This window comes from Lynx canadensis, chromosome A3 (genome assembly GCF_007474595.2).
Source record: "Lynx canadensis isolate LIC74 chromosome A3, mLynCan4.pri.v2, whole genome shotgun sequence".
Lineage (NCBI taxonomy): Eukaryota > Metazoa > Chordata > Mammalia > Carnivora > Felidae > Lynx > Lynx canadensis.
In genome coordinates this window covers 103,689,935-103,923,769 of record NC_044305.1, presented here as the reverse complement: position 1 = coordinate 103,923,769, position 233,835 = coordinate 103,689,935, and the positions used below count along the sequence as shown (strand labels likewise).

Here is a 233,835-nt window from a genome sequence, read left to right as displayed (position 1 = left end):
GAGAGAGAGAGAGAGAGAGAGAGAGAGAGAGAGAGAAAGACAGAATCCAAAACAGATTCCAGGCTCTGAGCTGTCAGCGCAGAGCCTGATGCGGGGCTCGAACTTGTGAACCATGAGATCATGACCTGAGCCGAAGTCGGACACTTAATTGACTGAGCCACCCAGTTTGCCTCAGTCAGGGGCACCCAGGCATCCCTACGGTTTTATTATAAAATACATACAGGGTGAGGTCTGGGAAAGTCCTGGACATGGCCCTTCCATGCCCTCTCTCCCCAGAGTCAGGTACATTATTTTTGTGGCACAGCAATGTGCTAACCAACGAGGAATCTCCACTGAGCTTCAGTGTTCTGGGTTTTTCCTGGAGTTTCATTATGTAAGAATGATTGATTAAATCACTGGCCGTATGGGTGAAGTCCATCTCCCAATCACCCTCCTCTCTCCTGAGGTTGGGAGGACTGGCTTCATAACCTGTGACTCAAAGCCCCAAATTTCTAATCAACTGGTTTATCTTTCTGCTGACCAGCCCCCATCCTGAAGCTATCCAGAGACCCATCAAGGGTCACCTCATCAACATAACGAAGATTCCTGTCACTTAGGAGTTTCAAAAGTTTCTGAGGATCTGCCAGGAACCCAGGTTGAGACCAGACAAATTTTTTATTATACCATGGGGTGATCTGCATCTTTGAGCATAAGCTCAGAATTTCATTAGCATTAATAGCCTCTGTTATTTTATAACATCTGCACTTTCGGGACAGCAATTCTGTCCTCTCATGAAATTGGTGACCAGTTGGTATTCTTGCTCAGACTGGGTTTGCTTCCGTCCCTTCAAAGAGCTGGACACTTCCCAAGCTAGAGAAAAGAGCTAAATCAAGGCTCAGACTCGGTGACTTCAAAACATCCGTTTCAGAGACAGTCCTGACAGATGTGTACGCAGCTGAGCACTGACACAATTCTTGTCCGTGTGTCGCCGTCTGAATTGGGTCCCGTAGCTTGTCCTTTCGGAGACAAAGGAACGGCATGAGGAAACGAAAGTGATACCATGAGTTACTTGTCGCCTGGTTTACCAGATGCTCCATTTTCACACGTATGTGGTGTTAAAATGAAGACAGTTTAGACCATCCGGCCTTTATTTAACACTCCATTAAGCAGCCGGTCTCCATTCTCAAGAGTGCAGAGAATGGTGAGGCATGTGAGAAAGTGGCAAGTTTTTATACAAAATGAACAATGAAGAGAAACATTTTTTAAAGGGGAAAAGAGGGGTGCCTGGGTGGCTCACTCGGTCAAGCGTCCGACTTCGGCTCAGATCATGATCTCAAAGTTGGTGAGTCTGAGCCCCACATTGGGCTCTGTGCTGATAGTGCAGAGCCTGCTTGGGATTCTCTCTCTCTCCCTCTCTCTGCCCCTCCCCTGCTCGTGCTCATGCTCTCTCTCTCTCTTTCTCTCTCTCTAAAAAATAAACCTAAAAAAAAAAAAGGGAAAAGGAAAACATTGGAGTTACTTAGGGATCAGGGATTGATCTCCTGGATGGTGCAGCTTCTGGGCAGATAGAATCCTTATAAGAACATAAGACTTTCTTTTTTCTTTTTTTTTTTTTTAAGTTTATTCATTTTTTGAGAGTGAGAGAGACAGAACGTGAGGGGGAAGGAGCAGAGAGAGAGGGAGTCACAGAATCCGAAGCAGGCTCCAGGCTCTGAGTTGTCAGCACAGAGCCTAATGTGGGGCTTGAACCGACGAGCCATGAGATCATGACCTGAGCTGACGTCGGACACTTAACCCACTGAGCCACCCAGGCCTGTCCCAGAACATGAGACTTTGAATGTTAGGTTTGGGTTTGTGGATGTAATCTCCCTGAATTAATAATGCCTGGGCTAAGGGGGAAGGTAATGTTACCAGACACACTTCAAACTTAAGAGGCTACTCAGCCTTTGCAGCATTTACCTAAGTTGTATTTCTATCATATAAGGCTTTCTGTCTGGCCTGCTACTTTTGCGGTCACTGTCCCTACAGTCACCCTCGTACTGTCATCTTGTATCCTTGTATCTTTGCAGTCCCTTTGCCTTTGCATGTTGATGCACTACATCACTAACCCCTGTGTTGTTCAAGGCTCAACTGTCGTTCTTTTGCCTTTATTGGGCTATCTTCCTAGTGGGCTATACAGTCAAAGTAATGAATGTAAGGTTAACTGAAATAATTTTTCTCCTGTGGTTATGCCACAATGGAATGGAATTGCATAAATTTGTTTCAGTTTGCTTTTGATTTTTAGCGACTTTTTTTTTTTCCTGTTAGATTTAGTGTTTTCTTTTAATGGTTATTTATTTATTTTGAGAGAGTAAGAGTATGTGAGTGGAGGACGGGCAGAGAGAGAGGGAGAGAGAGACTCCAAGCAGGCTCCATGCTGTCAGTGCAGAGCCCGAGGCGGGACTCTATCTCACCAACCATGAGATGGTGACCTGAGCTGAAATCAAGAGTCGGACACTTAACTGACTGAGCCACCCAGGGGCCCCTAGATTTTAAAGTTATGTAAATATTTACCAAATTCCAAAGTCAACATTATAAAACAAGGTGTATTCAGAGAAGTTTACTTTCCATCTCTATTCCCTCCCACCTCCTATAGGCAACATCTGCAACATTTTATTCGCTTTTGGTGTATCCTTATTTCTTTTGGAAAATATAAATGTACAATGTACACATTCCTCCTATTATACAAACGATGGCGGAATTCGCATATTGTTCCTCACTTGCTTTTTAATCCGTAGTACATCTGGCAATCCCTTGCATGGAACACACAGAGAAAATCCTCAGTGTGGGGAATCCATGGACTTCACATAGGGCAGCTCTCTCTGCCTTGGACCAGGACTTTGTCTCTTGGAGGAGGGATATGAAAAATCCAGCTGGCCTCGGGGCACCTGGATGGCTCAGTCAGTTAAGCATCCGACTTTCGCTCGGGTCATGATCTCGCGGTTTGTGAGTTCGAGCCCCGCATCAGGCTCTGTGCTGACAGGGGCAGAGCCTGGAGCTCTTCTGTGTCTCTCTGTCTCTCTCTGCTCTCCCTCCCTTGCTCATGCTCTGTCTCTCTCTCTCTCTCTCAAAAATAAATAAACATTGAAAACAAAATTTTTTTTAAATCCAGCTGGCCTCAAAACTGGCTGGTCTCGCTCTGGGGAGCCAGGGAAAGGCACCATGACAGTTCACAGCCTGATTGCTTCCAAAAGTGAGGATCCATGGGAGTCAAGCCCAGAGCCCCTGATGTCAGACTGCCTGCCGTGGGCGTTCCCAACGTGTGCCACCGTGCTCGGCAAGGTGGTGGAGCCTACAGTAAGCCCATCGAGTCTGTTTGCAGACTTTATCCTGGGGAAAAAGGAGGCAGGCTCATCAGAGGTGAGTCTGTAATGAAGCCATGGGTCTTTAGAAGGGAGGGCACTCCTGAGGACAGTGTGGTGGTGATTTTTGGAATCTGTGTCTTCCCTACTCCTGGACACATGTCTAGCTCCTGAGGCAAGACAGGCAGGAAGTATAAGCTGCCAGTTTCCCCATTGCAGGCTATGCTTGAGGGCCCTGTTCACGAAATGATGACATAAAGGGAAGCCATGTCACCTGGGTCCCTTCTCCACACACCACCCTGGGGCTCCATGTCGGGTCAGAGAGTGTCCCGTGGGGGAGGTGGCACAGCTGCTCCTGGTCACATGGGAGAGATTCCTCAATGCTCCCAGAAACCTTGGCAAGATAAGAGGGAGGGGCCATGGTTCTGCATAGGCAGGGGAGGCAAGGGCCAGGTAAATCTGAGCTATTACCATTACTGGATTTCCCAAAGTCGTCAGACCGGGGAGTACTGGGCAGCATGGGGGACACTGTAAATCAGTTTCCCAAGTTGCCTCATTTCCCTCCTCAAACCTTAGCAAAGTGGCCAGACTCCTCCATTAGAAGCCATGCCCTGCAGTGTCCTCATCTAAAAAGAGAGGACTGTCTGGACAAGATCCAGGGTGCCCCCCGTGATGACACTTTATGGTTCCATGATTTCTGGAAAACAAACTGAAGTCCCCTGAGAACAGTCTGTGCCTCACCACAGAACCCTGAGCCCTGGATCGTAAAGTTCTTGCCCTAGGTGTCCATGAAAGCGGCATCCAGAAAATTCACCGAGGCCCTGGGGCGTAGTGTGATATAGGGTATATCTAAGAGCCCTGGGTCCTCTGCTCAGAGAGCAGCATGCCCTTGGGCCAGTCGGCTAACATGACGGTCCCTCCTCTGCAGAAGGAGCTAGAGGAGACACGGCCATGTCAAGATCCAAGGAGCGACCGCATGTGGGAATACTCTTTACATGTTCTAGCCGAGGGCCCACCTCTCAAACAAGAGCCAAGGGTCTGGGGGCAGCACAGAGTACGCCCAGCAGCAGTATATGGCCTCCCTCTTGCGTGGAGGGTCTAGGGCTATAGGGTAGCCCCCGGACACAACCCCAGATGCCACCCCCAGTCCACTGTGGACCAGTGCATCTTTCTGTGAGGACCGTGCCGCTGGCTCCCTTCATTTCCCTGGGCCTTCCCTGAGGCCCAGCTGTGGGGACCCTGGCTCTTGCCCCAGCCTTCTGCTGCCTGATAAAGGACTCAGAGCTGCCCTGAGGAGTGGGCTGCTGTGCAGGGGGAGGCGGGGCGTGGGGAAGAGGAAGAAGGAGAAGAGAGCGCTGGTGGACTTGGAGTAGCCGGTCCCAGCTGTTTCTGATACCAGCCACGCTCCTGTCCTTCCCCAGTTAGGGTGTCCAAGCCTTCCTTAAATTTTGTGAACCGATGCACTTCCATTTCGCTGAAGAGAGTTCAAATTGAGTTTTATTATTGATAACTGAGAAAGTCCTGGTTCTTTTAGACGGTCCGAGGGGACCCCATTTTTTTTTCATCCTGATGTGCTCTTTAGTCCCCATTCCCCATTCCCCTATCCCTTCACCCACCTCCCCTCTGGAAACCATCAGTTTGTTCTCTATAGTTAAGAGTCTGTTTTTTGATTTCTCTCTCTCTCTCTTTTTCCTTTGATCATTTGTTTTGTTTCTTAAATTGCACATGAGTGAGATCATACATGACTCTGACTTATTTTGCTTAGTATTATACTTTAGGGGGACAACATTTTATGTCTTCTCTGTCCCTCCCTCCTTTCCCTCCTCTCTCTCTCTCTCTCTCTCTCTTTGTGTGTGTGTGTGTGTGTGTGTGTGTGTATAGTACCTACATATATGCATATGTGTGTTTATATAATATATATACAGTTTTTTCCCTGACATTTAGAGAAAGTTGCCATTTTACCCCTAAATACTTCAATTTGCATTCCTTTTTTTAAAGTTTATTTATTTTGAGAGAGAATGTGCAAGCATGGAAGGGGGAGAGAGAGAGAGGGAGAGAGAGAGAATCCCAAGCAGGCTCCACACCATCAGTGCAGAGCCTAACACAGAGCTCAAAAACTCACAAACTGTGAGATCGTGACCTGAGCTGAAATCAAGAGTCAGATGCTTAACCAACCGAGCCACCCAGGGGCCCCCAATGTGCATGCTTAGAAACAAGAACATTTGGGGCGCCTGGGTGGCGCAGTCGGTTAAGCGTCCGACTTCAGCCAGGTCACGATCTCGCGGTCCGGGAGTTCGAGCCCCGCGTCAGGCTCTGGGCTGATGGCTCAGAGCCTGGAGCCTGTTTCCGATTCTGTGTCTCCCTCTCTCTCTGCCCCTCCCCCGTTCATGCTCTGTCTCTCTCTGTCCCAAAAATAAATAAACGTTGAAAAAAAAAAAAAAAAAAAAGAAACAAGAACATTCACTTACATATCTACAGTACAATTAGCAAAACCAGGAAATTAACAATGATACAATAATATTATTTCATCCATCTTGTTTAATTTTTCCCAATTGTCCTAACCACGTAACGGTCTGCTGTGCAGCAAGGCTGTGAACCACCGGCTTAAGCCAATGGCTTCACATTAGAATCACCTTTGGGGCAGGGGTTTAAAAATACAGACGCCTAGGCTCTGCCTCTAGAAATTGGATTTATTTATTTATTTAGTGCATCTGCACTACTGAGCAATTTTTAAAAACCCAAGGTTACTCTAATGTGCAGCCAATGTGAAAAACAGTTATTTGAACTGATAGTGGTCATTTCCTTCCATTGCTTTATCGTATTTTTAGTGATTGGTTTTGGATGGGGACGCAGGGTTGAATAGTGTTCCTCAAAAGTTCGTGTCCACCAGGAACCTCAGAATGTGACCTTATATGGAAATAGGGTCTTTGCAGATGTAGTCAAGTTAAGATGAGGTCATACTGGATCAGGGTCGGTCCTAACTGATGTCCTCAATAAGGAGAGGGAGATTTGAAGACTCAGGGAAGAAGGTCATGTGACTGTGGAGGCAGCTATAAGCCAAGGACTGTCAGGAGCCACCAGAATCTAGCAAGAGGCAAGGAAGGATTCTTTCTTGGAGTCTTCAGAAGGAACAGGGCACATTGCTGACACCTTGATTTCCAACTACTGGCTTCCAGGACCATGAAAGAATAAGAAAAAATATCTGTTGTTTTCGGCCACCCAGTTCATGGTAATTTGTTAAGGCAGCCATGGGAAACAATACAGTGGGCATAGGGCCCAGTTAAGACCAGGAGGCCTAAGGGCAATTCTACCGGGTCATTTCTTTGACAACCTTCCCTGCCAAATTCCTTCCCAGATTCAGTTTCCTTGAAAGATTCCTTAGGGCTGGTTGCCAAGTGCTGTTGATTCTCCCCACTTTGGGCACCTGAGAGGGTAACTCTTTTCTGTTCCCTGGAGCAGGTGTGCTGTGTGAACAGATTGTTGCTCATCACTTTGGGGCGCCTTATCAAGCCCATGGGCAATTTGACCTACTCTCGTACTCTGATGCCATGCTAGTGATTCTTCAGATGGGGGTTGCTTGGTCCAACAGGCCCCAGAGTGATAGGTGACTTGCTGGGAACCCCAAAAATCCATCCAGAAGTGTTAACAGGGGTATAGGTCAGACTCTTGCCACAAGAGGCTGAAGGGTAGATCTAGAGTTTCCTGAGTTTTAATTGGCCTTTATTGCTCAAAACACTTCTGTTTTATCTTTTACTGATAGAACTTGGAGAGCCATTGCCTTTTCCAACTCTGAACGTCCCTGGATTTGTGGACTCTCTATTCCGTTTCATCGCTGCTTGCAAACTGCTCAGTTCTAAGTTCATCTCTTTCTTATTATAGCTTGTCAAACACAGCCAACAGCAGCCAGCAAGCAATGCTAACATTGTCTTTTTAGCATCTTCTCCGCCGGGAGCAATGAGGTCTGTTGGGCACAGTTTTATCAAATGTTTGCCACTTTGTGTGTGACATGAACTTCCTTCTGTTCAGCTTTGGTTAACAGCATCCTCACTGCCCCTCCCAGTCCCTAAGTCAGTGTGTGTGTGTGTGTGTGTGTGTGTGCATGCGTGTGTGTATGTGTGTGTGTATATATATATACACACACTATGAGATCATGACCTGAGCTGAAATCAAGTCAGATGCTTAACCAACCAAATATATATATATATATATATATATATATATATATATATATGTTTTTTTTTTTTTTTTTTTTTTTTTTTTTTTTTTTTTAAATTTCAGCAGCAACGTTCTTCCAGTAGCTTTGAGGCTAGACTAGATTGTAGTGGGGTAGCAAACAATGCTCCAAAAAATCTTAGTGGCTTACAACACTAAGCCAAACCAAACAAACAAACAACAAAGGTTGTGGTTTTTTTTCCCCCTCACTCAATCTACATGCGCTTAGTAACTTGTTTTTAGCTTATAGATCTCTGAATCAAGAGGAACCACACCCTGACTTGAGGGAGAGCCACTGGGCATCCCCCACTGGCTTAGGACTTGATGTTGTGACAGAATGGGAATTTGGTTGCCTCTTTTAAGGAGTGAAGAGTATATCTTACCTGTGGAAGGAAGAGTGAGACAAATATTTAGCTAGGTTTAGTAGTCCCTAGTGGGCAAAGAGGGTAGATTTAGTAGTTATTAGTGCTGCTTGTGGATTATTTTGGGTGTTGGCTTTCTGAGTATGGCCAGAATGGTACTTCTTTCTCCTATACAGTTAGAGTGAACTGCCTTGGCCAGCGGATTGTGAGTGGAAGTTACACGTGTCCTTGAGAGCTGGAAGCTTTAAGAGCCTGTGTGGTCACACAATGGTGGCTGTTGTGTCTGCTGGGATCTGGAAGGAGGGACCGTGGAACAGAACCCTCATGTGGCGTGGGTGAGAAATAACCACTTATCTTTTTAAACCCTAACGTTTGGGGGTGGTTTGCAACCACTGCACACCTGGAATGGCTTGGGGGTTGTTTCTTACCACTATCCTATCCTGACTGATATAGAAGGAAACGCCCCTCACCCCCCGCCAATTTCTGCTTGGCACTAGTGTTGTTTGGAGCTGCTACATCCAAACAATGGATGGAGGAGATAAGATATGAGGGGAGATAAATTAAAAAAAAAAAAAAGACAAAGATAACACACTGAAAAAGGATAGTAGAACAAAAAGATGGAAAGAAAACACGGTCCCTGAGTAGAGCTATTGAACTAGCCCTGGGCACTCTCCTACCTCCAGCCCTCGCATTATATGAGAAAAACAATGCCCCTTCTTCATCACATTTGCTTGGGTATTGTTACCTGGGGCTGCACAGATGTTGTGTCGGACAGAATACAGGCCCGCCAGGGGCACCTGGGTGGCTCAGTCGGTTAAGCGTCCGACTCTTGATCTCGGCTCAGGTCATGATCTCGAGGTTTGTGGGATCGAGCCCCGCATCGGGGTCTGCGGTGGCAGCACAGAGACTGCTTGGATTCTCTCTCTTCCTCTCTCTGTGCCCCTCCCCTGCTCACACACTCTCTCTCTAAATAAATAAATAAACTTAAAAATTTTAGGGCGCCTGGGTGGCTCAGTTGTTAAGCAGTCGACTTCGGCTCAAGTCATGATCTCACGGTTCATGAGTTCGAGCCCCACATCAGAGTCCGTGCTGACAACTCAGAGCTTGGAGCCTGCTTCAGATTCTGTACCTCCCTCTCTCTCTGTCACTCCCCTGCTTGTACTCTCTCTGTCTCTCTCTCTGAAAAAGAAAAAAAAAATTTTAAAAAATTGTTTTAAAAAGGCCTGCCAAAGATATTCATGTCCTAATCCTCAGAACCTGTATGCTACCTCACATGGGAAAAGGGATGCTACAGGTGTGATTTTAAGTGTCTGATTTTAAGATAGAGATTATCTTCATGCGATTATTTGGGCGGGCTCAATGCAATCACAAGCGTCCTTGTAAGAGGGAGGCAAGAAAGTCATATCAGAAGAAGGGAATGAGCAGTAGAAGCAGAGGTTTTTGTGATGCACTTTGAAGATGGAGGAAGGAAGGGAATAGGAGCCAACGGATGAAGAAGGTAGCTTCTAGAAGCTGGAAAAGATGAGGAAAGAGATTTTTCTCTGAAGCAGAGTTAAGCTCTGCTAAGGCCTTGATCAGCCCTGTAAGATCCATTTTTGACTTCTGACCTGCAGAACTGTAAGAAGATACATCTGTGTTGTCTTCAGCCACTCAGTGTGTGGTAATTTGCCACACGGCCACAGGAAGCTGACAGAGATGACCTCCACTCACCTAATGACAGCAGACAGCTTCCTAACTGCTGCACTGCACCCCCAGCAGTTCCCTCCCTTGCAGAGTGATTTTTGGAAGGAAAGGGCTAACATTTCCTTTGTATTCAAAAGAATAGGGGCGCCAGAGTGGCTCAGTCGGTTAAGTGTTGGAGTCTGCACGTGGTGCCTGCTTGGGACACTCTCTCTCTATCTCTCTCTCTCTGCTCCTCCCCCACTCGCACGTGCTTTCTCTCTGTCTCTCAGAATAAAAAAATAAAACAAAAACAGAATCAATAAGATGAGAGTTATCCAGAGGAAAGGGATGAAAAATCGCCACTTAGGTTGTAACTCCTTTCCTACGCCCCACAACCGCAAGAGGAGGGTCCCGGGAGAGGAATTCCGTGTTCCTGTCCGTTGTCTTGCTCTGCCTGCGTCTCCCAGCTGCTCTGGACCGCACCGGCTGCAGGCTGGCTACCTCCAGATTACAGTCATATTAGAGGTCACTATAAAAGGTCCCATTTTGGGGCTGGGGAGGTGGGGCAGGGATTTGAGCCGAGCAGCAGCTGAGTTGGGGCCAGAGGTAGACCAGACCCTTACCGGACCCGGAGAGCCAGGCAAAGAGGCTGGCACGCAAGGCCGGCTGAGTAAAATGCCTCCGCTCTGAGCAGCCGGGACTCCCGTGCCCACGTCCACCTGACCGTTTCCCTCTCTAGGGTTCTAATACTTGCTTCTGGTGCACCCCCAGACCGGGGGTGGGTGGGGGGGACAATTGAAATGGCATGGGCGGTAGAAGCTAAAGCCCCAGGGCGAGGCGGTGGACTTTGAGCTTCCTGGAGGGCGAGAGGAGACCACCGTAGGAGCCCCGACTTTCTGGACAGCTCCTCCCTAGTGCTCAGGGAGCAGTGTCCCGGGAAGGCCGGCTGGGAAGGGGTGGGGCTGGGGCAGGGGACAAGAAGCTGCGGAGGGAGGAGACCGCCCCCGGGCGGCGCGGATAAGAGGGCGTGCGCTCCGGGCTGCACGTGCCGGCATCTCGGAGGAGGAGGCGCGGAGGGAAGACGGCCCCCGAGGGTTCCCGCGGCAAAGCCGGAGGCCGGGCGGCGCGATGGAGCCGGCTCCGGACCCGGGGCTCGGGGACTCGTCCCTGCACCGCTACCTGGACGGCGAGTTTTGGAGTCTCAAGAACGAGCCCCGCAGACTCCTGGGAGGCAGCCCGCTCTTCCGCCACAGGTACTGTGCCGCCGCAGGCCGGCTGGCCGTGTGCCCTCGGTCTCCGCGCGTCCCCGGGGGCACCGTCCGGGGTGCTCCGGGCCAGGACGAGGCATCGCCCTCCTACCCTGTGCAGATGGTGGGCTCTCCTCCGCAGAGGTGCGGGCACCGTAGACGGCCGCCGACCTCACAGGCCCGCAGGGAGGGTGGCCTCCGCCTGCCGGCTCCCTCCTACGCGGAGAGTGAAGGGGTGGGCCCGCCGCCGTAGGCGCGGTGATTTCCTGAGAGTCGCGGCTGGAAGGTTCGGCGCGGCTTCTAGACCTCAGTTGTTTGAATGCCCACCCTTCGTGTCCCACTCCGGGTGGTGGGAGAAGAGGCAGAAAATCCGGGATGGGGTGGGCGTGGACGGCGCCCAGGGTCATCGTGCCACCGGGTACGCAACAGGTGCGCCCGACCAGGTGCGCAGGAAGCGGGCAAGACAGCTTAGGCTGTGGGTGGTGTCTGCCTGGAAGAGAGGGACTTTTATTGGCACGGGGATGGACTGGCCCTGCGCAGGGCATATCTGGGCCTCTGGGGTGGGACGGACTCCCAGGGGCCCAGTACTTGGTTCTAAGGGGTGCTCAAGTCCACAAGGTCATTTGATGCCGGGACAGGTCTGAGAAGTGGACAGAGGGGCGGGTGCTGCTCAAGTTCCATGGAGAGAACTCAGTGACAGGCAGTCAGAACCAGAACTCAGCTCGTGTGTCCTATTGTGGGCTCTTTCTCCTGTGCTGGGTAGCTCACCCCTTCACAGGCAGTCTGAAAAGCCCACTCTTAGAACCAAGCTCTGGAGTTGTAGCTTAAGGAAGCCCTTAGTAAAAACGCCAGTATGTTGCGAAGGAAGATTAACTAGCTGGCAGTGCCCAGTCCACCCACTTTGAGCTTCTGTCTTAAGAATGAGCTGGGCTGAGGGGTGCCTGGGTGGCTCATTCGGTTAAGTGTCCAATTTCGGCTCAGGTTATGATCTCAAAGTTCGTTGAGTTCCAGCCCCATGTCCTCCCTGTGCTGACAGCTAAGAGCCTGGAGCCTGCTTGGGTTTCTGTGTCTCACTCTCTGTGCCCCTCCCCTGCTCACACTCTGTCTCTGTCTTTCAAAAATAAATAAACATTAAATGAAAAAAAACCTTTTTTTTAAAGTTTTTTTTAACGTTTGTCCATTTTTGAGAGACAGAGAGAACAGAGCGTGAGCTGGGAAGGGGCAGAAAGAGAGGGAGACAGAATCCAAAGCAGGCTCCAGGTTCTGAGCTGTCAGCACAGAGCTGGGTGCGGGGATCGAACCCACTGACCGCGAGATCATGACCTGAGCCGAAGTCAGGTGCTTAACCGACGGAGCCGCCTAATTTTTGACAGGCGCCCCTAGGTTTTTTAATATTTATTTATTTATTTATTTATTTATTTATTTATTTATTTATTTATTTATTTATTTATAAAGAATGAGCTGGGCTGAGGTGGAAGCAGGTGTCTTGCCCTTGGGGAAGAAGCTGGGGTTCCTGCCCTGGAAGGGGGTGGACTTAGGGACAATGAAATGTGAGATGTGTAAGAGGGTGAGTATGTCCTGGAATGTCTTCCCTGCTTTCTCTTTATGTCATGGTTTTCAAAGTGTGGTCTGGGGGTACCCAAGATCGTTTCAGGAGATTCAAAGGGAAAACCAATTTGATAATAATGCTAAGATGTTATTAGCGTTTTCACTCTCATTTTTTCACAGTGTTCAGTGGTGGTTTCCAGAGACTACATTAAGTATAATATCCCAACAGATTAAATACAGAAGCAGATATGAGAATCCAGCTATCTTCTTTTTTTTTTTTAATTTTAACTTGTTTTATTTTTTATTTTTTTAAATTTACATCCAAATTAGTATATAGTGCAACAATGATTTCAGGAGTAGATTCCTTAGTGCCCCTTACCCATTGCTCATCCCCCCTCCCACAACCCCTCCTGTAACCCTCAGTTTGTTCTCCATGTTTATGAGTCTCTTCTGTTTTGTCCCCCTTGCTGTTTTTATATTATTTTTGTTTCCCTTTCCTTATGTTCATCTGTTTTGTCTCTTAAAGTCCTCATAGGAGTGAAGTCATATGATATTTGTCTTTCTCTGACTAATTTCACTTAGCATAATGCCCTCTGGTTCCATCCACGTAGTTGCATATGGCAAGATTTCATTCTTTTTGATTGCCAAGTAATACTCCATTGTGTGTGTGTGTGTGTGTGTGTGTGTGTGTGTGTGTATACCACTTTATCCATTCATCCATGGATGGACATTTGGGCTCTTTCCATACTTTGGCCATTGTTGATAGTGCTGCTATAAACATGGGGGTGCATGTGTCCCTTTGAAAAGCACACCTGTATCCCTTGGATAAATGCCTAGTAGTGCCATTGCTGGGTTGTAGGGTAGTTCCAGTTTTAGTTTTTTGAGGACCCTCCATACTGTTTTCCAGAGTAATGCAAGCTGCACCAGCTCTTGCATTCCCAAGAGAATCCAGCTATCTTCTATGAATCCCTTCCATTAAAGGGATTTGTAAAAATGCAAAAAAAAAAAAAAATGCCTCTTATTACTAAATTTTGGGAGGCTAGAAAATATAGTTTTTTCATTAAAAATTTAATGAGTTTAATACTATTACTTTTCTTTTTCTTAAAATTTTTAATGTTTATTTATTTTTGAGAGAGAGAGTGAGAGAGAGGCAGAGAGAGAGGGAGACAGAATCTGAAGCAGGCTCTAGGCTCCGAGCTGTCAGCCCAGAGCCTGATGTGGGCCCAAACCCACAAACCACGAGATCATGACCTGAGCCAAAGTCAGACGCTCAACTGACTGAGCCACCCATTACTTTCAAATGATTTAATATATATTTAAATATTTTTCTGTCATAATTTCTAATGTGGTAAATATCGATAAATGCTTGAGGGTCTCAATAATTTTTTAAGAGTTTATTTTTCTTCTAGAGCAGTTTTAGGTTTACAACAATATTGGAAGAGAGATACAGAGATTTTCCGTATTTTGCCTGCCTCCACACAGGCATAGTCTCCCCCATTATCAACATCACCCCCCAGAATGATACGTTTTTTTAACCAAGATTGAACATCATGATCACCCCAAGTCCACAGTTTATGTTAGGGCTTACTGTTAGCATTGTACATTCTATGGGTTTAGGCAATACAATGGTACGCATTTATCATTATGGTTTATTATACAGAGTATTTTCACTGCCCTAAAGATCCTTTGTGCTTTGCCTATTCATCTCTCCCCACAAACCACCCCTGGCAACCACTGAACTTTTTACTCCATAGTTTTGCCTTTTCTAGAATGTCATGTGGCTGGAGTCATACGTCATTAGCTTCTTTCACTTAGTAATGTGCAATGAAGCTTCCTCCATGCCTTTTCATGGCTTGAGAGCTCATTTCCTTTTAGTGCTGAATAATCTTTCACTGTCTGGACGAGCCACAGTTTGTCTATGCATTCACCTACTAACGGGCATCTTGGCTGCTTCCAAGTTTTGGCAGTTAGGAATAAAGCTACTATAAACATCTGCGTGCAGGTTTGTTTGTTTGCTTGCTTGTTTATTTATTTATTTATTTATTTATTTATTTATTTATTTATTTAAGAGAGAGAGAGACAGAGAGAAAGCATACGTGAGCAGGGGAGAGGGGCAGAGGGAGAGAGAGAGAATCTTAAGCAGACTCCATGCTCAGCGCAGAGCCCTAAACAGGGCTGGATCCCACGACCTTGAGATCATGACCTGAGCCGAAATCAAGAGTCAGACCCTCAACCGACTGAGCCACCCAGGTGGCCTTGTGTGCAGGTTTTTATGTGAAGGCCTCAACCGTTTTTAAGAGTACAAAGAGGTCCTTTCAGTCATACTTTGGTCTGCTACAGCTCTGTCTTCACATGTCTACACGTCTCTGTTTCTGTACTCGTCAGTCTTCTCAGTGTCATTCCTAGGCTGTTATCACTGTGCCTTTTTCAGTTTAGGGAACTGCAATTTATTTATTTATTTAAAAAAATGTTTTAATGTTTATTTATTCTTGAGAAGAGAGAGAGAGCAGGGGAGGAGCAGAGAGAGATGGAGACACAGAATCGAAAGCAGGCTCCAGGCTCCGTGCTGTCAGCAAAGAGCCCGATGTGGGGCTCGAACTCACGAACCATGAAATTGTGACCTGAGCCGAAGTCAGACGCTTAACCGACAGAGCCACCCAGGTTCCCCAGGAACTGCAGTTTAAAATATGGAACAAGGGGTGCCTGAATGGCTCAGTCAGTTGAGCAGCCAACTCCAGCTCGGGTTATGATCTCACGGTTCCTGGGTTTGAGCCCTGCGTTGGGCTCTGAGCTGACAGCGAGGAGCCTGGAGCCTGCTTGGAATCCTCTCTCCCTCTCTCTGCCCCTCCTTTGCTTGTGCTCTCTTCCTCTTTCTCTCTCTCTCTCTCTCCAAAATAAGTAAACATTAAAAAATAAATAAAATATGGAACAAAATTCTAATATTCAAACTGCTGACTTGGGCCAAGTAGAAATACTTCCCTGAGATTGCACCACTGGCTTAGGGATAGAGGGAAAGGCATACCAGCAGGTCACAAAGCCAGCAGCTGATTTGTTTCCCAGTATGACCATCAACAAGTGATTTCACCTTACTGAGCTGCCATTTGCATATCCACAGAATGGGGATGGTATCTGTGCAGCTAGGTTATTATGTTGCTCGGATGAGAAACTGATGAATAGGTATTCAGTGATGCTGGCTGTGGTGTGATGCCACCCCATTCCCCCCCCTCCAAAAAAAAACCCACCAAAAGAGAAACACCAAAAAAGAAAAACATAAGAACACCATTATGCTAACAAACACTTTTCTCTTCTTTCCAGTTCTCGTTTACTGACTTCATAAGTTTGGAGTTGTGATAAGAGCATAGACTAAATTTCATATTGTTTTTCCCAAGTGATTCAAGATTCTGATCTCTATTCGAAAGGTCACGCTGTACTATCGGATTTGATCTTATCACGTGCTAGAAGACAGCGATCCTGATTTCTTGATGTTTTAAACGTTCTGCCAGAATAGAACCCCCCGTAGGAGACCAGAAATAAAACTTCCCTAGTCACTGATTCGCTGAGGTGTCTGGTCCTCCTCCTCAGGCTTTTGAAGTTAAAATGGTGTTGGGGGTGGGGTGGGGTTTGTGGCCTGTGGCCACAAGGTTCCCTGAGTGCTGTGTGTGTGTGTGTGTGTGTGTGTGTGTACAGTGGGAAGTTTGTACAGGGTCAGGCACTCCCAGGACATAAGCTGGGAAATAGATTGCCTCTAAAAGAACAGAGGTTGTGTAATTTCCTGTGCACATGATGACTACCCTCCTCAGCACTGGGGTTCGCCTTCTATACTCTGCTCCCAGGGGCGGTGTGGACGCAGCCCAGGCTCCCCTCCTAAGGAATGGCTTGCCCTGTCTCCCAAAGACTGGCTTGTCAGGCTGACTCCCACACTGTCCCACTCCGTTAGAGAGTCCCCCCCGGCCCCTTGGATACCACGGTTGCTGAGGGCCAGGCTGCCCTGTGACAGCATGCTGTTTATTTTGACAGGGGGAGGATTTGGGGAGACTCGAGGTTCCTCACTGGGGTTTGCGAGGAATGTTTAAAAGCAACGTGTGAAACGAGATACGTTTTTAACATGTTTTTGAGTGAGTTTCTTGGCCAACGGGAGCTCTTTCCTGAGGGCCGGGCTGGTGAGTGGGTGTGCATGTGTGTAGGTATGGCACAAGTCCCTCAGGACAACAACCTACAAAGCCCCACTAGATGTTGCTGGTCTCTTAAAAGCTTTTACGTGCCCTTCCACAGGGTTCCCCTCCCTGGTGTCAATGTGCTGGCTCCCCTCACCCCTTCTTTCTCTCTACTCCCTTGGCTTCCTCTCCCTAGAGCAATGCATGCATCTCTTCCTAACTGTTGATAATTTTCCCCTTAAGTCTTCTTTACATATGCAAGTATACGTGAAGACGGTCGGTCTCATCCCAAAAGGCCAAATAATTTGGAAAACTTGAAAGGTTCCTAAGCTGTCCCCTCCTCCAACTGCTTTTTTCATTGTAGTCAAATACACATAAAATCAAATTTACCACTTTTTAAAAAAATTATTTATTGGGGTGCCTGGGTGGCTCAGTCGGTTAAGTGTCTGACTTCAGCTCAGGTCACGATCTCACAGTCCGTGAGTTCGAGCTCCCGCATCGGGCCCTGTGCTGACAGCTCAGAGCCTAGAGCCTGCTTCAGATTCTGTCTCTTTCTCTCTGCCCCTCCCCAGCTCATGCGTGTGTGTGCGCGCGCACTCTCTCTCTTTCTGTCAAAAATAAATAAATATTAAAAAATTTAAAGTGCTCACTTCGGCAGCACATATACTAAAAAAATTTTTTAGAAAGATTTATTTATTTACTTTTGAAAGAGAGAGAGAGAGATCTCAAGTGGTGGAGGGGCAGAGAGAGAGGGAGAGAGAATCCCAAACAGGCTCCGCACTGGCGGCGTGGAGCCCGATGTAGGGCTCGGCATGGGGCTTGAACCCACAAACCATGAGATTGTGAGCTGAGCCGAAGCCCAGTGCTCAACCCACTGAGCCACCCAGCTGCCCCAAACTTACCACTTTAATAATTTAATTGTTAGGTGTGTAGCTCCATGGCATTAAGTGCATTCATGTTGCTGTGCAACCACCACTACCATCTCCGGAACGTCTTCATCCTCCAGATAGAACTGCTGTACCCATTAAATGATGGGTATTGTTCCTCCCTGGGAATTGTCTTCCCTTCCTCTCTCTCTGCCAGCCTCTGGCAACCACCGACTCTACTGTCTGTCTCTTGACTGTTCCAGGAACCTCGTATAAGTGAAATCACACAATATTTGTCCTTTTGTGTGTGGCTTATTTCACTTAGGGTAATGTTCTCAGAGTTTATCCATATTGTAGCGTGAGTCAGAATCTCCTTTTTAAAGGCTGGATAACACTGCATTGCATGGATATAACATGTTTTGTTTGTCCATTCATCCATAGATGGACATCTGATGCCCCAACCACTTCTTTTTTTTTTTTAATTTTTTAAATGTTTTTATTTATTTTTGAGAGAGAGAGAGACAGAGAGAGAGAGAGAGAGAGAGCACGCACAAGTGGGGGATGGGCAGAGAGAGAGGGAGACACAATCCGAAGCAGGCTCCAGGCTCCGAGCTGTCAGCACAAAGCCCGACGCGGGGCTTGAACTCGCAAACTATGAGATCATGGTCTGAGCCGAAGTCAGATGCCTAACTGACTGAGCCACCCAGGCGCCCCCCCCACCCCCGAACCACTTCTAATACTTTAGTGTGTGGTAGGGTTTCTTCTGCTTCTCCTTGTTTTTCTATGAGTTCCTATGCACGTGAACAGTATGTTTTTCTATAAGCAAGGTCAGCTATGTGTTTTATTCTACAGCTTTCTCTTTCAGAATTTAAGTCTTATTTTCATTGTGTGATATAGGAACATTCTTTCTTTTTTTTTTTCCAACTAAAACAGTTGACAATTTTATTTTCACATTTCACAATACAAATGAAAATTCCTTTTTTTTTTTTTCTCTCTTCTGGTCCCACTACTTCCCCTACCCAAACTATCCTCTCTTTGATAAGAAGGGGGAGCAAGTCTTCCTTGTCATGCTGTTAGAAAACACCTAGAGTCACAGCACCATGATCTCCTGGTGAAGTAGAATAAATAATATAAAATGCATATGAAGAGGCTCCTGTCTCTCCTTACCTGTCTGGTTGAGTCATTCCTGGCCAAGTAGGTACCGTCATGGGACAGGTGGGAGGTCTCATCACGGGGGGGGGGGGGGGTCCAGACATCATTGGCATGTGGCCTCTGATAGGTGGTCTCATTCCAGATACAGTTCCCCCTGGCATCCTCCCAGGAGGAGGAAGGCCCCCCATATGGGGTGCTGGCATCATACCCGGGCCAGGAGGCCCTGGGAGACGGGGGGTGGGGTGGGGAGGTGGGATCATTGCCCTGCAGGAGGAGGAACAGAGGATGGAGTAAGAGGTATCTTTGCTTGTTGAAATATTGCAGTTGCTCTGTGGGTAAGGCCCTGAGCCTGCTCTCCCATCCATTTCTGATAGGCTTGCACATTCTCTTGTGTTTCCTACTGCTGCAATGCGTCTTCCTCACGGATGGAGAGTCATGGGTGAGGTATGTGTCTCAGTAATCACAATAAAACTTAGGTTTGCTGCTCTGCAGGCCAGTGGCCACTCTGTCCTGTGCCGTGTATGAATATTCTTAGTGCAAATAGTACAACAAGGTTTTTAATGAAAAACAACCTCCCTACCCCACCTGCCTCTGTCCCTCATTCCTTTCCTCATTGACAACCACACCCAGTTCTTTCACCAGCTTCTTCTATTATTGACCTCCATATTCCTAAACAACATACTTTTTTTTTTGGCATTTTATAACCTCTTTATTAATATTTTAATCATGAAATGCTTTAGACATGTTAACATTTTAAAAGTCAACATTTTGAAAAATTACATTGCATAGTTAGCTATTTTTGAGAGGCCCATGGATCTTCTAAGACTTTTTAATGCCAGATAAGCTACAAAGTATCTGAAACCTTCTAAACCTTTTGAAACCTCTTTTTTTTTTTTTTTTTTGGTACTTTTGAAATTTCTTTTTTCTTTTCTTTTTTCTTTTTTTTGAATTTACATCCAAATTAGTTAGCATATAGTGCCCGTTTAGCCATTTAGCATATAGTGCCCATTTAGCCCATTTAGCCCATCCCCCTTCCCACTACCCCTTCCGTAACTCTCAGTTTGTTCTCCACATTTATGAGTCTCTTCCGTTTTGTCCTCCTCCCTGTTTTTATATTATTTTTGTTTCCCTTCCCTTATGTTCATCTGTTTTGTCTCTTAAAGTCTTCATAGGAGTGAAGTCATATGATTTTTTTCTTTCTCTGACTGACTAATTTCACTTAGCATAATACCTTCCAGTTCCATCCATGTAGTTGCAAATGGCAAGATTTCATTCCTTTTGATTGCTGAGTAATACTCCATTGTATATATATACCATCTTCTTTATCCATTCATCCATCGATGGACATTTGGGCTCTTTCCACACTTTGGCTATTGTTGATAGTGCTGCTATAAACATAGGGGTGCATGTGTCCCTTCGAAACAGCACACCTGTATCCCATGGATAAATGCCTAGTAGTGCAATTGTTGGGTCGTAGGGTAGTTCTATTTTTAGTTTTTTGAGGACCCTCCATACTGTTTTCCAGAGTGGCTGCACCAGCTTGCATTGCCACCAACAATGCAAAAGAGATCCTCTTTCTCCGCATCCTTGCCAACATCTGTTGTTGCCTGAGTTGTTAATGTTAGCCATTCTGACAGGTGTGAGGTGGTATCTCTTTGTGGTTTTGATTTGTATTTCCCTGATGATGCATGATGTTGAGCATTTTTTCATGTGTCGGTTGGCCATCTGGATGTCTTCTTTGGAGAAGTGTCTATTGATGTCTTTTGCCCATTTCTTCACTGGATTATTTGTTTTTTGGGTGTTGAGTTTGATAAGTTCTTTATAGATTTTGGATAGTAACCCTTTATCTGATATATCGTTTGCAGATACCTTCTCCTATTCTGTCGGTTGGCTTTTTAGTTTTGCTGATTGTTTCCTTCACTGTGTAGAAGCTTTTTATTTTGATGAGGTCCCAGTAGTTCATTTTTGCTTTTATTTCCCTTGCCTCCAGAGACGTGTTCAGTAAGAAGTTGCTGCAGCCAAGATTAAGGAGGTTTTTGCCTGCTTTCTCCTCGAGGATTTTGATGGTTTCCTGTCTTACATTGAGGTCTTTCATCCATTTTGAGTTTATTTTTGTGTATGGTGTAATAAAGTGGTCCAGGTTCATTCTTCTGCATGTTGCTGTCCAGTTTTCCCAGCACCACTTGCTGAAGAGACTGTCTTTATTCCATTGGATATTCTTTCCTGCTTTGCCAAAGATTAGTTGGCCATACGTTTGTGGGTGCATTTCTGGGTTCTCTATTCTGTTTCACTGATCTGAGTGTCTGTTCTTGTGCCAGTACCATACTGTCTTGATGATTACAGCTTTGTAGTACAGCTTGAAGTCTGGGATTGTGATGCCTCCTGCTTTGGTTTTCTTTTTTAAGATTGCTTTGGCTATTGGGGGTCTTTTCTGGTTCTATACAAATTTTAGGATTATTTGTTCTAGCTCTGTGAAGAATGCTGGTGTTACTTTGATAGGGATTGCATTGAATATGTAGATTGCTTTGGGTAGTATTGACATTTTAACAATATTTGTTCTTCCTATCCAGGAGTATGGAATCTTTTTCCATTTTTTGTGTCTTCTTCAATTTCTTTCATAAGCTTTCTATAGTTTTCAGTGTATAGATTTTTCACCTCTTTGGTCAGATTTATTCCTAGGTATTTTATGTTTTTTTTTTGTGCAACTGTAAATGGGATCGATTACTTGATTTCTCTTTCTGTCGCTTCATTGTTGGTGTATAGGAATGCAACTGATTTCTGTGCATTGATTTTATATCCTGCAACTTTGCTGAATTCGTGAATCAACTCTAGCAGTTTTTTTGGTGGAATCTTTTGGGTTTTCCATATAGAGTATCATGTCATCTGCGAAGAGTGAAAGTTTGACCTCCTCCTGGCTGATTTGGATGCCCTTTATTTCTTTGTGTTGCCTGATTGCGGAGGCTAAGACTTCCAATACTATGTTGAATAACAGTGGTGAGAGTGGACATCCCTGTCTTGTTCCTGACCTTAGGGGGAAAGCTGTCAGTTATTCCCCACTGAGGATGATATTAGCGTTGGGTCGTTCATATGTGGCTTTTATGATCTTGAGGTATGATCCTTCCATCCCTACTTCCTTGAGGGTTTTTATCAAGAGAGGTTGCTGTATTTTGTCAGATGCTTTCTCTGCATCTATTGAGAGGATCATATGGTTCTTGTCCCTTCTTTTACTGATGTGGTGAATCACGTAAATTGTTTTGTGGATATTGAACCAGCCCTGCATCACAGGTATAAATCCCACCTGGTCGTGGTGAGTAATTTTTTTAATGTGTTGTTGGATCTGGTTGGCTAATATCCTGTTGAGGATTTTTGCATCTGTGTTCATCAGGGAGATTGGTCTATAGTTCTCCTTTTTCGTGGGGTCTCTGTCTGGTTTTGGAATCAAGGTAATGCTAGCTTCATAGAAGGAGTTTGGAAGTTTTCCTTCCATTTCTATTTTTTGGAACAGCTTCAAGAGAATAGGTGTTAACTCTTCCTGAAATGTTTGGTAGAATTCCCCTGGAAAGCCATCTGGCCCTGGCCTCTTGTTTTTTGGTAGATTTTTGATTACAAATTTGATTTCCTTACTGGTTATGGGTCTGTTCAAATTTCCTATTTCTTCCTGTTTCAGTTTTGGTAATGTATATTTTTCTAGGAATTTTTCCATTTCTTCCAGATTGCCCATTTTATTGGAATGTAATTGCTCATAATATTCTCTTATTATTGTTTTTATTTCTGCTGTGTTGGTTGTGATCTCTTTTCTTTCATTCTTGATTTATTTGGGTCCTTTCCTTTTTCTTTTTGATCCAACTGGCTAGTGGTTTATCAATTTTGTTAATTCTTTCAAATAACCAGCTTCTGGTTTCATTGATCTGTTCTGTTTTGTTTTTTTTTTGTTTGTTTGTTTCAATAGCATTAATTTCTGTTCTAATCTTTATTATTTCCTGTCTTCTGCTGTTTTGGGGTTTTATTTGCTGTTCTTTTTCCAGCTCTTTAAGGTGTAAGGTTAAGTTATGTATCTGACATCTTTCTTCCTTCTTTAGGAAGGAGTGGATTGCTATATACTTTCCTCTTATGACTGCCTTTGCTGCATCCCAGAGTTTTTGGGTTGTGGTGTTATCATTTTCATTGACTTCCATATACTTTTTAATTTCCTCTTTAACTTCTTGGTTAGCCCATTCATTCTTTAGTATGATGTTGTTCAGTCTCCAAATATTTGTTACCTTTTCAAATTTTTTCTTGTGGTTGATTTCGAGTTTCATAGTGTTGTGGTCTGAAAATATGCACAGTATGATCTCGATCTTTTTTGTACTTACTTAGGGCTGATTTGTGTCCCAGTGTATGGTCTATTCTGGAGAACGTTCCATGTGCACTGGAGAAGAATGTATATTCTGCTGCTTTAGGATGAAATGTTCTGAATATATCTGTTAAGTCCATCTGGTCCAGTGTGTCATTCAAAGCCATTGTTTCCTTGTTGATTTTTTGATTAGATGATCTTTCCATTGCTGTGAGTGGGGTGTTGAAGTCTCCTACTATTATGGTATTACTATTGATGAGTTTCTTTATGTTTGTGATTAATTGATGTATATATTTGGGTGTTCCCACATTTGGCACATAAATGTTTACAATTGTTAGGTCTTCTTGGTGGATAGACCCCTTGATTATGATATAATGCCCTTCTGCATTTCTTGATACAGTCTTTATTTTAAAGTCTAGATTGTCTGATATAAGTATGGCTACTCCAGCTTTCTTTTGTTGACCAGTAGCATGGTAGATGGTTCTCCATCCCCTTATTTTCAATCTGAAGGTGTCTTTAGGTCTCAAGTGGGTTTCTTGTAAACAGCATATAGATGGATCTTGTTTTCTTATGCATTTTGTTACCCTGTGTCTTTTGATTGGAGCATTGAGTCCATTGATGTTTAGAGTGATTACTGAAAGATATGAATTTATTGCCATTATGATGCTTGTAGAGTTGGAGTTTCTGGTTGTGTTCTCTGGTCCTTTCTAATCTTTGTTGCTTTTGGTAGTTATATATATATATATTCATCTTTTCTCCCCTCAGAGAGTTCCCCCTTAAGATTTCTTGCAGGGCTGGTTTAGTGGTCACAAACTCCTTTAATTTTTTTTTGTCTGGGAAACTTCTTATCTCTCCTTCTATTTTGAATGACAGCCTTGCTGGATAAAGAATTCTTGGCTGCATATTTTTCTGATTCAGCACATTGAATGTATCCTGCCACCCCTTTCTGGCCTGCCAAGTTTCTGTGGATAGGTCTGCTGCAAACCTCATCTGTCTTCCCTTGTAGGTTAGGGACTTTTTTTTCCCTTGCTGCTTTCATGATTCTCTCCTTGCTGGAGTATTTTGTGAATTTGACTATGATATACCTTGTTGATGGTCGGTTTTTGTTGAATCTAATGGGGGTCCTCTGTGCTTCCTGGATTTTGATGTCTGTGTCTTTCCCCAGGTTAGGAAAGTTTTCTGCTACGATTTGCTCGCATAACGCTTCTACCCCTATTTCTCTCTCTTCCTCTTCTGGGACCCCTATGATTCTGATGTTGTTCCTTTTTAATGAGTCACTGATTTCTCTGATTCTTATATCGTGCTCTTTTGCCTTAATCTTCCTCTTTTTTTCTGCTTCATTATTCTCTATAAGTTTGTCCTCTATATTGCTGATTCTCTGTTCTGCCTCATCCATCCTTACCACTGCTGCATCCATCCATGATTGCAGCTCAGTTATAGCATTTTTAATTTCATTCTGATTATTTTTTACTTTTTATCTCTGCAGAAAGGGATTCTAATCTATTTTCGACTCCAGCTAGTATTCTTATTATCGTGATTCTAAATTCTGGTTCAGACATCTTGTTTGTATCTGTGTTGGTTAAATCCCTGGCTGTCATTACTTCATACTATTTCTTTTGGGGTGAATTCCTTTGTTTTGTAATTTTGAAGGGAGAAAAGGAATTAATGAGGTAGAAAAATTAAAATTAAAAAATATTAAAATTAAAAACGCACACACACACACACACACACACACACAAATCGAATAAATGATGCTAGATCCTGGGTGTGTTTTGGTCTGGGTGTTGAAAGTGGTTTGACAGAAAAGTGGTTTGACAGAAAGTGGTTTTAGAGAAAAAAAGGGGGGGGGGAGGAAATCGTTTGAGAATTTGAAAAAATGAATACACTGAAGCAGACTAAAATGAGATGATGGGAGTAAAATAGAATTTGAAAAAATTTACACAAAAGTAAAGAATATAGTAGAAAAAAATTTTAAGAAAAATATTTTTAATAAAAATTAAAAATAAAAATGAGTTTTTTCACTTTCTGTATTCAAGAAAAAGAAAAGAAACGAAAAAGAGAAAAAAAGGAAATCTTTTGAAAATTTGAAAAAGTGAATACACTGTAGTAGACTAAAATAAAATGATGGAAGTAAAATAGAGTTTGAAAAAATTTATATAATAGCAAAAAATGTAGTCAAAAAATTGAAGAAAATGTTTTTAATAGAAACTGAAAGTAAAAATGAAGTTTTTCTGTTTCTGCATTCAAGAAAAAGAAAAGAAATGGAAACGACAAAAAAGAAAAAGGAAAAAAAGGAAATCGTTTGAAAATTTGAGAAGTTGAATACACTGAAGTAGACTAAAATAAAATGATGGAAGTAAAATAGAATTTGAAAAAATTTACACAAAAGTAGAAAATATAGTAAAAAAATTAAGGAAAAATATTTTTAATAAAAATTGAAAATAAAAATGAATTTTTTCTCTTTCTGTATTCAAGACAAAGAAAAGAAGTGTAAAAGAGAGAAAAAAAAAAGAAAGAAAATTGAATAGATGGACCTGCTAATAGATTGAAATAGGACTGAAATTACTTCGTTTTCCCCTAGAAGTCAGACTATGTAGCGCTTTATAGTCCATAAACTAAGTAGGCTGTGAGACTTGTGTTCTTGAGGAATGAGGTTGGCCCACTTGGGTGGGGCTCAGTGTAACGGCTCCGTTCTCCACTAGATGATGCTGCTAGCCTACTGGGGTGGAGTGTTGTGGCACTCATAGGTGCATAGGTGCATGCGCGGGAGCGGTGAAACTGGTGCCACCCAGCTACCCAGTCCCTAGTATTGGAACTCTGTTCTCCTTGATCAGCCGTCGTGCACCCGTCTTCTGTCTTTAGCTTTTGTCCACTCCCCGCTTTTTCACTGTCTGTGACCAGGCCCCAGGCAGTACCTCTCTCCCGAGTTTTGTCTCAGATGCGGCTGTTTTCCCCGACCCTTTACTTCTGAAGGACTGCGTCTTTGACCCGTTCCGCCCCTCTATGGGAGGGTCTCACTGAGCAATGGCCGAATGCTGGCTGCAACCAGGAACACTTGTCAGATCCTGCTGCTGCCAGTGCCCTGAGACTGCGGCCAGGTGCCAGCCCGCCCAAGAAAAAGTTTGCTAGATAGTGTAGCAGCAGCTTTTCAGGGATTATGGAAAATCACAACACACATCTGGCACCAGGCTTCACCCTTAATGACCTTGTTCCAGCACCAGTGAATGTGGCCATTTTCTGGGGCTGCTGGGACCAGGTGGTTTCAACAGTCTCTACCAGATGTCCTTCCAGCAGTGGAACCACGTTTCTGCATGTGGCCCAAGAACCTATCGGACCCCACCCTGTTCCTGGGGATTCGCCCTTCCTACCAGAGCACCGCCAGGTATGGAGCTGCGGAGTTGCAGACTTTGCGCTCCCCTTGTTTACAGTCTTAATGGAATTTAAACCCACTCCTTTCTCCTTTCTCCCTTTTTAGTTTAGTCCCTGCGGCTGTTTCTAATTTTCCACTTTCTCTCCAGCTGCTTTTTGGGAGGAGTGCTTTTCCCATATTCTCTGCCCCCCCCCCCGCACCCCCTCCCCAGTCTCTGTCCTCTCTCTGCTCGCAAAAGCACCTCCCTTCCCTCGCCTTCTTGCTCCCCAAGTTCACTGATTTCTGTGGTTCAGGTTGTGCAGATTGTTGTGTTAATCCTCCAATCGACCTAAACAACATACTTAAACCACCACTTCTTGAGTATATAATGACTATTATAGAAAATGAAGATCTCACTGCTGCATTTTCTTTGTCTATGTTCTGAAAATCACCGTGTCACCATTTTTATTTAAATCACTCTAGTATTCACATTGCTGTGACTATATAAATATTATTCCCAGCTGTGCCCCATAGTGCACTGTATTTCATTTCCTTTCTTTTATAACTTTTTATCATTTTATCAGTTTCTCCTTTGTTCATTTGCTTAGTTTTCTATAAACTCATCAGTCACTGACACCACAGTTTGGTATAGAATGGTTACACTCCTCTCAACTTAGTAAAACCTGTAAGGTAATTGGCAATTCCACTCCCCCAGCCCCTGTGGACACATCCCTCCTGGAGACCTCCTTCTGGGGCTTCTGTCTGGACTGGCTTTCTATGTGTTTCTTCAGTATTATCTTAGGAATTGCCTTTGAATCTCCTCTGTATTCCCAGGCTTTCTCTTCCTTAGTTACCCTTTGTGGAGTATGGCCACAAATTCCTTAATGCTATTCCCACTGAGAGGTGTGGTTGTGTCCCCTCCCCTTGAATCTGGGTGGCTTTGTGACTGCTTTGGCCCACAGAATATGGCTGAAGTGACAGCATGCTAGTTGCCAGGCTCAGGTCCGAAGAGACTGACACCTTTCACTTCCTGTCTTTTGAGGTCCTGAGCGTCCATGTAAAAAGGTCTGCTAGCCTGTGGCTGGTCCATGGAGAGAGGCTGCAGGAAGAGAGGTGAAGAGTTGCTAACCATTCCCAACGGCTCCAGCTCTCAGCTGTTGAAGTCATCTGAGCTGGGGCTCCAGACACTGTGAAGCGGAGAGAAGCCATCCCTACTTGTTCCCGTGTGTCCAAATTCCCAATAGGAAGCAGAGAGATAGAAGAATACTGATGCATTGCTCTTTTAAGCCGCTAAGTTTTGGGGTACATTGTTACACAGCTATGGAGAACCAGAACAGTCTTTCATCTAATAGCTTCCTGAGAAAGAATATAAGAGAAGTCACTTTTGGAGATTTTTGAGATTTTTATGTCTGAAGATGTTCACCATCCAATTGACTGAATGTTCTTCTGGGTATAGAATTCTAGGCTGGAAATAAAATTTCCCCCCGATTTTTAAAGGCTTCATGCCATTCCTTTTGGCTATGTATCCAGCATTGCTATTAACAGATATTACCTCTTCTGCACCCTGACCTTTTATAAATGGCTTCTTTTTCTTCCTTTTGGAAGCCACGGCATTATGAGCATTCTTCTTTAGCACCGGGTGTTGCATCATTTACAGAGTGATCTGATGTGGGTGTCTTTTGCTTTCAGTGTGTCAGGCATGTAATGGGCTCTTTAATCTGGAAACTCACGCTCTTCAGTTATTTGCACTATTATCTGGAACTCCTTTTGTTTAGATGTTGAAACCCCTGACCTTGTCCTTTGATTTTCTTATCCTTTCTTCCTTATTTTCCATCTCATTCTTTATTTTTTTGTTCTACTTCCTGGGAGATTTTCTCTACTTATCTTCCAACTCTTCCTGAGTTAAAATATCTTCTGTCATATATATTTTTTAATGTTTATTTATTTTTGAGAGAGAGAGAGAGCGAGAGCGAGCATGGGAGGAACAGAGAGAGAGGGAGACACAGAATCTGAAGCAGGCTTCAGGCTGTCAACCTGTCAGCCTGTCAGCTGTCAGCACAAACGTGGAGCTTGAACTCACGAACCGTGAGATCATGACCTGAGCCAAAGTCGGATGCTTAACTGACTGAGCCTACCAGGCGCCCCTCTTTGTTCCTTTTTGTAATAACACCTGTTCTTGTCTTCTGATTTCAAAATTTCTTACATTTTTAGATGTTCCTTTCTATTCCTCTGCTTTGTCTCTGTTTCCTTTGGTTTTCTTTTTTTCCATTTGTACCTTTGACCTCTGATTTTTGTGTTTGAAGCTTTCCTTAAATGTCTAGTCCATCTTGGCTGTTTGCTCACAATAGGAGCAAAATAAAAAATACAAGTAAAATTCTGATGTAAACAGGCAGGGTTGCTGGCCACAGGCTTTCCTGATCACAGAGTAGCCCCTTTCAGTGACAGATCAGTATTACGTTTTGTTTTGGACAGAGTTACTTTCTCCAGAAAGGACTCTTTTAGTTTTCTGAGGAATGGTGGGTAGAGGATGAAGGACAGACAGGTCATAATCCTGGCTGCCTAAAGTGACTGTGAGCAAGGCTCCTCCCTACGTGACTTTAGGCTAACTAGAAAATGCTCCTCTCCTAAGACATTTGACTTCTGTTTGCTGGAGAATGCGTGTTAACTCTGATTTTGTTAGAACAAGTCACTTTATAGCCATCTGCTGGGAAGTTGTCAAAGCTGCCCGTGATGTACAGGCCATTCCTGATGTTTGGTTATGTCCTGATGTTTGGTGTTGGTAAGTGGGGCCTCTGGCTGAGGGGTCTCCCCCTGGCCCCACTGTTCTCAGTGTGCGCCTTCTCTGTTGCTCTCTCAACGTCTCCTTCTCCTGACAGTGAACCTTCAGGCTGTGATGAGCTGGGGGAGGGGACTTGGAGCTGTCAGAGGTGCCTGGAGCCTCCAATCCCCAAGCCTTAGTGGAGTTCAGTTGTACCAGCTGGTGGACTTCCCGGCCCCATAAACTTGGCATTCTCTGTTCTGCGATGTCTGCTCCCCGTTCACCTGCCTGGTCACTTTTTGGCTGCCAATATGTTGTTGCTATCCTTTGTCTGCTGTCAGTTTCTCTTCAGTTCTTGGTTGGCCCATGTGGGTAGTCACTCCTGTTTCGGGTGCAGAGATGGAAACACAGCTCACATTGGCTTCAGGCGAAGAGGCTGGAATTCAACTGCGTGGGTGGTGCTGTCAGGAGCCCAAGCATTGGGCTCTGATTACCTGTCAGTCTCTTTGTAACGATGGCTTTATGGAGCACGTGCAAACCTCTGTTTGTTCTGAAACTGTCTGTGGGATTACTAAGGGCGCTGCAGACTCCTTGGTCCCTGAGTGCTCTCCTCACCTCCTCCTCGGCTGCCATGGGAGAGTATTGACTCAACCTCTTCTTGACCCTTGAAGGATCTCAGGCCTTGAAGTCTGGGTTGTAATTAGCCCCCAAGGGAATTTCCATGTCCATCTTTCCAGTTCCCATTTACTTGCTTTTTTAAAAAATTTTTTTCTGTTTTTATTTTATTTTTGAGAGAGAGAGAGAGAGAGAGCATGCGCAGAAGGGGGGAGAGGCAGAGAGAGAGGGAGACACATAATCCAAAGCAGGCTCCAGGCTCTGAGCTGTCAGCACAGAGCCCAACACGGGGCTTGGACTCGTGAACTGCGAGATCATGACCTGAGCCAAAGTCAGATGCTTAACTGGCTGAGCCGCCCGGGGCGGGGGGGGGGGGGGGGTCCCAGTTCCCATTTACTTGTAAATGGACAGGTAGGTGGATAGGTGGCTCTCAAGGTTCAGCAGGGGACCTTGGCTCCTGTGCGTGTTGCTTAACCCACTGAGGGTGATTCCTACATAGCTGTCGAACGGGTTGTTGTTGAAGATGAGGGGTTTCCACTTTGGCCCCTGCAGACCACGTGTACCATAACGTTCAACCAAAAGCATCCTTTGTGTGACCAACAGTGTCACCACAGCTGGAAGCACAAAGCCCAGCAAGCTAGCAGACTCCACCATTCCATGGGCAGGGCACAGCCCTAGGAGGGCGTCAAGGCCTGCTTATGCCTGTCGACCACAGATCTAGCCATCCTCCAATACACTTAGTTAAGTGGTGTGCCCGCCCATTTCTGTTTTCTCAACCAACCTCTCTTGTGTCACTTTAGCCTCAGCACCTCTTATTCACACCCCCCAAAATAATCCTCTTTGTTTGAGATTTCAAGTCCCCTTTCTTTTAAAAAATTTTTTTTTTCAACATTTATTTATTTTTGGGACAGAGAGAGACAGAGCATGAACGGGGGAGGGGCAGAGAGAGAGGGAGACACAGAATCGGAAGCAAGCTCCAGGCTCTGAGCCATCAGCCCAGAGCCTGATGCGGGGCTCGAACTCACAGACCGCGAGATCGTGACCTGGCTGAAGTCGGACGCTTAGCCGACTGCGCCACCCAGGCGCCCCTTCAAGTCCCCTTTCTAAGCCAGATGCCGTCCTGGAGGCTGGGATCACAATGATAGCCTGGAGCTATGAGGAGCCACCCCTCGGGCTGAGCTGGTGCGGCACCCTCGGAGTCCTGGTGGGCAAGGTCGAGCCAGCAGCAGTCTCTGGCACGCATACCTTTACCTAGTGAGGGAGCATGTCTGAGTTTGTTGAAAGTTGCTATCTTTTGTCTTGGGGGATTGTACCTGTTCCTGTCTTCTGCTCATTTGGTCATGTATCTCCTTTCACTTCCTTCCTGCTCCCTTCCGACCCTTTCCTCCTTACGTCCCCTTCCTGCACCCTCCCTCCTGGGGACTTCCTCTCTCAGCCCACACACACCCCACTTCTCAGCGGATCCTGCAGAGAGACCCGGTTCTTGCTCCCCTGCCTTCTCACTGCCCCGGCAGCCCGTCCTGACAGAACCAAGGAAAGGTAAATGCTAAAGCAAAAGCTTTCTACCGCAGAAAACAACCCTGCCGTCCCTGGGGAGGCAGGAACGGCTCTCTGGCCACCGGAGGTCTTAATGATAATGTGTGAAAGCTCTCTCAGTGTCACGCTGTTTGGGGACCCTCCTTCTCCTCCGGTGTCTTCCAGTCTAGAGGCTGAGCTCCTTGAGGGTAGGAACAGGCCGGATCCGTTTTGAGTGCCCCGTGTTTGGTGTGGTGCAGACGCTTACCGAAAGCGCGGGAAGGAAGACCGAAAGGAAGGATGGAGAGGGAGCATCTCTTCACCCGCAGTCACTGGCCGGCAGGCCAAGGATGCGGGAATGTGGATTGGCAATGCCTCCCATCAGGGATTCTCATCACATTTTTGTCTCTGGCCGGGAGGATCTTTTCTCCCGCCTCCCTCCTTTCTCTCTCTCTCCCTGCCTTCTTTCTGCTACTTTCGTGGAGTTTGCCACTGAGCAAGTGTACTTCTCTGTGGTTGAGCGAACCCCACAGCTACAATTAAACCGCAGTGCTTAGAAAACCCTTCCCGTAGCGTTTTCTGTCACCCTTGCTGGTTCAGGGCCTTAGTCTTTGACACTTACCACAGGATGATTTAACGGTTTCTGTTTCCATTCAGGGTCAGGTCATCCAGGCTGTGCGAGGGCTCACGGGGGTGGGTGGAGGCTCTGGAAGGTGGAAGGTCAAGTTGTGAGGCAGCTGTGGCACTTACTGGAAGACTGAGGGTTTCTCTTCTCGCTGCTTCTGGGGGTCTGTTCTTCACTGCTGCCTTTCATTTGTGCGAAGGCCTGGCAGTGGGTCCCGCCTCATTTCTTAAGGGAGACGGAGCGTTTTGATTTTTGCCATTTTCAACGAGAAGAGAGTGACCGAGGGAGTTTAACCTGGGCCGAGCTGGAGATGTCTCCCGAAGCAAAATGATAAAAGGGACCAGGACAAAAGAACAGGTTAGTGAAGCAGAGGCAACCTGTGACACCAGAGTTGGTTTCCAAGTTCTTGTCAGTATTCACTCCAGAACGTGGGTGCCGCCCAGATAAGGCTCGGCACCAAGGATATTTCTTGTCAGGAGGGCATTCACGCTTGGTATCTGAAAATGTGCTTTCCATTGCCCTAAAACTGATTTTTGATTTAGATTTTGAGAGGAAAAAAATAACACACAACTGCTTTTTTAAAGCGGTTTTCGGTTTGTTGGGTTTTTACAAGGTTTTTCAAAAAATGCACAAAGATCTTTTTTGTTGTTGTTATTGTCGCCTTGTTTCTTGTCTCTTTTCAAAATGGACTTAATTTTGGAATAATTTTCAATTTTTAGAAAAATTGTGAAGAAAATAGAGTTCCCGTATACCCCTCAGCAAGTTTCCACTGTTGTCAACATCTGACACAACCACGGTACGTTTGTCAAAACGAAGAAAGCAGCACTGGTTCATTACTATTACCTAAATTCTAGACTGCATTAGAATTTTCTCACTTTTTCCACCAGTGTCTTATTTCCGTTCCAGGCTCCCATCCAAGATGCCACATTATGTTTTGTGGTCATGTCTCTTTAACGTCCTCTGACCTGTGACAGATCCTCAGTCTTCCCGTGCTTTTCTTGACCTCGACACTTTTGAAAAGCTTTGGTCGTGTATTTTGTTGAGTACCCTCAGTTTGGTCTGTCTGATGTTTTTCTCATGTCTAGATGGAGGTTATGGGCTTTTGGGAAGAGTATGAGGGCAAGTACCCTTCTCGTCAGTTATAACAGGGGGTACATACTATCAACATCAGTGGCGATGTTGACCTTGAAACCCCGGGCGGGGTAGTGTTTATCAGATCTTTTCATTGTAAAATGACAGTTCCCCTCTGCAAGCAGGTCGTTAAGCACAGCCGACGCTCATGGGACAGTAGTAGTGGTGTGGAGACAGGTGAAGCCCCCCCTGCTAGAGGGGGAGGTAGCTACACAAATTATTTCAGGCTATTCATCTCTTTTCCCTATGTATTTATTTATTTTAACTATTTGTATCACTATGGACTCCTGCAGATTTATTTTATGACTGTGTCACAGTCCAGTAGGACGTCATTCATTTTGTTGTCCTCATCGTTCCAGCGTTGACCCCAGGGGGCTCTTTCAGTCGTCTCCTGTGTCCCCTTGACACGCCTCCATCCTTTGGGGACTTTTTTTTGAAGGACTTCTTTACTTTCTAATACCGCAAGATGTTCCGGGCTCATCTTGTATTTTCTCTGCCCGTTTCTCCAGTGAGCCCGTGTTCCTTTTATTTGAGAATAGTTTTTAGAAACCAAGATCTGTCCTTGAAGGTCTCATTTTTACATAAGGAAATGATGCCCTACCATAATTCCCCTTTCCGGTCATCTACTTTCTTCCGGTTTTATATTTAAAAAATTTAAACATATAACGGAATTGAAAGACTTTAACACTGAGTTCCATATATTCACCACCTAGATCCTACCATGAACATATTATTGTATTTGCTGTATTACATGTTTGTTCATTTACACATCCCTCTATCCACCATAATTCACTTTTGGGATGCATTTCAAAGTCCCCCCTCCCCCGAGATAATTCAGTGTGCATATCATGAACGAGACTTCAAAATGTGTTCAGGTGTTTGTTTTGTCGTGTTTTGCTTAAAATGCAATGCAATGCAAAAATCTTAAATGTCCACTCGCAGAGTTTCGACACCTGCATACGCCTATGTAACTCAAACCTCTATCAAAATATTGAACGTTACTATCACCCCAGAAAGTTCCCTCATGCCCTTTCCACTCAATCCTTGCTTTTATCTTCCCAGAGGTAACCACTGTTGTGGATCCCCCCGCCCCTACTATATTTTAATTTTGTCTGTTTTAGAGTTTAATGTAAGTGGAGTCACACGATATGTTCACTCAGCATATTTTTGGTGGTATATTAATTCAACGTAATCCTGTGCAGCAGTGAAAATGAATGAGCCACAGCTGCGGTAGATACCAAAGATAAATCTCACTAGCCATGTGGAGCAAAAGAAATGAGACACAAAAGAATACATAGAGTCTAATCTCATTTCTGTAATATTCAGAAGCAGTCAAAAATAATTGATGGAGTTACAGGTCAAGAGCGCAGCTAGCAGTGGGCAGGAGAGAGGGAGTAATGATTGAGAGGAGATTCTGTGTGCTGGTGACATAGTGTGATTTTCTTTGACGCGGATGAGGATTATATAGGTGCGTTTTCTTTGTGATAATTCATTAGGCTATCATTTTATGACTCATGTCTTATTCTTGGTGTATTACATATTGTTAAAGTGTTTTAAAAATAAGATAGTAGTTCCTGCCCGTCAGTTGTGTGTATGTGTGTGTGTGTGTGTGTGTGTGTGTGAGAATGACATGTGTATTATTTATCTATTGATATGTCACAAATGACCTCAAAACTTAGCATCATAAAAGGTAATATGTATTATCTCACCCGGTTCCTGTGGGTGGGGATTTCAGAGCGTCTTAGCTGGGTGGCTCTGGGTCTGTCGTGAGGTTGCACGTAGGACTTCAGGTCTGAAGTCCTATGAAGGTTTGACTGGGGCTGGAAGATCCACTCTCAAGATGGTCCACCCACATGACTGTTGGCAGGAGGCCTCAATTTCTCCCCGTGTGGGACTCTCCATAAAACGACTTGAGTGTCCTCACATCATGGCAGCTGGCTTCCTGCAGAACAAGTGATTCGAAAGAGCTCAGCATAATGTTTTCTAGGTTAATACACGTCATGCATGTGTATCAGTAGTATATTACTTTTTATTGCTAAGCAGTATCCCATTCCATGGGATCACAGTTTATATAATAAATCACAGTTTATAATAAATCACAGTTTATTTCTCTGTTCTCTTAGTGATGGATACTTGGGCTGTTTCCAGTTTGGGGCTGTTATGAATAAAGCTGATCTGAACGTTCTACTACAAGAATTTTGTGAGCATTTTGTTTCTTTTGGGTAAATATCCAGGAGTGTAATTGTTAAGCCATAGGGTAGATACATGTTTAATTTTATGAGAAGTTAACAGGCCTTTTCCCAAAATGATTGTATCATTATATATCTTCACAACAAAGTAGAGTTCAGTGGCCCCACATCCTTGTTAGCATTTTATTTTGCTTTATTATTATTTTTTTCTAGACATTCAGGCGGATGTATAGTGGTATCTCATTACGGTTTTAATTTCCATTTCCGTGGCGACCAGTGTTGTTGAGCAGTTTCTGGTGTGCTTATTGGCCATTTGTATATCTTCTTTTATAATTTGTCTATCTTCTTTTATAATTTTTCTTAAAAAAATTTTTTTTAACGTTTATTTATTTTTGAGAGAAAGAGACAGAGCCTGATGGGGAGAGGGACAGAGAGGGAGAGGGAGACACAGAATCGGAAGCAGGCTCCAGGCTCTGAGCTGTCAGCACAGAGCCCGATGCGGGGCTCGAACTCACGAACCGTGAGATCATGACCTGGGCTGAAGTCAGACGCTCAACCGACTGAGCCACCCAGGTGCCCCCATAATTTTTCTTTTTTAAAAGAATGTTTATTTATTTATTTCGAGAGAGAAAGAGCATGAGCAGAGGAAGGGCAGAGAGAGAGAGGGAGAGAGAGAATCCCAAGCAGGTTCCACGCTTTTAGTGCAGAGCCCGACCTGGGGCTCCGTCCCACGAACCGTGAGATCATGACCTGAGCCCAAACCAAGAGTTGGATGCTTAACCAACTAAGCCACCCAGGCATCCCTCTTTTAATTAAAAAAAAAAAAAAAAAAAAAGTTTGTTTATTTTTGAGAGAGAAAGAGAGAGAGAGAACACAAGTGGGGGCGGGGCAGAGAGAGAAGGGAACAGAGAATCCGAAGTGGGCTCCTCACTGACAGCAGCAAGCCCGACGTGGGGCTCACACCCACAAACCCCTCAAGGTCACAACCTGAGTCGAAGTCAGGTGTTCAACCGACTGAGCCACCCAGGCACCCCCCCCCCCCGTTTCTCCTCTAGAGTCAGATTCTCCCTGTAACTCTCTCCCCTGACAGCCACCGATCTATTCTTCAGCACTATAATTTGTCCTTTTGAGAATGTTATAAAATTGGAATCCTATAGTACGTGACTTTTTTTTTTCACTCGACACAATGCCTTTGAGATCCATTCAAGTTGTCGCGTGTACCAGTGGTTCACTCCTTTTTTTGCTCAATACCACCTTGTACAGATGTACCACACTTTAGTCCCCACTTGGGGGACATTTGGACTGTTTCTAGTTTGGGGCAATCGCCAAGTGGCTGCGAACATTCGTGTATAAGTGTTCGTGTAAACAACGGATTTCATTTCTCTTGGGTAAATACCTGCTATGGGATTGCTGAGTTCCATTTAACTTCATAAGACACCGTCAGCCTCTTCCAGAGTGGCTGTACCATTTCTTATTCCCACCGCCAGCAAAGGAGAGGTCCAGATGCTCGACATCCTCCTCAACACTCGATACAGTCAGTGTTATTTATTTTAGCCATTCTAATAGGCGTTTATGCTTATTTCTGTATTTCTGTATTTATTTATTTACTTTGTACCTTGTAGTTTGCTCTTGATTGCACACGTGAGACTTCCTAGACAGGTATGTGACTTCTGCTGGGTGTCTAAACCCCCCGCCTCTCCGAGGGAAGATGACATTAGTACCTCGTTTCAGTTCTTGCTGGTGGCACATGCTGGGGCAGAGGTTTTCAAGCTTGTTGTTAGTAATGGCACCGTCTTCCTTCCAAGCGAAATCCTACACAGAACACCAGTAGATAAGTCAGGTGATGGTGGAACTGCCAGGGGCAGAGCTGGGCCCTCTGTGTACCCCCACAGCTGTCCTCATGGTGTCCCACAGCTCCTAATCCTGACACCCACACCATCCACCCAGGGCCTGCCAAGGCTCTTAATTCCACAGGGCCTCTGTCCGCAGTCTGAGGCATGGAGAATAATATTTGCCGTATCTTCGTATCTTACGGATTGAAGAAGACAGAGAAATTATGTATGTTGAAATACCGAAAAATAATTCTGGTGGATGATTTATGCCCCATTGTTCTACAAAGAGCATCTGAGGTGTGGCCTATGAAAATTGTTAGGTGTGGAGATTGATATTTAAAGACTGAAAACGCACAGTTATTCATGTTGTGTAGGAATCTGGAGAGTTTCAGGGTGGGCGCTATTCTTAAAATCCCGTTTTTTTTCCATTGCCGAGGTGGTTACTTTTTTTTATTGAAAAGTGTTAGGCATCTAGGTATTTTTATTAAGATAATCAGATGCTCAAGGTTTCAGGCAGTTTCCAAGACTTCTTCATCCTGCTTTAATTTCTTTCTTGCCTAAATGCCTCGCGGTGGCAGTTCAAATGAAGAGCAGTCGCCATCTAGTGGTCATTTTAAGTGCACAATTTAAAAAATTAATACACATTTAGAGAAACCTTTTATCTTTGCCTCCTTCCCCCCCGTTTTTGTTTTGTTTTGTTTTTTGAGAGAAAGAGAGCACAGGGGAGGGGCAGAGAGACAGAGAGAGAGAGAGAGAGAGGGAATCCCAAGCAAGTTCCAAACTGTCAGCATGGAGCCCAGTGTGGGGCTTGAACTCACGGACCATGAGATGATGGCCTGAGCCAAAATCAAGAGTCGGACACTCAACCAACTGAGCCACCCAGGCACCCCTAAAATATTTTTTAAATGTGTTTTTTAAAAATACATCTCAATGTGATTGAAAAGTCAGAAGACATAAAAAGGTAGAGTGCTATTTGCCATTTGCCAAGTTTCCCCCATTTCCACCCCACACACACAAACGGTCAACACTGTTAATAGTTTCTGTGTGTCCTTGAAGAGAATGGCAATAGCAACAATGTATATGCAAGCAAATATGTAGTCTTCTCCCTCCCCCCCCCCCCCCCCCCCGCTGCTTTTTAACAGTAAAAGTAATATATTCACTTGTTTGCACCTTGCTTTTTTCATTTAAAACGTATCTTGATGTGGCGTCTGGGTGGTTCAGTCTGTTGAGCATCTGACTTCAGCTCGGGTCATCATCTTGTGTTCATGGGTTTGAGCCCCATGTCGGACTCTGTGCTGACAGCTCGGAGCCTGGAGCCTGCTTCGGATTCTGTGTCTCCCTCTCCCTCTGCCCCTCCCCTGCTCGTGCTCTGTCTCTGTCTCTGAAAAAAAAAATGTTGAAAAAAAATTTTTTTTCTAAAACTTATCTTGGCAATTTCCTTATGTTGGCACGTAGAGAGATCTTCCTTTTTCTGTAACAATCTCATTATACGGATGCACTGTCCTTCACTCAATCACTCATCTTTTAGATGCTTGCAATGTTGTGCTGCTGAATTGCTGTTTCGGCCCGTGTAATATTATACACATCTCTGGTAGTGCGTTTTGGGAGTGAGGGTGTGCAGGGGAATGGGGTAGACCTCTCACTGAAATGTCTAACTTGTCTCTATTGAGGAATGTTCTTTAATGTCTCTTGATCCACATTTTTCTTTTTTGAATACCGAATTTCTTCAGCTTTGGTTTTAATAGTTGGGAACTATTTAAGAGTCACCCGGTTTTCTTGAGTTTATTTTATAGTTTTTAATAATTTGTCAGGTGCTTTGGCCAGTGTGTGTAGTATCTGTGCACGAACCATCCTCACTTGACCTTGCAGTATGTTTTATTTTTCTGCACAGACTGACACAAAATCATTACTAAAACTTGACTGCTATGAGATGCTTACTGTCAGTACGAGCAGGCAGCTTAATTTTTTTTAATGTTTATTTATTTTTGACAGAGAGAGAGACAGAGCGTGAGCAGGGGAGGGGCAGAGGGAGAGGGAGACACAGAATCCGAAGCAGGCTCCAGGCTCTGAGCTGTCAGCACAGAGCCTGATGTGGGGCTCGAACTCACGAACTGTGAGATCATGACCTGAGCCTAAGTCGGACACTCAACTGACTAAGCCACCCAGGTGCCCCAGGAAGCTTAATATAATGCGAGAATAGATGTGAATTAAGAAAAATTTTTGAGACAGAGAGAGAGAGAGAGAGAGAGAGACAGAGGCAGGCAGGCAAAGGGAGAAGTTGTGGGGAAGGAGCAAAGGGAGAGGGAGAGACTCTTCAGCAGGCTCCCCACCCAGCGTGGAGCCCGGCGCGGGGCTCTGTCTCACATGCTGAGATCATGACCTGAGTCAAAATCAAGAGTTTGGATGCCCCACAACGTCTGAGCCACCCAGGTGCTCCCAAAATTTTAAAATAGATGAATAACAACCATTTTATCAAAAAGTGACTGGAATGGAAATGGGAAGAAAATAGCCAATACTTCTGTTTTAGAATCTTGTCTGTGTGACCCACTTCATGGCATTCCCATAGACTTTACTGGGTGGTCTTTGTAGTTTGAAAGGTCACTTGATCCACATTTTTCTTTTCTTTTCTTTTCTTTTCTTTTCTTTTCTTTTCTTTTCTTTTCTCTTCTTTCTTCTTCTTCTTCTTCTTCTTCTTCTTCTTCTTTTTTGATTACAGAGTTTATAATGAATAAATATTGGAGTTTATTAAAAAAGAGGATCCATAGCTTATGTGATTCTATAACTTACTCCTCACATGTGTAACGAAATCCAAAGGATAAGTTTCCGGAAGGGGAATTGCTGAGTCAAAAAGTGGGTACACTTGTAGTTTTGATAAATAATGTCTAATTGCTGTACATATAAATCGTACCGATTTATACTTCCCTCCCTGCCTCCCCTAGGCTAGCACATAAGGGCATCTGGTCTCCATAACCTTATCAACACAGGGTGCTACCAGACTGTCCAGATTTGTTCACATCATAGGTAAAAATGGATATTTCAGTGTAGTTAACTTGTATTGCATATGACAGCAGAGAGTTAAAAATATATTTGTGTCATTTGTATTCCTTATTCTGTGGGCCATCTGTTCAAATACTTTGCCTACTTGTTGGTCTGTTTTTAATGAGTTATATAGGAGCCCTTTAATTAGGGAGACTGGCCCTTTGCAATGACATCAGTAATAAATATCTTGTTGCATTTTGTCCTTTGTCTTTGGACTATTCTTACAGTGTTTTGCCATGCAAAAGTTTTTGTTATTATGTAGTCACGTTTATCAGTTTTCTTTTTTTTTTTTTTTAAGTTTTTATTCATTTATTTTGAGAGAGACAGAAAGAGAGTACACGCAAGCTGGGGACGGGCAGAGAGAGAGAGAGGGAGAGAGAGAATCCCGATCAGGCTCCTCACTGTTAGTGTGGACCCCACTGAGGGGCTTGGTCTCACCAATCGTGAAATCATGACCTGAGCCACAGTCAAGAGTCGTGTGCTTAACTGGCTAAGCTACCTAGGCTCTTCCAGTTTGGGGGTTGCTGGAGGTAAGCTGATCTAGAATGGCCTTGGATGAGACAACCAGGCTCTTCCTCACATGTCTCTCAGTTTATACCTTGCCTCCACATGGCAAGCTAGCCCAGGTATGTTCTTAGATTAGCTCGAGCATATTCCCATGGGATTGCACAGGAGCAAGGGAGGAAGAGAAATGGAGTAGCTCTTTTTTAAGGCTTTTCTTTCTTTTTAAAAAAATTTCTTTGTTTTTGAGAGACAGAGCACAAGTTGGGGGAGGGGCAGAGAGAGAATGAGACACAGAATCCAAAGCAGGCTCCAGACTCTGAGCTCTTAGCACAGAGCCCGACGCGGGGCTCGAACTCACAAACCATGAGATCAGGACCTGAGCTGAAGTCAGATGCCTAACCGACTGAGCCACCCAGGCGCCCCAAGTCTTTGCTTTTCTCAAGTCTACCAATATCTTAATGACCAAAGCAAATCACGTGGCCAAGCCCAGATTCAAGGGGTGAAGAAGTATACTCTGCCTCTTTAGGAGAACTGCAGTGTCAAAGCACAGGGATCAGAGGAGTTCTGGCAAAGGGGCCATTAAAAGAGTCAATCGAACACGTGTATCACCTGTACATAGTTTTATCTGTTTCTTTCAAATTTTCATTTCTCGAATTTCTTTCCCTTGTCAAATTGCATTGGCTAATACTGCCAGAGTAATGTTTCACAACCTCTGAACATTTTTTTTCAGAGCCCAGATTTTGGATTTATTAGTTATTACTTTTTCTGTTTTCTAACTGATTGCTTTTCTACTTTTCCTTTAATAATTTATTTTTTCTCCTTTCTTTTAGTTTAATTTTTTTTTCTAACTTCTTTAGTCAGCTGCTCAGCAACTGCTGTTAACACCCTACCCTGATCCCTTCACCAAACCTGTATACTCATCTCGTAGCTACTGTCAGTGTTGACTGATATCAACTCACAGCTGAACTTCCGGGGAATTGTCCTGGACTCATGGGAGTTACTGTCCCAGGAAATGCCTGAGGTTATGCTTTCTGCCCGTGATTGAATGACAGGATGGGACAACTCCGTGGTGCCATTTATACTCCAGCCTGTCCCATCGAATCAGGCTAAGGCTGGACTTCTGCCGAGCCCACAGTTTTGCAAGCTCCCTGTGCTGTGTGTGCTCTGAAGGTCTGTCCTCGCTGATGCCCATGAACCCCACTGCACACCCACACTGCCAGTGGCTCGCTTCCCCCGCCTGCGTTCCTAAAGATAGTCTAATATTTGCCCAGCAACTCTAGACCCTTTTCACATCCTTCAGCTAGGGAGAGCAGGCTTTTCTTGGAGTATTTTTTGTCTCTGCCTGCTGGAAATTCTGGGTTAGAAGATTCTAAAGCCTCTTGTGCAGCATAGACGGGAAGCAATAAGGAGACTCAGAGACATGCCCCTGACATGCCATTCCTCAAGCCCTGAGTGCCCCCCAGGTGGCCTGCCTTCTTTGCACCTATCAGAATCTTCCTATGTTTGTTTATTGCGTACGGTTCACGGGTTTTTTCCTGTGTAAGAGGGAGAATCTGGGAGAAAGAATGGGGCTATTTCATGCTGGCAGAACCAGAAGTCCTCCATTATGTAGAATTTCCACCAATAGACATAAATAACCTGAAGCTCATAGATGATAGTAAAATATGACAAAATAATTAGGAAGTGATGAGTTTGAGTCTTTTATTGCCTTTATTTATAAATGTAATTTATTGAAGTGTAACTTCATATAGGTTAATTTTTGATAATGGCTGTGTTTAAAAACCAGTCCACAAAAATTCTTTAACATCTAACAGTTGCATCCCATGAACTGATTTAAGCTGGCTTTATTACACCACTGGTTTCACTTAACATACAGATAATATTTGGTCACAATTTTTTGACCAGACCTTTTTTCTGGTAGTGTTTTGCCTTGTTAATGGATTTGCTGCTCTTTTTCTCCACTTTTCTTATAGGATCATTGTATCAATTCTATGCTAGTATCTTTTTATTACTTGTAATTGGATTACTTGAATACTATTGGATGATTGCTGGCCTGACCTTTTCTTTTCTTTTCTTTTCTTTTCTTATTTTATTTATTTATTTGTTTTTTAAAATTTACATCCAAATTAGTTAGCATATAGTGCAACAATGATTTCAGGAGTAGATTCCTTAGTGCCCCTTACCCATTTAGCCCATGCCCCCTCCCACAACCCCTCCAGCAACCCTCAGTTTGTTCTCCACATTTATGAGTCTCTTCTGTTTTGTCCCCCTCCCTGTTTTTATATTATTTTTGTTTCCCTTCCCTTATGTTCATCTGTTTTGTCTCTTAAAGTCTTCATAGGAGTGAAGTCATATGATTTTTGTCTTTCTCTGACTGACTAATTTCACCTAGCATAATACCCTCCAGTTCCATCCACATAGTTGCAAATGGCAAGATTTCATTCTTTTTGATTGCCAAGTAATACTCCATTGTGTGTGTGTGTGTGTGTGTGTGTGTGTGTGTGTGTGTGTATACCACCTTCTTTATCCATTCATCCATCGATGGACATTTGGGCTCTTTCCACACTTTGGCTATTGTTGATAGTGCTGCTATAAACATGGGGGTGCATGTATCCCTTCAAAACAGCACACCTGTATCCCTTGAATAAATGCCTAGTAGTGCAATTGTTGGGTCGTAGGGTAGTTCTATTTTTAGTTTTTTGAGGAACCTCCATACTGTTTTCCAGAGTGTCTGCACCAGCTTGCATTGCCACCAACAATGCAAAAGAGATGCTTTCTCTTCGCCAACATCTGTTGTTGCCCGAGTTGTTAATGTTAGCCATTCTGATGGGTGTGAGGTGGTATCTCTTTGTGGTTTTAATTTGTATTTCCCTGATGATGAGTGATGTTGAGCATGTTTTCATGTGTCGGTTGGCCATCTGGATGTCTTCTTTGGAGAAGTGTCTATTGATGTCTTTTGCCCATTTCTTCACTGGATTATTTGTTTTTTGGGTGTTGAGTTTGATAAGTTCTTTATAGATTTTGGATAGTAACCCTTTATCTGATATGTCATTTGCAGGTATCTTCTCCCATTCTGTCAGTTGTCTTTTAGTTTTGCTGATTGTTTCCTTCGCTGTGTAGAAGCTTTTTATTTTGATGAGGTCCCAGTAGTTCATTTTTGCTGCTTTCTTTGCTTTGCTTTTATCTTTTTTAAAGTTTATTTATTTATTTTGAGAGAGTCAGAGAGAACACGAGTAGGGGAGGGGCAGAGAGAGAGGGAGAGAGGGAGAATCCCAAGCAGGCCCCACATGGTCAGTGCGCAGAGCCCAAGTGGGGCTCAAACCCACAAAAACATGAGATCGTGACCTGAGCTGAAATCAAGAGTCAGACACTTAACCAACCACCCAGGTACCCCTGGCCTGGTTATTCTAAGAGGTTTCAAGGTTGGGGAGCAGGAGAAGTTGGGATGGTGGTTCAGGGTAGTCCCTTTTCATAACATAGAACCTTTTCCCTTCCTTGCTGCCACAGAGAGACTGCTTCTTTAAAACATGGCCTGTCCCTGTGATTCTGCTCACTGCCCGGACCCTAAACCTGGCTCAGGGACCAGCGAGCCTTCTTACCTGCTAGCTCATTGCCATCCTTATCTTGCTCTTCCAGATTAAAGCTCCAAGTTATACATCTCAGTGTGTACATCTTACATTAGGAAGTGCATTTTTGCCAGTGTGTTTTAAGATTTGCCACCATTTGGCCCTTGTGCTGTGATATCTCTTTCTGTGGTTCTTCTTTCCACCTCCTCCTGCCCAAATCCTGCATCAATTCAGATGCATTAGCAGGTTTTACCTCTATGTGAGTATCTGGAGATTTTTCCCTGACTCCTAGTTTCATTGAAGATGGAATTTTTGTTTTCTGTTCTCCTGAGGGAAAATGTTGATTGAATGCAGTAATGCGTATACTGAAATCCCCACTAGTGGTTTTCAGATCAGGTCTGCTAGTTGACTCGTAAAAGAAAAAGAGAAGATTCTTCTGTTGGGGAGTTTCTGTGTCCATCTGGCATTCTGGGGGGTGAGTGTTGGCATTTATTTTACATTCCAGGATGAATGGTGGGTCCCCTTGAATTTTTTGTTATCTGCCAGCTGAATGGATGGGAGAAAGTCAAGATAATCAGATTGGTTCTTGTTTGGTCTGAGGCAATCAACCAGCAGGTATTTAGGAAATGTGAGACACTGTGCTGGTCCAGAGGGCTAGACAGTTCAAGACTTGGACCCTGCACCCATTCAGTTTGTATTTCTTGTTAGGAATGAACTTTATATAGGGATAGTATATGTATTTGGCATGCCTTTTGGGACATACATGGGAACGCTGTCTCCAGGATCTGGTCATGAAACTATAGGAAGAAAATAAGTTTAATGGAGCATAGTGTGGCCAGCCTTGGGTTGGGTGCTGAGACTGTAAAAATGGATCTAACAGAGTTTGGGGGGGGGTGGGGTGGTAACTAAGGGTATGAATGGAGGTTAATACTATTGAGCACTTACTATAAATATGCAAGCACTGGGAACTGGGATAAGCATTTGAGGTGACAATCCTCTGAGTTATGTGCAATTATCATTCCCATCTTCCAGATGAGAGGATGGAGGTACTAGGAAGCCAGGTCACTTGATGTTGGTCACACAGAGCCAAGGGTCAAACCTGAATGAGGTTTCTTTCAGGCTCAGGTTATGCCTTGCATTTAAACATTTTAGATGGAAGAGTGGAATCTCCCCCTCTGTGTCAGTTTAGGTTTGTTGAGAAGCAAATGCCAGGATGGGACTAGATGAGTGGGTGACTTATGGGAGGGGCTGGGGTCTGTGGAAGATAATGTAAGGGAGCTGGAGGAGGTGGAGAGAAGCTTCAGAGTGTGTGCAGGCAGGGCTGACACTGTGGAATGAGAGAGAAGGGCACAGTGCAGTTATAAGAAAGTCTCAGTGGGCCAGTGGCAGAGGGGGGTCTCCTGGCATAAGTTGCCTGTTGGGCAATAATGGCCTTTATCTAGAATGTTACCCTACTCAATCACAGCTAGGAGCAGGCAAGAGGAAAGTAGCCTGGTGTGAATGCCACTATTAATTCCAAGGTATGGCAGCTGGAGCTTGTTTGGAAACTGCTCCCGACTCTGGGTTCTCTTGAAGGAAACTCTAAGTGACAGTCCTCATGGCCAGTACAGTCCACCCCTTGTACCACACAGGTCACTCTCTTCTCCCCCCCTCTCCCTAGTAGCTGCTCTTGAGTCATTTTGGGTACATGAAAATCTTTTGCACCTGAAGAGGGGATGCTGGAGTCTTGTTTTAAAGTCACCCTGTCAGGAAATCCTTCTGTCTTTCGTTCCATTTGTACCCCACTATATTGAACACATGGTCTGTGTTACACACATAGCTGGCCTCCTTTGACCTGCAGTATCATGTAAGAGAGGGATACTTACTCTCAAAACTGTCTGCTCTGTCACATCCCTTGGTCCAAAGGCTCTACTCAGAGTCACCAAGTCAGTGCCTTAACACTCATTTTGTATCTGTTCTTCACAGGTATGATTTAAGTCTGGATGAAACGAGAGCTTTGACATTTCAGAGAGTGCAGTTTGCCATGGGTCTACCTCTGTTAAAACGTGCAATTCAGGAACAGGTATGTTTCATTGTTATTTTGCTGTGATGTGCATATGAGTGAGACAGAGAGACAGAAAGAGAAAGAAAAATATTTTTATTTTTGTTGTTTACTTCTGTGACTTGTGGAAGGACGTTTATTTTGTCCCAGGGAAAACTGTCATTGGTATGGGGAAATGCCTTCTTCCGCCCCTTTTTTCTTTCTTTCTTTAATGTTTTTTAATTTATTTTTGAGAGAGAGAGAGAGAGTGGGAGTGGGAAGGGGCAGAGAGAGAGGGAGACAGCAAATCCGAAGCAGGCTCCATGCTGTCAGCACAGAGCCCAGTGCGGGCATGAATTCACTATCCATGAAATCGTGACCTGAGTGGAAGTCAGACATGTAAACAACTGAGCCACCCAGGTGCCCTTTCAGCCTTTTTTTCCTGCCCCACTCCCCCGTAACCTAATTGATCTCCTTCCCTTGGCCCACACATTCACGTCTCTGAAGATCACAGGCTAGGGAATTGGGGACTCAGCAGAAGTAATGACATATTTGTTTGCAAAAGAAATGTAATTTGGGGCATAAATTCAAATATCTGAGAAATGCAATGAACTAATTTGATAGGCTTTTAAAGCAGTTAGACTTGTCCAAAATGTATGAGTCTTGTTTGTCTAAACATTGCCATTCTAAACTCAGTGAAATTATTTTAGTCAATTTAGCCTCATTAAAAAGAAAGAAGGAAATAAAGAATATGTGATTAGAGAACTCCTTCGTGAAGTGAACATTAGGAGCTATATGTTTTAGCCGAGTTTAAACTGATTTCCAGGGGCGCCTGGGTGGCTCAGTTGGTTAAGGATCTGACTTCGGCTCAGGTCGTGATCTCACGGTTCATGAGTTTGAGCCCCAAGGGGGGCTCTCTACTGGCTTTGCAAGATCCCACTTCGGATCCTTGGTCTCCCTCTCTCTCTGCCCCTCCCCCCTGCTTGCACTATCTCTCAAAAAATAAACTTAAAAAAAATTGATTTCCATCCATTTCATTCAACTCCATAGCTTCCTTAAACCTAACACTTTCATTAAACAAAACAAAACAAACAAAACAAAACAAAACAAAACAAAACTCCTGGTGAGACCCTAGGAAAGGGGCTTGAATGAGGAATAAGCTTCAGGAACCTATCCTGCAGTGAGCCTGACTCTTTCCTGCCCAGTGCAAGCTGTGGAGGGGAGTCTGAGGACTGAGGGGGTGGAGGTCTTCCCCATTCTGGAGGCCATCGAAGGCTTGTTTCTGTGAAATGTGGATCAGAGCCAGTGGGGGACCTGAGGTGAATAGATCACCACCCTGCCACCCCCTGTGGTTGGCTGTCCTGAGCAAGGACAGACCCAGGATCATCTGGTCAAAAGGTAGAGCTTTGGCACCCCCTGTGGGAGTACTGTAGCCACCTCCGAGGTGACAAGGGCACACTTAGAAGGACAGCATGTGGAAAGAAAATGCCCACATAACAGAGGGAAGCACGCTTGCAAAGCCTGAAAAATCGTTTCGTACCAAGCAGTTTGGCAAAGTGGGTTTTAAGCTAGTAAACTGCCTCTCAGTGGAGCATACGTTCAGAGCTGTGAATACAACCGGCAAAGAAAAAAGACAAAAAGCAAAAGACCCCAACCCTCTTCGATTTCAGCCACTGTATGAGTGAGAGTCTGGTCTCCAGTGCATCTGGCATGGGGCTAGATGGAAGGTGAAATCTTGACACGTGGTCAGCCTCCTCTTAATCAGTCCAATATGTCTATAGCCTCACTCAGTGTCAGTATTCAAGACCGGATGTGACAGTTGATCCCTTAATGAAGTTTACTAATTGCCGCTCATCCTACTGAGTCTGAAGGATTAGCCTGTGTAATCTTGCTCCCGCCGAAGCTGTTGATCCCTGGATCCAATTATCTTGCTGTTTCAGTGGCTCCTTCCATGGTCTTGGGCAGCCTGGACAACCCTGTCCAGGTTGATTAGGTTTATTCCTCCAGGAGCCACAGGATTGGTCCCAGACAATCCCTCCGGTTCATTTCTGTGACTTACTTCAGCCCATTTGGCGCTTTTCTCTGCGTGAATTCGCAAAAGCCAATGAACCTGAAGGAAATTAAACTAGTCGGTCATCAGCACAGCAGGCTCATCTCTTTGGGTGGATGTCACGAAACTCAGCGGCACATCTATTTTTGAAGGCTCTCAAATTCTGCCCTGTAAACAGCTGGAGGAGCTGTCCACGTCCAGTAACTCTAGAAGGAGTGTTACATGATTCATTCTGCCTCTTAATAAAAATATTGAGTCATGGCTATACTGCCTGTTCAGAGAGCTTTCCAGGTCTTTCCATCCTTCCCTGGCCCCCGTTTCGTGTTGCTGTTAACTTTTGTGGATGATCCGATGAGCTCCAAGGCAGAATGCCGTGTGGAATGTGTAATGATGATGTTCTTGAGGACAAATGAGGAGTGAGTCTCATTCGTTCCAGGTCTCTATGGACAGGCCACCGGCCAAGAATAAGCCATTAAAATGTTTCCACTCTGTGTTTTCCCCTCTGCCATCTGCAGTAGATTTGAGATGTCCTAATGATTTCAAAAGGAAAAAACAATATCCGAGTCTGACTACAGAGTTATACGCACATGTGTGTGAGCACACGCACAGTGTGAACATCGTTGCGCCTCGCTGACTTCTCACGTGCCTGTTTCTGGTGATGCCACATTTGTGGCCCTAAGCCAACTGTCCTCTTCTTCCCCTGTGGAAATCCTGGGTGGGGGAAGCCACCGACTCCCTGTATTTCCAGAGTTGGGGAGACAGAGGACCTAGGCGGGAGATCTACTTTATGGGAACACTGAAACTGGGGTCGACTGAGGCTGACGGCCTGCACCAAAATCACCATACCCCATAATGACAGCTCAGACTTACTGAGTACGTATTTAATGCCAGTCACAGCACCAAGAACTTTAAATGGATGATCTCACTTAATATCCACACCATCCATAATGGTGTTTCCAGTTTACAGATGGGTAAATTGAAGACGGGTGGTTGGCCCGAGGTTATGCATCTACTAAGTTGTATATGTAATGAGTGGAACACAGATTTGAACCCAGCTGGTCTGCTTTTTGAGCCCACTTAAACCTGGCTGTTCTTATCCCTGGCCGCACATTAGAATTGTCTGGGGGAACTTTCCAAACTCCTGCCGTCCAGGCTTTCACTCAATCAATCAGTATTTAAATTTCCCAAGTGGTCCAGTGTGTATCCTGGCTTGAGTACCGCTCTCTTATCCTTCTTTCCCAGGACTCTGCTGTCTACCCCAAATTGTTCCCATTCAGCATTTGGTCTCTGCCAGTCATGTTTCAGGGCTGACTTATAGGAATGCTCTGTCCCAATGTTTCCTTTCCCCAGGAGGAAGACAGTTGGGATCAAGCTGTTCCTGGCTAACAGGAGTGAGGAGTGAGGGCAGATATTTGAATAACGGAGTACCCATTCCATGCCTGCGTTGCCTCCCCCACCCCAACATCTTCTCTCTCATCCCGAGTTCTGCTTGTCCTCATCCCCATGACCCACATGGGTGTTGGGCATGGCAGCGTCATTATTATTTAAACCCGTGGCTCTGGAAGTATGGTCTGAGGACCCCTGGGGGTACCCAAGACCCTTTCAGGTACTACCTGAAAAGTAGATTTCCAACTACGTGTGTGACACCAGATTTTCATCAAAACCTTCAACCAAAACAACATATGGCAGCAGAAGCAAATATGAGCGCAGAAGCAAATATGAGAGTTTAGCTGTCTTTCGTTAAGCCAGATGCTAAAATAATTTGTAAAAATATAAAACAACGTCATTCTTCTCACTGATTTTTTTGGTTTGGGAGTTCTTTATTTTTTTAATGTTCTCTTTCTTTCTTTCTTTCTTTTTAACTTTATTTATTTAGAGATTGAGAGAGATAAAAAGAGATTGCGCAGGGGAGGGGCAGAGAGAGAGAATCCCAAGCAGACTCCACACCATCAGCACGGAGCCCAATGTGGGGCTTGAACTCATGAACCGTGACATCGTGGCCTGAGCCGAAACCAAAAGTCAGGACTTTGACTGAGCCACCCAGGTGCCCCCTTTTTAAAGGTTTTTAAAAAAACGTTTATTTGTTTTGAGAGAGACAGAGAGTACGAGCAGGGGAGGGGCAGAGAGAGAGGGCGAGGGAGTCCCAAGCACTCACAGTATGGAGCTCGACTGGGGGCTCTATCCCATGAACCACGAGATCATGACCTGGGTTGAAGTCAAGAATCAGATGTTCAGCTGACTGAGCCACCCAGGTGTCCCAGTTATGGTGATTTCTCATAAGAATTATGTCAGTTACATGTAATGGGTATAGTATTATTATTTTTAAATGAATAAAAAATTTTTAAACTCTCAGTTTGCATTACTAGTATGGTATCTTGATAGACATAACCTGCATAAACAAAAGCTCTTTGGAATCCTCAATAATTTTTAAGAATGGAAAGGGGTCCAGAGACCATAAAGTTTGAGAACCACTGATCTAAAACCATCCACTGTCATCTCAGGAAGTCCACTCTCAGATCAGTTTGAAGGGGAACTGGCAGGAGATTAGTGGCTTTATATTTGTATTTATCATAGTATAATTATTATTTCGGTCAGAATTTTAGTCTCGGTTTAAGATGGTTTTTGTCTTTGTTTTTTATTAAAAAAATTTTTTTTTAAATGTTTACTTCTGAGACAGAGAGAGACAGAGTGTGAGCGGGGGAGGGGCAGAGAGAGAGGGAGACACAGAATCCGAAGTAGGCTCCAGGCTCCAGCTGTCGGCACACAGCCCGACGCGGGGCTCGAACTCACAGACCGCGAGATCATGACCTGAGCCGAAGTCGGACGCTCAATAGACTGAGCCACCCAGGCGCCCCTGTCTTTGTTTTTAAAGAAATACCAGGTGGGCGATCATATCTAAAATGGAGTAAGACTCTGAGGTCAGCTCACCTTAGAAGGTATTTAGGAATGGGAAGAGTGATTGCGTTCCTAATTAACCCCCGAGAAAAGGAGTAGCCTTTCCCAGCAAGTTACGCAGAATCCACAGGTGTGTTGTGGAGAAAGAGCTCAGTAGAGAATATGCCGTGAAGGTGAGGATGTTTACTCTGCCACAGGCCCTTTACACCAGCCCATCCTACTGAGGCCTGCCCTGCTGCCCATAGACACCAGTGCCAGCCCTGATAGGTCCTGCAGACCATGACCAAGTACACACCCCTGCTCCCCCACCCCCTTCCCTGTACTGGTTCTTGGCCTGCTTTGAGCTCTTGGCTCTAACACTCTAGCCTTAGCTCTGCCCTTGGCCCTCTGGCTTCTGTTTGTACTGGAACCCAGGCTTTTCCTAGTGGGCTGTGACAGGCTGCCCCTGGCTCTCAGTCTTGTGTGCTGCCTTTGGCAGGAGGCCCTGTCCCAGCTCCAGCTTTACAGACTTGGACCCTGGCCACTTGGCCAGCAGTCTGGCCAGGCCAGCCCTGGCCACAAGGGATGCTGTGGAGGATTTGAGCAGAGATGACAAGACAGAGTGGCCTGTTTACAGAAGTTCCTCTGTGTAGATTGGCATTTAAAGTGAGTTGTCATCTATGATGGCCACAGGAATTACTTGAGAGAAGATGCCAGGAGTGAGTTGGGATCCACCCAGGGACTCCAGAGCAGCCGGAATCCCAGTGTTCTTTATTTATTGCACTGTAGACAATTTGGCACAATGAAAACTTATTTTGGGGCTTAATTATTATTGTTACGGTGAAATATCATGTTAAAATAACAATAGTTATTACTTGCTGTAATTTGCTAAGTCCCTTCTCTGTGGCAGGTGAGGCGATTCACTCGTTTTACAACTATTTATTGAACACCTACTATGAGTCAGGCATTGTTCAAGAGGCAGTGAACAGAGCAGACCAAAATCCCTTGTTTTTATGGAGCTTATATTTTAGCCTGGGAGGAGGCAGACAATAAAAGAATCAACAAGTAAATTCATATGTCAGATGGTTGTAGACGCTGCAGATAAAAATCAAACATGGTGAGTAATAAAATGATTGGAAATAGTAAAAAAAAAAAAAATCAAACATGGTAAACTGGAAAAGAAGCAAAACTGTCTCTCTTCACAGGCAACATGATCTTTCGTGTGGCAAACATTAGAAAACCGTTTTACACTAAAATTAACGTAAACTATAAAAAGACTTTGCATTAGCATGAAAGTAAGCTCGTGCCTTTTAAGCTGGTCATCGGTATGACACGTTCATCATTACATGCCGTCAATGCTGATAAGCTGTGTGATAACATTAATGACAAACACAAAATTTCCAAAGCAGCTGGGAATTTGGTAAGGAAGCGTGTGCTGCGAGGAGAAGAGGCATTAAATTTAACGCAAGAATCTGGAAAATCCTAAACTGTCAGAATACTACACTGATGTTGTTGCGAAAGGAGATAAATATCCTTAGACAGAGCCGTGGGCACGGCACCTTTTCATTGTTCCTGACATTGGGCTTTCCTGGAGTAGTCAAGGCCCCTGGGGAGAACAGAAGTACAATGGTTACCCACGGCCTTTGTCACAGGGTTCGCCCAGCACTCTCCTCAAGCACCCTACCCTACTGTGTGGCTCCCCCAGAGAATCAGCAGAGACTAAGGAGCCAGCAGAGAATAAGAAGAGCCAGATGGGGAGGCCATGGTCAGAAGGTTGGATTTTCTTGCAAAAGTAACTGGAGTCATTGGAGGGTTTTCATAATGTTGGGTGGGAGGTAGGGGAAGGGGGAGGCGGGGGCAGCACCGCATGATGCTTATTTTCAAAATAGTATAGTGCCTTGATCAAAGTTTACCAGTTGATTCAGAAAACATATACGGAAATGCGAAAGATCTGTAATCATGAAAGCAATCCTGAAAAAGGACACCTGTGGAGGACCTTCATTACATATTTCAAGACTTATTATAAAGCTACTCAAGATTATGTTGTATTGGTATAAGGACAGACAAGTAGATTAATGGGACATTATGGAGAATCCTGAAATAAGCCCATACATATATGACGATGGATTTTTTAACAATGTTGCCAGGGCAATTCAAGGGGAAAAGAAAAGCCTTTTCTTTAATGGTGCTGGAACAAGTAGATAAATATGTAGAAAAAAGTTTACTTTGATCCCTATCTCATAGTACACGCAAAAATAATTTGAGTGGTATTATACACCTAAACATAAATTCTAAAATTACAAAGTTTGCAAAAGAACAAAGGAGAAATGTCCTTCGGACCTAGGGTGGGCAGAGGTTTCTTAGAGAGGACCCCCCCACCCCAGATGCTAAACATGTCAAAGAAAAAACTGATAAATCGAAGACTGTTTTTCATCAAAAGCCATCATTAAGAGAATAAAGGGGCAATCCACAAACTAGGAAAAGATATCTGCAATGGATATATTTGAAAAAATTATGTCCAGATACAAAGGATTTGTACCTATGTTACATAAAGAATTCCTAGCGCCCGATGATAAAAGGACAAAAAACCCAATTTAATTTTTTTAATGTTTATTTATTTTTGAGAGAGAGAGAGAGAGAGAGAGAGAACACATGAGCAGGGGAGGGGCAGAGAAAGAAGGAGACACAGAATCTGAAGTAGACTCCAGGCTCTGAGCTGTCAACACAGAGCCTGGCGCGGAGCTCGAACTCATGAACCGTGAGATCATGACCTGAGCTGAAGTCAGATGCTTAACCAGGGAAACCACCCAGGTGCCCCAACTATGTAAATTTTTAGACAGCAGAGATTGGTCTTATTTATGGTCACATTTCCAGGACCTAGTTCAGGACATGACACATATGAGATGTTCAATAAATATTTGTTTAGTGAATCAGTTCTAGCATTGGGAACTCCTGAGAATAGAATGGTACTGAGAATAGAAGGACATTTTTATGATTTTATTATGGGAACAAAGGAGATATAACCTGATAATTTCAAAATGTTTGCTGTTTTCGGGGCACCTGGGTGGCTTAGTCAGTTAAGTGTCTGACTTTGCCTCAGGTCATGATCTTGAGGTTTGTGAGTTCAAGACACGGCAGGGGAGGGGTAGAGAGAGAAGAAGACAGAGAATCCTAAGCAGGCTCCTCATTGTCAACACAGATCCTGATCCGGGGCTCGAACTCACAAACTGTGAGTTCATGAGCTGAGCTGAAGTCGGATGCTTAACCAGCTGAGGCACCCAGGCACTCCCAGATAACCCAATTTAAAAAATGGGCAAAGGACTTGAATAGACACTTTATGGAAGTATACAAATGGCCAATAAGCGTGTACAGATACGCTTAGGATCTGTAGTCATCTGAGAAATGCATATTTAAACCATACTGTGATGACATTTCATTCCCTCCAGAAGAGCTAAAAATGGAAAAGCTGCATAGTACCGATGAGGATGTGCCGAAACCAGACGTCTCCTATGTTGTTGATAGCAGTGTAAAATGGTATAACCGTTTTTGAAAAACCGTTTGGCAGCTATTTACAATGCTAAACACAAACCTACCCTTTAACCTGGCGATTGCGTTCCTGGGAATTGACAAAAGAAATGGGAACGTATGTCTACAAAAAGACTTCTACGAGACTTTTACAGTTTGAATAACCCCAAACTGGAAGGAACACAAATGTTCATCAATAGGAGATTGGACAAACTGTGGCATATTCATAGATGGAAAACTACTGAGTCCTAAGAAAGAGCTACTGACACACAAACACAGATGCCTTATTTGCATGAAAGAAGACAGACACAAAAAAGGTACATCCTGTATGATTCAACTTATGTAAATTAAACAACAGGCAAGGTTAATAGATAATAACACGAGAACAGTGGTTGCCTGTAGGGGTAGGGACTCTGAAAAGGGGCACGAGGGCTATTTCTGGGGCAGATGGAAACATTCTATAATCTTAATTGGCGTGATGGTTATATAGGTAGATAACTGACCAGAACTCATGTGCTCAAGCTCTGGGCATTTCACTATATGTAAATTTTACCTTAATAATAAAAAAATATAATGTCTGAAGTTTGGAGCAGAGTAGAAGCAGGGAGGCCAGCTGAGGGGCTTTTACGACAGTCCAGGCACAAGATGGTGATGGGAGATGTTAAGAAGTGGCCAGACTTGGGATCTCTTTTCAAGGGAGGGCTGAGGACCGGTTAGCCCAGTAGGCAAGAGTCGCATTGAGAGCAGGCCCCGGATGACTGAATCCCTGAAGCCCATTTTTTAATTTTGTTTGTGTATTTTACTCTAGCTCTTTCTCTTTCTAAAACAATTCAAGGCTAATTATAACAAAGGACATGTATTCAACAAGACTGAGAAGACATAACTAAAATAGAAAATTGAAACCAGAAGGTAGAAGCAGCAAATATACCAGTTTGGGCACTGATAATAGAAAACTGATGTCAGGAACCTCTTTCTGTCCAGTACCCTTGTCTGGGCACCTAACTGGGGTTGCAGATGCGTTATAAAGGGGGTGGTGAGGGTCTTTTAATATCAGAGAAAAGACAGCTCAAGCAGTGCTGAATCAAGCTGATTTTAGTTGAAGAAGAAAATATGTCTTTGGAGACTGTCTGCACTTCTAAAACCAAAAATGTACATTTTTGTGGAACTTGATTTACAACAGAATATTGCATCACAAAGGTCTGATACATCAAGTGCTCTACAAAGAAATGGGGAATATTTTAGGGGAAACTACCTTCCTTCCATTTGAGACCATCTATTATGCAGAAATGTAAATAGGCTCCACACTGTCAGCGCAGAGCCCAACATGGGGCTTGAACCCACAAATCGTGAGATCATGACCTGAGTCAAGATCAAGAGTTGGATGCTCAACCGACAGAGCCACCTGGGTGCCCCACATGTTGATTATTTATTGATCATTATCAGTACAGACAACATTATGTTGTCAGTCGGATGAGAGGGGGGCCTTGTCTGTATTAGACATTCTTTAATTAAGAATAATAAATGAATCAGAAATGAAAGAATGGAAGAAAAGAAAGAGTTTATGTGTGGAAAAGATGTTTAAAATATATGCCAGTGAGGCAGTCCATCAAATTAAGCCTAGTCTTAGTTCTGGAGCTTTTCCTGACGTCTTAAAATAGACCAATCCAAATGAATGCTTAAATCACCATCACAGGATTAATGGCAAACTGCTATTGGCATTGCCCATCAGATCTAATAACAAAGATTGCTGACTCGTGCAGAGACTGGGGAAGGAAAACAATCATCATAAAGAATTCAGAATGCACTAAGATGGCTGAGTTTGGGGTTGATTCTTTAGCAAACGTGATTGAATTGATTTCGAACTCGTGAGTACAGATGACCACTTGGACAGCGCTAATGACAAAGGCATGCTCTTGCATCAACAGTATAAATGGAGGGAATGAACTATGAAGAAAACTGTGAAGAGTCGGAGATTCTGAGGGATTTACTTACTCCTGATGGTTTAGGTGTGGCTAAAATAGAGCAGGCGGGTTAATGTGAAGAAGGGTTTGTTGTAATGATGTAGGGTGGGGTGACTCTCAGAAAGATCACCTGGGCATGTGAGGTGCTCTCTGGGGATAATGCTCGTGCTATAGAATAGGGGTGCGCTGGCAGTAAAGTCTGGGCCACCCGGGTCCTGGGGCTTCTGTAAGCTTAATGGTGAGCGGTGGGCACCAGATGTTCACATGGGGAATCTGAAGATCTTGTCTCTGGCCCTTGCTTTCCCACTTACTAGGTGACCCTGGTTGGACGAGTCTTTTGATCTCCTGAGCCTGGAATTTTCTCTCTGTGACATGAGCTCTGTACTTCCTGTCCTTCTTAGCCTCTTACGGAGAGTTGTGAAGATCCACAGGACGGAGGACACATGGGCCCTTAGAGAAAGTCCGCAAATCCCTGCCACAATTTTTTTTTTTTTTTAATTTCTTATTTGCTGGTAACTAACTCTCCAGTGTGAGCTGAAGCTGGAGCCGTGCAATGGTTCATGCTTGAGCCTGGAGATATTTTAAGACCTAATCAATACAAGATGCATTGGGTTGGAGCCAGTGTGAGAGTCATAAATCTTGACAGTTTTGCTGTTTGATAAAATTAATAATGCTCGAGAGAAACATTGCAGAAAGCTACAAAGGGGAAAACCTAGTGTATTCTGGGGAAAAAGCGTAAGCCGTTGTGGAAACTGAGAGTCACCCTGGGAAGGTTGGTTACCATCCTGTTGCTGGTGGGGCAGTTTTCAGGCACATGTCCACACAGGTGCACACACCACACGTGTATACACACATGTACACAATAAGCAACAAGCTCCAGCGCTGTTGGTTGGGTCTCAGGAGAGACTGGAGAATTAAGGAAGGCTAGCATGAATTCCAACAATGGATAATTGCGATTTGCACACCCAGGGGCCCAGCCCCGTCTAAGGAAATGCTGCCTGCTTTTGAATTTTTTTAGAGTTTATTTTTACTTATTTTGAGAGAGAGATAGAGAGCAAGCAAGGGAGGGGCAGAGAGAGAGAGAGGGAGACAGAATCCCAAGCAGCCCTGGGCTGTCAGCACAGAGCCCCATGCGGGGCTCGAACTCATTACAAACCTCGAGTTCATGATCTGAGCAGAAACCAAGAGTCCGGCGCTTAACCCACTGAGCCACCCAGGTGCCCTGTGAATTTTAAAAATAAAACAGCGACAGGGGTTCTGCCCTGTCTCCTATCTCGCTGGTGAAGTGTGTTCGTGGAACTTTGGGATTTGTGGCTGTTGTGTACAGTGAGAGAGAGGAGGGCAGTGAAGGGGGACCGGGACCTCATTGCGTTTTATTTATCAAAGCCCTGAGAAGATCTAGAAAGGAGAGTGAAGAATATTGCTTTCTCTGTGTCAACAGTGTTCCCAAACCTTCCGGATCCTCTGTCTTCAGATCAAGGTTGTCGCGGGGATCTGAGCCAGGCGTCCCCTGTTGGTGGGAACGTCCCTTGGCTCCAAGAGGCCGTGGCGCCCCGCATTGCTAGGCAGAAGCGTGGGGGGTGTCAGGCTCCTGGGAGCCGCGAGGGACAAACTTGGTTAAGGCAGCACGAGGCCCGAGGGCAGTCTGCCAGGAGCCTGGCCTCCACGCGGGTGCAGTCGACTCTCCTCTGATGTGTCAGAGACCAGACGGCCACATTAAGACATTGCATGAACACATTTATTTCAGTAGGGTCATGGGAAGTATTCTTAATTAAAAATTTGCTTTCATTGTGTTGAATTTTTATTATGAAAGCAACATAACGTTTATTATAAAAAATACTAAAATCAATTAACATGTTAATTTACTTAATTTTAAACCATAAGGAAACCTTGACATTGGGTCTGTCATGTTTTCAGGCAGAGAACACAAAGAATTTTGTCAGTCGGAGCCTGGCCATAGGAGAAGTCCTCTCCATGGCGGACATGGCCACAGGAGTAAAGGTGAGAGGCTCTGGGCACCCCACCCTTGGTGAGCTGATAACCTAGTTTTGAACAGCAAGGGGTACAAAGTGGAACCCTAAAGGTATCAGTCTATTCGCTGGAATAGACGCAACATGGTATGCCTTACGACCCATCGCCCTGATTCCTCTCTACCCATTATATTCAACCTTGTATTTGTTTTTTCTTTCGTGTTTGTTTGTTTAGTTTTATTGCACCGTGTCAATCATTTTCACCCGTTTTAAAGCTAAATTTTCATAATCATTCGTGATTCTTCACTTAAATATTATCACTAAGATCGATCCGTATTATAGCATGCCACTGCATTCATATTTGTTTTTTTTTTAAATCTTTGTATTTTGAAATAATAATGCTCACAGGAAGTTACAAAAATAGAAGAGAGTTAAATGAACTCTTCACCCAGTTTCCCTCGGTGGTGACATCTTCTTTAGCTTTTAGGACAATGTAAAACCAGGAAATCAACCCTGTTACAGTACTCTACTAGTACAGTATTAGACTACAGACCTTATTCAGATTTCACTAGCTTTTATGTACCCCGTGTGTGTGTGTGTGTGTGTGTGTGTGTGTGTGTGTGTGTAGTTCTATGCAGTTTGGTCCCATATGTGGATTCATGCAACCACCTCCACCCCAATCAAGATCTAGAACTGTTTCATGACCACAAAGAAACGTCTAGTGCTACCCGTTTGTGGTTGCACCCAGTCTCCACCCCCTCCCTGTCCTTCGGCTACTACTAATCTATTCTGTCTCTATAGTTTGGCCATTTTGAGAATGATATACAGATGGAAGTTCATCCATTTTTCCTATTCCTTTGTGTGAATATACTACAACACTTGGAATTCTTAGGCTTCTCCATTTTTGCTGGTCAAATGGGCAATAAGGTGGCATTGCACTGTGGGCTTGCTTTGCATGTCCCCAGGTCACCAAGTTGAACAGAATAATGCATGAAGTGTGAGGGTTGTGGCTCCTCATGGTACCCCAAAGTCCCCAGCGGAGGGTCATCTGTGTGGCATATGTATATGCTCTCCTTTCCCTCCCTGGACACCACTGCTCCTCAAAATAGGTCCCTGCATCCAAAAATTCAGTCCTGATGTCCCCAAAGGGGAGAAATAACTAGAACACGAAGAGAGAATGAACAGAGAGGAAGCCAAGTCAATCGTTGGTGAGTCCAAAATGGCAGTTATTTTTGTTTTGCAGTGTAGACATTTAAAAAATGGGTAGGAACTATGTTATTTGTATTTTTCGTTTTTTAGATTTGTATGTTTTAAAGTAATCGCTACACCCAACATGGGACTTGAACTCACAACTCCAAGATCAAGAGTCGCATGTTCTTTGAGCCAGCCCGATGCCCCTAAAAATGGGTAGGAATTAAAAACAAAGAAATTTGTGAGTGCCATCTGTGGTGAAGGCACCCACCATTAGGCCCTTTGGGGGAGAATGGCTTCCCTGTGATTTCAGCCAGGCAGGGTCTCTTCCCTTCTGGATGGGTTGGCTGTTTCTTCCAGACGGAAGAAATCCAGCTGAGATACAACGGATGGATTTCCCTCTCAGAAATACTAGGGGACCCTGGTCTAGACTCAATATCCTCACTTGTGTTTTTACCATATTTCTCCCTACCGGCCTTCTTTTCAGCAAGCCTGTGGTGAGGGGTGACCATGCAGAAATCACCATCGATTCCAGCATTCTAGGTGGGGAGCCCTCTCCTTGGCAACTTTAGGGTGTTGCACGGATCCTAGTGCATAGAATTGCACAGGGGATGTTTGAATAACTAAGGGAGAGGCAGCCTGCGGTTTAAGAAACATTTCAACCACTTGCAATGTGTGGACGTTTTCTGGATTCTGGTTCAAACAAACTAAAAAAAAAAAAAAAAAAACCCGAAAAACAAAACTATGTGTCAGTGGGGGAAATTTGAACTTTGGATGTTTGGTGATATTAAAGAATTATTATTATTATGTTTTTAGGTGGGGTAATGGTTTTAGGGTTACATTTTCAGAAGGAGTCCCTTTTACAGGTGTATGGGATATATTTAGGGATGGAATGACAGGATGTAAACTTCAGGATTACCTGGGGTGTAGCATGGGAAAGTGGATTGGGGAAAAGATGCAGCAAAATGGACCACAGGCTGGTCATAGTTGAGTTCATTATACTCTTGTATTTTGGTTAAAATTTTCCAAAACAAAAGGCTTTTAAAAAAGTTTTACTCCTGGGGTGCCTGGGTGGCTCAATTGGTTAAGCGTCCGGCTCTTGATTTCGGCTCAGGTCATAATCTCATGGTCTGTGGGTTTGAGCCCCGCATGAGGCTCTGTGCTGACAGTGCGGAGCCTGCCTGGGGTTCTGCCTCCCTCTTTTTCTGCCCCTCCCTGCTCGTACTCTCTTTTCTCTCGCAAATCAATAGAATGAACACACACAAAAGTTTGGTTCCTGAGTATCCTAGATGAAAATTTGCATAGATTTAAAGAAATAGGTCTTTAGAAATGCGTCTCGTCTCGTATCATGCCACTCCTCTGCTTAAAACTCCTTCCCCTTAGGCTTTAGAGAAGCCCTCCTATTTTTAATATGGCCCACGGGTCCTTATGTGGTTTGACCCTACTCACTTCTCCAGACACCTGCTGTATCACTTTGTCCTCCTCCCTAGGAGACCTGACATTCTTTTGTTCCTGTCACCCACCTTTGGACCACTCTTGCTACCACCTAGAATAGATTTTTTCCCCTCCTTCACCTGCCTGACACCTGCTCCTTCTTTAAGCCCCAGCCCACGTGTCCTCCACGCAGGGCAGCTCCCTTCAAGCCTGCAGTTTAATTCCCTCTACTTGTGGTCATCTGTCTTCATACCTTTGAACCTTACAGTTTTCTATCACAGCATGTGCCCGCTTTGAACTTACCCATTTATCTGTGTGTCTAATTGCTGTAGATCTCTTAGCACCACTAGAGGGCAAACTTCTTGAAGAAGCTCATCCCCTTCGTTCCTGTTATATATTATCAGGACATGAGAATGAAAGGAATACAGAATACATAGAATCAAAACGGTTACCGGAAGTGTTACATATAGAATTATCACATGACTCAGGAAATCCATTCCTAGGTATACACCCGAAAGAATCGAAAGCAGGGACTCCAACAGATACTTGTATGCCGGAGTTCATCACAACATTATTCACAGCAGCTAAAAGGGTGGAAACAGACCAAGTGTCTGTCATCACATGGATGGATAGACAAAATGTGGCCCATGCACACGACGGCATATTATTCAGCCATAAAAAGGGATGAACTTCTGGTCCATGTTACAACCTGGATGAACTTTGAAAACATGATGCTATGTGGAGCCAGACACAACTGGACAAATATTGGATGGTTCCACTCACATGAAGATTCTTTTTTTTTTTTTAATTTTTTCTTAATGTTTATTTATTTTTGAGACAGAGAGAGACAGAGCATGAATGGGGGAGGGTCAGAGAGAGAGGGAGACACAGAATCTGAAACAGGCTCCAGGCTCTGAGCAGTCAGCACAGAGCCTGACGCGGGGCTTGAACTCACGGACCGCGAGATCGTGACCTGAGCCGAAGTCGGATGCTTAACCGACTGAGCCACCCAGGCGCCCCTCACATGAAGATTCTTGAATAGGCAAATTCACAGAGACAGAAAGTAGATCATGGGTTACCAGAGGCCGGAGGAACAGGAAAATGGGGAGTTCATTGGCACAGAGTTTTTGTTTGGGGTGATGAAAAGTTATGGAGGTAGATAGTGGCAATGGTTGCACAACAGTGTGAATCTAATTAATACCGCTGAACTGTATACTTAAAAATGGCTAAAATGCAAACTTTATCTTAAATGCATTGTACCACAATAAAAATGAAACATTAAAAATTTAACAAAAGTTACCATTAACCCTGTTTGCTTTCCCACACATCAGTCATTGCAATGGACTTGTTTTCTTGCGCTTGGATCTCCCAGACAGCTAGAGGAACATGTAGACTGTGCCCCTGAGCCTAGCACAAAAGGGCCAAGGCTGTCTTTCCTGTGGGCAGTGGAGGGAGATGTGATGTGCTGGGAATACAATTCCTGTGAGCCCTGGGCTGGTCAGGGCATCCCCAGATCTCACGGCCAGCCCAAGGGCAGCTGCTGGCCTCTGCCTCCTTTCCTTTTACACCTTCCCATGAGCTGGCTGTCAACTTGATGTCAAGGACGTGTCACTGTCAGTTCATCTAAGTCATCTGTGCCCACAGGCCTGGGCCCCTTTTCTCTCTCCTTCCATGTCTGTGCTATCTAAAGGCTGTAGGTGTCCCTGAGAGCTTTGGACAAACATCGTTGGAGTAACACAGCCAAGTGTTGGCAGGGTCAAGGCTGGTTCTGAGAGCGACTCACAGCGAGGGGGGTGGGAAAGTGAGAGGCGCCAGGGAAAGACTTCCTTTACTCAGGGCTTTGAATCCCTGCTTTCGCTTGGGAGCCAGCCCAAGGTCTTGTACCAGACACACTGATGCAATCTGGAAGGATTCTAGGGCCCAAAGAAATGTGACGTGCTGCCTTTTCTTCTTCCCCACGACTGTTCCCCTTCTTCCTTATTTGAACCAGCCCACTATCTGTCTTAGTTTGCTTGGGCTGCCTTCATAAAATATATAGATCGTGTGGCTTAAACCACGGAAATTTATTTTCTCACAGTTCTGGAGGCTGGCAAGATCAAGGTCCAGCTGATTCAATTCCTGGTGAGGACTCTCTCCCTATAGATGGCTGCCTTCTTGCTGTCTTCACATTGGAACTGGGCAGAGAGAGAGAGAGAGAGAGAGGGAGAGAGAGAGAAAGAACACTCTCTGGTATCGCTTATAAGGGCATTAATCCCATCATGAAGGCCCCACTGTCATGACCTCATTTAAACTTAATTGGTTCCCAAAGACCCCATATCCTTCTACCATCACATTGAGGATTAAGGCTTCAGCACATGAATTCTGGGGAGAACCTAATGCAGTCCGCATAGCATTATCCTTTCTGGGGTCACCATTGTCTGAAAAAACACCTGCAGTGCCTCATTTGCTCTTGGAACGAAAAGACTCTAAATGCACTTGAAGGTTCTTTAGGAGAACCACTGTTGGAGTACTGTGTAGGAAGGGCCTGGCCTAATCACAGCTGTGGCACTGGCAGACTTCCTGGCCTGCATGACAAACCTGCCTGGTCCGTCGTGGCACGGAGACAGTCAGATTGACATGGGTTTACCTTCTGTCTCTGGGACCTCTCCGTCACAGTTCACGCTCGCTCCTTCTACATCTAAGTTCATGATGGGTGACCTTGGTTTTCTCTCCTGTGAAGATGGTCCTGCTAACGCCCATTCATAGGCTGTGTTCAGATTCAAATTGATGATGCCTATGAGGAGCTCCATGCCATGGCTGGCATGTAGCAGGAGCTCGATAAGTGGTGGTGACTGTACCCACCCCCCCCCCCCAAAAAAAAAAGATGTGGTCCAGAGCCCTTCCCGGCAGTCTTCTAGGTAGTGGCTCCGTTGGTGGATTGAGGTGAAATCGATCTGCGTTCCAGCTCCAGCCCACCAGCTTTCCCTGCCATGATGGGATTATACTTCTTGCTAGTCATCGTTTGGAAGTTAAGAAGCCCCCTTCTGGAACCCTGTCGGCCTGTCCTGACCGCAGTTCCCAGCCCCCAGGAAGCTCTGGTTGTGGCCTCCAGAGGCTACTGCCAGCCGTCACTGGACAAGTTGTGGTCATGACCTCATGCCCCTGATGTAGCTGTCCTTTTCCTCCTCCAGATAAGTGAGAAAGGAGAAGAGGGAGCTTTCCCAGACAACACAAGGTGCGCGCAGATTTAGAGTTTTTGTTAGGTGTCCTCCCCTTTTTCTCATTTCCTTACCACTGCTGTCTTCGGTCTTCTCAGAACAAATGGAATTCTTTGGGTCCTGTCCACCGAGGTGGACTGGAGGCCAGGGTGCCCACAGGGCACGATGATAGCAGTGGACACTGCTCTCTGAGAAGGACACTTTGCCCTGTGCCCTCATGATGGCTTAGTGCCCTTCTTCATTCAATCTCTGGTCCTTGTCTTAGCGAATCCGTTCCCTTCTCTCTGGCTGCTCCTGCAAGCATCCCCCACCCCTGCAATGGGCCTCCATCCGTCTGGAGACTCGGGACAAAAACCCAGGTGTCACCTGGAGCCCTCTCTTGCCTTCTTCTCCCAAATCCAACCCATCAGCTCTGTCTCCAGAATCTACCTTGATTGCCTCTACTTCTCACCCCCTTCACCACCGCAGTCTGACCACTGCTCTTGGACTCACCTCAGTGGCCGCAGCGTGAGCACCTCCTTGCCGGCTGGGCTGGGATCCTTGCCACTCACAAGAGGCACCTGCTGAAAGCTTATGTTAGGCCAGGGAGTCATCTGCTTAGAATGCTCAGGTGCTCCCCCTGCGTCGGCCCCATTTGGTCAGATTATCTGCGTTTCAGAGAATGTGGCTTTGGGAACACACTGTCCAGCTCATGAGGGAAAATCCCCCCATTTTAAGTGACTGTGTGGATTGGGGTCATGCAGACACCGCCTCTGTTAACTGCTGCGGTTTCTGCAAACCTACAGGTTTCACTCACCAGCCCAGTTCTCCTACTAATGGCATTTAATGAATGGAGGTTTTCAACATGTGGATGAAACATTCGTCCCACCTCCCTTTTCTAAAGAGGAGGAAAGGATTTAAAATCTAGAAAAGGACTATATTTGTAAAGAATGCATTAGCCACCCGCCAGAGAGATTTAGGGGTAGAGAATTCAATCTGTTTTAGTTTTAGAAAAACACTTTTCTTTAACTTGATTTCCAAGATGGCTTATGGGGGAAACATTACTATTTGGGTTGATTGCATCTTTCCAGGCTGGAATTAGCAGTGTATCACAATGGTTCTGTGGAGGGGGTGCTGAGTCATCAGAGTGTTGAGCGTTTCTGAGGACACTTTATGCTTCTCCAAATGAAAGCACTCCATATGTCAGATGCTATTAATGACATTTGTCTGTCATGATGTCAGAGCGTTTCAGCTGGTCAGGCTGTTAAAGCTGAAGTGCCCTTTAAGACAGCGAGTGCCAGGCTGACCATGCACGTGGAGGACAGGGACTAGTTCTCGCCCAAGGCTGGTGCCAGTTCCCGGACAGGAGCATCTCAAGATTCTGTTCCCACCATTTCCCTTCCTGCAAGGTCTTCCCTGGGGTTACTTTGTCTGCTAAGGCTCATTCAATTATAGTGACCCCAGGAAGAAAAGGTACCTAGGGGCTGCTGTATTTGAGTCCAGAGTGCATCAGGGTTCAGGTGTGGATGTGTAGCACCTGGTCTCTCTCACGTCTCTGCTTTTCTCCTTCTTCCCACCTTGACCCCATGTGTTGGTTTCATATACCAGTTCTTGCGAAGGCAAGAGCGGCTAGTGGCACTGGGCCTCCGTTCTTCCAGGTCCATTGCATTGAAAGAGAGAGAGCTGCTTTTCTCTACTAGCTCACCCATGTGTCCCAGAGCCCACTCTGGTTGGATCCATCCAGATCATGGGTCTATGCTGAAGCCATCCCGTAGGGCCATGATATTATGCAGATTGGCCAGTCCTGGGTCTCAGGCTTATCCTAGAGCTGGGGGTGGAGGTCAACATCAGCCACAAACCACTTGGACTGATTGTAGGGGAGGAGGGCTCCCCAGAGGAAAGCCGGGGCTATGTGGTTGGGGCAGGAGAAGGCGTGCTAACCTGCAAACACAGCCATTGTCTGAGCTCTTCTGTCTTTGTCATCAGTCCCCTGATCCCTTCAAATGGCCTCACTCCAGTCACCCTTCCTTCTCATCTTCCTCCTCATCTTTCCCCTCCTTCACTTCCTTCTTGCCAGCAACACTTTCCCAGGGTTTATAAACGACCAAAGTACTTGGCAGTTGACTGTCACTGAATTCTCGCAGCAACTTTAGGAAGTGCTATTAGGCACGAGGCAGCTTGGGTGGGAACCCCAGCCCTGCTCGCCATCTCAGGGTGCAGCCTTGGGCTGGCCAGTCCCCTCTCTGGAAGCTCAGTGTCCTTATCTGTCACGTGGGGGTGATAATGTGTTTTTCCCAGGGTGGTTGTGGGAATCAGCGAGCTTGTGTGTGTGAAGCTCAGTGCTCGGAAGGCTGAGGGCTCAGTAAGAGTGGGGGCGCTCATCGCTCACTGCTTTCGTCGGAAGTGGGAATAAGGATTGCTATTCGTCCAAGGTCCCACAGCCAGTGGGTAGCAGAGCTGGGCTTTGAGCCCAAGCTCTCTCATCTCATCCCAGGCTGAGTTCCTGCTCATTTTGCAGCATTGCATCTTCCATCAGCTTTCCTGTTGCTCATGGCCGGGCTCACCTCTGCAGGCTGGGCCAGTGCCTGGCATCAGTGCACAAATACTTTGTTGCACATCTTCTACATACCAGGCACTAAGCTAGCCCTTGAGCAGACAAGGCAGACTGAACATTCAGAAGGGTCATTTGAAAGACAGACACAACTGGTGGTGTCATAATTCCAGGTTTCAAGTTATATCACAGAGCGATAGTAATTAAAACAGTATGGTACTGGCACAAAGATAGAGATGTAGGTCAATGGACTTGAACAGAAAACCCAAAAATAAGCCCACAATTATACGGTCAGTTAATCTTTGACAAAGGAGGAATGAATATACAATGGGAAAAAGTCTCTTCAACAAATGGTGGTCGGAAAACTGGACAGCAACATGGAAAAGAATCAAACTGGATCACCTGATTTCACCATACACAAAAATAAACTCAAAATGGATTAGAGACCTAAATGTGAGAACCGAAACCATAAAAATCCTAGAAGAGAGCACAGGCAGTAATCTCTCTGACATTTGCCGTGACAACGGTTTTCCAGCGATGTCTCCTGAGGAAAAGGAAATAAAAGCAAAAATGAACTATTGGGAAAACATCAAAACAGAATGTTTCTGCACAGTTAACAAAGGAACAATCAACAAAACTAAAGTCAACCTACTGAATGGGAAAAGATATTTGCAAATGACATCTTCAATAAAGGATTAGTGTCCAAAATATATAAAGAACTGATACAACTCAATACCCAAAAAACAAACAATCCAATTAAAAAACGGGCAGAAGACACGAACAGACATTTTTTTTTTCAACGTTTATTTATTTTTGGGACAGAGAGAGACAGAGCATGAACGGGGGAGGGGCAGAGAGAGAGGGAGACACAGAATCAGAAACAGGCTCCAGGCTCTGAGCCATCAGCCCAGAGCCTGACGCGGGGCTCGAACTCCCGGACCGCGAGATCGTGACCTGGCTGAAGTCGGACGCTTAACCGACTGCGCCACCCAGGCGCCCCACGAACAGACATTTCTAAAGAAGACACACAGATGGCCAACAGACACATGAAAAAGGGCTCAACATCACTCATCATCAGGGAAATGGAAATCAAAAGTGTAATGAGATATCACCTCACACCTGTCAGAATGGGTAAAATCAAAACCACAAGAAACAAGTGTTAGTGAGGATGTGGAGAAAAAGGAACCTTCTTGCACCGTTGGTGTGAATGCAAAGTGGTGCAGCCACTGTGGAAAACAGGCTGGAAGTTCCTCAAAAGGTTAAAAATAGAACTACCCTGGGGGCACCTGGGTGGCTCAGTCGATTGAGCGTCCGACTTAGGCTCAGGTCATTATCTCACGGTTCATGAGTTCGAGCCCTGCGTCAGGCTCTGTGCTGACAGTTCAGAGCCTGGAGCCTGATTCGGATTCTGTGTGTGTGTCTCTCTCTGCCCCTCCCTGGCATATGCTCTATCTCTCTCTCTCTCTCTCTCTCTCTCTCTCTCAAAAATAAATAAACTTATAAAAATAATTAAAAATAAAACTACCCTACTCTCCAGGAATTGTACTACCAGGCATTTACCCAAAGAATACCAAAACAGTAATTCAAAGGGATACGTACTCCCTTATATTTATTGCAGCATTATTCACGATAGCCAAACTACGGAAGGAGCTCAAGTGCCCACCAAAGATGAAGGGATAAAGAAGATGTGGTATATATACATAATGGAATATTATTCAGCAATAAAAAAGGATGAAATCTTGCATTTGCAACCCCATGGATAGAGCTAGAGAGTGTGACGCTGAGCAAAATAAGTCAGAGAAAGACAAATACCATATGATATCACTTATATGTGGAATTTAAGAAATAAATGAGCAAAGGGAAAGAAAGAGAGAGAGAAGAGAGGACAAACCAAGAAACAGACTCCTAACTATAGAGAACAAACTGATAGCTACCAGAGGGGAGAAGGGTGGGGAGTTAAGGGAAATAGGGAATGGGGATTAGAAAGTATACTCACCATGATGAAATGAAAGAAAGGAAAGTGAAAGAAGAAAAAAAGAGTCATTTGATGGGCTGAACTGGGCAGCCCTGAGGATGGAGAACTGACACTTTGTGGTGCTGGGTCCTCCTCTCCAAGTGACAGAACCATGGGCTATGTCTGCTGACAGGGACTGGAGCTTCCCAGGCAATGAAAGGAAGGGCACGGATGCCTTGCTGCTGGTGGGGCTTACGTAAGGCTTGATGAGCTGAACAGACGCTCCCCGAGTGGCCCTTGACCAGGGGTTTCGTTGTCATTAAGTTGTTGACTGTTGCTAACGATGGCCAATGTTGTGCTTGTTTTCAGCGTGGAATAATTTACTGGCTATTTGGTGGCACAGTCAGGAATCTTGGAAGCCCGGGACATGTGACTAAGTGGCTTCAGCCACTCCAGGTATGGCACGTACCTCAATAGATGTCTTCCGTGGAGAGCCTTAAAAGTTCACAGTAGCTAGATGTGTGCGTGTGCATGTTTGCAGAACAAGAAAAGAAATCAGAGAATGGGTGGCGGCAAGAATCTTGTTCAGAATGAGAATTTCAAGACTAGCTTCTAAAAATTGTCGTATTGTTATCACATCAGCTGCCGCCGGGCTGAATTCTTACAATTCTCTCCAATTCACCTCTTCCCCTCTCACTCATACTCTTGATCATCAGAGAAGTCTCCGTTAGAGCAACCACCTGACTAGCTAATGCCCTTATACTGTCTGGTAAACTCCAGGGGCAGAAATACACTGGGATGTTCGCAGTGACCGAGAGGGGCCACGGGAGCGACGTGAGAGGGATCCAGACCCAAGCCACCTTTGACCTCTCTGTGCAGGTGAGGATTCTGCCCATCATTCTGCAGTTCAGGGTGGCAGGAGACCTGTTCAGAACAGGACTCTCCTTCTTCCTGAGGCCAACCTCATATCCTCTGTGTGTGCTGTCTGGCCCGAGGTGCTCAGATTCGAACAAATGGGTAAGTGCTTCAGTGGAGGTGGGCATACGCTCAACTTTCACGTGTCTAATATCGGCCAACACATTCACAGCACCCACTATGTGTGGGCACCGCTCCACGTTCTCCACATGCACTCATTAATTGGATGCTTTGTGACAACTCTGTGAGAACAGGACTGGAGCCATTTTGTCATCCTTCCCGAAAGCAGCAGGTAAATGACTGGACGAGACGCTTTTGTCTGCACTCCCCTTTGCCCGGTGTGGCAGGAGGGTGCTGTGTGGGCTGGGGCATCCTTACTGGGAGCCACGCCCTCATTACTGGCATTAGGCTGTGTTTTTAACCGTGACCTGCGTGAGAATTCACATGGCAACCAAAACAGAATTTCACAAAACGGTCTTAACTTTTACTATGTTTGCTGTATGTGATGAACTTTATTAGTTTTCCTTCCATTCTCATTTATAAAAAACAGTCCATCAAGACTCTCTAGGGGCGCCTGGGTGGCTCAGTCGGTTAAGCGTCCGACTTCGGCTCAGGTTGTGATCTCGCGGTCTGTGAGTTCGAGCCCCGCGTCGGGCTCTGTGCTGACGGCTCAGAACCTGGAGCCTGCTTCGGATTCTGTGTCTCCCTCTCTCTCTGACCCTCCCCCCATTCATGCTCTGTCTCTCTCTGTCTCAAAAATAAATAAACGTTAAAAAAATTTTTTTTAAAAGACCTTCTAAATTGACCTCTCTCCACTGATGCAAGGTGAAAACCCTGCTGTATAAATCTACAGATATCACTATTTCTTTAGCTCCTGCTCCTCCTGAATAAAGAAAGTAACTATTGGGGTGCCTGGGTGGTTCAGTCGTTTAAGCGTCCGGTCATGATCTCCTCTCAGCTCAGGTCATGATCTCATGTCACAGTTCGTGAGTTCGAGCCCCGCGTCAGGCCCTGTACAGCCTGGAGCCTGGAGCCTGCAGCCTGCTTTTGATTCTGTGTCTCCCTCTCTCTCTGCCCCTCTCCCACTGATGCTTTGTCTCTTTCTCTCAAAAATAAGTAACATTAAAAAAAAAGAAAGTATTTATTTATTTCACTCCCCTTCATAGTTTCTTATTTGATTTTGGGCTTTCCTAAGAACTACAAAGGAATACATAAATTTTGGAGTACTTTCTAGAAATGAGTTTGGGTAAATATATGTGTGCAAGTATGGTACATGAGTGTAGGTATGGCTACTCAGTCTGATCTTCATTTTTTCTGAGTTTGTCTTTCAGAATCTGAATTTTCGTTAGCAGGTTTTCCTGGCCCACAAATGCTAATTGAGGTGATCAGAGTTTACGTTTTTTTAAAATGTTTATTTATTTTTTTTTTTAATTTTTTTTTTCAACGTTTATTTATTTTTGGGACAGAGAGAGAGAGACAGAGCATGAACGGGGGAGGGGCAGAGAGAGAGGGAGACACAGAATCGGAAACAGGCTCCAGGCTCTGAGTCATCAGCCCATAGCCTGACGCGGGGCTCGAACTCCCGGACCGCGAGATCGTGACCTGGCCGAAGTCGGACGCTTAGCCGACTGCGCCACCCAGGCGCCCCAAAATGTTTATTTATTTTTGAGAGAAAGAGCGAGAGACAGAGCTCGAGAGGGGAAGGGCCAGAGAGAGAGGGAGACACAGAATCTGAAGCAGGCTCCAGGCTCTGGCTGTCGGCACAGAGCCCGACGTGGGGCTCGAACTCACGAACCGCGAGATCATGACCCGAGCCGAAGTCGGACGCGTAACCGACTGAGCCACCCAGGCGCCCCATAGAGGTGATCAGAGTTTAGAATGACAGATTCAAATGATGGTTGTTTGGGACTATGTTCATCCTGTCCTGCCCAGGTGATAGTTCTCTACAATTGTCAGTGATGTCCAAGGTCATAGCAAGAATAAGGACTGACAGTTATTGAATACTTGCTATGCGCCTGGCTCAGTGTCAACCCCCTTCTGTTTAGTTTACTGTCTTCCCTCGCAATAACCATCCAGTAAACATGATGGTAAGCCGCTTCTGCTAATGTAGCACATGTGTGCTAGGCATCAGGCTAAGCAGTCTACATGTAACATTGTGTTAACTATCCTATAGTTTTATAGGAAGGTATTATTGTCCCTATTTTCTAGGCAGAGAAACTGAGGCTCACAGAGGGTAGGAAAAACGGGCTCTGAGTATGTGGTTAATGAGTGAGTCTGGTTCAAGTGGGTGGGACTGCCCTTAACATTTGAGCTCCTCTGCCAGTGGTGGGATGCTGACCGAACATCTTTTGGGTTTTAGGTCGGTCAGTTTTTTCTCTCCCTAAACCATGGTACTGAGGTCACCTTGCTCTCGTTAAAGGGCGGGGGGCGGTGGGGGGGGGGGAACTGCATCCAGAGTTCTTATTTATTTGTTTCTTTTTACAATTATTATTTTTTTTCCCCGCCAAAATCACTTCCCCGTGTGGGTCCCCTTTTCCCCAAGCAGCATAAACGATTTAGCTACCTGGTGTGCTTCCGCAGCTGCCGCTTCCTGTAGGGGAGCCGCAAAGTTGAAATCATAATGATGAGGACACTCTGGAGAGCGCTGTGCCTCCGGTAGGAGTGAGAGAATGAGCCCATCATAAACTCAAGCCACTGAGAACTGACAGAGCAGGGGGACGGGTTTCTCCCTCATTTCTTTCTGTTTCCCCCCTCGTTTCCCTTTTAAAATGCTAGAGCGTATCGAATGAGCCCTCTCTCCCTCAAGGACTGTTCCAATCTCTTACATTTTCTTGGTTATTCTTCTCTGTGGGTTGGCTGTTTTATTTTTATTTTTTTGGACAGTGGCTGGGTTAGTGGTACGGATAATTAAGAAGCCAGAGAGAGGTTTATTTTTACATTTTGCGCTAAATAGCAAAAATGAATGAGGCTAAGAGCTCTCGGGCCAAAGACTTTTTTTGTTTTGTTTTGTTTTGTTCTAGTGCTTACAGCACTGACCAATTGGTTGGCCTTCAACAACTAATTATGGTAGGAACCAACACACATGGTGTGCATTATTTAGATCCTGCTTTAATGCCAGCATTTTGGTTTATGCAAACTTTCCAAATCAAGTGTCTTTGCCAGAAGTGACAAACCTCCTTTCCCAGAGTATATCAGATGTGTACGGGGATGGATGGCCTCCTGCCTCTTCCCCAGCTCACCAGATCTTTCCTGCCAGGACAGGGTCATTCTACTACTTCTCTTCCTACCCTCCGGGGGTAAGCATCTCTTCACCACATGGGGTTTTGTGGGTTTTTTTTTTTTTGATGTTGTGTGTGTGTGTGTATGTGTGTGTGTGTGTGTGTGTGGTGTTTTCGTTGTTGTTGTTACTGCATCCAGCCTCAAATAATTCCTTTCTTTGAGAAGTCCTGGCTGACCTGATAAGACAAGGGCAGTCTCCAGAGACTTCTCTTAAAAACAGATTCAGCTTGTCCACTTACGTTTCCGAAAAGCGCTCGCACATGTTAGAAGTTTCCCTGTGCAAACATATGTCAGAGAATGTTTCCTTAGGCTTCAGGAGTGTATTTCTTGGCCAGTGGGAAAGTGTAGTCTATGCACCTGAAAATCTGAATTCTGAGATCATCTTCACACAATCAGTCGCTTGTTGGTTTAGTTCAACCACATCTTCGATACAGTCAGCTCCAATGAAAGGTGCAATCCTGCCCTTTTGCCGTTTCCCCTGGATTCTCCGACCTGTCCCGGGGACCCCGCATTCAGAGCTGACAGTTATTGTCAGTCCCTTCTTGGCAAGAGGTTGAAGGGTAACTCGGGTGGCAGGCAGAATTAGAGGTGAAGGGGAGCATCTCCACTGGGATTCTGTACTGGCTTCTGGAGAGGGGGAAAGAGAAGACCGAGATTGAGCAGAGCCTGAAAACAAAAGCCCTGTGTGTTCTTCTGACCCAAGTTTATCTCAGGCTGTATGGGGCTGGAATCCCCGGTCATGCTGTGGAGACAAACTGGGTGGCATATTGTAAAGGTTCTTTCCCTTATAAGATGGAGAGTTATTTACCAATGCTTCAGTTTAAGGGCTTATGCATTTGGGGGAACTTTTAATTATTATCTTCATTGACCGGGAAAACAGAGGGGCAGGTTCTGAAACAATCATCCTAAGGGTCCAATGAGGTTTTTTCTTTTTATAAAAATCAGAATTGTGTGGACTGAGATTCTAAGCCATGGTGGAAATAGGTCATCGTTGTCTATTAGGCTTGCTATCAGCCAGGCATATGGTTTTGGCCCTCAGTTGGTTGCTGACCCATATCAATGAGGCAGGGATTTTTAAGGCCTGGGCAAGAGTGGAGGGCATGAGGAACTAAGTCATTTGGCCAGAAGGGGCAATGCCCAGCAGGCAAAATAAAACACATAGATGTGGACTCATCCAGCTAGGGGTCCCAGGTCATTAGATGTCCCGTCTTTCCCTGTGAGCCTTGCCAGTGGGGTGTTTGGGAGTGAGAGTATATATCACCAGGGGTTGGGGGGTTTTGCCTGCTCCTCTGCCGTGAGGTCATGATGTGGTTCTATTTCACAGTCTTTATTGCACTGAGCCAACGGGTTGAAATGAGCCATAAGAAAGCAGAAACTCGAACGCGCTTTTTCTGTGTAGGAGTTCGTAATTGACACGCCGTGTGAAAATGCTGAGAAGATGTTCGTCAGAAACGCGATGCATGGGAATTACGCGGCCGTGTTTGCTCAGCTTATCATAAATGGAAGGTCTCAAGGTTTGTTGCTGGCGCAGAAAGCGAGAATAATTTTCTTTACGATTACTATTTTCCAGCGAGTGCTTTACCCTGAAAGTGCATTTTACGGCACCGTTTTTGGCTTGTATAAAATTCAGTACCAACTTTATCTCTTAAATATTTACGATGACAAAATTTATGATTACATTTTGGCATGACAGTAGTCCCTCCCCCCCCCCCCCAGCTTACCCACGGTTTTGCTTTCCGTGGTTTCTGTTACCTGCAGTCAGCTGTAGCCTGGAAAGAGATAATCCTTCTTCTGACGTGCGGTCAGAGGGTCAGTAGTAGTGTTCTCTGCATCCCAGGGGCTACATCATTCCCCACACATCTCATCATTCCCTGTACATTTTATCATCTCATACCATCAAGAGAAGGGTGAGTGCAATGTAAGAAGATATTTTGAGACAGAGAGAGCACAGTCATGTACCTCTTTTTTAAAAATGTTTAGGGGCGCCTGGGTGGCTTGGTCGGTTAAGTGTCCGACTTCGGCTCAGGTCATGATCTCACGGTCCGTGAGTTCGAGCCCCGCGTTGGACTCTGTGCTGACAGCTCAGAGCCTGGAGCCTGTTTTGGATTCTGTGTCTCCCTCTCTCTCTGCTCCTCCCCTGTTCATGCTCTGTCTCAAAAATAAATAAACGTTAAAAAAAAAATTAAAAAAAAAGTTCATTTGTTTTTGAGAGAGCACAAGCGGGGGAGGGGCAGAGAGAGGGGGACAGAGGATCTAAAGCGGGTTTTCTGCTGACAGCAGAGAGCCCCATGTGGGGCTTGAACTCACGAACTGTGAGATCATGACCTGAGCTGGAGTTGGACGTTCAACTAACTGAGCCACCCAGGTGCCCCCACATAACTCTTACTATAGCATAGGGTTATAATTGTTCTATTTTATTATTAGTTATTGTTGTTAATCTCTTACTGGGCCTTATTCCTAAATTAAACATTATCATAGGCTTGTATGTATAGGAAAACGCATGGCATGTATAGATGGGGTTGGTACTATCTGTGGTTTCAGGCATTCACTGGGGTCTTGGAACATATCCCTGTGAACAAGGGTGGGGGGACTGCTGTATACGATTCAGTCATAGAACTGACTGAGCTTCAGGATCAACACAATTGTATACTGTCCCAGGAAATGAATAAAGCTTTAATTATATCTTTAGAAAAGAGAGTTTATTTTATTTCTTTTTTAATGCTTATTTATTTATTTTTGAGAGAGATAGAGAGCGAGCGGGGGTCGGGGGGGCAGAGAGAGAGGGAGACAGAATCCCAAGCAGATTGTGCACTGTCAGCACAAAGCCTGATTCGGGGTTCGATCCCCTGAACCATGAGATCGTGACCTGAGCTGAAATCTAGTCAGATGCTTAACTGACTGAGCCACGCAAGTGCCCTGAAAAGAGAGTTTAGCACTGTCTCTTTGTCATCCTTAGGGCCCCACTGTTGCATTGTTCCTGTCCGCGATGAAAACGGAACCTTGTACCCAGGAGTGACGGCCGTTGATATGATGTACAAAGAAGGTGAGTCCCCAGGTGACCCCTCTCCTACCCTCATCTGCATCTTTTGCTGTTCCCTGCCTCCCTCCCCCAACCCGAGGGAGAATCTAAAATAATTCACCAAAGCAGTGAAGGCAGAGAAGACTCTGATTTTGAAGCCCGATGAGAGTCTTTTATGTGAGAACTGTTGGGGAATGTTGAGGATTGCCATTTAGGAATATGCACTGGCCTCATTTTCTCCCAGCCTCTCGCATTTTCTAGTCATGAGGCAGCTTCGCCCTGGGTAATTTTGCCTCCTCTCCTCTTCTTGGATGTGTGAGCTCTCAGAGGGTGGGTTGAGGTGCTCTCTCTCCTGCCCCTGAGCCACAGCCTGGTGTTGGTGCCCAGGAGGCCCCTGATGAATCCTAAGGACTGACCCGGTTTGCTGGGGCTGTTGTACCGCAGGCTGAGTGGCTTAAACAACAGCACTGTATTGTCTCATGGCTCTGGAGGCTCTAAGTCCAAGGCCAAGGTGCTGGCAGGGTTGGTTCCTTCTGAGGGCTGTGAGGGGGAATCTGTGCCAGGCCTCTCTCCTTGGCTTGTCCATGGCTGTCTCCATGCTTACATGGCGTTCTCCCTTCTCGTGCGTGTGTCTGTGTTCAGATGTCCCCTTTTAGTAAGGACACCAGTCCGTTGGATTAGGGCAACCCTAATGATCTTTTCTTAACTTCGTTACCTCTGTAAAGACCCTATCTGCAAATAAGGTCACATTCCTAAGTACTGGGGGTTAGAACTCGAACGTGTGGATTTTGGAGGGCGGGGGGCACAATTCAATTTATAACACTTGGTGAGAGCAGGCCATACCCGTGGGCTCCCCTGGTGTCCACAGCCAAGGCCAAACCAAACCAAAGAAACAGGTGGGGAGAAGGAAAAAGGAAAGAAGAAAAAGAAAAGAGGGAGAAGAAGCTGATCCTTCGGTCGAGGGGATAGTCTCGCCTTGGCCTGTCAGTGTTTACTGACTGCCGCCATGGCTGCTGGAATGGGCGGCGGGTGGGGTTGTGAGTGCTCTAATTGTATCTCTCAGGGGTGACTGAGGCCCTTGCTGGCCTTACCCCTTGAAAGCACCTCTTGAGCAGACGACCCAGCTCTTGTGAAGTGGTGCCAGACATTGAAAACACGGGCAACTTCAGAAAGTCTGCTTTGGTTTCCTTGTAAGCTCCTACCTGCAACCGTGTCCTTGTCAAGGGGTGATGTTCTAAATAAAGACATTTACTAAGTAAAGACTTTTTTTCCCCTTCAGATTAAATCTTTCTAAGTGCAAAATGAACAAAAAGTAGACCCCAGACTCTGATAGGTATCATTAGGAAAAGGGCCCAGGGGCTTTCAGGAACCTTCTGGGGAGTTGGGTCACCCCAGCCACCCACTGCTGTTCTTGTGGCTTCACACATGTACCCCTTGTGCTGGGAAGGAAGCGCTGGGAAAGAGGAAAAATTTGACTTCTCTATCACTGGAGGAGTAAGCGGCTTTCCTGCCTTCCCTGAGTTCAGGCTGATATTCCTTCTGTTGCCTAGAGCTCTTCCTTTCCAAGTCACAGCACCGAGATCCTCCACCTGAGCCCAGGAGCACAGAAGGCACAGCTCCTCAAGAAAACAGAGAGCATCCCCACCCCCACCCCAAATAGGGAAGAATCAGCCATTCTGGGAGTGAATAAAAGGGTTTTGAGTTTTAGTGGAGACAGGCCTGGGAAGGAGCAGGGGTAGTGGTTCAGATGCTAGCACGGATTTGCCCCCTGCAGCTCTCTTCTGCTCTCTCTAGGCCTGCGTGGTGTGGATAATGGGATTTTAATATTTCACGAGGTTCGGATTCCAAGGGAGAACCTTCTGGATAAGTGAGTAGTTTTCTCTTTAACTCAGGTTGACTGTGTGTATGATCTCGTTGCTCTCGCAAACTAGGCCTGGTGTCTCTGTCTCGTGGGCTGCACATCTAGGCCGTCTTTGAACCACTCCCAGAAGTCTCTTGACTACCCACTGGAAAATGTGGGTACAAAAATAGAAATAAATGAATATTACCCAGAATGCTGTTACCCAGACTTAATGATTGTTGCACACACTCTAATGTGTAACTCTAGACTTTTTTTCCATGCTAATGTACCAACAGAGAGAGGTATGTTTAATTTTTACTGCATGAGATCCACTTATAAATTCTATGTTTTATAATTCTTAATTCCTGTTTAACATTATGTCAAATGTTTTTATGCAACAGTAATTACATATACGCATTACCATTTTCAATATTGCCATGATAGACTATTGAATAAGTGATCTATGATTTATGTAATCCATCCCTTATTGTTGGGCATTTAGGTTGTTTCCTTGAAAAAAAATTTTTTTTCTATTATACACCAGGTAGTGTTTGTCTTCTTGGCGGGTGGCAGGAGATAAGGTACCGCCTTTCAGCTTAATAGGCTGTTGTAGCCCGTACTACTTGGATGGATGTCAGAGATGCTCAGTGTCACTATTTCCCAGCATCCCACTGGTGTCAGGGGTGGGTTAAATGATGAGGTGAAGGCTTCTTCTTCGGGCGCACTTTGGGGGTGGAGCTCTAGGGGTTCACATTACGCTTTGCCAAGGCCAAGAAACACGAATTACCTTTATTTTTCTCAACAGCATTTCATGTATCCAATGAAAATCCTGACCTCCAGTGCTATTGAAATCTGTGAAAAAGCAATCAATCAAGCTGTGCATAATCAGCTGTCTCCCTGCTTTATGATAGATTTTTCTTTAACACTTCACTCCTTTTCATTGCCTGCAAGCCCTTGCCAGCAGATGCCACAAGTTTAAGAAAAATGTGTGGGAAACAAACTGTAAAAGGACCAAATTCTGTTGACTACCCACCTCCCCCCGCCATGAAGTGGTAGGAAATAAAACAGAAAAAACAAAAGCATCTTCGCAGTGATCCTGATGTGTGCTGAAACCCTTAGGCCCCCTCAGGAGCTATCTGTGCCCGTGACAGCAGCTCTGAGGACTGCCAGCCTTCCCCAGAGGTGCCTGCCCATTTCCTGGCCACTTATCAGCCGCACTCCGCTCTGGGAGATGGGGAAGAGGGAAGGAAAGCCACATGTGGAGCTCCCCATGTCTCACCCACTCTAATGAGCTCTCAGTGGCCTGGCCAGTCTGCCAGAAGCTGGACCCATTGGTTTAGCATTCATCCAATGCCCTCGAGATTAGAAAGTTAGATTCAACCAGAAAGAAAAGTGATAGTGAACTACATGATCTGTAGAAGGTTTGAGAATAACATAGAATTTTTTTTGGTAAGCAAGATTTTATTTTATATTTACAGTTTATTTATTTTCAGAGAGAGGGAGAGAGAGAGGGAGATCACGCAAGAGAGAGCACACTCGCAAGCGGGGGAGAGGCAGAGAGAGAGAATCCCAAGGAGGGTCCAGGCTGTCAACGTGGAACTCGACTCAGGGATTGATGACTCTTGATTTTGACTCAGATTGTGATCCCACGAACCGTGAGATCATGACCTGAGCCTAAATCAGGAGTAGGACACTTAACCGATGGAGCCACCCATATGCCCCAAGCAAGATTTGATTTTAAAGCCATTCCATTGGTATTTAAACTGCCCCCAATATACCAGAGAATAGCAGTCGCAACACAGGTATTTTGAAGGAGGAGCCCCATTTTTGGGGTGTTGATAAAAAGTATTCCAATAAATAGATGTTTAGATTCATTGGAATCCCTATCAAAATCCCAGTTACCTTTTATTTTTTTCAGAAATTGAGAAACTGATCCTAAAATTTATATGGCAACACAAGAGATTCAGAATAGCCAAAACAATCTTGCTAAAGAAGAACAAAGTAGGAGACTCACACTTCTGATCTGAAAATTTAGTACAAATCTATAGTAATTGAGACAGTGTGATTATTATAGTGGATCCCCCTGAAAGCAGGTGGGAGGCAAAAAAGAAAAAGAAAAACCACTGTATTGGCATAAGGATAGATATGCAGACAGTGAAGTAGAATGGAGAGTCAAGGAATAAATTCTTACATTTATGGGAAATAAATATTCAACAAGGGTGACAAGACAATTTAACGAGGAAAGAATAGTCTTTTCAAGAAATAGTGTGGGGACAACTGGGTATTCACATGCAAAAGCCTGAATTTGGACTCTTATCTCATCCCATATATAAAAATTAACTCAAAATGGATCACAGATAGAGGCGCCTGGTGGCTCAGTCGGTTGAGTGTCCTGGGCATCCAGCTCTTGAGTTCAGCTCGGGTCATGATCCCAGGACTGTGGGACTGACCCTGCAAGCGGGCTTTGCACTGAGGGTGGAGCCTGCTGGAGATTCTCTCTCTCTGTCTCTCTCTCTCTCTCTCTCTCTCTCTCTCACTCTCTCTCTCTCTCGCTCCTCCTCTGCCCCTCTCCCTGACTTAAGCTCTCTCACTCTCTCTCTCTCTCAAAAAAAAAAAAAAATCATAGATATAAATGTAAGGGCCAAAACTGTAAAGCTCTTAGAAGAAAACATAGGTGTGAATCTTTGTGACCTTAATTTAAGCACCAAAGCACAAACAATCAAACAAAAACAGAGATAAGTTAGACTTCAATGAAATGAAAAAACTTTTGCAACTCAAAGGACACTAAGAAGAAAGTGAAAAGACGATGCACAGAATGGAAGAAAATATTTGGAAATCACATATGTTGTAATATATATGATACATGTATACCATGTAGGTCATTTGCAAATCATACATATGTAGTATCCAGAATACAAAAGGAACTATTACAGTTCAACAATAAAAAGAAAAATGACCCACTTGAAAAATGAGCAAAGATCTGAATAGACATTTCTCCCAAGAAGATATGCAAATGGCTACTGAGCACATGAAAAGATGCTCAGCCTCATTGTCATTAGGGAAATGCCAATCAAAACCGCAATGAGACACCATTTTGCACCTGCTCAGATGGCTATAATAAAAGAGGCAGGCCATAATAAGGGTTGGCGAGGATGTGGAAAAATTGAAACCCTCCTATGCTGCTGGTGGGAATGTAAATGGTGTTGCTGATTTGGAAAAGAGTTTGGCACTTCTTCAAAAGTTTACAATTTTCGTAGGAGCCAGCGGCAGCTCTGTTCCTGGGTAGGTGTGGAAACATTGTTCACAAGAGAATTGAAAACATGTCCGCTCAAAAACTTGTACACAAGTGTGCATAGTGTAAATATTCATAGTATCCGTAGAAGGGGAAACGACCCGAGTGCCGATCAACGGATGAATGGATAAGCAAAATACGGTGACTCCATACAATGGAGTATCATTGGCCCACGAAAAGGGAGGAAGTATATGATACATGCTAAACCACGCGTGAACCTTGAACACAGTGAGCTGAGTGAATGGAGGCAGACACAAAAGCCACACGTGGTATGATTCCGCTGATGTGAAATGTCCAGAGTAGACACATCCATAGAGATAGAAAGCAGCTTCATGGTTTCCAGGGCCTGGGGGTATGATGGGGAGTGACCGCTAATAGTATGAGGTTCCTTTTGGGGTGGTGAAATGTTTTGGAATTGGATAGTGATAATGGTTGTACAAGTTTGTGAAGGTGCTAAAAACCATTGCATTGCACGCTTTAGAAGGGATTTTATGGTATTTGAATTGTATGTCAACCACAAAAAAGCAGATCGATGTGTGGTCTTCACACTCGGGCTCCGCCGTTGGCTCATTGAGGGTGGTCTTCATCCTTCTTTTTGCCGGGAGCCGCTACTGAGTCATAGGCTGGTGGTGGCAGGGAACCTGCTTTTACTTTTCATGGGTCAAGCCTTTGTCAGAGTCTCCTGAGGACATCTTGCCTCACCCTTGACTCTGCTATCTTGCGAGGGCGGTTCCTGGATCTGGAGACCTGTGGGACATCCCTCTGTGTGCATATGGTATCCTTTCTAGTGGAGCCAAGTTCTTCTTTTGTGTTAAACCTGCCCCTCTTTTCCACCTGCTTCTGCCCTACCCTAGGTTTGGCTCTGTGGCTCCAGATGGGCGGTCCCGTTCCCCTATTAAGAACAAGAGTGCAAGATTCAACGGGATGCTGGCAACGCTGACCCCTTCAAGGTTAGCTGTGACTTTCCAAGCTATGGGTGCCACGAAGGTAGTCGACTCTGATTTGAATTTACATCACTGTTTATTCTCTGCTTATTCCAGGGATGGGTAACAGTTTCAGGAGCTGAGTTTCCTGAGCCACAGTTGGTATAATGTGGCTAAGGTTAATGGTTAGATACTGAGAAGCGCCAGTTGGCCATACCCAGAGAGCATTTCTGCACCCTTCTTATCATGGGATCCTATCCATCGGCATCTTAGATGTGCTGCTGATTATGGTGGGTGGAACATAGGCACTGTGGCAAAAGGGCCACAAACTTGACCCTGGGGGAACGGGTCATTCAGAACAGACGCATCTGCTGGAGAAGCAGCTAAAAGCTGACACATGAGGGAAGGCTGGCATATCTCAGCTGAGTTTACTGGGGAGCTTTGATGGTCGTGTGGCTTTTTGGGGTGTGACATTCAGTGTCACAGGTTGGAGTCCATGAAGCCAGACCCCCGGAAGGCATCTCTACCTCGCCTCCTCCCATACCTTCCCCAATACCAACTAGTTTGGAAAGAGCAGCCCAGAGAGGAAAGTTCTGGAAGGCTCCTGCTCCTCCTTCTCCTCCTCCTCCTCCTCCTCCTCCTCCTCCTCCTCCTCCTCCTCAAGTCTCAGCATTATCTGTTCTCTGGGCCCTTTTCATCTCTTTGCATGAGGGAAAAGCCTGCTTTAAGCTCCACTGAGCTTGGTGAAGCTGGAAGAAAAATTAAGAAACCCATGAATATACATTGTGGCTTGAATCCAATTTTTCCATCAAGAAGGAATAAATTTCATTCACCTGACATCAGCACAAAGTCTTCTGAGTAGCAGGAAAATCCTTCTTTACTCATTTCCACTGTGTTGGTCCAGCTTCCCAGGAAGCCTGCCTGACAGGAGCTTCCCTGTGTTTTGTGTTTCCTGTCAGCTGGTACGACTGTGATGCCGTGAATACCCACACTCCGTACCGAGCCAGTGACCTCAAGTCTGCCCATGGGCACTGCTTCCCGCCCTTGTTTTTCGGCAGCCCTTAAAGGGTGTTCAATTCTGAAGCCCCTCGTCAGGAGTGGCTCAGCTGGTTGGTCCCCTTAGCTGAATCATCTGACAAATGAATGAGCTTGTGATGAACTGGGCGCAGAGGTGAGGCCAAGGCTCTATCTAGCACAGCATCAGAGTGCTGAGGAGGACTTCTTCTTCAAGTCTGTCATCGAAACCATTGCAGCCATTTCGAGACTCCAGAAAGAGGCAAAAGGAGAGAAGCCAGTGAGCTGAGAATTACGTTGTAGATGGGACAAAATCGGATTCAGGATCAGCTGGTGCCTCGATGGCAGTATCTGCGTAATATCCCCTGTGACGGCAGGAGCCTTGGGGTCCCTTCGCGGAGAGTGTGCTCGGTGAACACGAAGGCCCCTGCTGGCTCCCGGCTAGAAGGCGGTGCAGAAAGCCTATGCTTTATGTTTCCGAGTGGGCGATGCTGTGTGAAGGACGCCCAGGCTGCCCGCAGCCCCATTAGCTCATTCAGCCTAGTGCTGGAGTCCCGAGGGGCAGGATCAGGACAGCAGAGATGGGGAAGTGGCAGACCTTCTGGAAGAGACTTGATTTTAAGTATCACCAGATCTGGAGCAAAGAAGATGGGAGAGAGGAGACAGAGTGGATGATTCTTTTCTTTTATGTTTATTTGTTTTTGAGAGAGAGAGAGAAAGGGAGAGACAGCATGAGCAGGGGACGGGCAGGGAGAGGGAGAGAGAGCATCCCAAGCAGGCTCCACTGTCAGCGGGGAGCCCGATGCAGGGCTGGAACTCATGACTTGTGAGATCATGACCTGAGCCCAAATCAAGAGTTGGCCGCTTAACCGGCTGAGCCTCCCCGGCGCCCCCAGAGTGGCTGATTTTTTAAAAGGTGTGCATTCTCCATTCTACTGAACGCTGGCACCGTAGAGGCATTATCTTGATCATGGGCTCTGAAGTCAGAAAACCGAGGGCTCCAGTCTCAGCCTGGACATGACCAGCAGTGGGGTCGTGGGCAAATCAAGAGCCCTCCTTAAGCCTTAGTTTCTTTGCCTGTGAAACGGGCCTTGTGATAACGGTGAGGCATGAGTGAGGGGGGTGTGTAGAGCACTGGCACAGAGCAGATGTTCAATAGCTCTGAGCCATTACTGACGTGATGCCTGTTGCCAGTGCCGCTGTTGCTGGGAAGACAGCAGCTGGCTGTAAGAAAGGAATAAATGGGCTTTTCCAGGAAAACAGATGCCTGGAATCCTGGCCTGCAGGTAACGAGGCAAGTCTGAGACGTTTTGCAGAAGTGCGTAGTTTCCTTTGGATTCCTCTGTATCTGAAGCAAAATGCAGTGGCCGTGAGTCAGCACCTGCCCTGCCCAGGAGGCAGGTCGACTCTGTGACAGGGAGACCCGCTCGCGCAGCCTGCGACTCTGCACGGTTCGGGTGCCCCTGCTGCGCTCGGCCCTGATGGACAGCGACCCTGGCCACTGTGATCTCATCGCGCGCGTCTCGGGCGAGGATGATCTCACCCGTCCTCTTGGCAACTCCTCCTCTCCTAGGGCTCAAACGCATGACAGATGTTTTCTCGGCTGAAACCTAAGACGGCCCTGCTTGTTCTGCTCTCGCTGATGAGTGGAAAAATGGATCCTTTTCTCCTCCGTGCATTCCTCATGTATTAGAAAACTGTCACCGCGGCTCCCCATGGTGACATTTTGCTCAAGGCTGAGCATGCCCCGTCCTTTTAAACTTTGCCCAGATGTCTTATTCTTCATGGTTCTCTCTCATTTCCATAGTTTCTCAGCATTTTCAGATTTTTCTCTTAAAGGCTTGCCTTAATAGCCTTCCTCCAATTTGTGTCCAGGGTGCTGTGCCAGATTAAGTGATTAGCAGGAACAAAAGGAAAAGGAAACCAAGACGTTTGGCAGGGGTGGGAGGTGGGGGCTTGGGAGGGCTCTGTAGCTGAAGTGGGGAGGCTGGGAGGCCTTTCCAGAAGGAGGAGGGAAGTGGGGGAAAGTCACCATGAGTTTGGAGGCAGAAGTAGAGGGAGTGTGAAATGTGAAGGAGGTCTAGCCCATCGTTTTGGGTTAATTTTGTGTGGAAGTAGATATTTCAGCATAAGACAAGCCGGTCCCTGCTCGCCTAAGGGTCTTCCCTAGTCTTTTTCTTTTTTTGACGTTCATTTGTTTTTGAGAGAGAGAGAGAGAGAGAGAGAGAGCGAGCAATCGGGGGAGGGGCAGAGAGCGAGGGAGGCACAGAATCTGAAGCAGGCTCCAGGCTCCGAGCTGTCCGCACAGAGCCCAAACTCACGGACAGTGAGATCATGACCCCTGAGCCAAAGTCAGACGCTTAACCGACTGAGCCCCTCCCTAGTCTTTTAAAGTAGGTATTGCACAGAAGCGGGGTCTCTCCCCCAGAGTCCTGAGCCGCTCTGGGAGGGGCTGGGGAGCCTGCATTTGCAGCAACTTCCCAGGTGATGCTGCCTTTACTGGTTGGGCACTCTACTTGGAGAACCCTTGTGCAGAGCGGATGCCTACAGTTGTAACTTTCCAGCCCTGTCCCAGCCACCTTGTCACCCTCCTGGCCTCCCAGGGTCCCTAGGATCATGGCCCAAGTTCTCTTCTGGTCTCCAGTGACTTGCATGACTTCTCACTCCACCCTCCTTCTCACATGCTGTTGTGCTGCCTAGCAAACCCACCCCCACTTTTCACTTGGTGAGTTTTCGTGTACATGTCAGAGCTCAGGCGAGTGTCCCTTCTTCAGAAAGGTCACAGCCTACGGGTGGTCCTTCTGTCATGTGCCCAAGGCACTGCACTCCCCCTTGCAGCATTTATTGTGGTTACGACCAGCTAAAGACATGACAGGCCGTTTCTGCGTCCTTGCTAGCCTAAAAGCTCATTGCGGTGCGGGCCCTGCCGGCTTCATTCACGGCTGAGTGTTCAGCTTCCCACGTGGTAGGGCACATACTAGGAGCACAGCGAGTAGGAGTTGACAGAACGAATGAAGAACGCATCAGAATCCACAACCTGATTTGTGAACTAAGCATTCAACACGTGTTTATTCTCATGCCCCACACCCCAACCCCTCGACCCATTCCAGGGTGGCAGGGAAGAAGGATGTCGCTAACCCCTTCCTTCGGACTCTACACATAATATGTGCTTTACAGGTGTTAACTTCTTTCTCCTCGCAACAGCTCTGAGAGAGTTCCGTTGGCATATGGGGAAACTGAGGCATGAGGAGGTTAAAGGAATTTGTCCAAGGTGGGCATTGAATATACATAGGCTGACTCTGCTGGTCCTTGGTAAGGGAGACAGAAGGAAGGTCATACCTAGTATGTTGTGTAGATAAGATTGACATGTAGATATTATTGAAAGATATGGTTGACTTCGGTGGGAACAGGGGCGGCCCAAATGCACTACATGAAACCTAAGAAGCTGGAGGTTCTCAGGCCTGTTCATGGGCTGCCCAATTAGCTGAGTTACAGCTTTGGGCCACAGAAGGCCGTGAGCTGGCCTGTGAGCTGTTGGCTGAGGAAGATCCTCACCACAGCCGCCAACCAGGTCTGCAGCTGCTGGGAGCCGTGCTCCTCCTTCTCTCCTTATCCTGGAGCCAGTGCTGAGGCAGGCAGAGGGAAGATGCCCCATATAAAGTTGTTCGGTTGAGATGTGTGGGAGTGACATGCATGGAAACAGCTGGAATGTTGTGCTTACTCCAGAGGCCATTAACAGCATGGACTCCGGAACCAGCCTCTTGGATTTGCAGCCTGCCTCTGCATGACCTTGGCAAGTCACTGAGCCTCGCCACGCCCCTAAAAAGAAAGACAGCACTGCCTCGTAGAGCTGTTGTAATCCAGGCCTGAGTGGGTCAGCACCTGTAAAGGGCTTCTAGGGTGCAGGCATGCACTAAATCGTCAATACGCGGAGGCTGCTATTATTATTATAAGGGATGTGGGGGCTTATGTGATCAAGATCAGGAACGTAGATCGTGAAAATGACCTCTGAGGTTGTGGGGATACCGAACTGGGTTTATAACCCATGCTCAGCCCTTTGTGGTACTGGTGCTTGAGCTGACAGTGGAGAATTATGAGGCTGAAGCTGGATGTGGCTGAAAAATGTCTGTGGTCATGGGTGTCTGTGGATATGGGATGGAGAGCAGTGAGGTCCGTGCCATCTGACTGTCTTCCTGGGGTGCAGTGAAGGACACATGGTCTTGAGAGAAGAGTGGAGAGAGTGAATGACCGTCTCTGAGTCATAAAAGGTTGCGGTATGTATGATGGTGGATAGCTTTTCCCACTTCCTGGGGCTGAAGGGAGAGCAAAGGGAAGAAAATGGTTTCATGTGGGACACTCAGAACTTGTGATGGGAACATGATCTTTTCTGATAGTGAGCCTTGTTGGACATGAATAAAGGGCCTGAGGAAGGTGGTAGGGTCCACGTTTTCAAGAGAGTCTCTCTCTCCCCTATTGATGGGAGTGTGGGGATATCCTGGCCTTGAATAACCTTTTCAAGACCTTTGACTATAAGGTTTCATGGAGAATTAGAACAACAAAGAAGAAGAGGTAGGGGGTAAATGAGTCTTCTGAGTCAAAGTGGGCTCTTTAAACCACAAGGGGCGTGATGGCGCGTTGGGTGAACACAGCTGAGCAGGCTGTGTGTTCCTGCTGTTCTCTGGCCTTAGCTTGGGGCTTCCCCTTCACCCAGGCTTTGACACATCCTCAGAGATGTCTGGGATGTGAGTGTTCTTACCCTGGCGCTGGCTCCTGCATCTGGCTCTGTGTGCTTTAGTCACTGGCTGGGGCTGGGGCTGGGGCTGGGGCTGGGCAGCTCGTGTCAGAGTGTGACAGTTTGCCTGCCCTGACAACCATGAACCAGATGCTATGACATTTTTCCCCGAGTTGACGCTCCCTCCGTCCCTAAAATTAATAACCTCAATTTCTGTGGCTACCACTATGATACTATCAAGTTTTTGTCTGTTTAATTCTTGCTAGGAGGTCACCCACTGTAGTTTTCTTCTGGAATCATTTTATGTTTACCTCCTTCTTGTCACTCAGTTTGATCTTATTTTTATCATTATTAATAGAACATTTAGTGGGCAGAGACCATGTCTTTTTATTCAGCTTTAGTGTAGGTCCCAGTAGAGCACTAAAAGTCATGCAGTCTTTTTAACCTTCCCTCCTTCCTTCCTTCCTTCCTTCCTTCCTTCCTTCCTTCCTTCCACTCACCTCTCCATCCATCTATCCATCCATCCATCCATCCACTCATCAGCCTGTCAATCTTCACACTATAGACCCACCTGTCCATTCATCCATCTGTCTGTCCATCTATCTGTCCATCCAGCTCACCCATTCATCCATCTGTTTATCCACTGATCCACTCACCTATCCATCCATCCATCCATCCATCCACCCATCCATTCATCCATCCATCCATTCATTCACCCATCTACCCACCCATCCCACTTCAAAGACTCTGAACACAAGGGTGATCCATTCATGAATGGTTTCATAGTTAACGGGGAGCTATAGAATGTTCTAAAGAAAAGCAGTCACCTTTCTTTTTTTTTTTTTTATATATATGAAATTTATTGACAAATTGGTTTCCATACAACACCCAGAAGCAGTCACCTTTCTAATGGATACCATATTTTAGAAAAACTCCCTAGGCAAGAGTGTGTCAGGAGGAGTCAGAGGCATACACCATCCTCCAGAGCCTGGCCCTCACCCAACACTAAGGACTAAGAAGCATCTCTGTAGGGTCTTGTACCCACGAGGGCTTGGGGTGGGGACTAAACTGAATGGGATTGGATGGAAATGGAAGTACTCTGACAATGATCGCACTGAGACTTCTGCCCTGTCAAGAGGCATGGAATAATGGAGGGTAGAGTGAGGGGGAGGAGATGGGTTCCCTAGAGTAATGTCTTGAAAATGTGTGACGCTCACAAGTGTGTGTATCATTGAAATTCAGGAGGCAAAGTTGACTGATGTTTATTCCGTTGACGCTTTTGTGATGTGGCCAGTCATTTGGTATCACAGAGAGTTGGAGCATTGAAAATGGAGCTCATCCTGTGTCCGTTGTATACTTGTCTTTTCAGATGTGTATGCTTTGAGGAAGCAGATTCACATTGCTCATCTCGTTCTACTCAGGTTGACATTATTCTTTCTCTAGCGTCCTCACACATACATACACAGGTGTAAGGGGCAGAGTAGCAGGACTTGTTCCAATGCCGGGGAAGACCCATGGGATGGATACAGGGTTTGAGCTGGGTGAGCCTCAGAGGGGCCATCTGTGAAATAGTTTCCAGTTTTCTGGTGTAGACACTTCTTCCCCAGGTTGACCGCCAGAGGGTAGCAAATACCAATAATGACTTGCAGATTATTTTTCTTTTCTATTTCTTTGCTTTTGTATGGAAGAAAAGGCTGGGATTTTGTTGCTCTCATCAGTTTAGCGCCTTGTCAGCTATGAGTGCTGATTATTACAAAGTGGTCAATATAAGGAGAATGGGGGTGCATCAGCTGAGCAACTGTCTGGCTCAAGACCAAGATTGTATGTAGGATGCAGTTATCTGGATGACTCTTCAGGATATAATTTGACTCACAAATGTCTTAAAAAATAAGTTTGCAGCATTTGGGACGGGCGTGAAAATGGTGAAAAATTTCATTTGTGGTGTTTCCATGGCAGTTTACATTTTGAACAACTGAAATTTAAACATTGATTCTTTAAAAGGCACATCTGCTGCCTTTTCCCCCAAAGAGCAAAGAGCTAAGGATCCAGTACAACTACAGAGAAGTAGCACATGACATGAATTTTTGAAGTGGTTGTTTTAAAGAATTACCGTTTCGAATGTACTTCGATTCTGTGAGCACATGTTGGATGAGACGCTGTGGGTAGTGAGCGGAGCTGATCGGGAGCAGGTGTGTGCCCCCCCGGGAGCTCCTGGTGTAGCCAGGGAACTGAGATACTTCAGCACTGTGAGGGGCTCCCTGTGAGGAGGCCTCCAGGGGTTACACTGGCAGGAGGGGAGAGGGGGTGGCGATGGTATGGAGAATAACCCTTCATAGAAGGAGAGCCCTGAGATTTTTATGGTTGGAAGTGACCTCAGAGATAAGAGTCCAGTGCAGCCATTTCTAAATGAAGTCTCCGGGTCTCTCAGGCACAAAGACCTAGAAGTTGACCTCCAGCCCTTCAGCACTGAGCAAAGTCTCCAGGTCACATCTGCAGGTGGACAGCCCGAGAGCGCAGGTGGTATATGGAGTTTTTCCGTGCCGTAGGAGAGGAAAGCCTTGGGCATCCCTCCCCCTTTGATGTGGCCAAGGAATGTGAGATGTCTGTGAGTCTGAGAACATTTCAAGGAACAGAGCTCTCGTGAACTAAGTCATCAGAGGCTGAGAAAACCTTGTAGGAAACCCCAGTCTCCTCAAACCCTGCACTGTGGCCGTGGCGGCGCTGAGAGCGGCAGTGGTGCTGTTGCCAGTGTAGACTGCTTCCAAGCTGCTCTGAGCCCGGGTCCTGCCTCGGGCTTGCCTTCCTCGGCTCTCGCAGCCCGCTCACCTAGGACAGGTAGAAAGAGCACCCAGGCTGCAGCTGTGAGGAGCGTCATCGGCCCTGTTGTCCATCTCCGGGGAGCATCATTTACACCACCCGGGAGGTCAAGTGTGGATGATGAACGGCTGGCTTGCTGTCCTTAGGAGCTTGTCTTCTGGAAACTTGATACTCCATGTAGCACAAATGCCCGTGCAGGCCTCCGTACCTTTTCCTTCCTCCACATTTCATTAACTCCATTCTTCCGTCTCTGTGGATGAATCTGTGCATTGGTAGGTTCTCAGAGAAAAAGGCGACAGGAGCTCAAGCCATCACCAAATAATAACTCCACGTACTGAGTGCTTCCCTGAGCATTTTATACGTAGTCACTCCTTTAGTTGTCATGGCAGCCCTGTGAGATGGGTGCCGTCACCATCCCTGTCTTCCAGATGAGAAAACGGAGACATGGAAAAATGGTAACAGCTCGCGCTGGGTCCACCGGGCCTCACAAGGCGGCAGCCCGCCGCTGGGGTCCTGCCCTTTGCCCGCACCGGGATGGCTTTTTCAATCCTCAAGCAAGGAGTTCTGTGAGCCCGGCCCGGACCCTGCGCACTGACACTCTGGGACCGCCTTGGCGCACGATCGTATTTGCTTCGGTTAACCAAACCAAAAATTAAAAAAGGAATTCGCCTACATTTAAAAACGTGGCAGTTTCACTCAGACTGGGATCTGGCAGATGCCAAATGGTTAGCGGCTGGGCCAGAATCCCGGCTTCTTTCTCCACTGTGGCCTGGGACCTGATTTGTTTTTTAGCGGCACTGTCTACTTTGCATGATCGCCGTGTGTCACAGTGGTCCTGAGCATCCATCTGTCTGTGTGCTGGGAGCAGGACTGGGGAGGGGAGACAGGCTGACCCAGCCTTTGTATCCAGTGTCCTTCTTTTATGGGCCAAAGGTCCATTCATAGTGAACATTTGTTGAGTATGTACAACTCTGAGCTCAGTTCAGTGGGATGATTTTTATTTTTATTTTATTTAATTTTTTAAAATGTTTATACTTTTGAGAGAGAGAGAGAGAGAGAGAGAGAGAGAGAGAGAGCGAGCACGAGCGGGGGAGGGGCAGAGAGAGAGGGAGACACAGAATCCGAAGCAGGCTCCAGGCTGTGAGCTGTCAGCACAGAGCCTGACGTGGGGCTCGAACCCATGAACCACGAGATCATGACCTGAGCTGAAGTCGGACACTTAACTGACTGAGCCACCCAGGTGCCCCTGTGTAATTATTTTTAATTTTCAAGAGCTCTTTCTCTTAACTATTCCTTTTCTATAGGTATATGTTTTTGTTTTTTAGATGCAGTAGTTCTGTAATCTCTCTATAGAGATCAGTTGGAGATTTTTTTTCAGAGTTCTCTAAATTCTCAGTTTTTTTCCCCTACAGGGTCAGTTGGGATCAAGTAGAGAGAGAGAGGGTTGGGGGGCAGAGAGACTGGAACCCATCAATTACAATCAATGTGAGGTTAGTGCTAAGATGGGGTTATTAGCAGGACCAGGCCAAGGGCCACCAGGCTCAGCGTAAGCCATTCAGAGGAGTGTTCCCCCAAAGACTTTACACTGACTTTTCAAGGATAAGTAGAAACTGCTTGGGAAATAAAGTGGAGGAAGAACATTCCAGGCAGAGGGGAGACCATGCATGAAGGCAAAGGGCGGTAAACCAATGAAGCCCATTGTGGATGAACAGAAGGCTCTGTGTGGCCAGAGTTCGTATGGCCTGCTTGAGAAGGCCCCCTAACCAAGCTGGCGGGTAAGCTGGGGCCATAATGGAAAAGGACTCATGAGCCATGGAGAACCTGCGAAGGAAGGGTTGCATGTGGGGTAAAAACGTGACCAGAATTGCATTTTAGATAGACTGTCTTGGCAGATGGGTGGAAGATAGAGAGGGTGAAGGGTCCGGAGTTGGGATTAGGATAGTGGTCCAAGTAAGACATGATACACCGTTGGTATGGAAGGGGTGAGGGAAAGAATAAGGTGTTTTTGGGAAGGACAGAATAGAGAGGATATTGGAGATGATTGGATGTGAGAGACCAAGGATGACAGCAGGTCTGGCTTTGGTGACTGCGTGACTTGAATTCATTCAGGGAGTTAAGAAGGGGTTGCCTCCTCTGCTCCCACTGATAGAAAATTTCCTTTAAATATACACCTGGCTTGACTCTACCCTTTACTTACACTACCACAGGGGTTGTGCGGTGACCTACCTCGCTGGAAAGCTGGAGATCAATACCTTGGGGTTTTTGGAGCCTGCTGTCCCCCTTCCCCCTTCCTCAAGGAGCTGGTGTTGAGGCCTGGCCCCTTCTCATGGGGAGGCCTCCCTGTCTAGCATTGCCGGGACTGCACGGACAAGTGCGTCTGAGGCTGGGCTGCGGTATGAGCGAGTCCGCTTCCTCTAGCCTGGCTTGAATCAATAAGAAAGGCGACATTTTGGCCTGTGTCCACTGTTATTTGGTTTATTTCTCAATTAGCATAAAAGCCAGGTGGGGGTGCCTTGTAAAACGCAATGTAGGGACCATAAAAGGGAGGGATGTTGGTCATATTTAAGCACAGTCCCCTGCTCCTGTGAGGATAGGTGGCCCTACTACATTATTACACGGTTTAGGGTAGGGGGAAATCCTGCCTGCATTGTAGGGAATCCCTCTGGATCAGACTTGACCACAGTTTGGAGACGTTGTGGCTGGAGCAGGAAGACGTAAACTGAAGAATGGACACTCCCTGCCTGCAAGGTTGGCCCTGCGTGGAGTGCCTGAGGGCTTCTATGGAATCACCTCTATTTGCTGCTCAGAAAACTCAGAAGCAAGTAGGTCTTGCCTGGGGTGCCTGACCTGGGAGGTCAGTCTTTGGGAATGTCAGCTTTCAGAGAGAAGGATCTGTGTCTTCTTGGCCACTGTTGTCCCCTGTGAACTTAGAACAGGGGTTGGCACTAAGTAAGCACATAGTGAATGAATGAATGGATGGATGGATTGATGGATGGATATAAGGATGAAGGGAAGGTTTCTTTGATGGAGAAGAAGTCAGTCCAGATGACAGCTCCATGGAGATCAGTTGCATGTCATTTGGTGGCATTTTAAATGAATTAAGGGCAGTGAACCCTGATCTGAATCTTTAAAAAAATTAAAAGCAGATATTCTCCATTTCTTCTGTGTGTGTACCAGACTTTCATTTTATAACTCTGGAGCTTGCCCACATCAGGGTATATTCAGTCCATGAAGGCGTCTATACAGGCAGAGACTATTTTGGGTTTTTTTTATTTCCTGCAGATCTCACTTGCTCCCTGGCTCACCCTTGCAGATTGCTCATGGGTGAGCCTCATGGGTCTGACGACATTGTCAGTGTGACTGGAGTGCTATTCTGGGCAGATGACGCACAGGTCTGGGGATGGTCTCTCATTCTCTAGAGATGGCCGAGTAACAGGATTAAAGCTTCAGAGCACGGCCCCGGTCCCAGCCTGGAGGAGCTGGGTTAAGGGGGATTCTTTCTGGGCGACAGAAATGATCTCATACTCAGCACTACAGATCCGACTGAAGTTCCTCAGACAGGCCACACCTTGGAACATCTGGGCTCTGCCCATGACTTCCCCATCTCCTTTGCCATTCAGCCATTCTGTCCAAGGGTAGCTGTCCTTTCCTCAGGAAACTTCCCCGCCCTTGCAGCTGCCCTTCCTGCGTGGAGCTCTCACGGCACCTCGCGTGTGGGGCCCCAGATGTCAACTGTTGCCTGCTTCTCCATCTGGCAGTTAGACTGGCATCTGCTAGAGGACGGGGGGCCTCACGCAGCAGCAGGTGCCGAGGAGGCCCTCGATAAATATCTGTGAACTGATTCAGCCCCGGGGACTCCCCAGCCCCTCGCCGGCATCTTTGCTCTGAGGAAGTTCAGGAGCAGGGAAAGGGAGCTGCCATGTGCTGACTGCTCACTGACGGGCCAGACGCGCGATGCTGCATGTGCACTTTCTCACCCAGCGCTCATGACAGCTCTACCCTGGTTCCCACTTTACAGATGAGAAGACAGAGGCCCTGTGAACTAAGGTAGCTAGGCAAGGGCACACGGCTCACGTGGGGCAATGCAGTGTTGTGCCCACCTCGCCCTCGAATGGCTTGAGGGTCCCTCTTGAACAGCTCTTGTCAAAGACCCCCTTTTAAAAAAATCTTTCTCTTGGGGCGCCTGGGTGGCTTGGTTGGTTAAGCGTCCGACTTCGGCTCAGGTCGTGATCTCGCAGTCCGTGAGTTCGAGCCCCGCGTCGGGCTCTGTGCTGACTGCTCAGAGCCTGGAGCCTGTTTCAGATTCTGTGCCTCCCTCTCTCTCTGCCCCTCCCCTGTTCATGCTCTGTCTCTCTCTGTCTCAAAAAGAAATAAACGTTAAAAAGAAAAATTAAAAAAAAAAATCTTTTTCTTTTTACCTGAAGTATAGTTGACATACAATAGTATATTAGCTTCAGGTATACAACACAGTGATTTGACATTTACGTACTTTACTCTGCACTCACGGTAAGTGTGGCTACCGTCTGCCATCCTGCAAAGTTATTACAATATCACTGACTATCTTCCCTATGTTGTACTTTTCATCCCTGAGACTTATTTATAACTGGAATTTTGTAACTTTTAATCCCCCTCACTTGTGTCGTGCCCCCCTGCCCCTCCTCTCCGGCAACCACCAGTTTTTTTTTTTTTCTCTGTCCTTAATGAGTCTTTCTGTTTTTTTTTGTTTGTTCATTTGTTTTGTTTTTTTGGATCCCATATATAAGTGAAATAAGACGCCATTCGTCTTTCTCTGTCCGACTTATTTCACTTAGCATAATACCCCCTAGGTCTATCCGCATCATGAATCGCAAGATTTCGTCCTTTTCATGGCTGAATCCATTGTGGTATTTACGTACCACATCTTCTTTGCCTGGTCATCTATCAGTAGACACTTAGGTTGCTTCCATATCTTGGCTGTTGTAGACAATGCTGTAACAATAGCACATGTCTTTTTGAATTAGTGTTTTTCTTTTTCTTCCGGTAAATACTCAGAAGCGGAATTACCGGGTCGCACATATTTCTGTTTTTAATTTTTTGAAGAACCTCTATACTGTTTTCCATAGTGGCTGCACCAATTTGCGTAAGGGTTCCGTTTTCTCCACATTCTCGCAAACACTTATGTTTTTTGTCTTTTTGATAGTAGCCATTTTGACTGGTGTGGGAGGATATCTCATTGTGGTTTTGATTTGTGTTTCCCTGATGATGAGCGATGTTGAGCATCTTTCCATGTTTTTGTTGGCCATCTGCATGTCTTCTTTGGAGAAACGTCTGCTCAGGTCTTCTGCCCATTTTTAAATCAGATTGTTTGTTTTCTTTGGTGTTGAGTTGTATGAATTCTTTATACGCTTTGGATATTAACCCCTTATCAGAAATACTGTTTGCAAATGGCCTCTCCCATTCAGTGGGTTGGCTTTTTGTTTTGTTGATGGTTTCCTTTGTTGTGCAAAAGCTTTTTAGTTTGATGTAGTCCCAGTTTTTTATTTTTGTTTTTGTTGCCCTTGTCTGGGGAGACAGATCCAAAAAAATATTGCTAAGACCAATGTCCAACAGTTTAGTGCCTATGTTTCCCTTTGGGAAATTTATAGTTTAGGTCTCACATTTAGGACCCTATCCATTTTGAGTTTATTTTTGTGTATGGTATAAGAAAGGGGTCTAGTTTCATTCTTTTACATGTAGCTGTCCAGTTTTCTCAACACCACTTATAAAAGATAGTCTTTTTTCCACTGTATATTCTTTTTTTTTTTAAGTTTATTTATTTTGAGAGAGAGAGAGCACAAGCAGGGGAGGGGCAGAGAGAGGGAGAGAGAGGATCCCAAGCAGGCTTTGCATTGCCTGACATGGGGCTCGAACTCACGAACTGTGAGATCATGACCTGAGTCGAAACCAAGAGTTGGACACTTAACCAACTGAGCCACCCAGGTGCCCCTTCTCATTGTAAATTCTTGCCTCTTTGTTGTCTATCAATTGACCATATAAGTGTGGATTTATTTCTCGGTTCTCTATTCTGTTCTATTGATTTATGTGTCTAGTTTATTTTTGTGCCAGTACCATGCTGTTTTGATTAATATAGCTTTGTAGTATTGTTTGAAATCTGGGCTTGTGATTTCTCCAGCTTTGTTCTTCTTTTTTTTGAGATTTCCCTGGCTGTTTGGGGTCTTTCGTGGTTGCATACAAATTTTAAGATATTGGTTCTAGTTCTATGAAAATACTGTTGCTATTTTGTTAGGGATTGAATTGAATCTGTAGATTGCTTTGGGTAGTATGGATATTTTCACAATATTAATTCTTTCATTCTATGGGTATGTTCCATTTATTTGTGTCCTCTTCAGTTTGTTTCTTCAGTGTCTTATAGTTTACAGAGTACATGTCTCTCACGTCCTTAAGTTTATTTTTTAAATTAAATTATTCCTAGATATTTTATTTTTTTGTTGCAATTGTAAATAGGGTTATTTTCTTAATTTCTCTTTCTGCTAGTTTGTCATTCGTGTAGAGAAACAATATACAGAAGTTTCTGTATATTAATTTTGTAGCCTTTAACTTAGCTGAATTCATGTATTAGTTCTGAGAGTTTTTTGGTGGAATCTTTAAGGTTTTCTAGATGTGGTATCATGTCATCTGCAAATAGGGACAGTTTTACTTCTTCCTTACTAATTTGGATGCCTTTTAATTTCTTTTTCTTGTCTTATGGCTGGGTCTAGGACTTCAAGTGCGACATTGAATAAAAGTAATGAGAGTGGACAACCTTGTCTTGTTTCTGGTCTTAGAAAAAAAAAGCTTTTGGCTTTTTACCTCTGAGTATTATGTTACTGTGGATTTGTCATATATGGCCTTTAGTATGTTGAAGTGTGTTTCTTCTATACCCACTTTTTTTTTTAAGATTTTTATTTTTTTAAGTAACTTCTACACCCAATGTGGGGCTTGAATCCATGACCCTGAGATTAAAAGTCACACGCTCCACTGAGTCAGCCAGGCGCCCCTATGCCCACTTTGTTGGGAGTTTTTATCATGAATGGATGTTCAATCTTGTCAAAAGTTTTTTTTTTTCCCCTGTGTGTATTGAGATGATATGATTTTTATCCTTCATTTTGTTATCGTGGTATATCACATTGACTTAATTGCAGATACTGAATCATCGTGTCTCCTGAATAAATCCCACTTGATTTGTGGCTCTCAAATGTATTGTTGAATTAAGTTTGCTAATATTTTGTTGATGACTTTTGCATCTATGCTCATCAGGGATATTAGGCTATAATTTCCTTTTACTTTTTTTTTTTTTTGTAGTGCCTCTGTCTGATTTTGGTATCAGGGTAATGCTGGTTTTGTAGAATGAATTTGGAAGCGTTCATTCCTCTTCAATCCATTAAATCTTCTTAAAATATTTGGTAAAATTTACTTGTGAAGCCATCTGGTCCCAGACTTTTGTTTGTTGGGAGTGTTGTGATTACTGATTCAATTTCATTACCAGTAATTGATCTATTTAGATTTTCTATTTTTTCCTTATTCTGCCTTAGAAGACACATGTTTTTAGGAATTTATCCATTTCTTCTAGGCTGTCCAGTTTGTTAGTGTAAACTTTTTTGTAGCTGTCTCTTAATCTTTTATATTTCTGCAGTGTGAGTGGTAACTTCTTTTTTTTTTTTGTTTCCTGATTTTATTTATTTGCATCCTCTCTCTTTTCTTATTGATGAGTCTGGCTAATGGTTTATCAATTTTGTTTATCTTTTCAAAGAACCAGCTCTTAGTTTCATTAATCTTTTCTTTTTTTTTTTTTTTTTTTAAATTTTTTTTTTTCAACGTTTATTTATTTTTGGGACAGAGAGAGACAGAGCATGAACGGGGGAGGGGCAGAGAGAGAGGGAGACACAGAATCGGAAACAGGCTCCAGGCTCCGAGCCATCAGCCCAGAGCCCGACGCGGGGCTCGAACTCACGGACCGCGAGATCGTGACCTGGCTGAAGTCGGACGCTTAACCGACTGCGCCACCCAGGCGCCCCTCATTAATCTTTTCTACTGATTTTTTTCAGTCACTATTTCATTTATTTTCATTCTAATCTTTATTATTTCCTTCCTTTTACTAACTGTGATCTTTGTTCTTCTTTTTCTTTTACATCCTTTAGGTGTAAGGTTAGATTGTGTATTTGATCTTTGTTTCTTGAGATGGGCCTGTATTGCTATAAATTTTCCTCTTAGAGCTGCTTTTGTTACATCCCAAAGATTTTGAACCACTGTGTTTTCATTTGTCTCAAAGTTGTTTTTTTTTTTAATTTCCTCTCTGATTTCTTCATTGACCCATTAGTTGTTTAGTAGCATGTTGTTTAGTCTGCATATATTTGTGTCTTTTCCAGTTTATTTCTTGTAATTGCTTTCTAGTTCTTTACTGTTGTGGTCAGAAAAGATGCTTGATATGATTTGTCGTCTTAAATTTATTGAGACTTGTTTTGTGGCCCAACATGTGATCTGTCCTGGAGAATGTTACATGTGCATTTTAAAAGAATGTGTATCCTGCTATTTTTGCTTGGAATGTTTCGTATATATCTATTAAGTCCATCTAGTCTAATGTATCATTCAAAGCCACTGTTTCCTTATTGATTTTGTGTCTGGATGTTCTATCCATTGATTTAAGTAGGGTGTTAAAGTGCCTACCATTATTATATTACTGTCAATTTCTCTCTTGATGTCTGTGGATATTTGCTATATATATATTTAGGTGCTCCTACTTGGGTACACGGATATTTACAATTGTTATATCCTCTTGTTGGCCTGATCCCTTTATCATTAGCAATGCTTTTCATTACCTCTTTTTACAGTCTTTGTTTTAAAGTCTGTTTTGTTTTGTCTAGTATGTGTTGCTGTTGTCTAGTATGTGTTGCTGCCCCAGCTTTTTTTTTTTTTTTGCTTACATTTGCATGGAATATCTTTTTCCAGCCCTTTACCTTCAATCTGTATCTGTCTTTAGGTCTGAAGTAGGCAGCATATACATAGATCTTGTTTTTCTGTCTATTCAGTCGCTACTTGAAAGACCCTCTATTTTGAGGCTGCACTGGAGAAGGAGTGTTGGACAAGGGGACCCAAAGTGCAGCATCTTAGGGCACCTGGGTGGCTCAGTCGATTAAGCATCTGACTTTAGCTCAGGTCATGATCTCACGGTTTGTGAGTTCGAGTCCCACATCAGGTGAGCACAGGCCCTGCTTTGGGTGAACCCGAGCCCCACTTCTTGTGAACACGAGCCCCACTTCTGATGAGACCCACTTCTCTCTCTCTCTCTCTTTTTCTCTCCCTCTCTCTCTCCACCTTCACTTACTTGCACCCTCTCTCTCTCAGTAAACACACACACACACACAAACACACATATACAAAGTGTGGCATCTTAGATTTCTGGAAACTTTCATGCCTCTTGCTTGGGTAAACACTGACCTTTGAGCCCACTTGGCCCAGGTGATATTCTGAGGATTAGATCCTGTCTATCTCTAGGTTTGTGGGAATGATCTTAGACTCAAACTTGATTTTTGTTTGCAGGGACATCATAGGTCAGGCAGTCAGGGTGATGGGCATTAGCACCAAAGCGACCCTATCGGGCCATGATTTCTTGATTAATTTTCATCTGATGAGAGTGTTGTGGTGAGTAGACTTTTTAAAAATATTTGCATATCTCATTTCTTTGTCTAATTAGCATTGTAAGAACAATGTCCCAGTTTTCATGCTTGAATAAATAACTGTCATGGTATAAGGCGCTAAGGGGCTGGTTCACCACGGTGCTTTCTCTTTCTCGCGTTTGGCATCTCATCTACGCTTTGTTTCAATGCACACTCCAGACATTTCTTTTAAAAGAACTGATCTTGTCAGCCAAATAATACCTTCTCCTGCCATGAGAGATCTCCTAAATTTAGAGGACAGTTTTGTCATTGTTGTGGCACAATGCTGAGCATTAGATCACAAGAGGCGCTTAATACAAAAGTATACTCTGCGCCTATACTCCATTTTTAAAGTAAGTGGAATTTAAAAATGGGGGAGTTAGTTTAAGGACGGCCTTTCTTCTGACACAGCTCCACTTTCATATATGACCTTACAAATCTTCTCGTTTATTTGCTTTAGTCTACTATACAGGCCAAAGACATGACCATATTGTATGTTTTGGAGGACAGAACATAATAAAAGTCCTTGCACTTAAGGGGTTTTCAGTCCTGCTGGAAGAGCAGAGTAGAGACATGAAAGGATCCTACACCGACATTGGTGTCCTGGGAGCACGTTGAAGGTTGTAACGAGCACAGCTGACTTGGCTACCATGCTGCAGTTAGAGGCCAGCTGGATGGGCATGGGGAGGACACACTGGGTTTTAAGAAGCATAATTTTCAGAACACTGGAGGGGATAGTTCTGCTCACTGCCTGGAGTACTGTTGGTTTCTGGACTTGGTTTGTAAATCGAGACCCAGACAAATGGAGCCAGTCTGGAGACGATACCCAGGATAGTAAAAGGATTTGACGCCACGCCGTGCTAGGAACTACTAGAACATCTGGGGGCATTTAGCTGGGAAGAGAGAAGATCTTGGGATGGAGAGGCAGGATAGCAACCATCTAATAAACTGGGGCTATCAGAGGCAGCTTGGAAGCAGGTTTGGATCAGATGATGGAGGGCTTTTCTTGCTTTGTTAAAGATTTTGCATTTTATTATTATTATTATTTATTTTTTTGGCAATGGGGCTCTACTGATGGTTTGTAAGGAAGGAAGTGATGAGAATTAGCTTGCAGTTCAGGGAACACCTTGGTTTGGAATGGAGGACACAGAGGAGGAACAGGTATAGGGAGGAAAGCATGAGTTTGCAGAAGCATCAGGCAGGAGTGGGGAGGCTCTGGGATGCATTGGCCGAAGCTGGGAAGAGTAGGTGACATCGTGCAGGAAGAAATAGTCATGAGGGACTCTGGAAAAGCCTACATTTAAAGGATAAGCTAAAGGGCATGGTGGGGGAATGCAAGAGATTGGTCAGGAAGTGGGAGGAAAACTAGCAGATTAAATCTTTGCGGAAGGCAAGAGGAGAGAATTTCCAGAAGGAATGTGTGGCCAGTGAATCCACAGTAATCATCACCATTTGGTGAATGATGTTCATTTTTTGAGTACCAGCCATTTGGCTAAGTGTTCCCCATACCCCATTTCCTTTAATTCTTGTAGGCGTTCCACAAGGGAGACCAGAATGTTGATATTCTATAGATAAGGGACTGAGGACCAGGGTATTAGGCTTCATGGGAGACAGAATGTTGGCTTTAGTGTGAGACAAGCTGTTTGGGTTCCACCTCCACTTTTATTAGCTGCACATACTTGTACAGATTACTTGGTTTTTCTTCTCTAAACAACATATAATGGCCCAGTTTCCTGAGGATGTTGATGGGATTCCATAAGCTATCGTCTTATTTTAAGTGATGTCCTTCACATGGCGCCCAACATGCAGGACCAACCCTCCATAGGCTTTAGCACAGTCTTGGTTATTCCCCAGTGTTACCTACCTGGTAAGTGGTGGAGTTGAATTTGAACTCATGCCTGTGTGGGACCATATGCTGTGTCATGCCTTCAAACAAGGGAGGTGATATGGGACCAGAGTTGAAATGCCTGTGGGGTGGAGGAATGGTGTTTTAGAGGTAGGAGTAACTTGAGCATGTCTGAACCCAGAGGGGAAAGAGGAAGTAGGAAGGGAGAGATTGATGCTGCCAGAGAGAGGGGGATTGCCTGGTGGGAAGGTCACAGGGAGACACATAACAAGCCATTAATACACGGATGGAGGAATGATGCTGAAGCCAAAGCAGATGTTTCTTCTTCAGAGACAGGAGGGACAGAAAGTCTGAAGAGAGGAGGAGACAAAGAATTTTCCAGCAGGGGCAAAAAAAATTGAGAACACTCTAACCAACTATTTCTATTCTCTCAGGAATGCAGAGTTAGGTCAAGGTATGAGGAAGAAGATCAGGGGTGAGTCGGAAACTTTGCACCAGGATGCCCAGTGTTTATAGCCCTAGAAGGTGATAGGGTGGGAAGAAGAGAGGCAAAAAAGAAGAGGGCTTGTGGAGATCATTGAAGACCCAGTCTTGAGTGGCTTGCTGTGATGTAACACGCATTTGTGACCAGGCAGTATGATGATGTAGGTAGTATTGGGGGCAGTGGTAGGGAAATGAGATGGTTGGATTGGTCCCAATTTGGAAATTGGGTTGCAGAAAAACAGAGTGAGATGATGGCTGCTGGGGAGGTGTGAAACAAGGGAGCCCGGGAGATAAGGGTGAGAGGGAATGGGACAAAGGGACGCTGGGTCTGAGGGAAATTTTTCCCCCTTCTGCCGTTGTTGAATACCCAGAGTATGTTAGGAACTTCTAATGAAGAACATATATGACTCACTTTCACATCTCATTTTCAAAAAAGTATAAGGCATCCGTATGGAAAATTTTGTGGAAAAAATGGCTGTCATACCTCCTAAGCTGGATTTTACTCAGACTGTTACGACAAATGCAATCCATTAAAACTGGGCTCTCAAAATCCCTGGTGTCATGGTCATGTACTCCAGTCCTATGATCAGTCATTTTTCAAGGACCCCTAGTTCCTTTTGTTGGAGAATGGTTTTAGAAACCAAGATTTGGGTGCTAAGTGTTTTTGTTGCTACTAGAATGTTGTTACTTCCAGGGCCTCCCAGTTGATACAGCAAGGAAATATGTCTTTATGCTAACCTGTGTGTATATAGGTATCTCTAAATATGTATCTGTTTGTATCTATATGAAGCTAAAATTGAGTTCATACTGATGTCTCAGCTCTAATCCATCACCACATGGATATATTCTAAACTTTTCCTCTAGATTGTCTGCAACCGCCTGCTTCAATGGTGAGAAACCTAGCTTCAGCCATTTGCCATCTATTTATTTAATTGTTCAATTCCAGTATGCATGCATGGTGGTTTCAGAATTGCTAACTCATTCACCCATGGGAAACAATTTTATCATCCAGAGTACAGTGCTTATGTGCAGTTTATTTTGCTTTTAGCTTTACATTCTACACTCAATTCCAAAGTCACTTATTTCTGTACCTCTATCTCCCACTCCCTTCAGTGAGGTCGTTTCAGTAACTTTATCTCCCTCCCCCTTCAGCGAGGTGGTTTTCTACATTTGCGATAGATTCTTTTGTCACAGTCTGAATGCCATTCTGCAATCTCCTTAACTTTTACCTGATTTTTTAAAAATTGCGTACTTTCAGTTTAGTTTTTTGTGCTGTGAAGTTCTATGTGTTTTGACAAATATATAGTTTCATGTACCTACCATGACAATATCATCCAGAATAGTTTCACCACCCCCAAAGAATAATACCCTGTGCTTCCCTGGTTTAGTTCTCTCCCCTCCCCAAACCTCTGGCAACCACTAATCTGATTATCAGCTATAGTTTTACCTTTTCCAGAATGTCATGTAAATTTAATCACATAGCGTATAGCCTTTTTAGATTGGCTTCTCTCACTTGGCGATATGCATTTAAAATTCATCTATGTTCTTGCATGGCTTTTATTGCTAAATACTGTTCTACCTCGTAAAGGTATCACAGTTGTTTTTTTTTTTTTTTTTTTTCTGTTTATTTATTATTTTTGAGAGAGAGACAGAGTGCAAATGGGGGAGAGGCAGAGAGAGAGGGAGACAAAGAATTTGAAGGAGGCTCCAGGCTCTGAGCTGTCAGCACAGAGTCCGATGCAGGGCTCAAACTCACGAACTGTGAGATCATGACCTGAGCCAAAGTCGGACGCTTAACCGACTGAACCACCCAGGCACCCCTAACGGTACCACAATTGTTTTTAATCCATTCACCGATTGAAGGACATCTTGGTTGCTTCTAGTTTTTGGTAATTATAAGCTGCTATAAACATTTACATGTAGATTTTTGTGTGGATATAAGTTTTCAAATCGTTTGGGTAAATACCTAGGAGTGCTATTGCTGAACTGTATGGTAAAACTACGTTCAGCTTTGTAAGAAACTGCCAAGCTGTCTTCCAAAGTGGCTCTGTCAGTTTGTATTCCTACTAGCATTAAATGAGAAAGTTCCTGTTGCTCTGGATTTTTGCCAGTTATTGTCAGTGTTTTGGATTTTAGCCATTCTAATAGGTGTGTGGTTGTATTTAATTGTTGTTTTAATTTACATTTCCCTGATGACATATGAAGTTGAGCAGCTTTTCAGATGCTTATTTTCTCTCCGTATATTTTTTTGGCAGTGTCTCTTTAAATCTTTTGCCCATTTTTGAGTTGTTTTATTGTTGAGTGTTAGAGTTGTTTGGCTATTTTGGATATCAATCCATTATCATATATGTGTTTTGCAAAGATTTCCTCCTAACTTATGGTTTTCATTCTCTTAACAAAGTATCTTTGATAGAGCAGAAGCTTTAACTTTTAAAAAAGCTCGGTCGATTTATTTTTCTTTTATGGATTGTTTTTGTTGGTGTGTCCACAACTCAACATAAACCCAAGATCATATAGATTTTCTCCTATGTTTTCTTCCAATAATTTAATGGCTTTGCATTTTACATTTAGGTTTGTGACCCATTTTAAGTTAATTTTGTTTAAGGTGTAAAGTCTGTGTCTGTCTGTCTTTCTTTCTTTCTTTCTTTCTTTCTTTCTTTCTTTCTTTCTTTCTTTCTTTTGTACATGGATGTCCAACTGTTCCAGCACCATTTATCAAAAAAGGTGATCCTTTCTCAGTTGAATTGCCTTTGCAGCTTTATCAGAACTCAGTTGACTATATTTGTGTGGGGCTATTTATGGGCTCTCTGTTCAATTCCATTGATCTATGTGTCTGCTTTTTCTCCAATACCATGCTGTCTTAATTACTGGAGTCTTGAAATGAGATAGCATGCGTTCTTCAACTTTATTGTTCTTCCTCATTGTTTTTGGCTCTTCTAGGTCCTGTGCTTTTTTATATAATTTTTAGATTTGTCAACATCGATAGAATAATTATTTGGGAACTTGATTGAGATTGTTTTGGGATCTTAAGAATTGACAGATTAACAATATTGAGTCTTTTGATATATGAACATAGAATATCTATTTCTTTATATCTTCTTTGATGTTCATTTTTCAAAATCTTTTTTCCCCTTTCATTTGGATAATTTATATTAATCCATCTTCAAGCTCACTGACTTTTTTTTTAATGTTTATTTTTCAGAGAGAGAGAGAGAGAGAGAGAGAGAGAGAGAGAGAGAGACAGAGCATGAGCAGGGGAAGGTAGAGAAAGAGGGAGACACAGAATACGAAGCAAACTCCAGGCTCTGAGCTGTCAGCACAGAGCCTAATGTGGGACTCGAACTCATGAACTTTGAGATCATGATCTGAGCTGAAGTCGGACACTTAACCGACTGAACCACCCAGGCACCGCATCACTGACTCTTTCTTTAGGCATTTGCTTTCTGCTGTTAAGCCTATCCATAAACCTGTTTTATTTTCAGATATTGTGTTATTCCATACTAAAATATTCATTTGTTTTTTGTTTTTATCTTTCATTTCTCTGCTGAAATTTCCTGTCGTTTCATTAATTAGAGTGTATTTTCTTTGATCTCATGGAATATGGTTATTGAGTTAACTCTTAACAACATGGGTTTGAACAGTACAGATCTACTTATACATGGATTAAAGAAAATATGGCACAGTACTGTAAATGTATTTTCTTTCTTATGATTTTCTTAACATTTTCTTTTCTCTAGTGCACTTTATTATAAGAATACAATATATATTGAATATATCATCCAAGATATGTGTTAATTGACAATTTATGTTATTGGTAAGCCTTTCAGTCAATAGTAATCTATTAGTAGTTTAGTCTTTGGGGAGTCAAAAGTTGTATGTGGATTTTCAGTTGTGCAGGGGGTTGGTGCCCTTAACCTCGGCATTGTTCAGGATCAACTGAATATTTTCTTTTTTTTTTTTTATTTTATTTTATTTTTTAATTTTTTTTTCAACGTTTATTTATTTTTGGGACAGAGAGAGACAGAGCATGAATGGGGGAGGGGCAGAGAGAGAGGGAGACACAGAATCGGAAACAGGCTCCAGGCTCTGAGCCATCAGCCCAGAGCCTGACGCGGGGCTCGAACTCACGGACCGCGAGATCGTGACCTGGCTGAAGTCAGACGCTTAACCGACTGCGCCACCCAGGCGCCCCTCAACTGAATATTTTCTTGAAAGCCTTTATCTGATAATTTCAATATCTGGATCATTTTAAGGTAGGCACTTATTGAAAGTCAGATTTTCCTGGTTCTTCATAAAATGAGTAACTGTGGATTATATCCTGGGCATTATGAATATTATGTTTTGGGGACTCTGAGTTATGTACGTTCTTTTTTTCCCAAATGTTATATTCTTCTGAGGAAAGTTGGTGGTTTATTTTAGGAGACAATGAACTTGGTTAGACTCAAGGCCCAACCTTGAACTTTGTCTTAGCTTCTGTGGGTTTGTCTTAGTTCAACTCTTTAAGTTTTGCTGCACTGCTTTGTCCCTCCAATGCGTGCTGGCCTCGTGGTCAGCCTGAGATTCATCCAGAGTTATTGCACAGGCTCAGGGATTCCCCTTCTTCTACTCTTGCCTCTCTAGGATTTCTCCTCATACTCTTGTGACAGTAGTTGCCTTTACTATTTTCCTAGTCCCTTTAGCCAGAAAGATAACAGGTTTTCTCTCAGTTTTAGCCACCCATGCTGCACTGCTCCTCAACCATGGCCTGCTTTCAGGGGGAAAATAAACAGGAAAAAAAAATTCAGGAAATTCACCCTGTGCCAGTGGCTACTCTGTAATCTATCTGTTTGTTTTTACTCTCCAGAATTCTCAATAGTTGTTTTGTGTATTTTGCCTAAAGTTTACAGCTGTGATCTGTGAGAGGGTTGATCTGGAAAGGGCTCACACTGCCATATTAGAAGTGAATTTCTGGGACGCCTGGGTGGCTCAGTTGGTTAAGCGTCCAACTCTTGGTTTTGGCTTAGGTCGTGATCTCATGGTTCATGGGACTGAGCCCCACGTCTGCGATGACAGCATGGAGGCTGCTTGGGATTTTCTCTCTCCCTCCCCCTCTCTCTCTTTCTGCCTTCTCGTGGTCTCAAAAATAAATTATTACCTCAAAAATAAATAAATAAACATTAAAAAAGAGGAAATGAATTTCTGCCTGCTTTTTTCACCTAACATTATTTCTTGGAGATCTTCCCAAGTGAGCATACAGATGGCTTCCTCAGTCTTTTTAATAGTGCCTAGTGGTTCACTATAGGAGGACATTTATGTTGTTTCCAAAGTTTTGCTTTTAGAGATAATGCTGTATCAGTTGTCCTTGTACCCCTCTACTTTGCTCTGAGATCGTGACGGAGAAATGTCTTGGGCCCTCAGCTAAGGTTTTTCTTGGAATCTTGAAAAACATTCATTCCTTTGGTAGCAGTATGATTTCTGTTTCCTCCTATGGTTGACTGAAGCCTGGGCCATGTTTCTGGGCATATCCAGTGGCAGGAAGATGTGGAGGAGAGGAGAGGTGATGAAGAATGCCAAGTATTCCAGAAGTCTTAGAGATTGCTCCCAAGCACTCAGCTCAGAAGCATTAGGGAAGTCTGATGGAAAAGGACAGTGACAGCTCTGTCTCATCCCCACCCACCTGGGTGTTTTATTTGATTTACCATTTCTGAATTGGTGATTCATCAACAAACGATAAAAGGCCTCTTTGGACAAAAATGTAGCACATTAAAGCAAAGCTTTCTCTCCTTGTCTCCCTCTCCTCTAATTCCTTTTATGCAATGGCCAAGGCGAATCTTTCAGAAGCATCACAGAGTCTGTCTCTACTTCATTCAGCATTTCCTGATTGTTTCCAGGATCACGTTCTCACTGTTTAGCATTGTACTCAAGACCCATCATACTCCAGTCCTAAATATCCCCAGGCATTCAATCACCATGGTGACTTCCTGCCTAACTCAGATTCCTTACTAGTAAGCTATTGCTGATGCTGAGGTCCCCACATGATGCCCTCCCTGTTCTCCATAGCTATCTGAATCCTGCCGATCCCTTGAGACCCAGCTCAAGCCCCAGCTCCTTTGTGAAGGTTTCTTGATCAACCTCTCTCACAACAAGATTACCCTCCTCTGAACTCTTGGAGTCTGGCACTTTACACAGTGTGTTGTGAAGCTATCTTCTTGGTTTATATTATGCTTTCTGAGCTCAGGGACCATGCCATGTACCTTTTTATGCCCTTCTTGGTGTCTTGTACACAATGGGCTTTTTATACACATTGATGATGGGTTGGAACCCTGTGTTTCACATGCATTAAATGGGCAGTTTCCACACAGAGAGAAACGTAACACAACTTTGTCATTGGTGGCCGTTGAACCAAAACAATGCAATGGTCATCCTGGTATTACAAACATGTCAGATTAAAGTTTGAAGACCTCCACATAGCCTTCTGAGTTTGGGGGATGTTCTTTTGCTCGTTTCTCTCTTGACTTTTTAAAAATAGCAATTAGGATCTTTGGTGTGCAGTTTGTCCTGTAATCTTTTCTTAGGTTCTCAGAAAAACAACCCAGCTGGGTGCCTTGTACAGACATGTCCCCCTCACCACAGTGAGGAAGCAGAATGTTCTTGGCGGCTATGTGGCTATACCAGAACATGGAGGCCACAGGGAGGGCTGTTCTGTTGTCTGTCCGAGTCAAGGGGGAAAATACAGACTTCTGCGTGTTATGAACACAGCCAACTGCATATCCACATTAAAGAAAAGAAACAAACACAAAACCCATACTTTAGCAGATGTTCATTGAGCTCCTGCTGTACATCTGGTACCGGGGTAGGTATGGGGTGGAAGATAAACATAAGTGGCAGAAAGGCATGTGAGGTAGGCTTAGGGTCTTGGCTTTATCACATGGCCACTGGGAGTCCCAGATGAGTCTTTCACAAGACTCAGTGGTGTGATCAGCTCTGATTTTTCAGCTGAAGAAAAGAAACTCCTTCAAAAGCTCTCTCTTGTTCTTCCTGTGAGAAAAGGTGACGTTCTCAAGGCAGTGGCATGGGGCTAATGGGAAAGGACAGGACCCAGAGCAACTGATCTGGAGGTCTTGTTTCTTTTTTCTTTTTTTTTTTTTTTTCATCTGGAGATATTGACTGGGGCTCGCGAGTGGTTGGGTGGGTGAGCTGAGGATGAGGGGGAGTCACATGTTTTACTTTTTAATGTGGTTGTAACCTCAGTGGTAAAATACATATTGCTTATGTTCTGCCTCTTTCGTATTACATCCTGAGCTCGTATCCCTTGTTACGAGATGCTTTTCTTAATTGTCAGTCTTAGTGGCAACAAAATATTGAGTTCAAGTGTTATATTGACTGAATTACTCGTGTAATTATTATTAATATTTACATTATTTCAATTTTTTATCTTTGTACATAAGACTTGAGCGTGCATCTTCGGGTTTTCTCTTTTATGTTATTTCCTTAGGGACGATCTAAACGGCTTAATAGTGTCATGACTTCTTGACACATTGTGTCAAATTGTTTTCCGAGTGGGCTATGCCGACAGGTGTGAATGTGCTCCTTCCACTTCTGGCATTTGTTATGACCAGACTGTTTTTTCTAGATCTAATTCTTGTAACCATCAACAATGACTAACAGATAGTGAATGCTCATTGTGTGCGAACACTGTGGAGCACGTTGAGTGCATCATCTGATACAGCCTTCTTTACAAAGCTAGGAGAGAGTAACAATAGGTATCCCCAAGTTAATGCGAGGAAACTGAGGCACGGAGAGATTGAGCCATTTGCCTAAGGTCACATGGTTCAGAAATGCTGGACCTGGGGTTGGAATTCAGATGGGGTCTTTGGGGAGACCTTACCAAGGGTAATCGCCAACTTGTACTGTCTCACTCTCACTGTTTAAACTTCCATTTTGGGGGTTTCTGATGAGGTTGAATATTTTCCATATGTTTAGTATTTGTTGTATTACTTAGTGACTTTCCATTTTATGTTCTTCGTAGTTTTTACTTACTAAACTTCACACTCCAACTCCATCCCAATTTGGAGTGCCAGTGCATTACAGTCTAAGTAGCCCCCACTTCAAGTGGTGGGTTTGTGTTTTGGGGTCCTTATTGGGTCAAGATGGCAGTCAGCACTGGTCTGGCACCTCACTGATGGCCATGGGATGTGCTGGCCTCCCCCTAGCTGTGTTGCTTGGGCTTGATTACTCCTTGAGAAGTTTGTTCTTTCTCTTCAGAGGAAGAGAAGGCACCCTGGAGAACTGTCCTGGGAATATTGAGAAAACTCAGATTATTTCTTCCGTCTCCTGATGAGGCAGTGACGGGTGATAGCAACGTCTATAAACCAGTTGAAGGTGTTTTTGCTCTTGTGTCTTCTGCGACGTTTCTTCTCTGTGATTACACGATCACACTTCAGCGGGGCTCTCTCTGTCTGGTTGTGTCTTTCCGTGAACCTGGTCTGAGGCGGGGGAAGAAGAAGAAAGATCTTTCTCCCACTCTGCTAGGTGCGCGTGTGCAGGCATATTAGTCACTGCCTCTCTCACATCCATCATTTTAGACAAATTCACTTCTCACGTCAAAGTCTGAAGTTACCGCCTGTAGATTGTACTGACCTAACAACTCAAATCATGACAGGGAACCTTTGTGAGAATTTGTTTGGGGTGGGGGTGGCACACTTATTTCCAAGAGACTGTAGCCTTGTTCTTTTACCTAGTTTCTTGAGTCTTTGTTTTGAATTTTTGTCCTGGTGGGACATAGTTTAATAATATCCCTCTGCCAAAGCATTCACGTTTTAGGCTGATGAAGACAGCATCCTGAGATGAAAATTGCATTCGGGTATGCAAAAAAGTACATGGTTCATAGCATTTTGCAATGTAATTTCCCCCACATTTTTTCTTCATTAAAAGTTTTGTGAAACTCACTATTCACTACCAGATTGTGTTAAAACATTCAAATTACACGCTAAACAAGAGTGTAAAAGCGTGATGGTCCTTTTCTACTCCATTCCTTCCCACCCCACAATTTGATAGTCTTCCACATGTCTCTCCTTATAATTATGTAAATAATTATCTAATATCAAATATCACTTCAATACCTATTATACACATCTACCTTGTATTTGCAATTTGGTTTTTACTTAAAAATATGTTGTGCCTCTTCACAGTGAAGCTACTGCACTCTTTCTTTTCAAGTTATTTATTTATTTTTGAGGGAGAGAGAGAGAGGCGGGGAGAGAGCACAAGCAAGGGAGGGGCAGAGAGAGAAGGAGAGAGAGAATCTCAAGCCAGCCCCATGTTGTCAGCACGGAGCCCAATATGGAGTCGATCCCACGAACCGTGAGATCATGACCTGAATCAAAACCAAGTGTCAGACACTCAACCAACTGAGCCACTCAGGCACCCCTGTACTCTTTTTTAATAGCTGTGATCATGTTTTATGGAAAGCCTCATGTTAGCCTATGCTCCATACACCTGGAAAGAGGACCTAGTTTTAAAAATATTTTGTGTGTAATTTTTTTTTTTGGTCAAAACTAACAGAGGAGAAAGTATGGGGTAGTTAGAAGGAAGGTAAGTGTTTTTTAAGTGAGCATTTGGGAAATTCAACACCCATTCATGATAAGAACTCTCAGAAAAATAAGAATAGAAGGGAACTGCTTCAACTTGATAAAAGCATCTACAAAAAAAAACCCACAAAAAACAAAAAACTATAGATACTATCATCCTTTATGTGAAAGACTAAATGCTTTCTCCCTAAACTTGGGAATAGGGCAAGGATGTCTGTCTCACTACTTTTACACAGCATAGTGCTGGGATTTCTAGTCAGTGCAAAAAAGCAACAAAGGGAGAAAAAGGTGTATAGATATGAACAGAAGAAGTAAAACTGACTCTATTTGCGGATGACATGATTGTCTACGTAGAAAGACCATGGAGCCTATAAAAAAAGTCCTGGAACTAATAAGTGAATTTAACAGTGTTGCAGGATACAAGATAAATATACAGGAATCAACTGCATTTTTATATATTAACAACAAATATGTGAAGACTGAAAAAAACCAATATTGTTTATAATTGCTGAGAAAAAGAGAAATGCTTAGGAGTAAATCTAACAAAACATATGTGGGAATTACATGGCGTTTATCTTACAGAAATGAAAACTTATATTCATGCAAATACCTGTACACAAATGTTTATAGCAGCTTTATTTATAATCGCCCCAAACTGCAAATAACAGATTAATAGACTGTGGTGCATCTATACCATGGAGTTCTATTTAGCAAATCAAAAGGAATGAGCTCAACATTCCTTTTGTATGTAACATGTAACAACCTGGATGAATCTCCAGAGAATTATGCTGGATGAAAAGATCTAATCCTAAAGGGTCACATACTGTATGATTCCATTCTTGAAATGACAAATTCAGGAATGGAGAACAGATTGATGATTACCAGGGGCTAAACAGTGCGTGAGTGTGGGAAGAAAGTGGATGCATTTATAAGGGCAACACAAGGGATCCTAATGGTGACAGGAATGTTCTATAGCTTAATTGTACTGATGCCAATATACTTAATGTGTAGTTATGTGAGATGTTACTATTGGAGAAAACTGGATAAAAGACACGTGGGAACTATCTATATTATTTCTTTATATAATTCCTAACACCTGCATGTGAATCTACAACTATCTCATAGTAAAGAGTTTAATTTAAAAATAGGGGTGCCTGGGTGGCTCAGTCAGTTAAGCCCCTGACTTCTGATTACGGCTTAGGTCACGATCTCACAGTTTGTGAGTTTGAGCCCCACGTCGTGCTCTGCACTGACAGCGCAGAACGTACTTGGAATTCTTTCTCCCTCTCTCTCTGCCCCTCCCCACCCCCACTCTCTCTCTCAAAATAAATAAACTTAAAAAAATTAAAAATACATTGTTTTTTCAATAATGGGTCTACCATATTGTTTTTCACAGTTGCTGACATATTTCATGGAATGCCTTATTAATTTAGCCTATATCTTATGAGCCTGGGTAGAGGGATTTTGTTTATGTGTTTTGTGTAAATTTTTTTTTTTTTTTTTTTGGTAAAAAGTAGAGGAGAAGGTAGGTAAAAACTAGAAGGAGGAAAAGTGTTTTTCTTTCTTTGAAACAAGTTCCTTAAAACTAATTTTGTATTTTACATTAAAAAGAGATATACTTTCCTGGGAGGTTTACTCTCGACTTTGATGGGGGCCTGAGGGTCAGAATGGGTCAACAAGCCGGGTGGGGTCTCTAAGCTGCTGTGACGGCTAGAAGGGCCTTTCATTTTCTTGTATTTAACAGCCCCAAATCCACCTTAGAAATGCCCTCAAATACTTTTGTCATTGTCTGCATTTGAGGGCGTCACCTCTTTTTTCCCTTTAGTCCTGTACATTTCCTTTTCTTCTCTTCAGCCTCTTCCTCCTCCCCTGGCTGACTCTTTGACTTAATAATCAAGTTTTCACTTAAGTAATATTTGCGCCGAACGTTCCAGTTAGGTATTCTGTGTTGTAGGCTGCACACAGAATCCAAGTCCATTGTCATGCTGATTTCTCTTAAACAGAAGTTAGGCTTTCTAGGAAAAGAGGGTGTGGTCTATGATATTATCAAATACCCAACTATTCATATCAAGAGAAGCAAAGAAACCAAAATCCACGATTATTTTGTTTGAACCCTAAAACCTAAAAAATACATTTGTGAACAAACTGTAAGGATCAGCGGAACTACCTGGAGTGATTTCAGTAGTTCATGAACTAACTATTTGGCAGCCCTGTTTGTCCATCTCTGGGTACCAGGCACACAAAGATGAGGAACCAGGTCCTGCTGCACACTTACTGTGCTGTGACATGGGTGGACAGACCATGGCCACTTAATGACAAAGACCATAAAGAGCTGGCCTCCAGAAGACCTTACCTTTGCCAGGCCCTGAGAGCTTCCTCCCCTGTAGCTCCTGGGGGCTGCATTTATTTCACCTGTCTGCACAGGAGGGTACTGAGGTAGAGAACAGGGGTTCCTCCACCTGCCAGAGCCCCACAGCTCCTGGGGCTCGGCTCCTGGAAAATGCCTAGCAGAATGGGCCCAAGGTGCTATAACTGTGGGGTAGCTATAACTCAGGACTAATAAATAGTTTCATTTTGGGTGAATCGGGGATAAGGCAAGTCCTTGTGAAAACCCATCTACATGTTTTAAAACCAGTGTTGTAACGTTTAATCCAAAACGATAGTGACTGGCTCAGGTTCTTGGGAACAGCAGTGACGAACAGCATCATCATTGGTCTTACCTTTTTAGTCATCTGGGGCCTAGAGGCTTAAAAACAACCAGTTTTCTTAGGTTGGTTAAACAACTACTGCCTACATTTCAATGTTAGTTCAATGTCAATTTCCATTGATTTAGCAACTCCTCTTTTACATCAGGTTTTGAAAGTTTCAGATCTACATCCTCTTCTTTTCCTAAACATTAGTGTGTCTTTTTCTTGATTTTTTTTTGTGTTTTGTTTTTTTTTTTTTAATTTTAAGGGACCAAGGAAGGAAAACATCACAAAATAAACTCCGTAATGAAGAACATGTCGCTCCTTTTCTTCCTTCTGCCTTCCTTGCCGTTTTCTCCCTCTTTCGAGGGGAATGGCAGAAGGGAGGGGAGGGCTGCAACCTATCGAGACTCACCCTTGGCCTCCTGGAAGCTGGCCCTGTCCTTGCAGGTTGACAGCAAACAGTGGGTCTCGGCAGGGTGCACACACCTCTCCCTAAGTGAGTGGTTACCACCCTCTCGCTAAGTGGGTGGTTACCTGTGAGCACCAGGAGGCCTTGTTTCCCAAAACATAACCTCAGGCCTGACTGTGAGCCTGCCTGACCTCCCAGTGGTTACCATGCCTGAGGTCGAGTGTAAGGCACTGGGCGGACATTAAGAGCATGTAAAATGAAAATAGCTTTACTATGTGTTATAACATCATCATCGTCGTCATCTTCATAGCAGTTAATAAGAGTCATCTACGCCCAGCACATTGTTATGGTCTCTCCATACATCATCTCATTCAGTGCTTCTAAACCTACCCCTGGAGGAACAGCTAAAACACCCCCAGAGTTCCTGATTCAGTGGCGTTAGGGCCAGAGTTTGCATGTCTCGCAAGTTCCCAGGAGACGTGGATACTTGCTGGTCCACATCTCTGAGGTCTAAGTTAATCTGTCTAAAACAGCCCCCATTTTACATTGAGGAAAAGGCGAGAAAAGTCAGGGAACTTGACCACAAAGCTCTTTGCTACTGACCGTAAGCATCTGTTCGTCTAGCAAGGTTAATCTTTCAGAGGAAGTAGCAAGTGCCTGAGAAAGCCTTAGATGGATGCCAAGGCTCCAGACTAGTGAGTTGTGGCACATTGGCAGGGGTTTGAGAGTCAGGCACGGGGTGGGGGGGGAGGGGGAGCGGGAAGAGCTGGGGTGAGGCCTGGGGGAGGAGCAGCCCTGGAGGGTGCTGTGTGGGGAGCGTGGGGTCTGTTATTGCCTGGAGAGAACACTACTAGGAAGACAGTCAGGGAAGGGGTTAAAGACCTACTCGGTGGCTCACTTTCTCCCTGTGCCGGCTTCCTGGTGTCACACACGGCTGGCTGTGTTTGTGTGGGCTTCTGTCTACACCATACCTCTTCTCTCCTTCAGGCTCCTTTCCCGTATTTCCCATAAAAGGGAGAGGAACAGTTGAAAAGTGCAGGAGGAAAATAAACCAGAAGCTTTTCTTTTTGAGTTTATTTTGTGATGGTATAAATCTTTGGACCCTTGCAATGAAAACAAATGAAAGGAAGCTAAAGAAAAAACTTGCGTAATTATAGGAAAGGGGAGGAGACTCGCGGATGACACGAAAGCTCTTTCTAGATTTTGTCATGCACGGGTTCAGATTTTAAGATTTGAAACCCAGGAGAGGCTTGGGCAGTGTGGAAAGGTGTAGGGTTGAGGTTGCAAGCTGGTGGTCCCCTGGCAAATGCCACCGATACCTTTTGTTTGGCTCACATAGCATTCGAAAAATATCAAATCATTTTAAGACGTGGGAACTTAGACCAAGTCGGCTCAAGCCCTTGGCGTCCGGCTTTTCTTGAGGAATAGACAGTGCTAGCACCGGGCCTGTGAGAGGGCATGGCTCCTAGTCATAGCCCCGGCCGGCATATCACCCCAGTCTAGAAAGTTCTGGGCCCAGACTTGGAGCACCACCACTCACCAGCTGGGCCACCTTGGGGCCGGCATTTAATGGACTCTTCCTCCTCACCTGCCCCCGGCTGCCTCGGGTGGGTGACAGCACATCACAAACATGAAGCACAGTGGACCCGTGAGGAGGGGATTCCCAACAACACAGGCACCCTTGGGCAAGTGGGCATTAGGAAGAGACGCTTCGCGACAGACCGCGGACAGGGAGGGGAACCCACGTGAGGCAAGTGCCCTGCCAAGACAGCGTCACCCGCTCCTTTCCTTAAAAAAAAAAAAATGTTTTTTAAAGGTGTTTAAAAAATGTGTTTTCTGAAATTATTATGATTATTTTGCAAGATCCATGCAGACTACTTGGTGCTTTATAGGGCGTATCCGGCTACAGCTGGCGCACTTCGGGGGGTTTTATGGCAAATTATTCTCGGATTACTCTTTAATGCAGCGAGGTCTGCCTGTTGTCTGAGCTCCCTGGGTCATATAGAAAACCCTCAGACTTGATACAAAACAGCTGCCTTAGTCAGCTGTTCCAAAAAAGGAGCAGTTTCAGGCCGCAGCAGCAGGAAAAAGGTTTTTGTAGCTGGTAGAGATTCTGAAAAACGTTCAAGTACTCTTTCCTTGCCATTAAAACGTGATTTAATTTTGTTATTAACAAATTGTGTAAATCGAAAACGAGGTACTCGGAGTGGGAGTTTGTTAAGTGCATTCTGGTAATACTTACAGTATGTCCTGGGGGGCTGTTCTCCCGGGAGGGCAGCAGGCACAAAACTCCAGCTGACCTCCGTGTCCCTGGGCCTCAGCCCTGGCTGGGCTGGGGTCAGGGGGGCCAACCCCTAGGCCTCCCTCGTCTCTCTCTGCTGGGCTCCTGCTGAGACCAGCAACAAAAGGGTCAATTGTCTGAGGCCTCCCTTTGTCCCTGGGGGCTCCATGGGCCTCTCTGAATGCCAAAGTGTCTCTGTGCACGTGGGTGAGTGCATGTCTCTATGAATGTGTGTGTATATGTGCATCTGTGCCAGGGCACGCGTATGTTTGCATCTGAGTATTGTGTAAGCATGTGCGTGCATGTGTGCACATATGAACACATGCTTCTTGGTATATGTGCACATACGAGTGGTGTACCTGTGCATGCATGTGTGTGAGTGTGGATGTGTATGCAGGCATAAGTGTCCATGCACACATGTGTGACTTGGGTCTGAGCGTGCACGTGTGTGTACATATGTGTGCACATGCATGTGTAGATTGGGCCCAAAGTGTGCACATGTGCGCGGATGCATGTGTGTCTGTGCAGACGCAGACAGTGGTGAGACTTGGTTAAAGCATTTCCGAGTTGCTGATGCTTCTTAGCAGGGCGAGGGCTTGTAGAGGCCTGACTGGCCCGTGGGGGTTCCTAATGCCAGGGCAGAAGACTATCTCTGGCTCCTTTCTCAGCAGATTACAAGTTGCCTCTGGTATTTGCTATGGTACAGAAACCTTAGGGAATTTTCTCCCTTCTCTGCCTTCTGTAGGGTCAGATGATATGTAGGAGTGAGGAGGAGCAGACATAGTGTCCTCACTCATGTTCCAACCTGGGGCTTTGTGGTAAGGCCTATGACGATTTTTCTGCAGTATTCCGGCATCTTGGCAAGGCTGCCTAATTGGATCCAGTGCGTTCCGTGTGCAGTTTAAGCCGTGTTTCCAGGATGGCTGTGCGATGCCCTGTTCCCATGCACCACATGAGTGGGTTCCCATGTAGCCCCGGGGCCTGTGCATGGGTTTGGATCATCTGGTTTCCCTAGCACGTTGTTACCTGGCCCATAGGATATGCTGCAGCTGGTCTGTGTGGTTCCGTGATGCACACTTTCTTCCTTCACAAAGATGTCCTTTTTAAAATGACAGGGAAAGCATATTTGAGAAGTCAGGAAAAGGCAAATAAAAGTGCTTAATTGAAATTCATCTCTGTGAAGGATTTATCTCCCAGCTTCTTTTAACCAGCACGGCTACCATTGAACAACTTCCTCTGCTTTTTTCTTAGTTTTGTCCCTCCCATGCCCATTTTCTCTCCCTGCTCCAGCAAAGGCGTGTCTTTCAACTGTGTAAAAGCCACCAATGAAGCAGTACTCTAAAGCTTATCAACACATTCAGTTGGTGAAATTATCTTATAATAAGCCTAACTGTAAGCCAGAACTTTTTAACTCCAGGAAATGTAAAGTGACGGGACATGTGAAATCTGTGAATTGCTCATCCTGACCTTTTTGGCTGTAGTTTCTGTTTTTATGTTCTTCCCTAAATAATTTCCTCCTTGTTCTTTAAATTCTTGATTGTCCCTGAGGCCTCTTCTTCTTCTGTTCATTTAAATCTCCCATATATATACACACGTATATATGTATATATATGTGTATATATACGTGTGTATATATATATATGTATATATATATACACACACACACACACACACACAAACACAAACACATATACACACACACTCCTGGTTTAGTTGAAAAATAATTGAATACACTCAGGTGAGTGTAATATGAAATAAGCTGGATGTTATATATTTCACACCTTCACTTTTAGATAATCTTTTTGTAAAATGAAGCCTATCTTCCCTGATCCCTAATGGCTCGCCAATGTCGGTTCTGCATTTGGGGTATGCATTGATGATGACACATGGCCGAATCATTCTGGAGCTGAGCTATTCAAACAATAGCTGGGGGATTTTGCAGCGTGTCAAGCTGGACAGAAGTTTGGGCTTTCTTTCTTTCTCTTTCTTTCTTTCTTTCTTTCTTTCTTTCTTTCTTTCTTTCTTTCAATAATTCTAACGGATTATAGTTGACGTAATATTATATTCATCTCAACGGTTTTATTTCTCCTAACTCTCCATCCCCTTGCTTCTTCCTTACCCCTTCCACCCTCCCACGGCCCAGGGACTCTTGAGTCATCTCGTAGCATCCCGGAGAGCCCCATGGAAGTGACCTCCCCACCCCCACCGCCCTGGGGCCAACGTCAGGGAAACTGGCAGTGATGTGTTTGGGGATTTCAAGGTTCCACGTAGGCAGACTTTTTGCTCGGAAATGATATGATCGATGATGCTTGGGTTTTTAACTGCTGCCGAGTCTCTTAAACTAGTCGTGCCCACAGTTCAGCCACAGGGGGACCGTCGAGACTTTTATGGGCATGCTTGAGGCTGATCATCATTTTAACCTAATGAAATACTTGTAAGTTCCAAAACGAACTTAACAATTAAATTTTGGAAAATGAAAACATTTTCATAAATGAAATATTGCCTATATAGTAGCGGTAGTTACTATTTATAGAGTTTTTTCCCACTTGCCGGTGCCTTCCGCCGCCAGGCCCACCTGTAGAGTTTTTCCTATCAGGCGGCACGCATCGTGTGTGCACCACACACAGGTATAAACACCAAAATAGAAAAAGTTGCTTCATCCTTGCACGAGAAAATAATTATTTGCCCATGATATAGATGCAGACACCGTGACCCTGAGAGTTTAAATAACGCGATGCCCGTATGGTTAGCGGTTGAACTCCTGTGGCCTGACTCTTCTGGAATCCATGAACTAGCTGAGGCCCGTGCCATATGATTCGACCCCCTCTTCTGCTTGAGAGGTTTCCGTGACGCCCCCACAGAATAAAAAGGAAATCACAGTGCCACCCTGGCCTCTACTTGTCGCCGTCTCCAGCGACTGTGTACCCTTTCTCTCGATGTCACACGTGCCCTCAGAGGTGCACCTTGCCGGCCTGGAGCTTATGAGATCAGTGTGAAGGTTGTGCAGATTCCCCTGGCAAGACTCTGGCCTGGGCAGGGGGGGAGGGGTTGTCGGGTCAGTCCTCTTCATGGCCTGGGCTACGCTCAGCACTCCTGGGGCAGGGCGAGTGGGGAAGGAACCACCCCCAGGACGGGGGTATGGCAAACCTCAGAATCAGCCACACGCTGAATCCCGTCCTTTCACGGCTTTGTCTCAGAGCTGAAAGAGCCCTGTTTTGCTCATATAAACAGAGAGTGGAATGCTGGTTGCCAGGGGCTGGGGGTGGGGAGATGTTGGTCAGAGGGTATAAATTTTTAGTTGTAAGATGAATAAGCTCCGGAGACTTAATGCACAACATGGTGACTGTAGTTAACAGTAGCATATTGTGTACTTGAAACGTTCTATCTCGCCAAAAAAAGGGGAAAAAAAGGTAATTATGTGAAGTGATGGATGTGTTAATTAATGTGATAACACATGGTAATAATTTCACAGGGTGTATGTGTATCGAATCATCACGTATTAAGTACGTACAATTTATTTGTCCGTTATACCTCAATGAAAAAATTTTAAAACTTAAGTGTAAAAGCATGCAAAGGAAAAAAAAAAAAGAAAGCAAAATAAATAAATAAATAAATAAATAAATAAATAAATAAACAAACAAATAAAAGCTCTGTTATGGAAGGTGTCTCCAGATGAGAGACACCTGTCCAATTCACAGTGAAATATTTAAAATTTTTTTTTCAACGTTTATTTATTTTTGGGACAGAGAGAGACAGAGCATGAACGGGGGAGGGGCAGAGAGAGAGGGAGACACAGAATCGGAAACAGGCTCCAGGCTCCGAGCCATCAGCCCAGAGCCTGACGCGGGGCTCGAACTCCCGGACTGCGAGATCGTGACCTGGCTGAAGTCGGACGTTTAACCGACTGCGCCACCCAGGCGCCCCACACAGTGAAATATTTTAGATGTCTCTAAGACCCTTTCACAATCTGACTAGCCTTTAAGAATGATGTTGAAACCAAAGAACTATCATTAAAAGGTGTTATTTATGAAATATAAGGAGCAGGAGGTTTTAGGAAATGTTTAAAAAATAACGGACTGTCGTAAGTTAATTTTCTTGTGAACTCAGCATGCTCTTCATATTATTTAGTATGTGTTTTTCTCTCTTTTTAATTACAGCTTGGGCTGACGATAGCCATCCGCTATAGTCACAGGTAAAGCTAATTTTTTTTTTTTCCTCTTGAGGAATACCCTTCCTGGTTTATAGCTTTCGGTTTGATCGAACCTGTGGGTTTTCAAGCTAAATTTTGGTGGCTTCTCTACCTATGGTATCAGTTCACAGCAATTAGAATTATTCCATTTGCTTCATTGATGAGCGCCGCTGGCTATTTGGAGGAATAGAGCTTTTATATAAAGGTGGTGGTAGGTAGCACATTTCTTTTAAAACAAAAAATGGACGGCTCTAGGGCAGGGACACAAGTGATTTCTGGGTAGTGTATTCTGTCTAGGGATAAGCGCAGAAATCAGGGATGTCCCGCATGAATGGTGAGGCTGGGCAAACAGAAAGCTGAGTGAAGGCTTGTTAGTGAAGCCCCTGTCCCCTCCATGCCCCCCCGCCTTGTCTTAGGTATATCTGAGAATGGCTAAAAGTGCCATTTGGGGTCTTGCTTCATGATTTCTGCCTTTTTCTCAAGTGCATCATATTTACGAAAAATGTTGGTTTCTTATGCTAGTATCCAAGTACATGCATCCCCTGGCATGCATCAGAATGTATTAAGATGTTCATTAAAGACCCAGTCTCGGGGCGCCTGGGTGGCTCAGTCGGTTGAGCGTCCGACTTCAGCTCAGGTCACGATCTCGCGGTCCATGAGTTCGAGCCCCGCGTCGGGCTCTGGGCTGATGGCTCAGAGCCTGGAGCCTGCTTCCGATTCTGTGTCTCCCTCTCTCTGCCCCTCCCCCGTTCATGCTCTGTCTCTCTCTGTCTCAAAAATAAATAAACGTTAAAAAAAAATTTAAAAAAAAGATCCAGTCTCAATGGAAGAGTAATAAGCAATGTCCCTCCTGCCCGTACACAACCTGTGCTCACAGCCTCCCCCAAGTGCCACCCGCTGGTCAGCTCAGGACATCTGGCCAGCTCTCCACAAACAAACCATAGTTACTGCAAAGGACATCGCCTTCTAAATACGCTTGTCACAGGTTGTATGTGCTTGCTTACAGTTAACTGTGGCTCGATCGACACGGTGGGCAGTCACAGAAGCCTGAAAAGCTGCTGGTGCACTGTGTGGGGTAGAGCAGGAAGAAGGCAGGACTGGGCTAGAACCACTTGGAACTAGGAATGAGTGTGTGGGAAGAAAGTGTTTCTGTTGGACATTTCTGGATACTCTTGAAGAAAGCTGCTCCAGAGATGTTCATGATTGCTTTTCGGTGTGTGTGAGGGAGGGTGGGGAATTTTGCCCATCCTTCCTTCCTTCCTTTTTTTTTCTTTTTTCTTTTTTCTTTTTTTTTTTTAACAAATGCTTATTTATTTTTGAGAGAGAGAGTGCAAGTGGTAGTGTGAGCGGGGGAGGGGCAGAGAGAGAGGGAGACAGAGGATCCGAAGCAGGCTCTGTGCCGAGAACAGAGAGCCGGATGTGGGTCTCGAACTCACGGACAGCGAGATCATGACCTGAGTCAAAATCGGATGCTTAACCGACTGAGCCACCCCGGTGCCCCTGCCCTTTCCGTTCTTTTCCGTTGGTGGAACTTTCCTCATATTCGAGTCCTGCTTATCAAGACTGTTTTCTGCATGAGAGCTAGAGGGGCCTCCCTAAGAAAGCCAAGGTCTTGCTCTAGTCCGGAGAACAAACATGTGCTTGTTCCCGCCACGGTAAGGGTTACTCTGTGGCTCTGTGGAGAGTTCTAACTTGTGCAGAAACTCAGATTCTTCCGGAACTGGACAAACTTTCTTTTTAATACTTTGTGAGGCTGAGGGACTTTTGCCAACTATCAACCTTTTCGAATCAGGGAAGCGGGTAAGGATAGCAGAGCAGGGGAGACCGGATGGAGGTCCCAGGTGGATGGTGTCTTTGGCCCCGTGCTTATTATGGGTCCCAGGCCTGTGTCGTGGAAAAGATTCCTGCCCGGCCTGCCTGGGGCCAGGGCAGGCCCCTGGCATCCTTCTGTACGGTTACCAACACCAAACAGAAGGTGGAGACTGTTGTCTGAGCTGAACATCTTCTTCATTTGGAAAGGGAAAATGTTTTCTTACCCTTGACTGGGTAGCAGTTGGAGCAGTTAAGCAGAGCCCATTTTAGAGAGGAGAGAGCTTTGGAATTACTCATCCGGTGGCCACATTTATGGAAACCCCGTGCCTATGGCTGCCTGAGGCCGCTGAGGTACCAGTGATCATGCTGGCAATGTTCTGTGGGACAGGGGTTTGGAAGGACAGGGAAGATGGCCTGACTCTGCTTCACAGGGTCTGGGGCCTGCTCTGGAAGACTCAGGGAGGAGGACAGAAACATCTGAAGGCTCATTCACTTCTGTGTCTAGTCGGTGATGCTGGCCGATGGCCAGAGATCTCTGTTCCTCTCCGCACGCGGGTCCGTGTGGTCTCCACATGGGCTTGTTTGGGCCTCCTCACGGTATGGTAGTCGGCCCTCTCTGATTGAGTGTCCTGGAAAGGGAGAGCCAGGTAGAAGCTGTCTCCTTTCTGTGATCCAGCCTGGGAAGTCATAGAGCATCACTTCCGCCTTACTCTGTTGGAGCAGACACAACCCCCTGTTGGCGTTCAGAGGGAGGAAGCAGAGACCCGGCCTCACAGTGGAAGGAGTGCTGGCCACATTGTAACAAGGACATGAGAGGTGGGGAAATCTTCATGAGGCCGTTTTGGGAAAATGCTGTCTGCAGCAGAGCCCAGCTGAATGACAGGGTGCTTATTTAAAGCCGTTGTAAAAGGAAATTTAAGACACCGTCCTGGCTATAAGGCATTTACGAGCCGGGGAAACACAAGGGGTATGGGTGAAGAAGACTTAAGGATAGACGCAAATCTTATAGGAGGAGGTAAATCAGTCAAAGGAGGCTTCTTGGAGAAAGCGAATCTTAAACCATCCTCACAGAAGGCAGACTCCGTGGGCTCAGACAGGTGCCCCGCTAACTGATAATGCAGGTCCCTGAGCATATGTACAGGGACAATGTGGAGACTTTTTTTGGCTTGGGTGAGCCTGTGACAGGTGTAAATGCCCTATTCACACATCCCATTCACCCAAGCCTAGATGAGGTTACTGAGGAGCATTTGACCTGTCCATGTACCAACATCTCAGATGTAGTGGAAATGCAGAACGCATTATCAGAGGTTGTATTTTCCAGAAATGATTTCTGAAATATAAGGAATTGTGATGGAAAAGTTCCAGGAAGCACAACAGTGTCTGTAAATCTGTGGTGGGAAAGAAACCATCTTCTGGGAAGCCCCCAGTCTGCAGGAACCAACGACTCTTAAAACTTTTTTTTAATGCTTATTTATTTTGAAGGAGAGAGAGAGAGCGTGAGCAGGGGAGGGGCAGAAAGAGAGGGAGACAGAATCCGAAACAGGCTCCAGGCTCTGAGCTGTCAGCACAGAGCCCGGCGGTGGGGGGGGGGGGGGGGGGGGCGAGGGCTCGAACTCATGAGCAGTGAGATCATGACCTGAGCCGAAGCCAGGCGCTTAACCGACTGAGCCACCCAGGGGCCCCTGCCAGAATCAACGACTCTTAAGAAGGTGTTGTGAAGAGCCGTTTGTGGGTCAGACTGTACCACCTGCCGTCACACCACCTTCTCTGTCCTGTCTCTGGGGTCAGCGGGCACAGGAGGAACTGGTCTATCCTCTCAGAAGCCTGCATGTCCTTGGATTGCCTGGTGGTAGCTCTTCTGTCCCTCTGCTGCCTGTCACCCACTTCTATCCTCAGAGGAGGGAAGAAGATGAAACCAGAGGGTGTGGGTTTCTGGTTATGTCTCCTCTTTAAATAAAAATCCTAGTTAATCTAATAAGCTAGCTTATTTAGATTAATTGAAGCTTCAATCCTTTCGTCGATTGCTTTTTTTGAATCTTTTTGGTAAAATATACCTAACATAAAATTTACTATTTTAACGCTTAAAGGTTTAAAAATGTATACTTCAGTGAAATTAAGTGCATTCACATTCTTGTGCAACTATCACCACACCCATCTCGAGAACTTTTTCATCTTCCCAAACTAAAACTCTATATACTCTTTGAACACTAACTCCTCATCCTCCCCTGCCCTGCCTCCAGCCCTTGGTAACCCGCCTTCTGTCACTGAATTTGACTGGTGTAGGAACCTCATATAAGTAGAATCATCATACAGTATTTGTCTTTTATGTCTGGGTTCTTTCACTTAGCGGAATGTCCTCAGGGTTCGTCCATGTTGTAGCATGTGTCAGATTTGCTTCCTTTTTAAGGCTGAGTAATATTCTGTGTGTGTGTGTGTGTGTGTGTGTGTGTGTGTGTGTGTATGTGTATATGTATATATAGACCATTATGTGTGTGTATATGTATATATGTGTATATGTATATATATTACACTATGTGTGTGTGTGTGTGTGTGTGTGTCTGTCAGTAGACATTCGGGTTGTTTCTGCCTTTGGGCTATTGTTAATGGTGCTGCTATATACACGAGTGTACAAAAATCTCTTTGAAACCTTGCTTTCACATCTTTTGAGTAAATACCCAGAAATGTAATTGCTGGATTGATCCTATGGTGATTGTATTTTTAGGTTTTTTTGGAGGAATCGCCATGCTGTTCTTCTGTCGATTACGTTTTAAAGTAGGAGTGTATCCTATATCTATATAGTTCTGGGTCTACTTCAAACGCTCATGGTTGTTTACCCAGGACCCAGATTCTGGAGTTGAGAGCTTCCCGGGTCCTCTTTGTGTGCATCAGGAGACTTTTGGAAGCAAGGTTTGGGACTTGAGGCTCTAATCACCAGGTCTGTTTCCCAAATTCTGACAGGAGGGCCAGGGCCAAGAGCAAGGCTCCTGTGATAGACGGGGGAGGGACAAAGGGAAGGGAGGAGGCGATTGTGTTTCCAGACGGCAGCACTCGGGAGGATGGGTTCACTTAGGAGTGGGTTGGACACGAGTGTGCAGAGGAGAGGAGGAATCACTCAATCCCGTGAACCTGGTGGGCAGGCTGTGCCTCTCAGGCTGCCACAGACACCCGGAGCAGCCTGGAGCAGGGGGGCCCTTGTGTGGTAAAAGGGGGGCGTAACCCGAGGGACGCCTGGTTTTGTTTTCATGCATGTGCGTTTTGGCTTCGGCCATCAGATCTCCCTTGTTACGATGAACAGTGTTAGAACATCCTCTCCCCCGATTTCCACACTTACACACGCACACCCCACCTGCTCCCACTCCTGCCCTCAGACATGCTGGTTCAGGCTCCAGCCCTTGCTAGACCAGTAATTCCACGCCCGGTTGTATGGTATAGGAGAGTGTGTGGGTGTGGGTATGTGTATGTGTGTGTGAGACGTCATGTGGGGTCAGGCGCTGAGGGGTCAGGAAGTGGAGAATGACACAGTCATATTCTTCTGATGGTATAGATATACCAAGCAAGGAAGCACATCTACTGTGACCGAGGTGTGCATTTATCAACAGGTCCTGTACACATCTCATGTATTATCATAGCATTTTAATTTATTTTTGTAAAGTCAAGTCATTTTCACAGAGTGGAAAATTGTCTCTTGATGTTCATTCCCCACTGCTTGGCTTGAGGTTTTCGAGTGGAATCCACACAGTGGTGACAGCTGGGTAACCCCCAGAAGTGCCCTTTGCAGATAACAGCTCTCGGGGCCCCACCACCCACGCAGTGGGGAAATTGTTCCCCACTGTGTGGGTGTTTTGTTTTTTTCTTTTTCTATAAGTTTGAAAGAGAGTTTAGACGTTCTTCCCGTCTGTCACGGTGCAGCAGCCCGGAGAAGCCTGCTCCCTCCTGGCAGGAGCTCCTGGGCGAAGACGAAGTGGCTTCGAAGTGAGCATGTCACCTTTGGCTCTCGCTTCTCTGATACGGCAGACAGGCCATGTAAACCAACAGCGCGGCATTTTTGCACGTGGCACTTAGGTCCGTGTTTCTAAGAATAGCCCATGGAAGCAGGGTGGGAGAGCATGAACTAGCTCCCAACGGAATTTTGTTTTGTTTCTGTTGGTTATCTTTATTTAATAAATCAGGAAGGAAGTAAAATTTCCACTGGGCTCTGTTATAGTTAAATGGAAGTTTACAGAGGTTTGACTTTTAGATGAAGCCTAAAGATGTCTCTTTCCCACAACGGACTCTTTCTATCAGTTTCTAATAGGCCTTAACAAAGGCCAGATTTGGTGCCCTGTTCAGGCCTGTGCCCTAACCCTAATTCTGGAGTTACAGGTACCAACCCCTTAAAAGGCTTTGGTGTCCCCTGAGGGCTGACGAGGGGATGGGAGCACTGGGGCGCTTGTGCGTGTTCAGTCCCGGAGAAGTTGACAGTTTGACAGTCCCTGTGTTGGACTTCGGAGGGCATGGCCTTACACCGAAAATGCAGACCCCATGATTAAATGTCATTCTGAGGCCCCCTTTGAGTGTTGGCTTTGAATGAGCCAGAGGGCCTAGCAAGCAGTGAAGCGGTCATGTACTTCTGTGTTCTGATTTAGATTAGAAGTGGAGTTTGAAGTTCATAGATGAATCAGAACGCTTATTGAATGGACAGGCTGCATCAATGAACAAATGAAATTGTCATCTTGAAATACAAAGGGAGGAAAAGACAAGAAACAGGGCCATCAGGCCTGTTGGGCTTTGATTTCAAGTGTTGGCAAATACCTAGCATCTCCCATTTGGAGCTGGTTTGATCTTGTGGAGACAGCTGGGAGACACTGTTGTTCTCCAAATTTTGTAAAAATAAACAAAGATGCCTTTCTGCCCTTTTTTCCCCTTCCAGGGAATAGTTGTTTCTGTCACTGGGGCTTTCTGGCCGACGGCTCCATCTGTCTCTTTTTCAGACTTCACAGTGAGGCCCTGACCAGATTTATCCACAGGGTTGCCAAGAAATTTATTCAACCCCAATGGCATAATCTTAAAAGCAAAGCCATCTTGTGGAAGGTTGCGTTTTTAAGATAACCTTCACACAAAATGTTGCCCCTGCAAAGCAGAATGTGAATCCTCACACTGTGTCTGGATTCCATGTTCTTACTCAGTGAGGTCCTTCAAGGCCACAGGTATGTTGTTGGCTTCTTACCGCAGAGCTCGGCCTGGGGCTGTGGATGCGCCTGGAGAGTGGTGGATGCTTTTCAGGGTCCGGGGGAGTCGGGGATAGACAGATGTGTCTTCCTGTGCCTCTCCCATCCCCTTCAATCCCTTGTCTGGTTTTCATTTGGTGGCCTTGTTCTCCAAAGAGATTCTGGTCCAGACTCTCGGCCATTTCCCCAGTCACACCTGCTCATCACATGTCTGTTGCCACACCCACAGGGTGATCTCTGGGGGGATAGTTTGCCTGCCAGTAAGAGGATCTTTCTCAAATACAGATCTGATTATGCCCTTCCCACTCAAAAGCTTCCATGGCCTTCCATGCTCAGGGAACAGATTTCTGATCCCAGACTTCATCTCCAACCCTCTGTCCTCAAAATTTGCAGTTCTGAGCTTCCTGCTTGTTCTATTCCTTGCTCTTACTATTTCCTTTTGAGGAATTAACTTCTGTCTTCTCTTCTGCATTAGTGAACTCCTACTCATCCTCTAATGGCCCCTAGGATGGAAAAGATGTCACCTCATTTTCAAAAAATTGTCAAGCAGTCATGCTCCTTTCTGGTGTTAGGGCTCAGGGCTGACCTCAATTTCGTGCCTTTCTTTTCCTTTCTATATCAGGGAGCAGGTTGGAGAGGCAGACTGCATTCCTGGCCCCCCTCACCCATGCCCTTCCACATCAGAACCTGTGAACCCCACAACCCAGCCCTTAGACCCAAGGCCATTTGGCAAAGCTATTCTGTGTGGGTGAGTTTGGAAGGAACCGGTCAGTCTTTCTTTTATGGTATCTCTGAGAGATGACCACTCCTTTACTTTCAAAAGGAGAAGACACCTAACTTAAATTGATCCAGAGATTTGACAAAACCCCAATTAAAACATGGAAACATAAATATAAATACTTTGCATAATGGTAAGCCAATTCACAAAATGACAAGCTAATTAAAAATGCATATATAAAGGCAAAAAACCTAGATTAGCCTAAAGTAAAATCTAAAAGTGACCACTTTACAGAAGAAAACATAGCTTCAGATCTTTGTGGCCTTGGGCAAGGCAAAGGCTACTTCGGACAGAAAGAACATAAACTGTGAAAGGAAAAGTTGGTAAAATGGATTTTATCAAAATTAAAAACATCTGCTCTGTGAAAACCACTGCCTAGAAACTAAAAGACAAGCCACAAACCAGGAGAAAATATTTTCAAAACACATAGCTGATAAAGGACTCGTATCCAGAATATGTGCAGAACTCTTACAGCCCTTTAACAAGACGGCAGTTTGATAAGTGGGCAAAAATTCTTGAACTGATACTTTACCAAAGAAGAGACGCAAATGGGAGGGCAGAAGACAAAGAAAAGAGATGGCAATAAACACATGAAGGGATGCTCGACCTTGTTAGTCATCAAGGAAATGCAAATTAAGACCACAGTGAGATACCATTACGCATAGATCAGAATGGCTTAAACACCCCCCCCCCAAAGGTCCCCCCCAAACAACAAAACACAAACCCACAAAATCCTGACAACACAGCATGAAGATGTGGAGTAACTATAGCTCTTTTACATTGTTGGTGGGAAAGCGAAATAGTGTGGCCACTTTGGAAGATACTTTGGTGGTTTCTTATCATGTTAAACACTGCCTTCCCATAGGACCCGGCGCCTCCACTCCCAGATAGTACTGACACAGGAGAAATGAAAACATTTGCCCATGCAAAGACTTTATGCAAATGTCTGTAGCTGCTCTGCGCGTAATAGCCGGAAAGTGAAAACGATAAGTGGATAAACAGACTGTGGCCCATCTGCACAGTGAAATATTACTCGGCAATAAAAAGGTATCGTGTTGAGTGAAAGAAGCCAGACTTCAGAGTGCATATGCTGTGTGATTCCGTTTGTGTGACGTTCTAGAAAAGGGAGCACTACGGGGAAGGAAGTGGGTGGGGGACGGGTTAACTAGAACATGACATGAAGAGTTTGGGGGGGGGCAGCGATAGACATATTCCAAATCTTGATTGTGAGGGTTACATGTTTTTTGCCCAAACTTGTAGAATTGTAACACCTGAAACAGGTGAATTTTACTATAATTGAATTACACCTCAGTGAACTCGAATTAAGGATAGCTGCCATTGGGGACGAAAGCCCTGGCCACTCTGGTGCGAGACTACCTTGTCTGAGGCCACGTTAACAGTCCTGTGTCCAGGGGCGCCTGGGTGGCTCAGTCCGTTAAGTGTCTGACTCTTGATTTCAGCTCACGTCATGATCTTGCGGTTTGTGGCATGGAGCCCTGCGTCGGGATTCTCTCTCTCTGCCCCTTACCCCTTCTCTCTCAAAATAAATAAATAAACATTAAAAAAAAAATAGTAGCCCTGTGTCCAAGTGCTTCTGGGTGTGGAATTATGTTGTGTTTCGGACGCTTGGAATGAGGCACCCATTTCTTTGTTTTGCTCACTCGATTGTTTTCAGTGAAGGAGAGTTGTGAGATGTGTAACTAACACATGCATGAAGTTTAACTCACGGGTCTTTCTGAGGCTTTCCATGGAAACCTGTTGACAGGTGCGGTCAGAACTTTTGTCAGCTGGAGTTTTCAGATGGAAAGGTGCTCGAGCCAGGCCCTCTTAGTGGGCAGTTCAGCCTGAGGCAATTGGGTTTGACCTTATTCTTCACTCACTAGGCTGCTGCCCCTGTGGGGGGCACTGGAGGGGCTGCGGGGGCGCTGGATGACACGCCAGGCTCCACTTGCTCCCCTCCGTGGAGCAGAGGTCCCCAGTGCAGGTGCCTGAGGTCATGTTCCAGGAGGCACTGCTCATCTCATCCATCTGGAAAATTCATCGGCTGGCTGGTCCCTCCCCGGAGACCCAGGGAATGGGGTGCAGCTGTTTCCAGATCTCAGCAGTGAGAGAGAGTAGTGAGAAAGCGGCTCTGCGCTCCACCCCCTGGCTTCTGAAGCTAATGTGGCAGGTGTCACCCCAACTCCCACTCGGTTGACTGCCGCTGGGCACTGGGCAGGGGGCAGGGCCCCAGGCCCCCAGTGAACAGGCTGCACGGTGCGCCGGGGCAAAGCGCAGACAGAGAAACCAGCCTGGATGAAGATCACTAGCACACTCCTCGTTGTGCGGGAGGGAGTTGCCATTCTCCCGGGGCCCGGAGGCCAGCCCACAGACCATGGTCTAGCCCGGAGTCTATGACAGCCAAGCTGAGTGGGGGAAGTGCAGGGTCCTTCTCTACAATCCCTTGACTGGTGCCATAATGCCCTAGTCCAGAGGGTCACCTACAGTGAGCATGCGATTGGCCTTCACCCATTTTATGGGAGGAGAGTTTACAAGGCCCTGGTTGTGTTGTCGTTAAGTGGGAGAGGACAGAGGGGTTCTCTGGTCGGCCTGATGTGGCCGGGGGGGCCTGGTTCACAGGCTGATTGTCTAAGGCTTTACTTGCAAGCTTGGCTTAAGGTTCTACATCTCTTCCTGAGGAGTGTTTCTCAAGTTTTAACGTACAGTTAACTTGGCAAGATGTAATCTTTAGGCTCTGTGAAGCTAGCCACAGAAAGTTCTAGATTTACTTCCTTCCAGTCACCAGGGTGTCGCATTGGTAGGTAATTTTTCCTGTATGAATGACATTTTGGCCTCTTACATGGCTCAAACCATCTCTGCGTCAGGAACTTTCGATACACAGAAGACTGGGCCTGCGGAGGACCTGAGGGGTCTCCTGAAGGGGGCAGCACATATACCACTTGCTGCGGGCCCAATGGGAAAGGAATCATGCGAGGCAGCTTTTTAAACTTTTTCCTGAGGTGTCTTATCACTTAGCTTTTGCTTCCTGCTGGGGTCGGTAGAGCCTCGAGTGCCATATAGAGAAGGAAATATGTAAATTTACACTCCCGAGTCTTTTGTAAGGTAGATGTGACTGCTTGTCACGGTGGCTCTTTATGTTACACAAGACAGCTTCCACTTCCTTAGAGTTTGCGGTGGGTGGGGACGGCGAGGGGGTGTTAGCGGCACGGAAGGAGCCACATTTATATCCTCACGTGTAGGCATCTGCAGACGTCCCCAGCACTGCCACCACACTCCCCCCGCCCCGGGAACGACTTGCTCCCTTGTTCACGTTCCCAACTGGGCTGGCCTCTTACATGGTGGTGCATCTCACAGTTATTTATCTACACTCCTCCTAGACCAGGAGTTTTCACCTGGGGAATTTTGTCCCCTAGGGACACTCAGTGAGCTTTTTGGTTGTCCCCGCTGTGGGGAGGGTGCCACTGGCGAGCAGTGGGTAGAAGCCAGGGACGCAGCTAACCTGCAATGCACATAGGATAGCCTCTCACTGCAAAGAATGATCCCGCCCAAAATGTGAACAGTCCCAGGGAGGAGAAACGCTGTCCCTATGGAGCGCTTCTCAAGGTCTGTACAGGACTTTTTAAAAAGTTTTTATTTATTTATTTATTTATTTATTTATTTATTTATTTATTTAGAAAAAGAGAGAGAGAGAGAGAGAGCATGGGAAGGGCAGAGAGAGAGGGAAAGAATGAGAATCCCAAGCAGAATTCCACACTGTCAGTGCAGAATCCGATCCTGGACTTGAACCCACGAGCCATGAGATCATGACCTGAGCTAGAACCAAGAGTCGGAGACTTAACTGACCGAGCCACCCAGGTGCCCCAGATCTACACAGTTATTTATTCCTCTTTCAATCTTGATGGCTTGGCAGGTATCAATCGCGTGTGCAGTCAACAGAGATTGAATCAAATCTGTTGTTAAGAGGCTCACACGCTGTGTTGGCTCTGTGTTGACAAAATACTCCCCTGGAAACCTCTTTATTCTCTTTTGTTTGCCTCTTTGTTTCAACACAGAAATCAAATCAGCTTTCAATTAATCATGCTAATGGGCCGGAGAGAATGTAGCCTCTCCTAAATGGTGTATCACTCAGAATTGATTTTTGGTTGTCTAGGCAATGGGATAGAGGCACAAAATCAACAGTTAGACTCGTTTGTCCCTCTCTGGAGCCAGGCCTCTTCCAACCCTAGTTGGGCTTTCATTGGAGACACACGGGAGGGCTCTGCCCTGTTGATAATCCACAAGGTGTGACAGGTAACTGGAAGGCAGTTGGTTATTGTACCTTGACTGTCCTATTTCCAGGCTTCTTCTCACCTTTGCCCCCTTATAAAATCTTAAAATGAGAAACAAATAAAATCTGGACACTGAAAAAAAATTCCCGTTGAATGTAAAATCATTCATGGGTTCATTCAACTGGGATTATTGGGTATCTACCATGAGTGAAATTGAAACCATACCACGTCTACCTCGGGTGACTCCCGTGGGAATACTGTATGGTAGGGGTGATAATGGAAGTGTTCAATGTGGTAAGGCATGAATGTATGTATATGTGTGTGTGAGGGGCGGGGGTTGTGTAGTTGGCCATGCCAGGTTCCACAGGACGGGCTGGAGGCAACTTCTGGAGGAGGAAGAGGAGCTTGGCAGGCAGATGGGCAGGTGGAGAATATCATCAGCATTGTCAGTACAAATTCTAGACCCCCTCCCGTCTGTAGCTGTTTGTGACTGTCCAGGCAGAGACTTGCTGTATGTACCCTCGTGAAGGATGCAGGACATGATGGTTTTAAACCAAGTGGATGTGGGGATTTGAACTCATGTCTCACCAAAGTGTGTGACACCGCTGGGAGTCCCGGGGATGATTTCGTGTGGCTTACAGCTTTGATCTAGCCTCAGGCTCTTGTTTGCTGGTCACTCGCAGGGGCCAGGGCCTGGCGGGAAAGCAATTCAGTCACGTTTGGGCTGGAAGGGACAGTTAATGCTGATGGAAACTTCTGTTTGAAATACATCCACTTAGGGGGCGCCAGGGTGGCTCAGTCAGTTGAATGGCCGACTCTTGATTTCGGCTCGGGTCGTGATCCCCAGGGTCATGAGATCGAGCCTGGCGTTGGGCTCTGTGCTGATCGTGGAGCCTGCTTGGGATTCTCCGCCACTGGCCTTCTGTCCCTCCCCTGCTCACTTGAGCAACTCTCTATCTCTCTCTGTGTCTGAAAATAAATAATAAAATACATTTACTTAAGTAGAAGCTGAGTAGATACATGGAAGAGTGTTAAGAAGACTTCAGGCAGTGTGATGATGTGACAGAAACCGTGGAGGGCCATCCACGTGGCCGTGGTCTGGAAAGCGCCCGCTCAACCTCAGGGGAGAGAGAGGTGGCCCTCCTCAAGTGATCCAGGAGGGACCAGAATTTTCTGAGTTTTCATACGCTCACTTGAGAAAAGGGAGGGAGGCAGGCAGTGGTTCCTGTCCCACTTGTGGGGATCGAAGATTCCGAGACCACTGCTCTGCTCAGCCTGCCCCTACCCCCAATCCATCACACCTGATGGTCAGACCGGGTGGGGGCTGTGGGGTAGGGAGCTACCAACCTGTGTTCAGAAAACTTTCCCATTTGAGAGAGCTGACTAACCCAAGGGGCCTATGTTGTCCGAAAGGAAACCATTCGGGATCTTCTTTTTTTTTTCAAATGACAGTTTTAAATTATTTTTTATTGTGGTAAAAAAAGCACCTAAAACTTACCCCATTTTAACGATTTTAAAGTTTGTTTGTTTTTGAGATAGAGAGAGAGTACGTGCGTGCTTGTCTGCACGAGTGGGGGAGGGTAGAGATGGGGACAGGGAGAGAGAGAGGATCCCAAGCACATTAGCACAGAACCTGACACAGGGCTTGATCCCACGACCCTGGGATCATGACCTGAGCTGAAATCAAGCCGATTAACCGACTGAGCCACCCAGGTGCCCCACCATTTTAACTGTTTTAAAGTGTACAATTCAGCGTTGTTTAATACATTCACAAAGTTGTGCCACCATCACCGTTCTCTATTTCCAGAACATTTTTTTTATTGCAGTATAATTGACATCCAAGATTCTAATAATTTCAGGTGTACATCATAGTGATTCAGTCTTTTTAGTCACATGTCCTCTGCGATGAAAATAGGTAGGAAAAAAAAGGAATGTTAGGTGTTGGAGACCAAACTGCTCATAAAGAGGGAAATTTGTTCCTTTTTTTTTTTTTTTTTTTTTTTGTATACCCGAAAGCAAGGGTAGAAGAATAAAACAGCGATTCTGCAAGTTGCCAACAGTTACCGTGAACCTTCAAACCAGTCTTGGTGTGGATGAAATGGCACTGTGCAATGATGCTTTAAATGATTCGCTGCATGCTTTCCCATTTAACTCTCTCAGTCCCTAAGATGGGCATTACTGATTCTGTCTTGTAGACGAGGATGTTAATGCTCAGGAGGTTGAGGGATTTGTCCGAGACCACAGAGCCACTTAATAGAGATCCTGCACTTTCCAGTATACTGGGAGCCCCCACCGACCTGGGCATAGCTATGAATATGAGGGTCTGGTGGAGGAAAAGCTCCGAACAAATCAAAGAGCAACTTTCCTGGAGAGGTTACCAGGAAGTATCTGATTGGCTGCCAAAGAACTAAGATGTACAATGTGTGCTATAAAACAAGAAAGAAGATCCTATGTACTAAGGGGAAATGGAATGTAAATCTCAACTTGTCCGTGGGATTACAATATTCACTTTACTAAGACTCAAATGATGCAGCTAAAACTGGTAATTCTCTCTACATGTCAGCCTTCATCCATTCTTTTCTTCGTTGGTTGAACAGTTATTTTGTAACAAGTAGGATGCCTTTAGTTATGAGTAACAGGAAACCCTGGCTCAACTGTTTTAAACAGTAAGTGGGTTGTTTTCTCACTTAATGATTCCTGAAGTGAGGCAGTTTCAGGGTGGTTATTTCAGTAACTCAATGACATCCTCAAAGGACAGGGTTGCTTTGATCTTTCCTCTCTGCAGCCCTCAGCAAATTAGTTTTGTCTTTGGCTGACTCCCTCATGGTCACAAAATGGCTGCTGAGGTTCTTGCTGTCACATGCAGATACAACAAATTTTAGCAAAAGAGGAAGACACATCTCTTCCTATATGCCACTTTGTAGCAGCATGGGAGCTTTTCTTTTTCCAGAAACCCTTCGGGAGACGTCCCCCCTTCTTTCACTGGCCAGATAAACCATCTGTCCAGCCCTAAGGCTAACAGAAGCAAGGGGAATTGGGACGACTATGACTGGCTTAGTGAAGCACAGTGGCTCCTTAGAGGAGGGTGAATTACATGAACACAATTGGGATTCCATTACTAAGGAGAAAGGAGAGGAGGTGGATCAATGCCTGGAAATACTGCTACGTATTTAAAAATTATATTGATTACAGAAATTTTCACACACAAGAAGAAATAGCAGAGTGGAGTCCCAATTACTCGTCTCCCGATTTCTATAGTTGCCAGCATTTTGAAAATTTTAGTTTATTTCTATATTGCCTTTCATCCCCTGCCGAAGTATTTTAAAACAAATCCCAGACATATCATTCTTTAATGACTCCGTGTGTATACTGAGTACCTTCTCTATGTCTGGTTACAGATCCAAAGAGAAATGCCATTTCAGGGGTAAGCTGTCAGTAAAGACCTGAGCTGGTATTAACTACTTTTTGCCAACAAGAAAAGACTAAACTCCCCAAAACAAAGGAAAACGCAACCTCCACGGAGCAGAGTTTTCTCCAGAGCTTTTGTTCTGGCCGCATCTGGAATCCTTGGGATGTCAGGGAACAGGTGTCCTGCGAGGTTTAGGTGGGGGGCGAGGGGGCTGCCCTCTTAGTCACACATGGAAGGTGAGTGGAAGTTCGCCATCTCGTTTGTCATTTCCACTCTCAGGCGGATGAGGTGAATGCTTTCTAAGAGTGGGTTTTGATTTGATGACACCTGTTTCTGCATGTTAATAGATTTCTGGGGTAAGACAGAGCCTGGTGATGTCACCTGCAGGTGTGTGAGCCTGTGGTAGCGGTCTGCTGCTTGGCATTTGTTTCACAAGGCATTGCTAGCCACATCTGTCCTCAGCTGTGAGGGCATATTCAACAGCCAGCTGAAGAAAGAGGTGTTTTTAACCAGAACAGAAAGTCAGCTACAACAAGCTGACTCTGGGCTGGGTTGTAAACACATGTACTTTCCCTATGGCTCTAGCTCATTTCGTTCAGTTATGGAACAAAACACAAATGTTATTTCTTTAAAATATCACGGTGGCAGTAAGGGTACATTTCCATGCACCCTTTTCTGAGTTTCTTGAGGCCACCTGTTTTATGATAAGTTTAAAAGACCCCTCTTCCTCCGTGTGCATGAAACAGGAAGCCTGCCTTCTTATTTTCCTTCAGTTTTTCAACATTTGCCCCTTTGACAAGAGTTCACATGCCTCAGGAGGGGCGGTACCTTTGTATATCACATAAAAATAAATTCACCATTTCTGCAAATGCAGTTCTCCATTTCTACCCGGCAATTAAAGGTCAGATTGCAAAGCTGGATCAGTTATAGGTCCATGTTCAGTATATACTCAACCTGAGCTGATTTTATCTGCCTGGGCTTTGTAAAATGTTACTATTTGCACAGTGATTAAAAACAAAAGTCTTTTGCATAACTATATTTGAAAAAAACCTTAAAAAAAAAAGAGAGAGAGACTGGAGTAAGGACATGAAATAATGCCATTTGACTTGATGCTCGTGTAGTTCAGGTGGCTTTTTAGCAGTTGCACCGTTCTTCGCGGAGCTTTCTAGAATGTGCATGTTGTGGTTGGGTGCCCTTTGTTTCACGCGCTGTGCATTTCGGTGCTATGTGAGAATCCATCCGACCCCAATACATTTTATTTGACATGCACAGCTGGGTCGCTGGAGCACAGTCCAGGCCATTAAAAAGAATGCAAAAGAAAACACAGACAATCTATTCATCAGAACGCTGTGAAAGGAAGGCTTTCTGGGCAGGCTCTGGCAGGAACGCACCTGGAGGAAGGAGAGGAGGGAAACCAACCGGGCGCCCAGGGAGCAGGGAGGAGGAAACGCAGCTGCCGTTGACCTCTGATGCTGCGCATGGCCGGGGGCTTGGCCAAAGGTGAAACCCGATTCCATCTCCAACTGGTGGAATCTTACTTTAGGATGCTCGGCACGCAGGAGGCTTGGATGACCGGACTGAGGTCTTACTTGTCAGTGCTGGTCTATGCTCACCGGGCACTTGGTGCTCAGTGGCAACCCGGCCAAAGGCATGTGCGAAGCTCACTTTGCATCTGAGGTTCCTGACCTGCCAGACCGTGCTGGATCTCCCCAGACACCCCTCAGGCTCCCCAAGGAAGGAAGAGAGGAGGCAGCTTCTGGAATCCTTGGAAAGCTTTTCTTTGGCCACAGGATGTTCTAGTAACCTCAACCCGGTTCACAACCTGCCTGGCCCCCAACCCCCTCTTCCTCTTCCTACTTCCTATTTGTGATTTTGCAGCAGTGGCTTCACACTTTGCTCTTTTGTCCAGCGCAGCCAGCTTTCCATTTTGCGTGCATATGTGAGGTTGTCACCCGAACAGCCATTTTGTATTTTTGCCTAAAGGCTCTCCTAGGGGAGGGTCCCTCACCTCCTCAGCTGCACCTTCTTACTGCAGCTGGCATGTCTGTGTCACCTTAGTTACTCAGGCCTTTTCAGGGTGGCCACTCTAAGCCTGGTCTGGGCTGAGACATGGCTTGTGGTCCCCAGCTTGCTCACGGGTTTTTGGAGAACATCACTGTGTCTTTAACTCAAGGTCATGGATCTTGGTGCGAAGATGGAATGCTGGGGGACCTAAGAGCCTTCCTCTTGGTCCAGAACTCCACACAGGTCTGCACTGCAGAGACCAGGAGCTTTGGAGAGACAGACAGACTTGGGTCCAAGCTTGGTTCCTCCACTCTATAGGTGATTCTGTGCGAGGCACGCACTTCACAGAGACCCTGGCAAAGAATACCCAGGAAGTGCAACTGGCTCTGTCTCCATCTTGGGGACCACACATGGAGTTGGTTGATTACATTATCCCCCCTTTTACCCAGTGACTCCCCCGTTCTCCCACCTGGGGGTGATGCTGGAAGTGAGTGTAACTCTATTGAATCAGAACCCATGGTAAATTCAGAGCCCATGGTAACAAGATGTTTCTTTTTTAATGGCTTTGTTTCAGTATTGATTTTTGCAAAATGTTCATAGTTCCCAAGTGAAACAAGGTTCCAGACTCATAAGGCATTTTCAGAAAGCTTTTATTTTCTTTTAGGTTGCTTATAAAGCTCAACGAAATTCTACAGCATATTAAAGCAATTAAAAAAAAAAAAAAAACTTTAGTCTAGGACTAAGGTCCTTGACAAATATGGCTTGACAAGACTGACATAAAACTAAGAGCAACCAAAACCCACACCCCCTGAAAATACTCATGGCTTTTCCCGTCGGGACGGCCATTCAAGGTGTCCTTTTGGTTCGCTGACCTCTGAGAACGACCAGAATGAACGTGGCTCCCTGGCTCCCTTCGGTGCTTCATTGATTCCCTCCCCCCGCCCCCCACAACCTTCCTTACATACGTTCTGCTTCTTGACCTGGAACGGGAAACTCAACATGTAACCCTGGCTATGTTATTAAATTGTAAACTTTTAAATTCACCCAGGGCAGTTGATGGGAACTTCAAAACACAGGGTGAAATTCTGCTCTTGTAAAGACGGAACAAAAGCGCTCTGTCTCTTGGAGGTCACTAATCCGGTGTTTGCACCTTATTGTCACTACGTAATGTCTGAAAAACTTGGAATTATTTCCAATTAGGGGGTTTAAGTGGATCCTGCTCTCTGAGCCGTTGACCCCTCTTGTTTGTTTAGCAGGATTTTCTCACTGGTCTTCACCTTGCTGCACATTGTTCTGCTGTCAGGGCGTCTGAACTGCTCCGGGTGACCCCTGCAGAAGTGTCCGTGTCGTGAGACTCGGGAGCTGTTGTGAATTTTGTGATGACAGATGGCAGAGGCATAAAAGGCACCTCCATGGGCTTTCTGAAAGGGGATTTGGGTTCTCAGAATCTTTTTTTCCGTCTCCGTTCTGGAGGCACCGCTGTGATTGCTGTCAGGGCGGCGAGGCGGCCCGTTTAGAGTCACGAGGACTCGGAGACTGAGAACCCTCGCGTGTCCACGCACACCCGCTCCCGGACACACGCGTCCCTCGCAGGCAAGCCTCGGCAGATCTGAAGGTCTCAGCCACTTGCCTGCTTGGAAAAGCAGGTTCTTCCCTGGCAGCTTGGCACCCCGAAGCCCTGGGGTTTCATTTGACAGGCATTTCACCTGGTTTCTGGAGATTAGAGGGCCAGGGTTATCAAAGAGAGCAAGAAAAAGGGGGCCTCTGTGATTCTGTGTATGAAATGGACATCTGTAACTGGCCGCTTTCTAGGCTCTGGCTGAGATTTAGAGCCCGGGGTCATTTCTCACGGCTGAGGAAAACCCCACAGGCTCTCAGAAAAGAGTCACCTACGGTGGAGAGGCTGTGGCCGGCTCCCGGCCAGCCTGAAGGCGCAAGCAGACCTCTGTTGCCAATGTTTACACGTGAGCAGACATTCTGGATTGCTGGCTTCTTTGGAACACCGGGCCGGCCAGCAGCACCCTGGCCCCATCCCTCATGGCAGCCTCCAGCTGGAGCCCTGTAGCAGCCGCCTCCTCTGATAGCTCACACTCACTAGTTTTTTGTTTCTTTTTAAAAAAAAATTTTTTTTATGTTTATTCATCTTCGAGAGACAGAGCATAAGCAGGGAAGGGGCAGAGAGAGGGAGACACAGGATCCGAAGCAGGCTCCAGGCTCTGAGCTGTCAGCACGGAGCCCGACGCGGGGCTCGAACTCACGAACCGGGAGATCATGACCCGAGCCGGAGTCGGACGCTCAACTGACTGAGCCACCCAGGCACCGCTAGTTTTTTGCTTCTTCTTACCTTAGCCAACTGAACTCATTTCCCTGACTAACCCCTGGAGGCATTTGAGTTCGCAAAGCTCCCATCGGTGATAATCTTTTCAGAGAAACTGAAATGTAAATATGTGACAAGAACCTTTAGAATCCATCCTAATAAAACAATCCAAGGCGCAGAAAGCATTTCATGCTACAAAGACGTCTCTCTGCATTATTCATGATAAACAGAATGGGAGGCAACGTGACAATGGGAGTGGTTAACTGAATTATGGTGCGCTCCCATAATGGAGTATTACGTGGCCATGAAAGTGTTGCCTACTCAGAATTCTTAATAACACAGAAGGATGCTTACATTATATCATGTTGGATTAAAAAAAAAAAAGCCAACATCAAGTTGTTTTTGCAGTACACGCTCCTCTTATCTCCCAAAATGTAATAGCAGTTATCAATATGCATAAACTAAGACCAGAAGGAAATTTGTCAAAATATTAACAGCATTTGCTTCTTAGCAACGAAAATACCCGTGATTATTTCCTCTTTATTTTATTCTGGGATTTCCACATTTTCTACAACGAATGTGCATAGCTTTTATATTAAAAAAAAAAAACATTAGGGGCGCCTGGGTGGCTCAGTCGTTTAAGCGTCCGACTTTAGCTCAGGTCACGATCTCGTGGTCCGTGAGTTCGAGCCCCGCATCGGGCTCTGGGCTGATGGCTCAGAGCCTGGAGCCTGCTTCCTATTCTGTGTCTCCCTCTCTCTCTGCCCCTCCCTCGTTCATGCTATGTCTCTCTCTGTCTCAAAAATAAATAAAACGTTAAAAAAAATAAAAAAAAAACATTAAAACATAAAGAAAAAACAGAAACCTAGAAGATTAGGAGGTTTTCCCCGAGTCTCAGCTCAGGTGGTGAAAAGGCAGGAGCCAAACTCAAGTTTCCCATTTCTGATACCGATAGGGACTTGGCCCACTCCTGATGGTCAGGCTACCTGCAGCTGTGCACCTGGGATTTAGGGCCCCACAGATCTCGCTTTATTTGGGCGTGCTCATCTGTACGGGGAGCATGTGTAGTTGTATGTCCTTTGTTTGCCTTCAGTTTCACCGTCATGAACAACCTTCGAGAACCAGACACCTGTGCCCCTTCGGTAGGTATTAGACCTCATTTAGATGTAACACCATGCTGGGCGAGCTTCACGACTGTGATCTGTGGGCGAATTTCCTGGGGGGCGCACCTAGGCTAGGTCTTCTCCAATTTCTGTTATTCCTCCCTCTTTGCTTCTCCTCCATTGGAGAGGACAAGTCACAACAGCTCAGGTCCCTTCATTGAGGCAGGGAAGTGATGCTGCAAAGAGCACCCAAGTGTACCCATTGACTTTGCACCAAAATGGCAATGGTTTCAGCGAGCACCCTGAGGTCCGAAGACCTGAGCCCCCTTCCCAGTTTCTGTCACTGACTGCTTTAGTGAGCCTGGGCAATCTGTCCTCTCTCAGGGCGTCTCCCGTACTGTCAAATGGGAAGGAGAATATTTTATGTTGAATGACTTTCTCTAGGGTGTGTGGGAGATGTCTGATGGGACCCTCAGGAAAGGTTTTCATGGTTCCTGAGGAGGAGTCCCCAGAATTGAACACAAGACGATCTATCTCCACCTTGCAAGGGTGGGCTCACGTTTAACTAAACACACAGGGACCCAAAGCTTTTCATTCTTGTCAGCAAGAAATTGAGTATTCCCTTGATCCAGAAAGCCAAGGCAGACCCACCAGAACATTCTATCCCTGTAGACATGTCCTTGGGAGGTCCAATTCTTTTTCAGGGTGGCTGAGTTATTGGATCTTCAGAAGTGCCTCGCACCTGAGGCTTTCCTACCCACGTGGGAATAGTCTTTTCAAGGGGATCAAATGCTTGCTCACCTTAGCTGTGACTGTCTCTCCCAAGGAGAGAGCACTGCCAGTGGCCTCCAAAACGCAGCCCCTGCAGTGTTTCCCAGGCTGAACATCTTTCCCTTGCAACGTAGCTGTGCAGTTAATCAGGCTTTCACTGACTATAATACAGCGCCACTTTTAGCCCTGAGCCTGGAGAGACTGGAGAGAAAGCTGGCTCACCTGATTGGAGCTCCAGGGTTGGGTGGGCATTAGTGGTTTCATCCCAAGCCGCTTTGCACCCAGGTTCTTGGGTTCGTGGTCAACAAAGCTTGCTCTGATCAGGCACCTGGTAGTCAACGTGTCTAGCACATGGGGTGGATGTGCCGATAGGGACCTCGGAGCAGTCGTGTGAGCGAGGTGTCGAGGTAGGCAGCTGCCTCCCTGCTCTGCTGACTGGTGGTTCAATTTCTCTCATAATTCTGGAAGGAAGGTGGATGATTTCTATTTTTTTTTATGTTTCCGAAAGGACTTCTAAAACCGGGGACTTCAGGAGACTTTTTGGTTGCTGGGGAAATTGATACTAAGTGGAACCATGGGAATCGATATCCAAACACCTAAATTCGTCTGCTGAAAAATAGAATTGTTTGTTTCCAGTGGGCAATGGTGAAGGGAGGAATGAGGCACCCTCGCCCTGGGTCCCTGTCCCGTGGCTGGCACGGGGTCAGAGCAGGACGGCGTTGTGTGCAGGGTGGGTCTGCCTTTTCAGATCTGCCTCCAAACGCTTTTGTTTCTACTTTACCTTAACTTTGCGTTTCTACACTGTTGAATTGTGGCCCGATTTCACGTTCTGAAACTAAGAGTGTGTGTCTCAGTTCTGTGAAGAAAAGACTGTTTCAGAGGAGTGATGATGTACCTTTTATTTTGAGCCCATTGAGAAGAATACGATCTAAGAGGCATTAACGGGATGAGCATTTGTTGTATTTCAGGATGATCGTATCTATTTTTAAGTTTTGATTAAAAAAAAATTTTTTTTTAACGTTTATTTATTTGTGAGACAGAGAGAGACAGACCATGAACGGGGGAGGGTCAGAGAGAGAGGGAGACACAGAATCCGAAACAGGCTCCAGGCTCTGAGCTGTCAGCACAGAGCCTGACGCGGGGCTTGAACTCACGAACTTCGAGATCATGACCTGAGCCGAAGTCAGACGCTTAACTGACTGAGCCACCCAGGCGCCCCTAAGTTTTGATTTAATATGAGGTCGCCACATCCACAATTTAATGTGTATGTTTCTGGATGATTTGTATGCATTTATCCATTTGTGCGTGGAGATCAATATATAGGTTTATTTATGTGGGTGTGTATTTTTGCACACAAGTGATAGTGTAATCTGTACCTTGTTCTGTAACTTGTTTTTTCCACAGAACACTGTATCTTAGACAACATTCCATATCACGGGAAAAAGATCTGCCTTGTTTTTAACTGCTGACACATATTTTATGGTAGATTCACTTAACCCATCCCCTCTTGGTAGATAGAAAATGGTTGTATTTCTCAGGGTATCTTTTTTTTTAAAATTTTTTTTTTTCAAAGTTTATTTATTTTTGGGACAGAGAGAGACAGAGCATGAACGGGGGAGGGGCAGAGAGAGAGGGAGACACAGAATCGGAAACAGGCTCCAGGCTCTGAGCCATTAGCCCAGAGCCCGACGCGGGGCTCGAACCCACGGACCGCGAGATCGTGACCTGGCTGAAGTCGGACGCTTAACCGACTGCGCCACCCAGGCGCCCCATCTCAGGGTATCTAAGTGAAGCGCTGTTTCACGTTTTTTTTCCCCTCCCCAGAGTGGTAGGTACTATTTTTTTTAAATGTTTGTGTATTTATTTATTTATTTATTTATTTATTTATTTATTTATTTTTGAGAGAGAGACAGAGAGCAAGCGGGGGAGGAGCAGAGAGAGGGAGGCAGAGAGAGAATCCCAAGCAGACTCTGCACCACCAGCACAGAGCCCGATACGAGGCTCGAACCCATGAACCATGAGACTGTGAACTGAGCTGAAGTCCAACACTTAACCGACTGAACCACCCAGATGCCCCCTATTTTTTTTTTTTTAAGAAAGGAAACACTGAAGAAAGACTGATTCACCATTGCAAGAGAAACAACCAGGCTTGTCTCTTGTCTGAGACTGAGAGGGTCCAGGGCTGAGGCGTGGCACCTGATTTGTGGTCAGCAGGGCGTGAGGCATCATGGCAGCAGTGGAGGCCTGCTCCAGGCATGGAGAGGCAGCAAGGAGGACCATGCAGCCGTCCGAAGACGGAGTTGGGGCTTGCCAGGGTGGCTCAAACAGAAGGAACGTCTTTGAGTTGAGGGGGCAGAAACTCAAGGTGGCCATTGTCCTTTTGCCTGTCTCTTTGTTCATTCACTCACTCAGCATAAAGTGTCCCAAGCCCACGCGAGGCGCTGGGGACCCCATGGTGCCGGAGATTCTATCCTTCAGAGCCTCCCGTCTGGTCACAGAGAAGGATGTGCACAGATGTGGTATATGAATGGCTGCCTAAGGTGTCGGGGGAGGAAGGCCCCACAGACGCTTGTCTGGCCTTGAAGGACGAACAGGGCTTTGCGGAGTGGACAAAGGAAGGGACAGTGGGAATGGTCAAAGCCCGTGCGGTTGAAGAATAATAAGGCCAGGAGGGGCAGAGGAGGGAGGCGAGGGAAGTGGGCAGGAGGCAGAGAAGGAAGGGGTTGAGAACGCAGAGCTGGGGTTCTGCCTTCCGCCGGTCTCAGTAACTGGGGGGAGCACTAGCACCTGATTTACTCCTGGAGGAAGAGGCACGGGGGTGCAGAAATAGACGTTCTGGAGCAGGAGAGGTGGAGGCTGGGATTCGGACCCGGGCACGTTCCTCTGTGCATCTTTCTGTGTGTCCCATCTGTCCATCCTTAGCACTTCCAGAGGACTTGTTCTGTTCCAGATTCCGGGAACCCAGTGACTAGTAAGATGCGGCCCCCGATCGGTAGGGATCTATAGGCCGTGGATGGCATCTTGCCCAAAGTAGGCACCCGTTCACCTTTGATGAGGGATGAGTCAGTGCTCTGAAAGGAAGCCAGGCTCTAGACTATAGCAGGTGAAAGAGGGGAGAGGCCAGAAAACAGGGCCACCGCTGGAGGAGGACTGGGAGAATCTGGAACTGAGAGGAAGGAGGGAGGGAGGAAGGGACTGGCTTGCCAGGAGGAGTAGACAGGAAATGGGAAGGTGAGCAGTTCTGGGTAGGGGGTGGGGGACAGAGAAGGATTTCTTTTGAATCCTAGGGTCAAAAGAATCTTTGTGACTTACAAACTGGAGGAGGAATAATGAGTACTTTTTGATATATAGCAAAAATTCAATTCCCCATGCGAATGCCATGGAACTGATTTATTTACACTTGTATAATTTTCTGTTGACTGAATTTGTAAAGAATTTCACGTGGTCAGTGGAGAAAAGGTAGTTAAGCTTCAGAATTGTTTTAAACATAAAGTGACAGCAAAATCATAAAGACAGTTTCTAAATTTTTTTTTAATGTTTATTTACTTTTGAGAGAGGGAGAGAGACAGACAGAGTGTGAACAGGGGAGGGGCAGAGAGAGAGAGGGAGACACAGAATCCGAAGCAGGCTCCAGGCTCCGAGCTGTCAGCACGGAGCCCGATGCGGGGCTTGAACCCACAGACCGCGAGATCATGACCTGAGCGGAAGTCAGATGCTTAACTGACTGAGCCACCCCGGGCGCCCCCATAAAGACAGTTTCTAAATTAAACTTATTTTAAAAGCTTCAGTTTTTATGGTTGCTTTGCCTGGCTTTGTCATTTTCCCGAATTCCTCCAGGCCCACCATTTGTGTCACTGGAGCCTTTTCTCCGCAGCTGGGGCCTCTGAATCCTGGTTCAAGAGTGGTTGGTGCCCCTCTCTCCCTCCTGGGAAAAGAAGCCAACCATCAACAGTAAAAAATAAGGGATTGGTTTCCTTTGACCCAGATGCTCTTCCGTATCAAGCCAGTGCCTCCCTGAGGGAATCTCACCTCTGTGGGTTTTCAGATAACAACCACGGAACCTGGAATGGGTATTGCATCACTTACTCTGTATTCTTCTGGTCGAAGCAAGCCTGAGTCCTGCTCCGATCAAGAGGAGGGGAAATAGAGGCCATATCTTGCTGAGTGAGAGCCAAGAATGTGTGGCTATCTTCAGTTTGCCCCGCAGGTGCAGTTTGGGCCTGCCCCAGGTTGGAGAGGTGCCTAGCTCCTGGTCTCATGGGTGGATGAAGGGAGGCGAACCCTGCAGATTGGCAGGCCTCTAGGAGAGCCGTGTGTCATAGGCCCCTACCCTGGGCTCCAGGAGGCAGAGGGTCGCCGTGGCTCTGTTTGCCTTAAGTCCTAGTCAGAGGCCCGAGTTTCAGTTCTTTGGAACAACGAGTGACCTTGTGGCATCTCTGTTAGCCTGGCTTTTGGAAACCCTTGCTATGTGGATGTTGTAGAGGGGAATGGAGGGAGAGGACAGCTTGTTGGTTCACCTCTGAACTTCTGGACAGTGAGACCTTGTTCCTTGCTCAGTTGCAGGACATGTCTCCAAGGAGAGGAGGGAGAGATTCTCCATGGGACTTGTGGGGATAGTGGCAGGTTCCCCAAATGACAATCAAAATATTTTTTACTTTCTTAAAATTTTTTTATATGTTTCTTTACTTAGAGAGAGAGAGAGACAGACAGACAGACAGACAGACAGACAGAAAAGCTCAAGCAGGCCATGCGTGGATGGCGGAGGCTTGAACGCACGAACCATGAGATCATGACCTGAGCTGAGATCAGGAGTCAGACGCCTCACCAGCTGAGCCACCCAAGCGCCCCGGTTTTACTTTCGTAGTAGAAATTCACGTAGCGTTTCTGTGTTGCCTTTTCTGTCTGCATTGGTTTGAATATAAAACAAAGGTTTTAAAGTGCTTGTTGTAGAGTCTCACTGGCACTCTAGGTGGGAGTGCTGTTTCTCAGTCAGTGCCCCTCCCACACCACTGGGGCCTCGCATCTCCAAGAAGAGTGAGCAAACTTGGGAAGCCCTTGTCATGCAACTGTTTTGTCCATATCAGGCCCCACTGGAGGTGGCATCCCCTCAGGGCCCTGTCTGCGGCTGGTAGGAGGTCCGTCGGGTGGTGAGGGGTTGTGGGCACCCAGGTTTGTCCGGTGGCAGGTGTGGGGCAGGCCCCGTGGCATTGGGGGGGGGGCTGAGCATGGGCTCAAACATGGCTTGGGGGAACAGTGTTGTAGGTTAGGGTCCACAGCACGCGTGAGTCCCAGGTGCCAGGGAACTTATTGAGCCTGTTCTTAGAAGCTTCTCTAAGTATTATCTTATTTACGCCTCTCAACAACCCTATGATGGAAGTCCTGGGATTATCCCCATCTCTCTTTAAGGCACGCAGTGGGTGAGAAGAAGGACAGGATTTGACCCAGGGCCGCCTCAACCACTGATCCCACTGCCTCTCTCCAGAGCAGGTGAGCAGGGCCAGAGGAGGCTCTGAGCTCCAGCGCTCAGCATTCAGATGGCCCTAGCTCCTGCAGCGGGAGGGGGTGAGGGGGCCTCTGTTGGCAGCTGTTTGGGGGTGGGCAGCGCAGGAGGGGCAGAACACAGGCCTTACAGTATTGTCTGCACCTGTCCAAGAGCTCGGGTTTGTATACAGGAGACAGACTCTCTGGAAAAACAACTTGCCTCTCTCCCCCAGTTTCTGGAATGTCTATGGGAAAGGTCATGCAGCCCTTCCCTGACCAGGGTTGGAGGCTGAGGACAGGGCATGGGGTAGCTCCACCGTGTGGGCACCGGTCATCCCCAGGGCCCTGCCTGTGCCCTCACTGTGCCCGGTGAGCAGCCCGATGAGAGAGGCTAGGAGGCTGAGAGGAAAACAAAACAAGGCAACCCACCCCAGAGCAAGAGGGGTAGGGGATGCTCCTGTGACCAGGTGGGCACTGCTTGCCTTGGGAAGGAGTGTTGCCAAGGGGGACTCCCCCCCCCCCAAACCACCTGCTGGACTGGAGGCCAGCAGGAGGCAGTGGAAGCAGCCGGAAGCTCTGAGAGGGGGAAGAGCAGGGACGTGGCATGACATTTGCGTGCTGCACGTTGGGAGGCATCAGCAAGACAAGAGATCATTTTGTTCTGTGGTTGGTTTCATGCCGGCTGCAAATGCACCTCTCCCACCCCAGCCGCAGCTGGGCCCCAACCCCTGCTTCTCCCACAGGCAGGGCTGGGCTCAGACGCTGGAGGGCGCAACTGGGCAGCAAGACGGAGATGGTGATGTTGTCTCTAGGAGGCAGAGTGAGCAAAGAAATTGGAGTGTGGAGGCCTCAAGAGCCCATCGCGGCCACGCAGAGACTGTGGCCTTCAGCAGATCCATCACCGTCCTCGTTACAAAGTGAAGGGGTAGACTTGACGGGCGTTTCTGGAGGAGCCTCTGTGGATCACCTAGGGCCACGTGGGGTGCGAGGGGACTGGTCGTTAAAATAGTAAGAAAGGCACTAATGCATCACCGTTCCCACAGCACAGGGGTGTTGCGAGCAGGGCTCAGCGCATGGTGAAGGCCACAGATGCTGTTATTGTAGAATTATCGGTTTTGTAATCTGCCTATTAGCGGACCCCCTGAATCAGCCTCCCTGGGGGTAGGACCTGGGAATCTGCCTTTTATGAAACAGCTGCTTCCGGTCTCTGAGTCCTGAGCTGGGAGACGGCTGAGGTTTCTCCTGGGTTCTCTCACTCCCTTGTCCTGCTGTTCGCCCTTTCCCGGGAACAGCACTCCCCTGGTTATTTTGTACACGATGTAATCATGGCTCTAAACTCAAGTTCAGCTGCCCACCTGCTGAGTGGCCCGAGACGAGTGTCTGCGCCCAGGAAGGTGAAGCAGGGGAGTTAGAGAGCGGGTCTGCTGCCCACACGGACACCTCGCCTGGGATGGAAACTCAGCTTCATAGGGACAGAGAACGGCTACACGTGCGTAAATGAACAAGCTAGCAGTGTCACCCTTTATTTCTCTTGACCCTTTACGTGGGAAGGCCCACGGTGAGCATTATTTCAGGTTTCGGTGAGTCAGGACGCACTTCTACTTTTTTAAAATTAAATATAGTTTCGGGCAAAGAAGAATGTTAACTTTGAAAACTGGGTCACCACAAGCCACAAGATTTTGACAGTCCTCCTCTACACCTCTGACACGCAAGACACTTACAAATGCAGGAGATGGGCGGGGCTTGGGGCCTGGACTCACTGACCCAGCAGGTGGTGCGGACGTGGTGTGTGTGTGTGTGTGTGTGTGTGCGTGTGTGTGTGAGAGGTCCTAGTGTGTAGGTGAATGAGTCTGGCTTCTGGATGCGTTTTCTACCTCCTCTCCTCTGGGACCCCCTTCCCTCCCACCTCACCCCTGTCCTTCCAAGGGGAGACCTGCTTTGCCAGCAGCCCAGGCAGAATTGCATCCCGTAGTGGGCCCACCTCTGTCAGCCCTCGTGACCACACTCAGCCTGGGCTTAGGGTGGGCAGGGTTCCCCGCGATCCTAGTGCTGTGTGATTTAGGGCAGGTTGTCTAACCTCTCTGAACCTTGGGTTCTTCATGTGTGAAATGTGGATACCACACTCTACCTACTTTGTGTCTGACTAAGGCCTGTAAAAGGTATTCTTATTCTGTACTAAAGGTGAGGGATTTAGGGCACAGAGGAGGTAAATTACTGGCTTGAGGACACACAGGGAAGAAACAGCAGGACGCTTTCTGGCCCCTCTGGCCCCAGAGCCTGCATAATCCCACTCTGCTGTATCTTGCAAAGCATCAGCTCACATTCTTGAGGAAAAGGAGGCGCGCCACAGTGGCCTCTGCTTTCAAGGATACTTCCGTCGTCATTGTATCCACGCCTCTTTCCTTGAATTTCAGGGCGCTTTAAAAAATGTCCCTCCCTCGGGGCGCCTGGGTGGCTCAGTCGGTTAAGCGTCCGACTTCACCCGGGTCACGATCTCAGCGTCCGTGAGTTCGAGCCCCGCATCCGGCTCTGGGCTGATGGCTCAGAGCCTGGAGCCTGCTTCCAATTCTGTGTCTCCCTCTTTCCCTGCCCTTCCCCTGTTCATGCTCTGTCTCTCTCTGTCTCAAAGATAAATAAATGTTAAAAAAAAAAAATAAAAAAAAATGTCCCTCCCAAAGTCCTAAGGGCTGGACACAGCCTCTGTGATGGAGAGAGGCCACCCCTGAGGGTAGCGTGTGTGTGAAGTGGAGATGCCGGGCCTGCAGGTTGGGGCAGAAGGGACCGGGCTGCTTCCTGCCACGGCAGAGGATGGTGTGGGAGGGAGACAACAGGCTGGGCGGCGGGGTCCCGGCTTGGGCAGGGAGCCCGCCTCTGTCAGATGCAGGGGAGGCGGCACCGTGTGCAGCTTCTCCCTGTGCTCTGCCCAGGCCCCCCTGCACCCTGTCGTTTGTGCTCTGAGCTGCCAGGGGCTTTCCTGCGGACCGGGGTTGGGGAGGGGGCTCAGCACCCAGGTGTCCAGGCTGAGCACGATGGATGGGCCCTTGGACCCGGTGGCCGGATGTCCGGTCTCCCTGTGTGACAGCACGCTGACACCCTTGATACAGTGGCCCAGCAAGAATGAAGGACAGGACTCGTGCTTTTCAGCCCGTTCGTTTATGCTTTCAGCAATTTTGGTTGAGGGCCTACTATGCGCCAGGCCTGATTCTAGGCACCGGGGATTCGGTGGTGAACAAACACAGGTGACAATGCCTGCCTTCTGGAGCCGATGTGCTAGTACCGAAAACAAAGAAGAGATACGTACAATACGAATTGTGTTTAAACTGATAAGGTGATATTTAAACTGGGAGCGGGAGGCAGGGGCAACTTGGAGGCTCTCAGCTCCGTTCTCTCCGCTGCTCCCTGCCTGGCGTTCCTTTGGCACCTCGCTCGCACTCCTCCTGACGGCAGCGGCCACCCCAGGCTGTGCCTGCCCGTGGCTCTGTGGCCTCCCACATCACACAACCTTGGGACGTGCTCTGTAGGCGACAGTGAAGTGAACGAAAGGAAGAATGATCAGGCGAGTTTGGTTGTTCGCTGCAGAGGGACCCTTCTCCCTTCCACGTGGCCAGCAGCCACGGATGTGGCTCTCTGGCTGCTCCTGCCTCTCCAAGGTGGTCCGGTAGTCAGGCACACAGAGGTCGAAGCCGGCTGCGTAGGAACTTCTTCCGGGCCTCCGCCCCACAGTCAGTCCAGAGCTGGCTGTTATCTGCCCTCTGCTCTGCAGGGAGCAGGGTGTCTCTACATATTCTCTTTTTTTCATTAAAAAAAATTTTTTTTTTGCTCTTGTTTTCATTCCAGCTAGTTAACATGCAGCGTTAAATTAATTTCAGGCGTACAACATAGTAAGTCGACACTTTCGTATATCACCCCGTGCTCATCGTAAGTGCACGCCTTAACCCCCATCACCTCTCTAACCCATCCCTCCCACCCCCTTTCTGGTAACCGTCGGTTTGTTCTCTATAGTTAAGAGTCTGTCTCTTGGTTTCTCGATCTCTCTTTTATTTTTTTCCCCTTTGCGTGTTTGTTTTGTTTCTTAAACTCCACACATGAGTGAAATCATATGGTATTTGTCTTTTTCTGACCGACTTGGGGTGCTTAGCATTATACTCTCTGGCTCTACCCATGTCATTGCTAATGACAAGACTTCCCTCTTTTCTATGGCTCTAATAATATTCCTATATATATGCATATATGTATATACGCATATGTGTACATATGCGTATATGCATATGTGTATATATGCATATGTGTACATATGCGTATATGCATATGTGTATATATGCATATATGTGTATAAATGCATGTTTGTGTGTGTGTATATATATATATCTCACATCTTTCTCATCCATTCATCTGTAGATGGACATTTGGGCTGCTTCCATAATTTGGCTATTTTAAATAATGCTGCTATAAATAAATATAGGGGTGCATGTATTCCTTGGACTTACTGTTCTTATATTCTTTGGGTAAATACCCAGCTGTGTGATTGCTGGATCATCTTCATGCCAGCTGCCCTTGACTCTTCAGCATCTCTGGGATCACTAGAGTCAGCTCAGGCTTCCGTTGGGGTCCACATACTGGCTTGCTAGATACAGTATTTGTAGACAGGTCTGTAACTTGTGTCCATTTTTCATGTTGGTCTAGTAAGAAATCACTCTTCTCTACGATCTGCACAAGTGAGTTTTCGTGTGATTGTTGTTTTTTCAAACACTGCATATCTAGCTGAAAACAGAACTTAACCCTTTGAACATAACCACCAAGTAGATATAGCTCACAAGCACACAGGATTTCCTTTTCCGACGCACTCCCACACCACTTGGGTCACCACAGAGATGAAATGTTACCAGGTTGTCTTATCTTTGCAAAGGTCAGGCCTCTACTGATACTGATGCTACACATTCCTTTGATAAAGCACTGGAGGCCAAAAAGTCCCCCTGGCACGAGATTGGCCCCTGGGATGGTGAAGACAGGACGGGAGGGGTGCCAGCTGGTGTCTCACCCATTGGAGATGCACCTTGGCTCCTGTGCGCTGTGGTGCCTTCTGGGGAGAATGCTGCATCCCACAGCTGTGCAGCGACCCTTCACTTAAAGCAGGTGTACCATGCCCTTGATCTAAGGGGCAGATGTTCCAAGCTCTCCCCCAGGAGCTAAAAGGTTGGGTGTGGGAAAAGCAGGAAGCTAGCCAGGCAGGGTAGCTTTTTGGATTATTTGGATTATTTCTCAGACAAAATGTTAAACAAAACCTCATTTTGAATATGTCATCAATCTCTTATGTCAAAATTTAAAGCAATCTTCCTGCTGTATGAAAATCAGGAGTTTTTCTTCTGAGTTTCTGCTTTAAACAAAGGTTTAAAAACCTAGGTTTTGCAAGGTTTCAGCTTACGTTTTAAAAAATTTTTGCCAATGCCTTCTTCATGGTTACCCTTCATGGCAAAGAGAGAGAACAGCAGAAAGGATCGACATGCCCATTTCACAGACAGGGAAAATAAATATACAACAGAAGAAGTGTTGTTGTTGTTGTTGTTTTTCTGGGCACTTTGTAGTTCAGGAGTTGGTAGACTTTTTCTGTATAGGGCCAGATGGTAAATATTTTAGGCTTTGAAGGCTAGGTGATTTCTGTCACAACTACTCAAATCTAATATTATAGCTCAAGATTAGCCATAGATAATACATCAATAAATGAGCATGGCTGACTTCAGTGAAACAATATTTGTATAAACAGGTAACTGGCTTGCCAGTTCTACCCTAGTTGAGGACCAAATGGGAACTAATACTTAGACCCTGTGTATGCCCAGAGCTAAATACTCTTCTGGGTTGTGTATTGTCCGTTGAAAACAAATTCCATCTGGGTGAATAGCAGACAAGGTAACTTAGAATAGCCCTTCCAGAAAGTAGTGGACACATGAAAATGCTGGAGAAAATGTAAAAAGCATTTTTTTAATGCTTCACAAAGGTAACAGATAAGTGAGGTGAAGAGGTAAGGAAACACCATTCCAGATAAAGGGAGGTGGAGAGGCAGGAAACACCATGGTGCCCCGCATGTATCTGCTAATCTGTTTTATCAGGCTGCGCGCTGGGGAAATGGGATACAAAACCAAGGGCCAGCACAAGATTAGGAGTCAGGTTGGGAATTGTGCATAAAGCTGGGACCTGGCAGAGTGATGTTGTCAATGAAAAGTATACCCAGAATAAAAGATGGGACAGATAGGGAAATTTCCTGTCTTGACCTTGGATCTGATGGAAGGGTCAGAAAACCCAAATGGAGTCTAGATATATGTACTCTTGGTTTAGTCTAAGGTCACCCTGGGTTGAGAATACCTCCAAGCCCTGGAAACCAATCTACTATATTCTCTGGAGAAAACATATTAAACCTAGATTTCTGGGGATGATTTTCAAAGGCACGTGGGCTCACAATCTAAACTCACAGAGCACATGAGGATATGAGCTACAATGAACACATCAGCAGAAATGGTAAATAATAGTATAGACCTGCAAATAATAGACCTGCAAAGGCCACAGATATTACCAGATTTAGAAACTAAAGTATGTCTAATATATGTAAATAAACAAAAGAAGTTATCAAAACAATGACCAAGGAATAAGAAGCTATCAGAAATGACCAAGAACATAAAAAAAATAAATAAATAAAACTTTTAGAAATAAAAAACATAATAATTGAAAATGGAAACTCACAAGATTGGTTAAATAAATCAGATACAACCAAAGAGAAAATTAGTAAATGAGAAGTTTTACCTGAAGAAATTAAGCATCATACATTACAAGGAGACAAAGAAATGGAAAATATGTGAGGGGTTAAGGAAACGTGGGAAAGAGTGAGAAGTTTTCACACATATTTCATTGGTATTTCAGAAATAGTAAATACAGAGAAGTGAGAGGAGGAAATATTAAAAGAAATATTAATTAAGAATGTTACAGAATTGGTGAAAGACACAAATTCCGAGTCGCAAGCCCAATCAAGCCCAAAGACAATGAATGAAAAGAAATCTACATCCAACCCCATTGTATTGAACTGAAGAGCAGGCTTCCAGAGAGTGATGGATTTTCCAAGAGGGTTGAAAGAGCCTTCTTAGCAACAATTCAACCCAGAAGAATACCTCCAGGTGCTAATTCCTTATTTGCTTGTTCCATGCATATTCTTTCTCCCTCTCATTGACTGTAAGCTTCTTGAGGGCAGAGACTGGTTGCTTACTGCTGTATCCTCAGTTCCAGGAAGGTACCCAGCAGATAGAAAGTTCTCAGTAGAAACTTATTGATGGGGTAAATGATGAAATGGTAAATCTAGCTCTTTTCTCCAGTGAGGCGAGAGATGGAAAGATGTGCGTAAAAGTTTTGTGTTTCAATTCTGACCAGTCAGAAAGTTTCTCTGTTGCTGGACCTCTGCATTTTTATTTCTTTGGGAGGAGCACTTCCCACCTCTTCAGGACCTCTCCCTTGTCCCCACCTTCTTTAGCCAGAGCTTGGTATTGTTCTGTCAGATAGAGGAGCGAGGTCATACACCGACTCTGGCCTGCCTTATATCCTTATCAGCGTCCTGGTGTGGCCTTGAACAGGCGGCCCCTTGGAGTCCTGCTGGCTGTACATAGAGGATGGGGATAAAAGTGACCTTAGGCACCATCCAACCTGGCGTCTCCAAAAGGTACACCCCGGAATGCTAAAAATGTGCTCTGCAAAATTGGTTTAGATGTTCAAGTAACTTAGGAAAACTCTGGAGTAAGAAGGTTTCCTTACTGCCGTATTTCTCAGAGCCATTCTCAGAGCATAATGGTGCTGCTAAATAAATAAACATTAACACTCTCTGGGGAGTTGAATGTTAATTTCTGTAGCAGAAATTTCTCCTCTAGAAATGTACTTAAAGATACCATATCCTTTGTAGAAGAGCAAAAATGTAAGTTAAAGGATAACACTGCTCACCATGGAAACATCTGGTAAGCACTTAAATATCTATAAGGGGAGACTGATAAATAAAAAGTGTTCATCCATGTAGTGAAGCACCATGTGATTGTTACACAGAATGAAGGATGAGGTGGCGTGGTAATAGGCACTGGTATGAAAAGAGCTCAAAGATAACGTTATTAAGTGAAGAAAGCAAGGTACAGAATAGGAGGTACTACTGTGTGATCCTATTTGTGAAAAGAAAAGGATGGGGGGACGTGCGCGCGCACGCGCGCACACACACACACACACACACACACACACACAATCTGATAAGATATATCAGAGATTGTCATTTTTTTTTAATTTTTTTTTCAACGTTTATTTATTTTTCGGACAGAGAGAGACAGAGCATGAACGGGGGAGGGGCAGAGAGAGAGGGAGACACAGAATCGGAAGCAGGCTCCAGGCTCTGAGCCATCAGCCCAGAGCCTAACGCGGGGCTCGAACTCCCGGACCGCGAGATCGTGACCTGGCTGAAGTCGGACGCTTAACCGACTGCGCCACCCAGGCGCCCCTCAGAGATTGTCATTAATAGTTATTTATAGGGTATGGGCAGGGATGGAGAAGGAGAAGGCCTTTTTTCTACCAGTTTTTAAACCATGTGTCCATATAACTTTAATATCAAACTCTAGCATTTTTAACAATTGATTGGCAGCATTTTTAACAATCGGTGAGCAGGTGTAGCCTGTCGCCCATTGCCTTGTGTCCCAGTGTTCTTCCCCACCAGCCTACTACACTTTCCCCCAAGATCCTTCTGCACACCATATTTGAGCATTCAACTGGATTTACCCTTGCAAGAAGAACTGAGTGCATTATTTCAGATTTCCGCCCCCTTTTCTGGGCCCAGACTCATCTCCTTTGGCTTTCAGCTGGTTTTTATTGAGCCCCTACTGCAGGCCAGGCCCGTTTCCTGAAAACTGGTTTTTGGTTAACGTTTCTTTCACTTGCTCACGAAATCTGCCAGTCACTGTGCTGGCTCTTCCCAGTGTATTCATTCAGGCTCGCCATTGCATTACCCCAAGAGTTCTTTTCAGTGCTTCCTGACCATGACCCTGAGAATATTGTTGTTTTGTGAGAAGTCTGCAGAATGCAGTTTAGGAAATGCTGGCATGGTGTGAACAGGTCCCACTGTTTATGCTTCTCCGGGAAGGTGGCCTGCCTCCCCATATTACGGATGATCTGGAATGGGTAAAACCTTGATCTGAAAGTGAAATTGTTGAGTGTGCTAGCATGTTCTGAATTTTCAGATCTTGTTTTGAGAGGTAGAAGTTTGGCCTCTTTTATAAAATACATCAAAATGCTTTTATAGAGGACCGGACAGCTGATATGAAGAGCAGGGCACTGACTCCATTCCTCTGCATACTTTGATCATGTTCCCAACTTTCAATGAGAATGGAGAGCAAAAAACCCAGCCCGGGGCCCCAGCCTTGGACCCACCTCCAGCATATCCTCCGAGTGGACGCTATGACACATGGCTGCTCGGTGTTGGCCAATTACCAGGGGTCGTTTCTGGAATCCCAACATGGGGAGTCAATTTACTATTACTTTAAAGGTATGTGTTGCCATTCTAGTTTGGGCAAAACGTTTGCCATTCTTCTTTTGGATAATATCCAAGTTTTTCTCTTTTCCATGGTGGGAAGTGGTGCTTTCTTGCTGACAGTGGAGGGCATCTATCTGTAATACTCTCCTCGTAGGCACACGAAACTGCCAACATGCATTTGAAGAGAACGACAATTATTCAAATAATTTGAATGAATACATATTTTAAACTCTTTTCAAAAGACTTTACCTGCTGGTAAATATCTCGTGTACTTATAATAACTAGGCTGCATCTGCTTTGTCTCTTTTTCAGCCAGTTTTTACTCAATTAAAGCCTCAGACATTTACTTTCTCTCCGAAATGGAGGCCTCATGGCTGACCCAAACCCAAATTCCTGGCCAGCGAAAATTGGGTCCAGTGCCTCCACAAATTGTCCCAGCACAGGCCTAGGTGGAAGGGAGGATCGAGTTCCAACATGGCCTGGGTGTGCCCTGGGACTTCAGGCAAACAATTTAGCTCTGTTGGGATTTGGTTCTTCTAGAAATCTAGGCTTACTAATACCTCTGTGGATTAACTGCTGTAACCCATATGAATACACATGTGGCCGTTAGGGTACTTGCTCTGTAAATTCTCATTTCCTTCCTTCCTCCCCAGTGTGCTTACACATAACAACCCCAAGATAATGAGAGTCTTCTCCACTGCCTCCCTTCCTAGCCCCCCAGAGAAAGCCAGTGGACTACAGACTAAAGGGGGCCAAGATCCTCATTGATGATGGCAGTGCTCGAAGTTGTTCTGGTGGACTCTGTCTGATCTGTGCCAGCCTTAAATCCTTCTACTTCCCCATTACCTGGGCTGCTGATTATCCAAAGACGTGTCTACATCTGCAGGGCAGGGAAGAAGAGGAACGGTCTCATTGCAACTGAAGTTATTTTCGTGGTGTGCTTATGAAGAGGAAACTGCAGGTTCAAATTATAATAGAACTTGAAGGAAGTTTTCAGTGTCTGGGGGAAAACTGTGACAGAAGGTGCCATTTAAAACTTATGAATAATGTACGAGCCAAAGGAATTCGTAGTTAGGAGACCAAACCTGTCTGTCTAAAGAGAATTGCAGTAAAAGCCAAAGATGCCAGCCCCATAGCTTTTGTTCAACAAATGAGCTTAATAATGACAGCTAAATTTAGAATACCTTCTGCATGGAGCGTTCCTGGCGTGGGTTCTGTCTTACATTTCAGAAGCCTTGCATTTTATCATCAAAATGAACACCTGGGAGCGTTTTAAATGCTCTTTTACACTCAGTTCTGTAGGATCTCCAAGTACTTGGTGCATTTACCACATAGGCTTCTCATGGATGTCTACATGTGTATGATGAGATGCAGACAGTACCTCGTCAGTAGCAGCAACTTTCTGATTGTGTAGGATTGGAAATTAAGAGCTCATGATGAAGTCATATTAGCTGTTCCAACTGTTTTTTTTTTAAACAGGTTTATTTTACTTTAATTGGTTAAGGTTTGTTTGTTTGTTTGTTTGTTTGTTTTGGTAATCTCTATACCCAATGTGGGGCTTGAACTCGCAACCCTGAGATCCAGGGTTGCATGCTCTTCCAAGTGAGCCAGCCAGGCACCCCGTAAAATCGCTTTGTGGAGATACAATGCTCACACTATAAAATTTGCCCATTTAAATTATACAATTCAGTGCTTTTTAGTATATTCGGGGTTGTGCATCCATCACCACAATCTGATTTTACAAAATTGTTGTCGAAAGAAACCCTGTGCCCACTAGCAGTCATTTCCAGTTACCCTTTAATCCCAACTTTAGGCAAGAACTAGTCTACTTTCTGTCTCTTACACATTTGCCTACTATGGCATTTCATATACTAAGGAGATAATGCAAGATGTGGTCTTTTGTGAGTGATGTCATTCCCTTAGCGTAATGTTTTTCAGATTTACTTATGTCACAGTATGTGTCAAAGACTCATTCCTTTTTATATTCCAAATAATATTCCCTCATGCGGATTATACCATATTTTATTTATCCATTCATCAATTGATGGATATTGAGTAGCTTCCACTTCTTGGCTATTGTGAATAATGCTTCTATCAACCATCATGCACATGTTTTCGTGTTGATGTATGTTTTCATTTCTCTACATTTCTCTACTTAGTGGAATTACTAAGTCATATATGTTTAACTATATATTTAACTATATGTAACCATATATTTAACACTTTGAGGGACTGCCAGACTTTTTTCCAAAGTGGCTACACAATTATACATTCCCACCAGCTGTATATAAGGGCTCCAATTTCTCCATCCTCGTCATCACTTGTTATTGTCTATCTTTTTTATTATAACCATTTAGTGGGTGCGAAGTGGTATCTTATCAGGGTTTTGATGTGCATTTCTCTAACAGCCAATGATATTGAGCAGCTTTCTCTGTGGTTATTGGCCATTTGTGTATGTTATTTGGGGAAATGTCTGTGCAGATCCTGTACCCGTTTAAAAAAATGCATTATTGATATTTTTACTAGTGAGTTTCAAAAGTTCTCTATGTATGCTGGATAAATTTCCTTGTCAGATATATCATTTGAAAATCTTCTCTCCCACTTTGTGGGTTGTCTTTTCACTCTCTTGATGATGTCCTTTGAAGTACAACATTTTTAATTTATTAAAAAAATTTTAATGTTGGGGCGCCTGGGTGGCGCAGTCGGTTAAGCGTCCGACTTCAGCCAGGTCACGATCTCGCACTCCAGGAGTTCGAGCCCCGTGTCTGGCTCTGGGCTGATGGCTCAGAGCCTGGAGCCTGTTTCCGATTCTGTGTCTCCCTCTCTCTCTGCCCCTCCCCTGCTCATGCTCTGTCTCTCTCTGTCCTGAAAATAAATAAACGTTGAAAAAAAAAAATTCCTTCCAAATTTAAAAAAAAAAAAAAAATTTTAATGTTTGTTCATTCTTTTTTTTTTTTTTTAAATTTTTTTTTCAACGTTTTTATTTATTTTTGGGACAGAGAGAGACAGAGCATGAACGGGGGAGGGTCAGAGAGAGAGGGAGACACAGAATCGGAAACAGGCTGCAGGCTCCGAGCCATCCGCCCAGAGCCCGACGCGGGGCTCGAACTCACGGACCGCGAGATCGTGACCTGGCTGAAGTCGGACGCTCAACCGACTGCGCCACCCAGGCGCCCCTAATGTTTGTTCATTCTTGAGAGAGACAGAGACAGAGACAGAGACAGAGACAGAGACAGAGCACAAGTTGGGGGGAGGAGCAGAGAGAAGGAGACACAGAATCCGCAGCAGGTTTCAAGCTCCCAGCTGTCAGCACAGAGCCTGACGCGGACTCACATTCACAAACCGTGAGATCATGACCTGAGCCAAAGTCGGATCCTTAACCGACTGAGCCACCCAGGCTCCCCCAAATTTTTAATTTTGATAAAGCCCAGCTTATGTGTATATTCTTTTGTTGCTTTTGCTTTTACTATCATATCTAAGAAACTATTGTCTAAACCAAGGTCATAAAGATTTACTTTGGTGCTCTCTTCTAAGAGTGTTACCATTTTAGTTCCTAGATTCATTTTGAATTAATTTTTGTGTATGGTGTCCAGTAGGACTCCAACCCCAATCTTTTGCATGGGGATATCCAGTTGTCCCAATAGTATTTGTTGAAAGACTATTCTTTACTGTTGATTTGGCTTGGCATGCTTGTTGAAAAATCAATGGACACAAATGTAAAGATTTATTTTTTGATTTTCAATTCTATTCCATTAATCTATATGTCTATCCCATGCCAGTACCCCACTGTCTTGATTTTTGTGGCTATGCAGTGGTTTTCAAATGAGTAGTGTGAGTCCCACAACAATACTTTTCTTTTCAGCATTGGTTCGGCTATTCTGGGTCCCTTATATTTCCATGTGAATTTTAGGAGCATCATGTCAATTTCTGGGGGGGGAAAGGCAACTTGGATTCTGATGGGGATTTCACTGAATCTGTAGATCAATTTGGGCAGTATTGTTACCTTAATGATATTAAATATTCCAACCCATGAATATGGGATGTCTTTTCATTTATTTAATTTCTTTCAATCATATTTTATAGTTTTCAGTGTATAATTTTGTTAAATTTTTTCCTAAGTATTTTATTCTTTTTGGTGCTTTTATGAGTGGAATTATTTTTTTAATTTCATTTTGGATTATTCATTGTTGGCGTATAGAAATATGATTAATTTTGTATATTAATCTTGTATCCTGCAACATTGCTGAATTTATTATTTCTAACAGATTTTTAATAGATTCCTTAGGATTTTCTATATACAAAATCATGACATCTGCAAACAGAGATAGTTTTACACCTTCCTTTCCAATCTGGATACCTTAAGGACAATTATAAAATGCTCCTCCTCTATATCCCTAGTAACATTTTTGGTTTTAAGACTGTTTTCTGATATTAATATATGCACTCCAGCTCTTATGGTTGCTGTTTGCATAGTGTATCTTTTTCTGTCTTTTTTACTTTAAACTTATTTGTATCTTTGAATCTAAAGTGTCTGTTATAGGGAGTATATTGTTAAATCTTGGTTTTTTTTAATCTGGTATGATAATTTCTGCCTTTTTACTGGATGCTTAATCCATTTGAATTTAATGTGACTGACAATGTTGGATTTACATTTGTCATTTTGCTTTTTGTTTTCCATGTCTTTTTGTTCTTCTGTTCCTCCCTTACTGCCTCCTTTTTCATTAAATGAACATTTTCTAGTGCAACATTTTAATTCCTACAATTTTATTATTTTTTAAAAATTTTATTATTAATTTTTAAGTAGGCTCCATGCCCAGAATGGAGCCCGATGCAGGGCTTGAACTCATGATCCCGAGATCAAGACCTGAGCTGAGATCAAGAGTCGGACGCTTAACTGACTGACCACCCAGGGCACCCCTTAATTCCTTCAATTATTTTTAACACTATATTTTTTGTGTTATTTTCTTAGTGGTTGTTCTATAGTTTATGACGTACATGTTAACTTATTGGAGTCTACTGCTGATTTATACTGACTTAATTCCAGTGATGTATAGAAACTTTATTTCTGTAGAGCTCTATGCCTTTCTTCCCTTTTTGTTTTATTATTCTTATATGCGTTACAAACTCAACAATACACTGTTATAGTTATTTTGTATAATTTTATTTCTTCTATTGAGGTAAGGGAATAAATGAGAGCAAGTGTACATTTATAGAGTTTGTTATATTAAACTTCTTATTTACCATTTCTGGATCTCTTGATACGGATTTTAAGCCCTTGTTGGCATCGGTTCTTTACTGTAATACAACTCATTCCCACCTACTTTTTTGTGCAGTTATTGTCAAATATATTACATTCCTATATGTTATAGCCCTCATAACACAATTACATTCATAATGCTCTGTTCACAATTTTTTGTTTTTGTTTTCTATACTTATTTTTTGTTCAGGGTTTAGGCTTTTTTATTTTTTTATTCATATTTAGAATTTTTTGATTTTAATTTTTTTGGGGTATAATTGACAATGTTACATTAGTTTCAGGTGTACAACATAGTGATTCAGCATCTCTATAACATTATTCTGTGCTCACAAGTTAACCTACCATCTGTCACCGTAGAATGCTATTACAGTATCACTGGCTATATTCCTTGTACTGTAGCTTTTATGCCCATGACTTATTCATTCCATAACTGGAAGCCTATGTTTCCTACTCCCCTTAAAATCCATTTTGCCCATCCCTCTGGCACCTTCCCTCTGGCAACTATCGGTTTGCCCTTTCTATTTATAGGTCTGATTTCTCCTTTCTGTTTGTTTGTTGGTTCCTATTCAATCGTTTTATTTTTTTAGATTTTTTTAAAGCGTATTTATTTATCTTCTGAGAGAGAGAGAGAGAGAACCATCAAGGGAGGGGCAGAGGGGGGGGGGGACAGAGTGGGCTCTGTGTTGACAGCAGAGAGCCCCATGGAAGGCTCAGACCCACAAACTGTGAGATCATGACCTGAGCTGAAGTCAGACGATTACCCGATGGCGCCACCCCGGTGCCCCCATATTCAAAAGTTTTTTTTTAAATCAGTTCAATGAAGAAAGGAGAAGAAATATCCAATTACCTTATACAATTGCCTACATAATTACTTTACCGGTGCCGCTTGTTTTTTGTATGTGGATTTAAGTTACTCTCTGGTGTAACTTGTTTTCACCCTGAGGAACTTCCTTTAGTATTTCTTATAAGGTGAGTCTGCTAGCAATCGATTCTAAGTTTTTGTTGATTTGGGAATGTCTGTATTTTGCTTTAATTTCTGAAAGATAATTTTGTGGGATATAAGATTCTTTGTTTGTTTGTTTGTTTCAGCACTATAAACTGCCTTTGGGCCTCCATTGTGTCTGATGAGAGGTCGGCTGTTAATCTTAGTGGTATTCCTGTGTATGTGATGAGGCATTTTTCTCTTGCTTTGTTAAGAGTTTTCTTTGTCTTTGTCTTCAACATGTCTACTGTGCGTCTGGGTGTGGATCTCTTAGATCTCTCCTACTTATAAGTTCATTGAGTCCCTTAGATGTACAGATTATCTTTTTTATCAGCTTTGGTTAGGTTTTTTGCCATTATTTCTTCAAATATTTTTTCTGCTCCCTCCTCCTTCCTTTAGGTGTATGCTGGTAAACTTCATGGCTTCTCTCATTACTCCATTCTATGTTTACTTTTCTTTGTTCTTTTATCTGTTTTTCTGATTGCATAATCTCTAGATTTATGTTTAAACTCACTGATTCTTTCTTCCACCAGCTAATACCTACTGTTGAGCTTCTCTGGTGAAAATTTTCACTTAAATTATTTATTTTTCAACTCCAGAGTTTTCGTTTGTTTCTTTTTCAGTGATATTCTCTATCTGACTGAACGTTCTCATCATACTTCTCTTGAACTTCTTTTTAAATTGTTTTCCAAGTTTTTATTTAAATTATAGTTGGTTATAATACAGTGTAATATTAGTTTCAGGTGTAGAATTTAGTGATTCAACACTTACATACAACACTGGGTGCTCATCACGAGGGCCCTCTTTAAAAATTTTTTTTTAACGTTTATTTATTTTTGAGACAGAGAGAGACAGAGCATGAAGGGGGGAGGGGCAGAGAGAGAAGGAGACACAGAATCGGAAGCAGGCTCCAGGCTCTGAGCCATCAGCCCAGAGCCCGACGTGGGGCTCGAACTCCCGGACCGCGAGATCGTGACCTGGCTGAAGTCGGACGCTTAACCGACTGCGCCACCCAGGCGCCCCACGAGGGCCCTCTTTAATCCCCATCACTGATTTAACCCATCCGCCTTCACACCTCCCCTCCAGTAACAATCAGTATTTTCTCTATATTTGGAAGTTTGGTTTTGGTTTGCCCCTGCCCTCCCTTGTTCATTTGTTTTGTTACTTACATTCCATATATGAGTGAAAACATATGGCTTTTGTCTTTCTCTAAATGACTTATTTTGCTTCATATAATAATCTCTAGTTCCATCCACGTCATTTAAAATGACAAGATTTGGGGCACCTGGGTGGCTCAGTCGGTTAAGCGTCCGACTTCGGCTCAGGTCATGATCTCACGGTCCGTGAGTTCGAGCCCCGCGTCAGTCTCTGTGCTGACTGCTCAGAGCCTGGAGCCTGTTTCAGATTCTGTGTCTCCCTCTCTCTCTGACCCTCCCCCGTTCATGCTCTGTCTCTCTCTGTCTCAAAAATAAATAAATGGTAAAAAAAAAATTAAAATAAAATAAAATAAAATGACAAGATTTCATTCTTTCATTATGGCTGAGTGATGTTCCATTGTATAGGTATATATCACATCTTCCTCTCTCTTTTTTTAAAATTCCAAGGTACTTTATTTTTTTGTAATTTTATTTTTTATTTTTAAAAATTTACATCCAAATTAGTTAGCATATAGTGAAACAATGATTTCAGGAGTAGATTCCTTAGTGCCCCTTACCCATTTAGCCCATCCCCCCTCCCACAACCCCTCCCATAACCCTCAGTTTGTTCTCCATATTTATGAGTCTCTTCTGTTTTGTCCCCCTCCCTGTTTGTATGTTATTTTTGTTTCCCTTCCCTTATGTTCATCTGTTTTGTCTCTTAAAGTCCTCATAGGAGTGAAGTCATATGATTTTTGCCTTTCTCTGACTGGCTAATTTCACTTAGCATAATACCCTCCAGTTCCATCCACGTAGTTGCAAATGGCAAGATTTCATTCTTTTGATTGCCGAGTAATACTCCATTGTGTATATATACCACATCTTCTTTATCCATTCATCCATCGATGGACATTTGGGCTCTTTCCATACTTTGGCTATTGTCGATAGTGCTGCTATAAACATGGGGGTGCATGTGTCCCTTCGAAACAGCACACCTGTATCCCGTGGATAAATGCCTAGTAGTGCAATTGCTGGGTCGTAGGGTAGTTCTGTTTTTAGTTTTTGAGGAACCTCCATACTGTTTTCCAGAGTGGCTGCACCAGCTTGCATTCCCATCTTTAACTCTTTAAACATTATGTCATTTCGTTTTTTTAAACACGCTTATAGTAACTGCTTTGAATTCTTTGTTTACTAAGTTCAGTATCTGGGTTGCCTCAAAGGCAGTTTTTATTACCTGCTTCTTTCCTGTGTCTGAGTCACACTTCTTTGTTTCTCTGCGAGTTTTGTCATTTTTTTTTTTTTTGAAAACTGGACATTTTAGATAACTATTGTAGCAACTCTGAATATTGATCCCCCCCTTCTGGGATTTGTTGTTGTTTGTTTATTCATTTATTTATGATGTGGCTAGACTGTTTCAGTGAAATCTGTTCTCCAGTGTGCGGTCTCTGATGTCACTCTGGAGAGGGTGCAGCCTTGAGCATGTGACTGTCTCCCTGATGCCTTGGATGACTGTGGTTTTAGCTGAGCTCTGTTTAACTGTCTCCTTTTCTCATCTCCCCCATAAGCGTTTGGATTATCTGTCTCTGTTGGTATCATAGCAGTTATTAGCCCCAATTAATCACCAGCTGATTGCTATATTGTATTCAGTAACGACCTGGGGCATATTTTATGCCACAGTCTGTTCCAGTTAAAGTTAGGCTTCTTTGCAGAAACAAAGTGTCGTCAGTCTTTGAGGCTGCTCCAGGCACAGAGGTTCTTAGCTGTTCCTTTCCCTGATTCTTTCTGTTAACCTTCTTGCTGATCTACCATCTCACTGAGCTAATCATCTTTTTGCCTGTTGCCAAAAGAGTTACGGAACTAAGAGCAACTCTGAATCGCCCACCTCCCAGATCTCCATTGTTTTAAACAACACTCATGGGCGTGGTCTTCCCCATGCTTTTTTTTCCAAATAAACTTAGAGTCTGTAGGCCAAGCTGCAGAGCTCTCCGTTCTTGTGACCTGCTTCTCTTTCGCATCAGAACCTCTGTACCACTACATCAGAGCTGGGGGTAAGGCAATGACTTGCTTTCCCCAAAGTGACAACCCTGCAAGCGGGACTCTGGACAGGAATGGTGGCCCCTTGTCTTCTCGGTTTATCCTTCTTGGCGTGAGACCTCCTCCCTGAAGTAAGCTGGGGCAGGGATGTTCAGGATCCAGTATTCCTGGCCTGCTCTGTTTGGAGTAGAGTTTCTGCCCTGTGAAGGGGGGCTGAGTGGAGAAAGGGGACCCCCGTCCTCTTGGCTGTACCTGTCTGGAATAGAGCTCCTGTAACATGGAGCTGGAGGTGAAGGGGTGAAGGGAATTAGAGATGCCACTGGCCTGCAGGAAGTCATAGCCCTAAACTGTAAGCCAGAAGGAGAAGGTTCCCCATATTCTCGGCGGCACCTGCCCAGGGTACAGTTTCCATCACACTGAGCTCTTGGAGGATGGGGGGTGAAGGGGATATGAGTGGGTCGTGGTTCAAATGAGATTTAAGTTTAGACATTCTTGAATAGATGTTTCTCCATTTGCTTAACACCCTTAGGAGAGTGTCCAGAGACTTGAAGTGTTGTTTTAGACATAATTTTTTATTGACTAAATGAAAAGCATTTGAATATCAGTACCATTCTGTGCAGGTCAGCAAAAATAGTGGAGTCCAGCTAGGGATGAAAATTGGGTTTCCTTTTTGGGCAAAGTTTAGATGTGTGCTGTTATCTCAGGTTCAGTCCTGAAGGAAGTGGTACAAGAATGTGACCTCTTGGCTTCTGGCAAGGTCTCTGTGGTCCAGCCTCCACTAGCCTCCCTGAACCTCTTTGGAACACACTCACCCAGGCCGTCACCTTGTAGTGCATTTTTTGTCATCCCATGTTTTGGGTAATTTCCAACTTCCTACGATCATACATAGAAACTCAAATGACCTCGTAGAAGTTTATTTGGGGGCAGTTTCCCTGCAAAGCGGACGAATTATTCTTGTCACAGGCATAATAAATGGTTAATTTTGGAAACGTGCTTTTGTAAAGAAAACAGCCGTCAGGTCATTTTCTTTTTAATTTCAATGATGTGTAAGGATGCATCAGTACAGAGAAATGAGATAAGCTTGTCATAACCTGGATGACAGCATTGCCCTTCGGGAATGCCCGGGGAAGATGGGAGCCAGGTTAGACAGATTAGACAGGCATTTCTGGGCAAAGTATGGCAGAGAAACCTGGGTGGTGAAGGAAGAGTGTCCGGAAATGAAATCCTGGGGAATCTACTGATGTAATTGCACCACACAGGTCTCTCTGTGGCTAAAGGCAGCAAACTAATGGTGGGTTTTGGGAAAACTCCAGCCGAGGGAACTTTTCATTGCTGTGTTCTAGGCCTTAATGACAGATGTGTTCATCCTACACCTGACGTACGGATTCTGGACATAAACGAGGCCCAATAGCTGAGTAGATAGAAACTGTTAGATGGAGGATGAACTCTTTAGGTTTTGCTGGGATGGGTGGTTATTATAGCATAGACTCACTCAAAGAGATTTTTTTCTCCTTAAATAAATATTCCTTGAAGACACCTATTTTGTTGCCAACGGAATAGCAAAGTTTGTTTTTACCTATCATTTCAATTTTAGAAACAAAGATGAAAAGGGATGCCTGGAATACGCGGTGTTTAGAGGGGCTCAGGGCTTGCATTAATTTCATGGCAGATTAGAGAATAAAGTGGGAGAGAGGTTAAAGCAAGGACTTGTCTGCCAAGTCAGTTGGAAGGAGGAAGATCAAGGGAATTGTCTGGGATGAGGGAATGGCTATTTTAAGCATACGTGAACAAAAGTCAGTTCACCTTCATAGATCCTTCTTGGGTCTACCTAGTGGCACTTGCTACAGTTAACTATGTTGGTAGATTTATTCCTGTATCCCACTGGGGTAGACCTACATCTCTCATCTCTGCCTATTTCTCACATTGAAATAAGCCACAAAATTACATAGACGAAAGGAAAAGGTGACTCATACGTTTGTGCAGTTTGACAAACCTTCCAAATAGAAAAAAGTAATCCCCAAAGTATTAAGGTGGTTATATAAAAATGTAAAGATGTACATATTTCAAAAGCAATGCTAAAAACAGGACACGGTAGAAAAATAGCTAAATAAATAGCACTGACAGTGGTTTAATTTCCTTAATATATAAAGAACCTCTATAAACAAATAAGAAAAAATACTAGCATCACAGTCTATAAATGGGTACATGGTATATAACATTTTGAAGAAGACCTAACTATAGACAGTAAATATATGAACAAATTAATTAAATTATTAGTAATCAAAGAAAGCCCAGTAAAAGTAAGATAATTTTTTACTTTGTTAAATTAGCAAAGACTTTGAAAGGGCAATACTCAGATCTGGAAGAAATGTATAAGATGGGCAAGCTTATACACTAGGAGAAGGAATGAAAATCGGCACAATCCTTTTGGAAAGTGAGTTGGTGATACGTGACAGGAACTATTCAAGAGGTTCACATTTTTCAATCCAGTTCCTTTTTTTTTTTATAGAAAGTTACCCTATGGAAGTAATCATTAAGATGTGACTTCAAGGATATTGAATAACACAAGAAGTTGCATACAGTGAAATATTAGGTAAACAGAAAATCAGGATGTAGAACTCTCCATCGATACTACTAATCAAATATATTAATATGCATTGGAGATATAAATTATCCCTTGATTGCAAAACACACACCTGTTCACTTTATTTTTTTCTGACATTGATGTATCTGTAATTTGGCACACATTAACCATGTAGTATTTCCTCATTTACAGATCAATTATTATTAAATTAGCAGTGTATCTTTAAGAGATTTTTTATTGGAGGAAATATGACACTTATATTATATACTAACATCTATACATGATCTCTCTCACTGTCTCTTTACGTATATGGAAACTAAATAAATCTAATGTTATCAGTCAATTACTACACTTTTAACAGACAAACTTACTGAAATTCAAATCTAAACACATCATGTTTAGAAATTTGCAATAGGACGTTCACTTCTGGATAGATGAGTAGATGTGCTCTTCTCTAATCTTCCCACTAAGGACAATGGAAAAGCCTGGACATCACATATGAAACAAACATAAGAAGACCTTGAAAGATGGAGACAAGAAAGCAGACCAACTAGGACCTTGAGACCTGAGGAATGACACAGTAGGGAGTTCCCTTGTTTCCTTTGGCCTCATATATCCCAAATTGCATACTGATGAAGCTGACGGTCCAGAAACACCAATGAGAACAAACAAGCAAAAGAAAAATAAAATGCCCATCCAAGTCTGCTTCCTCTGTGGTCCCACCCCACACATGCCAGCAAAGGCTAAATGCGGAGCCTAGAGTTGCATCAACTCTGCCACCATGGTGGTATCAGAGAAGGCCAAGCAGAGAGCTGGAAATGTTATTCCTTCAAGAAAGAAACAGGCCCTACCCCTGTGTTGTCAGTAGAGACCATGTGGAGAGCCCGGACATCTACCCCTACCCATCACCTCTTTCCACCTCCTGCTGTAGTGATGTAGGGGAGGCTGAATGGAAGGTTAGGACTTTCACTACTGCTCAGCAATAATGACACCGCACCTACTGCCATGTCGGTGGAGACTACATGGGGAGCTAGAACTCCCATCCCGACACAGCAACAAGAAGAGCTCGCCCATCACTTGGGTGTCAGTGGAAGCCATGTGGCGAATCTGGACTTCTACCTCCACTTGAAAGTAGTGACTCCTTTCCCCGCCACAGTAGTGTCAGAGAAATCCCAAAGGTTTAAGATCCAGAGTCTTGCAATATTACGTGAAAATGTATCTGTTTCATTAAAAAAACTGCGTGTCATATCAACAACCGCGAAGAGCTCAAACCAAATGACAAAAGGTAAGAAATAGTTGCCAACACTGAGATAACAAAGATGCTAGGCAGTCTGAAAAGCACTTTAAGGTAGCCATCATAAAAATGCTTGAAACATCAATTACAAGTTCACTTGACGCATGGGGGAAAGAAAAAGGAAGTCTTGACAAAGAAATAGAGTCTAAGCAAAGAGACAGAAAATACACAGGGGAACCAAGTGGAAATTTTAGAACGGAAAAATATAATAACCTAAGTAAAACACTCAGTCGATGGTCTTAACAGAAGAATGGAAGGGACAGAGAATTGGTGAACGAGAAGATAAGGCAATGGAAATCACCCAATCGGGAAAAAAAAAAAAAAAAAACTGTACAAATAGATAACTCAAGAAAGAATTTTTTAAAATGTTTAAGTAATCTACAGAAAATTAGGAAAAATAAAGCAGAAATTAAAAACCAGAGGGAACAACAACAAAAAAGTCAGACTTAAGCCCTAATGTATCAATAATTACCTTAGGGGCACCTGGGTGGCTCAGGTTGTTAAATGTCCAACTCTTGATTTTGGCTCAGGTCATGATCTCACAGTCTGAGCCCTGTGATGGGCTCTGCGCTGATAGCATGGAGCCTGCTGAGATTGTTTGTCTCCTTCTCTCTCTGCCCCTGCCCCGCTCACACATGTACACGTGCATTCTCTCTCTCTCTTGCAAAATGAATAAATAAACATTAAAAAATAACTACATTATATTTAACTAGTCTAAATAACTCAGTTAAAAAACAGAACTTGGCAAAGTAGATTTTAAAACATGACCAAACCCTATGTCATCTGTAAGAAACTCACTTCATATAAAGTCATACAGGCACACTGAATGTGAAAGAATGAAAAAAAGATACATTATGCAAAGATTAACTAAAGAAAAGCAGGAGTGGCTCTATAAATTTCATATAAAGTAGGCTTCAGAGCAAAGGAAATTATCAAGGACAAGGACATTTAATAATGATAAAAAGAGTCAATCCATCAAAAAGTTATAACAATCCTAAATGTGCACGTAAAACACAACAGGCTGAAAAATACATAAAGTAAAAGCTGATAGAACTGAAAGGAGAAATAGACCAATTCACAATTATAGTGGGAGATTTCAGCATCCTTCTTTTAACAACTCATGTGACTAGACAGGAAATCAGCAAAGGTATAGAAAAACTCTACAATACTTTCAAGCAGTAAGATCTAATCAACATTTATAAGACACTCCACCAAACAAAAGCAGAATACATTTTCTTTTCGAGTGCCTAACATTGCCAAGATAGACCATATAACATGTGCCATAAAAGAAACTGCAACAAATTTTTAAATGTTGAAGTCATACAGAGTGTTTTCTGACTGGAGTGTATTCAAACTAGGAATCTGTAACAGAAAGATAACAGGAAGGACCTCTAAAAACTTGCAAACTAAACAATAGGCTTAAGTAAGTGTAAGTAAAAGTCACGTAAGTAATTAAGTAAAAGTTACTTAAGTAACTAGAATAAAAAGAAGAACTCTCAAGCACAGTTTTTTAAAAATACACTGAAGAAAGGGTGCCTGGGTGGCTCAGTTGGTTAATCATCTGACTCTTGATTTCTGCTGGGGTTATGGTCTCACTGTTGTGAGATCGAACACTGCACTGGGCTCTGTGCTGACAGCATGGAGCCTGCTTGGGATCCTCTCTCTCCCTCTCTCTCTCTTTCCCTCCCCAGCTTGACTGTGTGTGCTCTCTCAAAATAAATAAATAAACTTTTGGGGCGCCTGGGTGGCACAGTCGGTTAAGCGTCCGACTTCAGCCAGGTCACGATCTCGCGGTCCGGGAGTTCGAGCCCCGCGTCAGGCTCTGGGCTGATGGCTCAGAGCCTGGAGCCTGTTTCCGATTCTGTGTCTCCCTCTCTCTCTGCCCCTCCCCCGTTCATGCTCTGTCTCTCTCTGTCCCAAAAATAAAATAAACGTTGAAAAAAAAATTAAAAAAAATAAATAAATAAATAAACTTTAAAAAAATACACTGAACCAGATAGAAATGAAAATACAATGTATCAAAATTTGTGGGGCGCAGCTAAGGCAATTCTGAGAGGGAAAGTTATAGCACCAAATGCATACATTGAGGAAAGTCTTAAATCAATATCTAAGCTCTGCCTCAAATTAATATCTAGAAAAAGAACAAAACTGAAAGGAGGCAGAAGGAATGAAATAATAAAATTAAGAGCAGAAGTCAATGAAACTGAAGACAGAAAAATAGAGAATACCAATGAAGCAAAGAGCTGGTTCTTTGAAAAGATCAGTAAACTTGACAAACCTCTAGCAAGACTGTCAAAGAAAAAAGAGAGAACATGCAAATTACTAATATCAGGAATGAAATGGGATATTGCTACAGACACTGAAAATATCAAAAGGGTAATAAGGGCATATTAGGAACAGCTTCGTATATATGAATTTGAAAATTTTGATGAAATGGACCAATGTTTCAAAAAAACATGAAATACCATATTTTATCCAATATACAAGACAATTTGAATAACTCGAGAATTATTAAGGAAATTGAATCGGTAACTTTAAAACTCCTAAAAAAAATCTTCAGGCCAGATGATTTTATTGGAGAATTCTGCCAAACATTTAAAGAAGAATTAACAATAATTCTATATAACTCTTCTAGAAAGTGGAAGAGGAATAAATGCTTTCCAGTTCATTTTATGAAACCAGTCATATCCTGATCCCCAAAACAAATTAAGACAATACAGCACAATATTCTTCTGAATATAAACACAAGAATTCTTAGCAAAATATTAGGAAATAGAATTTAGCAATATGTAAAAAGAATTACACACCATGAGCAAATGGGATTTATTCCAGGTATATAATGCTGGATGCTGGTTTAATATTTAAAAATCCATGTAATACAAAATGTTAACAAATAAAACTAGAAAAATCACATAATCATTATCAATTGGTGCAGAAAAAGCATTTGTAAAATTCAATATACATTCTTCACAAAAATTCTCATCCAAACAGAAATACCAAAAAATGTGCTAAACCTGATAAAGACCATCTATAAAAAAAGTACAGTCCACGTACTTAATGGTGAAAGACTGAATGCTTTCCCCCTGAGATTGGGAATAAGGCAAGAATATCTGCTCTTATCACTGTCATTCAATAGAGTGATGGAAGTCATAGCCAGTGCAATAAGACAGGAAAAGGAAATAAAAACCATACAGATTGAGAAGCAAGTAAAACAGTTGTTTCTACATTCAGATGATATGATTGTTTATATAGAAAATCTCAAAGGGGTACCTGGGTGGCCCAGTTGGTTAAATGTCTGATTCTTGATCTCAGCTTAGGTCCCGTTCTCAGGATCATGAGTCCAAGCCCCACTTTTGGCTCTGTGCTGGGCATGAAGCCTACTTTAAAAAAAAAAAAAAGAAAGAAAAGGAAAAAAAAGAAAATCTCAAAGTGTTTACAAAAAAGTCCTAGAACTAAGAAGTGAATTGAACAAGGTCACAGGATACAACATAAACATGCACAAATCAATTGTAGTTTTTATCTACCAGCAATGAATGCAAGAGTACCAGAATTTAAAATATGATACCGTTTACAATTGCTTATAAAAATTGAAATGCTTATGGGCAAATTTAACAGAACATGTGTAGGGCTTATATTCTGAAAACTGCAGAACACTGATGAAAGAAATCAAAGATCTAAATAAATGGAAAGACATACCATGTTTATAAATTGAAAGACTCTGCTGTTGTTTTAAGAACCTATGGGTACCCTTTACTTTAAGACTATGGATTGAGAGGGAAAGCAGAGGCAGTAGCCAGTCCTTAAGCTACTTGGGTAATGTCCCATTGCCAAGAACAGTCTAGTCCCATTGCCAAGCCAGACTAAAGCATTACTAAATGGATGCCAGCCCCTAAAGAGTACTTCACTGCTTGGCTTTCATTTTTTGACAATCAACCTCAGTGAAGGGGTTACCTGGAGAGTACAGCGGCTCAGTATTTGTCTCCTTTCCTTCACTGAACACACATGGTGGCCTGGTTTGCTGTCTCCAGGATGACAGCAGGCTCTGGACGGCTCTTGGGGCAAGGCAGGATGCACGTATACCCTGCACCTGCCATACAGTGGAGAGGAAGGCTGGCTCCCAAGGTGGTTGGCCCTCTTGCTTCCTGACTCTAACGGCTGAGGTGCTGGGGGCTTCTGCGGTATCTCTGCAGTGGTGTTGATGATGGAAGACTTTCTCTCTCTCTGTATAATTTTTTAAAATATGAAAATAATTCAATAGTGAAATTATTAGCCCACCCCAGGCAGTCTCAGCTATAATTTATGGCTCCACGTCTCCCACCATTGTAATTTTGTTTTGCATTCATTAGGATATGATTTTTTTTTAAAGAACAATCTCAAGGAATCATAGCTCTGACGACTAACATTAACCACCATGTCACTCATAGATATTGCTGAGGCTGTTATTCTGAAAAGTAAATTAATTTCCCTTGTGTGGGAACCATCTGAATAACATTCACATTCCTCTCTAGGGTGGGCTGATTGACTCTGGAAAGAACCTGCTGCTTCTATGGCAACATGATGTATTGGAAGGCTCTGCCCACCCCAACTTCTCTGGCTTTATTTTGTCCACCCTTTTGTCCTTCCCTGAAATTTGGGAAGAAGAAAATTTGACTGGTGTTCTTGGATACATAGAAGTGTCAGGTGCTTTTAGAACGCTTCATATTGCTTTCCAGTACACACACACACACACACACACACACACACACACACACACACACAATTTTTCTAACACAGCAGTAAACAGCTTATCTTCTTTTCTGTCAGTAATTTCGTTATCTTTAATTTAAGATTGGGTGGAAGAGACTTTCCCCTTGACTCTAACTTTTTTTTACAACAGTTTTAGTGATGCAGAATACATTGGTGCTTTGTTTGGGTTAAAGGAATAAAAGGGGGACTTCTTTTGGGAAATATCAAAATGATTTTTTCTAGATCAAGGCTGAGTAGAAGAGAGGGTAATTTTAGGGACTCAGGATAATGGTAATGACTATGTTGATGAAGGCATGCCTTGAAGGCCTACTATGTGTCAGGCGTGGTACTAAACACATATGAGCCCTCTCTCACTTAGTCTTTACCATCATCGTCGGCCTTATTTAATGGGCTCAACGAGTTTGTGTAACTCACTCAGGTTAACATAGCAAGTGTCAGGATCTGTATGCAAACCAGATTTGTCTGATCCAAAGCCTGGGGTTTAACCACTATTTCCTGGCTCCCCTCTGGTGATGCCTGGGGTGATGGGATGTTGACCTGGTCCCAGGATAGCCTCCCGTGGGCAGCATGAGGCACTGGAAGAGGGTAAGAGCAAATTCAGTGGAGAGGCAGCCAGACTCATCGGTGTTTAATTTGAAGGGGTTTGAACCTTTGTGTGTCAGGTCAGACCCACCGGTGTTTGTGTAATTGAATCCTCACAGAAGAACCTGGAGTTGGCCAATCTTCAGATTCAGAGTGACCCAAGCCTTGCTCTCTACTAGACCTTCATGGTCAGGCTTATAGTGGTTATATTCCAGGATTGTAATGTTGACCAGAAGTGGCCCACCCAACGGAAATATGAGCACTGCAGGTTTACTCTGCCTTGTGTTGTCTCTTATCTGAAGGGTTGCTGGCATCTCCACTGGGGTCATCCATCCACTGGTGGGAGGAGCGGCCTGATCCTGATCCCTTATGGTTCCTGCAGCCTGCTCCACTTGGCACTTGTCTTCCAATGCGAATTTACAAGGTGGACAGTCTTTGCAGGCCCGGGGGGCAGGATGTCAGTCCCCACCTGGCACTGGCCATGACTTTAGAACCACAGGCTTCCCGTTGGGGAGGGCCTTTGTATTCCTGGGGGTTTGATACGGCGTGACCTTTGAGAAAGGGGAAGAAGGAATGGCAAAGGCTCTTCCTCTCTGTGTTCTCTGGCCAAGAGAACATGGGCTCTACTGTCTGTTTATGGGTTTGGGGTGGCTGTCTCTGCCCTCTCTATGTAGACTTCGACCCTGACAACAAAGCACCCTCATTTCTTTTCATGTCGGAAATATTTTCATGTTTATAAATTGCCATCGTCATGGACTCCATCACAACCATTAAGGATCACCTATTCTATTCTGTGGTGGTTGCAGTGAGAGACTGGGGAGGGGTCAGAGAAATAAAGTGTCTGGAAGGTGCGAAAGTTATTTGGGATTTCCACGGGATCGGGGGGTGCTTTAAGAACTCTTTCTTGAGGTCATTTTGCACACTTTGTGACAATCAAGGCTACTGTTAAAAAAGCATGTACTTGTATGCTACACACACACACGCGCGCGCACGTGCACACACACACACACACCTGCATGAAAATACACACACCTTCTATCTTTCCTACAGACAGATTTAAAGATGCCATTTGAAGAATTCCAGTGAAAACATGGTGATGTAACATCTTGAGCCTGATGTTTTAATGCAGGATTGCTTTGTCAGAACCCGAGGACACGCTACTTAAATGCTCAGCTTCAAAAAAAAAAAATAGCAAAGGTTGTGTGTAGCCAGGCCCCTTCCATGATCCCAAGCTTGACCCCAGGGTGGGGTTAGTTGGGGTTGGGTGTGGTGAGGCTTGGTGCTGGGAGTCAAGGTGTCTGTTGACATTACTTGATAATAAGAAGCCGGGTTTTTACATCCTGGCTGGACAGCTGAACCAAATCTGCCGGGTCCAACCAGTGGTGTTAAAATATCCTGCTTTGTAACTTATTTTCTCTGTGGGTTTCTGTGTTCAGGAGCATCCCAGAGAAGGGGAGAAAGGGATAGATGGGCTGTGGGCTCTCTGAGTGGTTGGAGGGTCTCTGTTGGGGGCCAGTGGGGCTGCAGTGGTCCATCTGTGGGGCATTCACAGGTTCACTTGAAGCCTGTCTGTGGCCGAGACTAATGAGGGAAGGTGGCCACAGGGAGTGTGGCTGGGGTCCAGGAATTTGCTCAGCTTTTGTCTGCAGAGGTCAGCACTTTGACAGTGAAGGAGGAAGGTCTTGTCCTTCCTCCCTCCGGCAGCAGGGATGCCCGTGAACCAGCTTGCACCAAGAAGTCTCAGGGTCAAGGGCGAGCCCCAGCCACAAAGCTCCTCTCCTTCTTCCAATTTGACTGGATGTCACTCAGAGTATACTGATGCAATGATGCTGCAGAGCAGGAAACATGTGAAGCAATTATCTTTTTAGTAGGTCACTGGCCTCCTTTGGGAGAAGAGACCAGAGGGAGATGGGAAGGCGGGCAGCTCAGCCACCCCCAGAGGCTGCGCGCGCAGTAGCTGAGCTGGTGATTAATAGCCGTGTCACTTTCCATGAATGTTGCTTTAAGCAGCCGTGTTCAAAATGGAGTGGGAACGAAATAAAACACCCCAAAATAGATATTTCCTCTCTTCCTGATGAGTTGCTACAATCCAGAAATAGCTTTTTCAAATCTGTAATTTTAAATGGCACCATTCACAGCATCCTCAGGGCCGTGGCTTTATTTTCACATGGATGTTGTCGTGTGCACACGCACATGCCTCACTTTTCGTTTTTCAAGAGCACCAAAGGTTTGAGCTCAGTGACTTTGAGGTTTTCTTGGCGCTGAAATAAAAATTATGATTACAGAGAAAAATACAGCCTTTACATGTGTTTTTAAGGAAAAATAGTAACCCAGCGGAGGAAAAGGACAGGAAGAGGATTGTGCCCATATAGATCATACTGGAGCAGTAAAAACGTCTGGCAGGCAGTAATTGCTGGCCAGCTGCAGGGATTACAGTCCTGTGAGCTGTGTTCAGGGCAGCCCGCCAGGACGCTGGCAACCAGAAGTCGGGCCTGGACCATCATGACCCGCAGTGCCATTGCTAGGTCTGAGAGCATAAATAGGAGGATGACCACACAGCGGCATGGCAGGGTTCCTGCACTGACCACACCCTCTCAGAGCATAGAGACTTGAGGCGCCTTCTCTCTGCTGCCTCTGAAGGAGCCAGGCTACCAGTTTGGAGGCTGATAGTGGCAGTCATAGGGGTGACCTCTGGCTGGGTCTCTGGGCAGGAGAAGGGTCACTTGACTTTAGTATCACTTTTGTCCTGCCAAAGAACATATCTGATGGGTGAGAAGCCAGCAGGAACCCTCAGCCCAAAGCTTTGGGGACTGTCACTGTCTTGGGCCAGAGAGAGGGAGGGAGAGAGGGTGGGTGCTGTGCTTTCTCTCCTGCTCATGTCTTTCCTTCTGGTCCGTAGCAAAAAACAAAAATCAAAAGCAGACAAAACAAAGCAGCGGTGGGGTGGGTTGTTGGGCATAAAAGCGGAGTGGATTCCTCATCTTATTTGCTTCTTCCATCCCTGTCCTAACTGCCCCTGGCTCCCATTTGGCACTCCAGTGTCTGACCGTTGGCCTTTTGTCGGGACATCTAGCAACTCGTGAACATTCCAAGGAGACCTGGAGGTGGGCGAGGAGTTGGGTGTGGAGCTGCTGGGGGATGGTGGGACATTTCACCTGCCTTCTCTTTCCCAAGAACGCACACTTGGCCGGCCTGGGGCATGTCAAGACGGAATAGGCTGGCCTCTTAGGTTTTATTATTGTTGGGGTCCGGTGAGGCCAACAGAGCAGGGGGTGACCGCCATTGAAAAGATAGCTGTTAACTCACAGTTCCAAAGGGGGGGGGTGTGCTGTGCCACGCGGGCCATATGGGGAAGCAGCAGGGATGGTTAAGAGGCAGAGGGAGCAAGGGGGAAGCAGGGACAAGAACCTTTACTGTGGTTTCTGTGAGACGGAATGGGGGAGGCAGGGCAAGCAGGCTAAGCACGTTTAGGCTTGGCTAGTTTGAATAATCTCAGAAGGTTCTGGGGCATAGGGGCTGTCCCTAGTTGTCTGGTACCTGGCCTGGGGGGATAGCGGCCCAGAGTATAAAAAGTCTGGTAAAGGAGGTGGCTGGGGGTGTGGGCTTTGAACTGGTTAGTTTGCATATGAAAGATGGAAACACTACTCAAGCCGAGTAGTCCTTTGTTCTCCTTAGGCACTGGCCTGCCCAAGGGCCAGTCAGCAGGGCCCCAGATGGCAGTGCAAGGAGACATGTGGTCAGTACAGGTGTCCCTCACAGCAGCCTGAAAGGGAGAAGCATTCCCAGGGGGGGCAGGAATAACAGGGGAAGTGCCCAGGGCACCCTGAGGAGAAGTAGCTTCCTGCTTTGATTGGTCTGGTTTGGGTTTCGAAGGGGGCATGTCACGAATAGGAGAACGTGTCCGTGGGAGGAGAGGGCATTCGGCTAAGCCACCAGAAATATGACGTGTGGCAGCCGAATGAGATTGGCGGAGAGCCCTGCCTGGACAGAGGCCCAGGATGGGAAGTGTCTGAAGGGGCTTAGCAGGAAAACCAGTTGGGACACTCAAGCAAGGCCAAAGTGGTCTGTTGAATGCCAAGCCGAAGCATTTGGATTCCGTGCTGTGTGAGCTGTCCAGAGCTGTTCTCTTTTGCCCTCTAGTTCTGTTAATGAATTCATAGCCGCAGAGAATGCCTACGCTTGGCCGTATATCATAATCTCAGAACTTAATTAACAAGTAAGGATGCTGATGTAAATGTATTCTGGATGAAAAAAAGAAATCCCCCGCGGCAGGGGTTGAAAACTCAGTGCCTCCCAGGCCTGCGGTGAGCGGAAAGGACCCTGGGGACAGCCATGCCCCAGACAGAGAAGTCAGCAGCTTCTGAGCTCCAGTGGAACAGATCACGGGAACGGGGTCCAGAATTGCCAGATCTTCCTAGTTTTCAAGGAAAGCTGGAAATTCAGAGTCTTGTGTAATGTCCCGAGTTTTGTGACATTGCCTGGCAAGTCTGTGGCAGCTCATTAGTGACACTCTTTACTCCCACAGAGCACAAAGAAAGGCATGGCGAGGCCTGCCACATGGGCTCCTGGTGGCCTCTTTCTGCTCTGCACCTGTCACCCTAATTTTACCGTGAGGGTCAAAGAGGAAACGGGATGGTTATAAGGTATGGCCTAACCTGGGAAACTGAGGCACACCAGGTCAGGGGTCGGATCTGTCACCCGAAGACCTTCCCTGAGGTCTTGAGTCAGCCACTCTGTGGCGCTTCGTCTGCATTTCCTCACTGGCAAAATCCATTCATTCTTTCATTCATTCTTGCTGTGTGGGAGGCCAAGACAAACGCTTCACACACAAAAACAGAGGTTTTGATGGGATGCTGTCCGAAGTGGTATTGCTACTGAAATTATTTTATAGCAAAACAAAAGCTAAAAGGTGCTGCGATCAGCGGCTTCTTTTCCTGGCTGTGCGGAGAAGTTCCCTGCAGTGATGTTCTAGGAGCACATAAGGACGACTGGTGATTGACAGGGCAGGGTGAGCGGGGTACAGGGTTGGGGTCACGGGGGTCTGCACAAGGCTGTCCTGCCCACGTCGCTTGGTCTTGTTCTCTCCGTGTCCAGGGCTGGGGGCTCAGCAGCTAGGCCGGGCCTCCTTGACCCTGGTGGACACCCAGCACCTTAGGGGATGCCTGCACAGAGCAGGCACGCGGATGTCCCCCAGTGTCGTGTGGCAGTGTCTACCCTCAGCAGACAAACGTTTTAGCCACAGTGACCGTAGAGAAAAGATACAGTATAATCATAGCACTTAAAAATGGAAATTGAGAGAGTGGGGACAAATGGAATTTAAAATGCCCCGACATTATGATGACACCATTATTGGATCTGTGATTTCCTTGCTGGTTTTGCAGTGATCCAGCAAAAGCTGAGACGTTTCCCTGCAGGCCGTCTGGCCTCGTTTGGCACCAGGGCCTGCAGGCGTTGGGGTCCGCCGTTGTGGACGGAGGGCAGAGTTGGGTAGCGATCCTTGGACAAGCAGCTGCGGGGTGCTTAGGCCGTGCCCGGGGAGGTCTGTGCACCTAGAAAACAAGCCTGTGCTCACAGTACTTAAGAGCGGTTCTCCCCGTGCGAGCGTCTGGTCGCCCTTACCACCCCCCCACCCACACAACAGGAACAGGTTATGAATTCTAGACCACCATATGCACTACACGATCATGGTGGTCTTTTAAGAACAAACAAAGGCAACAGGAAAGCATCAAATTATGTTTAAGAAAGTCTATCGAGTGTAAAAATTTTTAAAACCTCCCGTTTCCCTTCTCTCCTTGTGACTGATAGATACCCTCACCTCACCTGTGTCTGAAGCACGAGTTTTGCTCTGCCGGTTTGATAATATAGCATTACGTGCGCCTGTGTGTGTGTGTGTGTGTGTGTGTGTGTGTGTGTGTGTGTGTGTATGCATGTGCACGTGCATGAGGTGTCCTTTCAAAAATCAGCGTGAAGATCAGAGATGTTCAGAGGGGAGGCTGCCAAACCCAGGGCTGTAGAGCCATCACAGGGCTGGGGAGGGAGGTGACTTCCGACAGGCCAGGCTTTTTGCAGTCTGCGGCGGAGGGATTCTGTAGGATTAGACCCTGGGTGTTGCCTGTGGGGATAATCCCCCCCACCTCACGAACTGCTCTGAGGAAGGCCTCGATTCACCCGGACACCACCGCCTTAGAGCAGCAACTGTTCAGAAAGCACAGTACTTCCCGCGAGTTGTGAACACCTTTCTGTGTGGAACTGCAGGGGTATTTAGGTGGGCTGAAAGTAATGACCTGCCTGTGAATCTGACGGGAGCAGCGGGGTTAGAGTTGCCTCCTTGTTGAGAATGTCCTTTTGAAATACGTTCTAGGATATTGCTCCCGTCCTATTAATTATGTCACAAACTTAGCAAAGCTGAATAATTAATGATCGCGGGGCACCCGGAACTATAAAATGCCATGTAAATGTTAAGGAGTAAAAATTACTCTGTGTATTAATTAAACAGATAGTCTGCTTTAAAAATAGTCCATGGTGGGAAGATTAACTTCCAGAAGAGCCAAAAAGCTTTTCTGCTGGACTATCCTAAGAAACTTTTGATATCTAATTATCTCAACCACAGTGTAGGAGACCCGGGCATTCTGTATTCTGAAGTGTTTTAAAGGCAAATGGCTGCTTAGCACTTTTAGCTCTGGAAATGAAGTTGCCTGTTGAATTTTGATAAAATTTGTGCCTGCTTGATTCTCTCTAGCCGGAGGCAGTTTGGGCCTAAAGCCAAGAAAGAAGTCAAGATCATTGAGCACCAAACACAGACCCTTCGGCTGATGCCTCACCTGGCCACAGCCTTGGCCTTGACCTTCGCCAGCAGGTGAGATGGCTCTCAGGGTTTGCTCTGTAAAAATGAGTGTGAGGACCTGCCTGGCATTAGTAAGGAGTGAGGGGAGAGGCAGGTGGGGACTTCTGTGGCTAAAATCTGATGTTCAGGTTAAAAGTGATGTCTGAATCTTGATTGTCTGTATATCTGGGTGGATGGGATCCACAGAGGATTTGAAAAACCTTGAACCAACGTTTCTCCATATTTTCTAAAAGAAACAGACTTGGCTGTTAAAATTTCTCTACCTCTGATAAAGGTTCTAATTTAAATTTTTCAAAAATAGGTCAAGGTTGTGTGCACATGTAGGATTGGGGAGGGGGGTCGGAGTCAGGCTACTGAATAAAATAACGGTGATAGTCCTGTAAATTCACATGGAGCTTTGCATTTCATAGCAGGCTTCCATCTATGCCTCTCAGCTATTCCTCTGCAAAGCCCTGGAATGTTGCCTGGGCAGTTGTGTGTTATCACCACCTTCTGAAGGTCAGAAAATTGGGGATTTGCCTAAGATCACAGGGTCTGGGAGCAGATGCACTGGGAATATAACTCCACACTTTGGACCTTTATCCTGTGTTCTTTCCTCCCTATGCAATCCTGCTTCTTAGGGAATTCATTTCTGAGAAATTTAGAATCGGTGTGTGTTTGAAATTTACTGCACCGATGGGTAGGCTGGTGCCAGGCTTTACAAAAGGAGGGTAATCGGGAGGGCCCTGCCAGTCTGGTGTGCAGCTAGCTTGTGGGGCTGCCTGGCTGGGAGGGGCATGAGCGGGCACACCTCTGCTCTTAGTGCACTCAAGCCTGGCATTCCACGGTTCTCGAACAGCAAATCCTACAGACTGAGCTTCAGGTACCACTAAGATCGATCAATCCAAGCCACCCAGAAGAAAATAAATGTAAATCACTCACACCCAACATCTTACTTAAAATATTTTTGAGTGGTTTTTGAGATTTAATTTGCACATGGTAAAATGCACAGATTTTAGGGTATAGTTCGATGACAAGCATATACCCTTGTGTAATGAATGCTCAAACCAAATATGAAACATTTCCCTCTTTGGGGCACCTGGGTGGCTCGCTCAATCAGTTAAGCGTCCAGCTTCACTCAGGTCATGATCTCACGGCTGGTGGGTTCGAGTCCCACGTCAGGCTCTGTGCTGACAGCTCAGCCTGGAGCCTGCTTTGCATTACGTGCCTCCCTCACTCTCTGCCTCTCCCCCACACACTTTCTGTCTCTGTCTCTGTCTCTCTCTCAAAAATAAATAAACATTAACATTTTTTTAAATTAAAAAATTAAAAAAAAAATTTCCCTCTTTGCAGTTTGCCCTCACCTCGAGAGACAACCACCTTTCTGAGTTCCACTCCCAGAGCTTAATTTTGTCAGTTCTTAAGCTTCCTGTAAATGGAAACATACAGTATATATTTTTTGCGTGTGTCCAGTTTATTTCATTCAACATAATGTCTTAATGTTCCTCAATGTTGTTGATAGTTTATTAATTTTTAGTGCTGAGTAGTAACATTAAATAAATAAACCACAATTTTTTAATACATTCTCCCAGGGCTGGACATTTGGGTTGTGTCTAATCTTTTAGCTACTGTGAATAAGACACCAGTGAATATTCTCATCCAAGGTTTTCATTTTTCTTAGGGTATTTACTTGCAGGGTAATTGCATATGTGTATGTCTAAATTTATAGAAACTGCCATTTTTCAGAGAGGTAGTACCATTTTATATTCATTTCAGCAATGCATGAGAGTCCTGGTTACTCTCTTCTGAGATAAAAACTGGTGTCTCAAACTGTTGCAAAAAAAAATAATCAGGTTGTATGAGTCATCTAAGTCTGTTCTTTTTCAAAATTTTCTTGGCTGTTTTGACTTGTCTAGGCACTTTGTATTTCCGTATACAATTTTGGATCTGCTTACCAGGTTTTTAGTTTTTGTTTTTTTGTTTTTTTGAACATAAAGCCTGATTGGATTTATTTGAGATTGCATGGAATCTATTTTTTTTTATTAAATATAATTTGTCAAATTGGTTTCCATACAAGACCCAGTGCTCATCCCAACAGGTGTCCTCCTCAATGCCCATAACCCACTTTCCCCTCTCTCCCACTCCCCATCAATCCTCATTTGTTCTCAGTATTTAAGAGTCTCTTATGGTTTGCCTCCCTCCCTCTCTGTAACTTTTTTTTTGCCCCCCTCCCCCATGGTCTTCTGTTAAATTTCTCAGGATCCACATATGAGTGAAAACATATGGTACCTGTCTTTCTCTGACTGACTTATTTCACTTAGCATAATACCCTCCAGTTCCATCTATGTTGCTACAAATGGACAGATTTCATTCTTTCTCATCGCCAAGTAGTATCCCATTGTATATATAAACCACATCTTCTCTATCCATTCGTCAGTTGATGGACATTTAGGCTTTTCCCATAATTTGGCTATTATTGAAAGTGCTGCTATAAACATTGGGGTACATATACCCCTTGCATGGAATCTATTAAGCAATTTGGGCAGTACTGGGTCTTTCAAATCTAAGAAGATGGTTTATCTCTCTTTATATAGGAATTTAATTTTTCTTAGTGTTTTATAATTTACAGTGTAGAGGTCTTTCACATTTTTTACTAAATTTATTCAAATAGAATTGCTTTTAAAATTTAATTACCAAATGTTTCTTAATGTCATGTAGAAATATAATTGAATTTTTTATATTAACCTCTTATATTCTCACTGAATTCACTTAGTAGATTTAGTAGTTTCATTATAGACTCTTTAGGATTTTCTATATATATCATCATGTCACATGTACATGAAGAGAGTTTTATTTCTTCCTTGCCAACATTTATGCCTTTTAAAAATTCTTTTTCTTGTCTTATTGGACTGGCGAAAACCTACAGTAAAATAGTGAATAACAACGGTGAGAGTGGACATTCTTATTTTGTTCCTGATTTTGGAAGAAAAGTATTCCATATTTCCCTATTAAGTGTGAACATTCACTGAAGGGTTTTTGTGGGGTGCCTTTTATTAGACTGAGGAAGTTCCTTTCTACTCCTAGTTGGCTGGATATTTTTATCATGAATATTGGATTTTGACTTAATTTTTCTATTTAGCTGATCATATGATATTTCTTCATTCTATTAATGAAGTGAGTTACATTGATTACTTTTCAAATATTGAGCTGCATTTGCATTCTTTAATTGGTCATAATGTATTATATTTTTATATTATTGGATTCAAATTGGTCATGTTTGGATAAGGATTTTTGTGTTTATATCTGTGAAGAATATACTTTTCTTTCCTTTGAAATGTCCTTGTTAGGTTTTGGTATAAGGGTTATGCTGTCCTCATAACATGAATAAGAAAGTGGTCCCTTCTATATTTTCTCAAGGAGTTTTTAGAAGATTGGTATTATTTCTTCCTTAAATTTGATAGTGTTTACTAAGAAGCCATCTGGGCATTTTTTTTAATACAAAGATTTTTGATTACTCTATTAATTTCTTCAACAAATATGAATCTTAAGATTACCAAGTTCTTAGGGGCGCCTGCATGGCTCAGTTGGTTAAGCATCCAAAGCTTGATTTAAGTTCAGGTAATGATATCACGGTTTGTGAGTTTGAGCCCCACATTGGGCTCTGTGTTGGCAGCATGGAGTCTGCTTGGGATTCTCTCTCTTTCTCTCCCTCTGTGCTCCTCCCTGCGTGCTCTCTCTCTCTTTCTCTGAAAGTAAATAAATTAATTTTTAAAAAAAAGATTACCAAGTTCTTCTGTGTTAGTTTTGTTACTTTGTGTATTTCAAGGAGTTTGTCCTTTTCTGCTAATTTGTAAACTTTAAGTTGTCAATAATATTTTCTTATTATAATATTAATGTCTATAGGATCTGTAGTGATGACCTTGTTCCTAATATAATTTTTGGCTTTTTGAGGGGGGTCAATTTTGCCAGCCATTTATCAGTTTTGTTAATCTTTTCAAATAATATACTTTTGTCTTGAATGCTTTTGTTATATTTTTATGCATTTTTTGTTATTGATTTAATTTCTTGTCTTTATTATGTTCTCATTTCTATTTAGTTGGGAATTAATTTGCTCTTTTTTTTCTAGCTTGTTGCTCTAAAACCTTTCTGTATAAAATAAAAGTGTATTGTTAACAAAATTTCTGCTAATTTTATTTTGTGTATTTTTAAGCTTTGTTTTTTAGCACATACAGATTTTGGGGTTATTATTTCTTCTAGAGGAAGTTAGCCTGTTATATTCATTAATATTTCTCTTCATTTCTGGTAATTTTTCTTGTCTTGAAGTCTACTTTCTTTGGTATTGATACAACCATACTGGTTTTTTATGCTTAGTGTTTATCTAAGCATATGCTTAGTGGTATATCTCTGTATATCTAAGCATATATGATATGCTTAGTGGTGTATCTCTTCCCAACCTTTTATTTTAACCTGTCATTGTATCAACCTATGTGGGTCATGGTAAGATTTTTATAAATAGCGCATGGTGAGATCTTGCTTTTTTATCCAATTTGATAATCTTTTAATTTGGAATGTTAAGTTCATTTTTAATTACCGTAGTTCCTAATATAGTTAAGTCTACTGTTTTGGTACTTGCCTTGTCCTGTCTTTTCTTGGTTTCTTCATTCCCTCTTTCTTCTTCTTGTGAATACTGTAAGTATTGTAATATGCATCCTTATCTTGCCAGTATCCACCTTGAATTGGCATTATACCACTTTATATATAATGTAGACTTATAAGACTATAATTCTTTCTTTTTCAGGCAGTTATTGAGTAATTTCTTAGTTCTATATTATCTCCTCTCTGCTTTTACCTGTACTTGTTTTCTTTTTCTTTTTCCCAAGAATCTGGAGTGTATTTAAGCTCCTTTAAGGGTGATTCTAGTGAGCCAACAGAGTTGAGAACCACAGGAGCTTTTTAGGGAGCTTCCTAGTGTGACCTGAAAATAAACTTCACTAACAGATAAAAGGCAGCAACGTTAAATTATCATGAAAATTTACATTGGGTCAAAGTAATCTGATGATGAAACCTGATAATTTTTCACATGTATAGCAAAGGAAAATAAAATTCATCTTTGAATTTTTTGCCCAGCGTTACTTGTAAGTATTACAAAGAGGCAAGAGAATCTACACATTTACTTCTCTGTCCGCTATTTACAAATCCATGGCCCGTGAAGTTAATAGATCACATAACGAAGAGCCACCATATATTCCACATTTATATGTGTATATATACACATATATACGTGCACCTTTATAAGAGAAGTGTGATATGTACAACACGTTTCCTTTTTCTTCAGCTCTATTTATTTTTTATCTTGGTTTAAACTTAATTTATCTTTATTTTATAAGCTCTGTATTGATACTATTAGTAAAAATTAAAGTTTCTCTTGATTTTAGAGAGACACCCCAAAAATGCCAAGATCAGAGAAATAAAGAGGTCACAATTCTAGCTTAAGGTTTCAAGGGGAGCAATAAAAGGTGATTAATGGAAATTAATTAATTAATAAAAAATCACAGAATCCTAAAAAAAAATCACATGCCATGCATGGGTAATAGTACTGAACAGGACAGGGTCAGGTCCACACCTCATCAAGCTGTCAGTCTAATTGACCCCAAGACCTTCCAGACTTTCCTGACCTTCACCTCCATACACACTCTGTGGTTTCTGGCCTTGCTCAGGGTCTCCATTGTGGCTCTGTTGATCCTTCGTCTTGTCTTGCCTTGCCTTGCCTTGCCTTGCCTTTTCTTTCCTTTCCTTTCCTGTGGTTTCTGGCCTTGCTCAGGGTCTCCATTGTGGCTCTGTTGATCCTTCATCTTGTCTTGCCTTGCCTTGTCTTGTCTTGCCTTGCCTTGCCTTGCCTTGCCTTGCCTTGCCTTTTCTTTCCTTTCCTTTCCTTTCCTTTCCTTTCCTTTCCTTTCCTTTCCTTTCCTTTCCTTTCCTTTCCTTTCCTTTCCTTTCCCTTTCCCTTTCTCTCTCTCTCTCTCTCTTACTCCTCCCACCTCTCTCCCCCCCAACCCTTCTCTCTACCCACCTACTGCAGCAGGGGTTGACCCACTGAAAATCTGGCTATTGGAATCTCTAGGAAGAAACACTTCAACTGTGGAGGAAAAGGCTGTCTGTGTTTTATTTATTTTTTATTTTTTAATTTTTTTTTTAACATTTATTTATTTTTGAGACAGAGAGAGACAGAGCATGAACGGGGGAGGGGCAGAGAGAGAGGGAGACACAGAATCGGAAGCAGGCTCCAGGCTCTGAGCCATCAGCCCAGAGCCTGACACGGGGCTCGAACTCACGGACCGCGAGATCGTGACCTGAGCCGAAGTCGGACGCTCAACCGACTGAGCCACCCAGGCGCCCCAAGGCTGCCTGTGTTTTAAAACAAGCCCAGAGAGAAGCTGGTGTTTTCTGTAACATATCCTGGCTTTCTTGTTTCTCTCTAGTTTATAGCCCCTGTTGTCCCTTCTCTGACTTGTGAGGAAATAGTTCAATGAAGCTGGTTGTAACATGATAAAACTTTATGCTAAGTACCTCTCCCCACTTCACACCCATTTTTTAATTTAAAAAAATTTTTTTAATGTTTTTATTTATTTTTGAGACAGAGAGAGCAGAGAGAGAGGGAGACACAGAATCCGAAGCAGGCTCCAGGCTCTGAGCTGTCAGCACAGAGCCTGACACGGGGCTCGAACTCACAGACTGTGAGATCATGACCTGAGCCAAAGTTGGATGCTTAACCGACTGAGCCACCCAGGTGCCCCTTCACACCCATTTTTTAAGAAAGCTATCAGACCTTGCTTCTAGACCCCATCTCCTAATTCTCATGGGTATAATGATGCCAGTCAACTGGCTTCAAGTTTCAGGTAACCTCAGGTTTGATGAGTTCAATGTTTAGTCAATGTGCTGGGTCCTCCTCAAGCACAGAGAAACACTCGTGACAGTAGCCTACACCTTAAGTGTCTGGGTCTGGAGTTGACTGAGCAGGAAAAGTGCCACCGGCTAGGTCAGCTGGCCCTGCCTCTCCTCCCTTCTAATGTGACAAAAATGAATAATTAGCGCTTCGCTTCACAGTTAAAAGGTAGGTAATAGAAATGAGGTGGAATGGCTTCTGTCAGTGCACGTGTGTTTACATATTCAGTAAGCACACGGGACCTCGCTGGTAGGTTCACCAGGTAAAATACAGTCGCCCAAATTTGAATCTCAGACGTCCAATGTATAATTTTTTAGTCTAAGTACATCCCAGCACCTGAACTAAAACTTATGCATTGTTTAACTGAAATTCTCCTGTTTCTACTTGTTAAATCTGGCGGTGGTCCTTGCTAGGTCCTGGACGTGTGCTAGGGCTCGAGTCAGACACGGTCCCTGCCACACGGAGTATGCCATGCCTTGTCTGGGGTGTGACAGTAGCAGGTGGGCAAGCCACTTACCCTCTTCCTTATCCCCTTTCTTCGCCACTGCCCTCACAGGTCTGGAGACAGGGAGGACCTGTCTAGCCCTTAGTGAGTGCCACTACCCAGCCCCCCCCACCCCCCCTTGCATCACTCACAGTCCCTTGCCTTTAACAAGGAGAAGATGTCCTTTGGAGCCTGTTCAGTTCAGGAAGAGATGGGACCCTTCTCCCCACCGGCTCGTCAGCCGCTGGCTAGCAGGGCTGGCTTGATGAGGCAAGGGCTGGTGGGGTGGGGGCCTCTGAGAGAGACGATGGGCTCCTGAAGAGCCTGCCAAGGCTTTTTTCCCTGCCTACCCTCTCCAGAACTGGCAGATGTGTTCCCTCCTCCCTTCTTTTTTTTTTTTTTTTTTAATTTTTTTTTTTCAACGTTTATTTATTTTTGGGACAGAGAGAGACAGAGCATGAACGGGGGAGGGGCAGAGAGAGAGGGAGACACAGAATCGGAAACAGGCTCCAGGCTCTGAGCCATCAGCCCAGAGCCTGACGCGGGGCTCGAACTCATGGACCGCGAGATCGTGACCTGGCTGAAGTCGGATGCTTAACCGACTGCGCCACCCAGGCGCCCCCCCTCCTCCCTTCTTGACACGACCTGTGTGCCAGGCACCTTGCCAGCCCCTGAGGACCGGCAACCAACAGCCCTGCCTGGGTGGCCAGGTAGGATTCCTGTTGTCTGCCTTTGGCCATGGGTGCCATCCTTGGGTCTCTTACTAAACTCTTCCCATAGGGCCCAGGACATCCCGAGCCGGCTTCCCACTGCTGAGTGCCGATGGCACCCTGCATGCTTCCTGGCTCAGGGGCACACTGGTGGGCATCTTGGCATGCGGGTCTTGCACCGCCCGGCTGATGCCCTCTATGTTCTCATCCACTGACTGCGATGGCAGAACCCCTCCTGAGGTAGCCGTAATGCTCAGTAAATGTCAGCTGTTGTTGTTGCCATCACCGCTGAAACTCAAGTTTCCTACCCTCACCTTACCAAAAGCCACATTGTGACAAGGTTTCCTCCTGCATGGAAATCACTCAAGGCCCTCCCTCTTTATCATCTCACCTGGACCCTCCCCAGCTCCCCTTCCTGCACCCTGTCCCCCACATGCAGCCTGGCCTCATCAGATACATTCTCCACAAGCAACTACACCTGAATAGAATCTGAACTCCACTTGACTGCTGGACCCTCCCAGGACCCTCCAAAGCCTTCCGTACTGGATACCCTTAAGCTCTCTCCTGTGGCACTTTCCTCTGTCTGGCCCCTGCCAGCCTCCACCCCACTGTGTCTTCTCTCCTCTACCTTGAGGTTCCGTACTCAGCCTCTGCCCTGCTTTGGCCTTCCCTGCAAGCAGCGTCCTCAGCCTGTCTCCACATTCATCTCTCACGTCTTGGTCTTTCCTCAAAGGCAGTTCGTAGATACAGTTCAGACTGTCATCTCCTCCGGGACACCTTCTCTGAGTCTCTCTTGGAATAAGGAGCCCCTTTAGAAGCTTCTTGGAGCAGCAGCCTGGGCCCCCTCTTGTCACTGCACCATTATGATTGGTCTGAGGTTGTGCAGTCTTCACACGTAGAAGCTGTGGGTCCTTAATTTGGCATCTCCACACCTAACGGTAGGTACCTAGCTCTCGGCACAGGTTGCTTCAGCTGAACTGAATGAAATTGCCTTGTGTGATTGCGTCACACTTGGCCACGTAGTTGTTCGAAGCTTTGCTTTTCAACTTTCTGTTGGTCCCTAAAGCAGAAGTTACATGGCGGGAAGGAGTTAGTCCAACAGCTCGCTGGCCAGTGCAGTTGGTAGCTGATACCTCTCCTGGGAGTCGTTTAGTGGGATTTGCTACTACAATGAATTTGCTAGCTTTTAATTTCAGTATTTTAAGTGTACCAGCCAAAAGGAGTATTTTGGGCCCACCTCACCTCTTATTCATTCAAGGCTGGGTTCCAGGCCGGTGGGGGTGGTGGGGGTTGGGTCACAGCACCATTGCTGTTATCTTTCACTGGGATTCTCTCATTTTCTCTCACAGTCTCTTCTTACCCAACATCTTTTTTTTAATGTTTGTTTGTTTATTTGTTTAAAATGTTTATTTATTTTTGAGAGACAGAGCACGAGCACAGGAGGGGCAGAGAGAGGGAGACATAGAATCTGAAGCAGGCTCCAGGCTCTGAGCTGTCCGCACAGAACCCGACGTGGGGCTCAAACTTATGAACCGAGAGATTGGGACCTGAGCCGAAGTTGGACGCTCAACCGACTGAGCTACCCAGGCACCCCTTTTTATTTATTTTTGAGGGGGAGAGAGAGAGAGAGAGAGAGAGAGAGAATCTGAAGCAAGCTCCATGCTGTCAGCACAGAGCCCAACATGGGGCTCAGTCTCACGAACCATATGATCATGACCTGAGCTGAAATTAAGTCAGACTTAGGTCTGACTGAGCCACCCAGGCGCCCCCACCCAACATCTTTAAGAATAAAATTACAATAATAACTAACACATATTCTATTGCTTATCATGTATCACATACTGTCCTTAGTAACTTCTTTAACACCTCAGACAACTCACCAAGTGTCTCCTTGTTTTTTAATTGATGTTTCCATAAAACCTAGAACAGTGCCTGGCACAAAATAAGATTTCATTAAGGTGAAATGATACTTTATGACTTCAGAAACTCACCAAAGCCCTGTCCTTGTCAAAGAATGGAGTCCAGGATATTTAAGTGCTTTGGATATTCCTCAGCAAATGAACACCACCATTTGTGCATTGAACTGTGTTTTTAATATAATCCTGAAACCTTATTGCCAAAAAGTCTTGTCTGCTGTTTTTATGTAAAACAGACTTTTGTAAATTGAATCCTGCCCTCTCACTGACTTAACAGTTTTAGAGATACTCCGCATTTCTCCTGAATCTCACCCTGTGGGTGGGTTCTAATAATTCAAGTGGCTGTAACAAATACCTTGCATTTCTAGAGGCACTGCCTATAAAAGAAACGTATTTCGAAATGAGGAATAATTTTTCCACAGAATCCATAAATCCTGATTTATCCTCTGGGCCACTCTGAGTTTCTCGTATCAGATATTCTCAAGATACGCACCTTCTGGACTCTACCATACCCTGTACGTGGGAGGCTTCTCAGTTCCCCTTTGCAAGCAGACATGAGAGTATGTTAAAGAATTAGAGTCACTGGGTGCACCTTTGTGTCTGGGAGACAGAGGCTCCCCTCCGCGGGGTCTATGTCTTGTCAATGTTAAGTAAAATCACAGGCCAGCGTTGGAAAGAAATCTCACTAGACCTCTGCTAGGAGAGAGTCTCATGAGTCTTTCTTTTCTTAAAGCAGATTTATTTCTTATTCCCCACCCATTTCTACCCTAGAGAATGTCTAGGGCTGTGTGTGTGTGTGTGTGTGTGTGTGTGTGTGTGTGTGTGTGTGTTTAGGGAGGTCAGCAGGGAGTCATATATACCTTTTTTTTTTAAATGCTCAGCTCTGGGATTCTCTGAGAATTATTTTATGGCAGTCACAGTGAAAGACATGGGGGGTGGTGCTATAGCAGATCAAGAATGCTATTAACTTCCTCAGGGCACTGGCAAACTCATTATTCATCATGAAAAGAGCATGTTTAGGACTATAGAGAGTCCTGGGTTTGAATCCTAGCACCGCTCTGCTCTAGGAGACCTAGACTTAGGTATGTAGCCTCACTCGGACCTCTGTTTCCCCATCTATAAAATGGGGATATAATTTCCTGTTTCATGGGGTTGTTGGAAGGACAAAGTTAGATGAAGTGTCAATGAAACAAATGATGATTTCCCTGTATTTCCATTTGTCCCAGCTTATTGGTCTCAGTTCTGAGGTTGGATGGCAGTCTTTCCTGTTTGCTGTAGAATGAGGTCCAATGCAACATCTTTTGCATGTTCAGGTTTCACTGAGGAAACAAGGATATTCAGACATTGCAATATTATCCTATGGATGGAAAAAGGTAAATACCTTGAGCCAAAATTGATTTTATCATTAATTAAATGAAGAGGCAAGCCCCAGAATGGGAGGAAATGCTTGCCATACATGTATCTTACAAGGGAACATTAAAGGGGACATGTAAAAACATGGAAAATAAAATTCAGCTAAAAACAAGATGGGCAAGCCAATAGAGTATGCACAAAAGAATCAAATAGACGCTTAACAAAAGCAAATGTATGACTGATCAGCCAATGCATACATAAAAAGATGCTAGTTATCAGGGAAATGTAAATTAAAGCCATGACGATACGCCATTCCATATCCACTAGACTGACTAAAATTAAAAAGACTGAAAAGACCAACTATTGGCAGACGTGGAACAACTAGAATTCTGCACTGCGGGTAGGAATGTGAAATTGCACACTTTGGAAAACTGTTTGGCAGTTTCTTCAAACGTTACAAATGTATCTACCATATGACCCAGTCACTTCCCTCCTACATATTTACTAAAGAGAAATAAAGACATATGTCTCCTCTAAGATTTTTTTACATGAGTTTCCATAGTGTTTTCTTTGTAACAGCCCTAAACTGGAAACAACCAGAATGTTCATCAACAGTGAATGCAAAAATGATGGGTGGTCTGTGCATTGCACAGAGTGGAATTCTGGTCAGCAATAAAAAGGAACAAATGCTACAGTAAGGATGAATCTCAAAATAGTGTACTGATTGAAAGAAGCAAGACATAACATATTGTATAATCTTATTTACATAAAATGTAAACTAATCTTTACCGACAAGCAGCAGGTTAGTGGTTGGCTGGAGAATGGGGATGAAGGAAAGGATGGGCTGCAAAAAGACATGAAGCATTTTTTTTTGGAAGGTGTTGGAAATGTTCTGTAGCTTGACTCTAGTATTATGGGTATTTACAGTCGTCAAAACTCTTTAAATGGCATGCTTTGAATGAATGCAGTCTGTCGTAAAATAAATTATCCTCAATGATGTTGATAAGGAAGAAAGATAAATTATGTAAAGCAAAAATGCAATGAATTTTAAAACATGCAGAATATATAAAATATATTCTCTATATATGCATAGAATATATTCTCTATATATGCGTAGAATATATTCTCTATATATGCATAGAATATATATATATTATATATATTCTACATATAATATATAGAATATATACATATTATAGAATATATAATATATAATATATATATATAATATCTATATTCTATATATAGAATATATTATATAATATATAATATATATATTATATATATATAATACATATTATATATATATTCTATGCATATATAGAGAATATATTCTATGCATATATAGAGAATATATTATGTATATTCTGCATGTTTATATATATGAACATTCATCCATATATATATGTTTATATATATGCATGAATATATATATATATATATATATATATATATATATATATAATCTCAAAAGTAGCACAATGGGGGGGAGAATAAAATGGAAGTGTATTGTTGTATTATAAAGTTATTACATTATCGGAGAAGTGGTGCAATATTATTTGAGAGAAGAATGTGTTAGGTTAAAGACGCATAGGTTAGACCATAAAAATCACTAAAAAACATAACAGTAACATAGTTAAAGCTGGAACAACAGCGGAATACTAAAACTGATTTCATTAATCAAAAGAAGACGGAAGCAGAGGGAAAAGAGAACAAAGAACATATGGGATAAATAGAGGGGGAAATTGCAAGATAATAGTTTCATACTTAATCATGTTGATAATTACATTAGGTATAAATGGTTTAAACCCTCCTCTTTAATTTGCAGATTGTTAGACATGATAAAAAATCAAGAGTGAACTAGATGCTTTCTATACGAAACCCGCTTAAAATATAAAATCTGAGATTAGAAGTGTGAGAATAAAACATTTACACCTGCAAACATTAACCGTAAGAGAGCTGGAGTGGATATATTATTATCAGATAAAGTAGACTCAGAAAAAATAATATTACCAGAAATGAAGAGGAACACTTCATAATGACAGTGACATCAGAAAGACATAAAAATCAAATGTGTATGGACTTGGACTCACAAAATAGCTTCAAAATACTTGAAGCAAAAGTGGCAAGTATTGAAAGGAGAAATTGACAAATCTAAAATTAAAGTTGCAGACCTCAGTCCTTCTGAATAAGTGATATAATAAAATCAATTTAAAAATCGATATAATAAACAGTAATGATACAAAACATATGAACAATATTACTAATGAGCCTGACCTAAATGACATTTACAGAATACCCAACAACATAATGCACTTTTCTTTTCTCTTTTCTCTTTTATTTATTTTATTTAGGTATAATTAATATACAGGGTTATATTAGTTTCAGGTGAACAATACATGTCCGATTCAACAATTCTGTACATTATTCAGTGTTCATCAAGATATGCATATTCTTTTTTTAATTTTTTTAACATTTATTCATTTTTTTAAAAATTTTTTTTCAACGTTTATTTATTTTTGGGACAGAGAGAGACAGAGCATGAACGGGGGAGGGGCAGAGAGAGAGGGAGACACAGAATCGGAAACAGGCTCCAGGCTCTGAGCCATCAGCCCAGAGCCCGACGCGGGGCTCGAATCCAGGGACCGCGAGATCGTGACCTGGCTGAAGTCGGACGCTTAACCGACTGCGCCACCCAGGCGCCCCAACGTTTATTCATTTTTTGATAGAGACAGAGTGTGAGTAGGGAAGGGGCAGAGAGAGAGGGAGACCCAGAATCCAAAGCAGGCTCCAGGCTCCGAGCTGTCAGCGCAGAGCCCGACGCAGGGCTCAAACTCACAGACCGCGAGATCATGAACTGAACCAAAGTCGGACGCCCAACCAACTGAGCCACCGGCGCCCCAAGATATGCATATTCTTAATCCTCTTCACCTATTTCACCCGTTCCCCCTCCACCCACCTCCCCTCTGGTAACCATCAGTTTGTTCTTTGTAGTTAAGAGTCTGGGTTTTTTTGTTCTCTCTCTTTCTTTTTGCTTTGTTCACTTGTTTCATTTCTTAAATTCCACATATGAGTGAAATCATATGGGATATGTCTTTCTCTGGCTGACTTATTTCACTAAGCATTATACCTTCTGCGTCCATCCATATTATTGCAAATGGCAAGATTTCATTCTTTTTTTTATGGCTGAATAATATTCTATTGTATGTATATATACCAGATCTTCTGTATCCATTCACCTATTAATGGACACTGGGATTGCTTCCATATCTTGGCTATTGTAAATAATACTACAGTAAACATAGGGGTATGTGTATCTTTTTGAATTAGTGTTTTCATTTTCTTTGGATAAATGCCCAGTAGTGGAATTACTGGATCATGTGGTAATTTTATTTTTATTTTTTTAAGGAACCACCATACTGTTTTCCACAGTGGCTGCACCACTGTGCATTCCCACCAGCCATGCACAAGGGTTCCTTTTTTTCTTCATATCCTCACCAACACTTGTTATTTCTTGTGTTTTTTATTTTAGCCATTCTGACAGGTGTGAGATGATATCTCATTGTGGTTTTAATTTGCATTTCCCTGATGATTTGTGATGTCGAGCATATTTTCATGTTAGCCAGCCATCTGTATGTCTTTCTTTGAAAAAATGTCTATTCTTTTCGAGTGCACATAGAACATTTATTAAGACAGACCATGTAAATGTAAAGGATTGAAATCATGCAAAATATGTTTTCTGATTATAATGAAATTAAATTAGAAATTAATAATGAAAACGTCTGGAATAATTCCATACATTAGGAAATTAGACAACACACATACTTTATAGGTCAAAAAAGAAATCACAGGGAAATCAGAAAATATTTTGAACAAAATGAAAATGAAACAGAACATATCAGAATATGTGGTACACAGCTAACGCAGTGCTTAGACAAAAATTTATAATTTAAATACTTACATTAGAAAAGAAGAAAGGTAGAGGGGCACCTGGGTGGCTCAGTCAGTTAAACACCCACCTCTTGATCTCAGCTCAGGTCTTGATCTCAGGGTCATGACTTTAAGCTCTGAGTTGGCCTCCACACTGGGCGTGGAGTCTACTTTAAAAAAAAAAAAAAGAAGGGGCGCCTGGGTGGCTCAGTTGGTTGAGCGTCCAACTTGAGCTCAGGTCACGATCTCGCGGTCCGTGAGTTCGAGCCCCGCGTCGGGTTCTGGTCTGATGGCTCCGAGCCTGGAGCCTGCTTCCAATTCTGTGTCTCTCTCTCTCTGCCCCTCCCCCTCCCCTGTTCATGCTCTGTCTCTTTCTGTCTCAAAAATAAGTAAAACGTTAAAAAAAATTAAAAAAAAAAAGAAAGAAAGAAAAAAAGAAAGGTGGAAAACCAATGGTATAAATTTCCATTGTAAGAAGTTAGAAAAAAAAAAAGGATCAAATCAAATTCAAAGTAAGCACAAAGAATAAGAAAAATGAGAGAAGGCTTTGAAAGAAGAAATAGCCAAAAATAAACCTAATTAAGCCAAAAATTATTTTTTTTCTTTCAAAAGATAGATAAAATTGATAAACCTTCAACTAGATTAATTAAGAAAAAAAGAGACAAATGGTCAGGATCTGAAATAAATGAGATGACATCACTACACATCCTACAGACGCTGAAAGGATAAAATTAAATATTATTATTATTGGTGTCATGTCAATGTAATGCCAATATGTTTGACAACAGATATGAAATAGAAAATTTCATGAAAGATACATGTTACTAAAAGTGACTCAGAAAGAACTGAAAAATCTGAATAGCTTCATCTGGCATTGCTGGTGAAATCTACCAAATACTTAAGAAAATAAAACATACTAACTTTACACAAACTCCTTCAGAAAATGAAAGAGAAGGGAAAACTTTCTAACTCACTTTAGGAGTATCACCCTGACATCAAACACCAGACAAAGACATTGTGAGACTAATATCCCTTGTGAACAAAATGTTAGTAGATCCGTATATTTTACTGTAAAATAATATATAGCAAACGTGGGGTTTATCCTAGGAGTGTTAGGTTTGTGTAACATTTGAAAGTCAATTTGTATGATTTACCATAGTCACCTTATAAAGGAGAAACACCATGTAAGTATCTCAACAGATGACACTCAGTTGATAGAAAACAATGAATCATCACGTCTAATGGCAAACACTCTTATCAATCTCCTGAGTCTGGGGCTTCAGTTGAGAAGACCAGTAAGGCCATACTTCATGGTACTTTCCATGAGTTTGAGGTGCTTAGAGGAAAGTACCCACCCCAGTGTGTTTACCACACTTGACTTTAGGTCCTGGAGTTTGGTTGAGCATAGAGAGAAAGAGTTCACTGAGGATTTTGTTCCCAGCAGTTGTTACAAACAATAACTCATTTTAAGAGACTTTAAAAACAGGTCAATAGGAAGGTGTTCAGAAGGGAGAGAGAGGGGAACCTATACTCTCCATTACAGTATTTTGAAATATGACAAAGAAGAAAACCTGAGGGGGAGGTGTGCAGATGGAGGGAGGCCCATAGACATTGCACTGTGCAGCACTTGTGGCCACAGGTGGCTGAGAGGTGAAGGGAAACAGTGACTTTTACCACTTTGAAGGAAGAAATTATTCATTTCTGTATACCTATCGGTGCTAAAACAAATTGCACAAACTTGGTGGCTTAAAATAACCCAAATTTGTTGTAGCTCTGGAGATCAGAAGTCTGAAGTGGGTCTCCAGGAAAAATCAAAGCGTTAGCAGGCTACACTCCTTCCGGAGACTCTAGGGGGAGAATCTGCTTCCTTGCCTTTTCTAGCTTCTGGAAGCCACCTCATTACTTGGCTCATGGCCCTTTCCCCCGTTTCAAAACCAGCAATGGCCAGTCGAGTCTCTCGCTGCGTCTCCCTGACTGCTTTGTTGTCACATCTTCTTCTCTGGCCTCCCTCTCACTTGTAAGGAACCTCGTGATTACACTGGGCTCCCCTGGATAATCCAGGATGATCTTCCGAGCGAGCGCAAGATCCTCGATTTAATCGCAAGTGAAAAATCCCTTCTGCCACGTGGGGGTAACATACTCCAGGTTTCAGGGACGAGGACGTGGACATCTTGGGGGGGCATTATTTATTCCACCTAGCGCACGTTCAGTGGCAGTAGCATTAGACAAATTAAAAATACGAGAGACATGTAAAACTTTTGTGTGTGAAGGGCAGAGGGAGGTGGTTTGGAATATGATCCTATATGGTAGACCAAAACAGGGAGAGCGTGAAACCGAGTGCCTGCTTTTCGTGGGGTCTAGGGGTGCGAAGACAAACGTCAGTGTGAACCATGGGGCCTCTGAGGGACCGGCAGGAAAGTGAACCTGGACAGAAGGCAAGGGAGATTTCCCAGGAGAGGTGGCGTGGTGCAGCCTCACGGTGGCAGGGTGCAGGGTGACAGTTCTGAAGAGCACATGGAACCTTCGGGAGAGTCTTGAGGAAGGAGCAGGTGGCACCTGCGCCCGGCCTCGGACGCGCCTGCGCCGTGGTGCGGTGGTGGTGGGCGGGGCTGCTGCTTCCATCACAGGCCTGCGCTCCTCTCGCAGGTCTGCCGGGGGCCTCCTGGATAAGGACGTCTTCCGTGGGAAGGAGCTCGTGGACAGTCGCCCCTTGCAGGCTCTGGTGGCGGGGCTGAAGGCCTACAGTACGTGGGAGAACGTCAGCTGCCTGCAGGATTGCCCCGAGTGCACAGGAGGCATGGTGAGCCCCGCAGGTCCCCCCTGCTGCAGCGTGCGTGCCAGGCCAGCCCTGTGCGCCAGCGAGCGGAGCACCAGCTTCGGAGCCGGGCGGAAACCCAGAGCCCGGGTGACCCGGGGTGCATCACGCGTGTCCGCCCCCTACCCTGCTGCGAGGACTGGTGCGGACGGTAATTGTAAAATGCCGGCCGGATGGCCTGGCCCGTGGAGGCCCGCAGTCTATATATCGTTAAACTTGCGCTGGCCGTTGTGGACAGTATGGGAAAGGGCCAATGAGGGTCGGCTGATGAAAGCACCTCTCCAGTGTTTGAAATCCCCCTTGCGGAGGATACAGGAAATGACCTCGGGGCTGTCCAGCCCCGGGGAAGAAGGCAGACAGGGATGTGCCGAGCATTTGGAGACTGCTTAGTGTGTCCCCAGCCCTGGGCCTCAGCCTGGATTGTGCAGTGAGGGGCACGAGGTGTTGAGAAGTGTCAGTATGAGTCTTTGGAGAGCTGAGGGGGACGTTGAGAACAGTTAGAATCTGTGCCCAATCCCCCCACAACCCTGAGAGCACAGGTGCCCGCGAGGTTCGGGGAAACAAATAGGAGATGGGGAGTCTCTGCAACCCTATGGGGGCTCAGAGCTGGGGAGAAGGGGGACCCACGGGGAGTGTGTGAAGGCATGGCAGGTGTGGTGTGGGGTTGTGGACCTGTGACACGGTGGCATGGCAGGGCTCCGGGCATCAGCTGCGGTGGCGCCTGGGCTTTATCCCCAGATGACAGCCCTGCATTGGCGACCCCCAGGGGCTGCGTTGCTTCCTCCACGTGCGGGAAGGATGCAGGTGCTGCTGGAGCCTCCAAAAGACACTTCCTGGAGGAAGGAGGGGACAGGGAGCCCCTGCCGGGTTTTTGGCCTGAGTTTAATCCTGAATCTGGCTGAATATTGGCCTACAGACGGCAGCTCTGAACTTGCAGGGGAAGGAAGAGGAAGAGTTTTGGCCTCAGTGAGAACGAAGGGCTCAAGAGCGAGTTAAGGACGTTGGTGGGAAACAAAAGGGAAAGGCTAAGTTTCCAGAAAGCCTGTCACCCTGCCTCTGTGTCTCAGAGCTGGGGCCTCTGGAGGGGTAAGGAGCGAGGTGAGGAAAGGCTGGACCTTCACAATAGGCAGAGCCCCAGGGTTTGTCCCACACGAACCATGTGGATGGGAATGAGAGCCTCCTGCGTTCTCTCATCTGAGAGCCAGTGTAATCATTTCTCTTAAGGTAGCCAAGTAAAGATGTGCCCGTGATGCAGGGAGGCCTCAGTTAGGTAGGTGTGCACTCTGTCCACGATGGTGGTGGTGGTGACATTGGTGACGGGCATGCTTGCTTTGCTCCTGTGGGGCTGTTGTGTGGGAGTCCACATGGAAAGAAAGAGAATGGAGAACAGAATAACAGCTGGCACTGGGGCACAGCTGGACCAGGAGCCGAGGTCCTCTGAGGCAGCTAGGTGCAGTGGCTCATTGTGACATTCCTTAGTGACCCGACAAGGTGGAAGCCTCCTGCCACATGGCTGGTTTCCACCTGTAGCTCCAGGGAGGTGGCTGTCTCTTTGAACAGGGATTGTGGGGTACATCAAGAAAATTTAGGTTAGCAGGTGGGAGGTAAGACCGGAAGTGACCCCCTGCCCCCTCAGGCAGAGGTAGCCCACACAGGGGAGGGTTAGGGCTCTGCCGGGAGTGTTGAGCAGATGCAGATATTGTGGCTTCCGACAGGTGACTCAACCCGAGGGTGTGCTCAAAACCACCTGTGGTCTTCTAGTCTTCCTACCTTGGCTCATTCCCTTTGATGCATTTCATAGGCCGACATGCCCAGTGGCCTTCTGCCCCTGGGCCTTCATAACCTCCTGGATGACCTGAAGGACAGACAGAATGATGGACAGCTGGACTGATGGGCAGATGGACTGATGGCAAATAGGATGATGAACAGACAGATTCGTTGATTGAACTGTTGCCCTGTGCATTCATTATCTCTGATAATTTAGTTTCACTGGAATGTTACTAATTTGGCTCTTTGGGATTTAAGATTATGTATTTGAAAATGGGAAAGAGAAAAAGGCTATTGTAATGTCTCCTAAGCATTGACACTTACAAAAGTGATCAGTTCTTCCTGTCTGCTTGGCTTTTCTTGGGACTGAGGGGAAGATTCAAGACCCAGCGGCCTCCAACGTTTGGTCTAGGAGAGAGTTCACCATCCCTGCACAGTTGCTCTTAAACTGTTGTGTGCAAACCTGTGGGTTCTGAAGTTCTTTCTCTCCACATTTAATATCCATAGCACTTGGTGGTCTACTTTAATAATATTATCACTGTGTGTCAGGAAACCATGAGAAAGTCTCAGGTTGGCCCTTTCTACAGGAGCCTCAGCAATTGTCGCTTTCTTTGGGTGATAGGTTGAATGTTGCAAGAGTGACATTTAGTTGCGAAAAGAACATTTTTAACAATGAAGTAGACAAATGCAGAGCACGAGTGGAAGCGTAGTCTGTCACTTTTTGTGCATAAAGCCTGACATAAATGACATTTCATACCATTTTTTTCCCACAATTAGATCAAGTGAACAATACTGATTGGAATTTTCATAATTCCTGTTCGTGCAAGCACACCATTGCCTCAACAACTGCTGATTAGGAGTCATTGCTAAGTATTTCTAAGTTCCGTCTCTGTGTGTGGAGCAGTGTAGTAGGTACACGTTCCCTATCCTGAGGCCCAGATAATGTGAGGGGGGACACTGTGTGCTGTGCATGGAATTGGGTGACCCTACGATTCTGTGAAATGAGCATTTGGGGGCTTCCGCTCCAACCAGGTTGAAGTTCCATGTGGCAAGTATACCCTCCTGACTGAAACAGCCAGAAGGTGGATGATATATGTGAACTACATGGTTTTCAAGACACTGGACATCAGGCAGTGAGGGACAGTGATCTCTGACAGCGAGGAAATGCGCCAGATGAGCCCTACATTTGCCCCAATTTTACTGCCTTGAGAGAGTTTCCACACCATCCCTTAGGTAGGGCAGCCGAGGCAGAGCGCAGCGAACTCCCCGATTTGAAGATGCTGAGATTCCAGGGAAACCAAAGCATCTGGAATTCACAGAATAGGGTAGGGGACAGAAGAGAACTGGTCGGTCAGAGAGAGAATTCAGGCGTCTGCAGTGGTCCCCTTTGACCATTCAGCTGAGCACTGATTATTGCATGTATGTGAGGGAAAGAATCATGTGGAAGGAACGGAGGGAGAGGTATCAGGTCCTCACATGGGAATGAGAATAGTGCCTTTTCCCACAGGCCAGTCTGGAATACCTTAAGGCTCAGCCTAAGAAAAAAAGAAATGTTATGTATAAAAGAACAAAGATAAAGGTTGATAGCAGATTTCTCACCGGAAAAAAATTACAAGCAAGAAGATAGTGGACCACCATTTTATTTATTTTTTTTAAATTTTTTTTAATGTTTATTTATTTTTGAGACAGGGAGAGACAGAGCATGAATGGGGGAGGGTCAGAGAGAGAGGGAGACGCAGAATCGGAAACAGGCTCCAGGCTCTGAGCCATCAGCCCAGAGCCTGACGCGGGGCTCGAACTCACGGACCGCGAGATCATGACCTGAGCTGAAGTCGGACGCCCAACCGACTGAGCCACCCAGGCGCCCCTGGACCACCATTTTAAAAAATACTAAAGGAAAAAAAAAAAAAAAGATAAAGTTCTATACTCAGCGAAATTATATTTCAAAAAAAAAGGTATAATAAAGACATAGTCAGACTTGGCGAAGTTGAAAGGATTCATCACCAGGGGACTTTCACTATAAGAAATATTAGAGGAAGTTCTTCACACAGAGGGAAATGATATAAGATAGAAACGTAGATCTGCACAAAGCAATGAAAAGTGCCAAAAATGGTAACTTTCTGGGCCAATGTAGAAGATTTGTCCCAGTGTTTAAATCTCTTTAAAAGGTAATGGACTCTCTCAATAAAAAATAATAATCATGTAGAGTGAGGTTTACAACATAGGTAGAAGTAAAATGTGTGACAATAATCACATAAAGGCCGGAAGGGAGGTATCACGTCACCTGGAAGGAGACTGACCGTGGGAAGTTGAAGATTTATACTATAAACCCTAAAGCCGCCACTAAAATAATGAAGAGTTATAGCTAATCGGCCAACAAAGGAGTTAAAATGGAATCCAGCAATCCTAAATCAATCCAAAAGAAGGCAGGAAAAGAAGTAGCAGAGAATGAAGAGATTGTTCAAATAGAAAACAAACAGCCATATGGTAGATGTAAGCCAAACCGTGTTCAAAAACGCTTTAAATGCAAATACCCCAATTAAAAGGCAGAGCTTGCCAGATTGGATAGAAAAGCAAGACCAAACTATATGCCTCCAAGAAACACACTTGGAATTTAAAGACACAAAGAGGTTAAAAGTAAAAAGGGTGGAAAAAGAGATGCCATGCACACACTCCTCAAAGGAGAGCTGGAGTGACTTAATATCAGAGAAAATGGATTTCAGAGCCAAGAACACTGCCATGGCCATTTCATCATGACAGAGGGGCCAATTCCAGAGGATGTAATAACCCTAAACCCAATAACGACCTTTGCAGGCGGCTACTTTGCTTATCCCCACTTTGCAGATGAGGAAATGGGGGCTCAGAGCAGTTGGACTTGCCCGAGCTCCCACAGGCTGCCGGGGGAGTTGAAGCCTGATTCGTCTGACTCCCGAGCCCATGTTGCTGTGGTGAAGCAATGCCCTGAGCAGGAGTGGGAAATCACACTGAGCTGCCTGGGAGGCTCGCCAAGGAGGTGAAGTTCACCTTCTCTGTGTGGAGTGAGCAAATACCACGGAGTGAATGAGACACCCATTGCACACAGGTCCTACTTCAGTTTAACGGAATGTTACAAAGCCCACACTTACCAAAGATGAGGTCTGAGCTCCATGGGGCTCAGTGCCTCTGGTACTCCAGACCTGCCCTTCCAACTGATTCTTCATGCTGATGAACGGCAGCCTCTCCCACGTCAGACACAGCACATGCAGGGGCCCAGGATCCAGGGGCTGTGGGGTCTCTTTACTTTTTATTTGTTTTAGTTAACAGTCATTAAGCACTTTCTATATATGTAGGCACCTTTATAAGTGCTTTCCATGTAGTAACTTAGCTAACTCTCAAATTAGATGAGTACTATTATCAGACTAACTTTCCACAGGAGAAAACTGAGGCCAGATAGGGATGAAACAGCTGGCCCACGGTTAAGCAGCTAAAAAGTGGCAGAGTTAGCCTTTAAACCCAGAGAGTCTGTCTCCAGAGGCCATGCTCGAAACCACTGTGCCATATGCAAACCAGATGTGCCCCATGCTCCAGAAGATAGCTGGGCTCACGTTAATGGGATGAGCACAGTTTGAATCTAGCATGCCACTTCGCAGCTATGTGACCTTGGACAGGTCTCTCCCCTTCCTGAGCCTATAGACGACTCTTGCTGAACTGCCCAGAAGTTAGCATTAAACCGGATCCTCCCATCATGGGGGAGGTTGGTTGGCAGGACCAGACCCTCTTCCTATCAGACCCTCTGAGGTGACTCTCTGCTCTTGCCCCCTGTTACAGGGCTGGGGGAGGTGAGGCGGGATGTGGTTAAATTACTCACCCCAAACCTCTTTGGTAAGTCAGGGAGGGGCTGGAACAGGAGCTGGGAAAGCAAAGCCCACTCCTGGCGTGCAGCCGGGCACCATTCCCAACGGCCAGGGCTTTGTGCTCACACGTGTTCTGCATTTTGGCTTTTAATCTCCATATGTAAGTGGAGAATCCAACTGGCCTCATTTGGACATGATGAAAACCCTTCACCTGCCCGTGTGGGAACACCAAGAATCAAATTCTGTGGGCTCTGGTTAGTCACATGACTCAGGCCTCAGCTGCTTCTCTTTGCTTCCACCTTCTTTCTTTAAGGATTGACAGGGTCAACCAAGTTCTTAGGATTGTTGCTATTCGACTATCCTTACGCATTGTCTCTTTTCTCCATATCCAAGCGAACTCGGATTGAATTTCCTACCGTTGTCTGAGAGAGGAATAGCGAAGCAGAACCCTGGATTGCAGAACCTTTTTAGGAGGCTGCATCATGAAGAGGGGCAGTATGAGAGGTGGTGAGGGGAGCACTCATCACAGAAGGGGTGGGACCTTTTGGTCAGGGCTCTGTGACCTTGGATCTTACCACTTGGAGCCTCAGTTTCCTCACCTCTTGAAACCTAGCACCTGATAGGCACTCAGGAAATACTAGAATCTCCTCTGCTTTTTTTTTCCTGGATGGATGTGAATCCCAGCTCTCTCACCGTCCCCCCACCATGACCCATTAGACACACGTGGGAACTGCCTGGTTAGGGCTCCTCAGGGTGCAGCCTTGGAGAGTAGAAGCACGTCACATTCTCAGCAGATCTGACTCCAAATCATCAGGGCCTGCAAAAACAGGTGTGGGGCCTAGAAACTGCATAGTTCCTGCTGTTTCTTCCACTGGAGTAGAACTTAACAGGAGCCCTGGCTGTTGACCTTGGCCCTACACAGCCACATTCTTCACAGGGACCTGCTACAATGTCCTTTGGCCCTTGATTGTTACCTGTACCTGGATGCCCATGACCAGGGGCTGTGCTGTCTGTGTGGTCCCCTTGATATCAACAGTGGAAGATGCCACCCCCTCCATCAGGGCCCCTTTGTGAGAGCCTTCCCATCTCAGCCCCTGGCTGCTCCATTTCTCCTCAGTGTGTTTCAGAATCCCGCATGAAAGAGCAGAACTGGCTGAAGCGGAATAAAGAAATATCTGTACAAAATTGGAGCAGGGGAAAGTCTCAGAAGAGATCTATGACCCAGCGTGATGCTAAGGTTATCAGCAGACATGCATTGACCATTCCTTTCATGTTAGACACAGAGCTGCTGTTTGCTGTTTGGAGATGTCATCCAGCTGGGCAATGACTGAATCGTTATATTTTAAAGATTGCATAAGAGAACACTAAAACAATTACAAGTGTTTGTAAATTAAAAAAAAAAAAAAGTGATGTGATGTGGAGCCCCTCGGTTATTTAGTAGACTTAATCCCAAGACTAATTCCTCAGGGAGATTCAACACCACCTCATTTATCTGGCATTGACCATTTCTTGGAACAGAGCCAAGGCCTGAAATAAGCAAAACAGAACTCTGGGAATCCCAAAGAGAGGACATGAAGTCCATGTGCTGAAGCTCAAGCCCTTACTCGTTCCCGAAGGAGCCTGGCCAGCTTCTCTGGAGCCTGGTCATGCTTGTTGACTCTCACACATGGTTCCTGATTTCCTGGGGGTGCTGCAGAGTAGTAAGGAGAGAGGGTATCTGAATGCAAGCAGCTAAGAGTGCCGCTGACCAAAGAAGAGCCTGGAGAACTAGAAAAACCAGACTCAAAAATACAAGAGTGGAGTAGGCCCACTTTAGGCCCAAGGAGGAATTGGAACTCTTGTGGAATATGAAGTCCTTCAGGCAGAGTGGGCTCTGTGCAGGCAGGCAAGCTGGTGCAAGGAACATAGCTGTTTGAGGGTCCCCTCTCTGTCCTCGATGCGGCAGATTTACTATTCCCTGGAACAAAATAGATGGTGTTCTTTAACTGCTCAGCTTTTCATAGTAATCCCCTGGACCTGTATTGCTCAAAACAGATAAGTAGGTCAGCCTGACTTGGATCTAATATGGCAGAGACCATTTTACTCCCCATCCAATATCTTAAGAAGAAAGAGAGCCAAGAAAAGTCCTGGCTGGTGCCTGGGCCACGTGGCACTAGCAGTGCTTGTGGAGGATTCTAGGCATGGAGGTCATGGGTCCAGCTGGCTAGGATTGCATGTGTGGGCAGGGTAGGGGTGAGTTGGGCTTCACCCCAGTGCCAAGTGACTGGGTAACAGAGTGAAAGGGGTTCATGCATGGCCCTCACTCAGAAATGGTGCAAGGGTCTGGCAGACCTCCTGAGGAGGGACTGGCTAGGATCCAAATGCTGATCGCAGTAGAAGGGCCCTCTCTGTGCTACTACGACAGCTTCTTCAGTCAGACTCTTTGCTCAGCCCCAACCCAATTTTCTAGAACACCGGTAGGTCTCTGATCGACTTAGTCCCTTTACATTTCATTAATCGGAGAATCCTTTCTATGGACAGAGGTAGGGTCTTGAAGAAGAATCTCAACATTTTGGGCCTCTGGATTAAAATCCTAGGTTTCTCCTCATTTCTGCTCTCACTTTCTGGTCATTATGCCAACAACAACCTGTTTGATTGTAGGGATTTAGAAAGACAGTACAATAAAAATGTTTTATGATGATAAATTGTTTCTCAACTTTGAAAGACCCTTGCTCCAAGATTAGAGGAATGAGTTCTTTTTTGTTGTTGTTGTTTTTCAGAAAAGTTTTCTGTTTTTGACTCCCTAACATCCTCTGAGTCCCTGCTAGGTAAGGTGCCAGAGCCTGTATACATGTCGCCACCTTTAATCCTCCAACAGTCCTATGAGCAAGAATTATTATCCTTATGGTTCTCCCATGGATTGAAGAACTAAGACCAGAGGTGAGATGCTATTGCTCCAGATCTAGTAGAAGATGGAGGCGGGTTCTGATTCAGGTCTCCCAAATCCAAGGCTCTCACTCCTAATTCAGGACCTTGGGAGGATGATAACTTTGTTTCTGGTGCCTGGGTGCCATTTTAATCAATGTTCTATGCTTAACCTTCATTTAACATAACGCACTATTTTAAAAACCTCTGTGTTTTGCTGTCAACCTGTGGTCATTGGAAAAAATAATCTCCCAGTGAGAAAATCCACATGTCATATCTGTGAGTGTCTTATGTTAGTAGGTCGTATCTTGTCAGGTAAATTAGAGTGGGAGAGTAGCAGGCAGTAAAACTGACCCTCATCAGAGATAAAGAAAAGAGAGATTACTAAAATGACCCAAAGACAATCCATTTTATTGGCAACATTCCTTTGAAGAGCTCAGCCCAAACTTCTTAAGGGCATAAAGAAGGCGATTATAAATTTTGTATGAAATGGATAGCATTCAGACATATGAGAGGATAATGGATAAAGCTGGGATCCATCCTAGGCCAATTTGCCAAATTTTGAATCTACTGTATTCTTATTTTAGCCTCCTTTGAGATGGTTCATAACTCGCCACAAGGATTCACTCATCACATCAAGAAAATAAAGGGCTGGGAATGAAGTTTCACAAGTTGACTTCTGAATTTGTAATCATCTTAGTTAAAATTCTTTTGGATGCAAGTTAGGGAGACTCATTACAGACTTGCTCAATCAGGAAAGGAGAATACAGATAGAGAGAGAGAGAGAGTGAGAACGAGAGTGTGAGACAGAGAGGTGTTCTGGAATCCAGGTCTCCCAAGGACCAGGGACTGGGAAGGGGGTCTGGAGTGGAGGCAGCTCTGCTCTTGGTCTCTCATTGTCTCATGCCCATATTTTCAGCCTTTGCTGAGTGTCTGCTCATTCTCCTTGTTCCTCTGCATTTGTGACTGATCTTTGGCCATGAAGTTTATAGCATCTCCATTCCAGCTGTACTCCAAGATGGTGTCTCAAAGATCTAGCACTGAATTCCTGGCTCAATTTGAGTTGCAGTACTTCCCAACCCAGTTGCTTTTGGTTAGAGAATGGGGCCACATATTATGAACATGGCTACTGATGCTTTGATTGTATGGGTGGTGAGACAACTCTCAGAGAATAGCTGAGCACAAATCTATTAAAGTATATATGATAGCTTTTAAGAGACTTTCTCACTAATCCTTTCAGGCTGGTGTATAGATATGGAGCTCAACTTTGTATGTTGATCTTCTATCCAGCAACCTTGTTGTACTGTCACAATAATTGTAATAGTAATAATCTGTTTGTAGTTTTTTTTTTTTTGCATTTCCTATGTACATAATCATATCATCAGTGGAAAACGATAGCTTGTTTCTTCCTTTACAATTATTTACATTTATTTTTTTGTCATTAAAGTGGCAAGGACCTCCTGTGCAATGGTTAAAACAAGTGATTGATGGGGCGCCTGGGTGGCGCAGTCGGTTAAGCGTCCGACTTCAGCCAGGTCACGATCTCGCGGTCCATGAGTTCGAGCCCCGCGTCAGGCTCTGGGCTGATGGCTCAGAGCCTGGAGCCTGTTTCTGATTCTGTGTCTCCCTCTCTCTCTGCCCCTCCCCCGTTCATGCTCTGTCTCTCTCTGTCCCAAAAAAAATAAACGTTGAAAAAAAAAATTAAAAAAATAAATAAATAAAACAAGTGATTGATAACAGGCACATGAATTTTATTCTTGACTTTAAAAGGCATGTGTTTAAAAGGCATCCCATTCATGCTCTGTCTCTCTCTGTCCCAAAAATAAATAAACGTTGGAAAAAAAAAATTTAAAAAAAATAAAAAAATAAAAAAAAAAATTAAAAAAAAAAAAAGGCATCCCATTAAGGATGTTATTTGGTGTGGGTATGTTACAAATATTCTTTTTCCCCCAGTTTCATTTAGAAATAATTGACATATATCACTGTATAAGTTTAAGGCATACAGCATGATAGTTCGATTTGTGTACATTAGGAAATGATTACCATAGTAGGTTCAGCTAACATTTGTCTTCTCATATAGGTGAAATAAAAAGTAAAGAAAGAAGAAAATAATACAGGGAAAGAAATTTCTCCTTGTGATGAGAACTCTTAGGATTTTACACTCTTAATTACGTTCTTTCCTATATATCAAATAACAGCGTTAGCTATAGTCATCATGTTTTATATCACATCCCTAGTACTAATTTATTTTATAACTGGAAGTTTGAACCTTTGACAACCTTTCTCCAGGAATTCCTCCTTCCTCCCTGCCTCTGCTAACCACAAGTTTTGCCTTTTTCGTGAGGTTTTTTTTTTTTTTTTAATATTCTACATATCAATGAGATCACACAGTATTAGTCTTTGTCTGACTTATTTCACTTAGCATAACGCCTTCAGGGTCCATTCATGTTGCTGCAAATGGTAGGGTTTCCTTGTTTTTTTTATGGCTGAATAATATTCCTGTGTGTGTGTGTGTGTGTGTGTGTGTGTGTGTGTCTGTAGTGTGTGTGTACCACAGCTTCTTTATCCTTTCATCCATCCACTGATGCTTATCTTGTTTTCTTACTTTGACTATAATGTAAATGTAAAGCAGCAGTAAATGATGCTGCTACACACCTGAGGATGCAGATATCTTGAGTTAGTGTTTTCATTACCTTTGAATATATTCCCAGAAGTGGAATTGGTAGTTTTATTTTTAATTTTTTGAGGATCTTCCATACTGTTTTCCACAGATAATCCGACCATCAGGGCACAGGGCCCCCTTTTCTCTCCATTCACACCAGCATTTGTTGTTTTTTTTGATGACGGCCATTTTAACTGGCATGAGGTGATGTTTCATTGTAATTTCAACTCACATTTCTCTAATGACTAGTGATATTGAGCATCTTTTCATGTACTTGTTGGTCTTTTTATATCTTCATTGGTGAAATGTCTATTCGAGTCTTTTGCCCATTTTTAATTGGATTATTTATTGTTTTGGGTTGGGGTTTTTTGCTGTGGAGTTATACATGAGTTCTTTATGTTTTATATGTCAGATATTAGCCCCTTATCAGATACACGGTTTGCAAATATTTTTTCCCATTCCATAAGTTGTCTTTTCATTTGTTAATGTTTTTTTCATGGTACAGAATCTTTTTAGTTTGATGTAGTCTCACTTATTTATTTTTTATTTTGTTGCTTGTGCTTTGGTATCATATCCAAAAATACATTACCAAAACCCATGTCGAGGAGCTTTGTTCCTATATTTTCTTCTAGAAGTATCATGGTCTCTGGTCTTACATTTAAGTCTTTAATCTATTTTCAGTTAATTTCTTACAGAATGGTGGGTCAGTTTCATTCTTTACATGTGAATATCCAATTATCCCAGCACCATTTATTGGAAAGACTGTCTTTTCTCCATTAAGTATTCTTTGCTCCCTTGTCAGATATTAGTTGACTATATATGTTTGGGTTAATTTCTGGGTTCTCAGTTTTGTTCCATTGATCTGTTTGTATGTTTTTATGTTAGAACCATACTATTTTGATGAATTTAATGTTATAGTATAGCTTGAAATCAAGAAGTGTGATACCTCATGCTTTGTCCTTCTTCCTTGGGGTTTCTTTGGTTATTTGGGGTCTTTTGTTGTTCTATATAAAAAGAGTGTTTTTTTCTACTTTTGTAAAAAATACCATTGGAAGCTCAGTAGGGATTGCACTGAATCTATAGATGGCTTTTGGTAGTATTGACATTTTAACAATATTAATTCTTCCAATCCATGAACATGGGATGTTATCTTATTTATATATGTCTTCTTTGATGTCTTGCATTAATGTCTTATAATTTTCAGCATAGAGACCTTTTACCCCCTTAGTTAAATTTATTCCTAAGTATTTTATTGTTTTTGATGCTGTTGTAAATGTGACTGATTTTTTATTGCTTTTTTAGAAATTTGGTTATTAGTATTTTACTTCTTTCTTTTCAATTTTGATACTTGTTATTTCTTTTTCTTGCCTGATTGCTCTATCTAGGACTTCCAGTACTATGTTGAGTAGGAGTGATGAGAGTAGGCACCTTTGTCTTGTTCCTGGTATTAGAAAAAATGCTTTCATCCTTTCATCATATGTTGAGTATGATGTTAACTGTGGGCTTGTCATATATGGCCTTTGTTATGTTAAGATATGTTCCTTCTATGCCTAATTTGTGAAGAGTTTTATCATGGGGGCACCTGGTGGCTCAATCGGTTAAGCGTCCAACTCTTGGTTTTGGCTCAGGTCGTGATCTTACAGTCATGGGATCAAGCCCTGCATTGAGCCCCATGTTGAGCTCCACATCAAGCTCTGTGCTGAGTGTGGAGCCTGCTTGGGATTCTCTCTCACCCTCTGTCTCTGCCCCTACCCTGCTTGTACTCTCTCTATCTCAAAATAAATAAACATCTAAAAAAAGAGTTTGTCATGAATGAATGTTGACTTTTGTCAAGCGATTTTTCTGCATCTATGAGATAATCATATGATTCTTTTCTTTATTCTATTAATGTGATGTATTACTCTGATTGATTTGCATATGTTGAACCTTGCATCCCAGGGATAAATCCCACTTGATCATGGTGAGTGATTCTTCTCATGTGCTGCTGAATTCAGTTTGCTTCTATTTTATTGAGAATTTTTATACCATATTCATCAAGATATTAGTCTACAGTCTTCTTTGCTAGTAGTGTGCTTTTTCTAGTTTAGGTATCAGGATAATACAGGCCTCATAAAATGAGTTTGGGAGGGTTCCCTCCTCTTTGATATGTTTGGAAGAATTTAAAAAGGATTGGTGTTAATTCTTCTCCAAATGTTTCGTACAATTGATCAGTGAAACCATCTGTTCCAAGGTTATTCTTTATTGGGAGATTTTTGATTACTGATTTAGTCTCCTTACTAGTAACTGATCTATTCAGATTTTCTATTTCTTCCTGATTCAGTCTTGGTAACTTGTATGTTTCTAAGAATTTTTCCATTTCTTCTATATGTCCAGCTTGTTGGCATATAGTTGTTTATAGTTGCAAATATTCTTTGTTATGTCAAGGAAGGTCTGTTTTATCTTTAGTTGTGAGGAGGCTTTTGTGTGCTTCTGTTTATTTTTCTACTGGTTTTAAAATTATGAATAGATTTGACTCTTAGGGAATTATGTGCATTTATTTTATTGAGATAATTGTACCTTTTCCTCCTTTTAGTCTGTTAATGTAGTGAACTTAGATTTTCTTAAAAAAAATTTTTTTTAATGTTTATTTATTTTTGACAGAGAGAGACAGACAGAGCATGAGCGGGGGAGGGGCAGATAGAGGGAGACACAGAATCCGAAGCAGGCTCCAAGCTCTGAGCTGTCAGCACAGAGCCCAACGCAGGGCTTGAACTCACAGACTGCGAGATCATGACCTGAGCCAAAGTTGGACGCTCAACCAACTGAGCCACCCAGGCACCCCTATATTAGTAGATTTTCTAATGTTTAGCAAATCTTGAGTTTGGGGATATAAACACAGTCATGGGGTGTGTATGAGTGTGTGTGAGTGTACGTGTGTGTGTGTGTGTGTGTTTGTGTGTGTGTGTGTTTGTGTGTAATACATTGTAGATTCTGTCTGCTAAGACTTATTGAGGATTTTTCCATCTGCAATAATAATTATTCCTTTCTAGCACTGCCTTTGTCCAATTTGGATATCAAAGTTATACCATTTTCATTAAATGACTTGGGGAAGGAGTGTTTCTTTTTTTCTATTTGCTCAAAGAGTTTACATAAAATTAAATCATCTGCTCCTTGAATATTTGGTACAAGTATCTGTAAAGCTGTATAGGGTTAATAGTTTATTTCTGGGAACATTTAAAGATGATTGATTCTCTTTCTTTAGTGGTATAGCTACTCAGGTTTTCTATTCCTCTTGAGTCTGTTTTCATCATTTATATCTTTCCAGTAATTTTTCCAATTATTCTTAGTTTTAAAATTTATTGGCATAAATTCATAATGTCCTTTTATCTTTTCAGTCCTCGCTGTATCTATAGTTATGCTCCCTTTGCCATTCCTAATATTGTTTATTTTTCCCATCCCCTTATCTTGTGCTCTATTTTTGTATTTTTTTCAAACAATAAACTTTTGGTTCACTTGATCCTGTCCAGATTGTATCTGGTTTTTCTATTTAATTGGTTTTTATCTTTATTATTTATTTTCTCCTACTTTTCGTGTGTTTATTTTCCTGCTGTTATTCTAGTACCTTAGCTTGGATATTACTCATTAATTTTTGTTGTTTCTCCTTTTCTATTATAAACATTTAAAGTTGTACCATTTCTTTTTAAATACTGCTTTGGCTGGATCAACCATAATTTGATAAATAAAAAGTTCTCTTTATCAATTCTAAGTAAATTTTAATTTCCATCGTGACTTATTTGACCCAGGAATGTTTTCAGATTTCCTAATATCTAGTGTTTTTTTAAAAAAAAATAATAACTAACCTTTATATAATCCTCGCAACAACCCCACAAAGTAGGACTCTTACAATCCCAGTGTTGCGTATGTGAAGAATGAGGCACTGAGAGTTTAAGCAATTTGCCCAGAATTACACAGCTCCTGAATTGGCAGATCTAAACCCATCCAGTTGGGCTATAGGGTACAACCCCTGTGCAATACTGCCTTCTTTTTAGTAACTGTTCTCATTATCTTGTTGTTATAGTAATAATTATTATTATATTGATTTTTCCACTTAATTCCATTGTAGTCAGAGGAAATGGCCAATGAGATACAGATTTTTTGAAATTTGTTATGGTCTACTTTGTGGCCTAGAAACATGGACAGTTTCCATGTGTGCTTCAAAAGAATGTGCATTCAGTAATTGGAGGCAGAGTTTTAAATGTGACCAATAGATTAAGGTTATTAATGGCATTATTCAAATATTCCCTATTCTTACTGAGGTTTTGGTGTGTCTGACCTATCAAATACTGAGTGGGCTAAAATCTCCCACTTTCATGGTAGATTTGTCAGTGTCTCCTTATAATTCTGCCAGTTTTGGTCTCATGAGTTTCAAGTTGTGTTATTTGATGTTTACAATTTTGGAATTGTTCTAGCTTCCGCCTGAATTGAATGTTTGGTCCTGCTGCAGTGACCCTCTTTAGCTCTAGCAAGGCCTTAAAATATATTTTGCCCAATAGTAATACAAGGACAGAGTCTTCTATTTGGTTGGTGTTTATCTGTTATATCCTTTCACTTTAAACTTTTCTGTTATTGTGTTGTATTGTTTCTTATAAATAACATTTATCTGGTTTTTAAATTTAATTTATTCTGACAACCTCATTTTTATCTTTTTAGTCTCAGTATTTATTGTCATCACTGATATATTTGAATTCATTTCTTCCATCTTACTCTTTGCTATTTTTGTGTCTTATCTCTGCTTGTTTGGACTTCTTACTTTCTTTCAGATTTATTATTTCTGCCCCTTTTCCACTCTTCCCTCATCTGGTTTTCATTCTAATTATGTTCATTTTGTGGTCAACCTAGCAATCAAAAATTTTTTAATGTTTATTTCTTTATTTTGAGAGAGAGAGAGCAGGGGAGGTGCAGAGGGAGAGGGAGAGAGAGAATCCCAAGCAGGCTCCCTGCTGTCAGTGCAGTCTGACGTGGGACTCGATCTCATGAACCGCGAGATCATGACACGAGTCAAAATCAAGAGTTTGACGCTCAACTGGCTGAGCCACCCAGATGCCCCCAATCTGGCAATTTTATTATGCACATTTAGCATGTGAAGTTGAAAGTTAATTATCATCTTTCTTCCAACAACGCAGGGCTTAGATTGCTTTCCCTAAATACCAGTTCCCCACCTCTGTGCTATTGTGTCCATTACTTCAGCGCTATGTTTTTTAATCCCACCAACTAGCCTTTGTATTTATTATTCTATGGAACCACGGTTTCTTTAGAACTTTTGCCTTCTACCAGTGTCTTTGCTTACAATTCCTTCTGGCATCTCTTGAGCCATTGCCCTTACCCCTGCGTTCAGAATACCATTTAGTGTGGGTCTGTGGTAGTGAACTTCAGTTTTATTTGTCTGAATGTCTTCCTTTTATGCTCAACCTTAAAAGATTAAGTACTATTAGGTATAGATTTCACGGTCGGCAGCTATTTTCTCTCAGTATTTTCAAGTTTTTACAATTATTCTGGATTCCCTTGTCACTGAAGAATCAGATACCTGTCTAATTTTTTTTAAATTTTTTTTTTTAACGTTTATTTATTTTGGGGACAGAGAGAGACAGAGCATGAACGGGGGAGGGGCAGAGAGAGAGGGAGACACAGAATCGGAAGCAGGCTCCAGGCTCTGAGCCATCAGCCCAGAGCCCGACGCGGGGCTCGAACTCACGGACCGCGAGATCGTGACCTGGCTAAAGTCGGACGCTTAACCGACTGCGCCACCCAGGCGCCCCAGATATCTGTCTAATTTTTCATGGCAATCTATTGCGGGGGGTGGGGATCTCTGCTTCTTTCAAGATATTTTATTTTTTGGTGATCTGTGATTTGACTTAATGTGCCTAAGTATTGTTTTTTTTTTTTTTTTCAATATATGAAATTTGTTGTCAGATTGGTTTCCATACAACTATTTGGGGTTATTTGAGTTTGCTAAATATGTGGATTTGTGCCACTTGATCATTTTGGAAATTTTAGGTCATTGTTATCGCCATGTTCTTGATTTTATCCACTTCTAGGTATATTAGGCTAATATCCATGTGGGCTACTTCTGCAGGTTTGATTCTGTTATGGTCTAGCTCTTCTGATTATTCTTTATTTCCCCTTGTGATTTGTGATTTTGTTTTTAATTGATCCCGTGATATTTGGAACTTCATCTGGATAGTTTTTTCAGGACAGTGAGGATCTATATTTACCTCTGCCAGCTGCCTGATGATCTCAACAACCCACTTTAAACTGGCTCCTTTGTTTGGGACTTTGAGGGGCCTCATAGGAAGTATGGATTCTGGCCACAGAGCCATGGTTGAAAACTCTAAGGAAAGATGTTTTCTGCACCTGCCCCCCCCCACCCCCCCACAACCAGAGCTAAGACTAGCCAAGTTCCTCATTATGTTCTTGGGTGAGGGGTGGTGTTTTCTTATTTCACCCATGGTAGGTGTTGTTTTCCAGGAGACTATGTATATGTAGGGGTCTTTACATAACCTCTTATCTGGCCTCAACACATCGTACCCTCTTGGAGCCCATGGTCTCTCATTGTGTCCAGCCTGTGAAGATTTCTCTTTATTAGCTTAACCGTGCATTCAAAATGATTTTTTAAAAATATTTTATGAGTAGGGCACCTGGGTGGCTCAGTTGCGTGTCTGACTCCTGATTTTGGCTCAGGTCATGATCCCAGGGTCGTGGGATTGAGCCCTGTGCCAGGCTCTGATTTTGTGATTTCTACTGGAGAATTAAAAAAAAAGAATATCTAGCCGCCATATTGCCAGAGACAAATCTAACTTCCCCTCCTCCATGCTCCCTAAACAGTTTTAGTCCAGCTGCCATTGATTCCCCATGGCTTAATCCAAAGGACACTTCTCGGTCCTCACCCGCCAAAGCATGCCTGTTCCTCCTGGACACATTCTCAGCCTTCAGGACACAGTACTCTTTGGCTTTCTTCTGGCTTCTTTGTCTTCTTAGTCTCCTCTGCCAGTGTTCTTCTGTGTGACCTCTGAATGTTGGCATTTTTCAGAACGTGAGCCTGAGTCCTCTCTTCTGTGTGTATTCACACTCTTGATGAGCCCGTCTTCTCCTGAAGTTTTAAATACGACGTGTATGGTGAGGCCTTTCTAATTTACATCTCCATCCCAGACCCCTTTTCACATGTCCGGAGTCTCGTATCTAACTTTCATCGCTCACAGACTCTCATACCTCACACCGATGGACGTGAAAATTTGATCTTTCCCTCAAATATCCTTCTGCCCCAGGATTCTCCAACTCAGTAGACACCACACCATACACCTACTGTTCATGTGGCCCAGGCTTCCTTGTTCTCATGCCCACTCTCAATCCTCTCTGAGCCCTTCTCCCTCCACCTCCATGCTGCCATGTCTCCCATCCATGCCACCAACTAGCCCAACTTCTCTCTCTCTCTAGGCTGTGTTCACTCAGCAGCTATAGCCAACTTTTAAAGTCACAAGTTATCTCACTCCAAAGCTCAAAATTATTTTATGACTTAGCACCTACACTAACCTAAAATGAACTCCTGACGGCTCCCGAGTCACTTGACCCCTATCTACCTCTTCTACCTTAACTTTGGGCCACTCTCCCCCAACTGACCACCTCCAGCTCAGCCTTCTTCCTAGTCCCTGAACATTCTGTGCTTCTTCATGGCCTCAGGGTGTTTGCACACGCTGTTCTTTCACCGGGAGCAAGCTTTCTCCATTCCTGGCGTGGCTGACTCCTCTTCTTTAAGTTTCCAAGTTAAACAAGCCCTCTGAAAATATTCTTCAACATCTATCTAGGTTAGAAGAGGTCTTTCTTGTTATTTTTTTCCTATGGAACCCAGATCTCCTCCTTTCTGGCACTTACCAGAGATTGTTTAATTGCCTATTTTATTTGTCTACCTGACCAACACCTATCTCTCTCCTGCAACACATGTCTGTGGTTGCAGCGTGTAGCATAGGGCCTGCGAAGTGAGACCCTCACTATACCTTTGGTGACAGGACCTATGAATGAACTCCCTCCTCTCCGTTTCCCCAGTTTATAAGCCCTGACACTGTAGGGTCATCTCAAAGCCAGCAGGGCGGGACAACTCGTCGTCACCTCCATAGGAACATCCGTCATCTGCTGGGCGTTGAACTCTGGCTGTCAGAAGATCCCACTCAGACCACGGCTGTCACAGGAAAGGCTGTATTGAATCTCACACACATCAGCTGACCTTGCACACGGGCTCTGCCCCATTCAAGGTGTGGAGATACATAGGCATAAATTAACACAACTCTAAGAAACAGTCCATCCTGTATTTCCAATTGACCTTCCTCTTACAAATAAGATTGATTTCTGTCTGTTTCTTCTCCTTCAAATTAACAAGATTTACCCTCAATTTGTTTAAAAGGAGGGAAGAAAGCCTGTTTCTAATTTGTTCTTATCCATTTATTAAATATAATCATACAGTAAAAAAAATTCAGAGATGTTAAAAACAGCAGGAAAATATTAAACTTGCAGTGTACAAAGCTTGAATCATAAAATATGTTTCATGGGGCTCTTACTGAAATGGGACACAACCTTAATGACATTCACAATTACTTGCTAAGAGGCTCGATGTAACCCAGAAGGCAGAGATAGAGTAACACATCTACCCAGCGTGCTCTCTCTTCATGGAGACCAGATTCCGGGCTGCATTGCCCCCTGAGGATTCTGTTGGCTTTGGGAGCGTGGAGTTTAGAGTTCCCTCTGTCTATTCTATATTTCTTTTTTTAATTAAGAGTGAAATAAGCTAATGGAAAATATTATTCACTTTTTTGGAGATGAAACCTGTTTCTTCCCTCACTTCCCTCCTTTCTCTCATCTGCCTCCCCCCACCAGAAATGTATAAGCAAATGCCCCTACTTAGGAGTCCGGTGTGGAAAAGAAAGAAAACTCATGGGACTACCATTTCATTTCCCAACATGCTGTCGAGTACCTTGAGATGATGGCTTCGAGAAGGATTTCCTTGGACTCCAAAGGATATGTTGACGTCAGAGAAGCAGTTCACATTGATTTCTTGCTGTGTGTGTGTGCACACGCCCCCTGCACTGCCTCAGTCTGCTTGGTCTGCCGTGACCACGTATGTCAGACTGAATGCCTTAAAAAACAGAAATTTGTTCTGGAGGCTGAAAGTCCAACATCAGGCTCTTTCTTGGCAGGGGTGGTTTCTTCTGAGGCTTCTCCATGTGGTTTGTAGATGACATGTCTTCACATGGTCTTCCCTCTATGTGTCTGTGCCTCAGCGTCCTCTGCTTAGAAAGACATCTGGAGGGGTGCCTGGGTGGCTCAGCGGGTTAAGCATCCAACTTTGGCTCAGGTCATGATCATGCGGTTCATGGGGTCGAGCCCTACGTCGGGCTCTGTGCTGACAGCTCAGAGCCTGGAATCTGCTTCAGATTCTGTCTCTCTCTCTCTCTCTCTGCCCCTCCCCTGCTTGTGCTCTGTCTCTTTCTCTCTCTCTCTCTCTCTCTCTCTCTCTCTCTCTCTCTCTCTCTCAAAAATAAATAGACATAAAAAAAATCCTGATGAAGGTACAAAGTGCCGGGTTATGACCCGGCATGGAAAGTATCTTAGGCTGCAGAGCCCAGGACTGCCCCTCAGCTTGCCACCGATGGGTGCTATATAGGTGACTATGAGGTTAACATATTTCCTCCTTCCCCAAATCCAGCACTCTTACTTTCCTGTCTTGCTCACCTGGTTCTGGCTTTCCTCACACCCAACTCACTCCTCAGCCTTCTCTAACTGTAACATGCTCAGTCACGTTCCCCCTCCCTCCAAAACACTCCATGGCTCCCTTTGCCCAGATCTGATCTGCTGGTTTCCCAGTCCCACCCCACTTTCCTCCTCCTAACACTTGTTTCTGCCCTCGCAATCTCAGCTCCTATTCCAAGCCTTTTTCTTGGGGGCTTTCTTTCCCAGACACCCTTTTATCTCCACATCCTGAGATTACAGATGACTTTATCTTTTTTTCTGTTGGGTTTTCCTGTGTTCTGGTTTTTTAAAATAATGCTTATGTATTGTTTTTAGTAATTTATTAAAAACCTCAAGTTCATTTTTAATTAGAAAATCACACACACACACACACACACACACACACACACACACACAGTGGTTATAATCATTTGTCTCCAAAGAATTCAGGGTCCCAAGTTTAGAATTTAGTCCCTCCAGAAGACGGCTGCAAGTCTGCACTGAGTAACTTCTCTGCATTGCGTGTCTCTCCTTAAACTTGAGAGCATGTTCACACGGAACGCAGCTGCCTAGAATTTGTTGAACCTTGTTAGTTTTTCAACGGGTCACCTCGGATATTTCAAAGATTTAGATTTTTATGAGGGTAGGTCTCTCTGGCCTAGTCTAAGGAAATTAGATCAGAACTATGCCCTTGGTAGTTTCAGGAGATTGGAAGCGATGTGCTGGCCACAACCGTGTCTTGCACGCAGTTGTCTTTGGGTTTTCTCTGTGCTGTTTCTTCTTCAGCTGCCTGCAAGCTCTGTGAGGGCTGTGAGCCTTGTACCTCAGCTCTGTCCAGGCCTTGGAGAGTCTGGAATCATTGAGAAGCAGCGATGCGGTTTTACTCGGGTTTCAAACATGAGGAGGATTTCAATGTTGAGTTTCGCCATCCGGAAGAGAAATAAATGATACTGCATTGGAAGAACTTGTATATAAGATAGAGCATCTTCATGTTCTCAGGACTCTATTGCCCCTTCTCTGAGAGGCTGTCAGTATTCATTTGCTGATTCTGCTGCGTCTTGAGTAGATTATCTCTCAGGTCATTTTACAGCCTTGTGGCCTGGCTTCCTGGAGCAGAGTGCGAACAGATTCAGAAGTGTCAGAGAACGGCAAAGAATTTGACACTCGCACCCCTACTGGGATAGACCAGAGCACAATTCTCAAAGAAAAAGTATGTTGTTTCTTCAGAATCATTCTTTTGAGCACTTAGCAGCTATGCTTCTTAAGTGTAAAGGCTTCTTCCCAATACCGAGGTGATAGATGTAGTGTTCATCTTTTCTACACCAGAACTTAGGAGATTATTCAAGAACATTCCAACATGGCTCTCAAGCTTCACTTTCTTCGTCTGTGAGATGGGGTGATGTCTCACGTGGCTGTTGTGAGAAAAAAAAGAGGATTATGTGAAACAGCAAGTGAAATTCGGGTAGAGCACCCAGTCCAGAACCTAGTTGTAGCGGGCACTCGATGAATGGCGGTGTCACAATGATGAACGTGAGTCAGCTGTGGCCTTGTGGCAGGGAAACATTCCGGAGCCTGGTCACATTCAGTGGGCACCTAAGTTTACGTGGTCTGCCTGTGGGGCGGGTTTATCCCTGTGGTTATGGGGCAGGGGCCGGGGAGGTTGGCAATGTTACTGATTTATTTCTCCATAAATACAGCCTGTTTACGTTTATGTAAGTGTTAAGCAGTCCTCCAGATGCTTACACTGTGCACTTCGGCCTGCGTAGACCGCTGTGATGCTGGCCTGGGTGGGGGTGTGGGAAAGTAGGGGCATCCGAAGACGGCTCCCGGGTCAGGAAGCACTGAGTGATGCTCCAGACTTCTGCAGGCAGCAAGCCCCCGGAAGTGCCGGCTTCTGTGACTCAAGTGGCCATTTTCAGAAAGAAAGCAAGGTACCCTGAGATGGGAGTGTATGGCTGCCCACGGGAGCGCCCTTCTGCGCTGCTCCGTGCGGCTTGCAAATTTCAGCAGAGGCTGAATCTTGTCATTCCCTCGCCAGAGCTGAAGTGCTAAATGCAAATAGTCCTGGGAGAAGTAGCCTGGCAGTCACCTCTGATATAACTTACTTAGGCAGGATTGATTTGTGGAAGCCGATTTTGAGAGTGAGAAAGATTCTAGAGATTTAATGGGGAGAGCAAGGAACTGGAAGAAATACCGTGCAGGGGCCTTCAGAAGGGGAAGGGCCCGAGGCCAAACACAGGCAAACTTTGCTGCTCTATGTTTTGCCTGGGGCCGATCGACTTTCTCCTGAGCAGCTGTTTCTCCCAGTTTGTGTGCAGAACTACTGTCAACACTTTGAAAATGAGCAGCAGGCTACTGCCATTTAAATAAGGATTTCAGGAAATAAAAAAAGAAAAAAACACTAGCTGGAAACTGGGGTGTGAATTTATGACTCAGAGTAGTTAATGATATTAACACGCAGAGTGGCAATTTAGGATTTTTGTGTGGTGTCCCGAGAATCAGGTACATTTGCTAATTTTGAAAAGGTTGGGGTGGAGGAGGTATCATTCTCCTGCATATATTTAGGGCATAATCACTAATTTCTTGACATTTATTAGAATTCATAAGATTTGGAAGAGAGGTAGAAAAAAATCAGCACAACTTGTTGAAATATTTTGGGGAAAAAAATGTGACATGACTATGTCCAAATGTTTTTACTAATAATGAAGGCAAATCTGAAATAATATTTATAGATTAAAAGCAAGTGTGATGGCTTAAAACTCTTAGAAAGGTTACTCTGGGCAGGAGAACTATAGTTACTGTATTCTTTTCCATTTTCTGTATTTTTGTATGATTTCAAAGAAAAGGTTAGTCTTTTATGATGATGGGATTGCACATTTAAAATATATTTCTTTTCTTTTTTCTGCAATAGGGTTACATGATGGAAAACCGAATCTCAGGCCTACAATGTGACACAGATGTGTTTGTAACTTTTGAAGGTGACAATGTTGTTATGCTGCAGGTAAGATTCAGGAAATGTTTATTCTTCTTTTAAAAAAAAAAGTTTATTTATTTACTTTGAGAGAGAGAGAGTGAGCGCACATGAGTGTGTTAGTGCTAGTGGGGGAGGGGCAGATTTGGAGGGAGAGAGAGAATCCCAAGCAGGCTCCACACTGTCAGCACAGAGCCCGACGTGGGGCTTGATCTCATGAACCTTGAGATCATAACCTGTGCTAAAATCAAGAGTCAGTGCTCCTCCCAGCAGGTGCCCTCCTCAATGCCCATCACCCACTTACCCATCCCTCCTACCCCCCATCAACCCTCAGTTTATTCTCAGTTTTTAAGAGTCTCTTATGGTTTGCTTCCCTCCTTCTCTTTGTTTTTTCCTCTTCCCCTCCCCTATGGTCTTCTGTTAAGTTTCTCAGGATCCACATAAGAGTGAAAACATATGGTATCTGTCTTTCTCTGTATGACTTATTGCATTGGGTGTTGTATGGAAACCAATTTGACAATAAATTTCATATTAAAAAATAATAAAATAAAAAATAAAAACAAAATAAGCGAATAGACATACAAGAAAGGACTTGTTGGCTGGAAGACTCCTCTGATTATTACTCAAAATGCTAATAAAGTCCCTGTGCACAAACAGCTAAAAAAAAGAAAAGAAAAGAAAAAGAGTCAGATGCTTAACTGACTGAGCCACCTAGGTGCCTCTTGGAAATGTTTATTCTTCTTAAACAGTGTAACTTTCAAGATTAAGAGTTACCCAGAAATCTGAAGTGTTTCGTACGTTTTATTTTCATCTAATGTCTTCATTTAATTGGTAGGTGTTTTCCTGTTAAGCGCTTGATCTTTGCAGTAGTTGAACACGGGATGAAATTATTTCTCTCCTAGCTGATCTTTGACATTGAACTATATCTTTTTTGCTTTAAGAAAACAGCTTCTTAGACACAATTAGTCAGTTCTTGTACTGGGAAGGCTATTCCAAAAGAGTGTATGAAGACCCAGAAGATGAACAGGCACAAAGACATGAAAAGGCAATTTACAAAAGGAGGGCAATTGATCAACCTCACTGGCGATCAGAGAAATGCACATTAGGGCATACTATAATACTGTTTTCTCTATCAGACTGATTCATGTTTAAGAGTATATTGAAGTCCCAGTGTTGTTGAGAACAAAAGAGGCACTCTTCCATGTTCCTGTTAGGCTGTGTGTGATTCTACTTCTGGGACTATCTAAGGTAATAATCCTAAAATACAGAAAAACGTTAAGGCACAAACGTTTTCATTAGTACATTATTTATTACAGTAATAATGTTGGAATCTAAATTTTCAACAATAGGAAAATGATTATGTAAATCATCTTCTGGCCACTCAGTTGGGAATTATATAGCTTTTAAAATTGTACTTACAAAGAGTTTATTACAGAAATTAAAAACTTATGATATGGTAAGTAAAAATGATATAAAATTATATATACAATGTGATCGTAATTTGGTGTTTTTAAAAAAGAAAAATAGGGACTTCTAGTTCTGCTAAGATGGAATGGCCCTATCCCTCCCAGGTTCTCCCTCTTAATAATTAAAACATAATTATACATATTACATAATATAAATATACATATACACACATACATATACATACATATACATATACATAACACATAATTAATACATAAATACAGAATTAATACATAATACAGCAAACAAATGTAAGAAAATTCTGAAAGGGAGAAGAAAGAAAGCAGGCTGCCTAGAGATCTTGGAACTGGGGGAAGGCAACGGCTGTAAGTTTTCTGGGTTTCGTTATTGTCTCCCCTAAATCCTGGATAGCGCATATATGTATGCCCTGAATCTCTAATAGGCACAAACTCCAGGAAGAGCCTGTTCTCCCCAGCCAAAGGATAGGGAAGATGGTGGCCTAACAGTCATAACAATCAAACAAACCAAAACCAAAACCAAAACAAACAAACAAACAAAAAAACCCCAACCCCCTCCAAAAAAATAAAAAACATCTTTCTAGAAAGACCCTCCCTACATCAGTTAAACAAAAGAGAAAAACTGAACACACACACACACACACACACACACACACGCACACACACACACACACACCTATTTCAGCAGGGCCTGGCAGGAACTGATCTTTCACCTGACCTCTGATCCAAGGAAGTAGGCAGAAGCAGGTAGCAGGTAGCACTGCCATTACCCAACCTGGTGCTATTGGTGGGGCTGGGCAGAGATCTAATATTCTATCCCCTGCCTAGTGGAAGCAACTGGAAGTCAGATTTTTACATCAGGGTAATGTCAGCAGGGCCCATTGGTGAGCTAAGCCTCCACCTCTACTCAGCAGCAGCAAGACCCTTTGAGGTGATGTAAAATGGAGCAAATCACCAGTGTGATTTAACCCTGTACCCCAGTGTTAGCAGGATCCAGTGGAGAGTTGAGCCCCTCCTTCCACAACTAGAATGGAGGTCATCAACTAGACTAACCCAGGAGGTGTGATAAAAAAAAAACCAAGAAGATTCAAATAACCAATATTAGGAATGAACATGGATATGTCACTAGGTATCTTGCAGGAATTAAAAGAATAATGAAGGAATACTAGAAAACAACTTTACATTAATACATTTGATGACTTAGTCAAATTGACCAATTCCTCAAAAACCACAAACACCAACTTGAAGTGGACAACCTGAATAGTCCTATAATCTCACAAATTGAATTTTTATTAATAATAAAATACTTCCTCAAAAAGTCTCCAGGCTTAGGTTTCATTGAAGAATTCTGTCAAACATTTAAAGAAGAATTTTGCACAATCTCTTCCAGAAAATAGGAAAGAAGGGAACACTTCCCAACTCATTTTATATAGCTTGTATTACTCTGAAACCAAAAGCAGACATTACAAAAAAGGGAAAAATACACATCAATAAGTCTCATAAATTTACATATAAGAATCTTCAACAAAATATTAACAGATTGCATCTAACAGTGTATAAAATGAATTATACACCATCACGAAATGGAATTTATTCTTTATATGCAAGACTGCTTTAGCATTCAAAAATCAATTGTTGTAGTCCATCGTATCATTAGACTATAGGAGAAAAAAATCACATGGACATATTGGTTTCCACAGTTAAAGTTTTTGACGAAATCACAGTGTAAAATCTTATCAAACCAGGATTAGGAAGGAACTTCTTTCACTTGATAAGAAGTGTATACAAAAAATATAAGCAACATCATGCTTACCGGTGAATCACTGGATGCTTTTCCCCTAAGGTCAGGAACAAGTCATGGATGTCCACTGACACCACTGTTATTCAACATAGGGCTGGAAGTTATACCAACGCAATAAGGCAAGAAAAAGAAATAAAAGACCTAGATATTATAAAGGAAGAAATAAAAACTGTCCCTGTTTCCACATTATATGATGATCTACATAGGAAATTCAGAGCAGCTATCCCCAAACTCCTATAACTGAGTTCAGCAAGACTGCAACATATAAGATCAATACACAAAAATCAGTCTCATTTCTGTATACTAATAACAAGCATGAAAACTGAAATTAAACACACAATATCATTTACAGTTATCCCAAAGAAAATGAAATACTTAGGTTTAAATTCAATTGACATGCATAGGATCTATATGCTGAAAATCACAAAATGCTTGAAAGAAATCAAAGAAATCCTAAATAAATGGAGAGACATACTATATTCATCAGTTGGAGGACTCTGTGTAGGAAGATGTCAGTTCTGCCCAAATTGATCTATAGATTTAATAAAATCCCCATCAAAATCACAACAAAGGTTTTTTGTAGACATAGACAAGTTTAGTGACAACATCAAAACAGTGGAATAGGAGTTTTCTGCCATCTTACCCCCAGAGAACACCAATTTTGATAATCATCCAAGGGTAACAGTACCTTTGTATAAGTCCATGAGTCCACCAAGTTCCAGCACATTGTTGGAGCAAAAAATAATCTGAGATTGGATGCATTGAAGAGAGTAAGAGGAACAGTTTCACTTTACCCATGTTACCTCTCCCTTGAGGCAACACAGCTCAGTGACAAAAGAGATCTTTCGGCCTGTGATTTTCCTCACAGGGGAAAGTGAGAGTGTGTAAGTGAACACCAGCTTCCCCAGATGTGTGGGACATTGCCCAAGAGACCCATTTCTTTCTCCTCTTACCCAGATTTCTGAGGTGTGTTGCATGACATGGACTGCAAGGAGTAGCTGGGAGAATAGCAGCCAGGGCTGACATCAGTCGGATATGGATCCTACTAACTGCTTTGCAGACTCCTTCAGGAAACCCACTTATGAACCACTGGGGACACTTCACTTACAGATCTTCCAGCTTGGTCCACGGACACCCACAACACTCTACATGCCTAGTCACACTCATTTGCTACTCCATGGCCAGTTATCAGTGTACATTCCCAAGGGCAGCAAGAGCCAGCCTCTGCAGACAGCTAGTGAGCGCCTGAAGAAAGCCAGTCTGACCCTGTGGGGTTAGAAGAAAGCATACAAACTTGAGCCCTCAGTACCACCCAAGGGGGGAGCAAACGAGAAGCTATAAGCACGAATCCTGGTTTTGCAGGATCAAAAAAAGTAATACAGTCTTAAGAACTATTCCCTAAGAGGGAATAAGAGGTGTGGAACATGTGATTCTATAGAAGGTCTGAGAAAGCTTCAATTCATAAGAGGACCGGTGGAAGGTATTTCTCTCCCAAAGCCAGTCAGTAAAGACTAGAGGAGGTGATAACTTCTTCAAATGTGAAGACAGCAGTGGAAGACTTCAAGGAACACGAGAAATGAAGGAAACATGACACCACCAAAGGGACATACGGATTTTCTGGTGACTGACCCCAAAGAAATGGAGATCTGCAATTTTCCTGATAAGCAATGCAAAATAGCTGTTTTAAGGAAGTTCAATGAGCTACAAGAAAACACAGAAAGATAATTCAATGAAATAAGTAAAGCAATACATGAAAAAAATTAGAAATTTAACAAAAATATATGAATCATTAAAAAGAACCAAATAGGAATTACAAAGTTGGGAAATACAATGAATAAAGTGAAAGATGCAGTAGAGAACATCAACAGCAGACCTGATTGAGCAGAAAAAGATTTTGTGAAGGAGACTACAGATCATTTGAAATTATCCAGTCAGAGGAGAACAAAGGAAAAAAGAAGGAAAAAAGTGAAGAAAGCCTACATGAACTATGGGCCACCATCAAGAGGAACAGTCTATGCATATTGGAATCTCAAAAGGAGAAGAGAGGGAGATAAGGGTAGAAAGTTTATTAAAGAAATCATGGTTGAGAATGTCCCAAATCTGCAGAGAGATTTGGATATCCAAGTTCAAGAAGCTCATAAGCCCTCCAAGACGTTCAACTCAAAGAGATCTTCTTCAATGTATATTATAATCAAATGGTCTAAATTAAAAGACAGATAATTTTAAAAGCAACAAGAGAAAAAAAATCTTCAAATACAGGGGGACCCCCATAAGGCTGTCAGTGGATTTCTCAGCAGAAACTTTGCAGGCCAGGAGAGAGTGAGATGATATATTGAAATGCTGAAAGAAAAAAACCCTACTAAACAGAAATATTTAACCTAGCAAAGTTGTCCTTCAAAAATGAAGGAGAACTATAGACTTTCTCAAGCAACCAAAGCCGAGAGAGTTCTTCACCACTAGGCCTGCCTTAAAAGAGATGATGAAAGGAATTCTTTGAGCTGAAATGAAAGGACATGATTAGTCAGAAAACATAAAACATAAAAATAGTAAAAGTAAGCATATAGCCAGATTCAGAATATTCTGATACTGTAATATGGTGGCATGTTAATCATTCAACCCTAGTATAAAGATTAAAGGACAAAGTATTAAAAACTAGTGTAACTACAATAATTTGTTAAGAGATACACAACATAAAAAGATGTAGAGGCATCTGGGTGGTTCAGTCAGATGAGCGTCTAACTCTTGATATAGGCTCAGGTCATGATCTCGCGGTTGTGGGATCAAGCCCTTTGTTAGGCTCAGCGCTGGGTGTGGAGCCTGCTTGGGATCCTCTCTCTCTCTCTCTCTCTCTCTCTCTCTCTCTCTCTCTAAAAAAATGTAAAGCAAAAAGGTAGAATTTTTGTGTGTGATTGAAGTTGCTGTTAGCTCAAAATATTTTACGTAAGTCTCATGGTAATTACAAAGCAAAAACCTACAGTAGACACGAAAGGTAAGAAAGAGAAGCAAAGTGATTTTCTCTATGGAAAATCATCAAATCACAAAGGAAGATGGCAAGAAGAAAAAAGGAGCAAGGAGACTACAAAACATCCAGAAAACAATAAGATGGTGTAAATCCTTACATATAAATAATCATTTAAATGTAAACAGATTACATTCTCTAGTCAAAAGGCATAAAATGGCTGAATGGATTAAAATAAATCCCACAAGACCCGAGTATATGCTGCATATAAGAGATTTACTTCAACTTTAAGGACATATAAAGGCTCAAAATGAAAGGATGGAAAAGATATTCCATGCAAATAGAAACCAAAAGGGAGCAGGGGTAGCTACACTTATATCAGACAAAATAGAATTTAAGTCAAAATCTAATGGGTGGCAAGAAGGTCATTATATAATGATGAGTGGGTCAAGTCATTAAGAGGTTATCACAATTGTAAATATAATGGACCCAACATTGGAGTACCTAAGTATATTAAGCAAATGCTAATAGATCTGAAGGGAGAAATAGTGCAGTAATTGTAGGGGACTTCAACATCTCACTTTTAATAATGGATAGGTCATTCAGATAGAAAAGCAATAGGGAAACTTTAGACCTGAAGTATACTTTAGATCAAATGGATATAACAGATATATACAGAACATTCCAGCCAACAACAGCAGAATGCACATTTTTTTTTTCAAATGCACGTGAAACATTCTCCAGGATAGATCATGTTAGGTCACAAACAAATCTTAGCAAATTTCAGAAAATTGAGATCCTACCATGTATCTTTTCCAACCACAATTGTATGAAACTAAAAATCAATAACATACTCAACAGTGCAATGTTGAGAGCTTTTCCTCTAATGTCAGGAACAAGACAGGGTGCAAACTGTCACTACTCCTACTGTACATAGTGCTGGAAGTCCTTGCCAGAGAAATTAGGCAAGAAAAAGAAAGGGCATCTAAATTGGAAAGGAAGAATTACCATTGTTCTGTTTGCAGATGACATGATCTTGTATATAGAAATCCTAAAGAATCCACCAAAAATTTCTAGAACCAATAAATGAATTTAGTAAAGTTACAGAATGCAAAATCAACGTACAAAATTCAGTTGCATTTCTGTACATTAACAACAAAATATCTGAAAAAGAAATAAAGAAAAGCGATCCCATTTATAACAGCATCAAAGACAATAAAATAGTTAGAACTAAATATAACCAAGGAGGTGAAAGATCTGAACACTGAAAACTATAAGGCTTGGAAGAAAGAAATTTAAGAAGGCACAATAGATAGAAAAACATTCCATTTTGTGGATTGGAAGAATTAATATTATTAAAATGTTCATACTACCCAAAGCCATCCATACATTCTACATAATTCCTATCAAAATTCCAATGTTATTTTTCACAGATAGAAAAAACAATCCTAAGATTTGTAGGGAACAACAAAGGACCCTGAATAGGCAAAGCAATCCTGAGAAAGAACAAAGCTGGAGGCCTCATACTTCCTGATTTCCAACTCTATTTCAAATATAGTCACACGGTGGTGGTACTGGCATAAAGAAGGGCATGTGGACCAATGGAACAGAATCAAGAGCCCAGAAGTAAATCCGTGCATGTGCAGTCAACTAATATCTGACAAGGGAGCTAAGAACACACAGTGGAGAAAGGAAAATCACTTCAGTACCTGGTGCTGGGAAAACTGGACATTGACATACAAAAGAATGAAATTGGACCCCTGTCTTACACCACTCACAAAAATTAGCTTGAAATGGGTTAGATACTTAAGC

At 44.2% G+C, this 233,835-nt stretch overlaps 1 protein-coding gene and 1 pseudogene across 1 annotated transcript; one reads left to right on the top strand and one right to left on the bottom strand.

Annotated features, from left to right (window-relative positions):
* Nucleotides 1-18,534: 18,534 nt before the first annotated feature.
* LOC115509812 lies at nt 18,535-29,596 on the bottom strand (annotated as a pseudogene).
* Nucleotides 29,597-31,049: 1,453 nt separating this feature from the next.
* Nucleotides 31,050-225,907, top strand: ACOXL (acyl-CoA oxidase like). Its single transcript, XM_032592686.1, has 11 exons — nt 31,050-31,117; nt 45,945-46,041; nt 58,327-58,410; nt 69,055-69,141; nt 69,466-69,564; nt 74,279-74,393; nt 75,836-75,922; nt 77,693-77,765; nt 81,885-81,980; nt 183,694-183,810; nt 225,759-225,907. Exons 2-11 carry the CDS (start codon nt 46,003-46,005, stop codon nt 225,766-225,768), a joined length of 807 nt encoding a protein of 268 aa, XP_032448577.1. The 5' UTR covers nt 31,050-31,117; nt 45,945-46,002; the 3' UTR covers nt 225,769-225,907.
* Nucleotides 225,908-233,835: the final 7,928 nt, after the last annotated feature.

Coding starts and splice junctions, on each gene's coding strand:
- ACOXL (XM_032592686.1), top strand. CDS start 46,003: ATGGGTCTACCTCTGTTAAAACGTGCAATTCAGGAACAG. Junction 46,042..58,326: donor AACGTGCAATTCAGGAACAG/GTATGTTTCATT, acceptor TCATGTTTTCAG/GCAGAGAACACAAAGAATTT. Junction 58,411..69,054: donor ACATGGCCACAGGAGTAAAG/GTGAGAGGCTCT, acceptor GCTTGTTTTCAG/CGTGGAATAATTTACTGGCT.